Source organism: Lagenorhynchus albirostris, chromosome 1 (genome assembly GCF_949774975.1).
Source record: "Lagenorhynchus albirostris chromosome 1, mLagAlb1.1, whole genome shotgun sequence".
Lineage (NCBI taxonomy): Eukaryota > Metazoa > Chordata > Mammalia > Artiodactyla > Delphinidae > Lagenorhynchus > Lagenorhynchus albirostris.
In genome coordinates this window covers 112,460,336-112,748,693 of record NC_083095.1, presented here as the reverse complement: position 1 = coordinate 112,748,693, position 288,358 = coordinate 112,460,336, and the positions used below count along the sequence as shown (strand labels likewise).

At 37.0% G+C, this 288,358-nt stretch overlaps 1 protein-coding gene across 2 annotated transcripts; it reads left to right on the top strand.

Moving 5' to 3' along the window:
• Positions 1-57,581: 57,581 nt before the first annotated feature.
• Positions 57,582-253,206, top strand: WDR72 (WD repeat domain 72). 2 transcript variants are annotated; one of them, XM_060169314.1, is made up of 21 exons: positions 57,582-57,734; positions 63,531-63,637; positions 69,678-69,756; positions 70,847-71,021; positions 71,683-71,759; positions 72,796-72,915; positions 73,912-74,057; positions 74,439-74,535; positions 80,871-81,012; positions 81,634-81,879; positions 84,140-84,360; positions 86,870-87,065; positions 113,317-113,519; positions 159,756-160,573; positions 163,244-163,335; positions 167,349-167,428; positions 172,696-172,891; positions 242,239-242,343; positions 247,839-247,870; positions 249,032-249,079; positions 253,116-253,206. In XM_060169314.1, the coding sequence occupies exons 1-20, from the start codon at positions 57,582-57,584 to the stop codon at positions 249,038-249,040; spliced, it is 3,294 nt and encodes a 1,097-aa protein (XP_060025297.1). In that variant the 3' UTR covers positions 249,041-249,079; positions 253,116-253,206. The 2 variants fall into 2 exon arrangements, with proteins under 2 accessions (XP_060025297.1, XP_060025290.1); XM_060169307.1 differs by lacking the exon at positions 253,116-253,206 and having other exon boundaries at positions 247,839-250,204.
• The last annotated feature ends 35,152 nt before the right edge of the window (positions 253,207-288,358 follow it).

The window sequence follows — 288,358 nt, the reverse complement described above, 5'->3', positions numbered from 1 at the left end:
ACTGTCAATGTCCATTCCACAATCTTGTGGAAAAAGGGGTGATGACTGTTCTAATTACTTTGTCAGATGGATCTTTCTGGAAGTGTTCATCATTGGCACCAGTGTTCCAAATGTTGTGTCTTTTGTTCCTCTCTGGAAAGTTTCTCCTTTACACCCCTAGACTTAAAATATTCACAACCTACAAGTTGAGAGTTATGATTTATTTTGTGGGAATTTTGAGGGCTTCAAGCCCGGGAGACAGCATCTCAAGTTAAGGAATTTAGTGCTTTTCTATGTATGAGAAGATGCAAGAGTCTGGGCTCACTGAAATCATTCCCTTGATATGGACCTCAGCTATCTGGGGCCTGTATCCTGTGTTTTCACATCCTGAGTTTCCTCAGGGCTCACCGCAGGGAGTGGCTGCAGTCTGCTGGCTGCTAGATGGCAGGTATTCTTTTCCCTCCTGAATTTCCTCAGGGCTCACTGGCTCACACTGGAGGGCCGCAATCGCTAATGACTGATGTGGCAGAAAATATTCCATTTCTCAGATCCTCTCCTCTCGGTCAGGAATTTGACCGATATTTGGGAGACATTGCATGACCAACGTTTGTCCCACGGTGCTGGGAGGCTCATCCCAGATCAGATGAAAATTCTTGATATGCCACTCTAGGTGCTAGTTTTTGGATTAGGCCCTACTGATAATTAAAGATTCTCTGGCTCCTCTATCTAATTATGATCCAGGAGACATTTTCCCTTGTTGCTTCTTCCCATACCTAGAATCGCACTATTACAATTATTTTATGTTATAAATGTGATCTATTTCCTGAAGATGTTTAGCCGTAGAAGTTTTGTTGGAGGCCTGGTTACACATTAAGTACTATAAGAGACAACATCTTATAAAATAGACGGGATATATGTAATGTAGCTAGTAACACTGACAAAGACATAATGCAGCAGGGAGACACAAAGCACAAACAATTTGGAAACAAAGAACAAATTAAAACAATGATTAATATAACTAGTTATAATCCAGTTGCAATAACAAGCGACCTATTTAACTGATGGGTCTGATTTAATGAGCCATCCGCAGTTTTACTGTACTGGCCGTGCATACTTAGACATGCATGGCCTAATCTTCCAGACAAGCATATGCTACTGGCAGGATCAACCAGGAAGACAGAAAAAAATAAATGTTTCAATTCTGCTTACAAAGGTATAATTTACCAAATTACTATAAGTCAGAATTAGTTTAAGGGGAAGGTTTTCCTTACACCTGGAAAACAGATTTAAACCAGTCATTTTTCAGATAAAAACCATAAAAATTATAACCATATTCACCAGTTCACTTAGTCCTATGTAACTAATCCTTTTTGTTAATAGCTTTATGAAGCCATCAGTTTTCCCATTAGAATTTTTCAATTTCTTACCCAGTTCAGCATTACTAAGTTTCTAAAAGCCAGAAACTTGTATTTATCCAAAGGTCCTTTCTATAAATCTCCCTGAAGAGGAAGCATTTTTGCAAAGGCATCAGAGTGAAACCATAACTGTCTATAACGACAAAAGACTTAAGAAGGCACGTTTAAATCTAATTACAATACAATTAACAAAGTAACTTGGTTACTGCTATGACATACAACACTTTCAGATAATAACTAGAATTATGACTGATAACATTTTACCAGAACATACCAAATTTTTAGGAACTCTATATACTCTCTAGAAAACCTGTATCATTTGCCATACAATATAACCTAAGAAGATTAATTATGTATTTGATGACACTTCTCATGTAATTCAACATACCAAGTGAACCTAATTAATTAATATCTTACTTTAGAGTGTTTTAGGCCCCTTTGGAACATCCCAAAGTTAGCTAGAGGTCAAAGGAACTTCATTATAATTTGATTTGGGAAGTTTTGTCAAAAAAAATATATCAAAAGGGTTTAAAACACTTAAATAGCATAACAGGTCACTGTGAAACAATAGCTATTCACTTAGCCAAAGTAACAATAAAAGATTTCAAAGTCAAATACAGATCACTTAAAAGGTAAAGAAACTTAAAATCTGTTATCAAAGGCAGTTCAACATCTTAAGAAACCTTGTCTTGCTAACAGAGAGAAAAGCCAAATTCAAGTCTGTACCAGCTTACTTTTAAAGTTCATTTACTCGATTAAACTTTTTTGTTTGTTTGTTTTTTTGTTACGCGGGCCTCTCACTGTTGTGGCCTCTCCCGTTGCAGAGCACAGGCTCCGGACGCGCAGTCTCAGCGGCCATGGCTCACGGGGCCCAGCCGCTCCGCGGCATGTGGAGCACGAACCGTGGTCCCCTGCATCTGCAGGCCAGGCGGACTCTCAACCACTGTGCCACCAGGGAAGCCCTAAACTTATTTTAAACTTAGTCAATCCTGACCATGTACAAAACTCTTTTCTCAGGGTCCACTTTCCAAAAAACCTTCCATCACTTAATTTATTTTAACACAATTCTAACTTTCAAGTTGTCGATTATCTGGAGAGACTAATTTTAGATAGACATTCCTAAAATATAATTATTTTTTAAATTTACCTAAAGCTATTATCTCATTTGCATTTTCTTTCCTTAAAAGTTTCTTCACATCAAGTTACTTTCCTTGCTGACAAATTTGCAACAGATATAACAAGATTTTATTTAGCTTATTAAACCTAGGCACAATAGAAGTATTATACTTAATATCGATGACTTTAAAGACATGTCTATATTAATTAGATCAACAAACAAACATTAATACCAGGTATTAATTTAATACTGAATATTTCCCAGTTCACGTGAACCAGAAACTCATTTAGCTCTATTTCTCTTGTATTTAGAATTGCTTGGTTTGTAAGTGCTTACTTTTCTTTAGGCCAATTAAACAGAGCTCATCCACAAATTAATCTCAGGAATGTTATCCAAAGACAAAGACACATACAAGGACACAAACAAACAGAGGGACATCATAGTTCTCATTTCAAAATTTCAGCCCTAAGTCGGGTACAGCAATGGAAAACCCATCAGTTTATAAAAAGAAGTGGCATTAAAATTAGGTTTCTGGCAGATGGAACAAATCAAGTTCACATGTCTAGATGACTGAATTTTTTTACAGAAAAGACACTTCGTTTTTTTATTTATCCTCGTCAAGTCAATTTCTAAACTATTTTACCCTCTTTTCAAAGTTTGCATTTTAAAAAGATGGCAGAGATGAGGGTTCCTGAGAAGACCATCTCATCTCAAAGATACAGGTGAGTTTTTCCTAGGATGACTTTGTTTCCCCTTTGTTTAATATTTACAAGACTCTTAAGATAAATAGGGAAGGTTTGGGGAGTAGTATCTATTAGAAAGTCAATCAACTTCTCCCCACTGTCAAAGCTGCCCAGAGCTCCTGTGGGGAAATTACAATCAGACGCCTCAAGTCTAAGGGAGTCCCCTGGCCTCTTACAGGATGTTGGCACACGGGAAATTGCCCGGCTGCAGAAGTGGCTCCCGGTCCAAATTTGGTACCCTGTTGGGTCTTAGATGGTGATACTAAACCAGGCTCCTGTGCTCTGGGGGTAAACATAGAAACTTCTATTTGATCCCCATGGGTGGGGAAACAGGAGGCGGTGAATATGATGGCGGCACAGGGAGGGGGGCAGTTGAAGCAACTGCTTGTGCAGCCTGCTCTTTTGTAAAACACTTCTAACTGCAAGATCATATAATAACTGAGTGAGCCATTCAGGGGCTATCGCTCTTCTGATCCTATGTATTGGGTCCACACCCTATTAAAATAGTATATCATGTCTTTCTTAGTCAAAGGCTCACGGCTATGTTTTGCCCATTTATCTAATATACGCCCCAAAGGGCTCTCCTTCGGGATAGATGGAGTATTTCCCATTTTCATAAGTTTGATAACACCAAAACACAAAAAGGAGCAAACGAATTCCAACGCAAAAGGCCCAAACAAATTCTAGCATCGATACACACAAAACCAAAACAAGACCAAGACCAAAACCAACGAACCGGTTCCCGAATCAGGTAGACTTACCCTACAAAACCAGTGAACTAGCTCCCAACGATACGGTTCCAAATCAGGTAGAGTCCAACAACAATTCCCCCTCCAACAGGGTACTCCAATCAAACAAATTGGCTTATCCTGTAAAGGAAAAGCCCAAATTGAGAGGGGAATACGTTCCCAGTATATGCACACCTACAAAGTCTGCTGACTCGCAGCACAAAAGGATACACAAAACCAAGGCCAAAACCAATGAACCGGTTCCCAAATCGAGTAGACTTACCCTACAAAATCGAGCCCATCGACTCGCAGAAGTTGGTCGGTTCCTTGCCTCAACTGCCAAGCGCTGGGGTAGCTGGTGCCGCTTCAGGGAATTTTGAAGGGAAGATCCTCAGGACAGGTGGTCCTGGCAGCTGCTAAGGCCTTGCTCCAATGTTTCCTGAGAGGGGCCAGCTAGCCACGAGCAGCAAGGCTCCTTGCTGGCTAAGCCAAATTTGTTACCAATCCAACCTTGCTCTGCTCACCGCACGACAGGCCAATAAATCGGAGACGAGGGGCTGAGGCAAGGAATGTGACCTTATTCAGAAAGCCAGCGGACCGAGAAGATGGTAGACTAGTGTTTCCAAAAAGTCCATCTTTCGGGGTTTGGATGCCAGTTTCTTCTATAGAACAGAGATGGGGGAGGAGGTGAGGAAGTAAAGTAAAATGGCCATAAGATTTGCAAATGTTCCCTGGAATGGCCAGCCTGAGGAGGGGATGTGTTAATTTCTTCCTTCTTGCAGCCAGGCACAGGTGGAGAGGGTCAGGATGTTTCGCTGAACAAAGGCACTTTGGTTTAACATTTCAGGCAGAGGGGCCGGGTTCCCTGAGGCAGGCCATTGTGTATAGACAGTATCCTTTTGGTGAACAAGAGCAACGGGAAGCAAAGTAAAAGAAACAGATCCAACGTGTAGTCAGATTTGGTTCTTCCCTGTTACAAAAGGAAGCCCAAAGATATTATGCCCTACAGCCTTGTATGACCTGAAGTCTGGCTCTCTCTTCAATTACATTTCCCACCATTTTTTCCGTAGTTTATTCCACTCATGCACTTTGGTCTGCTTGCTGTTCCACAAATACTTCAAGCATGCTGCCACTTCAAGAACTCTGCACTCACTCTACCCCCTGCCTGGAATGCCCTTTCCCTAAATAGGTACACAACTCCCTCCCTCAGTTATTCAAGTCCCTATTCAAATACCCCACCTTGTCCAAAAATACTTCCTTAACCACTCTATCCTAAATGGCACATATATTCATCTAAATTGCTCTCTCTCCTCCTACCCTTATTATTTCTCCTCAGTAAGGGTTACTAATGACACCATGTTATTCTCTTTGTTTGTTGGCTGAGCCCCATACTGGCTTTAAAATCTAGGAAAGCAGGAACTATTTAGGTTGCCTGTGTACCCACAGCGCCTACAACACACCCAGTATACCCAATAGCATGTGGTATGTTGAAGCCCTTCATATGTTGATGTCTTAACCTCAGTTTAATTATATCTGGAGATATGGTCTTTAGGAGATAATTAAGGTTAAATGAGACCATAAGGGTGGAGCCCTAATCCAATAGGAATATGGTCTTATAAGAAGAGAAAGATCTCTCTTTCTCTATCTCGCTCCCTTCTCCCCCCTCTCCCCTTCTCTTTCCCTCTCTCTCCCTACCCTTCTCTCCCTCTCCCTCAGCCCTTACCCTCCTCCCTCTTCCCTTCTCTCCATTCCCCCTCTTCTCTTTACCTTGTGAGGACACAGCAAGGTGGCCATTTTCCAGCCAGGAAGAGAGCTCTCACCAGAAACTGAACTGGCCAGCACCTTGATCTTGGATTTCGCAGCCACCAAAACTGTAAGAAATAAATTTCTGTTGCTTAAGCCACCCAGCCTGTAGTATTTTGTTACGGCAATGACTAAGATAGTAGCCTCCTGATATTTCTGTTCCACAAAATGTCAGAGCTTCTTTCCTGCTCCAAGAGTCTTTGAGAATACTATCCTGGGTGAAACAAGAGAGCAACTGGTGGTGGGTGGTAAATAGGACTGTTTCCCTTAGAGACACTGACTGCAAGTCACATATCTATCACTGAGGCAGCCGGCATAAGGACCCCTCTGAAGACACATTATGGGGAGGGAGGTATAATTTCCCTTGGGACAAACATCCAATTTTCAGAGTTACATTGTGCATTCTCACAGATGAGGAGGGCCATCCTCTGCCGTGTATACCAGTGTACTAAGACACTCCAGGAAAAGCATGTTAAATGGCTTCCATGATCAGAACATCATTTTGAGCCAACATGTTATCTGTATCTTTTTACTATAAAGATTATGTAACACTTCTGTAGTCATAAAAATATTAATTTTAAAAGAATAGCAGGATATATACACATTCACATATTATAATCATAACAAATGTGAAAAATACATGCAATAAAATCATAATAGCAAATCATCAACAATGGTTGCCTTGGATGAGGTTAGCTAATTATTACTGAATACTTCCTGGAGCCAGACGGTTTATCTGGGTGACTCATTTCATCTCACAGCAACCCTATGGTATAGTCACTATTAACATTATCTCCATTTTACAACTGAAGAAACAGAAGCACAGACAAGTAAAGTCACATTCCCAAGGTCATACAGTTAGTTGGTGGCACAACTGAGATTTGAACCTACTCAAGTAGACCCTAAATCTGTGCTCCAAACCATACACATTCTGCCAAATGTATGGCATTTTACTCTGTCCAGTTCCTCAGTTTTTATATGGTAAGCATGCTTTACTCTTACTATGAAAAAAAAACTTAAGATTCTGCACATTTCCTGTTTGTTGTATAGAAAAATAAAATAGTATTAAAGGATCAATATACCAAATTCAAGGTGATATACAAAGTATATCCTAAAATTATAACCTGTTTTATTGATTTCTGCCTTGCATGAATAAAATTCCATTGCCCATTTCTTGCTGAGACTGTTTACTGAGAACAGGCAACTGCATATGTCCTGATGGATTGACACATATCTTGGAAAGAGAGCCTGCTGCGACTGCATGTGCAATCTGAATCATGATTTTCAAAAGAATTAAACTAGAAAAAGAAAACTACAATGGCATGGTATGTGATTTAAAAAAAAATGTTGAAACAACTTTAGCTTTTCAAAATCACTATCCAATTCTATTTAAATTTTTCTGGGAAAAAATACATCATTTAAAAAGTACAGCTTTTTAATTGTTAAATTTTCCTGAAAGAGACACTGACTTTTAAGTAAGAAAAATTAAATAAGGTGTCATGGTATCAACTGAAAATAACCAGAAGCCCTTTTATAAAGAAATCTGTAGAGAAAGGAGTACATTGAAATCTGTATATGAGGTATACTCAAAGAATCAGTGACTGTAAGTTCCATTTTACAGGATACCCAGTTTGGATAAGGATCTAAGGAGGGCAATATTTTGGGTAAGTTCTGGTAATACAGCCAAAATGATACTATGCACAGGTACTGTCCATGAGGTAGTCTCTGTCTCCACAGCATGCTTTGCATGATCTTAAGGAGAAGATCAAAGTTTTAAGTTTACTTCTTATCAACATTACTTCATAAAGAAAAACATACATATATTGGAAACAAGACAGAAGTTTTAAAAATTCTTAAATATTTATTCAGAGTTGGAAAGGATACATCTCATGAACAGTTGCTGAAAGATGACTGAGTATGGTAAAGCCATACTTATTATTTTACTTGAAGAAAAGCCTCCTGCTAATTGTTACCCAGCCACTTATCCACTATTTTATATATTTTCATGATTCATCTATTAGATTTAAATTAACAGGACTATAGTATAGATTCTCCTATAAATAGTATACCCTTTATAAGTACATACTATACTTAATGACTAATAATTTCTCTTTTTTTGCTGTTAATTTCTACAAAGTTGATTAAATTGCATTCTTAGTATCCACTTAATTATGGGTGTAGAATAAAATGCTCCCAAATTACATGTCTTGAACTGTAGAAAATCAACTTTGGTCAATTAGGATGGATTCCTCCCTGTCAGATGTTGATAGACTATGCTTGTTCCTTCAAACGCATAATGATAAATTAATACTTTTAATCATGAAATGAAATTACAAATGTAACCATACATGATAATTCTAAAGGTTTCTTCTCTCCATCACACTCATTAAGGCATATCTGAACAACCTGTTGAAATTTGGCTATGCAAAAAAAAAATCCTAATGTGCACATTAGGTATGGAACTAATGCTGAACATTGACCCCTGTCTTATTCTAGCTATAAAAAATGTTAATCTACAGAAATATGATCTAATTGGAGAAAAAAGTCCTATGCATCTCACTAAGGGATGATTTTTAAAAATATTTTGCTTGTTACATTTAATAATTAGTTGAATATATTCAGTAGAATTATGTAATCTTTTTATTTTAAAATACTGATATTTTAAAATGAAAGGAATTTTTCTGCAAAATGTACTCTTAGTTGTCCATTTAAAAATATCTAGGGGCACTTAAACAACAAGTATGAAGAACATTCCAATAAAGATTTTTAATTTAATTCTAAGTGCAATGGAAAATTCGTAAAGGTTTATCATGAGATTATCAAAGTAATAAGATTCACATTCTTAAAAAATTATGGTGGTTGATATACGGGGGAAGAGGTTAAAGAGTGAAAGCAAAGGGACTGGTTGAAAGGCAGTATCTCATCCTTTCCTGAGCAAAGATGGTGAGATGGACCGGGTTGACTATAAGAATTGAGAGAGGAACTGGATATAAAATATATTTTAGAAGTAAAATCAACAGAAATTGCTAATGGGTTTGATGGGAAACATGTCAATGGGATGAGTCCTAGGGTTCTATTTTCTTTTGTGTTTTGATTGGACAATTGAATGCACAATGGTCTTGTTGAATTAAGAAGCCTGGAAAGAGGTTAGAACTGGGCGACGTCAAGAATTCTATTTCTACATATTAAGTGTGAGTTGCTCATCAGCTGTTTAGCTGAGCTTTCAAGGAAGCTATTGGATATAAAATGTGGAACTGCTAGAGATCAGAGCTGAGGATATAAATTTAGATTCACCAATATCAGATGGTATTAAATCCATGGAATTAGAAGAAACCATCTATGGAGTGACAGTGAATAAAGAGAGAACTTTTAACTCCATCAAGATGCTCTCCTTCATGTAGGAGTCAGGCAGAGGAGGAAGAGCGTGTAAGGAGACCAAGCAGTGATAGCCAGTGAAGAAGGAGGAAAAGCAGGAGAGAAGGGCATCACAGGAGGCAAGCAAAGAAAGCCTTTCCAGACACGTGCACTAACGTGACTACCTGAACCATACCTCCTCTTGGCCCATACCTGAAATGAGCTCTGTACAGCAAAAGAGTTTTAAATAAAACCTATAACAGAATAACTTTGTAAAGGGAGAATAAAAAGAGAACTAATTTGGGTAATGATGAAAGGGGCATTCTATCCCTTTATTAACCTGGTATTTATTAACCAGAGGTTAATTTAGGGCTTGTAAACCTGAGACCCAGGAAGAGGAAGTTGAGAAAACTGTTTCCAGATCTCTCAGCACGCCAGGATCCTGAAGAAGAGAATCTTCTTCACTTGCAGAGGGGTTGTCACTTCAGGTTATGGCTTGGCCAACAAGTGCCAAGTTGAACATTCAGAAACTTGAGAAAATGGCAAACTGAGAGGGAAAAAAGGCAGGGCTCTGAGATGGGAGTAGAGAGTGGTACTCCCTCTCTCTTCACCGTCCCCACCCCACTCAATTACGATAAACATCTGCATGAAGTAACCAGACTGTAGACCCTGTTAAGGACAAATAGAAATTAAAAATAAGAGGCTTGGGCTTCCCTGGTGGTACAGTGGTTAAGAATCCACCTGCCAATGCAGAGGACACAGGTTTAAGCCCTGGTCCGGGAAGATCCCACATGCCACAGAGCAACTAAGCCCGTGTGCCACGACTACTGAGCCTGCGCTCTAGAGCCCATGTGCCACAACTACTGAGCCTATGTGCCACAACTACTGAAGCCTGCACATCTAGAGGCCGTGCGCCGCAACAAGAGAAGCCACTGCAGTGAGAAGCCCACAACTAGAGAAAGGACTTTAATGAACTATGAAACCAGGACTTTCATATTTATTCTTATAGGTTTAGTTTTTCATATGAACCTCAGAATTAATTTGTCTTGCTCCAGAAATACTTGCAGTATTTCAATTGGGATAGCGTTAAAAGTATGTGTTGACATCTACATGTCACTGATACATCCTATCCAAAAAGAAGGGATGTCTTTAAATTTGATAATGTGTATTGCTGTGTCTTTCAAGACTGCTGTAAAGTTTCCCTCATATGCATTTTGTGTATTGTTGTTTTTTCTATTGTTATTCTAAAAAAATTTATCTTTTTTTAATAAATCTGTCAGAAATAACCCTACTGTAAATATCAAAAGACATTTATTACATTTCTCTTGGTGGTAAAATAATTTTACTTCAGTAAAATAACTGTAATATTTTCCCAGGCAGATGGATAAAGAGAGAAGGCAAAACAGACCATCTTTCTACAAAGTTAGCTCACTTATTTTCTAAGTGTCTTTTTAGATAATTTCTGTGTCAGATTGACACCTAGTGGCCCACTCTGGTATAGCAATTGAAAGAGAGAGGTAATCAATTCTATTAGAGAATTAGGGACTCCATAGTTACTTTGCACATGTTTGAATGTTAAATCATTTTATATGTAATTAAGTTACATAGTCTCTGGTAAGAACAATTACCTCAATTAATGGATATCAATATAAGAAGCGTTGCTTTAAACAATACAAGTTTTCCCTCTGATATAAAGGTTTATAAATTTTCACCATTTCAGATATTTTGCTAAATCACAATAAATCGAAGTCATTTTACTTTAGTTCCCTGCCCCACCGTACGTAGCTGGCAAATATTTCAGAAAGAAAAGTGAATATATATAGCTCTGGTTTTGGAGGCAGACAAACTTGAAGTTCCTGCTCCATCACTGTGTTCTCAGCAAGTTACTTAAACTTTCTGACTCTTTGTTGGATTGCGTTTTCTATCAATCTTAAGCAAATCTCAAAAAACTCAAGAGAATTTAACCAAGGTCTAAATCACACATCTGAATTACCTGATACAGCAGATGCTATAGAAATTGTGTTTCTCTATCCATATTTACCTCCTTTTTTCTTAATGAATGAACTGTAATAAACAAATGAATTACTTGTTATCTTTGGTATCATTTGCCTTGAAAAGCCACAAAATTCATGTAAAAAAATTAAATATCAAAGTACAAATTTTCGAAGGTGGGGAAAACCTCTGTTGAGGAAGTCAATCCTGTTTCTCATTATACAAGATACACATAAATCCATACACACATACCTGTTAAAGCTTACAACAGATGAATCCTTAAGAGAAGAGGAAATTGGAGCATAATGAAAGGTTAATTTTTGGCAATGGTAAATATTGTCAATAAGAACAGAGTCTAATAAATGCAAAGTAACTATTGTTCTATTTGTGAGATGACCTAGTATTGGGATTTGATTGTGAAATTCTGTCTATAGTTGTTAAACAAAAAAGTGTTGAAGTCTTATTCTGACACTTGTTAGAATGGTAAGGAAGACTTCATTCAGGACTATTGCAAGAGCTGTCAAGACTATCACAACAGGGGAGAGAGACTGGGCTCAACTCCAAATATACCCAAGACAACTGGAAATTTATAGCCAAAGAGCAGAGTGAGGGGGTCAGTGGATGGAAAATTAACCAAGAGACATCAAGTGTAAGGGAACTTGCAAAAACAACTTAACAGGATTCTTGCTGAAGGCAAGTTAGGGTGATCAGATATCAAGGGTGGGGAATTCTTGCTAAACTGAGTTAGCAGGATTCTTGCTATAGCTGGACTAAATAGGCCAAAGACAAGCCCCAAGGACAAGGCCTAGTTTACTCCTCTAGTCAGACTAGAGGAGTGTGACTAAAATTTGATCAAGGAGAGAGTCTTTGTCTCAATCAATGACTGTCACCATGGATGTCTGAAGGGATGCTGCTCTAGAATTATGAGGACTCTTACATGATCCAGAATATGATCATATATATATTTGTGAATGACTGTATTTTAATTTAAAAAGTACTTTTTAAAAAGGAATATCTTAACTCTAGGAGAGAGAAAAATTCACAATGTTATGAGGAAAAGTGCCTTAAGCAGGAACGTGGACAAACATAAAGTCCTGAGTTTTGTCTCCAGTCCTGCCTGCCTCGGCCCCTATATTAAGACATAAAATGTCAACAGTTTATATATCCACTACCAAAAATAAACTACTTATAAAAGAAAGACTAACTCTTCTTTTCTTTGGATCCTAAGATGTCAGGGTGACACCTGGTGGACAGACAGTCCTAATACGTCCAGCAAGATAGTAAAAATTTCTACTTAACTCTCACTTCTTTAAAAGTTGTGAAAGAGTTGAAAATTTTAAAAAGAGGTTGTGCCTCAACTGGGAAGAAAACACAATGCTTAACCCCAAACACAAACTGTTCATAGTGCATCCTCATAATTGAATGATTGGATCTAGAGATACCACACATACTGTCAATGCCCATTTCTAAGAAGCAACATGGCTCTGAATGAAAAATATATGCACTTCGTCTTGTCAAAGGGCAGTTTTTAAAAAGGGGTATAATCATGATTCTCGTATAGGTATAAAATGATACTGTATCAAAGATTTTACTTAACACAATTTTTAAAAATTTTAATATTGAGGTATACTTGATGTACAATGCTAAATACGTATGTTTCAGGTGTACAACATAGTGATTCACAATTTTTAAAGGTTATACTCCATTATACTTACTATAAAATATTGGCTCTATTCCCTGGGCTGTACCATATATCCTTGTAACTTATTTATTTTACATGTAGTAATTCCCTACCCCTATCTTGCCCCTCCCCTTTTCCCGGTCCCCAGTGGTAACCACTAGTTTGTTTTCTTTATCTGTGAGTCTGTTTCTGTTTTGTTATATTCATTCCTTTGTTCTACTTTTTAGATTCCACATATAAGTGCTAACATACAGTACTTGTCTTTCTCTGTCTGACTTATTTCACTTAGCATAATACCCTCCAAGTGCATCCATGTTGTTACAAATGGCAAAATTGCATTCTTTTTTTATGGCTGAAGAGTATTCCAATTAATGTGGGAACGAGTATGTTTTCATAACCTGTTCAAGGAAGAATTCAAAGAACACATGTATAAAATCAGATAAGGAATGCTGAAACGCAATGGATCAATAATCAATTACATTCCACCAGACACAACCAATTTGCAGGTCTATGGACAAAATCATTTGTACTATCATTAATTTTCTAAAACTAATTGAGTTGTGAAGTTGCCAAAAATGTTGAAAGGCAGAGATAACCTGCCCATTTCCAAATATTTCATTGTCTTTCATTAATTTTTCTGACACTCTTCAATCAGTCAATAATTACTTATTAAACACCTACTATACACAAACTAACTGATGGGAAAAGGAGAGGATATTACATACACTTAAGGAACTTAAAATATATTTGATACAATGATGGTAGTGCCTAAAACAGATCTTTTGTAATTTCAACAGATTCTTTGTCATTCCTGTCTTCCTTATTTCCTTCCATAAATATTTATGGGGCGCCTACTATTGACATATGCTAAACACTTTCTAGGGACTTGGTATTCCATGTGAAAGACAGACAAGTTTGTTTTCTCCTATGGTGTTTTCTTTCTAGTAGGGGAATGTAGACATCTAACAGGTAATACAAAAATCCAGATTAGTATTTCTTTTAACACCTTGACATTACAATTCCTCAAATTTTTCAAAACCAATGACCTTTTCTTTTGTGTCACTGAAGTTCTCCACCTGCAGTATTCTCCAAAGTAGTATAACATTCAGGTTCTGGTGTTAGTTTGAATGTATTCAAATTTTGCCTCCACCTTTGGCAGGCCCGATAAATTTAAGCAAGTTACTTAACTACACTCTGCCCTTGCCTCAGCTTTCTTTTCTGTTTAATGGTTATGGTAGTAGCTACCTCATAGCATTGTGGTGAGGACTATAGGGATATTACAAAGTATCTTATGGCAAGAGTGTCTGATACCTAGTCAGTGCTCAATACAGGCTAGCTATTGTTACTCATTGTATCAGTAATAATAGTACTATTGTTATTAGTATTATTATAACCTTGAACGTTATCACCTCTTGGATATGCTTCAGTCTTGCAATTTCTTTCTCTATTTCTCTTGATTCAGTCTCAGAGAACACGTGAACATGTACTGTTCATTCACTTATTCAATGAATATTTATTAAATACTTTTCATATGCACATTGTAATCGGCATTGTGGATCTAAAGATAAGGCAGATATTCAAATGCACGAAAATAAAATTCATGATTAGTTTGTGAAACTGCCAACAGTTAAATGTGACTAGAGCATAAGGCGCAAGTTGAGAAGGCTGAATGAAAGGTTCAGGATGACTGAACTCAGCTCATGAAAACATCTTCCAAATCAACACTGGAGATGGGATACTTTTCCAGAGAAAATGGGGAGCCATTGAGATTTTTAAGCAGAGTGACATAATCTAATTTGTGCCACAGAAAATCAGTCTGGCACTCATCGGAACTTGGAGAAAGAAGACCAGATCCAGGTTAAGAAGCTGGCCCACTAGTGCGGGTGAGAAATGAAGTCAGCAGTGGCATGGGGAGGAGGGAGAAGGAGACAAATCTGAGCAGCGTTGGGAAGATGGATATCTCCAAGCCTCACCAGCCTGTGAGGGCAGATTGAGTCACACCCCCTCATATTCTAATCTTGCTAGCTCCAAGCCTCCCCTACTCAACAGGACTTCCCTTTCTCTGTATAATTTCTCCAAAATATTTCTGCACATGCTTTTCTGTGTCTTCAGATCCCAGTCTGGGGCAGAGCCTCAGTCCTGCACCCACACCCCAGCTGGAGGGGAGGTAGGGAAACCAGCATTTCTACCTCTACGGTGAAGGAGGTTCACAAATTAGGCAGCTAAAAGGAATGAAAAATGTTTACAGCAGTGATGTTTTTCTTCTTCTTTATGCTTTTCCATATAGCCTACATTTTTTTTTTACAATGAATAGTATTACATAATAAAAATTTGTTTAAATAAACTTTTTACACCAGAGTTTCCTTTTCAGGTCTTTTAACCATGAATCTCTGGTATCACTTCACCCTCTAATGGAGACAAAGAGGAAACACACAGGTGGATGACACTATTGTCTTTTGATCTTTCTGGAGTACACTGTTAAATGTAATACCACTTCACTTCATAGATGAGTAAACTAGGGCTGAGAGATAAGAAACATGATACACCAAAGCCATGTGTAAAATTAATCAGGATATCTTTATATAGTCTTCTCTTTTAGTTACTCCCATAGACTATAAAAAGCAGCATTATGGCGTGATTTGAGGGACATTCAGAATCCCTGCATCAACCCTTGGCTTTTTGGTAGTAGAAGAAGAATGGGCTAAATGGTAAGCTGGGTTCAGCGTTTAGCCTATTAGCTGGCTATGTGAACTTTGGCAAGTAACTTAACCTCTCTTTACTTCAGTAGTTTTTCTGTTGGCAAAAGGGAGTAATAATAGCAGTTCCCATAGAGGCTGTTTCTAAGGAATGAATGAGTTAGCATTTCACAAAGAACTTAGAAAAGTTCATGGCACTTCATAAGCACTAAATGAATATTTATGGAATGAAATGAGCAAGAAATAGGGCAGAGTTCTCATTTTAAACTGGGTCAAACTTTGCTGACCCTTCAAAAAGAGTTCAGCTGATAATGGTAAAATAGCTTGAAGAGGCCAAACTACCCACAGATTAAAGTTTTAAAATTTGAACAGAATTATTTAAGAAGAAAACCCTTTTGGAGACACTGGAGAACAACCAAAAGCAGGAAGAAACTGGAAGGACATCTACTCTGGAAAAACAGGAATTGCACGTGGTGAGATTGAGGAATCTGGGGCTTCTTGCCTGAGGACAACCCCAATCCGGACAGCAGCTCTGGCCAGCAGAAGGCCAATGCCTTAGTGCTCTGAAGCATAAGAGGCCAGTGTTCAGGGTTTGCAGAGCAAAGAGAAAACTACAGAGAAGAGCTCAGAAGAGAAGAGCCACATAAGGCATGAGTCCTATGCAACCAATATTGCCCTGAAATTTGGCTGACCACTAAACTAATATTCACAGGGGAGATTACAGAGGAACTAGTTGGAAAAAAAAAAAAAAAGCTGGAAACTACAGATCTGAAGGAAAAGTCAGCTACTGACTGACTGCAGAGGGACAGAGAATGGAGTTTGAGTTCAGCCAAGTTAACGTCCTGACTAAAAGTCAGTCTTCCATGTGTCTACTATGTATTATTTACAATGTCAGGTACCCAGTAGAAACTCAGTAGACGTGCAAAGAAACAGAAACACGTGACCTACACTCAATAACAAAAGAGGTCAAAATAAATCCAAATTCACATGACCCAAATGGGCTGTGCAAGAGTGACTGTCTTCCAAAAAGTACAGTATGGAAAGGAGGAAGAAGGTGTAACTTTACAAACAGTACTTCAGCCAGGTGATTAGGGTCAGCATCAACACTCATAATTCATGCCAACAGTATGTACCTTTGATACGATGTAATGAATATGGCACTTTACTTTTGTTATATTTCACCTCAAAAACCATAACTCCTGCCTAATCATCATGAAAATATCAGACAACTTTGAATAGAGGGGCATCCTATAACGTACCTGACCAGTACTCCTCAAAATCTTCAAAGATTATCAAAACACAAGTCTGAGAAACTGTTACAGACAAGAGGAACAATTTTTACTTGGTGTTTTCTTATTTACATGTGCTACTTAAAAAAAAAAAACAAAAAACTCTGCTTATTTGGGTCATGTCAATATCACATATAAGTGATATCATATAATGTTTTCCTTTCTCTGTCTGACTTGCTTAACTATAATATTCTCTAGGTCCATCCATATTGCTGCAAATGGTAATATTTCATTCTTTTTTATGGCTGAGTAATATTCCATCTTCTTAAGCCAATTGTCTGTGGATGGACACTTGGGTTGTTTCCACGTCTTGGCTATTTGTAAATAGTTCTATGAACACTGGTGTGCATGAATCTTTTGAAATTAGAGTTTTCATCTTTTCCGAATATATATCCAGGAGTGGGATTGCTGGATCATATGGTAGCTTTACTTTTAGTTTTTTAAGGAACCTCCACACTGTTTTCCATATTGGCTGCACCAATTTACATTCCCACAGTTTTGGTGATTATTAATACAGCTGCTAAAAACATGTACATGCAGGTTTTTGCATGAAAAAACATTTTCAGCTCAATTAGGTAAAAACCTAGGGCCTAGGATTAAAATTGCTGAATCTTGTGGTAAGACTCTTAAGCTTTATAGCAAACTGCCAAACTATTTCCAAAGTGACTGTGCCATTTTTGCACTGCCACCAGCAATGAATGAGAGCTCTCCTTGCTCCATATCCTCATCAACATTTGATGCTGTTAAGGTGTTGGATTTCAGTCATTCTAATAGGTGTGTGTGGTATCTCAATTTTCCTTTAACTTGCAATTCCCTAATGATACATATGCTGAACATCTTTTCATATGCTTATTTGCCATCTGTATATCTTCTTTGGTAAAGTATTCAGATCTTTTGTCTATTTTTTATTTTTTTATTTTTTTGCAGTACGCGGGCCTCTCACTGCTGTGGCCTCTCCCATCGCGGAGCACAGGCTCCGGACGCGCAGGCTCAGCAGCCATGGCTCACGAGCCCAGTCGCTCCGCGGCATGTGGGATCTTCCTGGGCACGAACCCGTGTCCTGGGCACGAACCCGTGTCCCCTTCATCGGTAGGTGGACTCTCAACCACTGCGCCACCAGGGAAGCCCTTTTTGTCTATTTTTTAAAATGTATTTTATTTTTTTATGACTTTAGAGTAGTTTTTTTTTAGAGTAGTTTTAGTTACATAACAAAATTGAAAGGAAAATATAGTATAATGTCAATTACATGCAGTTAATTGATGGTGCTATTTAGTTCAACTATATCCTTACTGATTTTCTGCCTGTTAGGTCTATCAATTACTAAAAAAGGGATGTTGAAGTTTTCAACCATAATTATGGATTTGTCTATATTTCCTCAGTGTTCTGTTTTTGCCTTATATATTTCAATGCTCTGTTGTTAGATTCAAACATGTTAAGTATTGTTATATCTCCTTAGAGAATGACTGATTTATCATTATGTAACGCCTTCTTAATTCCTGGTAAATTTCATTGTTCTTAAGTCTGCTTTTTCTGAAATCAACATAATACTCCATCTTTCCTTTGATTAGTGTTATCATGGTATGTCTTTTCACATCCTTTATTTGTAACCTATCTGTATCTTTATTTAATATGAGTTTCTTATAGACAACATAGTTGGGTCTTGTGTTTTTATCTACCATGACAATCTCTGTCATTTAATTGGTGTACATAGATTATTCACATTTAAAGTGACTATTGATAAAGTTGAATTAATATATACCATGTTTTTAACTGTTTTCTCTTCATTGCATTTGTTGTTTGCTCCTTTTAAAAATCTTCTTTTTCTCCCTTGTCTGGTTTTAATTGAATATTTTACATGATTCCATTTTCTCTCCTTTCTTAGCAAATCAATTATATTTCTTTTTCTCCTTTTTTAGTTGTTGCCCTAGAGTTTGCAATATAACTTACAACTAATCTAAGTTTACTTTTCAAATAACACTATCTTATTTCACAGGTAGTACAGGTATCTTACAAGAGTATTCCCAATTCCTTCCTCTCTTCTCTTCTAACATTGCTGTCTTTCATTTTATTGATACTTATCCATATGCCTTCATCACAAAATATTGTTACAATTACTACTTTGATCAATTGACTATTAGATCAATTAAGAATAAAAAAAATAAAATATTTTACTTTTATTTAGTCCTCTGATACTCTCTTTATGTAGATCTGAGTTTCTGACCTGTATACTTTTCCTTTCATCTGAAGAATTTCTTTAACAGCTCCTGCAGGGCAGGTCTACTGGTGATAAATTTCTGCAGTATTAATTTTTCTGAGAAAGTATTTCTCCTTCACTTTTGAAGGACGTTTGCTGAATACAGAATTTTAGGTTGGTGTTTTTTTATCCAATCTATACTTTAAATATTTTACTCTACTCTCTTCTTTTTTGCATGGTTTCTGGCAAGAATGTCACTGTAATTCTTATTGTTTCTTTAATGGTAAGGTGTTTTGTCCTCTGACTTCTTTCAAAAACTTCTCTTTGTCTTTATGCCATATGTTTGTTGTTTTCTGGGTATTTTTTTAATCCTGCTTAGTGTTCTCTAAATTTCCTGGTTGTGTGGTGGTTTGTTTTCTGTCATTAATTTTGGAAAATTCTCAACCATTTTATGTTCCTTTCTCTCTTTTCCTTCTAGTATTCCAATTATTCATATGCTATATCTTTTGCAACTGTCTTATTGTTCTGAGTTTTTTCTTTTAAATTATTCTCCTTTTCTTTGAATTTCAGTTTGGGAAATTTTACTGATATATCTTGAAGCTCACTGATTTTTTTCCTTGGCCATGTCGAGTCTGATGAGCCCATAAAAGGTATTCTTCATTTCTGTTACAGTGATTTTGATTTCTAACATTCCCTTTTGATCTTTCCTTAGAGTTTCCGTATCTCTAACTTACATTACCCATCTTTTCTTTCATGTTGTCTTCTTTTTCCACTGGAGCTCTTCACAAATTAATCAATTAATCATAGTTATTTGAAATTCTCTATATGATCATTCTAAAATCTGTGTCACATCTGAGCATGGTTCTGATGCTTGCTATGTTTCTTCAGACTGTTCTTTTTCTTGTTTTTTAAGCATGCCTTGCAATTTCTTATTGAAAGCAGGACATGATATAATATCAAGTAATGGGAACTGAAATAAATAGGCCTATAGTGTGAGGTTTTATGTTGCTCTAGCAAGGAGTTGGGCTGTGTTTAAAGTCTGCTGTAGTGTAGCCATCAATGCCAAGGACTTTGGTTTCCTCTAGTGTCCTTGTTTTTATTTTTATTTTTCCTTCTCTTGTTTTTGGGTTTCAAAAATTGAGTCTGTATCTTGCACCTCTCAATTGCAACCCACTGTTATTATACTGAAGCCCTGTTGATGCAGTGGTAAGGTGTGGGAGGGGGAAGTGTACTGTAAGCTTATAATTTTACAGTGGGCCTACAACCCTGGGTGTGACCTTCACAAAAGTTTCTTAGCCTTTTTTTTTCTCCTTTTAGGTGAGACAGAAAAGCTACAGGGACTATAGTTGGCTTATCACCCTGCCCCTGAGTCAGATAAGGTTCTGATAAAGGATTTTCCCTTGCTTAAATTAAGGATTTTCCCTTGCCTTTGTCATGGAGTCTATTCTGTGGGTATTTCAGACAGTCATTTTTCCCTCTCCTGACCAAAATGGAATTTTCTCAGATCTACACCTTGAAAACCTCTTAGGTTTCTGGAGAAACCCCCCACACACACCAAATGGGGAACCTCTAAGCCTAGGACTCTGGTAGTTTCTTACTCTCAAGCTAGTCAACACTCAGGCTCCAGGAATTCATCAATAAAATGGACAACCTGGAAGAAATGGACAAATTCTTAGAAAGGTATAACCTTCCAAGACTGAACCAGGAAGAAATAGAAAATATGAACGGACCAATCACAAGTAATGAAATTGAAATTGTAATTAAAAATCTTCCAACAAACCAAAGTCCAGGACCAGATGGCTTCACAGGTGAATTCTATCAAACATTAGAGAAGAACTAACACCCATCCTTCTCAAACTCTTCCAAAAAATTGCAGAGGAAGGAACACTCCCAAACTCATTCTATGAGGCCACCATCACCCTGATACCAAAACCAGACAAAGATACTACAAAAAAGAAAATTACAGACCAATATCACTGATGAATATAGATGCAAAAATCCTCAACAAAATACTAGCAAACAGAATCCAACAACACATTAAAAGGATCATACACCATGATCAAGTGGGATTTATCCAAGGGATGCAAGGATTCTTCAATATATGCAAATCAATCAATGTGATAAACCATATTAACAAATTGAAGAATAAAAACCATATGATCATCTCAATAGATGCAGAAAAAGCTTTTGACAAAATTCAACACCCATTTATGATAAAAACTCTCCAGAAAGTGGGCATAGAGGGAAACTACCTCAACATAATAAAGACCATATACGACAAACCCACAGCAAACATCATTCTCAATGGTGAAAAACTGAAAGCATTTCCTCTAAGATCAGGAATGAGACAAGGATGTCCACTCTCACCACTATTATTCAACATAGTTTTGGAAGTCCTAGCCATGGCAAATTAAAAAAAAAAAAAATCCCACAAGGACTCAGAGGCAAAAAATATACAAATCAATTTTCACTGCAAAGTAAAGGAGCTGTTACAGTGGGGAAAAAAAAAAGTGATTTCTGATTCTTGAATGGTTTGGCTTTAAGTAAAATATTGGCACGCATGTAATAAATCACAATGATATTTTCTGTTATTTTATATAGCCATTAAAAATGTTGGCATGGATCGAAAAAAAATTGCCAATTAATTGTTTTTAATCTGTTTAAAGCTCCAGTTGTTTCTGCTCACGTAAGCTGATCTCAGCTGAGATTCTCTCTATTCACCCATCTCTCCAGATTTTGGAGCAGCAGTTGCCTTCTGACCTATGTCTCTAATGAGTCGTTTTTCAGCATTTTTTCTTGTTGTAAGAATTAGAGTGATGATTTCCTAGCCCTCTACAAGTCAAACTGAAACCCAAAGTCTCTTACATATCTTTTAATCTATAACTTTTCTCTCACTGTCTTTCTTCCCTCACAATTTATTTGTTGAAGAAATTGGATTCCCACATTCTAAACTTTGCTGATTGCCTCCCTATGAGGACTTTTCACACATTCTTCTGGCTCCTATATATATATAATATATATATATATATATATATATATATACACACATATAGGATATATATATATATATATATTTTTTTTTTTTTTGCGGTACGCGGGCCTCTCACCGTTGTGTCCTTTCCCGTTGCGGAGCACAGGCTCCGGACGCGTAGGCTCAGCGGCCATGGCTCACGGGCCCAGCCGCTCCGTGGCATGTGGGATCTTCCCGGACCGGGGCACGAACCTGTGTCCCCTGTAATCGGCAGGCGGACTCTCAACCACTGCGCCACCAGGGAAGCCCTAGCATGACTATTTTATAGGAGTATTGTGTAATTCCATTAGGAGAAACATAATGTCTAGTTCTTTCTCATTTTTGTGACATTAAGACTGGGCAGTAGGCTTGCTGTTGTCAGCCTGATCTACCATTATAAAGCTCCCCATTAGCAATTCACCTAATGGTTTTAAGAGCCATTAATGATCATGGCCTAAATCCATTATTTCATTAGGAGTTCAATGGTGATATTCTAATTCTACCATTGCTTCCACAGTTATTCGCCGAAATTCTTTTAAAAAGTCTTTCCCAAATTAACTACTTGGCACCCTTAAATACTATTTGTACAAAAAAATTTTAATATAAATGCTTGATTGTTTTACTCCATTTACCAGTTTTCAGCATAAAGTTTTGGTTTCATAGCATCTTCCAAAGATGACTAATGAGAGTTTTTGTATGTGAGTATCATTAAGAACTAATGGATTTTAACATATTTGATGTATCTCAATCCATTATCATTATTATTCTTTTTTGCTGCTAATATTACCTCATCTTTGGCAAGTGCAACCCCTTCAAATTGGCTCTGGTATCCATTTAACATGAATTCCGTCATCTTTAATAGTTTCCTTGTCTTTCACATAGGACAAGATATTCCAGACATGTTTTGTGCATTTCCTGGCGCAGAATTGGTATCAGCCACTTCTCCAAGGAGCCCAACTCTCTCTAAGCCCTATACTCTTAATACAAACCACATATATAAGACAGTATGAAATATCAGTGATGATGGGTTGTAATTTGCTAATATTTGATACCAATCTGTTGGCTGTCTGCCCTTAACTATATATAAGATGTTTATTGAAATAGCAAATGTGGGAATTCCCTGGCGGTCCAGTGGTTAAGACTCCACGCTTTCACTGCTGAGGGCCCAGGTTCAATCCCCGGTTGGGGAACTAAGATCCCATAAGCTGTGCAGAATAAAAAAAAGAAAAGCAAATGTCATTACTGCAGATATTTCTGTAAAACAAAGTAAATGTCTCAGTCAAAAATCTACTTGCTTTGGGTAACATTCCATACAATTCCATTGTACCAAAATAATATTTATCTATTTCTGAAAAACCAACTTGGTATTTTCCCTTTCTAGCTATCGTTTATTTGGATACCCTGTTCATACTTCTGCAATATCAGCTCTCCAGCCTTATTCCAACCTTCATCTTCCAACTGCACCCATCCTCTCCCTAACCCATTTAGATCTTATTTTCATTTCAATTCTACCTAAGTACCCAACACCCATCCTAGACATCCTGGTCAATGAATGTGTGGCATTCCCAACCTCAGATGAACTTTACTGTTTAGTCATTTTCTTATCCCACTCATATTCTGTTATTGTCCCATAAAGGAGGACAGATGGCCTGCTCTAAGTGTGTACACAGCAATTTGTCCCTCCTCACTACCTGACAATTCGTTTCCACCTTTTCAGCAGTGCTTTTCTGCAGAGGAATCCTGTGAGCTTGTTAAGATACCATTCTGATTCAGTAGGTCTGAGGCAGAGACCAAGTTCTGCATTTCTAACAAGCTCTCAGTGGCAGAGGCCACTGGTCCTAGACCACACTTTGAGAAGCAAGACTCTACTGTGCTGCCGCTATACGCTCCTATAAGGAGATATTTCAAACACATACCTTTCTCCTTAATCTCACCCTCTGTTCTTCTCTAATCTTATGCTTGATGGTCTCCCCCATTACTTCATCTAAAAGAAAAGGTTGACAACATCAGGTGGGAGCTTGAACAATTGATACACTACTACCTTTTTGACAATGAAAAACCTGTTACATCATGTGGTAGTTTTAAAACATGTTGTGGATTATTTTTCATTCCCTCTATTCAAAAAGGGAAGTCTAATTCCCCTCCCCCAGAACATAGACCAGCCTTAGAGACATGCTTCTAAAGAATTGCAGAGAAAATGAGGCTGAGTGACTTCCAAGGCTAGGTCATAAAAGGAACACAGCTTCTACTTGCCTCTCTTTGAACCATGTACCTTTGGAACTACCCTGAAGCTGCCTTCCTAGAGAGGCCAGGTAGAGATAGAGATGCCTGCAGAGCCCCAGGTGTTCCAGCCCAGCTGTTTGAGTCTTCTCAGCCCAGGCACCAGATAAGTGAAGGAGCTGGTCTTCAGATGATTCAAGCCCTAGCCATTGACTAAAAACTGCATGAGATACCAAAAGCCAGAACTTCCCTGCTGAACTACAGGCAACTCACAGAACCATGAGCTAATAATAAACAACTGTTAATGTTCTAAGTCACTGTTCTGAGGTGGTCTGTTACACAGCAAGAGATAATTAGAAACATATCATATTTCCCCTTTGCCCCGACTGCCAAAAACTTCAGAGCCAAATTTGACACTGGATCACTCCTATGATATTAGCTATCGTGGTTACAATATTTGCTTCTTACTTCTTTCTAAGTCCTCATTTTTCCTGTTTACTAACTTTATTATTCCTCTGTCTTTTGTTTTTTTGTAAACTGGCTCAAATTATTTTAGAAAATAGAGGAGGTACAAATAAACAATAATTTCCTATTTCTCTCCCATTTACCTTTACATTCTCATGTCTCAATTTATTTTCTTTCATTCTTTCATGTTATCTCAGAAAAAAAAAATCCTATTTGTTTTCACTTCTCCAGTATCTTTAATCTTTTGCTACCTGTCTCTATTCCATGCGATTTTAAATAAGTACAAAGTTCTATCTTGAGAAAATGTTTACTCTTTGACTACTGCCACTTTTATTATTTTTTTTAAATTTTTTAATTTTTTAAAACATCTTTATTGGAGTATAATTGCTTTACAATGGTGTGTTAGTTTCTGCTTTATAACAGAGTGAATCAGCTATACATGTACATATATTCCCCATATCCCCTCCCTCTTGCGTCTTCCTCCCACCCTCCCTATCCCACCCCTCTAGGTGGTCACAAAGCACCGAGCTGATCTCCCTGTGCTATGCGGCTGCTTCCCACTAGCTATCTATTTTACATTTGGCAGTGCTTATATGTCCATGCCACTCTCTCACTTTGTCACAGCTTACCCTTCCCCCTCCCTGCGTCCTCAAGTCCATTCTCTAGTAGGTCTGCGTCATTATTCCCGTCCTGACCCTAGGTTCTTCATGACCATTTTGTTTGTTTGTTTATTACTTTTTTATTTTCATAGTCAATCTTCTGAAGAATGTTTCACTGCTGTTTTACTGAAGCTCAAAGTGAGTCTTCACCGATATATCAGTATGTGAAATACAACAGCTTCTCCAAAATAATCATGTGAGTATGGCTGGTGCTTTAATTTAACACAGAAAAACCTCAATAAAGTGTTACTTTTGTTACACACAAAACATTCCTCAGTAGGCACTCAAAAACACCTCTTTAATTATTGCATGTATCTCCAGTGGACATTTTTTGCCCATCTATCCTTTCGCAATTTGTGAAAGCACCTTTGTTTCCAAAACGTTGCTAATTACATCTCCAACACTCACTCCGCAGTAGCACTGTATATCTTTCACCATTTGGTCCAGTGGATTATCTTTGCAAAACAAAAGCCTGGTAATGACAGGAAAAGTGACATTTTTCATTAATATTTAATTGTGTTGTGTGTGTGGTAATGCAATAAATCCCCCCTCTTTGTCACTGTCCTCCTGAACTCTGAACAAATGTCTCCTCGTTCTTTACTATGACATCTGTCCCCAGCACTGATGAGCACTAATTAGAAGAATTGATTGGGGAGAGGGGCTTGTCACTGAGTACAGAAGGGAGGAGAGGCTCTGGGCCAAGATTGGTCCAGGATCAGAAACATGTTTGCAGCATCACTGGGAGTGGATGTGATGAATTTCAATAAGAATGTCAGACCATATTCTCTGCATCTAATGAGTGTTGTTCTATGATGTTCTAATTTTTAGAAGCTGATTATTTATTCAAATTTCTACTTTTGGAATTACCAATTCTCTTCTTAAAACCATTCAGTGGTTCCCACACTTCCTGGCCTGGCTTATAAGATCTTCCCCATCCAGTCTCATCCTTGCCTCTTTATCTCTTCCCTTCCATTTCCATTTCACAACTGACAGAAAAGCTTACCTGTGTTTCCCCCAAACTACACTATTTGCTTTACCACAGTTGTGACACACTGTCTTGTTTAACCCAAGATCTGCAGACGCTGTTCTCTTTGACTAGATTTCTGTCTCCCATTCTTCTTGCCCCAAACCCCACCTTACCATTTGTCTTATTATCACCTGCTACCCCTCACATCTCAACTAGAATATCAACCCCTCAGAAGGCCTAACTACCCACAATGGGATCAACTGCACTTTCTTGATATTCATACAGATCCTATCATATCACTACAAACACTATATTGAACTCACCTCATGTGTCTGAGGGTGGCGGGGGGGAGGGAATCATTTTTTTCTTTTAACATTGTATCTCCTGTACCCATAGAACTTAACACAACACCGGGCACATGATACACTTGCAAGGAATGTTATATGTTGAATGAGAACTGCACCTTCTTTCCTTTCAATGCTTAAAAACAGCACATTTTATACATTTGGAGGTAGGTTTGGTTTTTTAAAATAGTCAAAAGTTATTCGGATTAAGTAGGGAAATAAAACAAAGATCAAGTTTAATAAAATATTTTTGAGGGGATAAAAAATATAACTACTACCTCTCCCCCTGAAAAAAACCCTTACAATTGCAGAATAAAGAGGCTGATTTTGAAATGCCACTGAAAACCACACCAAAGAAGGATTTAGAGTATGAGAAATAACATCTGAGGAGAATGAAAATATCACACCTTAAAGAAGTTCTTTTCAATGAGACAGTTTTCCTTCAGCTGTATAAGGAGGAACTATGCAGAAAAGTGGTTCCAGTGGAAAACGTCCTGCAGTGGAGTTCCAAGTGAGACAGGCTGGGACCTGGGACACTTCACCAGAGTGTGTGCACCTGGACAAATGTTTCCGTGAGCAACAGAATACAAAGAAACTATAAGGGACTAAAAATAACTGCACACGTGTGCAATTGGTGCAGTTATGAACAACAGGATACACAAAGGCCACAAACCAACTGCCACTTCTGAGATGTACAGAGCAAAAGCAGGGTCCTGCATGGGATCCCTGCACACAGCACCACCAAGGGCCTGAGCAGACCTCCGAAGCCACGCCTCCTGCCCAACCTATCTATCCACCCCTGTTGTTACCCCTTTTAAGGACCCAAGGAGCTCCTCTCTGGAGCGAGCAAGGGCACCTGCTACTTGTCTTTGCTCCCTTGTGCTGCAGCAGGAGTCCCAATAAAGCCTTGCCTGAGTTCTCATCTGGCCTCCTATCAATTTCTATTGATTAAAGAGTCCAAGGGACTCCCCTGTTGTTGCAGTGGTTAAGAATCCGCCTGCCAATGCAGGGGAAACGGGTTCGAGCCCTGGTCCGGGAAGATTGCACATGCCGCAGAGCAACAAAGCCCGTGCGCCACAACTACTGAGCCTGCGCTCTAGAGCCCGTGAGTCACAACTACTGAGCCTATGTGCCACAACTACTGAAGCCTGCACGCCTAGAGCCAATGCTCCCCTAAAAAGAAGCCACCGCAATGAGAAGCCCACACACTGCAACAGAAGTAGCCCCCGCTCGCCGCAACTAGAGAAAGCCGGCACACAGCAACGAAGACCCAACGCAGCCAAAAATAAATTAAATAAATAAATTTACTTTAAAAAAACAGAGTCCAAGGACCCAGGTCGGTAAAACAAATTCTGTCTCTAGTTCTGGCATTGGCTGGGCATATGACCTTTTGGGGAAAGATTCCACCATGTGTTTCCTTCCCCTTGGCAAAAGAATGGACTAAAAGTGCTGCTTATCAGGACACTGCTACACTGTGAGCATTCTGGGGCCCTGATACTAAATGCCATGAGCAACTCCAGGAAACTGTCACAAGCATGTACTGCCCCTTGGGGAGAACTACTGCCTGATGATCTTTCCAGTCCTTTACTTTTCTCTTTTGGGCTGCACCCCACAGGCCTGCGAGTCTTGAGGTTGCCCAGAGACAGCAACAGAGACATCGATGATTTATTGGACAAGGAGATCTTACACAAAGGGTCCTGGAGCAACACCCTACTGTGTACAGCTCAGAGCGAGCAGGAAGAACATGGCATTAGCCTTAGCTACTCAGGGGAGAAAGAGGCTACCATTTATAGGGCGCAATTGACGTCAGGTGGGCTCATCAGTTAGGAGCTACTAATTAAGCCCTATAATTAAGAGGATTGGATAATCATCTGAGTGAAGCAGGGCCTGGCGGAGCAGGCGAGTACAGAAGAGCCATCTTGAATGGCCTGATCATACATCTATCATCCTAAAAAAGAAGCAGGGACTTATTAACTTGACTAGTTTTTTACAATCATCACTTTTGCTTCCAGGAGCGGTCTTAGGAGGTTCAGCCAATTAGATTGCTTTTCTGATGTGAATCTTTCTCATTATTTGGGCCCTGTTTGGATATCTGAAATTTCATCATAAGATTCTTAATCTGGCTTAAAACAGTGACATTTTGGGACTCTTGCACATGTACTAGATCCCTGAGAAACTCAAATTAAGGACTTAAGTGAGGTTTACTTGTTATGTGGAAATAAATAGAGAAGAAAGAACTAATCAACTAGCCTAAAATTAGGAAGATCTTCATACAGTTTTAGGAATTATAATATTTCTCTCTAGGGAAGAGAGATAAAGGTAGTAAGCACAGGGAACAATTAGTACACCAGTTAAAAATACCTTCATCCACTGCTAAGGGATACAGAAAACTTCAATACCTCTGGCCTTTCCTGTGACACATTGGGGAATAAATAATAAAAGTTAAAAGAGAGAGAGAGAAAACACAAGTACTAGGGGGAGTACTAAAGAAGCACTAGAACCAACAGGCTGACTGGATAGAAATTTTTCCTAGACTTTCACACTATCAGCTTGAAACAATGTAAGTATCTTAGTCTGTAAGATACCACTAAGGTCTTATAGACTGTTTTTTGTTTTTTCTCCAGCACCTAAAATATAATAGATATTCACTGAATATTTGTTGAGTGAATAATAAGAGCCTAAATGTTTCTTGATTGTTGTATTTGAATGCACAATGTATTTGAATGGGATAACTCATCAGCTCCATTAGCCTATCAGCATGGGTTAATGAGATAAATTGGGTCACAATGCCCTCTCTGATGAAATGGGATTTAGCAGAGGGAAAGTTAGAAACAAGTGTGCTCTCAGGGAGATAAATTGAAGGGAAAACCAGAACAAAATAAACTGGCTGAAAGATTCCAAAGGGTAAGGCTATACCAGCTTCTTCCACCTGACAAGTTTGTCAACAGCTAGACCTGTTAATAAACCATTTCTGGCAATGTCACTCTGTAGTACCAAGGAGATTTGAACTTCTCATTAATGTTATCTCAGGAGTCCTAAATCTACCACAGCAATATACTTTAATAGAAGTGAAAGCCTGTAAATCAATGAACTGAGCATAGGGCTTCCCTGGTGGCACAGTGGTTGAGAATCTGCCTGCTAAGGCAGGGGACACGGGTTCGAGCCCTGGTCTGGGAACATCCCACATGCCGCGGAGCAACTAGGCCCGTGAGCCACAACTACCGAGAGCCTGCGTGTCTGGAGCCTGTGCTCCGCAACAAGAGAGGCCGCGATAGTGAGAGGCCCGTGCACCGCGATGAAGAGTGGCCCCCGCTTGCCGCAACTAGGGAAAGCCCTCGCACAGAAACGAAGACCCAACACAGCCAAAAATAAATAAATAAACAAATATGGGGTTTAAAAAAGAAAATGAACTAAGCATAAACTTTGTAGCTGGGTAGATGTAGGTTTAAATCCCAGAGGAAGGTGCACATCACCATGTTCCCTTCCCCCATTTTAAATCCATCCACCCTCCCCCCATTTTGGGAGCAGAGGCATTGCATTGGAAGAAGCTAATCAGACAGACTAAGTAAAACCCTCCAGGATATAAGACGACTTAGTCTTTGTCCTTAGTTTTTATCATGATGAAAAATATATAATATTTATAGTCATCTCAATGAACGAATAGAACTTCACTCATGTTTTACTGTACTTTGAGTCAAGTATATATATGCAAGTACCATCATGATTTACTATCACATCTTCAGTAGAGTTGCTCTCCCTTTGTGATATTAACTGGTGATGTGGTGCTCCATACCATAACCCGGGGAATGTGTGATCATTCCACTCATCATCAACTGAAGCTACACCACTACCACAAAATTGTAGTTGTGTGGCCTCGAGCAAGTTACTTAACCTTGGCAGGCCTTCTTATTTTTAAAAGGGGAATTACAATAACATATAGAGTTTAGTCTGTGTTAGGTCCTACTCTGAACACTTTACACTGCATTATCTAACCCTTATAACCTTCCCAGGAGTAAGTACTATTATCATCACCATTTTATAGAAGAGTAAACCTGGAGCCCAGACAGATTAAATACCTTGTCTGAGGTTATATAGTTTTTCAGTGGTGTGGCTTGGATTCAACTCCAGACTGTCTTGCTCTGGGGTTATATAGGTACTTCTCTTGATCACCTTGAAAATATTCTACACAGCAATCATTACAATCAGATCTTATTGTTAACTCTGCTTTAAAATCTTACAGTGGCTCTGTGCTGCTCTGAGGGAAATAACCAAGTTTCTATTAGGAACTAAAGGCCCTGAATGATCTGGTACCTGCACGATATATGGATTATAACATATATCATATATATCCGATACATGATACATATTTCATATATATAAAGAATTTTAAGATTATATATGTGTATATCATAGTATATTTTTGTTATATAATATTTTAATTAAAATATTCATACCAAACACATCATTATGTTACCTGCTTTTTTTTACTATGAAATGATATGAACATCTTTGCAAGCCCATAAATACAATTTTGCAACATCATTTTTGCTACACAACTTAATTCTTCACCGAGTAAGATAATCATAAATGAATTTTTATTATAATAAAAAATACTGCATTGAGATAATCGTCATGGCTAAAACTTTGTGTAATTATTAATCATTCTCTCAGGAAAGTTTTCTAAATTTAAATTGTTGGGTTAAAGGGCATATGTGTTTTTGAGGCATTTAGTGCATATTGCTAACTGCCCTCCAAAAACGTTTTACGGATGTCCACTCACACTGGCAAATATAAGAGTGCATGTCTTCTAGTATCCTTCTATTTTATTTTGGTCAGTTTGATAGGTAAAACAAATACCCAACCAGGATACTGTTTTACTTTGCATTTCTTTAAATATTATTGAGACTAAGCATGTTTTTATACACCTACCGGACTTCTGTGTTCTAGGTGAAATGTCCATTTACTTTTAGCCCATTTTTAAATTGGGGTATTTGTTTTACTTGTTTATAAGACCTCATCTGTTTATTCATCAGAAATTTATTTAGCATCTATATCATTTTCTGAACACTGTGTTGGGAATACAATTCAGTTTATGATCAAACGAACTTTTACAACCTCCCTGAGGTCCTTCCAAGCTTTGGCTCCTAATCCAGTCCAAAGTCAATGTCACATATTTTAGGTTTTTCATTGCAGCAGCACATTTAGCTGCTGCTATAGACAATGTGTGTGTCCCCACAAAATTCCTACTTTGAAACCTAATGCCCAAATTAATGGCCTTTGGGAGATGATTAGGTCATAACGGTGGAACACTCACGAATGGGATTAGTGTTTTTGTAAAAAGATTCCACATAGCTCCCTAACCCTTCCCACCATTTGACGTTACAGCTAGAAGGCACAGTTTATGGATGAGGAAGTGGGCCCTCACCTGACAGCAAATCTGCTGCACCATGATCTTGTACCTCCCAGTCTCCAGAACCATGGCTTGCTGTTTATAATCCACCCAGTCTGTAGTACTTTTCTATAGGAGCTCAGATGGACTAAGACAGCTACCTAATCTCATTTTAGTTAATTGCTGCGTTAAATGTCAATCATTTGATTATGTCCCGTGGCTCTGGGGCTGATTAGGCTCAGCAAGATAATTCTCTAGCTGGTTTTGCTTGGGATCCCTCTCCTTTATAAAGTCTGGAATGGGACACTCAAATGCCTAGTCCTCTCTCCCTTTCCACGTCAAGTCTCAGGGCCTCTGCTTTCCACATGGCTTCTCCATGTGGTATCTTCACGTACTCTTTCCAGAAAAGTAGTTAGACTTCTTGCATAGAAGCTCAGTACTCCCCAAAGCCCACAAGTGGAACTCATCGGGCCTTTTTAAGGCTTAGGCCCAAACTAGCACAGTTATTTCTGCCACCTTCTTTTAGTTAAGCAATCACAGAGCCGGCCCAGATGCAAGAGGGTGGGAAATAAACTCTCTTTCTCAATGGAGGAGTGACAAAGAATATGCTGCCATCTTTAATCCATCAAAAATCATAATGGTTTCAACATGATTTGAAAGTATTTTTCCATGTTTGTCATTTGCCTTTTAACTTTGTTTATAATGGATTTGATGTGTAGGTGATTTTAAATTATACACATAAAATTTATTAGTATTTTCCTAGATAATTCCAGCTTCTGGCACACATACAAAATGCTTTTTTCAAATGAAAACTGAACAAAAAGATCATCTTGGTTTGTCTGGGAGGGAAAAGTGAATGGGTTTATGGAATATTAATAGACTTTCATTTTCTCAATAGTCTTTTTGTATTTTTTAAATAGATCTGTATGATTTTTATATTTTCATTCTAACAACAGAACAAAAAGAAGGAAGAGGAGTAGAAAGAGAAGGAGGAAAAAAATTAAAGGTCAGAAGAGGTGGAGGAGGAAAAAATAGGGCAAAGAAAAGCCACACCAAAGTTTTCCCACACCAAGGTTTTAAAACATTTACTAATATCTAACTCAGAAAATTTTTTAGCCTTCTTTTTTTTTTAAACTTCTAAATCTTTAATTCATTTGGATTTCTTGTAAGATATGAGTTAGGATCTAACCTTAATTTTTTTTTTACAAGTGTTTAACTGATAATATGTTTAGTTATTCATTTTATTATTCAACACATTTTATTAAGAACCTCCTATATGCTAAGCACTATGGTAATAAATGAATGTACAGTGGTGAAAGAAATTGAGTAACTACCGCTATGGAACTTATAATAGTGAAGTGGGGAAAACAAGAAGTAAAAGGATGTATAATCACAATTTTGACGTGTGCAACAACGGGAGAAAATGGGGGCTGTGACAAAGCAGGGAGGTAAATAATGGGAGTAGAAACTTAGAACAAAACAGGGCATTGGTGGGAGCAGAGTAGACTGAAGAACTAGGAAGTGTGAAAGGATGGATCAACAGATAAGAATAAGCAAAAAGGAAATAATCTGGATTATTTCTGAGAATGGAAAATTGAAAACTAAGGGGAATTAATATTATCTATGGAATGAACTAGGTTCAATTAAAGGGACTAATTCAGAAAAGATAATCCAAAGGAAACAACTGCTTAGGATAACAAGGGTTCACCTCAAAATGACATCATGCAGAATTGCCAAAAGCAATGCAAAGTCAAAAGCAAATGATTTCTATGTCATGTCCTTTCTCTGCTGTTTGTGCATTTCATTTCTGCTATATTGTCCTTTATTGTATCAGTTAAATATTTGTAGAGATGTGGATGGACCTAGAGTCTGTCATACAGAGTAAAGTAAGTCAGAAAGAGAAAAACAAATATTGTATATTAACGCATTTATGTGGAATCTAGAAAAATGGTACAGATGAACCTATTTGCAGGGCAGGAATAGAGACGCAGACATAGAGAACAGACGTGTGGACACAGGGCAGGGGAAGGGGGGTGGGGTGAATTGGGAGATTGGGATTGACATATATACACTACCATGTGTAAAATAGATAGCTAGTGGGAACCTGCTGTATAATGCAGGGAGCTCAGCTCAGTGCTCTGTGGTGACCTAGATGGGTGGAAAGCAGGGGCAGGGGGAGGGAGGTCCAAGAGGGAGGGGATATATGTATACATATAGCTGAGTCACTTTGTTGTACAGCAGAAGCTAACACAACATTGTAAAGCAACTATACCCCAATTAAAAAAAAAATAATATGTATGAAAGTTTACTGGAGAAGTACCATCCAAATGTAAGTCATTGTTGCTATTATAAATTGGAGTTCAGTCGTTGTTTGTGAACTGATTCTCCCAGAATAATATATATATAGTACTAGGATACTAACTATAGACTACTCTGTTCCTTGACCCTTTCTGGGATGTTAATATAATTAAGTTCTGGGAATTAAACTTCCGTTCATGTCAGAGTGTGCTAAAATCTGTGGGACAGTTTTTCTTCTGGAAGCTTCCAATTGCTGATGATTAAGTACACAGTGTTGCAACCATTTATACAGACAGTTGAGCAGAGTTCACAAGGAGACTGCAAAACCAAAGTACCTCTGGGTCATTCATTCTATGACATTGTCTCAGGTAATTATTCTGCTTTTGTATGAAGACTTTAGAGCATGGAAAATAACTAGGTTTGGTTACTGTTGTAGTAACAACTTCAAATTGCTTCAATACCTACCTTTTTTAAGATCCAGAATGCTATCATAAAAAATAAAATACATTTACTTATCTTTTCTCATTTTGCTTTCAATGTAGGCACTTCCAAAACAGGAAAAAGAAATATATTTGACCTGGAAATCAAGTGCTAGAAAAATAACCTGTCTAAATGTTACTTTTCACCTAAAATATATTATAGTGTTGCTCAATGGCACCACTATAATCAAGAATCTGCCATCATTATTTTAAGCTACTTGTTTCACAAGCTTATAACTTCTTTAAAAGACACCCAAGTATCTTCAATCTCACTGCTACTTTAGGAAAGCACACACACACACACACACACACACACACACACACACACACACACTTCCATTTTCCTAGTTAAAATGTCACGTTGCACTTGACAGTGTTAAAAATTCTATAATTTTTATAGTTAGGGCCTTAGTTGAATAGCATAAAAAAAGTTATAAGTCCCAGACCTCCCCCCCCCAATGACTGGTCAGAAGGACATAGTCTTTGCCATTGCCAGGTACTATCATAGTTCTCATATTACACCATCTTGGTTTAGGGGATTATAACCTAGTGAAAGAATGCATGTGAAATGTCAACAGTAAATGCTAAATTCTTATTATCCATTGTTGGGTTTAGTTGTAAATGACAGATATCCATTCCAGAAGTTTCACAGAAAATTAATCTATTAAAGTATATTGTGGGCACTGCCAAGGACAACAACTAACATTGTTCTGTGAAGATGTGACTGCTATCACTATTGGGCACAGGCAGCAGGATTATCACCATTGCTTTGGGCCCTGGATCCTATCACTAGAGTGACTACCATCATTGCATCTGGAAGCAGAGGTCTCTGCCACCTAGATAGCTGAATTCTGCAAGGCACCTACTCTGTCACATCTGTGTTAATCTATGTCTCTTATGGGTGCATCTGATTGGTGAGCTTAGATCACATACCTGCTCCCTGGCCACAAGGTAAGCTGGGCAAGAAAGTTTTGCCTTCTCTCTTGGGAAGGTAGAAACTGGTAGAGTGAGGAATTTCCCCCAAATAGAGTGTTCCAAGAGCCTGGGAAGCCCAAAAGGAGAACAAATGTCCATTATAATCTTCTTCCAGCAAATTTTAAGTAAAGGGAATTTAACTTACAATTTTTATTCACACATAAATGTTAGCTGTTATCATTGTAAATGCTATTTCTTCTTTTCATTTCAAATAATGTTAATTGTCGTACTTACTTTGTGTTTGCTTAATTTTTAGTCCCTTTTTTGACCTCTAGAATTCAAGCAGACCCAACAAATAAATGTCTGTCAATTATTTTTTAAATGCTCATCCATATCAAGTAATCCAACTATTTCACTTTTTTTCTCCTCTAGAGGCTCTCTCTTTATTTCCCACTCCAGTATGGACTGGCTCTTTCTGGGCTTTGGGCATGTGTCTCATGCTGAGTTTTCCTTTCAGTTCTTTTCATGTTGACTCCTCTATTCCTTTTACTCCTAGGTATCATGCTTTTCTCTTTCTTGGTCAATGTCTTCATTTTCCTGAAGGTATTGTTCACAGCTTCCTAAAAAGTGTGCATGGGAGGTTTATCGTTTTGTTCTTACATGTATGAAAATGTCTTATGATTGTTTGATAACTTGGCTGGATATAGAATTCTAATTTGAAAATCATTTCTTCTAAAAAATTTGAAGACTTTGATACACTGTTTCTAACATCCTGCATTGCAGCAGAAAAGTCTAAGACAATTATTCTCCTTCGCTTGCAAGCGACCTTTATTTTTTTCTCTGGAAGATTTTAGAATCTGCTTATCATCCTTGGTATTGGGTAACTTCATAATAATGTAACTTGAAACATTTTTATTTTTGCTTTGAGAAAGATTTTTTAATTTGTTTCATTTTTAAGGGCATTACTTGGCAAAATAAAAATTGGCAACCCTATGTTTATTCTCATTTTCTTTGAAATTTTACTAACCTGTGAAATCTTCAAGTTTGGGAACTGCTTAGAGCAAGGATCCCTAACAAGCCTTTCGAGATCAGGTGGTCCCCATGGTCTCAATGGTATAGGAGAGCACTTTGTTAGTGAAAATTCATATACAACATCATGGTCTTACAGTCTTACAAATAAAATGAAGAGACCCTACCCTAAAGAACAAGGTACCTTTCTTTAGGCATTATGTCTACAGTTCTAGTGTTAGCCAGCAGAAGGATGGTGTGTCACCTGGTCATCTAGAAGCAACCCAGAATGAGAAAGGAGGATTGGGGGGGGGGACAGGAGAGAGGCTTCGTATCTGTACTTACTTCTGCAGGGACCGAATTATTTTAATAATTCTCACGTCTAACACGTGCATATCACTTACAGTTTACAGAGGACTTTCCCTCACTGATAAAAATGATTATCTTTCTGAAAATTGTGTGATTTGTCTGTAGTCACGTAACTAGTGACAGGCCCAGAATTCACAAATCACAAATTTCTGGCTCTTGAATTTCACGTAATTTTAGCTTTTAAGAAAAGGAAGGCTTTGAGAGGGCAAACAGCAGAAGCAAGAACTACAATTCTGCAGCTTGTGGAAGGAAAACCATATTCACAGAAAGAGAGACAAAATGAAAAGGCAGAGGACTTTGTACCAGATGAAGGAACAAGATAAAACCCCAGAAAGATTTTTTTGTTCTAGTTCTGTAAAAAATGCCATTGGTAATTTGATAGGGATTGTATTGAATCTGTAGATTGCTTTGGGTAGTAGAGTCATTTTCACAATATTGATTCTTCCAATCCAAGAACATGGTATATCTCTCCATCTGTTTGTGTCATCTTTGATTTCTTTCATCAGTGTCTTATAGTTTTCTGAGTACAGGTCTTTTACCTCCTTTAGGTAGGTTTATTCCTAGGTATCTTATTCTTTTTGATGCCGTGGTAAATGGTATTGTTTCCTTAATTTCTCTTTCAGATCTTTCATTGTTAGTGCATAGGAATGCAAGAGATTTCTGTGCATTACTTTGTATCCTGCAACTTTATCAAATTCATTGTTGAGCTCTAGTAGTTTTCTGGTGGCATCTTTAGGATTCTCTATGTATAGTATCATGTCATCTGCAAACAGTGACAGTTTTACTTCTTCTCCTCCAATCTTCTTTCCCCATTCCTTTTATTTCTTTTTCTTCTCTGCTGTGGCTAGGACTTCCAAAACTATGTCAAATAATAGTAGCGAGAGTGTCTTTTTCCTGATCTTAGAGGAAATGCTTTCAGGTTTTCACCATTGAGAATGATGTTTGCTGCAGGTTTGTCGTACATGGCCTTTATTATTTTGAGGTAGGTTCCCTCTGTGCCCACTTTCTGGAGAGTTTTTATCATAAATGGGTGTTGAATTTTGTCAAAAGCTTTTTCTGCATCTACTGAGATGATCATATGGTGTTTATTCTTTAGCTTGTTAATATGGTGTATCACATTGATTGATTTGCAGATATTGAAAAATCCTTGCATCCCTGGGATAAATCCCACTTGATCATGGTGTATGATACTTTTAATGTGTTGCTAGATTCTGTTTGCTAGTATTTTGTTGAGTATTTTTGCATCTATATTCATTAATGATATTGGTCTGTAATTTTCTTTTTTTGCAGTATCTCTGTCTGATTTTCATGTCAGGGTAATGGTGGCTTCATAGAATGAGTTTGGGAGTGTTCCTTCCTCTTATCAGCAAGTCTTATTTAAGTCATTTGGGGAAGGATGATTCCTTGCAATAAACTAGTTCCTATTTCCGGAACATGAAGGAGTGGGAAGATTTCTTCAACTCTTACTGTTTTCCACCATTATAGGGCTTGGAAAGTTCAACACTGTCAACGGCACTGGCAATAAAGACCATTAAATTAATATTATATATTATTAACACTTTTTTCAACCTAAAATTCTTTTTAAAAAATTTTTTCCTTTCCCTCCCATTTTCATGTGCCCTAAAAGTATCAGAGGCTCTGATCTGAGACCCAGAATGGCTGAGGGCCTTTAACATGCCTGAGCTAGTTGTGGCAGAGCTCAAACAAGAGGAACCAAGTCTAGGGCTCTTTCAATACCTGCATCTTTATGAAGACTGAAGGAGAAGGCTCTGCTCAAGAGGTCGGATGAATACTTGGCAATGGCAATGGGGGTGGGAATGTCAACTTTGAAATAAAATCCTGAAGACTCAGAAGTTGAGAATAGGTGAGGGAAGTTCATTAAAGAACTGGGGCCTGTGGTCACCTTAACAGGTGACTGTTAGATGCATGTCATTGGTCAACAATATTTATTATTTATCAATATCTACTACATGCTTGGTGTCCCTGTCTTCACAGACCTTACAGTCAAGCAGGGGAGGCCAATGCAACAAGTAATTGCAGTAAGTCATGACAAGTGTTATGACAGAGGAAATGACACATCTTGGGAGTGAATAGCAGGAACACCTAACATGCATGGGGTAAGTGAGGTTTCAGATGAACCAAGAATAGGAACTAACCCAGCTCAGAGGATGAAGATGAGAGGAGTGTCCTCCTCGGAGGGATTTCACACAGGAAGATCCAAGGTATGTGAAGTTTGACCTCAGAGGAGACCTAGAACTTGTGCTGACTTGGGCCTGGCCAACTATCCTTAGTATTTGGGAAGCCAGATAGGTATCAGTGAAAAGGGAGTGGTTAAAAATCTGTCCCCCAAAGTGAGAGAGTGGCATGGACTTACATATACTACCAAATGTGAAAAAGATAGCTAGTGGGAAACAGCTGCATAGCACGGGGAGATCAGCTTTTTGACCACCTAGAGGGGTGGGATAGGGAGGGTGGGAGGGAGACGCAAGAGGGAGGGGATATGGGGATATATGTGTATGTATAGCTGATGCACTTTGTTATAAAGCAGAAACTAACACCACGGTAAAGCAATTGTAAAGCAATTATACTCCAATAAAGATGTTTAAAAAAAAAAATCTGTCCCCACCTGCTTCCAGGAGTCTTAGAATTCAGGACTAAGTTGCCCACAGGGTGTGGAGGATTAAACAAAATAACTGAGAAACCTGAGAAGAGCAAATTGTCCCTCCCATTTTTCTAAGCTACCCGGTCAGTTGTGATACAGGGCACACTCAGAGCAGGTCAGGACGTTGGCTTCAGTGGTGAATTTTCCACCCTTTCTCGCTCCCTGAACTCTCACTCTCCCCTGCTGGGAGGATGCGGATGGAGGTGAACTTCCTCCCTTCCTTTATCAAAGGTCCTGAGGCTCCCAGTCCCTTTCAGTGTCGGGGTGAGGGTCCTTGACACCTGGCCTACCTTGATTTTCCTCACCTCAACTCCAACTCTCTTCAGCCCTGGAAGGACAGAGCACTTCCACGCCCGAGGACCGGCCTGTTCCAGCCACTACCGCCAGTGAGAGCAGGAGGGAACCGCGTGACTGCAGGGGAGAATCGGAGCACGGGCCGGAGTGAGGGTGGGGCGCCGGGCGTGGCGTCCGCGGTTGGGAAGGCGTGGTGTTGGGGTGGGGCGTGGTGTCCGGGTGGGGGCGTGGTGTCGGGGCGTGGCCGGCCCCAAAAGGCCGTCCCGCTGTCTTGCTGCCCAGCTGCCAGGCTGCTGGGCCGCTGCTGCTTTGGGGCACCCAGGCTCGGGTAAGGCGGCCTACCCCCGGCTCGGCTCGGGTTCGTCTGTCCCAGGTGGTGGGTCTCTGACGGCCTTAGGCTCGTGCAGCCCTCGGCTTCCCGCCTTCAGGCCGAGGATTTGGATACTGAGGGGCGGGGAAGGAAGGTGAGCGCGTGTAGCAGTTGCTATAATCTCTTTTGCTCCAAGTTCTTGCACGTGGAAAATTCTCTCTTCTACTCTCTCGTCCAGATGTCGCATCAGTAGTGACCGAAGACATGCACCTATCAAATTGGTCCTTTCGACTATGGGGGGGGGTGGTGGGTGGGGGAGGGTAGGTAAGGGCCTTAGCATTCCTGCCTGTAGTCTCCCAGATACTTTTAGAGACCCGCCATTCACTACTGAGAGAGTTTCTTGGGTCTCGGAAATCGGACTTCTCTGGGACTGGAGTCAGTTGAATTCATTAAGTTGAGTCCGGTAGCTGGGGAAATGATCCGGTGGACGCCGGCTGGCGAGGGTGTGACAGCTTGAGACCTGTCGCGTCAGGGGATCTGGTGAAAACTTTCCTTGTTGTGCACCTGCCGCTGAGCCAGCAATAAAGGTTACGGACACAACACTTTTGTCACTTGAAAAGCTGGACGAGGGACAGGAAAATCAAGGGGGTGATGTCTGTATTGACGAAAATCTGGCAAAGATGAAGTGCTAGTAATACTCCCTTGCGGACGGGTGCTTCCTTATTCCGCCTTCCTCATCGATTACAGCATTTCTGTGTTCATTTCTAAACTGTTTCTAAGATGCAAACACAACATTGCTGTATAACAACCTTAACTTTGTCTTCCTCCCCCTCGCAGTTTTAATGCTAAAAGAGTTCAAGGTCACCTTTGGAGACTAGGTCACATGTTGGGAATTTTCTACCTGAAGAAAGGGGTTTAGAAATTTTTGTTTGTTTCTTTCATACCCATTCCTACCCCCCACCCTCGCTTCTCCTGCCCCGCAACACACAGTGGGTTAGTCTCCACTCTCCTGAATTCTCACCATTTAAAGGCCAGGAGAGAAGAAAGCAGCCTCTTTTGTCATGCATTACTTGCGGTTAACTGGGTCTTGTTCCTTAGCCCTCCTTTAGCTCCTTCAATATTAAAATGCACCAACAGTGTTTTCTGTAAAGAATGCAAAGGGCTGGAGGAGAAAGGGGAACTCTGTCCATGCTACCATCTAGTAAAGTGAATATTATTTTTTAAAAACCGCAAAAATTGGGACTGTTGAGTTCCAATATTCTCACTACTTTGGGGGAAGATGTTTTAAAATTATTAATATAATTATTTTATCAATAAAATATCAACTGTTAAGACTCTCTGTGTGTGAAATCTTGCATTAACAGTCTCTATCCAATGAAGTGACTGTTTTAGAAACCTAAGGTTCTAGTTTATAGAGGCCAACTGGAATAGAAGTATATATAAGTTATTAAATAACTCTATGGAACCTTGAAAATAATGGTATTAGGAATATTTCAAAGTTTCAAGATTGCTTCATTCAGATTTATTTGTGGCTTGACAGTTCACTTTTTTTCTGTTATTTAATAGTGTTACAGTATGCAGGCGTCTCTGAGAATGCTAAGAATTCTGTCCATGCATTTTATAGACATTTCTCTGGAGCTCTGCTCTGAATGTATAGTTATTTCTTCCCCAGTCATAACATTTTTAGATTAAATTCTGCTCTAGACTGAGTTGGAGGCAGGGAGATGAGGTAGGGATAAAGACTAAAAGAATATGTCTAAGTTCTCATACGAGACCATCTCTGAAGTCCTTGCAAGTCCCCAGATTAACTCTGGGGTACCAGCAAGTCCTTTAACTTATGTGTGTTATTTTTGTCTTCAAAATAAGAAATTTCTGTTTGGTCTTAAAGGACATTTGGGTCTCTTTGAAGTCTTCTATAAAAAGCAACTCCTCATTTCTAGAGCTAGGTATCACTGCTCTAGAGCAATATCTCGTCTAGTTTGCTCTCATTTCCAAAGGGCTTCCGAACATGTTGGGCAATGCCCCTGCCCCACCTAAGCAAGGTAGTGCAGTGGTTAAGGGCATGAGATTTGGAGACTCCTGAAACTGTCTTGGTTTTCTACCTCTTATCTTGGGCAAGCTATTTATATTCTCCAAGCCTCATTTTCCTCATGTTTAGAATAAAGAAAACAATAATGCTTAGGGTCATTATGAAGATCAAATGAAGTGATGCAAATAATGTAAATAGCAGTGTCTCCAACTTAATAGTTGATAAATGTTAGAAAATCTTTTCCCAACACTGACCTCCTTCCTTTTTTACTTTTAACAAGACAAAATTTCACCTGGAAAAATTAAAGTCCTATATATGAATGTTTAAAGAATAATCAAGTACAGGATGAGGGAGTTGTAATTAATTGAACCAGTCAATCTCATGGTAAATTGAATGTGTGTTTCCTCTGAGTCAGTGGTGAGTTTTAAGGGCCCAGAAAGCTGATAAGATTTTAGGCTGCTTCAATAGGAATAGAATGCATGTTGATGGCCAAGGACATTCTTCTACGTCTGCCTTTTGCTCCTTGTGCAGACAGAGTTACATTCAAGCTGATTTGTCTGGGAGAAGAAAAAAAAAGAGGCAACTCTTGAAGCCATATCACATTCACTTGTAACAAATACATTAATTTTTGACTTCCCCCTCAACATTTTTTTACTTCTTGTTACAGGTAAAACTACCTGCCAGCAAAATGCAAAGGAAAAAGGAAGAGTTTCCTGCCCTCCAAGCATTCATAGTATAGTTCGGGTAACAGGAAGCATTGGATCAGAGTGATCAGAGCTCTGGTAAAGGTAGAACAGGGAAGGCTGGGAGTAGAGGAGTGCTGTGTATCAACCAGGGGAGGCTCAAAGGAGTTAAAGGTGTTAAATTTTAGTTCCCGTTTTGAAGGTTCCATTTTTATAGGAGTTTGCCAGGAAGAAATGATGAGGAAGAGCCTTCTGGGCCAAGGGAGACTTCTGTGTCTTCAAAGGTATAGGGTGAGAGAGTATGACAAATGCAAATCATCACACAGTATCCCTATGCTTGTCTCATCCTTTCCTGGCTACAGGATGTTGGCAAATTGCTTCTCTGAGCTGTAGTTTCCTCAAACATAAAATGAGGGTTGTATATTATTTTACACTGTTAGGTGCTTATTTAATTTTCAAGTCTCTCCCATTAGAATGTCCACCTCACAACTTTGTTGGAAGACTTCGTTGCCTAGAAAACACAAGGCTGTCTGACACACAGGTGACAGTCAACCAGTGTGGTTCCCTCCACCCGTCTTAGTCTCTTGATGAGAGAAAATACAACAGGAATCCAGCCTTGAGTATAGATGGGATTTAGCAATTTCAAGCATATTATAAAAAACAGACCAAGAGGTGTTGTAACTATTCTTGTTGTTTAGAATGAAGTATGAAGCTATTTATACTTTCACCTCCATTACCCCTATTTCCCAACCACTAAAGGCTTACTTTCAACTCCAGCTGTGTTTTTCAGCCTATATTGCCAGACCAGGCTCTGTAAAAGGAGTTCCACCACACTAAGAGTTCTTTGATAGACAAAGGTTAACATTCCTGTGTTTACATGATAAGATCTCAGACCATTTTAGGGCCTGCTTCCTGCTCTAGTCCTTGTTTTCAGTCTGAGCAACTGAAGTGAGGCTTAGAAAAAAAATTTGTGGGGAGGGGATCTGGATAATGTGTTAGCTCTTTTGGAGTACCAAATTGCAAATTGAACATTTGGGGAGGAATTTGTTAGAGGATTTTACCCTCTTGTGATTTTTCTCTGGTATTGTTAGCTCTTAAAATTTTAAATTTGGAAGACTTTGCCTCGACATTCTAACTTAATCATCTTGAATTATCCCTTCTTGTAAACAATGTACACATTTGCTCAACGACTGAATACCTAGAGTTTTCCTGTTTAGGCCCTTTCTCCAAGTGGATTTCAAAAGGAAAGACCTCAGGTAGTTTTCTTGCAAAGTCCTACAGAACATGGAAGATTTCTTTCCATGTTTCGTTCAGACAGCAGTAGATAGAAAAAGAATTTAACTACTTTAAGCTTTAGTCATCGCAGAGAAAAACAGTAGGTTAGGGGCCAGACAAGGCCTGTTTGCTGTGGAAGGCCCAGATTAGGCCCGCCAGGTATTGACATTCTCACTAGGTCATGCAGACCAGGCCCTGAGTAAGAACTTTTTGAGGGAGTTATTCTTTTTGGTCACTCATTCAGTGAATATTGCTTTAATTTTATCAATTGATTTTTATATTTCATTAATTGTGTGGTACATGGGGGATGATGAGATTAAGTTCTTCACCTCAAATGTGAGTAAGAATGTCTTTGGAGAGCAGGTTAAAATTCAGATTTCCAGCCTCCAGTTGAGATTATATGAACCTCAAATGGTGACCAGAGTCAGGCACACAGTAGGTACTTCATAAATATTTGTTAAGTGAACTGACTGCCACTTTCAAAATCACTGTTAAAACAGAATTCATTTTCTGTAGCACATTTCATAATTTTCTCCTCTTTTTTTTTTTTTTTTTTGCGGTTTGTGGGCCTCTCACTGTTGTGGCCTCTCCCGTTGCAGAGCACAGGCTCCAGACGCGCAGGCTCAGCGGCCATGGCTCACGGGCCTAGCCGCCCCGCGGCATGTGGGATCTTCCCGGACCGGGTCACGAACTCGTGTCCCCTGCATCGGCAGGCGGACTCTCAACCACTGCACCACCAGGGAAGCCCATCTCCTCTTTTTTTAAGTGTGAAAAACTCTATACTAATTCTGTATTTCCTCTGGAGAAATAAAATGTATTCAATTGCAATCGTTATTTAGAAATTGAAAATAAAAAAATTTTTAATAGCATCATAATTTTTTTTAGTTAAGAGAAACAGTGACTGTGATTCTTAATAGCCCAATATGCCACAGAGGCACAGACACTTATTTTTGCTCCTCCTGAATCACTGGGAGGTGAGAATTTGAAGCATCTTCTTTATGTGCATTTCAATTTCCTGTTGAACAAAATATACAAAAGAAAGAGCTTCTTTTTTGATTAATTTCAGTGAGAGCACAGAGATAAACTAAGTCAGAGCAACTCTCTTGAATAGCTAATGTCTGTTGCCTGGAGAAAGAGAAAATTATTTTCTGCCCTCCATGTTGATGTGTACAGAACATGTGTTCTGAGTAGCTGCTATTTTCACTGCCTCTTTTTCCAGCTGAAGTGCAACATAAACTATTTTAATTAATATTGTGTCACCAAAAGGGATTGAAATAGCCAATTGAATTCTACCAAGATAGAGTCTTTTGATGAAAACATATCTTTATTGATTGTGGACGAAGAAAATCATTCTTAAAATGAAATCCAGAGAAAAATCATATCCCTCAGAGAAAATTTCTGAGTGGCAGGCCGAGATTAACATCATAAAATTGAATTTGTGCTGCAAGCCTTTGATGTAATCAGCAGCTGGGAGATGGTGTTGCCCTTACTGTGCTCCCTCTGATTGTGGTGAATTATTGTGTGGAATGAAATAAGTGTTTCTTGTGTCCCTCCTCCAAGAAATACAAACAAGGTATTACTAGGTAGTTTCTTGCTAGTTAAAATGGGTTGGATCGATTCCAGGCCTCTCAGGCTCTCATACTCCCATGAACTATAGGAGCTGGGCATTTATTTATGCCCCAAGGACAGAATTTCTTGATATCACCGGACAGGGACTTCTTCAGTCAGTAGAAACCCAACAGAGAAGTGACAAGAGGGATCCCCCCTGCCAGGGACATTTTTTTTTAGAATAAGCAGAAGCCAGGATATGTTAGAAAGGGCTACATTTGCCTGGTTTCTATTGGCCTGTAGCCAGCCAAGCCCTTCCCTGTCTCCCTCAGCTACCGCTTGTGACATACACTGCCTTGAAATCACTGCCGTGTGGAAATATCACTTTATACTAGGAATCTTGTTCCATGATGCCAGTGTTACAGTGGGCTTTTTGTTGGTGTTTCTGTATGAAGTCCTGGTGCTTGGAAAACATTCTTGCCCATGCAGGTACTTTCACACGTGTAATGATGTAATGAATAGGTTTTGCAGATTAAGTAGAGAGAATCTATTTATACATTTACCCACAGATTAAAGAGTGATGTGGCACCTTAATCACCCCTGCGGCTGGACCTAAGTTGTTTCTGATTTTTTTTGTTTTTAAATGAGTAAGTGGACTGGCACGACTGTAAACAAGGTAGTGGAGTCACCACTGTGTACTCTCACTCTCAAGTTGTTTGAGAAGTGCGATGATCCTTGAAGTCAGACGAATCTGGGATATAATTCTATTCAAGGGATTTAGATTTATTTACCAAGCCTCCTTTTCGTAATAAGACTAATGGTGGTGTGTCGACCAAATGAGATAATGTATGGGAAAACCCCCAGCACAGCACCATGTCTAGAATGTCTTTTAGTGAACACGAATTGAAAATACTTTGTCTTAAGACTTGGAAAGGATAATTAAGGCACAAGGTGGGGATATGATCTGGAATAAGGGAAAGTAGGGGGAGCCAGGACAAGGAAAATGATGAAAAGAGGTGAGGAAGAGAAATATAAAAAAAAGAGGTAGGATTTGTCTGCTCCTGACAGAAAATCCACAGAGGTGAGAAGAATAGTTGTAAATGGCTCACCTCTTGTGTCTTGAATTAATTCCAGCTGAAATGGGCTGGAAGTCCCAGAAAATATCTTTTTAGAGAACTGAATATTCCAGTAAGGCTAAGTTTCCTTTGGATTATGACCCTCAAGTCCTGTCCCTCCTCTACCACTCCCTCTAAACCACCATGGAACTCTGCACCCATAAGCCTTCTTGATGTAAGTCTGTTTTGGCCACATTTCTGCTCAGATCCTGGAACGTCAGAGGGTGGTCTTAAAGACTTCCTTGGCAGAAGCATCCGTGTTTTGTAGGCAGAGTCAGTAAACACTGGAATCCTGGGTATTAGGGAGCCTTCTCCAAACAGGAGTGTCTACGTAGGTTCATATTCCTGCCTGTAGGAGTGCCTTCTATCTGTTTATTCTGCGAGGAAAGGATTATCATAATGGCAGTGGACTGACTTCAATGTCAGCCTGTGCTAAAGATGGGAAAAGGGGAATAGATTCAAGGTTAGGGAAGGAGACAACTGGTCCATGGGAAAACGCAGAATTTTTCTAAGAGAGATGCTTAGGTATAATGGATGCACCATCCACAACCATGGGAGCAAAGTGCTCCTTGCTCTTGTACCTCAGGAAAACTCATCACAGTCTACTTTGCATCAGTTATTACCTACCTATGGCTTGACTTGTAGCTTGTGAATTCCTAGAGATCAGGAGCCTGTGTTTTTTCATTTTCATTTAGTAGAGCATTTAATAAATACCTGTTGAGTTAATAAATGAGTATATTCTTTCCTCAGGGAACCTATAATGTGGATGGAAAGAAGATTTATTACACAAAAGAAGTAGAGAACAGAATTTGGTATATGACCAATTGTGTGATTCAGAGTAAAGTTTAAGTATCTGTCTCCAGAATTGAGATATGCATTATTAAGATTTATGTTCTTACTTGGAAGAAACAAAATCTGTCAGATGGTATATTAGCTTGCTAGGGCTGCCATAACAAAGTACCGCAAACAGAGTGGCTTAAATGGTAGAAATGTATTGTCTTATGGTTTCAGAGGTTAGAAGTCTGAAATCAAGGTGTCAGCAGGGTTGGTTCCTTCTGTGGGCTGTGAGGAAGAGTCTGTTCCATGCCTCTCTCCTAACTTCTGGTGGTTTGCTGACAATCTTTGGCATTCCTTCTCTTGTAGAAATATCACCCCATCTCTGCCTTCAACTTCACATGGCTCTCTCCTTGTGTGAATCTTTCTCCAAATTTCCCTGTTTTATAAGGATGCCAGTCATACTGGATTAGCCCTAACCCAGTATGACCTCATCTTCACTTAATTAATTACACCTGCAATCACCCTATTTCCAAATCAGGTCATATTCTGAGGTATTGGGAGTTAGGACTTCAACATATGAATTTTGGGGTGAGTTCAGTTTAACTCCTAACCCATGGAAAGATGGTAGATTTTGTTCTACTTTGCCAATTTGGTACCTTTGACATTTTATTTTAGTCTCCCCTGCTTAATTCACTGAATAGCTGGGATCTATTGTAAATTGTGATAAACTGAAGGATTATACATGACAAGGATTACACTTATTGTTTTACTATTTACTTAACAGGATTTATACACAAATTTTGAGATTAAAAATGCTTTCTGATAAGAGTGGCTAACATTTATTGAATGTTTACTATCTAATGATTTCCATGGATTAGACCACTTAACTTTCACATCTACCCTATTAGATATCTATCTATTAGATAGATATTATTATTTATCTACATTTTATTGATGGGAATCCAATACACAGTTGTAAAGTAACGCACCCGGGAACATACAGTAATAGCGTTGACATTGGAATCCAAGCTGACTAACTCTAGGGCTTCACCACTGGGTACATACTATCTCCTTAGTCTTATTACAGCCAGGTTAGGTAAATATTATTACCATTTTATGGATAAGGAAAACAAAGTTTAAAGTAACTAGGGACTTTCTTGGGTCACAAAACCAGCACATATATAATATTAATAAGTGTATAATATTTGGGATCTGAGTTTAGGTAGTAACTTCCATGGGGAAATCCTTTCTATCTTTGATCTCAAGCTCCAGTTGTGTTTTCTCCCCAAACATTCTTGCATATACCTTACAAGGCACTCATCATATTGTTGGTGACTCAGGATGTGCTTGTCTTCTTAGAAACCCATGAGCTCCTTGAGGTTCGGAGATTCTTATCTACATTCTTAGAATCTTGCATAGTCTCTAGCACAAAATAGATAATAAACATTTTTAAACAAAATGCATGTAAGTAAAGGTAAAGGAGCCAAAGAAAAGGGAGACCAGTTGAAACACAAGAAATAAAGGTCAATAAAAGGAGTAACTGAGGTGACAGAAGATGAAATTTGGGGTAATGATAAAAATGTTATCATAGGAGATTAGTATGAATATCTTAGAAAAATAAGCTAAAAATAAGGAAAAGATATGATATGTTAAAGTGATGAGAGGAAGTTCTTTTGTAAGTGGCTTGTTTTTCTTGGTTAATTGGAAGGAAGGGTCATCAACTAAGAGTATTGGGGTGTAAGGAGTTGCCTGGGTTGCAGGGAGGTTTATGAGGGGGTAGAGGAAAAGATTTGACTGTGGGACTGGATTAGAGACATGTTTCCCAGTGTGATTTTAGGTAGTACACAACAAACATTCATGTTAATAGACAAGTATTTATTTTAATGTACATTTTGAAAAAAAATCTAACCAGCCTGTCAAGTCCCATGATTTTATATGGTTATTAATCATTAAGATAATTCTAAAGAAATAGTTATATAACAATTTATTCTTAATTGAATACTTAAAATAAAAATAAAATGAGTTAATTTAAAGAAATAGGCAAATTGTTTTACAGATTGTATTTAGATATGGCAAAGAAAAATATGACTCAAGACTGGAAATACGTTTACAGTGTTCATACACGTCAAAACAATTGCCTAATAGTGGGAATACTTAGTTAAAATTAATCATAAAATTACTTTGTCGTATGTACTTTGAGGTCAGGGATTGTGTTTTTCTGTTCTTTGTGTTCTCTGCAGCTCAGCCCACTACCCTGAATACATTTGGTTCTCATTAACTATTCATTGAATTTATTTAAGAGTGGACTACTAGAACAGTGAGACTTTTTGTTCATGTTAAATATCTCTAGGTTAAGAAAATAAAATGACTTGGACTGTAAATATTCAGAGTTAAATGTAGCATAATTAAAAAGAAAAAAATCCATTTCTTAAAGCCTACAACTAAGGTTTTAGACAAGAGGATTTGAGTTCCATGAAGTTGTTCATTGACTAAATATAAATAAAAGTGAAGGAGCTCTATTTCCAGAGAAAACCATAATTCGAAAAGATGCATGCACCCCAAAGTTCATTGCAGCACTATTTACAATAGCCAGGACATGGAAGCAACCTAAATGTCCATCGACAGAGGAATGGATAAAGAAGATGTAGTACATGTACACAATGGAATACTACTCAGCCATAAAAATGAATGAAATAATGCCATTTGCAGCAACATGGATAGACCTAGAGATGAACATACTACATAAAGTAAGTCAGACAGAGAAAGACAAATATCATATGATATCACTTATATGTGGAATCTAAAAAAATGATACAAATGAACTTATTTACAAAACAGAAATAGACTCACAGACATAGAAAACAAATTTATGGTTACCAAAGGGGAAAGGTTGGGGGGAGGGATAAATTAGGAATTTGGGAGTAATATATACACACTACTATATATAAAATAGATAAACAAGGACCTAGCACAGGGAACCGTACTCAATATTTTATAATAACCTGTATGGGAAAATAGTCTGAAAAAGAATATATATATATAACTGAATCACTTTGCTGTACACCTGAAACTAACACAACATTGTAAATCAACTATACTTCAATAAAAACTAAAATTTTTTCAAAAGTGAAGGAGCCACCCAGAAAGAAATGAGTTGTCTTTCTCCTGTTTCTTTTTCTGGCCAAATGCTCATCTGTTCGACATTGTCTGTAAATGGAACACACTTGGCATTAATGGGGCTCTTTTAAATCTGTTGCCCTACAGCTTAATAAACAAGGAGATGGGTCTTCCCTGGTGGCGCAGTGGTTGAGGGTCCGCCTGCCGAGGCAGGGGACGCGGGTTCGTGCCCGGTCCGGGAAGATCCCACATGCCTCGGAGCGGCTGGGCCCGTGAGCCATGGCCGCTGAGCCTGTGCGTCCGGAGCCTGTGCTCCGCAACGGGAGAGGTCACAACAGCGAGAGGCCTGTGTACCGCAAAAAAAATAAAAATAAAAATAATAAATAAACAAGGAGATGAAATTTGAAGGTAATACTTTGTAATCTTTTACTCACGAGACTGGCAGAGTTGCAAGCTGTGATGGAAACCTCATCCGTGTAGTGATAGGGATGTGATTTCTTGGCTGTTTGGTTTTATACTTGTTCCAGATCACACGTGTGTGGAGTTCAGAGATTATTTTGCATATCTGTCTAATTCATCCCTTGATCTCTGGGTTATTTTACCACTGACTTTGCCTACCACGGTATTCCCTACCTAAAACACATTACTTTCTAGCATTTCTTAAGTAGCAGTTAATCACACAATAATAACATTTTTGGAGGAGCTTGGCTTTGATGTTGGTTAGGGGTTAATTCTGAAATTGTCACGCTCCACTGGGTAAACCAGGTGGATTTTTATATGTTATTCAGATATGCCTTGGGCAGCTTATGACTTTATAGAAACAATTTTTTACCTTTTCTAAGGAATGATCTGATTATAATCTGTTGATAAAATAAGACCTTTTGCTTTGGGAGCATCTGCAAACAAACAGGTTTTGGGGGATAGGGCTTCTGCTGAGACCAGATGAGCACAAACCCTTAGGTCCCATGGATGCCTGAAGCTTCTTGCTTCATTTCCCGGTTTTAAAGTAGCTCTCATGCTGGCCTACCCTGATACCCAGGTGTGTTTCTCTTCAGCTTACATCTATTCCTTGTTGCTTCATAAAGCCCCGCTTTGTCCCCTCCCAATTTATTGCCACTGACTAGCTAGCTGACATCCAACAAACTGCTTTATTCTAATTTCCAATCTATTTGTTTTTTTCAGCTTCATTAAGGAATAGTTTACATACAATAAGCTACACTCATTTCAAGAGTACAATTTGATGCATGTTAAAACCCCAAGCTTTTTTAACCTAAACTTAAAATGGGGTAACGAAACTTCCTCTGGGCTCAAGATGACCAAGTTATCTTCTTTGAAGGAGAGAATCATGAGGCAATTTATTTGTGTCTCTCACAGTTCCTAAGTATGAGTTTTGAAGAAAGTAAGTAGGATTCCTTTCCACTTAAGAGATGGGATTCAGAGGCCACAGAACTGTTAAGAGGCAGATATGAGATTCAAACCCAGATCTGTTTTATTCCAAAGCTTGTATTATGAACTGCTATACTATTTTTACTCTCCTCACAGATGTTTACTTTGGTCAGGAGGTTATTGTCAGAATTCATGGACGGTAAGTGAGGAGTATATCCTTTGTATTTTTTGATTGTCCTCAGTAAAGGGGTTTGACGTTTGTCTTTGTGTTTGAGGCTGGCGAGGCAGACTCAGTGTCAGGGCATGTCCCTGAAGAGAGCTATTTATGACAAGGTAAACAATTCCAGTGTCCAGTAGACACCAGCCACAAAACCCCATTTGCCTCATATTTATTTTTCTGCTAGCCTCAGATCAGACAAGTCAGAGAGATAAAAGCAACTTGTTACAGGGAAGAAGACGAAGGTGAGAAGGAAGATGGGGGCTGTAATGGTGTGTTGTCTTCTCTAGTGCTTTCTCGTAATTATGGAGAAAGGACCAGGAAGCATTAGCACAGCTTTTAGAGACGATGTAGGCCACACTGGTGCCTGAATGGATAAGAGGTTTTATTGTTGTTGTTTTACTTGACTATTTGCTTTTTGTTATTTATTTTTGTTTTTTTATTTTTAAAGAAATACCGACATAAAGACTTTTGCTTAGCCTGTCACTAAGACTCTCTGGTGGGGAAGCCTGGGTTGTCTTTGTCATGGTGTGCAGGAGGAGAGTTCTAGGTGGAGTCTTAAGAGACCAGGTTCCAGTTCTTACTCAGCCACTCTCTACTTGGGTTACTTTGGCCAAGTAAACAATTTTCCTGAGCTTTCATTCTCTTGTCTGTAGAAGGAGGGAGGGGGATGATAGTGATCTTCAAGGCTCCCTTTTGGCTGCAACTTAGGGTCGCCAGTGGCCCTAAGATGCCTATAGCATACCCAGTTCAGTTTGGATTTCAGATAAACAATAAAAAATTTTTATAAGCATGTCCCATAAAAAAGTCAATTTTTAAAATTATAAGCATGTCCCAAATCTTGTCTAGGACATACTTACACTAAAAATATTATTTGTTGTCTTGTATTTTTATTCACTAAATCTGAGGACCCTAATATTACCTGAAGTTGTTGATTAAAAGATCATCATAGATTTTAGAAGTAATAATAGCATGTACATTAAAAAAAATCAATTAATTAATTAATTGATTAATTTTTGGCTGTGTTGGGTCTTTGTTGAGCGGGATTTCTCTAGTTGCGGCGAGCAGGGACTACTCTTTACTGTGGTGCACAGCCTTCTCATTGCGGTGGCTTCTCTTGTTGCAGAGCACAGGCTCTAGGTGAGCGGGCTTCAGTAGTTGTGGCACGTGGGCTCAGTAGTTGTGGCTCACGGGCTCTAGGGCACGCGGGCTACAGTAGTTGTGGTGCACGGACTTAGTTGCTCCACGGCATGTGCGATCTTCCCAGACCAGGGCTAGAACCCGTGTCTCCTGCATTGGCAGGCAGATTCTTAACCACTGCACCACCAGGGAAGCCAGCATGTACATTTTTATGGCCAAATGTTCTAGTATAAGTTCACAGGAGTTTTGAGAAAAGAAACTGTAGTGACAGTATTCTAAAAGAATGGAAGGAAATCTCACACTGAGAAAGGCATTGCTAGAAAGTGATAGTCACATTGTCTGCCCACAGTGTAAAATTACAGTGATTCATTTCCTCATTCATTCATTCAATAAACATTTACTGAATGACAATTATGAACAACAAAGAATTATGGTAAGCATTTTCTGTAGAGACTCACCTCTTTTCACATCAGTTCTGCAAGGTAATTATTTTTCCCATTTTGTAGTTGAGAAAACTGAGGATCAAGGAATATTTGCTAGCTATTAATGGAGGAAAAAGACCAAGATTTTTATGACTCCTTCTATTATATTTTCTTGCCTCTTTTCACAATAAAATATATTTTGAATTAAATTAATGGAGATGGTGGCATGCTGGATAGAACCTAATGATCAACCTAGAATCAGAAACTTTGTATTTCTATCCACCTGAGTGGAACACAAAAAAGGGAAATGGAGGAGTTACTTTCCCCAGAACGTAAGTTCTAACAGAACAAGAAGACTCTCTAGTTCTTCTAGGAAAATCACATCACCTTTCCTTCAATTCCTCATCAGCACTATAAGAGTTTACTGCCTCATTCTAGGGCTTCCCTGGTGGCTCAGTGGTTGAGAGTCCACCTGCCGATGCAGGGGACACGGGTTCGTGTCCCGGTCCGGGAAGATCCCATATGCCGCGCAGCGGCTATGCCCGTGAGCCATGGCCGCTGAGCCTGCGCGTCCGGAGCCTGTGCTCTGCAACGGGAGAGGCCGCAACAGTGAGAGGCCCGCGTACCAGAAAAAAAAAAAAAAAAAAAGCGGGAGGGGAATCATAATGATCTTATTGAATATGGCTTTTTATAGAAAGGAAAAATATCTACAGACTTCATGTATTTTGAATGACTAAATACCATTTGCAAATAACAGTCTGAAACCTCTCTTATTCAGAAAAACAAAATGTGGAAATTATAAAAATGAACATTTGACTTTGTTAACCATAAAAGGTAGGAAATCCAAGCATTATGTCACGAATGCAATTTTGGTCTTTTTTGATATGTACCTAAATTTCAATCTATATTTAAATGTATAACATTAAAATAACACATCTAAATTTAATATTATGTCTTTCATTCTTAGGTATAAATTGAATTTGTCTTTATATATAATTAAATTGTATCAAAACCAGCTTTATAATACCTACTTTAATAATTACTAGATCTAAAATAATGATTTTTCTTAAAATTATTTTTCATTATACTATTCAAAAATAACAAAATAATAAATATGTATATGAAAGGGGTTCTGAGAGACTATTTTTGAAGAAAGGGACAAAAATCAAAAGGATGGGAAAGCTGATGGAACACCAGCTATCCCTTATAGGTCACACCTCACTCTTATCTGCATAGCACTTATACATGTCCAGAGCATTGTACTGTGATGTTACATAGTAATAAAGCCACTTCGGAAAAATTGGGGATATATATATACAGCTACATAATTGAGTAATTCATTTACATAGGTATTCTACCTGCAGGCTGTGAGCTTCTTGAAGGCCATTTATCTCATTCTAAGAATTCATTGTGGTATTTTGGTAGGCTGCAGTCAAAAACTTGTGTAGAAATTATCTGAAAGTCACTTAAGAGTAAAGTTTGTATGTGTGTATATGTGTGTGTTTATATAATTATTTTGATAGCTATATTGATTATATAATAAATATTGATCATATTCCTTATATAAGTAACAAAATACAATATCAGAATCTAAAATGTTGTACTTAGTGCTGTGACTTGGTACTGTGACTAGATCCAAATGAGGGAAATTTATTTGACCTTTGTAATATAGTCTGTAGTTTTATCCCTGTTTGTGGAAATGTTTCTTTTTTAATGTCCATTTTTTTCCCTCCAGTGGAACTGTTTATTTTAAATTGTTTTCAATTAAGCCAGATTTAGAAATCATTTAAGGGCCTGTAAACATCTATCCATAGTTTTGTTTTAGACATTCCAAAATATCATTCAGGCACTCAAATTTGGAATATAATAATTATAAATTGAGGGCTGTGTTAGAGGTTTATAATCCCTTTTCAAAGATTTTACAACTTGTCTAGACATATAATTATTTGAAATGGGACAGTATACTTCTGTCAAGGGCATGACTTTCTTCTCCACATCACAGACTTTTCCTCTAGCTTAAAGATTCTATGATAGACTGTTTTTTCCTTTGAGGTTTATTTATTTTAATTTATTCATTTTATTTTTGGCTGTGTTGGGTCTTTGTTGCTGCTCGTGGGCTTTCTCTAGTTGCGGCCTGCGTGCTTCTCATTGCAGTGGCTTCTCTCGTTGCGGAGCATGGGCTCTAGGTGCGCGGGCTTCGGTAGTTGTGGCGCACAGGCTTAGTTGCTCTGGGGCATGTGGGATCTTCCCAGACCAGGGCTAGAACCCATGTCCCCTGCATTGGCAGGCGGGTTCTTAACCACTGCGCCACGAGGGAAGCCCCTGAGGTTTATTTTTGATTAGACATTTCTGGGGAATTGTACAGGGTCTCAGAAAACATGGATTTACTCTCTCTCCTGTTGATAGCAAAGCACCAAGTTTCTGGGGCTAATTTTAAAATTTTTCTGCCGAAAAAAAAAAGAGAGAGAAAGTCTGAAAAACGTGACTTCTGAGATGTGCAACCTTTTAATCTGTTACTTATTCTCACTGTACTCGCTTAGTCTCTCAGAATCTCAGAATTAGAACTGATCCCAAGAGTTATCTATTTCTCATTGTTAGTTTTCTTGTAAGTGAGGGGGATCAGATTAATGATCCCCAAAGCCATTTCTTGCCTGAAATTCTAGATTATAGTTTATGAGTAGTATAATGATAGCATAGTACGTATAATTATACCTACATGCTTTTATTTGCATCGCTGGATTTATTCCCCATAAGAATACTGAGATGTAGGCAATGTAGGTGATGGTATCCTTATTTTACTGCATACAACTGTTATAATATGGAAATAAAGGTAATAAGTAGTAAAGCAGCCCTATATCTAGGTCTCTGAATACCAGATCTGTTTTTACTACATTTAGCAATCTGGACTGTTCAGGATGAACTCTGGTTGAGATCTGATTTCTTGTGGTTTGACCTTTGTGCTTTTTGTTTTCTTATTTGGATGTGTCAGGAATCTTATGACTATTAAGGATTTTAATACACTTACAAAAATATTTACTTTTTAATAGCAAAGTTCAGATATTTGTTACTTAGATGAGGTGACATTTCTGGGGAAAGAGAGTCTGCAAAGTTGTCTTCAAATTATAGAGTGTAGATAACTCTATTCTTCTTGAAAGGCCTAGCTGGACTTTGGTGTGGGTAAGGTCACCCATAGTCAGAGCTGGGTGTGGGGTGGGTAGACTATTCCTGTCCTTCTCTTGGTTAGCATCAATCATCAAGAATTGGAATAAAAATCATTCTTCTTTGACTAATTAACAATGGGCATGGTAATTTCAATGTCTGACTACATTCTTCTCTATTTGACGGGGACACCCCTTTCTCCACAGCTCTCGGAGAACACACTGTTCAAGTTTGTGTCATCATAAACATTTATGAGATGATCAATTTTCAAAATTTACAAATGATAACTGTGTACACGTCTTCCCATCTCTGTGTGTCCAGGATTCCTTTACCATGAGGTCCTCCCTACAGGCGGTGGCACTCTGGGGAAGGAAGGCCCCTCCTCACAGCATCACTGCCATCATGATCACTGATGACCAGCAAATGATTGTGACAGGAAGTCAAGAGGGTCAACTCTGCCTCTGGAATCTCTCATCTGAACTAAAGGTTAGTGAAAACTATTACTATTGAAGCAGATAGAGCTCATAAAATAAACACAGCGTGCTTTTTATACCTGCAATGACAGTGGAAGTTTTGCATGGTTGTTAAAAAGGTACTTACCAAAGTAATAAATGGGTTTTACTTTTGAATTTGGAAAAATGAAGTATTATATGATGGATCAAGATCATATGTGAAAATTATATTATGAATAGCACCAATCTTAGCTACCAGTTAAGTGTTATCATCCTTTAAGCTATGCTGAGTTTTACTATTTTTTATCCTGAATTATATGTTTAAGTAACTGAACTACGCACATGTAAGTATAATTCTAAAAATTATGGCTCATTAATCTAAACAAAGGGCACCCTTGAAAACCACTATTAACTAAATGAGTAATATTTTAATTATCTGGGTGTTTCTGCCAGTTTGGCCTTCTTGCCATTCTTTTTTTTTTTTTTTTGCGGTACGCGGGCCTCTCACTGCTGTGGCCTCTCCCGTTGCGGAGCACAGGCTCCGAACGCGCAGGCTCAGCGGCCAGGGCTCACGGGCCCAGCCTCTCCGCAGCATGTGCGATCTTCCCAGACCAGGGCACGAGCCCGTGTCCCCTGCATCGGCAGGCGGACTCCCAACCACTGCGCCACCAGGAAAGCCCCTTCTTGCCATTCTTTTAGTCTCTGCTTGCCTGTGATTTTTACAGGTCACATCGAAAAGCTCTAAATCCAATTTACTATTTTCATCCTCCTATTTCAGAACCTGACCTCACCTAGGATTTGGCCCATTGATTAGCAATTAATTGTCCTTGTCCCAACTCATAAACATTTAACATATTGGAATAGATATTTGCTTAGCTCTAGGAGCCTCTAGACCTAATTTGAACACTTAAACTAATGATGTACTTAAAGTATACTGCCCTCATTAGGAAGCCTTTTAAAGATCAAAGACTATTTTTAGCCTTTAAAGTTTGTCACTTTAAAACCTAAATTAACAATTAATTGTAATTCTGTTTTATAGTGTAATTAATTAACATCTGTCATCACTGAGCAGTTACACTACAGGACTGCCAAAAACTGCAAGCAGACCAGCTCAGCTCAATGTTTATGAACATTCCTAAAAGAAGGACTGGGTATTATTGCAACAGCTGAGCTTTGAAATTGGCCCTTGCCTTTATTATCTCTTACAGTCTAAACTTAAGATCCTAAATGGCTTAAACTATCTTGCTACTTTTTTTAATGTTGGAGTGTAGTGTTTCCTGGCTGAAGTAGTTGTCTTGTAATATGTAGGTTGCTATAAGCTTAAGAAATTTGGAATCCTAGCATCTATATCTTTTTACGTATGTTCCTGGTATTTATTCAACATGCATTTATTGGGTGCATTTTATAAGTTAGGCAGTACGGTGGGAACCTGAGTTCAAACGTGAATGAGAAGACCTGGTACTGGCTGCCCAACTGGTCGCAGTGTCGTAGAAGAAGGACATAGGCTAGTAACTGCCGGTGCAGTTATGTTATAATACAGGGTGCTCTTTGTGGGGGTCAGTCTGTATTTCATCTTCAGTGGGAATAGTTATTTCATGCTTTTCTTAGGAACAAGTCTTCTGCTTGGGGTTAGAGCAATGGGAAGGGCGATGCTATTGGCATCTAGTGGGCAGAGGTCCAGGATGCTGTAAACATTCCGTAGTGCACATGACAGCCCCTCACAGCAAAAAAATTATTCCACCCCAAATTCTAATAGTTGCTGATATTGAGAAATCACAGTTAGAAATATGAGGTGGGAATGGGAATCAGATTGGCAGGGGTGTAAGGAACAAGAAGAATCATTGAGAAGACTTAAGAAGGAGATTGGATTAGTTTTATGTTTTGGAAGTTCACTGTGAGGACATTGTGAAAAAGTTAGTAACACAAGTAAGATATTGATGAGTATGGGTGTGAGATTTTCCACATAAGAGTTTTCCTTAAGATTTTCTAGGGCTAATCATAGGACCAGAAAGAATGAACACCTTCTCTGAGTTTTCCTTTGAATCTTGCCCCTACATGACAATGGGTCAACTATTACCAGGGAAGATTCTAGGCTTTTCAAAAATCAGGGCATTTTTGTGTTCTCAACAAATCCTCTTGGTATCTGTAAGATAGTCAAGTGGGTGTTCCATCACTGATATTTTAATGCTTAGTAGTTTAATTTGATTTTTGTTTTAAAATATATAGATAAAGGAATAATTCAGCCAAAGGAAGAAGAACAGAGGCCTTGAAGACAAGAGAGATTTTAAGAGAGGTTATGACCACGTGGTTGATTGAGTGGCTGTAGGGCAGCTTGGGGCCGATGGGCATAGCAGGGGAAGACAGTAGGAAGGGGAGAAGGACACTGCAGGGAGGTGGGGTGTAAAATGAACTGGGAGCTCTTTCTTTCTTCCTTGTACTAAATGTGGAAAGCTTCTTCCCCTCTCCAAAAGGGTTTAGGTAAGAGAATAATCACGGTCTGTGGTCTTAAACGCTCACTCATCACCAAATAAAGTGGAAAAACAAACCTAAGGACACTCACTTATGCAGTCATTAGACGAACTACACAGATGCTTTTTGTCACAGGTGTAGATTCCTCCTTCAGGTTTCTCAGAGTCTAGTGTAGGAGACAGACATGTAATTAGGAAGCTGTAAAGTGGTGGGATACACACTGTCTCTATGAATTTGACCTTACTATGTATCTTATATAAGTAGAATCATACAGTATTTATCCTTTTGCAACTGGCTTATTTCATTAAACACAATGTCCTCATACATGTTATAGGATAAGTCAGAATATCCTTCCCTTTTAAGGCTCAATAACATTCCATTGTATTTATATACCACATTTTGTTTATCCATTCCTCAGCGGACATTTGGATTGCTTCCAAACCTTTTGACCATTGTGAACGATGCTGCCATGAACCTGGGTGTATAAACATATGTTTGGGTCCCTGCTTTCACTTTTTTGGGCTGTACTTAGAAGTAGAACTGATGGATTATATGGTAGTTCTATTTTAACATTTTTGAGGAACTGCTAAACTGTTTTCTACAGTGGCTGCACCATTTTGTATTCCCACTAGCAGTGTGCAAGGGTTCCCATTTTCTCAACATCTTCACCAACACTTGTTATTTTCTATTGCTGTTGCTGTTTTCTTAATAGCCATCCTAATCAGTGAGAAGTGTGCTCTTCAAGGGAAAGACTTTCTGAGGGTGATGCCTGAGCTGAATTCTAAAGGATGTATCAGACTTGAACAGGAAAAGCAGGTGGGAGGAGACTGCAGACAGAATGATAAGTGTGTGTGTGGAAGGCGGGACTATTTTGCCTTCAGGGAACTGGTGAAAGTAGTTGAGCAGACCTGGAACATAAAGGGCAAATTAGAGGTGATAGGCACATCTGGAAAGGACAGAGCAGACTCAACGTGGAATCTAACATGCTGAGGAGATTAGATTTTTTTTTTTTTTTTTAACTAGCAATCACTAACACTTTGTGCTAATTAAAAGCAGTGGTAATATTAAGGGATTTTGAGGAGATGACATAATACTATTTTATTATATTTGTAATTTAGAATATCACTTGGTATTAAGGGCACATTGAAGGGAGAAGGAGATGAGGTAAGTCCCATACTACCAGGGACTTTGGGCAGAAGGCTTCTACAGTCATGTAGTCAGGAAAGTTCTTGACTATGAACTAAATCAGTGGCAATGGGAATGAAGAGGAGATGAAACCTGGAATGATATTAAGAGGAGAGTATGGACAGAACTCAGAAACCAGTTGGTTGTGAGCTAAAGGCGCAGGAACAGCCAAAGATACCTTCCAGATTTGGGGTTTGGGTGATGGGTAGGACTGCTAGAATGAGAGTATCATGTTTCTGTATAAGAAATAGAGAGGATTAGAGAATAGGAATAGGGAGGGAAAGAAGCTGATTTAAGGTCTGTACATCTTGGAGTATCCAAGCATTCATTAGGGGATTGTGTACACATCTCAGACTTTCCCTGTCCATGGGTGGTGGGATGGCGGGGTGCAGGGGAGCTGGAGAATAAATGTCTCCCTGTCCTGGGCTGCTCATCACGTATCTAGGTTAAGCATTCTGCTTCCAGGCTCAGGGTCTGACTCCCAAAGCCCTGTGCTTTCCCCAAAACTTTGTGAGGTCTGCCAATGGGGAGCTTCTCCAAGTCCCATGCTAGGAACTTCGTCACTTGGGCCTTTTGGTAGTGATTGCTGGTATTCATCATACCTGTGAGCATAGCAAAAGGGGAACTCTGAACATTCTCTCAGGTATATTCTCTTATAGTATCGGTATGTTCTGTTTTTCTTCCTGTTTTATACTCAGAAGGAAACACAACAGTGACAAAATGAAGAATAGCAATGTTGAGTAGAGAAAAAGAATAAAGGTCTTGGTCAAAATCTAGGTCTGTTATTTACCGACTCTGTAGTGTTGGGCAAATGACTTCTATTCTTCAAGTCCTAATTTCCTCAACTGTGAAATGGGGATTAAACCCTGTTCATAGTTGCATGAGTGCCTGGAATATGGTATATGCTCATCAAGTTGTGTGTTCTTTTCCCTTTTCTATTTGTGCTATGGTGGGAGTGAGGGGGACCAATGCTTCATAAAGGTGGAGCCCACGAATAGAAGTAAAGTTTTCCTGGATTTCATCATGGCAACGACTAGGCGTGATTGTAGAGGTTTTTGTTATTCTTCACAGCAGAATGTGTGATAAAATGAGGAGGTTATAGTGAATTGTCACAGCTCATTCAACTACATGTGAAGATTTAGTAGCAGAATGAAGACTTCATATGAAAGGCAATGGTGTTCTCTTCTGACATTTTGTCCATAGTGGATTTTCTCTGGAGGAGGAGTATCTTTGATTTGCCCTGATTCATTGCTTAACTTGGCCTGTAATATATAGGACAAGGGTTAAATTCATAGAATTACGCTTTCCCAAGTGTGATGATAGGGAAAGATAATATGTTGTTTTCTGAGGTGGAACCTGTATTTCCCAGGAGGAAGGTAGAGAACTTGGATTGTAAGTGATTAGAACCAACTGCAAAATGCTCTATGTAGCACTAGAAATTTATTCTGATAACAGATCTTTTAAAGAAATAATTCTGATTAATATAGAAATAAGAGGAAGGCAGAGAACAATTATGTTATGAAATAATTTGTTCTTATTGTTATGGTTGGATTATGAGGAACAGATTCCTTTCACACATGAGATAATGGAAGAGTTAGTCCTTGGTGTGATTTTTAAAATTCACACATAGGAGAAAAAGTTGGCATTTTGCAATGGCATTTTAACTAAGTTGGCTTAGTTAAAATTTTATTTCTAATGTTGATAAGTTAATTTTTACTATTTCTGAGGCAGGAATTCAAATAAGGCGTTATAATGGTTACAAAAAGGGTAATATTTTCTCTGCATTATTTTGTAAACTCATTTCTGAATTCTGAAATCTGCACATAAATATGCTACTATTGTTTGAGGCACATTTTGTGCGTAATAAATGTCAACACTGATTTATTTGTATTCAAAACCTAGATGTTGTAAAACAGGTCCAGCAATCATCTAGGTTTCATGACAGATGCAAAACCAAAACCAAAAAAAATGTGTATAACACAGTTCCTTTACCTAGAAGTTTATTATCCTGGGGATTTTGATATGCCATATATCAGTTTTCCTGAAACTTATGTACAGCAAAAACATAATATAACAGCATTCCTAATTAGAATTATGAATAATTATATAATGTCATGTTATATTCTTCTACTAAAAAGTTTACAGCTATTTAAAAACTTACCCTCATCATTTTCAGATTTCGGCCAAAGAACTTCTTTTTGGTCATTCAGCTTCGGTGACGTGTTTGGCGAGAGCGAGAGACTTCTCTAAACAGCCCTTCATAGTTAGTGCTGCTGAAAATGGGTAGGTAAGATATGTGGAACTGTGCACCTGTTTCTGTTCCTTCTCCCTTTTTAAAAACTCTGATGGGATACAGAATTCTAGGGCTGAAGGAAACTTTAGTGATTAACATATTCCTTTTACATATAGGAAAAGTTAGGTCTTGAATGGTTGAATAACTTGTGTGACAGTCCCAAGGAAAGTAATCAGTACTATGACTCCCAATCTTTAAACATCCCAACGTGTATCAGGCCTTGTGGCTGCCTCATTGTGTAAAGGATGTTGGCAAATGCCACCTATTATAGAACTGAAAATGGAAAAGTCTGGGCGCTTGTCTTTTTTCATGTAGTAATTCACTTTGAGCTATTAAGCAAATCCATGCAAGCCTTCATAGTTTCGTGAAACAATTCAGCAGTTACGATCTTTATGTCGTACACTTGTCTGATATCATTTTAAAACAGAGGAGAGGACTTACTTGTAAATGGGATGTGGGAGTGAGGAGAAGGAACATAGTGATCTGGGTGTAGTTTCATGGAAGGAGGTTTGTTCCAATGAAACAGGACTTAGCTGTAGGAAAAAGCCCCACTGATGGAAGAGCTACTGTGAACTACTCTGCTGATGAGATGTTTGCCAAAGTATACTCAAGAATGCGGAATCCATTCAGCACGTGTTTGTGAATGAGGGATTGGGTTGCTGGTTGAAACAAGAGAATCTCCTCCTTTTTTTGTTTTTAACCCAAGGAGAAATTATATGGCTTAGAATTCTGAGACCCAAAAGAAGAATGAGGAATCAAGTGTCCAACTTTTAAAAATGGAATAGTTTAACAAAATGGCTAGTGGTACAGATATCAAAGAGATACCTATTCTCATAGCTTATAGCAAAGCCATAATTGTTATACTTAGAGAGATTGAACTTTGGATGAAGCTAAACTGAAATGTCCTAGTACATTCTTTTTAAACAACTGCTTAGCTTTCATACACTAGGGCTGCCTCGAAGCCTGCTACATAGGCTGAGATATTTATTCCCAATCTAGAGAATTTGGGGGATGGTTAGTTTTTCTGAGACTACTGGCACAGTTGATAAAATTAATAGCTGAGTGAGAAATAGATCTGAAAAGTATAACTGAGTTCCACCTTGAGGTTTTTGTCCACAGTGGTCTAGCTCCAAAAAAGAAACTAGGAGTTAATGGACATATTCTTGATGATAGATGAATTCAGCTGTATAAGTCCTGTAAGTATGATTGTTAAAGGGCCAAGGAGTCTGGTTGGTCTTCCTTTTCCAAGATGATTTGAATTTTCTAGAAGTCTATTTCTTTGGGGTCTGACACCTTGCATCTATGAGATTCTCCTTAGGCAGTACCTACACTTTAGCTACTGCATACTTAGCAAATCCTAATTCAATCTGCTGAAACTTGTTAAAATTACTAGGCTTGACCTATTACTTCCTAAGTAACAATTTTTTTTTTTTTTTTTTTAGCTTTTAAAAGTCCCAGGAAGTGACCGTTGGCTTAGCATTTCTGCTTCCAACGTTGTCAGATTCATGCTGATCATGATTTGCTTCCTGACTTAGTTTTTCATTTTTTTCACTTAGTATTACTTCATCTATAGGCAAAAATCCTAATATTCAGGAATCCCAGTGAATTTCAGGATAAATGAAAGGAAATAAACACCTGGAACTTGATGTTGAAATGATGGAATGCCGAAGAAAAAGAGAAGAGCCTGAAAGTAGGCAATGAGGAAAAGCAGATTACTTTTAAAGGAAAGTTAATTAAACTGAGAGCTGACTTCTTAACAGTAAAATGAGAACTAGACAGCAGTGAAATATCTTTTAAAAGTTGAGAGAAAATATCTATCAACTTAGAGTTATATCTCTAGCAAAAACATCTTCAAAAAATTAGGGCAAAACAGTAATATTTAAGACAAATACTGAGAATGTTCACTGCCAACAGACCCTCTATAAGTAAAGAAATTCTAAATTATGTTTTTCAGTAAGAATAATGATTTCAGAAGGAAGATGTGATGGAAAAAGGAATATTGAACAAAACCCAGCAAAGTTTTAGAAAATTTAAATAAGCACAGATTATATTACAATATGGTTTATATGTACCTCCCATCCACCTCCCCCTCACATACACAAAATCCTAATCAACAACTGCATATCATAAGCGTAGTGATCAGACTCCACATGTTCTGGTGTTCTAGAGGTGGGTAAAGATGGTGATTAACCTTAGACTTTAAGCTAGATATACATGCTGACATTTCCAGGGTAGCTGCTAAGAGAACAGACAAAAGAAATAAAAATGAAAGAAACAGAATATATAACTTCCAATTTTAAAAAAGAAAAAGAATGTTGTTTAATCTAAAGGGGACAATAATAAATGAGACAAATAGCACAAAATAAGGTAATTGATATAAACCTGAATAAACCAGTAATCTCAATTGAGTAAAGGGACTAAGCCCATCAGTTAAATTACAAAGATCGTCAGACAATTTAAAAAACAAAAACAGCATAAGGATATATAAAAGTTAAAAGTAAATGGATGGAAAGAGATTTATTGGGCAAATACTAATGAAATTAATGTTAATATAGCCATTTTAGCATTATATTAATAAATATATATAGTTAATAAAACCTTAAGGCAAAAAAGGCTTGACATCGATAAAGAGAGTTATTACTATTAATAAAATTTCCAACTACCAGTAAGAGATGATACTAGAGAGATAGGCAGGCAGGCACCCAGCCTTAGAGTCTTCTAGGATAGTGTTCATCAAACCTAAGCCTGTATCAGGACCACTTTCAGAGGTTGTTTAAATACAGATTTCTCGGCCCCATTCCCGGTGATACAGGTTTAGTAGGTCTGGGCTGAGGTTCAAGAACTTGCATTTCTAACATGTTTCTGGAGAGTGCTATACTGCTGGTTTAGAGGAAAATATTTGAAATAGTGGGTACCCCATATTTGGGGCAGTGAGAGAATGTGTGAGTTCAAGAATGACTTGGGAAACTCATTGGTGATGATACCATTCACTGAGAATGAGAACAAAGGAGGGAAGGTGTTATGCCTCATTTTAAGTACGAGGAGTGTGAAGTCCTGCAAGTCATCCAGGTGGAAACATCTAATTACTAGTTGTATGTGGAAATCTAGAGTCCAGTGAATAGGTCTGGGCTTCCAACATCATATAGTTGGTGCCTGCAGTCATGGGAGTAGATGACTCATCAAGAGAGAGTGTGAAATTTGAGAACGTAAGAAAGCCTAAGATACTAAGGAAAACCAACATTTAAGAAATGCGCATAAGAAGATGGGAGCTTGAGAATGCCAAAGAAAACCCAAAAGTGTAACTGAAGACAAAAGTGAGTTTGAAGAATGTCATGGACTTGTAATTCAAGAGGGCAAACCAAGCATTCATATGTATCTCCTTTCCCTCTAGATGCTTCATTAAAATTTGAGCAAAACAATAACAGTGTTATAAGCACACAAATCTGAGAATAAGAATAGGGCCAAGAGAAAACAGTGTACTTTTTTTTTTTTGCGGTACGCGGGCCTCCCACTATTGTGGCCTCTCCTGTCGCGGAGCACAGGCTCCGGACGTGCAGGCCCAGCGGCCATGGCCCACAGGCCCAGCCACTCCGCGGCATGCGGAATCCCCCCAGACCAGGGCACGAAGCCGTGCCCCCTGCATCGGCAGGCGGACTCTCAACCACTGCGCCACCAGGGAAGCCCAAAACAGTGTATTTTTGAGAGATAGAAAGTGGATGAAAGAGTAGTGACTGATTTATGTATCCACTGAACGAATTTTTATTGAAGCGCTCAAGTGGGGATGTACAGTTGAATAAGAAAGAAAGGCTCTTTCTCAAGGAGTTTTTAGGGGGAATATAATAATATTTTAATATTATATGTTATGGATTTTTTCCTGTGTGATTTTCTTTCCATTGAAATTTAAAAATTAAAAAAAAAATTGGAAATTGTTAAATTATTTTTTTATAATTGAAGGTGATTTAATCTATGTACAAAGTTGGGGAACAGTATTTGAAAAGAAAAAGAACAATGTTCATTTTAACAGTTAATTTTCATGTCTTCCTATTAGATACATAACTGAGCAGTTCCAGCTAAAATGCCAATGCTACTTTTGATATACAACAAATTTGCTTTTCTTTCTTTAATAGAATTGATTGGCAGGGAGTCAATTTTTACTATGTGATATTTTTGTATTTTTTTCCAATTTAAGGTAGAAAATAAGATGATAAGCAAACAAACAGGGAAGGCATTAGAATCCAAGAGAGTTTAGAAACATTAGTATCACTGGGAGAGCTTTTATTGATGCCCAGGCTCCAACCTTAGAAACTGTGATTTAATTAGTCTGGCTTGATGTCTGGGTTGGGTCCCAGACATCAGTATTTTTAAAAACCTCCCTGATAAGTCTAACGTAGAGCCAGAGTTTTAGAACCACTGGTTTAGAGATAGAGTTATCTAGAAACAGGTTAACTGACCAGGAGCTTTGCAAAACCCCACATGCCAGGACCACAACACAGAGCCATGAAATTAGAATCTCTGAGGAGAAATTTTTATATATTCACAGGTGATTCCTGATCCATAGCTAGAGCTGAGAACCACACTGATAAACTCAAATTTTTTGTAGAGCTAAAATTTTATATTCATGGCTGCTTAAAGTTCCATTTCTTTACATATATATATATACACACACACACACACACACATATCCTTTGAGATATATTATTTCAATTTCTACCTTTTCCCCCAGTCTTATTTTTCACACACAGACACACACACACACACACACACACACACACACACACACACACACACACACACACACTTTCCCCGTTTTATTGAGTTGCATGTCTTCTCAGATTACCTCAAATCCTTTCTGGCACACAGTTGGATATAAACAGAGAGAAATAAAATCACTATGAATATTTAGTTCTATATCTAGGACCTGGTTTTTCAACCTCAGCACTAATGACATTGTGGACCATGGCAGAATTCTTTGCTGTGAGGGACTATCCTGTGTGTTGTAGGATGTTTAGCAGCATCCCTGGCCTTTCCCCACTAGATGCCAGTATCGTGTTCCTAGCTGTGACAACTAAAAATGTCTCTAAGCATTGTCAAATGTCCTTTATGGGGGCAGAATCAGCCTAGGTTGAGAACCATTGATTTAAAGATTGATTTCCAGTGTTTGGCTAATAAAACCCCCAAAGCCTGCAAACACCAAATGCATATAGCATTTACCGTTATTGGTCCGTGTCTTTTGCTTCTTAATAGCAGCTCTCCCTTAAAGCCAATAAAGCTTTCATTTTTCTTCCTTGGAAAATTTTGCTTATGTGTTGAAACTGTCAAAACTGAAGAATATTACCAAACAACTCTGGAACAGCCATTCTGGTTTTTGTGAACTGAAATCATACGGATTTAAACTGCCCTATACTGGATGTATTTGTAACTGTATTTCATAACTGTATCTGTATCTTTGTAACATATATGTAACCAAGTCAGAGTTTTCTAAACAATGAGAATTTTCTGACAATTTAGTGGCAAGGATGGTTTCAGGATTTCAGAAGCAAAGAAATAAAGCGTATCAATGATACACCAAATGTGGCCTCTTGGTGGCACTGTTTATTTTTATAAAAATGATACCTGAGCTCCAGAAGATGCAACACTTGATGTATTATGCTTTTCAGAATATGTAGTTTAAGTTCAATAAAATAAATGATTTTCAAGAAGATGCAGTTTCCATAGAAAGATTGTTGTACTGTCACTCTCCCAGGCTGTGATAGCTGCATCCCCACAATTTGTTGTAGGTCAGGTTGGCACTCAAGTAAGGTTTGTAGGCTGGTGGCAGGGTGTAATTACCAAAACAAAAAGACATAGATACAGCATGTCATCCCTGCTAACGACCACAACATTTTCTTGCCCAGTAATCTGTAACAAAAAGCCACATAAACGATCAAGCTGCCTTTAAGTGCAGCACTAAAGAAAAACTTGGTGGCACAAAAATTATTCCAGCCAATTGAGTGGAAATGACAGAGAATAATACAAAGTTATCTCTGCTAGGGAGATGTGTGTTTGGAATGTCACCAATGGACAGTGCGTGGAGAAGGCCACACTTCCTTACAGGCACACTGCAATCTGTGTAAGTATGTTCACTTCCTTGAGAACATCTCCAGATGCTACAGCACCTTCAGAGCATTTGCTAAGCACACATTTAAAGACATGTCTTTAGAGGGATTATTTTCTTGAATTTTTTTTTATCATTAGAATAGAATACTGTCAGTTATCATCTGTTATTTTTAGCATTTTTCTTTCCCCAAAGTAACTATTCAACCAATTTTTTTCTTATTCTTTCTCTTATTTCTGTATCTTTCTAACATAGACAAATTTGAAAAACAATTTCCTTATTTTTCCTTAGTTACACTCACAAAACACACACGTGAAATGATTCCATTTTATTGACATACAGTTTTATAAAGCAAAAAAGTTTTTTTTTCTGCTTCCAGTTTAAACCTTTTTTGGATGGATAGGTTCTGAATTTCTTATTTATGAAAACAGAGCAAGAGGCACAGCTTTAATCTTTATAATAACTTCCCAATATTTAAAAGAGATTTGGGCTTTTGGTATGTGGACTCCAAGCATACGTAAGGTAGTCGCATGATTCCATGGTACTGACACTGTTCTTTATATTGTATGCATTGCTTTTAGCATTGATGACTTGCATTGAAACATTCATGAACTCCTTTCTGGGATCAAAACCTGAATAGCGAGAGAGCTTGTCAAGGGTAGATTATATTACTCAAACTTTAATAAAAGCCATTCTCAAAATTTATTTGGCACAAAAATTCCTCAAATGCTTTTCAAACATTTTTATTTCTTCTTAAGATGCAGCAGTGTTGCTAGGGTAAGAAACCTGGTTTTTGTTGTTCAGTTCTACATAGCATTTCAGAATTAATATAATTGTGAGCTTTCCATGATTTGGAATAAGATTAATTCTTCCCAAAAGAGTCCCCTTCTCCAGAAAAATGACCAAATGCAAGTCAGATAAACGGCAAAATTAACACTTCAGAAGTGTAGAATAATTGAACTAAAAGAAATTTTAGTTGTTATTTAGCCTAATACCTTAGTTGAATAGATGATAAAATTAAAATCCAGAGAAGTCTTCACCGCAGCCAAAATTATGTTAATTGCTAGTGATAATTAAACTTTTCCTTTGAATTCAATTTGCATAGTATTACCACTGCTCATTCCGGATGATAGGAGAAGGCTGGCTTCTGTGTTGTGGAGAATATCAAGATGTTCTTATAATTGATGCCAAAAGTTTGGTTATTATTCACACTTTCATATCATCTCAGTCTCCGGATTGGATCAACTGCATGTGCATTGTTCACTCCATGAGAATTCAAGGTAAGAGTTAGGTATTATCTAACCCTAGAGACAGCATATAAACATATCACCTTTGAATTATTTGTTAAAATACTGGGCAAGAGTTCAGAATGCTTCTTTATGTTTACCTACTGGTAGGGATAGCTCTCTAAGCCAGATCAAGAAAAACTGAGAACATCCATCCCAGTGGTTCAAATCACTGGAAAGTCAGCAAGAGGTCATGAGGAAGTGGAAAGAGGAGACACTGTGTTTCCATGACCCAGTTCTGCTTTGATACATTTTAAGAGTGACAAGCAGGTGTTTGTTGTGGATTAACAGGACTCTTGGATTTGCCCTGCTGTATCTCCTGGATGTAGTAATGAAGAGAATTCAGTTCCTGTAATGAGGGAAGGCTGGCTCCTTACTTATTTCTGAAATAGGAAGGTGTAATTAGTATTGCCAGCGTGATGGTTTGCAATGTGGTTCTGCTTTTAGTGGTGCTCTCCTTTTACATGGGAGTCACTTTGAAATTGCAAAACAAATTTAGAATGTGATCTAAAATGTTTACTTTTTTAATTAAAAAAACAGCTGAGTATTTTCTACCTACATGCGCTGCATAATCCTTAAATGACTATGAAGTGATCTTTAGAGTAACCAGTTATAACAGTGGTCAGCTTATATATGACCTTTGTTGTTTTTACAGAAGATTCTCTCTTGGTAGTGTCAGTAGCTGGTGAGCTCAAAGTATGGGATCTCTCTTCATCTATCAACAACATTCAGGTTGGCTTGTGAAACTATCCTTTATTCTCCAATTTCAAGCATATGTATTGACATTTTTAAAATTATAAGAGTGTTACATTCTCATTGTTAAAAGTCCAAATAATGTAGAAGTATATAAGTTTTACGTCCATGTACTTTTTCCCTATCTCTCTTCTAAGATGTGAGCATTGGTAACGATTGCATGGTATCTTTCCAACCTTTTCTCTGTATGTATACAAATGTTTTTATCTACACGCACATGCGCGCGCACGCGCGCACACACACACACACATTGATTATAATTTAATTTAAAAAATTCATCGTGGAATATTTCTCTGTCCCTTACAGCAGAAGACCCCATTTCTTCTGGCTCTTTGTGAGCTATGGCAATGGGGGTAACATACACTGGGAGTCCAGTATTCACCTGCTCCCTGGCATCAGCTACAAGTCGAGGTGATGGACAAAAGAACAGTCATAGAATTTGTGCGGTTGACAGAACTGTTTCAACTGCCCCATACTCTGGACTATCCTTCAGAATTTCTTGGTTGGGAAAACCTGGGAATTGTGTTGGCATACTGAGCCCAAAAAACACACACCCAGCATTATCAGAAACTTATTGAGAACATAGTATTGCAGGTGTTCTGTGCTGGCTACGCTTCTGTCTTTTCAAAACATTTTGTTTGTTTTTCTATTTTAGCAATTAAGATACTGCAAAGGTTTTTTAAAAAATTATTTTCCTTTTTTTTGTTTTATCTTTCTGCCATATCTGAAAGTAACTTATTCATATCTTTATATTCTCAGTATCCTGCAGCAAATTTCCCGACAGAATGTTTGTTGAATGATTGGATATAATGAATTCTTGAATTCAAGTGGGTTTCCTTTTCATGGTTTCTTTTGCAAAGTAACTTTCTTAGTTCAGAAAACTCAAAAGGAAAGTTGGGTGCTTTTTTATAATAACAGTGTGATCTACTTCAGGTTTAGAGGGGAGCAGTCTTCTAATACAGTTTTATATAAATTAACTAGAACTAGTACTAAAACGTTTTTATTCCTTTTGAAGGAAAAGCAAGATGTTTATGAAAAGGAATCCAAATTTCTTAATTCCCTGAACTGCCGGACAATACGATTTTGCACGTATACAGAGAGACTTCTACTGGTGGTATTTTCTAAATGTTGGAAGGTATTATAAAATAACATAATAAGTACCAGTGATACACAAATGTAATTTGATTTTTATCTTGTTCAGTGCAACAATTATAAGAATATGTTTTAAATATGATACAAACTTTTTATAATATTATTACCGCAGCAGGGAATTACTTGTCTTTTATGACTGAATTTTATCAGTTTTCCTCTCACTACACTGGGTAATTTTCCTTCCCAGGATATTGTATATATAAAGTATATCCTAATTTTATTAATAACAAACTATTATAATAGTGAGCATTTGTCTCAGATTATTTTAAAGAGTTGATGCCTGCACTTTATAGTTAAAAAGAAAACTAATACGTTTCACATACATACATTGGTCTTATTTTTATATTTTTTTTCTTTTTCTGCTTTGTCACTACATTTGTTTTTAGGGACTATATACATTCTTTTCTTGTGAATATATTCACTGACATCTCCAAGAAGAAAGGAAAGCTAAGTTACTATCATTTGATAGTATCCTTTTTTTCTCTAATGTTTCATATACTTGGCTCAGTTAATAAAACTATATTGTCTTACTTAAAGGCTTATATTTTTGAACTAAAATGTAAAGTAGATGGTTCAGCATGTACTTTAGGATTTCTACTGTATCAACTTCTTTTGTGTGTAATAAATTTTTCAAATGTTCAGGTTTGACTATACATATGGAAAGAATAAAATTGCATAGAAAATTTGGGATTTTTGGTCTCTGTGCGTAATGGGCACATTCTGGAATGATACTGTTGGATGGTTTGTCCACTGAAACCTACCTAGGATAAATGTGAAAAAATAAGTACTAGTGAAATATTATCTTGGTCTATGAGTATAGTGTGGCCTGTTATGATACTTAATACTTAATATTAATAATTAATATGTTGTTGCATTAACACTGTTATCTAAATAGTCTTGATAAGCATAATTTATCTTTCTCCTCGGTAGACTAGATTGGAAGCTTCTGTTAATGGGCATCATTCATTCTGTATTTTAGGTTTACGATTATTGTGATTTTTCTCTTCTTTGGACTGAAGTTAGTGGGAGCGGGCAGTTCTTTGCTGGTGGAGAGGTGCTTGCTGCTCACAGAATCATCATTTGGACAGAAGATGGTCACAGTTATATCTATCAGCTGCTGAACAGGTGGGCTCAGATGGGAGCGGCATACAAAACATTCAGGTAGAAAATGAACTTTGGGAGGTTTATTATGGAAAAATCCCCACATGCTGCCCATGATCAAAAACCAGAACAAAACAACTTTGGCACTAGAAGATTTACTCTGGGCTTGGTAGGCTTCAGCCTTTGTATAAAACAGCAGGGGATGAAGGAATGAGATTAACCATGTATAACTTGTACAGCTGGTGCTGGGTTTTCAAAAAGTCACTTGTAATTATTAACCCAACAATTTCTAACTAGAGTTTAGAAACTTGAATGGTACCATCCGGCTTTTGAAAGTGGGAGGGGAAAAAAACGAATAAAGAACCCCAAAGTTCTAAACTTTGCTTTTTATTTTTCACTATGCAGTGGGCTTTCAAAAAGCATATACCCTGCTGATGGAAGAGTGCTTAAAGAGACCATTTATCCTCATTTACTGTGCTCTACTTCTGTGCAGGAAAATAAGGTAATGCAAGAAAAGAATGAGTGCCTCAAAGCTGTTTCACTCCACTTCTCAGATAAGTGTTGCTTTGTCTGTAACAGAGTCTGGCTTGAAAAAATTGAATTGAAGAATCACATCAAGTTGTTAAAGAGAAAATTAAATCTAATTGTTAATGGCTACTGAAGAAAACTTTGCCTTTAGAAAAGCTATTTTTTAAGTCTGCTTAACTAAACAATACATATTTATTATGGAATAATTATAAATGATAAAAAAGGAAGAATTAAAATTTCTAATTTTACCACCAAACATATTCACTATGAATATTTTTATTTTTTATATTTACTTATTTTAATTGGAAAATATTCAAATATTTGAAAGGTTGTAAGAATAGTACAATGACCAGTCATATACCCTTTACCTAGATTCACCAATTGTCACCATTCGCCGTATTTATTTCCTCTCCCTCTCTCATTCTCTCTCTCTCTCTCTCTCTCCCCCACCATATATATATGCATACACATTTTTTCCACTGACCTTTCTAACAGATAGTTTGATACAAAGTTATTAACATTTTGATGTATCTACTTCATTTTTTAAAGTTTATCAAATGGCTTATATCTTGCTTTTTTTTATTCTTAAGGAAACTGGATATTGAGATCTTTTTCACATGCATTTAGCTATTCTTCTGAATAAATTTTCTTGTTACAACAAATGTAACTATGATTCCTGGCAGAGAGTTGAGGATGTAATTGTGGGTTTTCACTTGACTGAATTATATCTTTGACACTCTATGAAGCCTGAAAATTTAAGCAGTTAGTTTACTTTAGTGTCAATGAAAGTGTTTTTTTTTAACCTATTGGACTTAGTCATCAGTTAATTATCCAAAAAGGTATTTCATGGAGAATGGAGGAGTTTTGAATTATTGATGTGTCAAACAACGAAGCATGTTACGTTTTACAGTGATGGTTTGCTTAATTAGGCAGCATAGCTGCTGCAAATCCTATGGTTCAGTATCACCTCTTTAACATATCTGTGAGGTTTTGTTGCAAAAACTTGATTAAGACTGTCAGCCAAAAATTAGAACTCCAAGTGCCACTAGGGCATAGGCAAACTTTAGAGTTATGGTGTGGAACACTATTTCTAAAGTCATTCGTGGGTTGCAATAGAGCCTTGTTTTGCTGTTGATCACAAAAGCTTTATTGTGGTTTACTCAGAAAGGCATTTTAAGTTATTTTTTAAAGGACTTGCCCTTTTTTTCCTTTTTAGCTCCCGAATGCATTTTTATAAAGCACAGTTTGCCCTAAAAGCTAGATATAAGAAATGTCCTTTAGGAGCTTCTAGTCTACTGCAAATATCAATGCTATACATAACTATGAGGAAAAAGAAAAGCGATTACAAATTAACTTAAAAAAATACTAATCTTATGGGAAGCCACCTTGCTTTGTGTCTCAAAAGGTGAAGGCAGGGCTTCCCTGGTGGTGCAGTGGTTGAGAGTCCACCTGCCGATGCAGGGGACACGGGTTCGTGCCCCGGTCCGGGAAGATCCCACATGCCGCGGAGCGGCTGGGCCCGTGAGCCATGGCCGCTGAGCCTGCGCGTCCGGAGCCTGTGCTCCGCAACGGGAGAGGCAACAATAGTGAGAGGCCCGCGTACCGCAAAAAAAAAAAAAAAAAAAAAAAGGTGAAGGCATAGATTTGTGAGTCTTCTGTCGATGTATAATTCTTGTTTAGACAACCACAGTTGTTTCTGTATCTTAAAAGTGGGAAGTACTTGGAAGCCAGTGAAAATGAATAGAATAATCTGAAACAAAAAGAAGCTGGTCTACTCATCCGTAGGCCTTTGCTTGCCCTTTATCCGGCCAAGAAACTAAATTCAGACCTTGTTCTTCCTATTCAAAACATCACCAGTATTCACTAAATATAAGACTTCTTACTGTTTCATGCAGTTACAAGGTAATGAAGGCATTTTCATGGTGTCGGGAGGTGAGTTTGATAGATACAATGAACTTAGAGAATTATGCTCTGTAAACATGTTTTTTGGAGTGATGCCATAGAATTAAATCCCAGTGTGTGACAGTAACATGTTCTCATGTGATGCCAGGAACTTACCTGCTGATGGAGTTGTAGTAGCAAAAATGGGGACTCCTCCTTCATTCCAACAGCTTTAGGAAAGTCTCCCTAGCTTGAAATCATAGCTGACGATCGCTGAAACTTATAGTAGGGGTCCTGGCTGCTGAGGCGAGGAACTGGGCTTCCCAGGGTCTTAGCTGTGGAGTAAGATAGCAGTGTTGAGGTGGGAGTAGATGGGATAGAAACAGCCTGAGGATTGCAGATAAGGAATTTGGATGCGTGAACTAAGAGTAATGACAATGACGATGATGATGGGTAACTTTTTTTTTCAGTCCTTATTATTGTTAAACATACGCACTGCCTTATTTACACGAGTTTCCACCATGACCCCATTTTGAAACTGATGTTGAGGAAGGTTAATTCCCAGGATTTGAACCTAGGCAGTTTGGCCCCAGAGTCTGGGAATGGACTTTCGAGTGAGTTTCTCATTTGTTTTGAGAATGGATAATAAGAATGGTTACTGCTTATTGAGTATGTCCCAAATGCCTGGAACCATACTAAGCACCTTACCTTTATCAACTCATTAATCCTGACAGTAATCCCATATAGTAGGTGCTTTTATTTATTAGCCTTCTTTCACAGTTAGAGAAAATGAGATATAGAGAGGTTAAGTAAATTGCCTAAATCAAGTAATTGGCTCTTTTAATAGAGTTAGTATGTGCTAAAACCAGGATTTGAATCCAGGCATTTACCACAAGATAATTGTTTTTTTTTTTTTGCTTTTTTTTTTAAGAGTCTTTTTTTTTTAACATCTTTACTGGAGTACAGTTGCCTTACAATGGTGTGTTAGTTTCTGCTGTATCACAAAGTGAATCAGCTATACATATACATATATCCCCATATCCCCTCCCTCTTGCATCTCCCTCCCACTCTCCCTATCCCACCCCTCTAGGTGGTCACAAAGCACCGAACTGATCTCCCTGTGCTATGCGGCTGCTTCCCACTAGCTATCTATTTTACATTTGGTAGTGTATATATGTCAATGCTACTCTCTCACTTCGTCCCAGCTTATCCTTCCCCCTCCCCGTGTCCTCAAGTCCGTTCTCTACGTCTGCATCTTTATTCCTGTCCTGCCCCTAGGTTCATCACCTTTTTTTTTTTTTTTTTTTAGATTTCATATATATGTGTTAGCATACAGTATTTGTTTTTCTCTTTCTGACTTACTTCACTCTGTATGACGGACTCTAGGTCCATCCACTTCACTATAAATAACTCAATTTCGTTTCTTTTTATGGCTGAGTAATATTCCATTGTATATACATGCTGCGTCTTCTTTATCCATTCATCTGTTGATGGACACCTGGGTTGCTTCCATGTCCTGGCTATTGTAAATAGAGCTGCAGTGAACATTGTGGTACATGCTTCTTTTTGAATTATGGTTTTCTCAGGGTATATGCCCAGTAGTGGGATTGCTGCGTCATATGATAGTTCTATTTTTAGTTTTTTAAGGGTCCTCCATACTGTTCTCCATAGTGGCTGTATCAATTTACATTCCCACCGACAGTGCAAGAGGATTCCCTTTTCTCTACACCCCCTCCAGCATTTACAGTTTGTAGATTTTTTGATGATGGCCATTCTGACTGGTGTGAGGTGATACCTCATTGTGGTTTTGATTTGCATTTCTCTAATGATTAGTGATGTTGAGCATCCTTTCACGTGTTTGTTGGCAATCTGTATATCTTCTTTGGAGAAATGTCTATTTAGGTCTTCTGCCCATTTTTGGATTGGGTTGTTTGTTTTTTTGATATTGAACTGCATGAGCTGCTTATATATTTTGGAGATTAATCCTTTGTCAGTTTCTTCATTTGCAAATATTTTCTCCCATTCTGAGGTTTGTCTTTTCCTCTTGCTTATGGCTTCCTTTGCTGTGCAAAAGTTTTTAAGTTTCATTAGGTCTTGAGAAAGAAAAACAGAACTGGAGGAATCAGGCTCCCTGACTTCAGACTGTACTACAAAGCTACAGTAATCAAGACAGTATGGTACTGGCACAAAAACAGAAATATAGATCAATGGAACAGGATAGAAAGCCCAGAGATAAACCCATGCACATATGGCCACCTTACCTTTGATAAAGGAGGCAAGAATATACAATAGAGAAAAGACAGTCTCTTCAATAAGTGGTGCTGGGAAAACTGGACAGCTACATGTAAAAAAATGAAATTAGAACACTCCCTAACACCATACACAATGTACACCATGGTGTACACCATGTACACACCATACATACGGATTAAAGACTTAAATGTAAGACCAGACACTATAAAACTCTTAGAGGAAAACATAGGCAGAACACTCTTTTACATAAATCACGGCAAGATCCTTTTTGACCCATCCCCTAGAGAAATGGAAATTTTAAAAAAGTAAACAAATGGGACCTAATGAAACGTAATTCACTGTTAATGACTATTTTAATACCTCTTGGAGGATGGGTACTTCTTGTGATGGGTACTGGGTACTGTGACGAAAAATCAGAATCACATGATAAGGGGCTTTGAGGGAGTTTTCATGTGAACTAGAGAGGAAACTACTGGAAAGGAGGAGGATTGAGGTGTCAAGGAGTGGGTGTGAGCAAGTGAGGAATGGTAGTACAGAAGTGAGCGTAGAGGGAGTAACAGCGTATGGGGAGCATGGGCTGTAGGGGCAGCACATTTTGCTGGGAGGGAGGAGATGTGCTGCGACCAACTTCAGTAACCACCCAGCCTCTCTGGAGCGTCATCCTCATCAAAATCATGAGAGAGCTGGACTACTCAATTTTAAGGTTCCCAAAGGTTGAGAGAGTTTGAGAAGCCAATCTAACCAAGTTTTATTGTACCATTTCTAACACCTACAAAAATGGTGGCCTTGAGAAGTATAAGACCCCAAAGTGCCTTCTGAATCTTTAAAAAAATATATATTATTCAGAGAACTCACTTCACTGGAACTGTTTTTCTTCAATGCTCTCATTTCTTGGGACTATAGAGGATTACATATCTTGGTCTTGAATTAGTTTCTTATTCTCCTCTCGTCTTAGTTTCCTTATCTCTATAACAGAAATAATAATAAAGTTTATTTACTACGAAGCTTTGTTGTAAGGATTAAATGTAGCAATATTTGGGCCCTTAATATTCTCTAGAGATACATTATAGAATTTTTCCACTAAAATAACTAAGTCTGGACCTTCAAACATGTACTTTCTGACTAGAAACTATCACTTTCTTAGGCTTCTTTAATTCTAGCACCAGCAGTTGGCTTTCTTTTCAGGGTGCCTTTTATTTGTACATCAAAAGAGGGTTTTGTTTTTGTTTTTCTAATCACTTAATCATTTTGATCCCTTGTGTGTAATCTCTATATACAGGTCTGCCCAAAGAACCTCTACACTGCACTGAGGTACTAGGGAGATTCTGAACCCATTCACTAGTGAAAGTGTATCTTTAAGAGCTCTGGTACCCAATATTCATACTGTGCCACAACAAAACTATATATTTATATATATAAATATACTTATGTTAATTATAACTTATACATTTATTTTTACTAGTATCTATCTATCTACCTATCTATCTTTGTAAGTTATGAATTCATTTTTCTTTGTGGCCATTTGGGAAGTTTAAAATCAAGTATGTTAAATCTGAAAAATGGTCAAAAGAAAGTAGAAAGCATAATAATACCACAAAATTACCACACAAATATTAGTTGTTGCTATTTTAACTGACAATTTGAACTGAAGGGATCATAAAGAAATCAGACCTCCTCAGTGGACAGTACAGCACTGTCATCAGGACGTGGGCTCTTGAGTCAGAATTACTGGACTCAAAAGCCCACTGCCATCTATATCACCTTAAATAAATTAACCTCTTCCCTCTCAGATTATTCATCTGTAAAATGAAGAAAATGATAGTACCAACTTCACAGGATTATTGTGAGGACTACTTAACTGAATACATGCAAAGACCCTAACAGTATACGTAATACATACACTGAACATGTTCAATAAATGTTAACTATTCTTATTAACTCTCTGAAATCTAGCTGATGACTTTGCTTCTTATTTCATAAAAACTTTTTTGTTTTGAGTAAGAGGACTATTTCACTTAATTTACTTGAAATTTTTTAAACAGTGGGAAATAAATGGAAATAATTTAGTTCATCTATGAAGTCTTGTTCCTTCATTTAAAAACAGTGGCTGCCATTATATAGATTTTTTTGAAGATATTTTTTCTACATAAATGCTAACTTTTTTATTTGGACCAGAGCCTTCCCTTTGTTATGGGCTACATGAATGAAAGGAAAGAGCCTTTTTATAAGGTACTTTTCTCTGGAGAAGTCTCAGGAAGAATTACTTTGTGGCACATCCCTGATGTTCCTGTATCCAAGTTTGATGGTTCTCCTAAAGGTAAGACAATTTCTATTTCTAATCACATGTCTTCTGAGAACTACTTTATAATTAACTCAGTGTTTTTTTTTCTAAGTTGAGTAATATGAGTCAACAAACAAGAAAAAGTTCTCATGTACCACTATGCATTAGATGCTAACATAAAAGTAGTATAAACATGATGCTTATAGATCTTATACAACAATGCAACAAGTGTAATTCAAATTAACATCAACTTAACATGAATGATGTTTTATTGACTTGAAATGAATGTTGACAATATGAATATAGGATAGACTGATAGACCATATTCATATTTTTGAATTTGTCATGTCCATATCCTGTACCCCTTTTCAACCAATTTCTCTATTCAAAAGAGTTTCTCCATTCTTTTCAGTTGATTTAAGTCTAAAATGAATGCACTAATACACATCTATTCTTCCGAGGCTCCTTGAGGGAGAAAGAATCAATAAAATAGCATTTGGAGTGAAAGCAATGGATGGCAGAACTTTTCTGCCTATAACATACTGTTAGGATGGCAAAAGAGTCTCCATGTTCCCCAAAGTATGGTGCCTTGATAATATTTTCTATATCTATGATGAATTTATAAACCAAATTTTCCCTTATGTGTTTTCCTTTTAGAGATACCAATAACTACCACCTGGACCCTTCAAGATAATTTTGATAAGCATCATACCATGTCACAAAGTATTATTGACTACTTCTCTGGGTTTAGAGATGAGAATGGAACTGTGGTTGTCACTTCATCAGAGTATGTTCCAAGTCTTGATAAACTAATATGTGGCTGTGAAGATGGGACAATTTTCATTACACAGGCTTTGAATGCTGCCAAAGCAGGACTTCTAGAAGGCGGTTCTTTACTAAAAGGTCATTGAATTTTATTTGACCCTATTTATTTAATTTACCTAAGCTTCAACTTTAATAAGCTATACTAAGAAGATTGCTGAAGCTTAAGAAAATTACAGGCATTTGCTAATAAATTTGTGCATGTTTTAATGTTAAAGTAAAACGCACATATAGGTTTTTTTTTAAAAGTCAAACAGAAGGTTATACAATGAGAAATACATTTCTCTCCTTCTTTGATCTTCCAGGAAGATCACCAAAGGCAAGTGCTAATAAGTTTCTTTATACACTTTTTGAAATTTCCTATGCATATATAAGCATATAACAAAAGAGCAGTATACATTCTTTTAATTATATTATAAAAATAGAACCACATTCTACACACTTTACTAAAATGTCCTTAATAAAATATTTTGAGCACATTCTTTATGACTTAATTTTAAATGATTAATAATGATTGAATTCTAATTTAAAAAATCTCCTATGATGGGTGTTCAAGTTTTTTCTTGTCTTTGGCTACTATAGACAATGCAGAATTAACTATCTTTGCACATATATGTAGGTATATGTATAGTATTAATTTCCAGGAGTAGAATTACTAGATCAACCTTTATGTGTATTTTTAATTTTGAAAATATATCTTAAAATGTTCTCCAAAGTACATCAATATACATGTGTGTCCACTAACACAGATGTATGAGAATGCCTTTTCCCCCAAGCCTTAGCCAACTTACTGTGCTATTCAATTTTTTAATATTTGCCAATCAGGAGAAAGTGGTATCTTCCTGTTTTAATTTTTAATTTTTTTGGTAATGAAATGTAAATGTGTTCTTATATATCTTTGTGCACTGCAACAGTGAAAATCTCTTAAATAAAGACCATTATGCAATAAGTTGTCTTATGTAAAGGAAAGAAATATAGGAGGTGATTGAGATTTGGGGCTGTGTAGGTAAATTTGTATACCACTTTTCATTGTATGGACCCTACTAGACTACACGGTCCTGACAGACCAAATATCAATTAAAAAAAAAAAAAAAAACGAAACTTGTTACATTGCCTATTGCTGTTCTCAGCTTACTTTGGCTACTTACTAAATGTTCTAACTTTTCAGTGATTCAGTGATTGAATGAAATAGAGGAGTGAGTAGCAATAAAGCAAGGAGAGGTAATACATCACTTTACATCTCAATGGCTGCTGTTAAAAGTTAGCAAAAAAGCTTAAGACCTTAGCATATTTTATCTAGGCTGATTTATCTTATCCTGAAAACAAGCAGAAACCTACATTTGAGCTTTAGCATCTGAATTAATATTCATCTTGGTTTGCTAGTGGATATAAAGTGAGAAGGTACCTGACGGAATAGAAGTAATAATGATTCTTTGGGACTCATTTTCAGTGTAAATAAAGAGAGTTTGTGGTCTGTGGTCCTCTCCAGTTTTTTTAGGTTTAGCTAATAATGAAGGAAGAAGCAGTGTGGAAACTGGGTGTCAGTAAGCCTGTGCTCTAATACAGCTATGGTATGAAACACCTAGGTTCCTACCAAGTGCCAGTGCTAAGAAATTATGGACATTATTTTATTTATTCCACACAGTAGTCTTGTGTGAAGTAAGTGCTGTTATTATCCCACTTTTTCAGATGCAGTACCTGTGGCTTAGAGGGAAAAGGCAAGTTGTCCACAGTGACACATCTAGTAAGTGATAGACCGAGAAAAACAAAGCCAGATTTGTTTCACAGCAAAGCTGTGCTCTTAAATATTATGCTGTGTTTCTTCACACTTGGATTCAAGCCACTTAACCTCTCTGAGCCTCAGATACTTTTATCTGTAAAACAAAATGGTGGAACTAGGTAATCTGTAATATCTTTTAAAGCAAAAATATTCCGTGAAACTTTGCTTTTCTTTTATACTAGACTTGGTCATGCTGTTTTAAAGGACAGCAGTAGTGTTCTGAGATTATTTTTATAGAGACAAAATGTATAAATTGTTCACTCTTTTAGAACAGAGTTTGCTATTTCATGGCACTGGAATTGGTAACTTGCTAACATCCTTAAAGAATTAATAGACTTTGAACAACCAGATTTAGTGCTCCATCAAAAGCACGACCTGGCTTATAATAGGCACTTGCCTTTTGAGAGAATCCAAGGGTTGTTCATTAATTTTCTTAGTCAACTGCCTACCTTTAATTATATGTAGTTTCCTTACATTAAAAATTTATAAAAGAAAATCTCTGGACTATTTCTTGAACAAAAATAACTCTTTTTTATTATTTGGTGTTTGGTTGTTTTCCAGGTTCCCTTCCTCAGAAAGTTCTCAAAGGCCATCACCACAGTGTTACTTCCTTGCTTTATCCACATGGTCTCTCTTCAAAATTAGACCAAAGTTGGCTGGTGTCTGGGGACCAGGACTCATGGGTCATCTTGTGGGATATCTTTACTGAAGAAATTTTGCATAAATTCTTTTTGCAAGCTGGTTTAGTAACGAGTCTTTTGATGTCACCAGAGAATTTCAAAGTAAGTTAAGATAAAGAGTGAAACATAACACATAAATTTAAGTTATACATATAACATTTCAGAATGTTTAAAAAATGTAAGGAAAAATAACCCATATTTCCACAGAAAAGAAAAAAACCATAATATAACTGGATGATTTTTATGAATTCCTTTCTTATATTTTATGCATTTTATTATTTTTACAGCTTATACAGATAATTTGGTTCTAAAGCAAAGGTCTCATCAATTCTTGGCTTTACAAAAGTCAGTTAATTCTCTTTAAGTACTTATACGTTTGTTCTTTTTTTTTTCCTAGTTCTACATCTTAATTTTTAATGGAATTTTCTTTTTAAATAAAAGTAATGGACACTCAATGGAAAAATAAATATGTAGGAACTGTAAATTAAAATTAACTTTTGCCTTCAACAATTTAATAATAATAATGATAGTTACACTTTCTTTTTCTTAAATAGATTTTTGTTTACTCTTTCATTTATTTAACAAATGACGAGCTTTAACAAATTTACGAGCATCTACCTTGTGCTGAGCAAAGGAAATACTTTCAGGTATAATTTTCTCATGCAATGTCAGCTTAAATTCAGCTTTCATAAAGCTGATATCTTTGATAAAATATGGACAGCCAAGTTTTGAGTTTTCTGAGTTTATAAGCTAGTTGATTGACTTGTAAACATTATTTCTCCATAGTAATGTTATGAAAAATCAGTTCCAAAGTAAAACCAGAGAAAACTTGCACCGTATTTTTGTAGTAAGAAAAAATGAAAGCAGTATTTCAGGAAAAGAAATGATTAACCAAAACAGTAAAACAAAGTTAAGTGACCCCTCCCCCCCCCCAAAAAAAAACACCTATGTGGTGATTTGGGATACCTTGATATATCTTTTATTCCTGAAGTTCTCCCTTTTTCAAAAAAATTTTTTTTCTCTCAGCCCCAGGACCGTAGTCCAAGTCAGTTCCACTCCTGACCCCTTTTACTTCTGCCTCAGTCATAGATGATTTAACTCCAAGGATCAGGACACATTCAAAGTCAAATAAAAAGGGAGTTTATTGAAAGGGCACAAGGGGCAATCCCTAGGCATCCAAGACAAAGCACTAGAGCAAGGACCTACAGTGGAACTTAAATTCAGAAACCAAGGTTACTCTGAATCCACTGCTCCAAAATGGTCTGCTTTTCTGTGATTGCTCCATTCTGTTGCCTCTTCCTATGATTTCTTTTAGCCTTACAATTTCAAACGCCTAGAAAAGAGAATCTGATTGGCCTAGTGTGGGTCTCTAGTATACGTCTACTCCTGGCCATAGGATCTGTGTTCACGTGTTATGTGTGTTCTCTTGTGTGGTAGGTGTGTGTGAGTTTCCTGAAGTACACTGGGCTGTCTATTCTAGAGACTGGGGGTCAGGAAGGTTCTCCAAGAGGTAATAGTTGGGGGGCAATGCCATCTGTGCCCCATTCTACAAGTCCAGGCTCCCCATATATCACACCTGCCATTTTGTGATCCCCCCTCCCACCCCAGAATATCTGTAGTCTCCTTTACAAGTATTAGGAAAAATAACAAGTTCTCCAATGCCCCACAGAGAGAGGTCAGTGATGGGCACTGGGAGATTGTTCAGGAACCCTAGCTGATGCTTTTAACATAGCAGACGAAAGTCTGGCCGGGTGCCTTAGTCAAAGTAGGAGCATCGACATAGCAAGATGGTTAGAAAAGAAAAAAATAGCAGAGGAACTACCCACTGCCCCTTCTCACCACACCCCAGCCATACCCACTGATGGGCTGATCAGTGCCTGGACCTCGTGGTGAGGCACAAAGCTGCCCTGTCAACCTCTCCTAGATGAGCCTCAACAGCACCCAGCAAGAACAGTCTTTGTCCTAAACTATGCTGAAAGGTAACCACATGCTGACGTTCTTGAAAGTATCTTAAGGATCTTTGTCCTGTGAGACTATTTTTGGTCCCTGTGTCTTTGAAGCTGTACATTCAGTTGGAACTATCTAATGCTTACCTCTTTTAGATTGTGTCTACACTGAGTTTCCTGTTTGGATTAGAATCTGTATAGTTCTGGGAACAGCACCAAATCACATTTTGAGGCTCTAAGTGGAAGATATCAGCTCATGATACCCTTGGGCCTAAGCTTGTGTCTACAAATAGCTTCCTTTTGTGGCAACAAATTAGTTCTGGGGTTTATTTTATTCTGCATTATTTCCGATGTCTGCCTCGCTGCCTGAATCTGCTGAGTGATGATCAAGTCCTTCATTTATCTTATAAGTAGATCTGGCCTGGAATTCTCCTCTTTACTTGTGTCTTTTGACCTTCCTAATAGGTCTTTGAATTTAAAATCTACTTGGTTTGTAAAGCTCCCCTGTGCAGTGTTATGTGGAGAGGTGCTAGAGAAAGCAGAACTGTCATTTTGTAAATGGGATTTTAACAAAAACTTATGTTACTAGGGGGGAAAATCTGATTTAATTTTAAAGAAAGCATTTGACTATTAGCTTACAAAGAATGCCATTTTTTTTTTCATAGCTACGAAGTCATCAGGTAATTTGCTGTGTGTGCAGTGACCATTCCGTGGCTCTCCTTCACCTTGAGGGGAGGAGGTGCCTCCTGAGCGCCCGAAAGCACCTTTTCCCTGTGAAGATGATAAAATGGCATCCCGTCGAGAACTTTCTAATTGTTGGATGTGCAGATGACTCTGTATACATCTGGGAAATTGAGACAGGTAAATTGAAATTTTACCCCTTTTCATCCTTTATATCTTTATGCATCAAAGCATTTGGCTGGGTGGAGAGTTCCAGAAAAGACACGGTGATGCCCTCACTTGCTTTTACCTTTGGTTGGGCTGCATTTAATGGCTTCGTTTGAAGGTGTGTATGGAAAATAAACACAACAGCCCAAGTCAGATCCTAACCCACTGATGATTACCTGACAGAGCAGTGCGCAGGAACGAGCCGGATATTTCTGGAAGCTATAAATAAAAACATAAGTTATCTACTTTAATTATTAACAAGAGAGAAATTTAGTGTCCTACTACTAGTCTCAGTCATTGAATTCTGCTTTCTTCAGCATACTCACCATCTCAGCAACATTTTGAGCTAATTGTTGATCAGTAATCATGGAATATAATTAATTACAAAACTCCAAAATGTTGAGTCAGAGAAACTGAAAACTGAGTGGTTCCATTGAACTTTTGATGTCAGAGCATAGAGAATGTATAGTTTGAACTTTTAAGTTTTTCAAAAAGTTTTACTGTATAACTTAAGATTGAGAGTAACACATTTCAGGCCAATGCTGGGAACAAATCAAATAAAGCGAGGTAATGAATGAATGTGAGTCAAGGGAGTGCCCTGGAGAGTACATTTTACTGAAACCATTGCATGATTTGTATTGATTAATCAGTGGTGGCTTTATGCTGGGCGTTGTGAACAGACTGGATAGCTTATAATAGTTTAGACCCATACTTCACCAAAATAATTGCTATTTTCTTTACATTTGACTTTCATGTATTAATGACGATGGTACACGGAGGATGCAAGATAATACCACCTTACATTTGTGCTTTGCTTTACAGCTTTGATGGGCCTCATGCTTATTTCCCATTAGATTATCACAACTTCTAGGGTAGGTAGAAGCGGTATTATACCCCACTGCATGGATGAGGAATTTGTTGCTCTGATCTGTAAGTGTGCTAGGTTACACACTAGTAAGTGGTGAACCAATATGAGGCCCCCCTCCCCGTTGTTCTTTGCACATAGTCACAAGATTAAGAGAGTTTAGAATTCTTAGGTAATCTATCAACCTGAGTGATGATTGAGTATAATGGATCAAATAGGTTCTAACGCCTGGACTTGCCTCCAGGACCTGCAAGCAAAAACTGTATGATCTTGGACAAATAACTTGGCTTCACTGCTTGTCAATTTGCTCACCTATGAAATAGGAGTAATAATACTTGTCTTCCTATTAGGATTAAATTAACAAATACCTCCAATTCTTGTAAACAGAGCCTGTAGATGCCAAGTCTTTAGTAAGAGTTAACTATTATTAATATTATTTAAAAATGCAGCAAAATCTTGATTTGTGCTAGTGAAATATGAATCTGTAAAACACATACACTTATAAATGTGTGCAACTGTATTTTTTAATGGTTATGATAGCATGTATGTATTTATTTATTTATTTTAACTTTTTATTTTATATTGGCATATAGTTGATTAACAACATTGTGTTAGTTTCAGGTGTACAACAGAGTGATTCAGTTATACATATACATGTATCAAATCTTTTTCAAATTCTTTTCCCAATTAGATTGTTACAGAATATTGAGCAGAGTTCCCTGTGCTACACAGTACATCCCTGTTGGTTATCCATTTTAAATATAGCGCAACTGCATTGTCTTTAATTGTGAAATTGTAAATACTTGCTCATCAAACATATTTTTTCCTAGAAAATGGAGTCTAGCAAGAATAAAAAAAATCTGGGCACTCATAAGTGTTTATGTTTCCATTGCCCCACCAGGACACCTTTCAGGCTATGCAACTTTTAATTTATCTGTTCTTGATGGGGTGGGCAGTAAAGAAGGGAAGCCAAACCACTAGTACTTCTTGAAACCATATTTATTCCCACGTTGTATTTTAATTGTATTATTTCTTTTTATGTTCCCAAGATATATAACCAAATGTAGAACAGTTGAAAAATACAGAGAAACATAAAAAAAATCCGAATAATCCTATCCCACTGCCTAAAGATAGCTGCTATTTATATTTTGATCTACTTTCTGTCAGACATCTTTCTATGTCGATAAATAGATGTCTATATTATATTTCAGTCACAGTCCTGGCCAGAAATTGAAGTCAGCCCAGCTGGGTGAAGTAAAGAGACTTTAAGGAAAGGACTCTTTATAGGGATGTGGATAGGGATTAAGGAACAGACAAGGAGTGGATAGTGAGGCCATCACCCAGACAGTAGCAGTATCAGGAAGCTCTTACCACCTCTAGGGCTGAAGTGAAAGACAAGAAAATAGTGGTACTGGAACCCAGTTAAGCTGAAGCCAAAGAGGAGTGGATACTCCCTGGGATCATGGAAGAGAAACAGCTCCCACCAGAAATGCAGTACTGATACAAAGAGAGAGTTGGAAGAAATTCTCTTCTCTCTCCTTCTGCAGTCACCATCTTCATTAGTTTAATCCAACTGGAAGTCAGAAGGATATTCAGTTCTAGGCATCAGCCAGGGGCACAGAACAGGGCACAGAACAGGACACAGAAGGGTATTGGAAGGATGGAGTGGGTTGTCAAATGGACAATAATTGACATATTGGCCATTATGGACACACCATACTTAAACTCAGGAATCTCCTATAGTTGGTTATGTATATTGTTTCCTATAAAAAAATAGCTTGTTTTAAAATGGCCATATAAAATGATATGCACATGTTTAGTGCCCAGTTAACTTATAGGATATTTATTCCAAATGAAGCTATGAGGCTGTTTATCTCTTGGTGATCTGCAGTGATAGTTTATAAACAACCATAACTCAACTTAAGCTTATAATTGGTGAAAATGTTACCAATAATTGTATCATTGCCTTCACATTTGTGATGTGCCTCTTCACTTTTTCAAAGCATCCTCCCCTTGATAATCTCATTTGAGCCCCATGACACTCTGGAGATGGCTGACAAGTAAACTCCTTACCACACTCATTCCTTTTGAGTAAGTCTATGTTGTTCCTTTTAGTCTGTGTCTGGTATTGGCTTTGTTTTGAGTTGCCTTTAACCTCAGCAATTCCAATTTTGTTTAAAATTTAATGAACTACTTTTTCTTTCTCAAGCTGTATTTCATCTGGCTAAGATATTTCCATTATGTCTGCTATACTTGATATCTATTTTATCCTTTTTCTGTAAAGGTGGGAAAATCCAGGATCAGGAAGACTTTCCATTTATAGTTTCATAAAGTTAGGAGAAAAAATGCCGGCTAAGACCAAAATAATTAGGCTGAAAAGAGGTCTATGAGGGTATAGAATATGCTTGTTCACTGACATGCCTGGCACATGAATAAATGAACCAACCCAAGTTTTCTTGGACTTCAGTAGACTGAGTACAAATGAGTTCATCTTACCATTGGCCGGTTGCAGTGGCTCTTAGAACGTGGCTGCCCAACTGTAGATAGACCCTTAGCTTTCTCTTCCAAGTCTCCCTTAGGGTTTCTGGAATTCACAGGTGCATATCTCACTTCCTTGTGTAGAAGTCTGTGTATTTTCTACGCCAGCCAATTTTTCTTCTTTTTTTCCTTTTAGCTTTGCTGAAAGGTTCAAACTTGGTTCCATGTGTGAACAGACCTATTCTCTGCTCCATTTTTCCAGCCCTCTGCCTCCTCTAAATACATGGAGGAGAATAAATTGACACTCAGGCATTTATCAGATCTTTCAGCACTAGAGCAACTCCAGAGCTCCTAGAGAGAGAAATAGGAGGTGTCAGCGGGATAAGGATTTGGGGGCAAGAGACCTAGAAATAAAAGGCAGGGGAAGGGGATTAAAGCCAAAGGTAATTAATTCTCAACTGTACCAAAAGCCCACCTTGGCAGAAGGTTGGGGGGTGGGGTATAGGTCAGTCCCTGTGCCACCTTCCTCCAGGTGTGGAAGATGGCATATGAGACTTTACTTTTTCACAAACACTTTACAACCACCTATTCTCATTTTATTCATGAGATGTATTTATTCATTTATTTATTCTCTTTGGTAGAATGCACAAGCATATTCTAGAGCCACGTACCCCCATGCCTATCTTACCTTGAAATTGTCTGAGGTGTATCTTTTCAGTGACAGGTGGCATAGCCAGATATGTACCAGGGTAAAGTTTGGGATTATAGGTGGGCATGCTCATCTCATGGAAGAAGCAAACAATCAAAGCAGAGGAGTATTTATGCAGCAGTGGGGCCCCTTGTCTTCTGGCTAAAAGTGCAGTGCTGCCAGGTTGGGAGTGATGAGGGCATCTAGTTTTGCTTATTGATTTAGCAGATGTCCCATGATGTTTAGGCCTGATTAGGAAGGGAAAAAATTGGAGATGTCATTTTGATTAATATTTGAGCTCCCACAGTGTATTTGACACTGACAACTCTGGGCAGTTTTGTCACCCTCATTGCTATGAGACACAATAGAGATAATGTAATACTGATTTTTTCCCCTAAAATGCATACCAGAAATAAATCTCTGCTCTTAGTTCATTTTTCTTTTGAGAATTGAATTTAAATTAATTCTGAGGACTTTTCTGTTCACAGCAATGGATTTACATAGCAGAAAACTTGTATAATGAATTTCTTGTGTGTTATTAAATATAAATGATATTATTATTGAAGGTCTTCTGTTAAGCTTATGGCCTGTGTTGTGAAATATGCTATATTAAACAACTGAATTTTTTTGTGGGAAAAATGAAGGCTTATTTGCTTGAAAATAAAACATTTATTGATAAGATAGGTCAAAAAAACTTTTTCTGTAAAGGGTTGGAGAGTAAATATTTTCAGCTTTGTGGTCCATATGATCTCTTTTGCAGCTACTGAACTCTGCCCTTGTATGTAGCACAGAAGCCATTGACAGTACATAAAGGAGTGGGTGAGGCTTTGTTCCAATAAAACTTTATTTACAAAAGCAGACAACAGGCTGGATTTGCCTTGCAGCAGTAGTTTATAGACCCCTAAGAATGATGGTAGTTTTTTTTTTTTCTCTTTAATTTATTTATTTTATTTATTTTATTTTTGGCTGTGTTGGGTCTTCGTTGCTGCGCGCGGGCTTTCTCTAGTTGTGGCAAGTGGGGGCTACTCTTCATTGAGGTGCGCGGGCTTCTCATTGCAGTGGCTTCTCTTTGTTGTGGAGCACGGGCTCTAGGCACGTGGGCTTCAGTAGTTGTGGCATGTGGGCTCAGTAGTTGTGGCTCACGGGCTCTAGAGCACAGGCTCAGTAGTTGTGGTGCATGGGCTTAGTTGCTCTGCGGCATGTGGGATCTTCCCAGACCAGGGATTGAACCTGTGTCCCCTGCATTGGCAGGTGGATTCTTAACCACTATGCCACCAGGGAAGCCTGATGGTCATTCTTTTTAAAGATCACTATTTTGACACCTCATTCTAAAGCAGTCTGTAATTTTAATTCATTATACTTCACTGACTCTCTATGGTTATACCCATTTTGCAAAGGAGGAAATGGAGCACAGAGATTTTCTGAATCCGAACGTCCTCAGGCTGAGTGTTGGGCACTTGCACTGGAATGTGTGTCTCTCTTTCGTTCTGGTGTGTTCTTCACTGTACCGTACAACAGGAGCACCTTCTGCAGATGGAGGTTAGCTTTTTGAGACTGTCAAGCAGGGAATTACATAAGAAAAACTCTGAGAAGAAAAGAAATGGCTACCAGGAACCCCCCCACCCCGCCATTGCTCCCTTGAAGGAGAGGGTCTCTGACTATCTCTTGGCACCTGGCTCTCAATTTACATGCAGCTCTAACAGCCCTAGTCATCAGATTTCTCAGATGACAGATTAGAAACAGCAAATTGCAAGTGGGGAGACTGTTAGTGGCAGGCACTCTGGTAGCAGAAGCAACAGCTGACGGGAAGGGAGGATAGGCAAAACTATGTGTCACTGCTCAGGGCAGTCTTTCCTGTACTCAGGGGAAGACGCTCACCCAGAAACATAAATGCTGAGATTGTTTCCCTTGTTCAGGAAGCTCTTAGATATGTTACGGGCAGCTGCCAGTCCCCTTCCTGTGGCTCCTGCTGGGGAGCTGGGCTTTCTCTTTCCCAGCACTAGCTTCAAGAAGAATATTTAAAGGCATTATATCCAAGGTGGATTCTAGACCTAAGAAAATCTCAGAAGCGGCTTGGGGCCTGGAGTTCAAGGCCAATGAGTGGGTAGAACTGAGAGTCCATGTGAATCTATTTTTGTTCATGTCTTCTTGTGTCTGCTCAGGTAATGTGAGCTATGTGACCTTGAGCAGGAAGCTTTACTGCTGCAGTGTGGCCTGAGGATCCAGCCTCTGGTTATGACATGGTTTCTGTGGGAAAACACATTCTGAGTTTTAAAACAACCATCTTATAAACAGACCATTGGAACAAAGCCTATGAATATGAAATTAAGGAAGTAAGGAAGAAGATAATACATTTTGGAGTTATTTTCACCACAGGTGTTAAATTTCCTCTCTCTTAATTTCTTTTTCTTAGTGAAATGAGTAGCAGTTAGCTATAAAATTGTTCAATCTACTACGATGCCATGTAAATGAAGCATTTGTTCTTCCGTGGTTTCAAAGTACAAGAAAAAAAGAAAATTTAAAAACTAAAACTATTAAGAAAGATAAATGAAGTTTGTCAACTAATAGCTAATAGGCCATATTTTTAGAAAACATCCAGTGTTTAATCTACTATAGATCTGAGTCTCCTTTAATTGTTTAGGGTGAGGTCTATATAGATATATGCAAGGCACAGTCTCCCAGATATATGTAGTCATATTTTCCCTAACAGAATAGAATCATGTGTCTAAATTCCTACTTTGCCACGCCAAAATATCACAGAAGGTCACTACTTGGAGGAGTAATTTTCCAGTCCACAAATTTTAGTTGGTTTTCTTTTGCAGTATATGTTGGGTTGGCCAAAAAGTTAGTTCGGATTTTTCCGTAAGGTGTAACAGAAAAACCTGAATGAACGTTTTGGCCAACCCAATAGTATATTTAGTATATAGCATATAGTATATAAAATAAAAATTTAAAATTCCACTAGTTACCAACTATACCATTCTGAGGGGCAGTTTTGCTTGGTTTTCTCATCAAGGAAAGTCACCCCTTTGTAGATATAGGGGTAAAGTTATGTTGTGTCGACTGCCTTGTCAGCACAAACCAAGTATGACTTTCATTATATGCGTTTTAGGGGTAGGTTTGGGGTATGCAGCATCCGACAGGCAGTAGTCTCTCCAGTGTGTCATTTTCTCAAAGTCACGTTATTTTGTTGTGGTAGATTATAGATGGAACTCTCTTGGGATGATTGTTTTTAGAAAACAAAAATAGGATGCATTAAAGCACAGGGTGGGCTTTTTTCCTATATCACCTTTTCTTCTTTATTATAATAATTACTGATGTTATTGCTCAACGTGTATTTTTAGTTTTACTGCCTATTTTTTGAATCTTTATTTTTTTGTCCTTGGTCCTAGTTATCACAGCTACACTATAATTTGAGATTTTGATTCACATAGTATTGTGTGCACGTGCATGCAAGTTTTTATTGTACGCACTTGTGCATATGAGCTTTGTCTGCAGTTTAGCTACTGAATGGTTGCACAATTGTCAAAGTTCAATGTCTTGAGTAGAAATTAGCATCCAGAGGGGTTATGACCATGAGCCCTGAGATTCGTACTTCTGGGTTTGAATGTTGTTCTACTCTTTCCAATCTTTATTATCCCCAGTCAACTTTTAACTCCTCAAAGAATCACCATCTCTTCATGGCAATTAGCACTGAATAAACATTAACTATTACTTATATAAGTCCTTCATATATTACCATACCAGTTTATACTGAAAATTTCACTGTTTCTCCCTCTTTACCTCCTGTCCCCACTCTAGTTGAGCTCAACAGTTATTTCTTATTCTGATGAAAGGCATACCACTCTGAGGTATACTAGAATTATCACATATGGCCTTCCAATAAAATCATGGAAAGTTTATCCCTTTGAAACAATTTGAAAAAACATAGGGCAACGTATAAAAATGTGGTATATGAATTATGCTAAAGCGCCCAAATGTACTGACAAGTATTCTAAGCTCTTAGCTGAAGGCAGGGATGAGGGCAGGGTAGTGTAGTGGAGAGTTTTGTTACTAGTTCCCATAGCACAATGTACTTGTAATTTCATACTTAAAATTTCATACTTCAGTAGCCTAAAACACCATAAGGGCAAGAACTGTGTCTGTCATGTTCACTGTTCTATTCCCAGAAGCTAGCATAACACCTAACACATGGGAAGAAATTAACAAATATTTGTTGAATTTAATTAAAAATTTTAAAAATATTTAGCTTTTGTAAACAATATGCTACTAAACAACCAATGAATCACTGAAGAAATCAGAGAGGAAGTAAAAAGTACCTAGAGACAAATGAAAATGAAAACATGTTGATCCAAAACCTATAGGATGCAGCAAAAGCAGTTGTAAGAGGTAGTAGTATAGCCATACAAGCTTACCTCAGGAAACAAGAAAAATCTCAAATAAACAACTTAAACTTACACCTAAAGGAAGTAGAGAAAGAACAAACAAAACTCAAAGTTAGTAGAAGGAAAGAAATCATAGAGATCAGAACAGAAATAAATAAAATAGAGACTAAAAAAAAATAGAAAAGATAAATGAAGCTAAAAGCTGATTCTCAGAAAAGATAAACAAAATTGATAAACTTTTTGCAAGAATCATTAAGAAAAAAGGGAAAGGGCCAAAATCAATAAAATCAGAAATTAAAAAGGAGAAGTTACAACCAACACCACAGAAATACAAAAGATTATAAGAGACTACTAAGAAAAACTGTATGCCAATAAAATGGACAACCTAGAAGAAATGGACGAAATTTCTAAGAAGAAATTCTTAGAAAGGTACAATCTCCCAGGACTGAACCAAGAAGAAATGGAAAATTTGAACAGACCAATTACAAGTAATGGAATTTAATCAGTAATTTAAAAAATACCAACAAACAAAAGTCCAGGACCAGCTTTATAGGTGAATTCTACCAAACATTTAAAGAAGTGTTAACACCTATCCTTCTGAAAGTATTCCAAAAAATTGCAGAGGAAGGAACACCCCCAAACTCATTCTATGAGGCCAGCATCACCCTGATACCAAAACCAGACAAAGATATCTCAAAAAGGAAAATTACATATTACTGATGAACATACATGCAAAAATCCTCAACAAAATGTTAGCAAAGCAAATCCAACAATACATTAAAAGGATCATACACCATGATCAAGTGGGATTTATCCCAGGGTTGCAAGGATTTTTCAATATCTTCAAATCAGTCAATTTGATATACCGCATTAACAAACAGAAAACTAAAAACCATATGATCATCTCAATAGATGGATAAAAAGCTTTTGACAAAATTCAACACCCATTTATAATAAAAACTCTCCAGAAAGTTGGCATAGAGGGAACATACCTCAACATAATAAAGGCCATATATGACAAACTCACAGCTAACATCATACTCAACAGTGAAAAGCTGAAAGCATTCCCTCTAAGATCAGGAATAAGGCAAGGATGTCCACTCTCACCACTTTTATTCAACATAGTATTAGAAGTCCTAACCATAACAATCAGAGAAGAAAAAGAAATAAAAGGAATCCTAATTGGAAAGGAATATGCAAAACTGTCACTATTTGCAGGTGACATGATACTATACATATAAAATCCTAAAGATGCCACCAGAAAACTACTAGAGCTCATCAATGAATTCAGTAAAGTTGCGGGATTCAAAATTAATGTACAGAAATCTGTTGCAGTCTATACACTAACAATGAACTGCCAGAAAGAGAAATTAAGGAAACAATCCCACTTACCATCACATTAAAAAGAATAAGATACCTAGGAATAAACCTACCTAGGGAGGTAAAATATCTGTACTTGGAAAACGATAAGACACTGACGAAAGAAATTAAAGGTGACACAAACAGATGGGAAGATATACCTTATTTTTGGATTGGAAGAACTGATATTGTTAAAATGGCCATACTACCCAAGATAGGCTACAGATTCAATGTGATCCCTATCAAAACACCACTGGCATTTTGGACAGAACTAAAACAAATAATCTTAAAATTTGTATGGAAACACAAAAGATCCCAAGTAGCCAAAACAATCTTGAGAAAGAAGAACAGAGCTGGAGGAATCATGTGCCCTGACTTCAGACTATACTACAAAGCTACAGTAATCAAAACAGTATGGTATTGGCATGAAAAACGGAAATATAGATCAATGGAACAGGATAGCCCAGAGATAAACCCACACATTTATGGTCAATTAATCTACGACAGAGGAGGCAAGAATATACAGTGGAGAAAAGAGTCTCTTCGATAAGTGGCACTGGGGAAACTGGACAGCTACATTTAAAAGAATGAAATTAGGAAATTCTCTAATATCATATACAAAAGTAAACTCAAAATGGATTAAAGACCTAAATGTAAGACCGGAAACCATAAAATGCTAGAAGGAAACATAGGCAGAGCTCTCTTTGACATAATTCATAGCAATAGTTTTTGGATCTGTCTCCTAAAGCAAAGGAAATAAGAGCAAAAATAAACAAATGGAACCTAATTAAACTTAAAAGCTTTTACAGCAAAGTAAACCATCAACAAAACAAAAAGACAGCCTACTGAATGGGAAAAAATATTTGCAAATGATATGACTGAAAAGGGGGTTAATGTCCAACATATACAAACAGCTCATACAACTCAACATCAAAAAAACAACCTGATTAAAAAATAAACATTTTTCCAAAGAGGACGTGCAGATGGCCAATAAGCATATGAAAAGATGCTCAACATTGCTATTCATGAGGGAAAATACAAATCAAAACCACAATGAGATATCGCCTGTCAGATTGGCTATCATTAAAAAGAACACAAATAACAAATGTTGGTGAGGATGTGGAGAAAAGGCAACCCTCGTCCACTGTTGGTGGGAATGTAAATTGGTACAGCCACTGTGGAAGACAGTGAGGAGGTTTCTCAAAAGACTAAAAATATAACTACTATGTGACCCAGCCATTCCAATCCTGGGTATATATCTGAATAAACAAAAACACTAATTCGAAAAGATACATGCACCCCGAAGTTCATAGCAGCATTATTTACAGTTGCCATGAAACCTAAGTGTCCATTAACAGTTGAATGGATAAAGAAGATGTGGTATATATCAATATGTACAAAATGGAATACTACTCAGCTATAAAAAAGAATGAAATTTTGCCATTTGCAAAAACATGGATTTAGAGGATATTATGCTAAGTGAAATAAGTTAGAGAAAGAGAAATATTGTATGATACCACTTATATGTTGAATCTAAAAAATACAACAAACTAGTGAATATAACAATAAAGAAACAGACTCACAGATATAACAAACAAAACCAGTGGTTACCAGTGGGGAGAGAGAAGGGGAGAGGGGCAACAGAGGGGTTGAGGAGCATGAGGTAAAAACTATTATATGTAAAATAAACTAAACGATGTATTGTTCAACACAGGGACTATAGCCAACATTTTATAATAACTATAAATGAAGTATAACCTTTAAAAATTGTGAGTCACTATACTGTACACCTGTAACTTACATAATATTGTACATCAACTATACTTCAATAAAAATGCAAAATAATTTAATCTATGGCTACTAAAAAGGAATTTGGAAGAAGTTTGGATAAGACATAAAACCTCTTCTGGGAAAAAAATTTAAAAATATTTAGCTTCTGTAAGCATAAATCATTCCATATGACTCATTATTCACTCCTAATGTATCAAACTAATGTTCCTGCCCAATATTTAGCGACAGAAAATTGTGCCACTGTTAATTTGTGCACTTTTTGGCAAATCACTAAATTGATCAAAGCCTTAGTTTCCTCATGGTGATGGTGATGATACTTAATACAATGCTGCAGAAGAGATGTGAGAAGTTAGTATGTGTGAGAATGTTGGCTTTATTTTATTAATTAACCACATATATGTGTGTATATATTACATATATTTATATACATAAATATCTATATATCTATTTCTATCTATCTATCCACATACATATATATAAATATAAATATATAAATAAATATATATATATATATATATATCACATGGTTGTGCTAATAAAAAAGAAACCAGAGTAACAAAAGAAAAATAAATGGGACTCCATAAAAATTAACAACTTTTGCCCATCAAAGGACATTATGAAGAATGTGAAAAGACAGCCTACAGAATGGATAAACTTATTTGCAAATTATATATCTCATAAATGTTTAATATCCAGAATGTATAAAGAACCCTTACAACATAACAAAAAGACAAACAAGCCAATTTTTAAAAGGACAAAGACTTGAATAGATAGTCCTTCAAATAAGATATGCAAACGGCCAACAAGCACATGAAAAGATTATCAACATGTTAGCCATCAGGGAAATGGAAATCAAAATCACAATGAACTACCACATCACATTCACATTTATAATAAAAAAATGGAAAATAACAAATTTGCCAAGGATGCAGAGACATAGGAACCCTTATAGATTGCCAGTGGGAATATGAAGTGGTGCAGCCACTATAGGAAACAGTTTGTCAGTTCCTCAGAATTTAACCAGAAATACCATATGAACCAGCAATTTCACTTCTAGGTATAGACCCAGAGAAATAACAACATATATCTACACAGAAACTTGTAGGTGAATGTTTGTACCAGCACTGTTTATAATAGCCCAAGGGTGGAAACAACCCAAATGTTCATCAGTGGATGAAGGGATAAACAAATTATGGTGTATACAATGAAATTATCATTCTATCCAAATGAGGAACTGATACAAGCTACAATTTGGATGCACCTCAGAAACATTATGCTAAGTGAAAGAAGCCAGTCACAAAAGATCTTATATTTTGTGATTCTTTTTATATGATATATCAAGAATAAGCAAATCCATAGAGGTAGAAAGTAGACTAGTGGTTATCAGGAGATAGGGAATGATTGCTTAATGGGTATCGGGTTGTCCTTCAGGGGTGATGAAAAAAATGTGAAACTAGAGAGAGTTGGTGGTTGCACAACATTGTAAATGCACTAAATGCCACTGAACTGTACACTTTGAAATGGTTCATTTTATGTTATGTCAGTTTCACCTCAATAAAAATAAGAAAACGCAGAAATACAGATAGTATAAAGGAAACATTTTTAAAAGAAGTAGAATTCTAAAGTTTGTTGATAATCATTAATGGTTAGCATATTATAATTTTAATGTTTTTTCCTTTTACATATTAATCTATACAGAGACATGCTTATATTTATTTTTGTTTGTGAAAGTGTTTAATAAGGCATTATCCAATTATTAGTTCATTATTTTCATTATTGATATAACAACCTGGGAGGTATAATGGGGGACTTTAGAGGGTTTTTTAAACCCTAAATGAAATCAAGTATTTCTTTCCATTTTGAATGTAGGGAACATTTCACAGCAGTATTAGCAATACCTGTGACTTTCTCAACAATAGACATCACAGATAATTTTCATATCACATTACAATTGTTCCCAGTATCTCAAAGTATCATTTATGTTTATCAGTGTCGTAAACTTTTAGGCCCACCACTAGTTCTTGCTATTTAATACATTAATAAAGAAGCATATAAATTTTTAAAAATTATTTTGATGATTATATTTCAATATAATTGATATCCTTTATTATCCTGTATATTTTATTTCCAACATTTTAAAATATTAATTGTGAGAAAGGGTTCATTGGCATTCCCACTGCTAAAGGGGTTCATGGCACAAAAATGGTTAAGAATTCCCTGTTGGTCTAAATGATTTGTAATGTGGGATGCATCAGAATTACTCAATGGTAGCAGTACAGTTGGGGAGTATAAATCGATATCTGCCTTTTAAAAAAATATCAGAGCAAAAATACAATAATAATAAAGAATTTAACCTTATCTTTCAACCAAATTAAATCCAGCAATTAACAGTGCATCACTGAAGAGAGGCATATGAGTCTCATTGTATATTTTCTTTTACTTCCATATTAAGCCTCGGTAGACTCCTTTTACATGCATGTGAACACACACACACACACACACACACACACACACACACACGTGTGAATGTATTGCCCACCCCCCCACAGGAATCTTCTGTAATTCCATGTAGTGAACATGAACCTCTACTTTGGTGAAATTATATAAATCTTCATTTGATTTTATAATTTTACAAGCTTTCAAAGTAAAGAAATTCCAAGGATGTAGACAAATTCAAGAAAAAAATAATCTTCATGGGGTAGTTTCTGCTGTGCTCTTTAAAAATCCATATATCACATTGAAAATCTATTAACAAAAGAAGCCCAAATAATTTTCTTTTCCCAAATTTGGATTTGTTTCTTTCTCAATCCTCATTTGTTATAAACATTTGAACAATTTTCTACATTTTATTGAAAAATTATACTTTATGTGAATATGGCTCCATATTGTTTTTAGATACCCCAGATGACTTTTAAAATTCTACAGTATATGATTAATTTTTATCTGATAACACACATACAGGAATATGCGTGTGTGTGTATACATTTTAATTAATGTATTATTCAACTTCATCATTTTTTAATCTTCTGGCATCTTAATATGTATTAGTCATATTGTGGTATTTGTAGGTTGCCTTTGGAGCATTTTGTATGGTCAGAAAAAAATATGAACATCAATACAGTCTCATTCTAATCATAAAAATAAATACTTTTTGCTCTTAAAATTACTTTCACCAATTAAGTGCCATGCTTCACTGCTTTTATTATTTCCCTTGTCAGCTGCTATCTTTCTGGGTTTTATTTTAGTAAAGAAAATACTTGCAATAATCAGTTTTAGCTTATTCCTGCAGTCTGATTAAATTTTGGATCAAGTGCTGGCTGCATATGTTAGTTACAAATCTGCATTTAATGTTCTCAGGAGCTTATTCTATAGCAACAAAAAGAGGAACACATCAGGAAGGCTGCTCTGTGGCTCTTCCTTAACTTGGCCCCTTTTGCGAGCATTTTATATGAACACTTGGAACATTAGTGGGTTTCACAGCTGCCATGTTTGGTGAAATAAACCCAAAGGAGCCATCTGCCCCTCCCCATGCTGCCTCCTTTCAATTCCCTAACAACTTCACAGTAGCCAGCTGCCACAGAAACGATTGGAAAAGCAAGACTCAGTGGACTGTAATGATTGTTATTCTCTGGGAAAGTGGGTTCTCTGATTTGGCTGAGAGATAAAGGATATTGAACGCACTTGATTCATCTGAGGGTATCAATAATATCCAACTTCCACCATTAACTTACTTGTTAGGATTTGATGGGAAAGGTCTTTTGTGTTTCCAGGGTTGAATCAGGAGAAAACAAACCCAAAGGTCAAGTCCTTGGCTTGGGTGGTGAGCAGGGAATTTGACTACGGGAATTTTATCTTGTGCCATACGAAAAGTTGGTTGCTAATCTCAGCCTTGTCAAAAGTCCTGCGACAGGATTGGCCCACTATTTTTCCCTTTCACATTCAAATGCAGGTGGATTCCATCCACTCTAGGCCAAAGAAGACAACGGACTTGTTTCAGCCACTTGGAAGAGTCAGAGTAACAGAAGCTCCACTGAGGGACACAGGATGTCATCTTATAGTTTGTTCATTGTTTGAGGGGATAGCAAGTCGTTTTTGTAACGTTAGTTAAATGAATTGTACTTTATGCTGACAGGTCAAAATTGAGAACCAGCAAAAGAACTGGAATAAGAAGATTTGATAAGACAGTTTACCTTTAACCCATGATTTGCACTGGAGGTTAACCTTCTTTGGTCATCACATTTCTCTTACTTCCAGAAGCATCAGTTTTAAGTCTAGTTAGGATTACACCTTTTACATGTTTCTTATTTTATGTCTGTTATTTTTAAAACATATTCTTATCTTCATTTTTCACATCCATGATTGCCTTCCTAAGTTTGGCCTGTTAATGAAACTATCCCTCATCAATGATTTTTATAAAGCAAGTTTTGCTTTCTTTAAATACTAGATTTAAAAGAATCTTTAATACATTATAATCTAATAATATATAAATAAAACAATCAGCAAAACTAGAAGTTTAGAATTAGATGACTTAGCTTATCTGAATAGAGATAAGGAGAGGTCAAATGCATGATCCAATATCCTATACTATAGAAAACTGAGCACCCTACCAACTTATTTCAGAAAATATCTTTTTCGTTAGCTCTGGCCTCCTGGCTATCAGTTATTGTGAATAAAGGTCCACGTTCTCCTAGCCGCAGTTTAAAACTTAAAAGCTGTGAAAACAAAAGTTTTTTGTTTTTTCTTATTAGTTTGTGGTAAGGCAACAAACCAAACCTTAATTCACACGAGGTTATTTCTTCCACGAAGTGTGAGTATTCTCTTTTTGCTGCACATATATGACACGTTTGATTACTGTCTCCTCTTCCAGGCTCTGCTATAATTGTTTTACAATATGCATTTGTGCATGATCTTTTTTCTGCAAAATCTGAAAAATCCTGAATTCTAAAATACTATGGTCCCAAATGTTTGTTTGTTTGTTTTTAAATAAATTTATTTTTTATTTTGGCTGCGTTGAGTCTTCGTTGCTGTGCGCGGGCTTTCTCTAGTTGCGGCGAGCAGGGGCTACTCTTCGTTGCGGTGTGTGGGCTTCTCATTGCGGTGGCTTCTCTTGTTGAGGAGCACGGGCTCTAGGTGCGTGGGCTTCATTAGTTGTGGCACACGGGCTCAGTAGTTGTGGCTCACGGGATCTAGAGCACAGGCTCAGTAGTTGTGGCGCACCAGCTTCATTGCTCTGCGGCATGTGGGATCTTCCCGGACCAGGGCTCGAACCTGTGTCCCCTGCATTGGCAGGCAGATTCTTAACCACTGCACCACCAGGGAAGTACCTCAAATGTTTTGAATAAGGAATTATGGGCTTCTGTTATCTTTCTCTGTTATTCTCCCCAAAGTATTTGATAGCTTTCTACAAAATGCCATGTATACTCTGTGTCTCTGTTTTCTTGCCTCCCATTTATTTAACACATTTTAATCTGGCTTCTGCCTCCACTATTCTAATGGAACTGTTCTTGAGGTCACCTCGTTGCCAAGTCCAGTTGTCATTCTCTGGATGGCAAGTACTTGACTTGTCTGCACTCTGTCATCAGTGTCCTTCTCTTCTCTCTCCACCCTCAGCCTCACATGATACTGCCTTCTCCTGATGGCCAATAGCCCCTCTTTCCCAGGTTATCCTACTTGTGTATGCTCTTTCTCTATTGTTTCCTGAGTCTGTTCTCAGTGTCCTTCTCCTTTTGTTTGTATTTTCCTTGGGCTATTTTACCAACACAGATGCTTTTTTTGTATGGTAAGATACACATAACAGAAATTTTACAATTGTAACTATTTTTCAGTGCATAGTTCTGGGGAATTAAACACATTTACATTGTTGTGCAACCATCCTCACCATCTTGGGAACATTTCCATCTTCCAAAAATGAAACTCTGTACCTATTTAAAAAAAGTCTTCATTCCTCCCTCCCCTCAGCCCTTTGCAAACACCAATCTACTTTCTGTCTCTATGAATTTGAATCTGACTACGCTAGGTACCTCATAAAAATGGAATCAGTACAGTATTTGTCCTTTTGTGATTGACTTATCTCACTTAGCACAATGTCACCAAGGTTCATCCATGTTGTAGCATGTGTCAGAATATCCTCTCTTTTTAAGGCTGAATAATGCTTCATTAATGTTTTCTAATTCAGAACTGGGTAGGACAATTGTTGATGCCATATGTAACTACATACAAATCACTTAGAGGAAGTGGCAGTGGATTATATACTATAGAAACAGTGATGGTGGTGAGAAGAGTAGGGTAAAATGCTCTGGTTAAAGAATAAGAAAAAGGAAATTGTTCTATAGAGTTAAGAACACACCAAAGACCACTGGCTATATAAGTAAACTAAATAGCCATTCCATGAAAGTCCTGATCAGTAATTCCAAAGGGCATTACTGCTTCTTAACCTCAATATTGTCAAGTGTCTAGTAATGAACTTGGATCACTTGAAAGATAAGCTATGTTCTACATTTATTTTGTAAGCCTCCAGTAAAACATGGAATTATATAGTATATTTCAGAAGTACCAAAAACATTTAAAAATATACTTTAGGGCCAGATGGATTGGAATCTTTATCATCTTTTACATGACCTGTTGAAAATTTTCCTGACTACCTTGCCAGTCAAACACTTTCTTTAGTTCTCTTCTCCTTATTGCCAACCAAACATGATTTACTTTAAACTTAGCCCTGAAGATGCCAAGCCTCAAGGTCTGTGGTAGAAATGTACCTTACTGCACAGCATTCTTCTTGCCTTTTCCTAGCTTTTAGTCAAAATACCTTCCCTGACCACTTCCTCAACCACAGCACACGCAAATCCCCTGAAACTTATCCTTTCTGAACCTCTGTTTTTTTGTACCTTCCTGCATTAAGAATTAAATAAGATGTGTATTAAGTGCTAAGCAAAGATTAAAGTGTACTTAATTAATGGTAGCTAATGGCAGTTTTGATGATGATGATGTTAAAAAGGAGGAGAAAAAACATACCTTACATATAATTCGTTCTGAAATAATTCAGAGCTTTTTTTTTTTTTTTTTTTTTTCGCGGTACGCGGGCCTCTCACTGTTGTGGCCTCTCCTGTTGCGGAGCACAGGCTCCAGACGCGCAGGCTCAGCGGCCATGGCTCACGGGCCCCGCTCCGTGGCATGTGGGATCTACCCGGACCAGGGCAGGAACCCGTGTCCTCTGCATCGGCAGGCGGACTCTCAACCACTGCGCCACCAGGGAAGCCTAATTCAGAGTTTTAAAAAGGCATTTTTTTGATGTGGTATATTATTGCTCAATCCCAGCTATTTAGTGAATCTCCTCCTGGTTTATAATACTCAGAGTATGAACGTAGGAGAAGGGGATTATTAAAAAGTATGGAATGTCTAGCCAGCCTTCACGTTTATTTGTTTTTATGACTATGCATGTATATATTTAGTTATTTATTTTGCTTAAGAAGCAGGACTTTCACATGTAAAATAGTGAAAACAACAACAACAAAACTTGAGGTCTAAATCTGTGGTCCAAAGTAAAAGTACTGCCACAAGTCCTACCTGCATTAGTTTCTTATTGCTGCGTAACAGATCACCACAAATTTAGCAACTTAAAACAATACCCATTTATTAACTCACAGTTATGTAAGTCAGTCCAGGTGAGCTCAGCTAGGTTCTCCGCTTAGGGTTTCACAAGGTCAAATTCAAGGTTCAGCTAGCTGGGCTCTGAACTGGAGGCTTTGAGAAAGAATTCAATTCCAAGCTCATTCAGTCCTTGACAGAATTTAGTTCTTTATGGTTGTAGGTATGAGGTCCTTGCTGGCTGTTGGTGCTGTCACTCTCAGCTCCTCCAGGCCACTCCCTGATTCTTCTTTGTGGCTTCCTCTATCTTCAAAGCCAGCAATGGCACTTTGCATCCTTCTTATGCTTTAAATCTCTCTAGTCCCCCTTTTCCACCAGCTAGAGAAAACTCTTGCTCATTTGGCCTGGCCCACCTGAATAATCTCCCTATTTTAAGGGAGAAACCTTAATTATATCTGCAGTGTTAGTTTTTGCCATGTAACAACATAATCACTGAAGTGCTATCATCATATTCACAGGGGAAGGAATCACAAAAAGATGAGGGTTATTGGGGGTTATTCGTAGAATTCTACCTATCATATTGGTGTTCAGGTAGGTTAGTGTCTCGAGGTCCCCATGGGTAAATGAACCCATAGAATGGAAGAATGAAGAAATAGGAGAAGCTTTTTGGGTAACTGGGTACAGAAACATGGCATGAAATTGTACAAGTGGCACTGGGGTGCCAGGATTATAGTGAAGGTACACTGAGAATTGGTGCTGACATGCCTGCTGGAGCATTCTTTGCCTAAAGGAAACCACTGCCATGTACCAAGGGGAAATTGATTGCAATCAAAAGGTTTTTGTCCTCCCATGACCACCATATCCCTCCAGAAAAAAGGGACTTTCCATATGACTTCACCCCTCACCCAGCCAGCATCTTTATTCAGGAGACTGTTCTCTGATTTTTCCTTGTCCAATACTCTTCCTTTTTCCAGGAAAAATTCCAGATCAACTCAGCAAATAAATACCTAATTAAATTAACTGACAACAGAGTGAATAAATGATAGAGTCAAATCTCTAGGGATATTGTATCCCCTAAGTAACTTAACCTTCAACCAAGAAAATGAAAGGAAAAAGTCTATTTTTGAAATATTTTAGAAGTAAAAAATAAGCATGTCTGGTGTAAAAGAATCAAAAATACAGAGTGAATGGCCTTTTACAATACTTAGAGGCAGTCCAATTTTAATGTTTTGTATATAATAGGTAATTATAAACTTAATTAAATATATTTTTTGTCTCATAATATAGAAATACTTCTCCATAAACATTCACTTCTTAAATTTGTTTTAAAATTATATGAAGTCTTAGAATGAGGTTAAAAATTGAAATTTATTCATAGTAGCTTCTATGGTGTTAGCATATGTTTAAAAAGAAGGAATATTTAATAAGTAAATACCTTATCCAAAAACCTCTACTTTCAAATTTGTTTAAAATTAATGCATTATTTGTAATCCTTATACCTCAACAACTTTAAACCTCGATGTATTTTGGTCCTTTTTTTTCTTTCACCCCACCCCATCCCCACTCCTTTATTCAGTTTTTCTGGAGGTCAGTGATCAGAATTACATGTGAGTGTTGAGGTGGCCCAGCTGATAAATCCCAGTGTTTCTTTGAATGTGCCAGAGGCAGTGGCAGAGCTGGGGTTAAGGTCGTGGTGGTCAGAGACTTTGTGAAAATGTATTCTACATACCCTTAAGGTACAGAAGGTTGATGTGAAGCCAATTGTGAGTTTATCATATTAGGACTTTTATATAGAGCAAAATGAGCTGCCTCCTTGGCAATCTATTTTACAGCTGAATTTATTATATTCAAATACATTTAGGAGTGAAGGTACATGTCTTCATGCCTCGTTTAATGTTTTCAGATCCATCACCTATCCCCACCTTTCCCTTATTTTCTAGTTAGCTAAGTTTGATACCTCCAGGGTCCCCTGTCCCTGGTCAGAACCCCCATCAGTTATACATTTTCTGGAGTAAGATGCAGTAACTATGAAATGGTTTTGTTAGGAAGGGGGCACCAGGTCGATCTCCATACACTTCTGCGAGCAAGGCAATGAACTTCATGTGTAACTGAAGATAAATGGTAAATCTTACAACAGACCCAGTGGTCAGATTCCTTGATATGTGGAATTGGATTACAGCTGTCAGTCAGCTGTTTTGTTGAAAGGTGATTTTATTAATTTGACTACAAGATTTGGTAGCGAGGCCATTATTTTGGCCTATTCTCTTTTAGAGAGAGTCACTTTCAAATATAACTGTCCTCTTAATTACTGCCCAATATTGTGGTGGATTCAGTTAGAAAATGCCTACCTGATGTAGAAAAAAGACTAACTCTATGATGTGTCCACTCACATGTTCTTAATGTTAAGCTTTAGTCATATAAGTACAATTTATATTAATTACTAATCACATAATAGGAATTATTTACCAAATTCTGATTTTTTCACAATCCCATAATAAGCACAATATTTACTTGAGAAAAAATTTTTGGTTAAGCAAATTGTTTAAAATTTGTTGGTTTATAATATATGTGATTTTACTGTGCTGGGTGGATTTTATGTTTCTGTAGTAATGCTATTTCTACAGAGTTCTTCTGAAGAAAAACACCATAAGTTATAATAAATCAATTACTGTCTCAAATTTATTTACATATAATTTTTAAGGAAATAAAATGTTTCTGTACAATGTGATAAAAAGTTAACCCATCTGCATATTGTTTTTGAATCTTAATTTACTCATTATTTGCAGATGTATTCATCAAGTGATTATGTTTTCTTTTTTAACCATTTCTGTCCATTATGAGATTACAGCTACTGCTTTTCCTACAGACTTAGTTGATCTAGATGTTAGGTTGTAGAGCAAAGTTTATCTGGCTGGGGCTTTTAAATATGTAATTTAAAGCTATTCATTAATTGGTAGCAGGCTATGATAATTTTGTTGATTTTGGAAAGCACATATTAGTGGGAGCTGAAAAACTGTTTAGATAGAAGATAGCAAGTATTTAAAATATGGGAAGATTATAAGAGAAATAAAATCAAGGGAGCAACTTCTGATCATGTGGAAGGGAATCAAGTGTAGAATATTACTACTCCTTCCTTTTCTTTATGTAGATATTCAAGTCTATGACATATCAGGGATATTTTATCATCTAAATGCATTCTCTTTACCCTCTGCCTTGTTTTTCTATCACAATTGGAGGCAGCATCCTTCCTAGTACATGTCTTGCTTTAAAATATCTTGATACTTCAAAATCAGATTTCATTACAGGCACATTACAAGGTGATTATTTGCCCTATTTAAAAACAAAACAAAAAAGCTATAGATGCCTTATAAATAATTGACAATCCCAATGCACTTAAAATATGACTATTTTAGCAACATACTGATTTACAACAGCTTCTGAATTTTCCTTCTCTCCTTTCCTCTCTATGTGCAGAAACTGCTAAAGGTTTTATGCTGGTCTCTTGACAAATCTCCCTCCAAACTCTCTTGAAAATGACATTCTTTCATTGGGATTTAATCCTCACTCATCTGCTGATAATGCTTAAGCCTTTGTCTCTCTGCTCTGATTGCTATCTGGAACTGTACCTGTTAACTTTTCATGTCTGTTTGGATGGAAACAGAAACATGTCCTCTGTGCCCTCTTTATTAGGACCATTTAGTAGCTAGCAAGCAGCTACTCCACAGGTCAAATTAAAATATGTCATTGAGAGACTTACTTGTGTTTCCAGTTCCAGATTCTTGGGGCATCAGGAAGGACCTGGCCACACTGCTGAAACCTGGGACAGGCGTCAGGCATGTGAATGCTGCTTTTCCCAGTGTTGGCTCCTCCTGGGCTCTAGGGTTGAAGTTTATAATGGGTATAATTTGGTGTTTTCTTCTGAGACCTTGGCATACTCTGATGCTTTCATAGCCACCTCCTTCCACTGCTACAAGAAAAGGGTAAAATTTGTTTTATTCATTCAATGAGCACATATTGAGCTCTGTTTTGTACCAAGCTCATAGAATACATACTTGCCAAAAAGAATTTAGCATCGAGTAGAGAGACAGCTCTGCATTTAAGTAAGCGGATAAAATATACCAATTACAAATGTGTTAAATTCTGCAAAGTAAAGAAGCTGGGATAGAAAACAATGCATCAGAGGAGAATTTACTTTAGAAAAGCATCTCTGAGGAGGTGAGGTTTTAAGCTAATTCTTAAGGAGAAAGATGGAGCTAGCAGGAGAGAATTTATTTTCAAAGATCTTTTCTCAAAAAAAAAAAATCTAATTTGTGAGCAAGGGGAGGATGACATGGGAGGAAGCAGGGGTGAGAATATGACTTGTGGGTCAAGGAGTTTGGATTTAATCCCAAGTGTAGCCACCGTGAAAAATCATTAGCCAGGTTGCTGATGTCATATAATCCATTAAGAAGTATTTATCTAGCCTTTAATTTAGGCCAGACTCCAGCCTGGTTCACTGAGGAGGATTAAAAAGTAAGGCAAATGTATAATCCCACTCTGATTTTGATTATAACCTACCCTGAGAGGCAAGGAGGAGTTTCGAGTCTCAGGTAGGAGGCGGGGGGACCACGCTGATCTTATGCTCAGTGAGCTCAGGCCTGGTGTCAGGCAGACCCAGAGCCACAGAGCTAAACTGCTCACGAGGGGCTGAGTGAGAACCCACTGATGTCAGAGGAGGACTGTCATATGGCACAGCACCCACTGTGTGCCAGAACCTATTCTAAGACGTTTTACATGTCTACTCAATCGAACTCTCATAGTAACCCAGTGAGGTAAGAAGGATTAATATCACCATTGCACAGATGAGGAAACTGAGGCACAGAAATGAAATGACTTGCCCAAGACCACACAACAGGTAAGGGCAAAACCAAGATTCAAGTGCAAGGCAGGCTGGTGCTGAGTCTGCTCTTACCCACCATGCAGTGATGTCTCAGGGCTGTCAACCCTGGTGATAGAGAGGACCACAGCTAGGCACACGGTTCCAAAGGGGGCCACAGAGAAAGTTCTGGTGTAAAAAAAGAAAATGTGATTAGGGATGCTGTGGGGTGCTTGAATTAGTGATGAAAGCAGGATATACAAATGGAAATATTGTCAATATGGACCTAGGCTCTGCAAAGGGGATCTTGGCTGCTTCTGAAGTTTCTGTGCACTGGCTTTTTGAGGAATACGTAATTTTGGATCCGTGAAAACTGCGTGGAATACTTGCCAGTAACATCTTTCCTTCATTTTCCCATAGCATGTTAATTGTTCTAAGCTCTCTTATGGTTGTTTCCATTCTCTAATGTACTATTGTATAGTTAGGATTAAAACAAATTGTATAAAACCTCATATAAAAAATGCAAGATATTTATGATGTTTTTATGATATTTTATACAATGAATATTTTACTTGGGGTAGATTTTATGCTATTTTTTGCACATCTACTTTGAGGGAGGAAATGGTATTGTCACTTTCAATAATATTTAACTCACATATGTCTCTGCATATTTCCTTATCATGTTCAGATTGATCCAAATGAAGAGTAGGTGTGAGTTCAATCATATTCTTGATGTAGTACAGTGCAAAAGAAAAAAAAAAAAAAACTAATTGAGTTCACTTTGGAAAGGAAAAGATCCCCTGAAATTAGAAGTTGAATTAAGCAGTTCTGTAAGCCTTCAGTTTCTGATATTTCTTTAATATCAGGCAGTAGTGACTATTCTGTCTCTTGCCAAAGGCAGCTTATTAGAGTTGAAAAAGGCATCCTGTGTTGGACCTCCTTGGGGTCTGCCCTGCCGCCTAGGTTACTATTTACATTAGGACTACTGTTCTTGCTATTGACCCTCTCTAACAATTTAAGTATATCTCTGAAGTCATGTAAATTCCATAATTCCAGGAATATACTTAAAGGAACATTCTGCATCAGAAGTGATTTACTGTGATATATTAATATTAATCAGGATAGAATCAGGAGAGAGAAATGACATAGTAATTTGAATAGAGATCATTTAACATTAAAAAATTAGTAACCACCATAAAGAATTTCAGTGGGAGGGACAGGTTAATAAGAACTAAAGAAAACTAAAGAGTATAGGAATAGCAGATTTAAGGAGCAGCCATTACCCTAGAGCTGAGATAGCTGCCCAAGGAAGAGACCTCCCCAACCCCAGGGCTAAGATCCTGACCTTGCTGGAGAGGTTATAGCTGTGGTCACTGGATGGTAGCGGAGCTGCTGTGGTGTGGTATAACTTGCCAGAAATATGCCCTCTAGGGGACTAGGGAAAGCAGTTCACAGGGAGATGCCTTACCAAGATTCCACTGAGTGTCATAACATTGTATTTTATAAAAACACTCTCTGTGAATTGTTTTCTGATACTTTTGGTCTATTTCATACTTGTTCCTTTTAACTGTAAATTGAAATTGCCAGTACTTTGAAATTCTGAAACTGCAAGAATGGCAGAGAAGAGGGCAAAATAATGTTTTTCTCTCCAAATAAAATAAGAAATAAAAGCCAAAATATATAACAGCAACAATATCAGCAATACCACCACCAGCAACAAAACCCTAGAGTGGCCTGAATTCCTGAAGCTGAGGGTACTTGGGCATCTCTGTTCTTATTTCCCCTATTCACATAAATGCTGTATTACCAATAGAAACATTTTAAGGTTGGGAACCCAAGCAAAGCACTGTGGATTCTCTGTTGTTTGTGAGTTGGAACGCTAGGGGACAGCACTAAAATATTCCATAGTTGTTTGTTATCGATCACTTGCATACTGTATAATGAGATTTTACTGTTAACGACTATTGAATGCCCTGTTGATTTCAGTGGACGAAAAAGCACAAAGAGGAAGATGAGCTTTTCAAGTCTATAATTTCAGCCTTTGTAATACGATGATTTGAATAATTTAGAGAAAGCTCCAGGCTGTTTTTTGGTTGCAAGGAGATAGTAAGGCATGATAACTTAAAGAATTGTGATTTTGTGTTACAAGTGGTTTCTTCTTTTCATTATTTGGGGGTAAATATTTTGCACAAATTTTTATTTCTAATCTTGTTTTCCAGGCACTTTGGAAAGACATGAAACGGGAGAAAGAGCAAGGATTATTCTTAATTGTTGTGATGATTCACAGCTTCTAAAGCCTGAATCTGTACTTCCAGTTGCCTCAGAGACACGTAAGCACGAAAGTGTAGAACAGAGGTCCCCCAGCTCCTACCAGTTTGGGCCAATACCTTGCCCTGGTCTGCAGGTGGAGTCTTCATGTAAGGTAAGTTCAAATCAAGCTGCTGCTCACGAAGAATATTATCAACCCTGAGTAAGAAGTAAAGTGCTTTCATAAATATGTGGCCATTAAATATCAGTACAAAGATAAGAACTCAGAGATGATCACATCTACCAGGCGTACCTACCAAGAGATCTTGGGTGAATCAGGATAACTTTTTGAGTGATTATTAGTTTTGAATGACTACAGCATGCTTTTTTGATAAGACAGGTCCTGGCTTATCAAGATTGAGCCAGTTTTATATTAATCCTTGAATTCTAGACGGTTTTCAATGAAAAGGGGGGAAAATTATATTCTGTGGTCGGGATCAATTTTTTTTCACTTGGGTATTTGACCTCTTTTTAAAATGCTGATTACAAATAAACCCAAAACCATCAGAAAAACTGGATCGTTGTTTGGGCAATTCTTTTGGTATACTCAGCATCTCTAGGGTCACTAGCTCTTTAGGATTCCAGGCCTCAGTTAACACACAATGATGGAGTTTACATTCATTTTCTCAAGCCACGTTAACCTGTGTCACAGAAATTTGCATGAGTTTGATTATTTTTCAGTTCTAAACATGACATAGCAATTTAATCTGATTTCTTTAAGGGATTCTTCCATTCTTCTCTCATCTACACCTCCAAGATATCCCCTCCTCAGGTTGCAACTGTGGCATTTATATGCGTATATATAATGTAGTATTTTTTATGTAAACATATTTTCATAATAATGTCTATTTCTTTTTAATGGCTGCATCATGCTCTATACTGTGTATATACTATACTGATATGACTTATTTTCCTATGGATTTCCTTAATATATGGATTGTTTTTTATGCTTCAGTTTAGGACTAACACAACTATGAACCTAAAGTTTTTTTTTTTTAATACTTAGTGTTATTTAATGGGATATATTTCCAGAAGTGGGGTTTCTAAGTCAAATTTTAGCTGATTTTTATGTTGTTAACATTTTCCGTTATTTTAATGATATTATGAAGACTCAAAGTAACATTAATAAGGACTTTAAATAAGACTTTATTTTATCTCATGTGTATGTATGTAGTTAGAGGCAAAAGGGTGTGTCATTTTTTAAGTAAGGCCAATTGGCTGCTAAGCTCTGCCTCAAAGCTGCAGCGGGGGTGGAGGTGAGGGCACCAGCGTATGAGCCTCAGCTTTTTCGGTTTAAAGACTAGATTTCGATTTTATCAGTGAGGCCAGAGTTTGTCAACCTTTTGAGAACTGAGTCATACTAACCAAACACCCAAGAAATGAATATTTAAACTAGAATGACAATTATTTAATGTATAATGATAAATATGATGGCAGTTCATTGCTCAGCACAGTCTCACAGTAGCAAAGCTACAGGGCATGAGGGAGAGCGGGGAGGTGGAATTTTAGCAGAGGATTCCTTGATGGGCATGGAGTCAGAGCCCCAGGGTATTCATTCACTGAGCTCTAAGAAGATAATGCAGTCTGTGCTTTCAGTCCATGGGGTACTATCTCCCTTGGTCAAGGCTGATATACGTTGAAAAATTTCTAAATTTTGGATTTCTCTCTTTAGGCCAGCTACTTTTGTTTATGCTTTCTCCTGCAGATGTTAAAACCAGTGATTAGGCTGCAGCTTTTTTTTCCCTTTCTTTCCTTTTCTCATTTAGTCTAATTGTTTTTAGATTTTCCAAATCTGTTTTTCATGTTCTTAACTTGAAAGAAGAAGTCATGTTTTTTTTTCTTTTGGCTATGCTGTGTGGCATGTGGGACCTTAGATTCCAATCTGTGCCCCCTGCAGTGGAAGCTCGGAGTCCTAACCACTGGACCACCAGGGAATTCTCAGGAAGTCATGTTTTATAAGGACAATTATATCAATATGATGAAATTTTTTAACATTCACAACTGAAGTTGAAAGTGATAGGGTCTTAGTCTCCTAAAGTGGGAGACAGAACCACACTTCTATTACATATTTTAAAGTTGGGGTAAATAAAGCCCAGTGAGTGAGCCCAGCTGACTGCCAAGCATTCCCATCTTAATGCGGCTTTGTTGCTTTTCTTTCACAATAGAATTTGTATTTTATAGTGGAAATTATATGCTAGAATAGTGGATGAGAACTTGGATATGTCTCTTGACTCGTGCATGTCATATGCCTAAGGTCTGCAAGAGCAAATCTCATTCATCAAGTGCCTATTTTACTAGCTTAATTCCCAGAAGGTAAACTGACTGCTGTTTCTTGTAGGACCTCAGAGCTACCCTTTAGGTAGTGATAATAGTATATATAGATTTCATTTTCTTTATATAATTTTGTTTCTTTCTTGACTCCAGGAGGCAATAAAATGCCGGGGTCTTGTTTTCCTACTCTTAGGCTGATTCCAACTTCATTTCCTAGCTGCTGCCCTTTACCTTAGGTGACTGCAATTTCCAACTTTTACTCTCTACAGAGGTGGAGAATTGAATTAGACAGGACTATCACCTCCTTTGTTCTATGTACTTTATTTCTCTTATTATTGAGCTTACTGTTGAGTAGAGCTATTTTTATTTGTGCTTCTCCTAAGTTATATCTTCTCCAATTATGTACTGCATATCTTCTTCTCATCGTCTTAGACTTAAGCCTTTAAGATTGTTTTATCTTAATCTTTTATTTATGAATTTGATAAGCATAAAATTTCAAGAATGCTTATAAATTCTCCATTCTCCTTTTTGTTAATATAGTAAAATGCTTCATTAGTTTTCATAAGAAAAAAAATCAGATTTATAGAAGAGGAATCACACTTATTTCAGAGCTGGGAAAAATGAGGGACAATAAGCCTGTAAAATTTGGAACAATGTAGGGTTACTCTGTGTTTCAGAATTTTTTGGTATGGACTTCAGTGAGAGACAAGTGAAATATTTTCGAATGGTAGCATGAACTGTTTAAAAGGAAGAATAGCATGTAATATCTGTGTGGTGAGCTCTTTGTGTTTGGCAACACTTTGCATTTATTAGGATGCTGTGTCCACTTTTCCTTCTTGCATTTGAAGAGTGCATATAGATTTAGGAGAAGGTTTTAAAGAGAACAACAAATACAATAAAACATTTAAAAAACGGGTCCAATTAGAAAGGCCAAAGGAGTTGAATTTGTGCAGCTAGGCAAAGAAAAATCTTTGGGGTAGGAGAGGACCAGAGTCTTAAAGGATTTAAAGGAATACAATATCATATTAGTGATGGGGAACTGCTTTTCTCAGATTCTGCTGAGGATAAAACAAGATAAAAACTGTTTAAATTGCAGTGGGAGGAATTTAGCTTCAAAGTAGAAAATAAACAACCTTACTAAAATCATCTTTACATGGCAGAACTCTTCATTACCTCATCAGATTTTAACGAGGGAAGGTCTTTTTTGTCTATTATTCTGTTGGTTGGTTTTAAATTCTTTTTCCACACTTCTTGTCTGTAAAATGAGTAAAAAAATAAACAGGATTATTTTAACTGCCACAATTTAGACCCATTGTAATGTTCTGGAAATGTCTTTTAAAAAAATAACCTGATTTTCTGTAGAATGGGTCCCCAACAGCTCCCCCTGGTTGCGTTTTTAGAGTTACATGGTTTAATATGGCAGCCATTAACCATAAAACGGCTATGGAGCACTTGAAATTTGGCTAACACCACATGTTAAAATGATGTTTTGGATATATAGGCTTAAATAAAATATATTATTAAAACCAATTGCACCTGTTTCTTTCTATGTTTTTCAATATGGCTACTAGGCAGTTTAAAATCACACATGCAGTTTGCATTTTATTTATGTTGGACAAATGTTGAACTAGACCAGGGATAAGCAAACTTTTTTGTAAAGGACCAGATGGTAAATATTTTAGGCTTTGCAGGCCGTATTTTTGCTGTTGCAACTATTCATTTCTGCTGTTGGAGCACAGAAGCCACCACAGACCATACTTAAACAAATGAGTGTGGTTGTGTTTTGATAAAACTTTATTTACAAAAACAAGCAGTGGACCACATTTGATACTCGCTGGCCATTATTTGCCAATTTCTGATCTAGTCAGTCCTCTCTAGACTTGGAAATCATGAGGTACTTGGAGGAACTAGCAAAATAGCCAATACCTACCCCCTCCCTAGATATCTAAATTTTTAATAAAGCAACTTATCCCAACTTCTGCACTATGAGGAATGTAATCCAAAAGCCCTTGTATCAAGTCTATTTCCTGACAGCATTCATGAAATTGATGTGTTTGAAAATCTGCCCTTTGTGGAAAACAAATGTGTACATTATGCTTCCTAATCCAAGCAAGATGTTTTAAAATGAAATTTTCTTTAAATAAAGCACTTATACATGCATCATTATCTAAATATATAAAATTGATTATAAATAATGCATTTACATTTATTTACGTTCCAGTTGAGCTTTCTAGAAATATGTTTGTATTTTTTTAACCTTTAGTGGACCTTAGAGTTATGCCTGTTTGGTGCCATTTGCTGAAAAATCTTATTAGAGCTTTATCCTGCTACATCTTTTAAAACACAGATGGTGTACTGGTAGGCCACCAATAGAAAATCGGATCCCACTACTACATATTACTTTATTGGAATGCAACATTAGTTCTTTTACATTTTATGAAACAAAAACATAACCAAAATGGAACTAGAGTAGTTTCTTAATTGTGCAATTTGAAAATTTCACCTGCAAATTTACATGTATCAATATGAAATAATAATTCACTGTGGCAATATTGCATGTTGCAGATTAACTCAGTTTTCATTAAACTATCTATATTTTATTATCAAAATTGAATTATTACAAAAAGAACAAATATTTATTTGAAAACAATTGTGTTATATAGGGATAAATCCTGAATATAGAATGATAATTTTCACATTTTTGATTAGTAGTTAATTTTCAGTATTCTTTTTAATGTAATAAACAGCATATGCCTATTGTTTCTAATGTAGACAATATTTTGCATCAATTTTATATAATTTTAAAAGAAAACAGATTTTTATTATTAGACATGCCAGCCCTTCATGAAAATATAGGAATTTCTCTCTGTTACCATTGGATTAAGATTTTTGTTTTAAGTATTTTGATTTAGTGAATCCCAACTCAAAACTTAGTGCCTAAATGATATCACCTGTCCTAGTGAGATAGTATAGAGAAATATACAATAGAGAAATATAGAAGTCAATTTGCTTTTTGAAACACATGTGAAGTGGTGCAAGTTTTTGACAGTGTAACCATTTCTCATAAGTATTTTATATGGTAATTTTAACTACTGTAAGTCAAAAAAATTTCTGTATTACGCAATTTTTTGTAGCTGTTTTATAAAGGATATCCCTTTTCTTACTTTGTGGCATGAGTTTAAGCATTTTTGATACAAACTTCCCTCAGTGTTGAGGAAAACTCTGAAAAGCATATCACAGCTTTGTTCCAAAACTAATTCAGGAGGTCTCAGAGTCACTGTGAAATGTAGGAACCCCACACCATTAAATGACTCCAGCTGTCCGCCGCGCACACAGAAGCAACCCTGAATTTCCTCACAGTACTTCAAAGCCGTGCTTGTATCTAAACATTCGTTGGCCATGTAAATCAGAGGCACAAAAGGAGAATGCTCCTATTTCATGGTGCGCGGCTGGTCTGAGTCCGGCTTTGTGCTGCACGTGCCGGTGGGGAGTGCCAGAAACAGAAGGGCACTGTTCTGACTCGTGTGACAAATGTAGTTAACACCAGATCCATATTAATGTTGTCAAGTTCCCTTGACGTATTTAAACAGATTTTAATTATTTTCAGCGTCCAAAGGCCTGAAATATATAGCCTAATAGTTCTTCAAAGAAAGCTTACTTAATGTGTGAATGTAAAACCTCTCATAAAAATGAAACTTTTATATTAGCCTTAGTCATTGACATAGGTTATTCATCAAGTCAGCAATTTGTGTGGCAAAGTGCCATTTGAATAGCGTATTGTTAGGCTACTTATGGTCCACTTGACAAGGGCTCTTTCTGTAAATAGTGCAATTTGACTCCAGCTGTTAAAGAGTGGCTTTGACAGCAGCCAAATAGAATGGAGATGCCTTACTGCACTGCCAAAAAATCAATATTGGGTTCTTGTTCATGGTAACCTGTTCTTTTCTCTTCTGTAGATTTATAAACAACTATCAAGGGTTTATAAGTGGAAGTTTAAGTATTATTTTAAATGTAATTCACTTTGAGTTTCAAATTAAGACTTGTGATAAATGGTACAAGTGCAGAGTTTTAGGATATTATTTCCACCCCCTGGTTCATGTTTAGTCACAATTACAGTTAAGTTGAATTTGGATTCTCCAGCTACAATAGAAAAGAATTAGTGTAAAACATGGACTCAAAATTGTGTGCCTATTGTGTACTGCCAGTGAAATTATTTCTTCTTTTTGATTCTCTTATCAGTTTATCTTCTGTGTCCTCCCATCTTCTCTGTGTGTGTACCTTTTTGTACAGATGGCAGGGTTCTTTGTGGCTGTGCCCATGGCAACACCCACAGATGTTGACAGCCAGTAATGTCCCCCGTGTTGTTGAAGATTTCCCTAAAGCAGAGTCTTGCTGGTTTTGAAGATTTTTCTAGCGTTTTCAGCAATACAGGGTTGCTATGATACCTGGCTGGCGGTAATAGATATTGAATCTTTTAATTACAGTAACCACACACAAGGACTTTTTTCACTGGCTTTCTCTACTGTTGCTAGCTGTTATATTTAAGATACAGAAGAGGCAGTGAAATTATATACTCAAGATGAGAAAAAAATTTCCAGAGTTTACTTCGAATTCCAATATTTAATTTAAAAAATTTCCTGGTATAAAAACCTTGCAGCAGACTGATGGAAATATAGTTTAAATTGCAGATAAAATTTATTTAAATTATTTCTAGTTTTGACTGAACTTGATTTTGAATTTTTATTGTTTACTTGAGATGTCATTAAGCCTTCATCTAAGGTGTGCTAAGCAGGATTTGAAAAAGCTGTCATTTTTTTTTTTTTTTTTTTTGCGGTATGCGGGCCTCTCACTGTTGTGGCCTCTCCCGTTGCGGAGCACAGGCTCCGGAGGCGCAGGCTCAGCGGCCACGGCTCACGGGCCCAGCCGCTCCGCGGCATGTGGGATCTTCCCGGACCGGGGCACGAACCTGTGTCCCCTGCATCGGCAGGCGGACTCTCAACCACTGCGCCACCAGGGAAGCCCAAAGCTGTCATTTTTAACATGGGAAAAGCTGGTGGAATGTGTACTTTCTCAAATGCCTCTTTCAGTGAAAGCTGTTAAAGTAGCCATCTTCCTATTACTGACCAACTCTGCATTTATGTGTTTTGGCTGAGATAGCAACTGAAAATTCATAAAGCTGATAATATAATTGTGTACAAAGACCTGTAAGGCTGATTCAAGGTCAGTGTTATTGTTTTTATAATTGCTGATAGGAAGTTCTCATTTCTTCAAGAAGAAGGGTTTGTTCTGCTTTGATTTTAGTTGGTTTCAAAAAATGTTATCCCTTCTGTTAATTCTAAAGTAAATCTTTTCACTGAATAAATGTTTATGTTGTTCTTTAGCGCTAGATTTAGCCTAGATTTACCTCAGTATTTTTCCCCACCCCCACAATATTAGTCAATCCTGTAAGAAACATGGGAATCTAGGATTATAACTTTTCTCTTGAATTAAATATTCTGATTATAGTCATCAGTTGACTTGTGGGTGAGGATTCTATCTTAGAATCATGACGAAAAGTTAAACATATCAGGCAGTTTTATTTTGTATTTAGATTAATCTAGGGACAGAGTAGCATAATTTATTAAAGCATGACTTTAAATTTGACACCATTTGCACAATAATTTTATAGGGATATTTTAGAAAATATATATTATGTAATAATGTACCTACCATATTACCCACCATAACCATTTAGAGACTTTTTGTTTCTCCCTCATTTCTTTTCTTTCCTACATATTTTTTTTTTCTGAGTTGTAATTAAAAGCAAAACAAAAACAGAAACCCTGTGACTTGCCAAATTTGTTAAGGCCAGGTTCTTGTAGGACCTAAAGATGGACCTATTCAACTTACTGAAAGAGGTCTAAATCTTCTGGGATACAAATTCACTCCAGTGGATTTAGATGTTCTGTTATTGAGCAAATTGCTGGTTCTGATTAAAAGATGATGGTAAATGTTACTCCTTACAGAAAATTGGAGTTTTCTTGGTAACCAATTCATTGTCTGACATCAGGAATATTTTCTGTTTATATCCTATTTTTGATGACTACTACAATGGATGATATTTTGAGGAGTAAAAAATGAAGTTTATAGAAATTCAGATGTTGAGTTAACTAAAAGGGTTAGTGGCTTATAACAGGAAAGAAATGAAAGAGAATAAAATCTTTCTTTTTGAAAGCTGGTAATGCCACTTATAGACTGAGAGTACCATCTGGACCCATTTAAAGGAATCCCAACAGGAGCACTCCTTCTGTACCAATGACTTATGTTGAAACTGGCCCTAAGAGAGCAGCAAATGCAAAAATGTAACAGGAAGCAATTCTCAGAAAAGAAAGCATCTCTTCTCATGGAATATTTCCCCTATGTTGGTAAAAACAAAGTGTATGTATGAAGACTTTAGCTTTGAATCTGTAGATTGCTTTGGGTAGTATATTCATTTTCACAATGTTGATTCTTCCAGTCCAAGAACATGGTATATCTCTCCATCTGTATTGTCTCTAATTTCTTTCACCTGTGTCTTACAGTTTTCTGCATACAGGTCTTTTGTCTCCTTAGGAAGGTTTATTCCTAGGCATTTTATTCTTTTTGTTGCAGTGGTAAGTGGGATTGTTTCCTTAATTTCTCTTTCAGATTTTTTGTCGTTAATGTATAGGAATGCAAGAGATTTCTGTGCATTAATTTTGTATCCTGCTACTTTACCAAATTCATTGATTAGATCTAGTAGCTTTCTGGTAGCATCTTTAGGATTCTCTATGTATAGTATCATGTCATCTGAAACAGTGACAGCTTTACTTCTTCTTTTGCGATTTGGATTCCTTTTATTTCTTTTTCTTCTTTGATTGCTGTGGCTAAAACTTCCAAAACTATGTTGAATAACAGCAGTGAGAGTGGACATCCTTGTCTTGTTCCTGATCTTAACGGAAATGGTTTCAGTTTTTCACCATTGAGAATGATGTTGGCTGTGGGTTTGTCATATATGGTTGAGGTAGGTTCCTTCTATGTCCACTTTCTGGAGAGTTTTTAATATAAATTGGTGTTGAATTTTGTTGAAAGTTTTTCTGCATCTATTGAGATTATCATATGGTTTTTATCCTTCAGTTTGTGAATATGGTGTATCACATTGATTGATTTGCGTATATTGAAGAATCCTTGCATTCCTGGGATAAAACCCACTTGATCATGGTGTGTGATTCTTTTAATGTGCTGTTGGATTCTGTTTGCTGGTATTTTGTTGAGGATTTTTGCATCTATGTTCATCAGTGATATTGGCCTGTAGTTTTCTTTCTTTGTGACATCTTTGTCTGGTTTTGGTATCAGGGTGATGGTGGCCTTGTAGAATGAGTTTGGGAATGTTCCTTCCTCTGCTATATTTTGGAAGAGTTTGAGAAGAATGGGTGTTAGCTCTTCTCTAAATGTTTGATAGAATTCACCTGTGAAGCCATCTGGTCTTGGGCTTGTGTTTGCTGGAAGATTTTTAATCACAGTTTCAATTTCTGTGCTTGTGATTGGTCTGTTCATATTTTCTATTTCTTCCTGGTTCAGTCTTGGAAATTTGTACTTTTCTAAGAATTTTTCCATTTCTTCCAGGTTGTCCATAAGGGGGAAGGGTAAGCTGGGATGAAGTGAGAGAGAGTGGCACTGAAATATATACATTACCAAATGTAAAATAGTTAGTGGGAAGCAGCCACATAGCACAGGGAGATTAGCTCGGTGCTTTGTGACCACCTAGAGGTGTGGGATAGGGAGGGTGGGAGGGAGATGCAAGAGGGAGGAGATATGGCTATATATATATATGTATAGCTGATTCACTTTGTTATACAGCAGAAACTAACACACCATTGTAAAGCAATTATACTCCAATAAAGATGGTAACAACAACAACAAACTTTAGCTTTATTCATTGAAACTAAGAGCATGAACTTACTGAAAAATATATCCAGCTAATATCCTCATCCATTTTTCTGAATTGGGTTTTAATAGTGACATCCTGAAGGCACAACCAGTTCTCTGCATCCCCAAATGGCATTCATGACATTAAATACAAATAATGACATAAATTACATCTTTTGTAACTTTCTACATACTATGAAGCTCATATTAGTCTGGAAACAGCTTTTATCCTAAATTGAAATATCCTGTGTAAGCTTTCGGTCCAGGTATGATTATTCCTATCAGATATTTAAAAAATGGTCATAAGAGGCTGCTGTGAGCAGCAGGGCCTTTCTTATACACGTGTTTAACTTCATGCACATCCAAATATAACTGAAAATTTTAGGTTTTATTTTTTTGTCTTCACATGTTGTCTGAGACCTGCTGGTTTTTAGAAAGCTATTATGAAAGCTTACAAAATATGAAGTTGTACTCACCTTTACTACTTTCTTCCCAGCTCCCACTAGAGGTCTCATTATACAAAACTTGGCCCTCTACATTTAGGCTCTGGTAGCAAATGTCTTACTTCCTTTTTTGCTCCTTGAACTAAAATAATAATCTGGATGCCTAAAATGTAGTAATGGAGGGAGACAGGTTCATCAGACCCTTTATTCCTAGTTTTAGCATTGTAGCCTGTTAGAACCAGAAGTGGTCATATTATCTGTTCTCTCCCTTCTTAGGAGAATTTAGGAGCCCAGTCGTGATTGAATCACACAGTAAATTGGGTTTAGAGCCGAAACTGAGACTTTCTGGTTGCTGTCTCTGCTCTCTCAGTGTCAGTATAGCTGAATCCACTTGTGGATGGATCCTGTAGCCAGACTTTGACCTGCCAGATTTCTCTCATGGCTGAGTTCCTGTGTTGTCCTCTCTTCACCTCCCCATCCCATCTTCTTGAAGATTCTTTGCCAGCAGAGCTTGGGATCTGGTGTACTAAAAGTTGGTTTTGGATATTTTTATAGTCCCAGAATTTCAGAATTCCCTGGCTTTTCTGTGATTAGTTGATAGGATTTAGCTTTTGCTTGGAGCTCTGATTTTTCTTTTCTCTGTCTGATCACCCTCCTTAGTATACATCTGCCTTCCAGGTTGCCTCTTTTTGGGAACCAGTGGTCTCACTAATGACCACTCTGGCTTCTTCTACCTGAACCCTTTGAGGTGAAGGTGTTTTAGTTTTCTGTTGCTATGTAGCAAATTGCCACAAATGTAAGGGTTTAGAACAAATTACACTTATTATATCACCATTTCTGCTGTGCCAGGAATCTGGCATGACACTGGGTTCTTTGCTCAGAGTCTCATGTGACTGAAATCCAGGTGTGGGCTGCAGTTGCTGTATCATCTGAGGCTGGGGTCCTCTTCCAAGCTTATTCAGGTTATTGGCAGAATTCATTTCCTTCTGGTTGTAGAACAGGAGTCCCTGTAGGACAGTCCCCCTGACTGTTGACCAGAGGGCCCACACATTCCTTGACATACAGTCTTTTCATCTTCAAGCCAGCAGTGGAGAACTTCTTATGTAGGGAGTCCCTCTAGTACTCTGAATCTCTGACTTCCCCCTCAGCCACCAGCCATAAAAAACTCTCTGCTTTCAAAAACTCAATGTGATTAAGTCAGGACAACTCAGATAACCTTCTTATCTTAAAGTCAACTGATTTGGAACCTTAATTACATCAGCACAATCCCTTCATGGCAGTACCTAGATTACTGTTTGGTTAGATAACTGGAAGAAGATATGCTTTGCCAGGTTTTGAGAATACTGGGGGCAATCTTACAATTCTGCTTATAGATGGGAATCATTCTAATTCAGGGTGACTGCTGTCTTAGGACTATTACTCTCTTCTTCTGGTTCTGTAACATTCAACATCTGCTTAAGTGCCCTGACTAGCTATCCTGGTACTAATCGTTTCTGAAGTTTGAATCAAACTCTTGTTTCTCTTTGGGACCTTTTCACCCTGTCTGTTCCTTCAGCGAGTTCCACATGCTGGACACCTGCAAGCATAGTCAAAACCTAGAAAATATCTCCTTTAATATTTCAGGATGTTAATAAATTTCAAATTGTTAATCAGTATTATTTTAATGTAATTTTTATTGTAGCTCCTAAGCTGGGGACAATATCTACTGTTAGCATACCTTCTGAGCTTTAAATGTGATTTTGATGCTTATCTTTGGGTGGAGATTGAACATATTCTTCAGCTGTGTGACTTTCCAATCTGTTGAATACACAGTACAGTTTATGAATTAGTCTTTCCACTTCCACCAGCATGACCTGGATAGAAAGAAAAGAGCCTCAGAAATGGATATTCAACTATTATTCATCTGAGTTGTAGTCATCCTCAGATAAAATCCAAAATTATAAAGAAAAAGATATTGAAAAGGTCAACTGTAGATTTGGGGCCATAACCTCCAGCTACATATTTAATCTCCAGCTACTTGGCCTCATTAAAGTAACTCATATTCTCCCTACTGCTTGTCTGCTACCAGAATACTTCCCCTCTGATTCTTCACCTTGAAGTCTAAGCTTCAATGTCATTTTCCATAAAGTATGTAGCAGCCCACCTCCCCTTATTCTCTGTATCAGCATCCTATTTATTTCATTTTTATTTTCCCCACCTTCCACAACAGTATAATCTCAAAATGGGCAGTGATATGCTGTCAGTTTATCATGGTATCGTCATCACCTGCATATGTTGGACACAAGGCAGATTTTCAGAAAATATTTGTTGAATAAACACATGGACTAAAAATTACTAAAGTTGAAACATGAAAAATACATGTAAGAAAGTGAAGAATATGTCCTTTTTTGAGTTGTAACAGAAACAATGAAAATGAATGCACCCCCCCAACCCCACGGGTATTTACTTTGTCAGTCAATTGCTTAAAGTCCAAATTGGGTTTTTATGTGTGACTTGATCTTACAGAGGGGAGTGATCTAGCAAAAAAAAAATAGTTAATAATAGCAAAGAGGTTGTTGAAACACAACTCTTACCCCACTGATATTTAGACACAAGTTTCAATCAATTCAAAAGTTTGAAAGGCATATCGATATTTAGACCAGTCCAAACCAATACAAAAGCTTATAAGAAAAAGTTTATTAAAACTGGCAATGAAATTTAGGATATTTAGCACATTAGGGAGGAATGATTCACTACAGGTAAGATAGGCACAATGGTGAGCTGATATAGACTCACAAAGGAAGATTAAAAGGTAGTGTAGTTAAATGGTTTCTTACATCAGCAAAGTTTGTTATTGCCCTATTCACTTGCCTTAAATTTCAGACTATTTTTTTTAGTAACAAAGTTATCTAAAATAAGCACTCAAAAATAGCCTGAGGATTGTACTGTATATCATGAGCCCTCTGCTTCCCTCAGATAATTACTTTACTAAGCCCTCCCCTTGACACAAAATCCCTGAAGCCAGCAACAGTCTAATCACAGGTTTGTAATAACTTTTAGAAATGTAAGTGTAATAAATATGAAGAGGCCTGATTTATGTTTCATTTCCCAGATGCAAAGTCTCTGGCACAATCCTCCATCCCTCAAGTGGCCGACATCACTTCCTACTTTCATAGATCATTTGAAAATTGCTGAACCTCTCATCAGAGGTTGGTGAAGAGAGGGCTGATTCTACTCCTTGATATGTATGACAGTAAATGCTTTAGGTAACTCCTTATTGTGAGAACATAGGGTAGTGTGCTGGGTTAACAGCCCGAGGAGACACCAATCCTCATGGGATTTGCTCTTCTTCCTTGTAAGATTTGCTCCTCCTCTAGGGAGAAGGTATCTTGGTAATGGCAGGCAGGTCAGTGCCCCTCCACACGGTTGCCCTACTGATTCCACTCTGCACACATCTCTTCTTGCCTAATCTCATGTACAGGAGGTGCTCTTCTCTCCACCTAGTCAAATCCTACCCATACTACAATATGTGCATGCTATTTAACATGCACTGGTTAAACACTTGTAAGTTAACTATGGATTGCCTGGTTATTTTACAAGTATATATATGTCTTATATTCTCAACTAGACCTTAAGCTACTTGAAAGAATTGCTATGTCTATACATTATGTAAGTTTTGTAGTGTGGAATGCAGAACAGAATCTTTTATTCATTCAGCAAATATCCATTGAACACCTACTATGTGTCAGACAGTCTTCTTGATACTAAGAATTTCAACAAAGTCTTGGCACTCATGACACATTTCTAGTAAGAGGAGATGGACTGTAATTTTTTAAAAGAAGATTAGGCAGCTTCAAGATGGCAGAAGAGTAAGACGCGGAGATCACCTTCCTCCCCACAGATACATCAGAAATACATCTACAGGTGGAACTGCTCCTATAGAACATCTACTGAACGCTGGCAGAAGACCTCAGACCTCCCAAAAGGCAAGAAACTCCCCACGTACCTGGGTAGGGCAAAAGAAAAAAGAAAAAACAGAGACAAAGAATAGGGACGGGACCTGCAGCAGTGGGAGGGAGCTGTGAAGGAGGAAAGGTTTCCACACACTAGTAAGCCCCTTCGCGGGCAGAGACTGTGGGTGGCAGAGAGGGGAAGCTTCGGAGCCACGGAGGAGAGCACAGCAACAGGGGTGCGGAGGGTAAAGCAGAGAGATTCCCGCACAGAGGACCGGTGCCGACCAGCACTCACCAGCCCGAAATGCTTGTCTGCTCACCTGCCGGGACGTGCAGGGCTGGGAGCTGAGGCTTGGGCTTCGGTCGGATTGCAGGGAGAGGACAGGGGTTGGCTGCGTGAACACAGCCTGAAGGGGGCTAGTGTGCCACAGCTAGCCGGAACGGAGACCGGGAAAAGGTCTGGAACTGCTGAAGAGGCAAGAGACTTTCTCTTCCCTCTTTGTTTCCTGGTGCACGAGGAGAGGGGATTAAGAGCACTGCTTAAAGGAGCTCCAGAGATGGGCGTGAGCAGCGCGGACCCCAGAGACGGGCATGGGACGCTAAGGCTGCTGCTGCCGCCACCAAGAAGCCTGTGTACGAGCACAGGTCACTCTCCACACCGCGCCTCCTGGGAGCCTGTGCAACCCACCACTGCCAGGGTCCCGTGATCCAGGGACAACTTCCCTGGGAGAACGCACGGCGCGCCTCAGGCTGGTGCAACGTCACACTGGCCTCTGCCGCCGCATCCATCCCCCTCCATCCTCCCAGCCTGAGTGTGCCAGAGCCCCCAAAGCAGCTGCTCCTTTAACCCCATCCTGTCTGAGCGAAGAACAGACGCCCTCAGGCAACCTACATGCAGAGGCGGGTCCAAATCCAAAGCTGAACCCCAGGAGCTGTGCGAACAAAGAAGAGAAAGGGAAATTTTTCCCAGCAGCCTCAGGAGTAGCGGATTAAATCTCCACAATCACCTTGATGTACCCTGCATCTGTGGAGTACCTGTATACCTGAATACCTGAATAGACAACAAATCATCCCAAACTGAGGAGGTAGACTTTGGGGGCAATGATATATATATATATATTTTTTTGCTTTTTAACTTTCTCTAAGTGTGTATGTGTATGCTTCTGTGTGTGATTTGGTCTGTATAACTTTGCTTTCACCATTTGTCCTAGGGGTCTGTCTGTCCGTTGTTTTGTTTTGTTTTTTTACGTTTTAAAACTTTTTTCTTAATAATTATTTTTTTATTTTAATAACTATTTTATTTTATTTCATCCTCTTTCTTACTTTCTATTTTTTCTCCCTTTTATTCTGAGCCGTGTAGATGAAAGGCTCTTGGTGCTCCAGCCAGGAGTCAGTGCTGTGCCTCTGAGGTGGGAGAGCCAACTTCAGGACACTGGTTCACAAGAGACCTCCCGGCTCCACGTAATATCAAACGGCAAACATATCCCAGAAATCTCCATCTCAACACCAACACCCAGCTTCACTCAACGACCAGCAAGCTACAGTGCTGGATACCCTATGCCAAACAACTAGCAAGACAGGAACACAGCCCCATCCATTAGCAGAGAGGCTGCCTAAAATCATAAGAAGGCCACAGACACCCCAAAACACACTACCAGATGTGGACCTGTCCACCAGAAAGACAAGATCCAGCCTCATCCACCAGAACACAGGCACTAGTCCCCTCCACCAGGAAGCCTACACAACCCACTGAACCAACCTTAGCCACTGGGGAGAGACACCAAAAACAACGGGAACTACGAACCTGCAGCCTGCAAAAAGGAGACCCCAAACACAGTAAGTTAAGCCAAATGAGAAGACAGAGAAACACACAGTAGATGAAGGAGCAAGGTAAAAACCCACCAGACCTAATAAATGAAGAGGAAATAGGCAGTCTACCTGAAAAAGAATTCAGAATAATGATAGTAAAGATGATCCAAAATCTTGGAAAGAGAATAGACAAAATATAAGAAACGTTTAACAAGGACCTAGAAGAACTAAAGAGCAAACAAACAATGATGAACAACACAATAAATGAAATTAAAAATTCTCTAGAAGGAATCAATAGCAGAATAACTGAGGCAGAAGAACAGATAAGTGACCTGGAAGATAAAATAGTGGAAATAACTACTTCAGAGCAGAATAAAGAAAAAAGAATGAAAAGAACTTAGGACAGTCTCAGAGACCTCTGGGACAACATTAAATGCACCAACATTCAAATTATAGGGGTCCTAGATGAAGAAGAGAAAAAGAAAGGGACTGAGAAAACATTTGAAGAGATTATAGTTGAAAACTTCCCTAATATGGGAAAGGAAATAGTTAATCAAGTCCAGGAAGCACAGAGAGTCCCATACAGGATAAATCCAAGGAGAAACAAGCCAAGACACATATTAATCAAACTATTAAAAATTAAATACAAAGAAAACATATTAAAAGCAGCAAGGGAAAAACAACAAATAACACACAAGGGAATCCCCATAAGGTTAACAGCTGATCTTTCAGCAGAAACTCTGCAAGCCAGAAGGGAGAGCCAGGACATATTCAAAGTGATGAAGGAGAAAAACCTACAACCAAGATTACTCTACCCAGCAAGGATCTCATTCAGATTTGACGAAGAAATTAAAACTTTTACAGACAAGGAAAAGCTGAGAGAGTTCAGCACCACCAAACCAGCTTTACAACAAATGCTAAAGGAACTTCTCTAGGCAAGAAGCACAAGAGAAGGAAAAGACCTACAATAACAACCCCAAAACAATTAAGAAAATGGGAATAGGAACATACATATCGATAATTACCTTAAATGTAAATGGATTAAATGCTCCCACCAAAAGACACAGACTGGCTGAATGGATACAAAAACAAGACCCGTATATATGCTGTCTACAAGAGACCCACTTCAGACCTAGGGACACATACAGACTGAAAGTGAGGGGATGGAAAAAGATATTCCTTGCAATGGAAATCAAAAGAAAGCTGGAGTAGCAATTCTCATATCAGACAAAATAGACTTTAAAATAAAGACTATTACAAGAGACAAAGAAGGACACTATATAATGATCAAGGGATCGATCCAAGAAGAACATATAACAATTGTAAATATTTATGCACCCAACATAGGAGCACCTCAATACATAAGGCAAATGCTAACAGCCATAAAAGGGGAAACTGACAGTAACACAATCATAGTAGGGGACTTTAACACCCCACTTTCACCAATGGACAGATCATACAAAATAAAAATAAATAAGGAAACACAAGCTTTAAGTGATACATTAAACAAGATGGACTTAATTGATATTTATAGAACATTCCATCCAAAAACAACAGAATACACATTTTTCTCAAGTGCTAATGGAACATTCTCCAGGATAGATCATATCTTGGGTCACAAATCAAGCCTTGGTACATTGAAGAAAATTGAAACCGTATAAAGTATCTTTTCCAACCAGAACGCTATGAGACTAGATATCAATTACAGGAAAAGATCTGTAAAAAATACAAACACATGGAGGCTAAACAATACACTACTTAATAACCAAGTGATCACTGAAGAAATCAAAGAGGAAATCAAAAAATACCTAGAAACAAATGACAATGAAAACACGATGACCCAAGACCTATGGGATGCAGCAAAAGCAGTTCTAAGAGGGAAGTTTATAGCAATACAATCCTACTGTAAGAAACAGGAAACATCTCACACAAACAACCTAACCTTGCACCTAAAGCAATTAGAGAAAGAAAAACAAAAGAAACCCCAAAGTTAGCAGAAGGAAAGAAATCATAAAGATTAGATCAGAAATAAATGAAAAAGAAATGAAGGAAACGACAGCAAAGATCAATAAAACTAAAAGTTGGTTCTTTGAGAAGATAAACAAAATTGATAAACCATTAGCCAGACTCATCAAGAGAAAAAGGGAGAAGACTCAAATCAATAGAATTAGAAATGAAAAAGGAGTAGTAACAACTGACACTGCAGAAATACAAAAGATCATGAGAGATTACTACAAGCAACTCTATGCCAATAAAATGGACAACCTGGAAGAAATGGACAAATTCTTAGAAATGCACAATCTGCCGAGACTGAACCAGGAATAAATAGAAAATATGAACAGACCAATCACAGGCACTGAAATTGAAACTGTGATTAAAAATCTTCCAACAAACAAAAGCCCAGGATCAGATGGCTTCACAGGCGAATTCTATCACACATTTAGAGAAGAGCTAACACCTATCCTTCTCAAACTCTTCCAAAATATAGCAGAGGGAGGAACACTCCCAAACTCATTCTACGAGGCCACCGTCACCCTGATACAAAAACCAACAAAGATGTCACAAAGAAAGAAAACTACAGGCCAATATCACTGATGAACATACATGCAAAAATCCTCAACAAAATACTGGCAAACAGAATCCAACAACACATTAAAAGGATCTTACACCCTGATCAAGTGGGGTTTATTCCAGGAATGCAAGGATTCTTCAATATATGCAAATCAATAAACGTGATATACCATATTAACAAATTGAAGGAGAAAAACTGTATGATCATCTCAAGAGATGCAGAGAAAGCTTTTGACAAAATTCAACAGCCATTTATGATTAAAAAAACCCTGCAGAAAGGCATAGAGGGAACGTTCCTCAACATAATAAAGGTCATATATGACAAACCCACAGCCAACATCATCCTCAATGGTGAAAAACTGAAAGAATTTCCACTAAGACGAGGAACAAGACAAGGTTGCCCACTCTCACCACTCTTATTCAACATAGTTTTGGAAGTTTTAGCCACAGTAATCAGAGAAGAAAAGGAAATAAAAGGAATCCAAGTCAGAAAAGAAGAAGTAAAGTTGTCACTGTTTGCAGATGACATGATACTATACATAGAGAATCCTAAAGATGCTACCAGAAAACTACTAAAGCTAATCAATGAATTTGGTAAAGTACCAGGATACAAAATTAATGCACAGAAATCTCTGGTATTCCTGTACAGTAATGATGAAAATTCTGAAAGTGAAATTAAGAAAACACTCCCATTTCCCATTGCAACCAAAAGAATAAAATATCTAGGAATAAACCTACCTAAGGAGACAAAAGACCTGTATGCAGAAAATTATAAGACACTGATGAAAGAAATTAAAGACGATAAAAATAGATGGAGAGATATACCACGTTCTTGGATTGGAAGAATCAACATTGTGAAAATGACTCTACTACCCAAAGCAATCTACACATTTAATGCAATCCCTATCAAACTACCACTGGCATTTTTCACAGAACTAGAACAAAAAATTTCACAATTTGTATGGAAACAAAAAAGACCCCGAATAGGTCAAGCAATCTTGTGAACGAAAAGTGGAGCTGGAGGAATCAGTCTCCCTGACTTCAGACTATACTACAAAGCTACAGTAATCAAGACAGTATGGCACTGGCACAAAAACAGAAATATAGATCAATGGAAGAGGATAGAAAGCCCAGATATAAACCCATGCACATATGGTCACCTTATCTTTGATAAAGGAGGCAAGAATATACAGTGGGGAAAAGACAGCCTCTTCAATAAGTGGTGCTGGGAAAACTGGACAGGTACATGTAAAAGTATGAAATTAGAACACTCCCTAACACCATACACAAAAATAAACTCAAAATGGATTAAAGATCCAAATATAAGGCCAGAGACTATCAAACTCTTAGAGGAAAACATAGGCAGAACACTCTATGACATAAATCACAACAAGATCCTTTATGACCCACCTCCTAGAGAAATGGAAATAAAAATAAAAATAAACAAATGGGACCTAATGAAACTTAAAAGCTTTTGCAGAGCAAAGGAAACCATAAACAAGACCAAAAGACAACCATCAGAATGGGAGAAAATATTTGCAAATAAAACAACTGACAAAGGATTAATCTCCAGAATTTACAAGCAGCTCATGCAGCTCAATATCCAAAAAACAAACAATCCAATCCAAAAATGGGCAGAAGACCTAAATAGACATTTCTCCAAAGAAGATATAGAGGTTGCCAACAAACACATGAAAGAATGCTCAACATCATTAATCATTAGAGAAACACACTGGTCAGAATGGACATCATCAAAAAATCTAGAAACAATAAATGATGGAGAGGGTGTGGAGAAAAGGGAACACTCTTGCACTTTTGGTGTGAATGTAAATTGATACAGCCACTATGGAGAACAGTATGGAGGTTCCTTAAAACACTAGGAATAGAAATACCATACGACCCAGCAATCCCACTACTGGGCATATACCCTGAGAAAACCAGAATTCAAAAAGAGTCATGTACCAAAATGCTCATTGCAGCTCTATTTACAATAGCCTGGACATGGAAACAACCTAAGTGTCCATCAACAGACGAATGGATAAAGAAGATGTGGCACATATATACAATGGAATATTACTCAGCCATACAAAGAAACGAAATTGATTTATTTGTAGTGAGGTGGATGGACCTAGAGTCTGTCATACAGAGTGAAGTAAGTCAGAAAGAGAAAAACAAATATCGTATGCTAATACATACATATGAAATCTCAGAAAAAGAAAAAAAAGGTCATGAAGAACCTAGGGGCAAAATGGGAATAAAGACACAGACCTACTAGAGAATGGACTTGGGGATATGGGGAGGGGGAAGTGTAAGCTGTGACAAAGTGAGAGAGTGGCATGGACATATATACACTACCAAAAGTAAAATAGATAGCTAGTGGGAAGCAGCCGCATAGCACAGGGGGATCAGCTCGGTGCTTTGTGACCACCTAGAGGGGTGGGATAGGGAGGGTGGTACGGAGGGAGAGACAAGAGGGAAGGGATATGGGAACATATGTATATGTATAACTGATTCACTTTGTTATAAAGCAGAAACTAACACACCATTGTAAAGCAATTATACTCCAATAAGGTTGTTAAAAAAAGATTAAATTTATAAGCTTTTGCACAGCAAAGGAAACCATAAACAAGATGAAGAGACAACCCTGAGAATGGGAGAAAATATTCACAAAGGAAGCAACTGACACAGGATTAATCTCCATGTATACAAGCAGCTCATGCAGCTCAATATCAAAAAAACAAAGAACCCAATCCAAAAATGGGTGGAAGACCTAAATAGACATTTCTCCAAAGAAGACATAGAGATGGGCAACAAACACATGAAAAGATGCTCAGCATCACTAATTATTAGAGAAAATGCAAATCAAAACTGCAATGAGGTATCACCTCACACTGGTCAGAATGGCCATGATCAAAAATACTGCAAACAATAAATGCTGGAGAAGGTGTGGAGAAAAGGGAACCCTCATACAGTGTTGGTGGGAATGTAAATTGATATAGCCACTACTGAGAACAGTATCGAGGTTCCTTAAACAGCTAAAAATAGAACTACCATATGACCCAGCCATCCCACTACTGGGCATATACCCTGAGAAAACCAATTCAGTAAGACACATGCACCCCAATGTTCATAGCACTATTTACAATAGCCAGGACATGGAAGCAATGTAAATGTCCATCAACAGAGAAATGGATAAAGAAGATGTGGTACATATATATAATGGAATGTTAGCCATAAAAAGGAACAAAATTGGGTCATTTGTAGAGATGTAGATGGACCTAGAGAGCATCATAAAGAGTGAAGTAAGTCAGAAAGAGAAAAAGAAATATGGTATATTAACGCATATATGTGGAATCTAGAAAAATGGTATAGATGACCTTATTTGCAAAGCAGAAGTAGAGACACAGATGTAGAGAACAAATGTATGGATATCAAGGGAGAAGGGGGTGGGGTGGGAGGAATTGGGAGATTGGGATTGACACATATACACTATTGATACTATGTATAAAATGACAACTGATGGGAACATACTGTATAGCACAGGGAGCTCTACTTAAATGCACTGTGGTGACCTAAATTGGAGGGAAATCCAAAAGGGAAGGGATATATGTATATGTATGGCTGGTTCATTTTGCTGTGCAGTAGAAGCTAACACAACATTGTAAAGCAACTATACTTCCATAAAAATTAATTAAACAGAAAAAGAATGTCAGATAGTGATTAAGGCTTTGCAGTGAATTAACAACAGACAATGTGACAGAGAGGGCCTGGGGCTTTACTTTAGGCAGAGTAGTTAGAGAAGGTCAGAGGAGAAGGTAGCAGTTGTACTGTCTGAGTGGCTAGATGTGGCCAGCCATGTGGCTAGCAGAGGGGAGAATTTTCTAGGCAAAGCAAACAGCTACTGCAAAAGACCTATTTAGGAATCGGATTAGAGGAAAGGGGGTGTCAGGAAGAAGAAGCTATTGCATAGTTGCAGCAAGAAAAGGAAATTATTATTTGGGGCTGAGTTTTTTAACATCAAATTGGTAAAAGCCATTATACAATACATGTGCTCTAATAGACCTACATCCCAAAGTACTACTAGAACCCTGTAGATGGTGAGACCCACGCTGTTCACAGAGTGCAGAAATGTATGCTGGGTCTAAATCTTAATGCAGGAATAATTTTGCTGTGGGGAACAGCAGGTCCAAAAGCCCAGAATACAAAGATGAGTGGTGAGGAGGGTATTGATGGGAAGTTGATATGCCTGGAGATTAAATATATAGTGGGAACAGTGGAAGCTGACTGTCTTATTGTCCAGCAGGAAAATAAAAAGAAGGCTTTGGACCTGGCCTTCGACTTCTGAGAGCAACTTATATTTATAGTGGAAAATCACATTAGGTGGCAAAAAACATCCAATACAACCTTACGATAGAGTCCTTTTTTAGAATATAACTTACCTGAATCAAGGGGATTTAACACCTTAAATTGTCTGCTTTATATTTATATAGTGGTTTTGTCTAAAAAAATTTTTTTTGTGCACATTTAAAATTCCTGTTCATTTAAAATAGGCCAGGGATTGTCAGACTTTTTCTGTCAAGGGTCACATAGTAAATATTTTTAGATTTGTGGACCATGCAGTCTCCCTCACAACTACTCAACTCTGCTTTTGTAATGCCAAAAACACCCACTGGCTATACATAAACAAATGAGCATTTCTGTGTTTCAGGGATATTTTATTTACAAAAAAGATGTGGTAGGCAGTATTTGGTCTGCTGGCCATGGTTTTCTAACCCCTGCAGTCGGCAAAGCTGTGATTAGATTCTGTTATAATTGAGTGTAATAGGCCACAAGAAGAGAAGTAGAAGCTTTCCACTGGAAAGTACTGTTTTTGGTTGTCATTAACATATAATCTTGTAATGCTCCCTCTTTGCTAAAATTTAAAACTGTTTGCACTCAATTTTGGAGCCCTGCCTTGTGAAATCTATTTTGGCCTTTTGGACATTTTCTGTCTTACTTCTCCCACTTCTTACTTCTCGAAGGTAGTCTACAAACTTGATCTTGTCAATTACTAGCTATATGGTAATTTATTGTGTGTGTAGTCATTTGAAAGAATGCATGTCCTTATTTTTAACTTTACTTTATATTATTCACTTTTTTGTGTGGGAGTATTCTGTAGGTATTGGTTTCAATTTAATAGGTATGTGTTAAATCGAATTGACTAAAATGTTTGGTGGCCACACAGAGACATATATCCAAAATAAGTGTTTGGCTGGGTATTCTTTATATAAATACACATAAGAAGCATTACAAAAAAAAAAGGACTTTTTCTTTTGTCCTTTGATCTACTTAGTGGTAAATCAATTCTAAGTCATTTGCCTTCAGCCGACATCCTTTCTAACCTTTTGGCCAATTATAAGCTTATTAGTATGATGTTTGGAAAGCATCAGCATGATACCACTGACTTAAAAGTCATAGTTGGGAAGCAAAGGTGTTTGGAGTAAGTCAGATTAGTATATCTACAGCACATCTCTGTTTTTTGGGTTTTTTTTTAACATCTTTATTGGAGTATAATTGCTTTACAATGGTGTGTTAGTTTCTGCTTTATAACAAAGTGAATCAGTTATACATATACATATGTCCCCATATCTCTTCCCTCTTACGTCTACCTCCCTCCCATCCTCCCTATCCCACCCCTCTAGATGGTCACAAAGCACCGAGCTGATCTCCCTATGCTATGCGGCTGCTTCCCACTAGCTATCTATTTTACTTTTGGTAGTGTATATATGTCCATGCCACTCTCTCACTTTGTCACAGCTTACCCTTCCCCCTCCCCATATCCTCAAGTCCATTCTCTAGTAGGTCTGTGTCTTTATTCCCATTTTGCCCCTAGGTTCTTCATGACCTTTTTTTTTCTTAGATTCCATATATATGTGTTAGCATACAGTATTTGTTTTTCTCTTTCTGACTTACTTCACTCTGTATGACAGATTCTAGGTCCATCCACCTCACTACAAATAACTCAGTTTCATTTCTTTGTATGGCTGAGTAATATTCCATTGTATATATGTGCCACATCTTCTTTATCCATTCATCTGTTGATGGACACTTAGGTTGCTTCCATGTCCTGGCTATTGTAAATAGAGCTGCAATGAGCATTTTGGTACATGACTCTTTTTGAATTCTGGTTTTCTCAGGGTATATGCCCAGTAGTAGGATTGCTGGGTCGTATGGTAGTTCTATTTTTAGTTTTTTAAGGAACCTCCATACTGTTCTCCATAGTGGCTGTATCAATTTACATTCTCACCAACAGCAGCACATCTCTTTTAATTAGTTTTCATCTCTTGGGGGTGTGATTGCAGAGTAATTTAGCAACACAAAGTTGTTATCTTAGTTGATAATTATATACAGAGAGAGATACAAAAATTTAAGGAAACAGTTGCTATTTAAAGAGAGCATGTAGGACTTTATCTTCTGTGCTACATATAATTTAGCTTTTAAATGAAATTGCTTTTGAATTTGATATGACTACTTTTTTCTATTAGTTTAATTGAATTTTTTATAGGATGCTGAGTAGACCACATATTAAAGGCAAAAACAATATAGCAAAATCTATTTTTGTAATGTTAAGCATGACTTTCAAATGTCTCTTGTTTTTCTTACTATTTTTTTTAAAGTCTCTAAATGTATATCAATATCTTTAGTCTCTTCTGTAATTCAGAATTTGGTGTCTGAGTTAACATTTCATATTCTGTGTTATCATGATTTTTACAATAGTGAAAATTTCTTTTCCTGAGATCTAGCCAGATTTGCCCAGCATTCAGATGGCATCCTCATCATAGCTTTGTACCAAGATAAGATAATCTTTTCTATATTTTCTCTAATACTGGTAATACCCTACATCTTAGAGGAATGTTTTGGCTTCAGTACAAAGTTAGATAAGTTTATCAGCAATTATTTAATTATTCCTAGATTTAATAAAAACATCTTAGCTTGGGCTGTTATAGCAAAATATCATAGATGGTATGGCTTATAAACAACAGAAATTTATTTCTCACTGCTCTGGGGGCTGGGAAGATTAAGGTGCTGCTGAGTTGGTGTTTGGTGAAGGCTCTCTTCCTGGCTGCATATGGCTGTTTTTTCATTGTACCTTCATATTGTGGAAGGAAAGTGAGCTAGCTCCCTGGACTCTTCTTCTAAGGTCATTAATCCCACCCTCATAGCCATATCACCTCCTGAAGTCCCTATCTCCAAATACCATCACACGGAGATTATAAATTCAACATGTGAATTGTGGTGGGGGAGTCCCAACACACAAACCTTCAGTCCATAGCATTTGGTTATGTGAATTATTTTCCACAATTCCTATTTGGCCGTACCTCAACTTGCCATGTTTTTCCTTAACTTTCTCAGAGCCTTTTCCCGAAGTCGATCTCTGTCACGCGGTATTTCATTGACTAGAAAGAAGATTGTATTGCACATTTCTTCTCAGAATTACTTATAAAACCCTAAAACTTTAAAGCTGGTATTGATTTTTGTCCCTTTTCAGAAATTGAGGACACACCCGTGGTTGTGGTTTTTTTTGTCGGGAAGGATGCATCTGCCCGTAACCTTTGTCCTAGTATGTTAGCCAATTCCCAGTCCAGGATGCCGTGAAATGTTCCTTCTGACCCCTTGGTAATTTTGTTTACCATCTTATTTCCTTTTCTGTTTCTCTCCTTTTCTCACTAAACTAGTTAGTTGTCCCAAAGTGGTGAGTGGTTTGTTTAACTCTAAATCAGTTATGTCTCTTGTTTTGCTCTTGCCTGCAACCAAATCTGTTTGCCTTATGGAAATGTAGTTGATTGCTGAGAGATTATTTTGGCTATATCACAGTAGGATTCTAGTAGCATGGACTTTATAAGCACAAAATATAGAAATTTAGTCTTGAGAAAATTAGTAGTATTCTTATAATTGAGACTTTGGTTATTTTTTGTTTGTTTACTACAAATCAGAAGTTTTCAAGAATTGGAACTAAATAAATTGAACCTGAAAGTTAAAAAAATGTATCTTCTTTTTAGTCATTTAAAAAAAATAGACTTACAGAATTATAATTGTGATTCACAGAATAGTCACATTTCAAGAGTAATACAGAAATACAGATTTTTTAAAAAAAGAAGTATACTTGTTGCTACATTCCTTTAAGATTAGGTGACCATACATCTAGGATCACTGGAACAATCCTGGTATATGCCTATTGTTCCAGTGTAATTATTAATAGTGCACTATTTCACTCTCAAAAGTTGCCTGGTTTGAACAATAAATTATATGGTCGCTTTACTTAGAGGAGACTAGCCTTAATTCAAGTGAAGAAAAATATATACATCTTCTATTTTATGTTAAAAATTTCAAAATATTCAAATAACCATGATGGTATACTAACACAAACAGGTTAATAAAATATAAAACTGATGATTAATCATTTTCCTTTCATATCCAGATATGTAAAAATACTATACTCTCCTTCTAGTAAGTGAATGACATAGTTTAAGAGAAAAATTTAAGTCTAAGGGCAATTAAAATCTTTATTTTCACTTCATCCAATACATAATCTTGTTTTTCAGTGTATGTTATAACTTTCTGGATGCATCATTAATTTTTAAAAAATTCAATAATATCATTGCACAGTAATGAAAAGTAAACCCTGCATTTTTAAGTGGCTTATTGTTATAGTAATCAACATGTAATCAAGTAACCCTTAGTTATGCTTTACAAAATTCTATTCCTCAGACTTATAAAACAAAACCTACCATTATAAAAGAAGTAAGCAATCTTGTCCATTAGCAAGAGTTAGAGTATGCTCTTTAAAACTGGATATTTTGTTGGATACACTAACAATATTTTATACTCATTAACCAGTTTGAAGCCTGAAACACAATTTCATTTATCTTTACATTCTAAGCTTTATAGTGTCCCAGAAAGTGTCCATCTGTTCAGCTGAGATTGCTTCAAATAGTGAGTGGTCAGAAAGACTTAGATGATAAAGGTCAAAAGAGCCTCTTGACCCTGTGATACTTGCCAAAGCAATTGGAGCATCAGGACTGATACACTGTTAGATACAGTTCACTAAATCAGCCTCACTTTAACTGGTAATGATAGCAAAAATACACAGTAAAGTCACTGCTGAAAGAAAACAAAAAGTATCCAATATAGTAATTTATTACCAGTCAGTGGGTTTCCCGCACTCAGCTGTTTTACCCCTGCAGTGGTGAGAAAAAGCAAAAAGGTACTCTAACACTTAGCTGAAAATGGATGCCCCGCTGATACCTGGGATGCATGGTGGCCCCATGATTGCCCATGCCATTAGCTTGGTAATGTCATCTCTATTGTAAACTCAGCTCCCCATGTTCTTCTTGTGCATCAGCTGCAGATTGAAGCTTTCTCCTTTGTCTTCTATTTGTGCTGCCAATCATGCTGCTCTCTACCAACCCTTTGGAGGGAGATAGTTTTTACTACCAACAACGATGTCCAGCCGCCTAGAGCTCAATGGATCTAAAAATTTAACGGCTGACACTTTCATTTACACCTTGATTTATGCATTGTTGGGCTATTTGTTCATTCCTATCCTTCCACCAATGGTTTTTCATATCTTTGTAAGATATATGTTTTTTGTAACTAGTATATCCCTACCTGTTTATAGTTTTCTATGAAATGAAGTTATTTGTTATAAATGTTGAAATGTATTTGGTACAATATGAGCAAAGCCCTTTGTAGATCTTTTTCATTTAGTCAATCAATAAAAAAATCCTTTTAAAAATAGTTACTGGTTTCTGTCAATGAAGGAAAAATTCCCATGGAGAAGTATAAATGAGCTCTTTGAACATCAGGGTTTTTATCCATAAAACTATCTTAAGATCAACAATATAGCACTGACTAAAGACAGATTAAAGACGAGATTTTGCTAATTGCAAGCACAGAGATGGTAAAATAAGTTTTAATTCACATTTCTAATTGTATATGGGAGGTGCAGTTTGTGTTTTTGATTTCTGTTTGTGTCTGCTTTAAAATAGCTCAACCTTTATAGAATGAGTAAAAATCAGTAAACATATGGATTCTCTTACCTTCCTCAAATACTTGAGTTATTTCAAGGTTTACTTCATTTTATAACTGACAGATACCCCATTTTCCTCAAATCATAATAGAAATTTATTCCAGAAATAATTAGAAAGAAAGCAATATTAACGTAGCATTTACAGTTAAACACAAAACATAAACCTGATTTTGTTTTTATAATTAAGGATCTGGTAGTGTATTAAAAGTTTGTTACTGTGTACATTTTTAATGGATAAAGTAGTCCTTCATACATTTAGTTTTACATATCAAAGTAAATGACATGCTATAATCCTCCATGGAAATATTTTTTTCAATTAAAATCTAAACATTTTAGGTTTGGTTATGGAAATTGGTAAATTGTTGAAAAGGGTGTAATTTTCTCTTTCTACCAAGACACATGTTTCAGCTTTTAATTTAACAAACATTCTCTAGGATTATTCTGGACTAAAACTAGATATGTGAGGAGCTAGAAAGCTCCAAACCAGAATCAGCCTCTACTCCACTAGTGCTTTTATTTTGACCAGGTTTTCAGCACTGTATTTGATTACTACGAAGGCAGTTTGGTGGGAAGCATGTCCCAAGCCAGCTCCCATCTATTTTAGAAACTGCAGTGCTCTGTGCTTCAAAACAACTACGGAGTTTATTATCTTTTCAAGGACAAACAGAGAAAGGCATTTCAGAAAGAAAGAATGTTCCTAATAATGCATTTCTGCACTGCGAGGGATTGTTTGACTTGCAGAATAAAAGTCTTCTACTCAATTAATTTGAGTTATTATTACAATTAATTGGTTAATTAATTAATTTGTTTCTGATATAGAGACAAGGCAACTCATTATACCCCATGTCATAAATATTCATAAACCAAAGAATCCGTAAGTCAGTATCTGGCTTAGCTCTTAGTCTATTTTTTAGACCAAATAATCTAAAATGAAAATTGTGTGAAAGCTTTTTAGCACTGAATAAATGTTAATTTACTGTTACCTTTATTAACAATCCTTTCACTTTTCTTTCTCACTGTATTTTCTACCTTAGAAACATCCAAAGGGCAAGGTGGCAGGCAGAGGAGGAGCTCATTCACCAGGAGTGTGTGTCTTATTAGGAAAATGACTAGTGTCTTAGGAAAAGAGGGTAAACCAACTTGGGACTCTCCAACAGCTAATGGAAACGTGTAGTTTAAGGAAGGTAGCACAGTCCCCAGAATAAGCTGAATCTCAATGGTAAACAGCCTTCAGAGACAAGAAGGTAGACAGGGAAAACAGCATCTAAGTTGTACTTTCCATGAATTTTTTATGTGGTTATGTGTATTAAATCAGTTAAAGTAGATGGCATGTCTTGATGTATTTGAGGGGGAAAATATAAAAGCATTTTCTTTTCCTGGATATCATATCAGTAATATATACAGTAACTTGACTTTTCAGGTATGGTTTATGTTGTAATTTAAGACTTTTCAAAATACAATGTAGCAGTATTGGTTTTCATGTATCACTAATGGATCGAGGGTGAATTTTAGGAAATGAGTGCTTGACAGTACAGGGAGGACCCTGACATTTATGAATAGTAAAGAAACCTCTCTCACTCTTCAAACCACAGCCCTGTGTTAGTTAGCCTCTGTTATTATGATACTTTTGATGTGTTCCTTTCTAGACCATAAAATAAAAACATGTGTGTAGGTCTGTGTGAATGTGTATAAATTCCGTTTTCACATAGAAATGAGATATTATAGATTCTGTTCTACAAATTAAGTCAAAAATATTTGGTGGACATTCTTCTATATCAGTACATACACATCTACCCTGGTTAGATTTTTAACCAAGCCTCCAATAAATACTATTTTAGTTTTCTCTTTCAGAAAATCTTTGATGGGGGAAGCTATTTAGGACTATATGTTAATATGCAATTGTTACTAGTTTATGTTGTTAAAATAAACCCAGTATTATTTTGTTTACTTGAAATGATTGCATAAATCAAATTTAAATGACAGGATTAAAGAGGGATGGTTATTCATACAAATGCACCTAGGAAAACCATTCCAATTTATCCAATATTAAGAAAACGTATGACTCAAATAATTTTTTAAATAAAAAAAGCAATAATGATGCCAATTTAATTTATAATAATCTACCATCCCTACTATTATTTAACATTTTTTTCTGGCAGTTTTAGCAAATGTCAAATCATAAGAAAAAGAAATAAAAAGGATAAAAATAGAACAAATTACTTTTATTCAAATATAGTAATAGTGGATACGCTACATTTGAAAAAATGAATAGAACAGAAAACCTAATAAAACAAAAATTAAAGTTAAGCATAGTAGTGCCGAAAACAAAACTCATATACTAACACAGAAAACACTAGTTAGAAAATAAAATGAATATAAAAAATTCCATTCAATGAATATAGGAAATTAATAGGGATAAATTTAATAATAAATATGCAAGATCCATATGAAAACACATTCTAAAAATTACTAAAAGTCCTGAAAAATATCTTGATTTAGTAACAATGTAATCCCAGACGGAAAGTACAGTATTTTAAAGATTTCCATAGTCACAAATCTGTACATTTAATAACAATAACTTCCAAAATCTCCCTGGTGGGTTTTTGGGAACCTGGTGAGTTGATTGCAAAATTCGCCTGGAGAAATAAATGTATAAAATGAGCTAAGGAAAGTTAAAAAAATGAAGAAGAATGGACATGGGGCTTTTTTCTCAGATGTCAAACATTATCATCTCTCCATCCATCTATCTGAAGTAGAGTTCATTAGTGGTTCAAGAACAGAGAAATAGATAAATGGAAAAGAAAAGAAGAGTTCAGGAACGAGGATGTATATAAATCATAATTTGCTCTTTGGAAAAGATGGCACTTAAAATCATAGAGGAAAGTAAATAAGTGGCTTTTGTATAATTGAGAGTAATTTCTGGGAAAAATATAAAATTATATCCTACTCTCTACCTTTAACAAAAATAAACTTAAGATGAATAAAAGTTTTAAACATAGATTACTAGACGAAAATACGTAATAATATTTTTAGTAATTGTGAAGGGCCTAAGAGTGGGAAAATTCTCTAAATATACGTGAAAAAACTTATAGTTTTACTATTTAAATTTTAAAAATCATATTGCAAAAACCCCAAAGATCTATAAATTTAAAGTCTAATGATACTTGAAAAATATTTATAATATATTCAACAGATGATCAATATCTTTACATACAAAGGGGCTCTTACCATTTGATAAGGAAAAGATAAATAATAAAATAGGAAATGGGGCAAATATTAACACTTAAATCACAGAAAAATCTACAAATAGTCATTAAGTTTTTCTCACTAAAAAATATCAATGCATATTTTTATAATCAAATTAGTAATTTCTTAAAAAGTGATGAACTCTTTAATGACACGATGAAATAATTACTCATTTTTGGTTCAAGTGTGTTTTGAAACAACCTTGCTGGAGCATAGTCTAACAATTTAACCAACATTTTAAAGGCACATATTTTTCACCCTGAAATTCCATTTCAAAGAATTTTTTAAAGAACCTGAAATGTGTTCTATGATTTTAGGCACAGGTATGTTCAAAGAAGGCATAGAAAACAGTGGTTTTCATTTGTAATCTATGGAGAAATGGCTTACTTGGGGAACACTTTGTGCTCTTCCAAACAACCCGAAATTCTGCATCAGTAAGATTTTGAGGAGTCATAGTTCAAAGTCAGGGCAATGACATCCAAGTATGCCAAGACCCAAGAGTAGGGGCACCCTAACTGAAGCTCTGGGTAGACAGAAACCCACTGACTGGAGGCAATCTGTTAGGAAGCAAGTTGACTCTTGACTGATCCTGTAATTAGGTGCTTAAACGGGCTAGTGTTGTGAGGCACTTTTTTTTCACTTAGGCGACAGTTTCTTAAATGAATTCCTCTGGTCACAAAGATGGGCCTGTGGAAATGTGCAGGACTAACACCTGAGGGCTGAATCCCAAGTTACCAGAAACAAAGGCATACTTAATTATTTTTAAACTGTGCTGGCTTTTATTTGTTATTTTTCAAAAAGACCTGGAATAACATCTTAATCATTATGTTTTGGTATTGAATAGTTACTAGAGGGAGGATGCCTTGAAATAAGTATGCTTGCCCTCAATGTTTACATGACTTGGCTGACCTGCACTTTTAGACTCAATGAAGTCTTCTGTAAAAGATCTCATGTTTTATGAACTCTTAACGGAACAAATTCCTGTTGGTATAATGCACTGAGGTTGAGGCACGCTCAGCTATTTAGAGGTTGGAGTGGGTGACAATAATGGTATTCATACCTATACATATGATGAAGACAAAAGGTAAATGTTGAAAAAGAAATTAAAATGTCATAAAAGAAATCCAAGGAAGGCAAGATTACAGCTGCAAGAGGATATTAGAAAAAGTTTGTGTAGGGAAATCTCTTGGGGAAATGAGCTTTCGTTAGGGGTAGAATTTCTGTAGATGGGTGTTAGGGCATTCCCAGCATGAGAAGAGGCACAGAGGCAAAGAAATCAAAAAAGCTAAAAAGCCAAAACTAGCTACTAACAGCAGAAGAATCAGGCAGCAGTGCCAAGCACAGTTTGCAAACAGGAAAGAAGGTTGGGGGAGAATTTGAGTGAGATGAACTAGACTGCGAGGTGCATGCTTCAGGGACCGTTGGTCTTGCTCACCACTGAGTCTTCCACATATGGCACAGTGCCTGGCATGTAGTAAATGCTTAGTAAACATCTGATAGATGAATGAATGAATCATTAATGAAAAGTGAAGGAGGGAACATGGTATGAGAGGCATTGAAGGAGGACTTCAGAGAAGGAAAATATGATATTCAGATTTAAGCCTGGTTCACTGGAAGAATGTTGCTGCCAGGGATGTCAGGAGATGAAGTGGACTATCTTAGTGAGGAGACTAGTACTGCAGTACAGATCCAATTAGGAGAATCTGCTCCTCCAGATTTAATTTAATTTAATGGTTTAAAAGTTTTAATGTAGTTAGTCTGGATATTCAATTTAAATATATAGTTACTTAATTTAAAAGATTTTCTTGTATTTGCTATTACAATCACATATTGTAATTAATTGTGTTTTGGTATGGTAGATCAGGTTATAATTGAATTTTACAAACATTTTCAACTTAATTTCTATAACTCCATGCTGACAGTGAAATAGCTTTAACTGAGATGTTGACATAGAAAACTTTCACCTTTATTGACAAAAAGTATGATTAAAAATTGAATGACATGCCACTTCACTCAAGACTTTAATAAAAGTTTTATACAGAATAAGTAATAGTAAAGTGTAACTTAAAGCCAGGCCACTGATGTGGCCATATACTTATTAACAGTAGTTTTCTAATATACCTCTACTGCATTTTAAATACAATCACCGTACTTTCCTAATATTTCTAATAAATGCTTTCTCATTTATTCATTTTCTTTTTTTTTCTTTCATAGCTCCTTATTCATTTTTGTGAATATTATTCCTTCAATTTCTCTTTGATGATTTTTTTTTTCAGTCCATTCTAAAGCATTGATTTCATCTGGAGTAAGTATATATCTCAGCTTTTATTTTTTAGCTATTAGATTTTCAGTGTTTTGGAATTTTGGTTTACAGACTCATTTCTAGAGCAATTTTCTTGTGTTTTTTTCATTTTGGTGTATTTTATTTTCCTCCCTCCCTCTATACTCAGCTGATATTCTCTGTTGGTTTTACTGTTGCATCTGTCTACCTTTTCAAGGTCCTCAGTCCAGAATAAGGCCTGGACCATACTGAAACTAAGTATATTTCTGTCTAATTAGGGACTGAGCTTGTGGGTTGATTTAGTTACAAGTTAAAATTGTTCTAAGTCAGCTACCCTCCATAGTGACGTTAACCTCAGGGGCTAAACTCTAAAGCCTGGCACCTGCTTAAAGGCCTGTGACTTCACTTCCACACTCAGGACTTTGTGTTTCTGTCCCATTTTGGCCCTCGAAGATGTCTATTTTGTTTTTGAGCTTGTCTAAGCCTTTTAACATTTCTTTTAAAAAATATTTCATCCATCACTGGTATCCATTTGGAAGAAATAATTTGCTCCAAAGTCTAAACTTTGCCATCTTGACTAGAAGTCAACTGATATTTTCAAAACCTCTAGGATTTGTTAGTTTGTCATAAAACAGAAGTAGTTAATTAAACTTAAAAGCTTTTGCACAGCAAAGGAAACCATAAACAAAATGAAAAGACAACCCTCAGAATGGGAGAAAATATTTGCAAATGAAGCAACTGACAAGTGATTAATCTCCAAAATATACAAGCAGCTCAATATCAAAAAAACAAACAACCCAGTCCAAAAAATGGGTGGAAGACCTAAATAGACATTTCTCCAAAGCAGACATACAGATGGCCAACAAACACATGAAAAGATGCTCAACATCACTAATTATTAGAGAAATGCAAATCAAAACTACAATGAGGTATCACCTCACACCAGTCAGAATGGCCATCATCAAAAATTCTACAAACAATAAATGCTAGAGAAGGTGTGGAGAAAAGGAAACCCTCCTACACCGTTGGTGGGGATGTAAATTGGTACAGCCACTATGGAGGTTACTTAAAAAAGTAAAAATGGAGCTACCATATGACCCAGCAATCCCACTCCTAGGCTTATACCTGGAGAAAACCATAATTTGAAAGGACGCATGCACCCCGATGTTCACTGCAGCACTATTTACAATAGCCAGGACATGGAAGCAACCTAAAGGTCCATCAACAGAGGATTGGATAAAGAAGATGTGGTACATATATACAATGGAATATTACTCAGCCATAAAAAGGACTAAAATAATGACATTCCTTAGACATGGATCAACCTAGCAACTGTCATACAGAGTTAAGTAAGTCAGAAAGAGAAAAACAAATAGGGTATAATATCACTTATATATGGAATCTAAAAAAATGGTAGAGATGAACTTATTTGCAAAGCAAAAATAGAGTCACAGACATAAAGAGCAAACTTATGGTTACCAAAGGGGGAATGGGGGGATGAATTGGGAGATTGGGACTGACATATATACACTACTATGTATAAAATAGATAACTAATGAGAATCTACTGTATGGCACAGGGAACTCTGCGCAATGCTCCATGGTGACCTAAATGGGAAGGAAATCTAAAAAAGAGGGGATATATGTATACATATGACTGATGTACTTTGCTGTACAGCAAGAAACTAACACAACATTGTAAAGCAACTATACTCCAATAAAAATTAATTTAAAAAAAAGTAGCTATCTGAAGTTTTTAGTAGCAAAGATGTAGGCAGCTACCGTAATTTCCTTTTGTATCCATGTACTGTATTCTCTGCTTTTTGTGGCATGAGTTTTAAAGATAACTTCTTATATAATATATTAGGTATATTAGGTCATAAGTTCATCTACGTTGCAGAGTTGTTTCTCAGAAAATTTTCTACTTCAAGAAATTGTGTTACCTTTTCTGTAAATTTACCATGTTTGTTAATCATCATATAATTTCTCAGTGGTAGTGTTCAATACACAGATACCACATTTCCCCCCACCCCCCATCATCTGTGCCATCCTTACTTGAAAAACTCCCATTGTCACAAATCTTTTGATGTGGATACTTTCCCTTGAGTATAGATACATTTTCTAGAATTCCTAATCTTTTTTCTGGCATGAACTACACTTGCAATGCATCAACTGTGACTTCCAGTTTTTTGCTTATTTAAAGAATAGGAAGAATTTAGAAAATTACAGAGTAACCAGAGTGCTGAATCTTTGTATATTTTTATGATTATTTTCTGATCTGCTACATGGCTTCATCCATACCTAGTTAAAAAGAAGTTGTTAGAGTGACTCATCACCATAGAGTCATTCAGATGTCAGGGAGGAAGAAAACTTTCCTGTACCCTTCTAGGTTCTTCTGGCTGGTCTAAGAGTGAAATTGACATGAGACAGATTAACAGGAGAAAATCAAATTTAATTTTATACTTATGGGAATCCCACATACATGAGAGGGTTAGAGATAGAAAGGTAAAATGAGGTATATATGACATCCTGAGCTAAGGAAGGGGATAGGAGTCTGGGGCTTTCAAGGACAGGAGGGTCATTCACAGGATGATAAGCAGAAGAGCACATGTATGGGTAATTAGACGTTTGCCTTGACATACAGATGGAGCCACTTAGATAAAATCTATCTCTGGTTATAACTCTTTTCTGGGAAAAATCCCCAACTTAAATTCTTCTAGCTAGTTAAGGGAGGGGCAGTAGTTTCTCTTGAACCCTTAGGGTCTGGATTACCTTTAGTTCAAAATAATCCTCATGCAAAAGTGATACATTTTGGGGAGGCTAATTCTGAACCTCTATACAGATTACTAAACTTTGTTTTCTCAGGGGCTACGTTTTACATGCAGAATTCCCCAATTTTTATATAACTTATTAAATTACGCAATTAAAGTTATAAGCCTGGGAAAGAATATTGAGAACACAAAGGTGAAAGTACCGACAAGCAAACATCATAGTTCCTGTGATTAGAAGGCAGAAAGTAGAACATAGCCTACCAGTGGTCAGGAGGATTGTAAAGCATGGGTTAATCTGTTGAGTTAGCTGTTAAAAAGGTCCAAAAAAATTTTTACTTTAAACTAAAAATAAAGTTATAATTATTAAAATGTGATTTATATTATATTTAACAAAATTTAGATTATGATTGTAATTATATACTACTTCTTTAGAACAAATCATGTGTTTTGTTTTGTGTATTTTTTAAATTAAACTGTATGGTACATAATATGTTACATTTTACTTCATGTTTGAATTTTATATTGAATAATATAGAGTTATTTTAGAAAACCATTTAAAAGATAATCAAGTGAAAACAAAAACAAAACAAAACAAAAAGATAATCAAGTGTTTCACAGGCCTCTCTTATATATTTTATGTTACAAGTTTGTCATTTGAAGCATCTGAATTAATTTTCTCTTCTTCAGTTGTTAACTGGTCTTCTCTGCTGGATTCTTATTAGTCAATGACAATGGGTCTGACTCAGATAGTTCCAACATCCCTGTCTGGATTTAGTGTAATCCTGCATTTTTAACAGTATTTGCTATTTACTTTGCAATTGGATTGCATTATTTGATAATCAGTCAGAACCTGACTGATGGATGTTAGAAAGGGAGGAGTGTTTGGGTACTAATTTTATAAATGATCAGTTCATTAGTAAATATTTTCATATAATGATTACTTTTTCTTCCTTATACATCTCAGTGAATATGGTGTTTCATAAAAGGAATGCTTAGCTAATGAGGACCCTCTGTATATCTCAGAAACAATAAATAAAAAAACATTATTCCATTCTCTGAAAAACTTAAGTTGATAATATCATCTGAAGAATAGATAGAAAAAAACAGACTTGAGAATCCTGACTTGGCTATTTACCAAACGGGTAACTTTGAACAAATCACTTTACTTCTCTGTCCCTCATTTTCCCTTGTGTAAGGGGAAGGGGTCAGATTAAATCATTTCTAAATTCTTCTTGCTCTAACAAAACTAAATATCTAAAATATTTGCCAGTTATAATCTATATGTTTTCTCACTTAGGATTTAAATGTTTGTACTAGGTATTATTGCACAAAAATCACAAGAGTGAGCAGGTGAGTGTAATTTTAAGCATCAGTTTTACCAGCATTTTGTATCTGTGGTAGGTTGGGCAGGTCAGATTTTTTCAAAACAAACTCAGTGGGGGATTCGATTTGTTTTCAGGAAGAAGTTTTATCAGAACATGTTGTTAGACAGTGTATTTCCACCTTCAAAGACAGAAGGTAAAAACAGTCTTTTTAAACCATTTTGTCTTTCTGAATCAGATAGGAAAAGAAGAGGCACAACCGAACACAGTAAGATGAAGAAAAAAATAAGTGAATAGACTTTTTTTTTATAAAGATGTTAGACTTATACCTTCACATCTTTTACATTGTTTTCCTCCAAACGTTTGGGTCTTTTTTGGTTTTCTTTTTTACATGTATACTGGGCTGTTGAGAGTTTGAATTTTGTGTTGTTAACTTTAGTTTTACCTGTCATTTATTCTGGGTTCTTGCTGATAGTAGAAGAGTAATTTCTGCCTGCTGGCCATCTGGGATTCTACTTGTAGACGTTCTGACTCAGTAGCTTTTCCCCAAATCTGTGTACTTCAGACAAAGAGCTCAGCTCTGTGTGCCTCTTTCTACTCCCCACCTGCTGTTTAGAGCATTCACATGTAGATATATCAGTACCATTTTACTCCCCAGCCTCACAAAGTTCAGAGGTTGGAATGGACCATTGTTCTTTAGTGCCATCCTCTTGCTGTCCTGATTGTAAACCATACCTCCACTCTTGCCTCAACCTGAATGTCAGAGAGTGAGACTAAACATGATGTGAAGTTGGGGAAAAAACCAGCACCTTCTGATGTATGCAAAACCTGGACAGTACATTTTGGGGAAGTATCTGCCAAGCAATCAGAGAGCATTCTATAAACAACATGTAAACTAATAACTTAAAATTTATATTTAGCCCTCACATTTTTGCAGTGACAGATTGAATGAAATACTCTTGTATTTAATTATTTATTCTAGACTTTTTATTGTAACCAGATTGGTGAATGTTTCTAAAACACTCCTGTTATAATGATGGTTTACATATACTTTATCATTCTAAAAGTAATATAATTACATTTATATTTTTACACAACATCATTCAGTCATGATTTAGCAGGTTACTGTTAATAGAATTCTTGTCTGAGTAATATATTGTATATAGGTAACATATAAATATAAATAAGTTTAAGAATTACCGTAACCTTTGCTACACATTACTAAAAGTTATGTATTGCCTAGTTCATGATATGTTAAAACCCAGGAATTACTATTATAGGTATTTATTTGCTTTCTATGTTACTTATGTCTAAAACAACGGTAAATATTGTTTTTCAAATCCTTTGGTGATGTGACTTTAAAAATATACTATTTCTTAAAAGATTTTAAAATGCTCAAACAATGATCACTGGCTAGCATTATAACATTTAATCATTTTAGTACATTCAAATATAACAAGGTTTATACATATTGTCCAATGGACTTATTTCCAAATGGAAGCCAACTTTGTTGTATGTTAAATAAATTTGGAATAACATTTGTGATTTGAAAATACTGTAAAACATCCAGTTGCTCCTGAGGCTTAAGGTGAGCACATTTAGGGACAGAAATTTAGGATTTTTGTTTATGGCAGTACAATGGGCCTATTGTGGTGGTGTGGATCTCAAAATAAGAAGATGAGACCAGACCAGGGAATGTGTATACTGCTAGAATCATTGCTGTGATTTTTGAGTGGCCCAGTAATTGAGGAGGTCTAGCTGTTGTGTCCAGAGAATATTATTGCTTAGGGAAGTGGAAGTGCACAGGAGGGCAAAACCCTGTCTTCAGCCTGCTTCATTAACCCCTAATTCAAAAGAAACTATGGCTATAGTTTGTGAATAGGTGACTTCCTTGCTTAATACCCTTCAAGGGTCATAACTGCTCTTTGAGTAAATTTGAAACTCAACAGTTTGCAGGGCTTCAGTGTAATCTGGCTCCTGTCCTGTCTGTCTCATTCTGTAATACATTCCCGTACTCTACTCTGTAGACAAACTAAGATTGTCACAGTGCATGATCCCTACATACCTTCTCACTCCTCTTCCAGCCATCACTCTAGGGGGCTTCCCATTCTCTTCCCTTTGCCTGGAATACTTGGCCTCTCACTTTTCTTCAGTTCATTTCTCCCTTATCTTTCAGATCTCAGTTTGGTGTCACTTCTGCTTAGACTCCTACTTGTATCTTTCAGGCTGAGATGCCTTCTTCAGATCTTTCTAGTTTCCTATATTTTTGCTTATACTGCCCTCATCTAAGCTATGTGGTTAGTGCTTGGCACATTTGTCTCTCCCCTCTGAGTGTAAAGAATGTGAGCTGCATCCATGCAGATGCTGGGTCTTGTTCTGTATTGGGTGGATAGCTTCTCACACCATGTTCTACTTAATACATACTCAGCAAGGACCTCTTGAATGACAGCTGAATGAAAGAAAACCAGGCATAAACCCAAAGGATGGACTGGGAATGGTAACCTTCAAGAACATGAAGTTGCATCTCAATTAGGGAAGATGATACTCAATATTTTTAAGACTCTTGATACATATTATCACAATAGTTTTGAAAAATGTTAAGGACATCTAGATCTTATCAGAGTTCACCTTGAAATGATCACTCAACAGTTTGGGATACACTACTTTTTGTTTGTTACAAATCTGTGAAAATTCTAGCTAATTTAAGGGATCAAAACTGGTATAGTATATAAAATTTTATACTTGTTTCCTTTTTATTGGGACAAATGGTTTAAAAGCTATTCCCCTCTGTGATATTTTTTAAATCTCCTTTTCTCATTTTTTCTCTTGAGTATATGGCTAATTAATTTTTGTGAGTTCTTTAAATATCTAAAATATTAGCCTTTGATCATTTATGCTGTAATTGTTTTTCTTACACTTTTAAGTTTAACCTGATTAATGCATTTTTTTTTAGAGGTACCTGTTAAAAATATTTAGATAGCCATATCTATTATTAATATTTTCTCTGTCAATTTGTATTACTTTTTTAAAACAGCTTTTGTTTTGTATGGTAAAATATAAATTTTTGTAGGAGTTTTAAAAATAGATATAATCAGGAGTCATAAGAAATCTGCAGTTTTGTAAAAAATCAAACTGTACTTTTCAAATCTAGATATTTTCTATAGACAATATATGTGAAGTTCTTGCTGTGACATTATGTATTTTATAAAGGACTCTTTTTAATATCTACTTAATATTTTAATGTGTGCATATACCATAATGTTTTAGCCAAATCTCTATTATGGAACATTTACTTTCAGCTTATTGATACAGAAAATTTAACAATGAGCATTCTTTTTCATATAATTTTGTGCATCTTTGTAATTTTACCCCAGGATAAATTATTTTTAGAAGAATTTCTGCATCCAAGGGTATATGATAGTTTAAGGTCATTGATACATTTTGCTAATTGCCTTCCATGAAAGAGAAACCAGCTTACACCCATCACGCAGTGTGTGAGAGTGCCCATTTTCTTGCTCCATTATCAAAACTGAGTATTTTAATTTTTAGTGTTCTTTACAAACCCAATTTCTGTCTCTTTGTAGGCTAATAGTCTGAACAACAGTGCTGATTAATTCTCCAAAAGTAGTGAATAAAGTATTTTAAAATTCATCCTTAAAAATAATACATGTTAGTTTAAATGAAATTTAAGGCAACTCTTAGAGGTGAAAAACAAAATGACAACACAAATCCAGACAGGAGAGAGAAAGCTGAAAGACCATTTGCTAGTCTCTGGGTTCTCTCAGCTTTGGTTTTAACTGTGACACAGGTAATTAGAGGTAATTAGAGGGAATGTCCAGGCCCAGTGTATTGATGGGAAGTTAGGTTGGAGAAAATTGCACAAATCCGTTATTCTCTAAGAGCTGTATATGCAGTGAAAAAGTGAACCAAGGTGAGGGATATATTCCACAAATGAAGATAATAAATATTTTTCTGTTGGTTTTAGCCCAAGATGGATGGGGGAAAGTAGGTTTGCCTGAAAATTGATAACCATAACCTAACTTCACACAGATTGAGGGTTAGGATTCACATTACTTGCAAGAAATGAAAAACTCTTAAGGTAAAATTTTTATTTAAATAGGGACCTGCTGGTGGTACCCCTGAGTACCTGGCAGTCAAAAATACAAATACTCTCTTGAAGAATGCATCTTTAACCCATGTCTCAAAGGATTCTCACCAATAATGTTTCACACATACACACACACACTTACAAAACATATAAGGAAACAGGAAAGCATCAACAAAATAAAAAAGAGTCATATTCACAAGGATTTCAAAAATTGGAACTATAGATACAGAATGCAAAATAAGTATGCTTAAAGAAATAAAAGAAGGCTTGAAAAATGTAAGTAAGAAATAACTGACTAAAAAATGACCAATTTGTCAAATAAAACTTCTAGAAATGAAAAATATAAAAGTTGAAATTTGAAAATCCATGGATAAGTTAAATGACACGATAGAGACGGGGGGAAGAAAACTGGCAAATTAGAAGAAATTCTGAAGTGATTGCCCAGCATGTGACACAGAGAGACAAAGAGATGAAAAACATGAAAGGGGATAGCTAATCAGAGTTCCATAAGGGGATAATAGGATAGAGAGAGAAGATATTCAAAAAGACAAGTCTGAGAACTTCACAAAATTAACGAAGGATAGGAATACTCAGATACAATGTAAGAAAGATTGGGGGAAAACATACACACCTAGAAGAATCACAGTGATTCTGTGATTCTATGCAGAATATTAAAGACAAGATCTAAAAAGCAGCAGAGAGAAAGGCCAGATGGAGTGACAGACTATCAGCTCTCTATGTGACATGTCAACCACATCAAAGGAAACCAGAAGACTGCAGAATAATGCCTTAAAATTGCTGTGAGAGAATAAGTTAAAATAGTATACTCAGCGAAACTATCTCCTAAGAAAAACATGATTCCGTTGAGAGGATGAACAAAGTCAAAGTTGATTCTTTGAAAAGAAAATAAAAACTGAGAAACTTCTGGCAAGAAAGAAACAAAAGCAACAAAAATAATGTCAGAAATGAAAAAGGACCCATAGTTATAGGTGTTACAGAAAGTTTAAAAATTATAGGCAAATAATATAAACATCATTTTGAACAATTATAAAACTATCAAAAGAAATTAAGCACTATCTAAATAAGTGGGATATATAATCCGGAATTTGATAAACATCCTCAAATTTATATAAAGAAGTCAAAGAACAGGATAGGAGAAACTACCCAATCACCTCTTAAAGTCTTTTCATGAAGCTGTTATACAATGGAGTATTGTGCAGTCATCGATAAATTGATTAATGTCCCAGGGAACAGAGATCAGTGAGAAAAGGACAAATTCACAAATAATGTTGGAATAATTGAATGTCAAAATTTTAAAAAACATGAAAATTATTCCCAATTGGGAACCAAACACAAATATGAAAGAAGAAAGTATGAAAGAATTAAAAAGTTGTGTGGAACTTTAAATTTTGGGAAAAAAATAGGTAAATAATTTTATATCCTCTGGATACCTATAATTTTTAAAGTAAATATTTCATAAATTTGATAGCATTAAAATAGGAATTCAGTGTTCATCGTAAAACACTATTAAAAATAGAGAAACGACAGGCCACAAATAGAGAGACGTATTTGGACCACATAACCAACAAAAGATTACCTCTAGAATGAATGTATAACCCTAAAAATCAATAAGGAAAAGACAAACAAAAGTTTATAGAAGCCATAGGCAGACACTTTATAGAACAAATGTGAAAAGATAATGAAATATTGCAATAATAATTAATGGTAATAATTAAAAAAAAGAAAATTAAAACTACAAGGGATACCATCTTATATCCCCATATTGACAAAAATGAGATCCTGTATTAATAAGGATGTGGAGCATGGAAACTCTTTATACTACTGAGACTACTGAGTAGTCTCTACTGAGACTTATAAATTGATACAATTATTTGGGAAAATCTAACAGAGTTGAAGTTGTGTGTATCCTATGAATTATCAATGTCACTCTAGAAAGTTTTGCAGATGTGCACCAGAAGAAAGTCTTCACCAGGAGAATATTCACTGTGCCTTTTTTTCTTTTTGTAATACTAAATCTTGAAGATAATTTAAATATCCATTTAAATGAATAAACTGTAGTTATCATATAGTACAATACTTTATAGTGGTAAAAATGAAAGAACTACAGCTGTAATCATCAACAAATATGAATCTCACAATCGCAAAATTCAGCATAAATAAAGCAAATCATGGAAAATTATAAGCAGCATAATTATATTTTTATGAAAATTGAGAACATGCAGAATCAAATAGATTAATTAGGAATAGGTATTTAAGATTAGGACACTAAATGAAAGCAAAGAAATCATAAACATGGAATTCAAGATAGTATTTAACCTCTGACAGTAGGCAGGGGTATTGAATCAGAGCAGGTTCTATTTCTTTTTTTTTTTTTTTGTGGTACGCGGGCCTCTCACTGTTGTGGCCTCTCCCGTTGCGGAGCACAGGCTCCGGACGCGCAGGCTCAGCGGCCATGGCTCACGGGCCCAGCCGCTCCGCGGCATGTGGGATCTTCCCGGACCGGGGCACGAACCCGCGTCCCCTGCATTGGCAGGCGGACTCTCAACCACTGCGCCACCAGGGAAGCCCAGCAGGCGGATTCTTAACCACTGTGCCACCAGAGAAGTCCCATAGTTTTACAAAAAGGATTTTTTCCGGCCTAACAGAACACATTTTCCCCCAAAAATATAGTCGTACACCATCATTTAAATATATTTGGATGATATTCCATTGTATATATATACTAATTGTTCATTCAACAAATATTTATAATACTGTATAGTAATAATAATACTGTATAGTAGCATTATTTTATAGGCATTGGGAACAAAGGGATGCACAAAACACCAGGGGTGGAGTTTGAGTGATACTGGGGAAGATATACAGTAAACAAATAAATATTTCATATAATATAAGGTAATAATTAGTACTATGAAGAAAAAAAAGCAAGGAATAAGACAGAGAGTAATAGGTTGGCATGAGAGTATATGGTACTCAAGTAAGGCACCCTAAATGAACAGGAACATAACTGAATTGTGGGAGCCCACCATGCCAGTATCTAGGGCAAAATCATCTTAGAGAAAGAACAAATGCAAGTCCACAAGGCGAGCCTTTAAAATTAAAAAAAAAGCGATTTGATACTGGTTCACATTTAGGTTACTTCCAATTATTAAAAATTTTAAACAAATTTCGAGAGACCATTTTTGTTAAAAGACTTCTTAAATTACTGCAGGTGCTCTAACTGCTCTTCTCAATTTTCATACCCACTTTTCCCCTATTGTATGTTTTCATGGCTATACTGATAAGAAGATATGAAAGTGTATCTGGAAGAAAGTTAATCTGATGCCATCTTACTCTATAGGCCTAATTCATATTTTTTAGAGGAAAAAATGAAAGTTTTAGAAAGGAAAAGTTTTTCAAAAAAATTAGAATATAGAATGTTGAATTTAGAGGGGAATTTTTATAGCTAAGGCAAAAAATTAAAATGCCTTGGGTTGTGCTGCTACTTAATTTCTTTTTATGCCATTTTAATATCATGGAACTTTTAATAAAATCACTTAAAAATAAGAACTTTGACACATAAATTTTTAAAATCTCCCTTAGGTCGCTGATGCCAAGTGTTTCTCAGGACCTTTTAATGTCTTGCCTGTGAAGACAAAATGGAGTAACATTGGTTTTCATATCCTTCTATTTGATCTGGAAAACCTTGTTGAACTTTTGCTGCCAACTCCAATCTGTGACGTTGACCCTTCCAATTCATTCTGTGGCAGTGAGATCCTGAGAAGAGCCAAAAGCACAGTAGAGAAAAAAACACTGACACTGAAAAGAAATAAAACTCCCTGTGGTCCTCTCTCAGTGGAGGCACAAGCCAAGCCTGTTAGTGAAAGCCCAGCCCAAGGAGAAAATACCATGAAGTTATCAGAAGAAAACGATGGCATTAAAAGGCAGAAGAAAATAAAGAGCTCCAAAAAGATGCACCCTAAGCAATCTAGAAAAGTCAATGCCAACCTCACAATAGACACAGCTAAATTGCTCCTATCTTGCCTTTTGCCATGGGGAGTGGATAAAGAATTAGACAATCTTTGCATTAAGCATCTCAATATTTTAAAGCTTCAGGGTCCCGTTTCTTTAGGACTTGCTTCAAATGAAGATCACTTCTCATTGATGCTGCCAGGTTGGGATTTATGCAATGCTGAAATGAAAAAAGACTATTCAAAAGTAAATTTGTTTTCCAGAAAAGTTTTGGACTTGTCAAATAAATACACTTCCACTCTTCCAAATCAGGCTGGGATGCCAAGAAGACCGGAAAATAATTCTGATTCTTTGCAAGAGCCAAACACTATCTTTTACTTATTGAGCAAACTATTTTTAGTTAATAAGTTAGTTAACATGCCTTTAGAACTGGCATGTGGAATTGACAGGTAAGACATCTTATTTACGACATTAAAAAATTATCATTATTTGTTATATTTAGCTGTCTAGCCTCCCTCCTCCCCCCTCCCTCCCTCCTCTCCTTCCTTCCTTCTTTCCTTCCTACCTTCCTTCCTTCCTTTAGATGAAGAGTAAATATGCAACATCTCCTTTAGCTTAAAACAATATTAAGCAAATCTTCCTTTTAATTCTTTGAGATTGGAGGCGACTTTGGGCAATACATCTATATGTTTTAAAATGTATTCATCCAACAAATATCCATTGCTCTCATAATATGTGCCAGGAAATTCACAGTACTGGATGCTGAATGATTCAATAGATAGATAGATAGATAGGTAGATAGATTCACACACACCTTGAAATCCATTATACTTGTTGTGAATTAAGTATGAACAAAAAACATTTAAATAAATGCCTATGATGATATACTTCATATATCATTAGGAAAGGAAAAATTTGAAAATTTCGTACCTCAAATCCCACTGTTTAATTCATACTTCGGCATATTAAAATAGAAGAGGTTATCATTAATTCACTTACAGAAAGTACAGTTTAGTAATAATAGGCATTGTTTTTTGAGTGTTTAATATCTACTAGTCACCATGTAAGCCCTTTACATACATGATTTCACTTCATGTGCACAGCAAAGCTGGGGTTTAGGTACGATTATTTTGCTTATTGTATAGATGAGGATATTGAGGCTTATGGAGAGAAAGTATCAACCCCAATATTAATTCAGAGCCTTACAAGCTGATTCAAGGCTGGGCATCAGTATAACTCCAGAGCCTGATTGCTAACCTTGACTCTGTGTTTACCTTCTCCCACTGCTAAAATTCAATATACTTTTTCATAGTCTGATGTTAGAAGATTGGATTCAATTCATCAAGTGCTTACTGAATATGTCTTTAGCACTAGCTCATAGAAGAAATACAAATAAATTTCTCATTTGGGTAGGAACTAATTGAAATGATGAAGATAATGCACATGAAATAAGTAGAAAACACTGAAGGAACAAGGAGAAATGTTTGTAGTATAGGTAAGTATTATAGGTGGTCAGAGTAAAGAGAATAATTAGTGTGAGATGAAACCATCAGAAAGCCTTTATAGAAGATGTGCCGTTTGAACTGCTCAGTACATGGTGGTAAATAGTCCTTGACATTTCTATTCTTTGGTAAGAGCTCAGTTCAACAAATATCTGTGTCAGGTACTAGATAATAGAGTTCCTGCCTTCAGTGAACCTACAGTCTGGTAGCAAATCCATATGGATTATGTAGATTCAGTGTTAAGCTCCCTGTCATTATAATGCTTCTATGCTATAGGGTTTTCCATTTTCTGTTTGGTGGCCCTAATAATGAGAAAACAGAGACTGTGAATTTCATTATTCATATACTTAATTTTCCTCTATTTTCTTTTCTTCTGTTCATTACAATATATATATATATATACACTTATATAATATATAACTTCATATTTATAATTTATATATATAATATATATGTATTTTAATTTCAGTTAGGCACTTTTCTTTCTATTACTAAGAAAATTAAATAACACCTAAAGTATGATAAAAAAAATTGTAGTCAGCCAAGCCTGAAAACCTGAGAATGAACCCTGGTTTTGTTGTTAAACTAGTCATGTGGCTTTGGACTACTCACTTAGCCCCTCTGGGCCTTGCTTTCCTCATTTACAAAATGAGATGAATAGAATAGGTGATCATCAAGATTTTTTCAAATTCTTAAAAACAACTTATATTTGTTAGCCTAATCATGATCCCACAGAGCAGATGAGGGACTCAGTTATTGTCGCCAGAGGTTTTCATTCTAAGTTTGTTCCAGATACTGAATACAGGATGTGAAGGATATATCTGGTGCCCTTTAGGGGAGATTAAGGGCTTTCAGCATGCTTTCCATTAAATGGCCTTAAAATCATTGCCACACTTTAGTTAATCTTTACAAAATTCTGCATTAAAACAAATTATTGAATGGCGGTGTCAGGATTAGAGACTGCTTCCCTAAATAAGCCATTTCAGATTTTATCTGCTATTGGAGACTGTATGTTATATTTAGGGAAATCAAAACAATGTGTATTGGATTTGTCACTCCAAATCCTTCCAATAAATTTGGCCATTTTGCTAACATTTCACTGTGGTTGTAAAGGTGGAGAAATCTTTTTATGCTTAACAACTGAGTGTGTGATGAAACTGAATTTTAAGGAAAGAGCTATCTGCCTATGAGAATATCCCTGGATAGTATCTGAATGTCCTCTCATTGAATCACTGGACTAGGGTAAAGCCTGTCTTCATCAAGTCCTGATGGTACCTGGGGATAATTTTTTGGCAGCTATGAACATATTAGGATTCAAAAATTTATTACATTAGCCACAAATCACATGACCTAAAGTCGCAAGGCCCCTCCAGTAAAAGTGGATCACAAGATAATTCTGGTAAGCTAAGATTCACAATTCACTTGGGGTTAGGGTTTTAGGTAAGTTAAAGTGGGGAAAAAAGATTCACCGAAGAGAATAATGTCAAAGATATTGCTAAAAATAATGTGTTCAATTCCCAAATTTATTAAAGTGGTCATGCAGTCATATCGTCAATTTATTTCTCAAAATGTTTTTTATACATCTTTAATAATATCCTTTGAATCTTATTTCAACAGTTCTTTCACAATGGAGTCTGTGCATAAGAAGATGAAAAGTCCTGGGGATGATATTTTAAATATTTCAAGCTTCTACGGTTATTTACGAAATGGTAAAGGAGTTACAGATATAGTCTAATAATTTTTTTTCTTCTATGAAATAAAAGTGCTATAACTGGATAGCACCCTACAGTTTAGAATAAGAAGTGTGCATGTTTATTGTTTGATTCAGTCTGTATTTTACATGGTTATAGTTTTGTATTCTGTCTATATTTGAAATATACATGAAATTTTGTTATTAAAGTAAATATCTTATAAGACATGTAATATGATAGATTTCATCAAATGATCTTTGAAATACCTAAAAGTATGAAACTTTTCAGCAAAGGAAACATTTGAATATTAAATTAAGGTCATATGTGATTTATGGGGAATTTACTGTATCAATATCTTTATTACCAAATAAGTAATTATTATATTAGAGAGTTTTACAGTTATTTCAGAAGATTATATAATGGTCCTTGAATTCTTCTGAGTAACAGTCTTGGTGTTTAGATTTTCTTTTGATGCCAAATGGCTAATTCATCTCTAAAACCTGCTTCTCCAAATTTTTGACATCTCATTAAATGGCAGTCCCATCTTTACAGTTATTTAGGCCAAGAACTTTAATGTCATATTGACTTTCCCCTTTTTTCTTGTACCCCACATCCAATGTTTTAGTAATCATGTTGGTTCTACCTCCAGAATATATCCCAGATTCTGACTGCTTCTCTCCACCTACATGGCCAGCCCCCTGATGTGAGCCTTCATCCCCTCTTGCCTGGATACAGAAGCCTCCTAACTACCCTCTGCTCCTATTCTTGGTTCCTACACTCTATTCCCAACCAAACATCCAGAGTCATCTATTTGAAACTAAGTCAGAACCTCATGCTACTGCTTAAAACCTTTCAGTGGCTTATATAAAAGCTACAGTCCTTAGGATAGCTCACAAGGCCCTGTATAACCTGGCTGCTCTACTTACGTCATCAGACACACACCCCCATCTGACCTCATCTCTTTGTACTCATCCCCTGCTTCACTCCTTCCAGCTTTGCTGGGCTTTTTAACTCTTACCCACACATGACAGGCAGGGTTTAGGGTCTTTACACTGATTGTTCCCTCTGTCTAGAATGCCCTTTCTCCAGATTCCACAGAAGTCAACCTGCTGCTCCCCACCTCCATCCTCCATCCTTCAATTCCTCCTCCAATACCATCTTATAAGTGAAGGTGCCCTCCCTTCTCTCCCCGCATACCCTACCCCTTTCCCTATTTTATCATAATTCTTTTCACTATCTGACATGCTGTATAGCATTTTTCCATTTGCCATCTACTTCCTGCTACTCAAATGTAAGCTCCAGGGAGGTTATTGGGTTTTTTTGTTGTTTTTTTTTTTACATCTTTATTGGAGTATAATTGCTTTACAATGGTGTGTTAGTTTCTGCTTTATAACAAAGTGAATCAGTTATACATATACATATGTTCCCATATCTCATCCCTCTTGCATCTCTCTCCCTCCCACCCTCCCTAGGTTATTGTTTTTTATGACAGTTTTATTCACTGCTGTGTCCCCAGTTCCTAGAACAATGCCTGCAAGGAATTAAGCAAGTACTTTTGGATTAATGGATGAATAGAAAATAGAACAATGGTTTTGGAGATAAACCACTAAGGTTCAAGATCAAGTTCTGCCACTTACTACTTAACTTTGGGTGTAGCTTTTACTCCTTTAAAAGCCGAATTTACTGCATTTGTAAAATGGGAATAAGATTCCAGAATTGATGTGCATTTTGCTTCCAAAGTTGTGCAGTATGTGATCAATACATTGGTATGACCTGAACAACACTGCACAGTGGCCCTCTCAGGGCTACTGAAAAGAATATTCATTTGGGATATTTTAAAGTGAGAGTTTATTAATAGCTTCCAATTATTAAGCCCCTCGTATGTCCAAAGAATTATGCCAATGACTTTACATTACATATTACCTCAAATAATATATAAACAGCAGTGCACAGTAGGAGGATCTATCTCTGTTTTACCCTTGAGAAAATTGGGACTCAGAGAAGTTAGATGATTCACTCATAGTCAACCAGCCGAAGCTGAAGGGCTAGGATTCCAGTCCAACTCCGTCTAATTCCATACCCCTGTTCTTTCCACTATGTCAGGCCACTTCTCATATTTATGATTACAAGTCATGATTCCTCTATATGATCCAGTCTGGATTGCCAGCCTTCTCCTTAGATAGTAGCCCTTTTTAGGGTTATTTGCTCTAATTTTCATTTTTTTATAACACTGGGAAAGAGACTAGAATTTAAGGTGCAGTATAAGTAGTTTCTGCAGAGACTTACGGATTTGCTAACCAGAGCCAAGGAGGCCCCAACTTTTCCTATGACTTCCCAACCAAAGCAGCCTGAGCAACTAGTGTTATTACTGAACAACCTCCCTGATGTTGAGAGGTGGCATTTATAGCATTTAAAATTCAGTTAGGTACTAAGGAAACATAGTTTTATGCTTTATAGTTGCCAGATGGGAGGTGAAGGGAAAGGAGGGATTCACTTCATGCTATTAATTCTATAAAGTCCAAGCCTGAGGAAGCCTGGGATGTTTTCTTTTTATCTTTCCCCCTGAAGTTATAATTAATTCTTTAACTCACTGTTATTGCCAAGAAAAGTTGGCTCTCATTTCCATCTCATATTAAAATTTTAACATCACATTAAAGTGTGCTGTGAAGTACCCCATGATGCCAGTAAGTAGTTACGGTTGAGACCGATACCTAGCTTTGATGGTGGAATCACAAGGTCAACAAAGTGAGAGAGGGAGAAAGGAAAGCGATCAAAAGAAAATGCTCTGTTACCTGCTGTGCTCATGAAGAAATGGAAAATACGACTTCAAACTCATAGTGTTGTATCATATCACATCTTTTATGTACTGTTCTTGGGCATTTCAAATTCACATCATAGGTTCCATCAGGAGAAAATGATGATATTAATGAGCAGAAGTTTCTTATATATTTCTTTCATATTGTCAGTTTACATTATATCAATACCTTCTATTACATTTCCCTTCACCACTAATGTGAGATATATACACACACACACACACACACATATCTATTAATATATAAAATGGTAATTCAATGAAAAGCATCTTGGACTAATACTAATTTAAATAGTTGATCCAGGATTTCAAACATTAATTTAAATAGACAATTATAGCAATTTTCCCTCCAGTGCAAGCCTGCATCACTCTTCCTTATCTCGCTCCTGGATCTGGCACCTAGATAATATACTTTAGCCATCAGAAAGCCTTAATTCATTGATTTTTTTCATTTGGATGATAATATGTTCATTTTCAATTAATGAAAGGGCACTTATTAAGTGCTTTTTTGTGTAGGGAACTGTCGGACACTCTATGGATCAATTTAAATAAACCAAGCCATAGCTCACTCTTAAAATTTCACACTGAACATTAGGGCAAATAAATAGAAAGGACATTTAAAAGGGCAAACTTAAAAAGAAACAATACATAACAAAATGAGCCAAATTAAAACATAAGTGCTATACCTATTGATCAGAGTAGTATAGCTCGGTAAGGACAAATCAAAGGAAGTCTTTTATAGGATTTTCTGTGTGATAGATACTGCTTCATGGCAAGGTAGAATTTCAGGGATTATTTGTATGAGGAAGGCATTGTAAAATTCAGTGATCTGTTTTGGGGGGAATGTTGGTCATTGTATTTTGTTGGCAAAAAGGTACTGAAATGGGTTTAAGGTATACAGATGAATTTGATTTGATGTGAATGTGTATTAGTATAATTGTTAGAAATATATATATATAAGTTAATTAATGTTTCTTGACTCTGGCTATATATGAAAATCATCTGAGATACTTTTAAAAAGTATTAATGCCTGCTCCACCCTCACCCAGGGACCTATTAAACCAGAATCACTGGAAGATTGAACCTGGGCATCGGTGTTTGTGGGAAAAAAAAAAGGCTCTCTAGGTGATTCTAATGTGCAGCCAGGGTTGAAGATCATTGGGCTGCATCCATGTGTAATACTCTGAAGATATAAATGTGTTCTATATATTTCTAGGTAAGAGTGAATCCCATCTACCTGAAGCTGACGTTTCACTTTTGAAGCTAATTTCCTGTTGGAAAGACCAGTCTGTCCAGGTATGATACGGTTCATGTTCTTGAAGTTATTGGAAGAGTTCCTTGCTGCTGTGGTTCATTCATACTCCCCTTTACCTGAGAGTATACGTTAGTAGGTACTCTTGTCCTCACATATTTCCTTTCAGGGTATTTCATTTAATAGGACTAACGCAGAGACTAATAATGAGGGGAAAGTGGAAAATAACATGCAAGGATGCACCAAGTTAAGAGGCATGAATAGAAAGGGCTGAGGAAGGGATGTTTATGTTGTTACAGGTAACTTATTGCCCAATGAGGTTTCAGTTGGTGGCAGAAATGTCTACTGTTTGATTTCAAAATCGGATATAAAAGTCCCTAGGCTTGCGAATTTAGTAGGTATAATTAGAAATCATTTTTCTATCCTTTTCATCTGTGAGCTGATATAGAGAGTTGGTTTCCTCAATGTCCAATTTAAGTCTTTCTTCTTCTTTTAAGGATTTTTTTGTGGATAGCTTTGAACATTGTACAATAAATATCTGTGCATTGATTAGATGAATATTTATTGGAACCTTATTTTTCATGGGCTTAATAAATGTCAAATTTGCAAGACAAGAATAGCAATAATTCCAATTACAAATGGTTAATTTTGGTTACAGGAAAACAAAGAAAGTCAACTCAGAACAAATTACGGGAGCTGACACCATAAAACCAAATAAACACAGTTGGGATGGTTATTAAAGCCATGGCCTACATGATTTGCCCCTCGCCTAACCTCTTTCTTCATCATTCTCCCCCATTCTCACTAGCCACGTTGATCTGCTTATAATTTCCAGAACATACAAAGCTCATTTCCACCTCAGGACCTTAGTATTCTCTCAGGCTGGAATTCTCATTTTTTCCATTCATCATTTGGGTGTTTGCTCAAAAGCCAACTCCTCAGAGAAGTCTTCCCTGATCACTGCATCTAATATTGTCACCATACCTTGCTGCCCCATGCTCTAGTTACCATCACATTATCCAGTTTTATTTTCTTTGTTGTGTTTGCTTTCAGTGGAGATTATACCATTTTCTTTTTTTGCTTGCTTGTCTTCTGTCTTTTCACTGTAACAGAAGCTTGCTGAGAGCCGGGACTTTGCCTGTCTCACTCACCCCTTTCACCAGTGACAGTAGCCAGTCAATATATACTTAATGAATGACTGAATGGCTCTGCAAAAAGCATCTGTGATAATCAAATAAATATTAGTATATGTTGACTTTACCAGCATATTTACAGTCACCCTAAAAGAGTCTCTATCAAAGGTGGGATTTTTTTTCCCCCAGTAGCCAAAGAATTTCTCAACAGGGAAAACAATTCTTAAGGAAAAAATAATTCAATCAAACAGTTATCCTGAGCTTCTCTAATTAAAGATCTTTTGTAGTTGTTCGTTTGACCTTAAAATAAATTTTAATGTGGTTTGGATATGTTTGGACAAATGGAACTTAAGGTTCTATGATTCTATGACCTTGTGTAAAATGCTGGCAGCAGGACAAATATTACTAGAGCATTTATTACTCACTCTGTATGAAGTTTAAGCTTCAAAATTCTCCTCTCATTTCTGCCTCTAACCTGATGAATGACTCTGGAAGATAGGTTTAACTTGTTGATTATTTATTTTACTCATGTGTAAAGTGAGAATGAGAATTCCTGGGGCCCTCAGGAAAAACAGAGGCTCTTGCAAGTACCCATATAAATGCTTAATTAACCAATCCTCAAATTCCTTATAAAGCTGTTCATTTAAGCAGTTAGTCAAATCATGTTAATTTGAATCTGCTTTTTAATGTATTTTAGGAACACTAGGTGGTAATGGGATGGTTTTGTAAAAAAGAGCATAATCCTACTTCAGAAATTGAAGGGGGCGTACCTTTAAGGGAATGGGTAAGGATGAGTTAATTTCGCAGATGAATGAGTTTGTCTGGAGATTGTTTTTTGTTTCTCACACATGAAATATACACAACATAGAAATAAATGCTGGAGAAGCAACAGCAGGTTTTGGGGTTGCTAACTTGAATGTCTCTGAAGCAGCACTAACATTCTTTGGATTTTATAATCTGACACTAGTGGGTGAAATCATGACATCCAGGCCTCCTGAGAGAAGTATTGCTATTCCAGGAGATGATGCAAGACATGAAAGGCTCATGTGAGCCTGAGTGTTGGGAAAATGCTTCTATACCAGAAAATCTGGACACTGAAACCACAAGCAGGCCACAGGGGCCCTTAAGAGTCTTTATAATACTCTGTGCTATTTTACAATACTTTGCTGTTTCAAGGTGTTGGTAGAAAACCATTAACATTTTTAGCTTGCTATGGCATAGTAATACTTCTAGTAAAAAGTATATGGCCCAGATGTGGCTCTCTTTCCCCAAACAATGGATTTTTAAACATTATTTTAAATCTGCACATTCCTTCATAAGCGTGTAATGCTTTGCATATCCGTCTTTTCAGGAAAACTGTATATGCATTTGGAAGACAGCTTTATAGCCATAGTGCTTTCAATTTCAGCTCAGTATTAACATCACAAAGTTATATAAAATAATGTCTACAGATTTTATATTTTGTTGGGAAAAACTCTATGCCTACTACCTATCTACAAAATTCATCTACTCTGTTTATATGCTAGAGACACTTAAGTACTGACAGTCAGAAACTATCATTAAATTTTACTTTCCATAGTGTATATTTTTAAAGTATACAATATCTATTTCAATTCCATTAGCCTGGTTTTAGGGCTCACTGTATACCAGATACTGGAACATTATTATATGCTTATATAAGTTGTACCATTTCTCTGTGTATTGACTTCACACTGAACACAAAGCGTATATTTTGAGTTTGTCTCCAATTGGGTATGTGCCATTCTGTATTCACTTTTAAGTTTTGTGGCTCTGAGTAACCTGCTCATTGTGGTTAATATGTTTCATTCTGCTGTTTCTGCTTCATCTTGCTTTTTAATGATACTCATATTGATTATTCCTGCAATATGCATTTGTAGTGACAAATATGTCAAAAAGTTTCAAAATTTAACAGGTAAAAAATGATATGGTCATGATATATAAATCTAATAATTAGAAATGTTAATTGAAGCTGCATAAATCCCTGTATTTTTTTAAGAAAGAATATTGATCCAAGTTGTTATAGAATATTATATCTAGTGGAAAGAGGACTTTCTAAATCACAGTTGTGAGAGGACATCCATAATCCCATGGGAGCATATGGCCAAACTGCCCATTCTGAGGGATAGACCATGGTCTGGATGTACTACAGTTCTGAGGATTTCCTTTAATATCTTCCTGATTTTTATAGGTATGAACAGAAGCAAGTTCCATACAGCTTTCTGTGATTGAAAGCTCTCATCCTAGCCTCTCTCAGCATCACAGACTGTTTTATAAGTATGGACATGAAGTCCCAGAGAAGTACGTGACTTGTCAAAAGTTACATTTGTAGTAACTGTCATAGTCAAATCAGGAACTTGGACCTTCTCATGTCAGATTGAGAGCTCTGTTTACCACACCATTCATGTCTTGGAAGCAGTGCTATCAAATAAATGTGTGGCAAAATTAAAATGACATAAATTCGGTGTTGTAAAATTGTCCGTGAATAATTAATACAGGTTATCCCATCATAATATCTACATGATAAGCATGATTCACTTATTGTGATATAGAATAGTATATGTTAATAGATATCATAGCTAATAGTTAATATACAATGTATCTCAGCCTATGGTAGATATTAATAAGCATGACTCATCAGTATCATAATGTGTAGAATTCTATGTTGTGTTCATGGCATGCAACAGCTTTCACAGTGTTGAGTATCTCCTCACATGATGTAAGCATTATGTACCTGTATTGTGACAGGCAGTACTACAATGTTAATAGATTTGGTAAGCAATAGTAAAATCATATCATTCATTAGCCTTTTTTCACGACCCAACCAAGCATCTGACTGGACAAGAATAGGGGGATGATCAGTGATCAGGCAGCTCCTCTGATACTTTCAGGAAACTTCCTATATTTAAAACTCTAGAATAGAGTTTAGAACCCAGTTCCTTCTACTCCTGTAGTTTACCTAGCATCTGCCATCAGCAAAAACTCTCAAGTGTCCCTGGAACCTAAAGGTCTCACATGCTACCAGGACACATAAAAGGGACTAAATACATATTTAAATGAATACCTACTCTGTTTTGGGCATTAGCATCTCTCAATCACCAGTTTCAGTGGTGTTGTCCCAAAGCCCTAGCTCTAGGCATCCTATGGGTAGACTGGGAATAAGGCAGAGGGGACGATGGCAATTATGGAACATGAGTCATCTTGACAGAGGATAGGCTTTTGAAGGGAAAAGAGTAGGCATTGGGACATGGTTATGTTAAAGGTTTAACTATCAGCCAGGGGAGGATATTGGAAAGGTGTCCCAAGTTCATCTAGATCAGCAGTGCCCTTCCTTTTCTCTCACCAGTTCAGGTCTTGGCTTTCCTTGAACTCTACCTAACTCCTGGACCTTACCTCATCTCTTACCAGGAAGGGGCTAAGGTACTGTCACTGGCTTTTTACTGAGATGTAAGAGTATAGAACCTTGGGAGGACATATACTACTAAGGACATAGAATCAGGGGTTAGAAGGCCTGTCCACCATGTCTGTGTGGAACTTGGGATGTCACATCCCAGGTTCTTCATTTTAAAAATGAACATATTGGATTAGATGCCCTGTGCTAAATATCTCCCTTCCCCTTCCCTCAACCACAGGTCCTTGACTGGGTAGGTACAATAATCAGAAGGCAGGCTTTGCAGTATTTTAAGCCATGTAAAACCATATACACATACACACAGTTTAGTGAGATTTACTATTAAAGTCTTGTCTTTAACTTTCTGTATTCAACCTAGTTTAAATCAAGGGTTTTTAGCTAAATCGTGTTTTAGAGCTAGACATTGAGGTACTAAACCTGTCTTTCAGAACAATGTGATATATTAAAAGTTTCTTTATCTTCTGGTATAAATGAAAATATTTTATGAGAAAGAATTGAGAACTCCCTTTAAACTTTCCTTTTACATTCTCTTGAGGTTTTTTTAAAAGAACAGTATGATGATTTGGGTGCCAATTTTCAGTAACTGCATTTCAATTGTTTCAGATGGTAATTTTCGTGGAATGGAGCATTCCAATTCATGTGAGACTTATTCAAATCAAAATTCTAGACTTTGGGTTTTATATAAGACTCCAAGCATTTATGATAACACTAAAAATAATTCATTAAAAAAAAGAAAAAAACTTTACAGGTAACTGAAGCAATACAAGCTGTTCTTTTGGCGGAAGTTCAACAGCACATGAAAACCTTAAGAAAGACACCAGTCGACAGTGAACCAGTGTCGGTGGCAGAGAATGGTGACTATGAGATGACACAGATCCTGCCAAAGACTGAATGGGCCAAGGAGCCAGAGTTACAGTGTATTACAGACACTTTGCCTCTGCAAAGTAAGTGCAAAATTTATTGGTATGCTCTTTCATCAGAACTTTTTCTACTACTCAGAACATTTTGAGAATGAGTTCAGAATGTATCATTTCTGCAAAAACCAAGCCAAGTGCCCTGTTTCTGACCTTTTCTGCTATCAGTTTCCTCATATGTCAAGTTTCTAATTCTAAATTCTATTATAATTAATAAATTCTTTACAGAACAAAATTTATGTTATTTATTAAAATGTTTTAAAGTTAAGTCAGTAAAAATGAAAACAGAACTAACAGTAATAGCTTAATGGGACATACATTATAAGGATACCCTGATAATAATGGGTCCTAAATTTGTTTTCATTTGATACCATGGTAATAGCCATGTGCCATTTTTTTTTTTCTTTTCTGGGAGTAAGAAATGTACTACAAACTAAAATTGCACTGTTTTACAGTTGGACCACTTGATTCTTTCTATAACAAATTTTATCATTGTAACTTTATAATCATAGTGTTTATGGTTTTGACTAGCAACTGAATCTAAATTTCTGCTGTAAAATGTCATCTGATTTTTCAGCCTGTTAGTTGTGACTTAAAAATGAAAAAAAACATTAAGCAAAAATTTGATTTTCAACTTCATTAGTAAGGTTTTGATGAATAAATGAATTTATAATATAATTAAATATATATATTTGTCAGGAAAACATGTTACAAATTGACATGTTTCAGGTTGAAAGAGATTTTTATTTGGGACTCAGAGAAATGTTGCTATATTTAAAATGTTAACTGTTAAAAGAGGTGTCATTCTTAAAAATGCATTATATTTATTTCTTATTATTTTTATAAGATTACTGACTAGAGAGCATTATGTAGTGAGAGAGTATATGCAGCAGGAAAAGGCTTTTTCAGTAAAGGGCAAAGATCAAAATAGAATATTTCCTAATGCCAACACAGTCAGCAAGGCTGGTAAATTCACTAAGTAATTTGTTAAAACTCAATGGCAATTTCAAGTCATTTGTTTACTTGTTGTCAAGAAATTAGCTTTAATTATCTGGCAAATTCACCCACTTTAAGACACTTCTTTTTGATCATATCGCAAAATTGTAGTTGTATTACACCTTTCAAGCAAGAAGTAGAAAAATTCCTTTTTAAATTAATTTTCAATGACTATATTTGTGTTCTTGATTCACTTAAAGAGGCACCTGTAGTGTCATTTAGTAGGTTTCTTCCAACTCTCCAAAGACAGCTAGTGTGTTCATCATGTGTTAACTCGCATTAGGTGGTATTTCTGTGCCTTATCCATAAACTTTATTTATTTTTAACATCTTTACTGGAGTATAATTGCTTTACAATGGTGTATTAGTTTCTGCTTTATAACAAAGTGAATCAGTTATACATATACATATGTCCCCATATCTCTTCCCTCTTGCATCTACCTCCCTCCCACCCTCCCTATCTCACCCCTCTAGGTGGTCACAAAACACAGAGCTGATCTCCCTGTGCGATATGGCTGCTTCCCACTAGCTATCTATTTTGTTTGGTAGTGTATATATGTCCGTGCCACTCTCTCACTTTGTCACAGCTTACCCTTCCCCCTCCCTGTATCCTCAAGTCCATTCTCTAGTAGGTCTGGGTCTTTATTCCCATCTTGCCCCTAGGTTCTTCATGACCGTTTTTAAATTTATTTTATTTTTTTTTTCGATTCCATATATATGTGTTAGCATACGGTATTTGTTTTTCTCTTTCTGACTTACTTCACTCTGTATGACAGATTCTAGGTCCATCCACCTCACTACAAATAACTCAGTTTCATTTCTTTGTATGGCTGAGTAATATTCCATTGTATATATGTGCCACATCTTCTTTATCCATTCATGTGTTGATGGACACTTAGGTTGCTTCCATGTCCTGGCTATTGTAAATAGAGCTGCAATGAACGTTTTGGTACATGACTCTTTTTGAATTATGGTTTTCTCAGGGTATATGCCCAGTAGTGGGATTGCTGGGTCGTATGGTAGTTCTATTTGTAGTTTTTTAAGGAACCTCCATACTGTTCTCCATAGTGTCTGCATCAATTTACATTCCCACCAGCAGTGCAAGAGTGTTCCCTTTTCTCCACACCCTCTCCAGCATTTAATGTTTCTAGATATTTTGATGAGGGCCATTTTACTAGTGTGAGATGATATCCCATTGTAGTTTTGATTCGCATTTCTCTAATGATTAATGCTGTTGAGCATTCTTTCATGTGTTTGTTGGCAATCTGTATATCTTCTTTGGAGAAATGTCTGTTTAGGTCTTCTGCCCATTTTTGGGTTGGGTTGGGTTTTTTTTTGATATTGAGCTGCATGAGCTGCATAAACTTTAGTGTCTAACTTATCCCTTGGCCCATAGTCCTCATTTCTGGGTGAGAAATTCATGGTAGGCTATCAAGGTGAAACTTTTTATGAGTTTTGCTATCACATGACTTACCCATCACTTGAAGTTTCACCAGATTGGGTCCTGTTCTGTCCCCAGTTAGTTCTCGGATATAAGAATTATTAACTCTATGGAACTCAGTCTTACTATGACTAAAAAATCTGGATCTTAATAAATATTATCTATCTTTTGATCATTATTGAGTGGTCCTTTGCCAGTGTTAAAAGAAAATTTAGGGTTAGCTTGTGATAAGAATTGGAACACAAAAATATTAAAGCTACCTTATATGTTGGTGGGTGAAATTTAGAATATTTTATTTAAAATAAATATAACATATTCACAAAATAATGAGCATATATTTTCCTGGAAAATATTCCCTGTAGGAAAATATTAACTACAATTGCAATTAAATAGGAAGCAGATAAGCATTGAAGAGGAAAATTTCCAAGCAATATTATATTGGATATTAACATTGCCATTTTTTCCCCTTTTGGAAAAAAACTATTTTTCAAACTAGTCAGAGGAACTAAGTAAAATTATAAGAAAAGTTTTAGACCTTTATTAGTGGTATATACTGCATTACTTCATGGAATTTTTAAAAATAAATAAGTAAAAAGCTATTTTATTTATTTCAAACGTCCTGATTTAAAGGTTAAGAAGATGGTGTATGTGCTATTCACCAGAGATGATTATTCTTCAAATGTTATTGGGAGATTTACTTAACCCCAGTGTCACTGCAACATACATCATTTTATCAAATATTCTTAGGATAAATGGTTTATGTTGTTTGATTTTATCAGGTCCTTGTTCATTTTTCCTCTGTGAGCTCCCCATTCCCCCATCTTTTTTTTCTAATTTCTTTTATTCTTTCTTGGTTCCTTGATTTCTTGATACATCTTATTTGTAAATCATTTGGAAAGTAATAGATGATTTTTTTTTTGTACAGACACTCATAAACTTCTTTTATGCCAGGGTAGATTATGTTTGGTTTATTAGCATTATGGTAATATGACAATAATAGTCATAAGGAAAAAATAATATTAACAACAGCAAAAGTTATTACATTCTTAATATGCTCTAACACTAGGCTAAGTAATTTAGGAATGCTAGCTCACTTTTTCCTTTTATTTTCACATGATCCACATGAACCCTAAGGCTCTGTTTCCAATATTTGAGTTGTCTGTGTAAACAATTTTACAGTTTTTAAAAAAATGTCCATGTTCATAGAATTGAAGTCACAAAGTACAACTGAAAAGAACTACTCTCTGAGAAAGAGAGATTCCCATGGTGCTACCTAGGCTTTTCCTGACATAAGTCTCTGTTTATGTTCAGGTTGACATACTAATTATGTATCTTTCTCATACACATAAAAATAAATAATATTTCAAAAAAAGTGCATCACCATACTAGCTATCTTGAAAGCCACTGGTGCTGACATGCTTCCTATTATTATTCCATTTTTTAAATGAATAAACTGGACTCACAGGAGGTATGTGCCTTGTCTGCAGTCACAAAATTACTAAAAACAAGGAAACGAGCCCAGATATTCTCTTAAACACTGTGTTCTTATCCAATAAGCTACATTTCCCATACTGGCAGCATGAAGGAAATTTGCTCTAAATCAGCTTGGTCTGAAAATTGAATAATTTATCGAGTGGTTTTTCTTAGATTTTTATTCCCTTCTCATAAATCATACTTTCTATTAACAAAGAAAATGCAGAGTGTTCAATCATTGCCATCTCAGCCCTTTTAATAAGGAAAATCACCAGGTTCCTTGAACTGTTTGTACATGAGGTGCAAATCAGTAAAGTGAGAACTGAAGCATAATATATGTTTGAACTTTATAATTTTGTATCTTACTTTTCAGTGTTTCACTTGTTACATTTCACAGTGTGTATTTTATTTGAGGTCTTAATATTTGTGAATCAGTATTTTATGGGAGAGTGGTGGATTTTATCTGAGTTTACATTTTTATAACGATTGCACTGCTATCTTCCTTGAATCTCTTTAATAAGAAATTGTGTAATTAACACTCACATTTAAGGCTAAGATTCATTGCTTTAAAAAACAGCAGTGGTTTCTATTATTAAAATGCATTTGAAAGTTATTTCCTTTAACTTTTTTTTTAATGTTATTTGGATCAGTTTAAACAAGTATTCTAAATTGTTCCATTAAACGAATTGCTTGAAATACAAATGGAGGCTTTGTAGATAAAACTGTCACCTTAGAATTACTGGCTGAATTTAAATTCACGTTAAACTGTGTGGTTGTGAAGATGATGCATCAGATATGGGTACTGCAAATAATCTTTATTATGTGCACAATTTTTAAAGTTTTATCTGCAAAATTAAATAATGAAAATGTCCTCTTTAAGTAAAACCATTATTTTGTAGTAAATAAACATATATTCAACAGAAAAGTTTTATGGTCCTGGTGGCCATCAGTAGAAGGACTGGCTTGGGACAGTCTTCATCTGCCTGCTGAATTTCTCAGAAGGAAATCTGTCTAGTTGTAGAAAGGCTTTGAAACACAGTGTCTGACTACCTCACAGGGAAACTCTTTCTTGACCATCTTTAGTTATGGTAAATGCATCTTCCACCTCCACCTTTGTCTTAAGGCTAAGTGAGAAGGCCAATGCATTCTTCTTTATAGCCACAGAAGTCATTTAGGAAAGATCTGTGTAAGGCGAGTGAGCAAGGAGTAGAGAAGTAATGAGGGATCGTCATAGAATGCCTTGTGTATCAGAGTGAGGTCCTAGGCTTTCTCTCTGAGTGAGACGGGAAAATAGCTGAGCAGACAAAGGGCACATATTTTAATGGGATCTCATTGCCTGAAGTTCAGGGCCCTGGACAGAAGCTGGAAGACCAGTTGGGAGGCCATATAATGCTAATGCAGATGATGGCAACCTGGAACAAATATGGTGGCTTGGATGGAGAAGATGAGAAGTGATCAGATTCTGAATGCATTTGAAGGTATAGCTGACAGTGTTTGCTGACGAATTGGATATGGAGGAGTGAAATAATGAAAATCTATACTTGCATTTTTTCAAACAAAAATATCCTTGATACAAAGATTGACCCTGGTATCCTGATTTGAAACCTACGTCGGTTAGTGTAGTGTCGCATAGGACATTCCAGGTATGCTGAAGGAGAGTAGAAGACTCACTTCAGAGAAGGCTGACTCTGCTATGTTCAGTTTCAAGTGTCCCTGCTTAGATGACCTACAGATTTTATTTTCTAGTATTAACTAAACTAACTCTCAGAAAATGAGTAAAATTTCCTGCCAAGAAACTACAGATTGAAGATAATTCTAATAATGCAAGCTTAAGCAAATAAGATGTAAATGGCATTGTCATGTGTGTGTGTGTGTGTTAATGTCCTCCTTTTGAAATTTTAATTTTTGTGTACGTTTTATTTTTTATTATTATTTTTTTTACATCTTTATTGGAGTATAATTGCTTTACAATGGTGTGTTAGTTTCTGCTTTATAACAAAGTGAATCAGTTATACATATACATATGTTCCCATATCTCTTCCCTCTTGCGTCTCCCTCCCTCCCACCCTCCCTATCCCACCCGTCCAGGTGGTCACAAAGCACCGAGCTGATCTCCCTGTGCTATGCGGCTGCTTCCCACCAGCTATCTATTTTACGTTTGGTAGTGTATATATGTCCGTGCCACTCTCTCACTTTGTCACAGCTTACCCTTCCCCCTCCCTGTATCCTCAAGTCCATTCTCTAGTAGGTCTGTGTCTTTATTCCCGTCTTACCCCTAGGTTCTTCATGACATTTTTTTTCTTATATTCCATTTTTTGTGTTAGCATATGGTATGTGTCTTTCTCTTTCTGACTTACTTCACTCTGTATGACAGACTCTAGGTCCATCCACCTCACTACAAATAACTCAATTTCGTTTCTTTTTTATGGCTGAGTAATATTCCATTGTATATATGTGCCACATTTTCTTTATCCATTCATCCGATGATGGACACTTAGGTTGTTTCCATCTCCGGGCTATTGTAAATAGAGCTGCAATGAACATTTTGGTACATGACTCTTTGAATTATGGTTTTCTCAGGGTATATACCCAGTAGTGGGATTGCTGGGTCGTATGGTAGTTCTATTTGTGTACATTTTAGAGTGGACTTAATGTGGATATACTAATAGCATGTATATTGTTTATAAACAAACATACATATATTGGTGATGCGTGCATCAAATTCTTCCTTGCTATTTTCTGCAAGAAAGTATCCCAACCACAGACTTGGGTGGAATCAGAAGGCAGATATGATAAGCTTTTGGGTATGCAGGGTTGGTAACTTGATATAGTATATTGCACACTGTGCTGTCTCCAAAACTTTGAATACATCTTTATGCATCACTCCTCTATGCCTCTGTGTACTGATCCAAGAGTTGGTGGTACACAGAGAACTAATTGAAAATCCCCAGTCGAAGACCATAAACTAGCATCAAGATAACCATAAGTGTGTCAGAAGCCACGGAATAGTCTGCAGGAGCGCATCACAGAGGTACTTAACCCAGACTTTGAGGTCAAGAAAGTTTCTTAGAAGAACAGTTGCCTAATGCAAGACTTGAGAGATGAACATGATTTAGCCAAGCAAAAATAGTTGGAGTGGGAGAAGTCAGCTGTTTGCTAAGATCACTAAAGCCACGTAATCCCTTTTCTTCCTCGCAAGAATTATCTGCTCCATACATGCATAAATGAGGAACCTGAATATTAGAAAGAAACCCATATGTCCTTAACTCCTCTGGAGAATATCTGTGTCCTCTTTGAATCTCATTGTGCCAACGCCTTTCTCCCCTAACCCTCAGCCTTCCAGAATAACAATGATAGTGATAGTGATGATAATAACAGCTAACACGGATATGGCTGAATATGTTCTAAGTGCCTCACATACCTTAAATCATTTGATCCAGGCAACAATTCTGTGGGGATAGGTAGTATTGTTATACCCATTTTACTGATGAGAAAACAGATACAAAGAAGTTAAGCAACTTTCCCAAGGTCTTATTACCAACAAACAACAGAACCAAGAGTCAAACCCAGGCAGTCTGACATCAAAGTCTGGGTTCTTCATTACTATCTGGCATTGCCTTCCAAGTAATCACTATTTTCCTTCATTATTTCTTAATTCAGCAAATATTTACCAAGCGGCTTCTATATGACAGTTACAGAGATAGGTATAACCCGTGTTGGGGATCACAAGGCAGCAAAACCCCAGATATTTGGCAGAGCAATGGAGGAAAATACTCTCTTGAATCAAGTAATCAGCAAATATCAAATACCTAATTTCTACTAAACTTTGGATGAGACACCGTAAGCTATTTCACTAAAGATGTACTTAATACTAAGACTTTTGTTTGGAATATAAATTTATATGAATATAAGTCTTAGTGTTAAAAAGTAAAAGGCTTTATGCCTGGGAACTGGCAATGCCAACCAGTAAATGTTAGAAATGAAAAAGATTCGGCATATACATATCAGTCAGAAAGGGGAAGGGTTAGCAGTATATGAGGAAGAGAAGAGGAAAGTGAAATTTTCATTTTAATAGATTAATTTGAACAATGTAATAGGCTTAACTGACTTAAAAAGCAAGATATTCATGTTAGATGATGATGATTTTACATATGACAAGCAAATAATTTACCACCTAGAGTACACTACATACCTTTCAAAAAACACTGTTGCCTTTGGGTTTAATATATGTTCTGTCTTATTTTTAGCTTCTTGTAAAATAGGTGGAGAAATTTTATCATTTCCCTTTTCCCCATATAAATTCTTCTGAACTCCTCCACTGCCTCTGCCCTCTCTGTATCATCTTAAAGATTGCATCGCCTTAGAAAGACTGATAGAGCTCACTGCTCTTTTTACCAGAGAGTTTCATCTTTCACAGAGATTGAGATTGATGACTTTCATCTTGGCATACGAAGAACTAGAGTATTGCATCGTCTTTTTTCCTCATGAGCAATCAGAATGCCAACCTGGCCCAGCTGGGCAGAGACGGTAGCATCAAGGAATTGAGTTAAATAGTTCCTTGGTAACAGTTGTGCAGGCACCAACTTTATTGATTATTGTCTGCATACCCATTTAAAGTTATTGACAAAGGAAAAGTGATCCAGATTCTGTTGCTGCAATCAATGTGTTCTGCACTATTGTTCTCCAAACTGAGACTGGCTTCCCAACACTGACCTCTCAAGGACGGGGTTGGGTCTGTTTATCTTTTTCCCTCCCATCACCTGGGATGGTCCTTCACCTAGTAGCTGGTAATAAGTGATTATTGAGTGGATGGATGAATAGATGGACCACGGGGTAGCTTGTACTAAAGATCCAGCCAACTCCTAATTAGTAAGAGAAAAAGACAAGGAAAATCAGCTGATTGCTTTTCTTTAGCAGCCAGATATAGTCTTGAATATACACATGAAAACTGTTTTCTAAACATCATCATCCCAGGATCATGTGTATGCACATAAGCTGACAAAAAAATTAAAAATAGACACATGAATTAGTCTAGCTTGTAACCATTCAGAAAACTTCTTTCCTGATGGTTGATTATTTGGCACTTCACTACTCATTTTGTCATGATCTGGTTTCAATCTGATGTTTTTAGAGAGCCCGGAGACTTGCCTGAAACTCATCTTCTTATTCTTCATTCAGCTACCGCTTCTCCAGGGAAGTGTTTAAAGAGCTGCTGTGTCAAACACTATTTCCTCAGTATTTGGATTCACATCCTGGGTTCTGACTCATCTGCCTCTCTTTGGATTTCTGGCTCACTCGTGATCTCCTGTAGCCAACAGCCCTTAACACTGCTAACCTGGGGTTCTGCTTACAGCCTGGCTCACTTGAGTCAGCCTCCTCCTTATTGACTCCATTCCTACTCCTGAGCCTGGCACTTTGTGTGATATTAGTTCTTCCATCTAATGCAATTCCATTAGCCAATATAGATATGCATTCCTAGTTCTGGAAATAATTTTGATATAACTAAATTCCTTGAGAGAAAAAGCACGGATTTAGTCAGCTTTGTGTTCTCAGCAGATAGTACAGTGTCTGGCAAATGGCAAGGCAATTGCTAGAGAAATGGTGGTTGATGGAAAAAATATCCATGTGTTCTCATGTCGTTGGAATACCCCATTCCATCAGAATTTCATTCACCTTGCTGGCGTGACCGTTATTTTTCCATTTTAACTTGCCAATATATCTGCCCAACTTTCACCCTTGGAACAATTTGAATAACTTCAAAACATCTCTTATTAAGCACTATGTCAAAAGTTCAATGTAACGTACTCAAATTTTTTATTACATCATTTTATACATTTCTTGTATATCCTTCTAAATAGTCTATATCATCTAGCACTCTAATTGTTTATTTATTTGCCTTTCTTTCCCACCTCTCTGAACTCCTTGAGGGCAAAAGTTGGAACTTATTAATCTTGTGCTCCTAGCAGCTAATGCACCACGTGGCCCATGATGGGTGCTCATTAAATGTTTGTTGCCTGTGTGAGTGGAGGAATGATAAATGACAGTGACAGACATGTATCAAAGAACTCTGGTCTAAGGCAAAATGGAAGAAATGCTAAATAATATGTTAATCGTCTGTAGGTAGGAGAATGGAAAAAATCATTATAGGGATGATGGCTTTCTTCTAAAATGTTAATCCAGAAGCATTTCTTCAAATTTATTTATTTAGTTCAGGGGCAATTTATCTGTCTGTAGAGCTATCAGGAAAAATTAATGCCGACAGATGCTTGAAGGCAAAAAACAAGGCAACCCCGGAGAACAAGCCACAAGAAATGAAGACAGCTGTTTCAAAGAAGAGTTGTTCCTTTTTTTTCCTTTTACCTGATGCAGATGAACATGGGCCCTGGTGTTTCTCAACTCTTTCAGTCCTAAAATGGACTGAAATATTGCTAATGTTTTGTAATGTTCCCTTTCTAATTCTAAAATGAAGTTCATAAGTAATATAACCTATCTACACAAATAATTTTTATACAATTTAAAGGATAAAAAACAAAGAGTAAGAAATTTATAATAAAAATATGTTAGTAAGTAAAAGCTTGGGCATAACTGTACTAAAAGAAATAATAAAATGCTGACCAGGAAACATTTCACTGCTGAGAATATGACAGCTGCCAATGCAGTCCCTGCACACGCATGGTGGTGCTGTCAGTGACATGGGTGTCCAGATGGATTTTTCTTGGTAAGGTTCTGGACAACATCAGTGAAATGTGGCCATTCTTTGACATACAAGGTTAGTGTCCTTCCTAGAAAATTGGAGGTATAATCAAAACCTTGAAAGATCCCTGTGTGTAAAATTAAGTTAGGTTCTGGACTCAAGAAATTATAAGCAGGGCTTTCCCTTCCAGGAACGTCCAGTGGAAAATTTGGAAACCATGTGAAATATCAGGACAATTTTTTCATTGCGAAGGACCGTCCTGAACACTGCTGGACATCTGGCAGTTCTGGTCCCTGCCCACTGAATGCCAGTGAGTGTCTCCACAATCATTGAGGAAACCGAAGGTCCCTTGCCTCAGCAGTTTCCAAAGCCTTCCTCTAGGGGGCAGTACCAACCCTGCTGACAACCAAAGCCTTCAGAAAGGGATTCTATACATTCTGATGCCTTTCTTTGTTTCTATCCTTCTCCCCTTTTGAAAATGCACAGGGAGGTGACGGAATTAGGAACCCCCAACTAACTCAAGAAGTTCCTTCCTTAGCTCCGCATTGTTTGCTCCTTCCTTTGTACTCCACCCATGTTGTTTCTACATTGGCCATAGTACTTCCAAGGATGTGTAGTAAATCATCTGATTGCAGTTCTGTCTCCTCCATTAGAAAAAAGAACTTCTTGTTCTATCCTTTCACTTTCATCTTTGTGTCCTCGAACGCTGGCTCTGGGCCTGGCATAGAGTCAGTGTTGTTTTGTGTTTCTAATGCCATCTTAACATCTGCTTCTGGGAGGACCCAACTGACACCAGTGGGAAAGAACTTGACACAGAAAGGGTATTTCAGGCAAAAGGAATAACATGAAGACAGACACAGAGGAATACAATGTGGTCTGGTCAGGAAATAGGGGTAAATTTGGTGTGGGCAGGGTATAGGAGATGAGGATGCTCCAGTCTGGATCCAGAAGGTGAGACACCTAGAATGTAAAGGATCTGGCAATGGGCTTTTTCTTGAAAGATAAAGGGAGCCATTACAAATTATTTTAAGAGGAGAAGTGAGGCATTTCCAGTGCAAAGTAGACAGTGAATAGAGCAGGAGCTGCAAAGAATCCTTGTTTCCAAATTTTGTCAGAATACCTCTCTGTTTGGTATTTATTTGTAAAGCAATACTTATTTTCCTTAAAATTTTTATCACCTCTTCACGAAATTAGGTTATTTAGACAGAACATTAGTGCTTTATCTCACATAGAGAAAGAAAGTATGTTCACATTACATAGAGGAGAGAAATTCTGTCTCCTTGCTTTTAGACCAAATGACACTGAATGTTCTTCAGGACCATCAGAATCCAGGTCACGTTAGTAACACCTTCAGAGTTGCTGTGGTTCTTGGTGCTAATTTGAAGTTATTTCTTTTTCTTTATATTTGGTCACTATCTCAATCTCGCATCCATCTGAGTCAGTTCTTAACTTTTTCCCAACTCGTATTTGTACAATACTTGGTCTGATTTCTCAGCTGTTTTGGATGCATTTGGATCACTTACCATAGACTGACAAGTTTGGGTTTCACCATTCATTCCATTTTTCGTTTCTCTGTGTATGGATTTATGTAGACATTATTGACCTCCTTTTCTATCAACATCCTTTACTGAAACATTAAGTAAGACCAGGCTTATTAAGTCTTTGCTATTAGACATTTTCCAGGAATAGGATATATTACTTCTCTTTACCATTTAAAAAAAAACCAACTTGATTTAATGAATAGAATTTTAGCAAAGCAAGGTAACTTTGAGATGTGCTTTTTCATGTGTTTATATTAATAACCAATGAATAATTTCAAAGGTTAAACTTCATGATCTATCTCTTCAAGTCATCTACTTAAGTTTAGAGTCATTACATCACCTGCTTCCCTTATGCCATTGATTTAGTTTCTTTCAAACTGCTGAGATTGGGCAGTATCATTTATTTTTTATATGACAGACTCTGTACTATGAAACAGAGTTTCAGAAGGTAATGGCACAAATACCTGTAATGCAGTATAGAATAGCCTACTCACCTGTGTGAATCAGTAAGTTATCCACTAAAACTTGTCTGAGGTTCTCATAATGCTGAAAGAAAATGAAAGGTTTTAATCAGTCTTTTTTTGTAGCAAATAAGTCGGGAGAATTTAGTAGTACTCAGATACCATAATGTGTCTGTGTCTAATGCTGAGGAATGCAAAGGAGTTTTTAGAATTTTCTTAGGTCTCTCCTGTTTCAAGCTCTCCAAATTATCTACAGTCTATTCATAATGTACTGTGCAGAAATGTTCATTTCAGGACTGCCAAAATATCTATTTTACCATTATTTTCAGAAACTAAAAAAAATAAATAAGTGGATTATTTTCAAATAAAGTAAGCCTTTGCCCATTTCAATGAAAGGAAAACTAGGGCATGAAAGACTTAAGTACCTTTGCTATGTTGATATGACTTGTTGGAAAATGGTCTTAGACTAAATTGCACGCTCCTATTTGCTAATCTCAGATTCTTTTCTGTAAATCATAGTCATGGGGCATCATGTACAGGATGGAATTTATAAAAGAGCAAGCTCACTTATTTATTCAAATTGATGTGTTTCCCTCTAGCTAAATTGCTAGGAGGATGTTGCCATTTTTATGTTTCCAGTGGCTCATTTTAAAGGAAAATATGTTACACGTTTAAAAAAATGAGTTAAACTATTTCTACTGTTAATGGCAATCCACGTTATGATATTCATATTATAAAAACCAACTCTTAGTCAAAATATAGTTTGATGAATGTAGTATGTTTATAAACTGAAGATAGTGTTTTCATTTCTTCCATGGTAAAGTTGCTTTAAATATTGGTTTACTATACATATTCACATGTATTACAAATATTTCCAGTAAGCAAACACAAATCATTTTTATATTTAGCATTTAAAATGTATCTTAACTTGAACATTAAATCATCTATTAAATATTCAATTAAACTGGGTTTTGATCCATTTTTAAAAATTAGTGGTCAGGTATTCGGGGAAACAAGCTTGCAAGATATTTCTAAAACACAATTCACTTCATTTCTTGTTCTGTATATTTTGTCAGAGAACGCCTTAATGTAACAGAAATCAGATTTGGTGTGTATTTTTACACCAAATCAAATTGTGCAGGCGCCACCCTCAGCTTTCTCCAAAACATTATAAAGGATAAGATTCCACCACGATATAGCTTAAGAAACGAGTACGGCCCTGGAAGAAGTCCATGCATGGAAAGTGAAGCTACAGGAGAGTACGTTTTACCGGAAAAACCACGTGTCTTACAACAAACATCGTTACAGAACTGGATTTAAAAAATAAGTTTACTTAGCTGAGTTCTTTTTCTGGAATCTGTATGTAAGGCACACATGCTGTTTCTAGTTATTCTGCAGGCATAAATCGTACGCATAAAATGTACTGAAAAAATGTAAGAATGAAACTGCAGTATAGTGGTGACTAATGGTATAAACCACTTAGATGCTCCAGTTATAACAACTATATGAAGAGGGTGAAGGCATCATAAGTCTTTTTATTTATTACAATTGGCAGGTTTCCCTTCCAAGTTGTATTGAATATAGTCTCACTTTCCCTGTCTTCTCCTTGCCTCAATCCTCAATTTCCCAAATTCACAAGCCACAGTTATAAATTTTAATATTCTTAATCTGTACTTTTAATGTGTAGCAGTAATCCAAAATTATTCATTCCTTTTATCAAATCAGCAGTGGAAAAAGTCAAGTAAACCTTCATAGGCTTTTTTAGAACAGAAGTTCTAAAATTTTCCATTTCTAATTCCCAGAAAAAAAAGCTGTGATCTGTCATTATATAAAAAATTGCTTAAATATCAGAAAGTTACTACAAAATAATTACAACCTAGTCCATGAAGTGAGCTAGGTTGTTTTCACCTTCATATGGGATCTTCTACATAACCGTAACGGAGAAGTTGCAAAATATTAGAAAAATAAAGTCAAGCTTCACCAATAACTTCCATCTCACATGTAAAGCATAAACATTTCTAAAGATTTTTACCAATGACTAGCTCCTTTTTGCTATTTAAGAAATGACCTAAATTGGCGTTTTAAAACTTTCATAAGTAACTGAATCTTTTGTAAAACTGAAACAATCTATCAAATTCTATGAATTATGAGATATGAAATTAAGACAGATGGATGACGGTCATATAAACTTTTGGTCTCAACAACCAATTCACTTTAGTATATTGCTTTGGATATGCTAGACTGAAAAAATTATGATTCATCCTAGTAAGCAGAACAGCACTTCAATAGCACTTGTCTGTATAATTTTACATGAGTGAAACTGCCTACTACTAACAGTAAAACACATTCATGCAACCTCTTTAATAGATGATACATTTATAAATTTAAATATAAACCAGAGATTAATCTTAGATCTGCACAGAAACAGCTATTTGGCAGAATAAATCAATGTGTTTATTTTTTCCAAGATTATTAAAAATAGTACAATAATTTGCCTTTTAAAATCATGGTTCTTTAACAATAGCTGTGATATATATTTTAAAGAGAAAATTTGAATCAGACAGTTATGAATTCCCTCTGAGAAATGCTGAAGTTCCATGGAATGCAAGTTAGAAACGTCTGGACAGCATCATGAGGAAAGAACTGTATCGTTTCTTCTGTCCACCCCTGAGCTTAGTACAAAACTGCAGCCGTGCAACAAATACTTGCCTAATTACCTCAATTTCATTTTATTCAGTGGCCCTTTTAGTTGTATGCTTTATTTTTAAAAAGGAGACTGATCTCATAATTTGAATAATGTGACCTGTTGTCTGGCTGCCTCCTTTCAAGACTCAAGTTATAAAAGTGCAAACCATGACACCTAGGAATGCACCTTACATTTCCCAGTGCCTCAGTTTAGTGCCAGCTGGTGCCAAGCAAGCTGCTGACTTGCACAGAGAGGAATTCCAGGAAGTCGTCAGAGAGGGCCATTTTCCAATAATGCTCCCTGGCATGGACTCAGTTCAGAGCTCTTTTACAAATGGCTATTACACTGAGATCATGATGAGATTTCCTAGAAGTACACGCAATGCTTTTCACTGAAATTTCCTAATTCAAAACTTTGTGTGAAAACAGAGATTTTCTCCTGAATTCTTAATGTCACATAACCATATGTCAGTACATTTGAGTGGCCCTTTAAGATATGCAAGTGCTTAGATCTCTTAGAGACAGGCTTTTAAAAATTAAATTATTATTATTTTCATTTCACATCATTTTGTTTTAGATATTCGGCTTAAATTATATTGGATTTTTATGTCTTTTTTCAAGATGGCTGAAGACCACAGGAGTACTAAATTATTAATGATCTCTATTAATTCTGCCAACCATCAGCGGTCTCTGAGAGTTTACGGTGGGCAAATGTTGCAGTAAGTACTCTAGACCTGTGGGCATCTGTCTTGAGTGATCTCAGACTAGATTGGCCTATCAGAGCCTACCATAGTACCTGCCACTTGAAGAATCTAAAGCACATAATAAAGTTCTTCAGTGATAGATGTGATCAGCATGTTCACAGGGTAAAATATGGATGAAGAGAAATAATGTAGTCCTCATTTCTACCTTGGATAAGGACTGACTACAGCCTTGATGTTTCTGTTATAGGCGTTTGGTATTTACTTGATTTTGAATATCCTTATGGTGGGTGAAGAGAGGGATTTTAGAGATTAGTATAGTACTTGGCATATGAGTGGTACTCGGATAATAGGACTCATAGGACCTTTGAGTCAAGATCATTTGGAGGTCATTGAGTCTAAGCCCTTTGTTTTTCTGCCTAAGAACCTGAAGCTGAGAGAGGCCCAGATATAGCTAGTTAAGGAGTGAGATAGTATTCAAAACTAACCCTTTCCAATATTTGCTGATTTTTAAAAAATGGCCTGGTGGTATAAATGGCCATTTAGTATTTCTCCCTTTTGCTCTGGTTGTTCTTACTTGCCAATAAACTGAACGTTTTCTCCTGTACATGCCAGATGAACCATCTACAAAAAGATACTAAAACCAGTTTACATGCCTATTAAGTCCCACTTGATGGGGTTAGAGCCACTTAAAAGCGGGGTGCTTTTCTCCCTTTTACCCCTTGTAGGCTTCCATCTTATTCCAGCAAGATTATTAACTAACTCAGTTTAATATATTATTAGAGTAAGCTGTCCTAGAGGCAACTGCCTTCCATAGCTTAAGTGATTTATAAAAACACATTTGTTCAAATCAACTCTCCTATTAAGACCTTTCAATGGTGCAATGCTCCCCAGAGGTTTTTCTTTAGGATCAACTAAACAATTAGACTCACAAGATAACCACACAATGCACCTGGCACCTGTCTACTCAGGACAGAGACTGGGAACCATAGCTGGCCGACTGGACATTCCTCATCGGAATCCAGCAGTCCAGCAGTTCAGCTCTGGAAGTCATCCTGCTAAACAGCCTTGTATCTCCTGTAGCAATTCCATAGGCATTGGCTTACAAGGTCCACCGTCAAGGACACCCAGAGCTACGATAATGGGCTTTTATGGCTCATTTACAGCTCTTCCTAGTCCAGACACAATTTACCAATGAGAGGTCATTTTTACTATCAGTAATGTCTCCTTGAACTGTTGACATTCTACCTTTATCAAGTTACCAAGAGAATCCAACTAGAGTTAGCCAAAGATCAAGTTCTTACGGAGAAAAGGCAAAAAGGTTTTTTTTGTTTGTTTTTCCTTGTTTGTTTGTTTTCTTTAAGCACACATGGCTTCCCTTTTCTCTTAGGATAAAGTACATATTATTTGAATGATTCACAAGAATCATTTTCAACTGGCCGCTGGATGCCTCTCTAGTCTCATCTTGCCCCCTCCTACCCACCTTGAACCCTACAATTCAGCCAAACCAAACTCTTCCAGTTCCTCCAAAGGACCTATCCCCACTTGGCTCTCAACCTTCACACAGGCTATTCCATCACCCACTTATTTAAAGTTCTTGAATGCCTGCAGTGAGCAAAGCCCTGAGGAGACAACAATGAAAAGGACAGCCTTGCAGTATCTACAGCCCCTGCCTGAAAAACCTTCCCCTCTCCCACCATTGCCTGAGACCTTCATGTCCCAAATTGAATATTACATCCTCTAGGATGCCCTTTCCATTTCCCCCAAATTGGTTAGGTGTCCTACTCGATACTTCTTCTGTCACAATACTGACCACCCTGTGTTGTCATTGCCTGGTTTCTTGTCTACTCCCCAGTGAGATTGTGAGCTCCATGATGGGAAAGGAATATGTCTAACTTGCTCACTATTATATCTTCAATGCTTAGGTCAGTGCCAGCCCCTGAAGATTCTCAATAAATATTTTTTAAGCAAAGAGACAGGTAACAATTCTAGGAATTCCAAGAATTCTAGCAAACCACAAATAATGTACTTCTAAAGTTAAATTTTCAGGCCCTGTTATAGAAGATATTTGGGAGCAGATGACCACCAGAATCTATGATATAAATAGAATTCTGTTTATTTTTTTTAAAATTGTATTTATAAATAAAAGAGCAAAGCAATAATATTATAAAAATGGAGTAAATGAATTTAAAAATATTGATGACCAAGAATAAAATCACTTGAATAAAAACAAACTGTTATAACTGGGTTATTCCCAGTTACCTAAAACCTAAAATCAGTGCTAACATTAGTGGACCAATAAATGGGGGTGGAGGGAAGAGTCAGTAAGGGCTTCAAAAACTCAGAAACAAATCTAGGATTCTTATTCTCACTGAATGTATTTTTTGAAGTTCGGCCCGGCAACTAAAGAAAAATTTTCCCAGTAAGATATCATATATAGATGCATCTGTGAAGATAAACATCCTTTCCTGGAACCATTTTTCCTGTAATTTATCACATGAGTTCCAATATAAAGCAGTATTAAGTCACACAGTAGAATATACCTCCAACCAGTGTTCCAAATGGTACAAAAAAATGCTCTTAAATATGATACTTTTTAATATCATCCATCTATAAAATCAAAGAACATGATATTGGGCCATACCTCAGAAGACATGTCTTTGATTGACTGAGATAATGTGGTCTAAGACACTATTTTCTGATGGTCTGAGAGTGCAGGGATAGAATTTGGAATAGTGTAGGTAAATGGATAGTTAACATACCCATATAGGCTTTTTCTCTCAAATATCAAATATCTTAAATGAGCTTTGGGAAGGTGCTGGACCACATTCAATATGCAATCAAATTCCCTTAATAAGATTTTACAGTGCAGAAATTCTTCCTTGCTGATTAAAATGAAAGTCATAATTTTGAGTCAGGTACTGACCAAACTTCTTACATAAGGAGAGACAGCACAGTGGAAACCAGCCATGAACAGCCTGGGCACTTACAGTTAGCATCCTAGTCTATTTGAAGGAGCAGGGGATCTTTTCAAGCTCAGATGCGTAGTAGTAATGTCTAGAGACATCCAAGTCTTAGAGCTCTACAGCACAGGTGCACGGTGGTCCCCTGTGTGTGTTTTCTGTTTGATTTACACAGTGCTTCATGAGAAATAAAACTTAATTGACAACATGTATAAACCAGGAGATTTCACAAAATATTCTGGATTTCTGCCTTCTCATGAAAAATAGGAAAAGATTTTTCTCAGAGTGACAACACACTGAGTTGTCATTTTAGTGCAAAAACAGTAGGCTGGAGCTGAGTAGCGGGTTGTTGTGTCAGACAACATTTTCAGAATGAGTATGTGCTCTCCAGGTCATTTCAGTGCCCACCAAACCTGCTTTATTCAATTTTCACTAGGTTCTTACAGGAACTAAGGCTTTTGTAGGCTTTAGGGAGGAAGGGAAAAGGACAGGAATTATCATTTAACAGACACCAAAAATTTACCTAATAAGTAATAAGCACTGTACGTGTTACCATATATACAAAAAGGAATAAGACACAGGGTGTCTTAAGGTGTGTCCTTTGCTTAGGGCCATGGTAGTGGCTGCCCTGAACCTACCTGCTTATGGAGAGCTAAGAGAAGCTGAAGAGCTGGAAGCACTATACCTTACTTCTCTTTCCTAAACAGTCTTAAAATTTAACTTCAAAATGTTCATCTTACTAATATCTCAAGGAATCTGTGAAAGAAAAACATCTGCTAACAATGGGATTTCTTTCAAGAGTGATTATTTTGGGAAATGTGGAGAGGCATGCACTGGTTGATTTGCCCCCAACCAAACTCTTGTTCTTTGAGGTACAGCCCTTGGTACACAATCTAGAGAGGGTTAGACCCCTGGTGAACTAATAATAACTAAAGTCAGTAAAGCAATAGCAATGTCGTAAGGGCTACTTTAGGAGTGTGAGTGCAACAGGTTCAAAGTTGGGGTGAGGCCAGTTTGTGAACTGTTTTATGTGTCATACTCTAGGTGCTAGGAAGTCAGGTTTATAATTTAGATATTTCTCACTATAGTAGATGGATCAAAGATCAAAGGGGCTAAAGTAGGGACACTAGTTGTCTCAGTGGGCTCCAGAGATACCTTCTGAAATCTTGCAGAATTGTTGGCTGTCAGTTCTTTCCTCTGAGATAGCTTAATGAGCTAAATGATTACATAGGCTTAACATCAGCAATTAAATATCTCTGTGTTATGGGTGTTGATATCAGTTACTGAAATGCACAGGTTAACACCAATCCACTTATGGGCACTAATAATCAAAATCAAATTTTTATCATTCTGCAATTTTAGTAGCAGCCCCAAAATTCTGTGTGCTTTGTGCACATATCTAATTTAATTTTGGTAACAATTTTGTGAGCTACGATTATTATCTCCATTTTACCGAGGAGAAAACTGAGTTCGGACTCCCTTCTAAGATATATGACCTGTTTGCATTAAAAAAAAAAAAATGCATTGGGCTTCCCTGGTGGCACAGTGGTTGGGAGTCAGCGTGCCGATGCAGGGGACACGAGTTCGTGCCCCGGTCTGGGAAGATCCCACATGCCGCAGAGCGGTTGGGCCCGTGAGCCATGGCTGCTGAGCCTGCGCGTCCAGAGCCTGTGCTCCGCAAAGGGAGAGGCCACAACAGTGAGAGGCCCATGTACCGCAAAAAAAAAAAAAAAAAAAGTATGGGCACAGATTGTTCCTTTCAAATATCAACGTTTTAAGACTTTTAAACCCTAGGTTGATTTTTATACCTGGTAATAAAGTTGTGTTAGGAGATATACAGGGTTACTACATTTCAAAATGAGGATGTTTGTGTTAGTAATTAAAACTTTATTTGCAGAACAGTCACGGTTTTCTTTCAGTGACAGAGCATGCAGCAAATAGTATTGTTTATAGACTAATACATAAACTGTCAGTACCCAGCTTTAAAGCATCTCCTTGGTATATTGTAGAAACTTGCCATGAATCACTTCCCCTGAACATCAAAGATTATGTTCACATTTACACATAAAAGTACATGCTTACTGGGCAGTTTTCAAATACAATTAGCAGTGATTCTCCTGTTGAATTTGGAACATATGATATGTTAGCACTCACCTGAAAAAAATCCACTACTAACTTCCCTGTATTGCTTTTTGAAATATGTGTGTATCAAAGCATAACATAAATTATATACGCACATATAAATATAAAAATATATATGTATTGTGTCTGTTGGAAGTTTTCCTGGCTTTGAAGTGAAGGCTTGATGTGTGAATTGTTTTAATTCTATCCAGCTCCACCATCATGAATATATATATATATATATATATATACTCCTTCCCCCCTCCCTATATATAATTTTCCATGTCTGAGTACAGAGAAAATAAATGGAATGTATCCTATGGAAATTCCGTGTTCATTTCTTTTATAGAAGAAAAAAAAGGAAGAAGAGAAAGTCTGTGTTTTACATCATTTGTTACATGAAACTGCAATATTTTGCATTAGAAATTATATAATGAAAGAAACATCTTTTCAAGGAAAATATGTGAATAGTAAAGCAGTCCCTTTGGGAGATGTTTTAATAAAATTAAATGCAGTAAAAACAGTCAAATTAGAATATCTGAAAGACCTTAAAGGTACATCATTTTTTCCTCTATTCTGAGATACATATTTTATGTACTTCTCTACATTATCATTTCTGAAATATGGTGCCTCATAACTGAAGGACATAAGCTTAATGAGAGTAAAGATTTTATCTGTATTACCCTATTTCCTCAGTACCTAGGTCAATGCTCACCAATACTAGATGGTAAGTAAATACTTATTGAATGAATGCATGAGTCTAAGTTACAATTGTCAGTCACACAAATAATGAGTGTCATTGCCTATGCATGAACTTAGCCACGTGTAGAAGGCATCTCTTCATTCAGTTTTCACCTTCGTTGAATTATTTCCAGCAGTAGCATTGCTTGCAGCTAAATATTAAGTTTGGATTTTTAATCGTGACAAAATATCTTCAGAAGCATTACACTGTGATATAGAACTGAAACAAATACTGCCTTGTATGCAGAAGACTGCCTGCCACATCAAGAGATATTTGAATATATGATTAAAGACAGTGGAAATGGGTAATCTTTCATAAGAGATCATCACATTTTCAATCTGGGGATATCCTTACAACTGACTCATGGATTATAAAGGACTAAGAGGTTTCCAGCTGATGTTCAAGGGGATCTGCTAAATATTCTGGAATATATCATTCAATTAAAGAAATAACAAATATGAAACTAAGATATTAGCAAATAGAAAATGCAAATGAAACAGTTGGTGTTAAAACTAATAAAGGAGTTAAAATACAAGAATCATGAAAAGTAGTTCATCAAATGACATTGTTCAGAAAGGCAATAGCCAAAGCAAATCAGAAAAATCCTAACCTCTGAACACACATAGGATTAGACTCCAACATCAGTAGGATATTGGAAAAGAAAGGGGCATGTATTGTATGAATAAGTGTACAGTATATAATTGTGAATTGATATAAAATGTGGACAATTAATGTGGAATTTCCTTTGTCCTAAAGATATAAAATTGATAATACATTTAGAATCGATGGTGTCTTGGAATGAAGGAAATACATACACACACACACACACACACACACGCACTTACATACACATTTTGGTGGGTGTAGTTGGACCAAATGAGGTACTTAGCAAAAGAGGAACAAAGTTAATTCAATTGATATTTGAATGTCATGGGAAAAAGATAAAGTATTTCTTAACACAACACGTGCTCTCAGATTTGGTTGGTGCTTTTTGGAATCTATGACCATTGGAGAGTCTCTCCAATGGGAGAGAAAATGTGCCACCTCCACCTCCTCCCAGCCCCAACTCTAAAGGTGCTTTCCTTTAGTTGGATTTCCAACTCATGAAAAACCCAATCACTGTGGAAAATTTGTATTTGTGGTGAAATGATAGAAAATACGGTTTTCTGAAAGGGAGAGCCATATTTGCTGCTGATGCTGATGAGGGTCAGGAGTTTTTCCAGAAGAGCAATACCTGGAGCACAACTTGGATAGTGACAAAAGACATGGGTTTGTTTTTTTTTACCCTAGTGTCAGTCCGTCATTGGCTGCAGCCCACCCCAGTGGGGTATGCAACTTCCCAGGCACCTCTAGTCACACTGGCTTCTTCAAGGGTAGTTCCCAGAGAAAGGTCAAGAGTTTCTTGCAGCAGTGCTCTCATTCTCTCTCAGAGGAAAAAAATCATTTAATTTTGATGAAGTCCAGTTTATCAATTTTTTTCTTTTACGGGTTGTGCTTTTGGAGTCAAGTCTAACAATTCTTTGCCTAGCTCTAGATCCTGAAAATTTTCTATTTTTTATACTAATAAGATTTTTTTTGTGTGTGGCGGTACACGGGCCTCTCACTGTTGTGGCCTCTCCCGTTGCGGAGCACAGGCTCCGGATGCGCAGGCTCAGCGGCCATGGCTCACGGGCCCAGCCGCTCCGCGGCATGTGGGATCTTCCCGGACCAGGGCATGAACCCGTGTCCCCTGCATCGGCAGGCAGACTCTCAACCACTGCGCCACCAGGGAAGCCCAAGATTTTGTTTTTAATTTAAGCTTTCAGTGTGAGAGAAAGAGATCGTAAGAAGAAAGAGAAAATGAGAGAGAGTATGTACCTACAAAAGAATATTGTCCTTGGCGAAAGACCAGCCCACTTACTGAGTTGTTGAGTGTGAATCACCTTTACAGACCTTACACTGGAGACCACAAAGATGTCTACTTTAAATGTTAATTGTTTTTATAGTTCATTTTTTCATAATTCACCAATAATACAAAGATAAACAAACAGAAACAAAAAGTAAAAAACATATGAAACAATGCAAATTATATTCCCTCACTCACATAATGACATCCTAGGAGGACATGATGAATGAGGTCATTACTCTTGTGAGAGCAAACCTGAGTACTATGAGAGGATAGGCTTAATTAAAGCTACAGCAACTATACCTATTTAAAGACGTCCAGGTGGCTCATGTCTTGTGGTACTCGCATTCTACATTTGGTCTTGTGGATGCAAATAAGTGCTTCATAAACTGATGCACAGATATCAGATGGAATTGCTGATATACAGAATTCTCATGACTTGAATGGGTGATTCAGAATGAGACTATTCTATGATGATATCAGTCTAGCTCTATATTTAATATGTGTTTTAGCCAACAGACACATGCTTCAATAGTATTACAGTAGACAGCTCTCAGGATGCCTGTCTAGTTGATGCTTCCTACTCTCACAGCCTCATTCATGACCTTTCAGAGAACCTGTACATATAGTGCTGATGCGTGTAACTCTGTGACCCCAGTCATCTCTAATTGGACGAGTAGTCGGTAGAGACCTGGGACAAAATGAGATTTCTATCCCAGAAATTGGAAACTGGGAATACTGGGAATGTAGAGGCCAGTTTCTGTTTGATGTAAATCAGAATGACCACATAAAGACAGAGATGGGCTGGCTACAGTAATTCAAAGCATAGAAAGCCCATCTGCAGAGAGAGACAAAGAAGGATGATCACATGTGCAGAAAGGAACAGACCAGAAGTTCTGTAAAGAGGGAAGAAAACCTTGGACTTGTATGTTTCAATAAACTCCTACTTTGCTTAAATACTCTGAATTCTTCCAATTTTCTTAATTATCCTAAGACAAATTGATAAATATTATTTTACAATTTAAGTATATCATAATTAAAAATTGTCCCTACTCTTTGTGCTGAACTCTAAAAGACAATGGAAATTTGCATGTGCCAACAGTATGTTTTGAATTATAAAAACATTATATTGCTTATAATATAGGTTGCATTGATAGAAGCTAGGTGCCCAACTCCTGGGAAATAATAACCCTCACGTGGAATTTTGTGATGTTTGAGTGAGATAGTGTATAGTCCCTGCTAGAGATGATCAGTAGTGCTCTTAGAGCAGGAATTGATGAGGGCCTTTAAAAAACACGGAGGTGGAAGAGTGACTAGAGAAAATTTTTGCCTCAAAAAATAAAATCTTAACATGGGAGCTATGATTATAAGACCACCCTAGTGAAAAGGGGGAAGACTGTTGGGATTGTTCCAGAAGCCAGAGCAAAGACTATTGCTAGATATATAGGGAGATTTGTGTACAGTATTTAAGGAAAAATATTCGAACTCTTAAATCTGTTGAATGATGGAACAGGCTGCCCAATCAGGTAGTGAGCTCCCTCTTGTTGTTGTTCAAATAGTGGCGATCAAGGGGTCAGAGTCACTGTTTTGGGTATGAGATTGTTTGGAAAATTTCTATTTTCCATCCCGTAGAAATTGATTTCACTATTCTGAACATCTTAAGGATCTATAAAAACAAAAGCTACATGTGTAAGAGGAACTGCTCTTTAAAGGTGCTGCTGTTTGTTTCAGGGTTTCAGCACCAAAATGAATGAATGAATGAATGAATAAATAAGCTACTGTTTCTACATGCATACACATACGCATGATTCACATATTAAATGGTAAGGCATTATTTTGCATTTGATATAAATAACCCCATCTATTTATAAAAATTAGATATCTGTTGACTAATATTTAGAAATTCAGTAGAGTTTATTTAAAGAAAATAAACTTAGAAGAAAAAAATGCCTAAAATCAAAGCTTGATTTCAAACATCCTAACTAATCAATAATTTTTCTTTTTTTTATTTAAGATGACTGTGTTTGTTATGTTCAGGATAAGGAGCAATTGATGTTGAAGATAAAACTTGATAGAATGGAGGAATATTGAATTAAAATTTTTTCCAATAAAGCTTATAAATAATTATTTCAGTGTTTTTTCTATTAATAAAGTATAAAATCTGGCCTAATAACTAAAAGATATTTATTAAAAATTTAGCTATTAGTTTGACTTAAATATTAGTAGTATACATTAGATATTTAATTGCTTTTTCAGAAGATTTTAATAATATTACAATTTTATTTACATAATTTTCAGGGCTTCTGTTCCTATAAAGGTCAGCTTAAACACCTAAAAATGTGTTTAGATTCTATATTTCGGTCCAATTATAAATTTTCAGCTTTGGTGTATTCAGAAGTGGAATGTGATTTGCTGACATAGGAGATAGTGTTTGTAATTTACAAAATGGGTTTTATAAACTGTTAAACAAGAAAATCAGTTCCATCTCTCCAGGTCATGCCACACACTAGTTATGCTACAGAGATTGTTCAGCCACTTTCAGAGAATGTACCCTCTTTGAAAAGAGCTCTTTTTTTTCTTAGGAGGGAGTTGGGGAGAGTGGGCAGGTTGGAACTTCTTGAGACAAAATACGTCAATAGACTGACAGTGCCTACATATTCTTCCCCTCAAATATATTGTATGAACTGCATATTACACAATCCAGGCAGTCTCAGAAAATCTATACTCATTTCTCGATTCTGAATGTGAAGGTCCCCCTTAAACCTAGAGGACTCCTGGAAGGATTTACAGGGAAACTATAACGAGACTGATTTTCTAACACGTGTTGGACACACAGATCACATAAACCTTTGGGTAGCCCTCCATAGATTTATACGAGGTGGTGCAGGAAAATTCTCCTAGCCATTGAGTGTGACTCCCCTGCTTCTGAGTTATGTCAGGTACATATAGGAATCACTCCCAGACACTCTCCCAGGACTACAGCCTTTGGCTTTAAATCCTCAATTTGACACTTTTCTGCATGGTTATTAGAGCTTTAAAGAAATGTATCAGGACTCTCAGCCAGCTTAGGGAAAGCAGTTTTCCCCTGGACTATCACCTCCACAAGACGGTATTGGTGGGGTGTGTTAGTAACCTATTCTTCCCTTGTATTCGGGAAATATTTCATGAACGTTACTTTCATAATATATGCGGGAGGTTAGAAATGAGAGGAAAAAAGTATATCAATAATTTGTTTGTAAAATAATTCCAAGTGTTTTTGATTTAGTTTTTTTTGTGGTTTAATTTAATTTGGCTTGGGGCTAACATTTTCTTTTGGGTGTCCTTTCCTTCCTTTCTTCTTATCTCCTGGTTCATTCTTAGCCTCTTTCAAGTTCTCCTTATCTTTGGCCTATTCCTTAGTGTTGCTCCCTGGGTGAGCTCATCCTTTCTGGTGACTTCCTAGCACAGTGGCTATATACTGCTGATGTCCCCATCTGCATCTCCAGACCAAACCAATCTCCTACTTCTAAGATGGTAGAGACATCCTTGACTTGATCTCCCACTGGCACCTCAAGATGAAAATCAAATTTACTCCTACCCCATCCCTTGCTTTCCAATTTTAAGTGTTTTTGAGTTCCCAGTCTTTGCAGACAATGCTGATCCGTTCCTTTTCTTTATGTTCTGCATACAATCAGTTGCCAAATTCTGTCAATTCTACCTCTTTGATAAATCCCAAATGCATCACATTTTCTCCATCCCAAAGAGGATATTGTAGTCGTTAAAACCACTTGCTTTGAATTAATACTTGCCTGGATTTGAATCCCAGTTTTGTTATGTACTGCCTGCATAAACATGTATCCACATATATATATGGTATCCACCACTAATTAACTTATGAGCTTCAGCTTTGTTTTATTTTTTGTGTGTGTGTGTCTGAAATCCGAAATAACAATAGCTATCCATCAGTGTTGTTGTAAGTAATAAATCAGATAATGCAGTCTACATGCTCAGCACAGAGTCTGGCATATAATATATGCTCAATAAAACATCTTTGTCTTTCCACATGATAGATACTGGGTTATCTGTTCTTGGCTAACTGCTGCAAAGATTGCTAACCACCCTTCTTGCTTCTGGTCTTACCTACTCCAATCCATTCATTTTCCACATTGCAGTGGGGGTGTATCTTTCTAAAATGTAAGCCTAATCAAGTCACTCCTTTTAAGTCCCTTGATTTACTTCACAGTGTTCTTAAGATAAAGGTCAAATTTCTTTCTGAAGAGAAGGAAAACAGTCCTCTCTTACCTTGCAAATGGGATTGCAAATTAGTATAGCCCCAAGGAGAACAATCTGACAAAATCTACCAACATGTTAAATATGAATGCCCCTTGACTCCAAAATATGTTTCTTGGAATTTAGCATAGATGAATGTGTTTGAAATTACTTAGGTACAAGTTTATTCTTTACAGCATTGCTTATAAGATAAAAGGTTAGAAACAAGCTAATTGTTAATCAGTAGGTGGATGGTAAAATAAAGCATGGTGTATGTATATAATGGAATACTATACACAGTATTTACAATGAATAAGATGTGACCAAACCTCCAAAATATGTTATGTCAAAAAGCAAGGTGCTGGGCGTAGTATACCTTATTCTTTAATTTATTGGGACAGGGTTTTAGGAATACATACTAATCCAATATTGCATATGTATTCAATACCTATGGAAAGACACATAGAAACTGTTAATGGATTTTTCTTTCCAGTAAGAGAAATGAGTAGCCGGGGAAAAGACGGAAGGGAAACTTTTCATTGTATATCCTTTTTACACATTTTGACCCATGCACATGTGTTCAAAAAATAAATTATTAATACTAGAAACATATGTCCTTCGTGATAGGCTCCTTCCAACTTCTTCAAATGCATCCCTTGTCTCGGCCTCGAGTTTTCTAAAGAAAGCTGCCTAAGGTTCCCATGTGCTCTCTTTCTCATGCAGTTCCCTTGCTGGGAACACGTTCCCCTCTCCTCCCTCCATTGTGCCTAGATTATGCCTGTGAAGTTTCAATTTCTCTACCTCATTGCCCAAAACCTTTTCTGAGCTGTTAAGATTGACTCAGATGTTTTTCCTATATACCTCCAAAGTACTCAGCACTTACTCTGTCCACTTGGAAAATTCTGTTGTAGACCATTGACTATCTGAGTACATGTTAAAAACGTATGTAACTGAGCCCACCTCTAGATCTGTTGACCCAGAATTTTCATTTTTCATAAGTGCCTGCTTGGTTTTTCTGCACAATGTTTTCTATCGCACTTGCCTGTTTTCTAGTCTCCTTCTACTAGGCTATCAGCAGGACTTGTGTCTTCATAATTTTATGCACCTTAGGAGAGGGGTTGGAAAATAGGGGTGTTCAGTAAATGCTGAAGGAATGAATGCCATTCTCCTGAATAGATCTTTGGCTAGACCAGCAAATATCATTTTTATAATACCAAATATAGATACTGATGGTAAGAGCAGCTTATCTAAGACACACTTAGACACAGAACTGGAGTCAAAGCCAGGCCTCCTATTTCCTTTGCCTGTCTTCTTTTGGGCTGTGTAGTTGACCTGGGAATAATTTCTTTAAATTTTAAGTTCTAGTTCTCTTAATCGTAGGAAAGAATGCAAAAGAAATACATAATACATAGCATGTCTATCAGGTAATTTGCTTGATATCTTTAGACAGTTCTGAGATATGAGAGCATAGCATACAACTAGAAATTTTAGATAGACATTTGCACAGATTTAATTTTTTAATGTAAAAATTTAAATTATGAGGAAGTTGACATTTCAGGTTTATATTAATAATAGTATATAACTACTCCTCAGTGTGAATTTTACTTCCCCCTCAAATAATTATCGTGTTAGACAATCCTAGCCATGCCAAGATGATAGCCATTAGACACCTGGTTTATTAAATTCTGTTGCAGATAAAGGTGCCAGAAATAAATTGACTGTTATAACGGCTGGGCTTTCTTGCCTACAAGAAAAATACCTTGACATATTTTTTGACTCTGTGATTGGTCTACATTTCAAGGGTATAAATTAATCTTTAGAAGACCCTAAAAAATATCTTCCCTGGACACTTCACTTACACGTCAAGTTGGCCATGTTAGCAATCTAATCACAAACCTGTAATTCAGTGGACAACAATTTCTTATTGTGAACAGCATAGCGGCTTTTACTATCATTTAGGTCAGCCCAAGATTGCTGATACACCGTATGTTTCAGGCCAGAGATGATGGATGGCTAGCTGTGATGCCCATCCCTAAGTGATTGGAAAGACTGAAGACACACAGTTCACTTAAGCTTGCTTACTATTATATCAAGTAATCAGTGTGATAGGCAAGCCTGTGCTCTTTATGTCATCCAACCAACTTTGTGCAGGAACAGTATTTCACATTTAAAAAAAAAATCCTAAGAATTGTGTTCCAGCTGACATTCCCATTACTAGATCAAACAGCTCCACCTCACACCTGGGTGTTAATGAATATTTTAAAAATACTTTGTTATAACAGGCAGATCTTGCTTTTCTTTATTTTAATAGCTGAAATAAAGTACCTGTGTCACTGAAGTTGTAAGTAAAATATGCCAATTTGTTTCCTTTAAACTTTACTCAGGTCAGAAAAAAAGCGGCTGTTAAAATAATTTCATATTTTCTATGCCTAATTTCCAATTTAATAAATTAGTCTGCTTGTTAACTTTAAATCATAAACTTCTGAAGATTTGTCTTTGCCAAAATGAATCCATGTAAATAAAGTTTTCTGAATCTCATCTGACCAATATCCAACACAAATAATTAGGGGCATCTTCCTAGCTACTATTCTGTGGTGTGGAAAATTTTTTTTGTAAGTGATGAAGAAAAACCAAGTGTATATCTTAAATTGTCAATTTTGCAATAAGAGCATAAATCACTGAGATAAACTCAATAATATTCCCTTGCTTTTTATTGTTTCAGACACTATAATTTATAACTTCAAGCAAAATATCTCATGGAATAATTAAATATATCTTGATATGATTTAAGTAACTTAGAGAACACAATGCATAGAAGACCTTAAAACTGTTCATAATTGCTCATTTTCTTTCTAAACAATGTCATAATGTAAGGTTCTTTGACTTTTAGAATACTTGCATTGCCTGCCATCACACACCAAGTCTAATTTTAACTACGTAGAGAAAAGAATGCTGAAGTCCATTTATCTCTTGGGAAGGGTTTGCAACAGGGGTTAAGAAATCACTTCTTACTTGAAGTTTTATTTTATTATCAATTCTAATTAACACAGTTTATATATCATCATCCCTTTGTCCTTTCTTACCTATTTTTATCTATACGTACCCTTTTCTATTTACATAAATGATTTGAGGAAGCTCATAATGAAGACAGGTAACATAAGATTCATTACAATTAATGCAGCCTGGTGATGTTTAAAGCATGGTCCAGCAGCATCAGTGTCACCTGGGATTTCCTTAGAAATACAAATTCTTGGGGCCCCCACCGAAAGCTTACTGAATCAGCAGACTGTGTTTTAATAATCTCCCCAAATGATTCTAACTCACGCTAAAGTTTGAGGGTCACTCATCATTCTAGGGTCTAAGCCAAAGCTAGGAATCAAAAAATTGTCAGACGTATGTGTGTGTGTGTATGTGTGTGTGTGTGTCTCAGGAAGAGAGATGGCAGTTAAGAGAAAACTATTTTACAGGTTGAGAAAAGCTGCAAGAATCAAATACACAAATAGGTTTAAGCGTGTAAGCTCTGTAGTCAGACACAGGTGTTTTGATTCCTGGATGTGCTGCTACCAATGAGCTATCTGACATTGACCAATTTATTCAACCCCTCCTACTCTCAGTTTGCTTATATGTAAAATGGGAAAAATAGCATCGCTTTGAGAGCTAAGTGAAAAAAATGTATAAGAAAAAGCTTAGTGTAGCGACTAGCGTTAAGATATATGTATATTACTTTTTAACTAACTGCTCTTAATATAAAATGATGATAAATACTATATGTGCCTCATTCATGACAACATGGATGAACCTTGAGGGTAGTAAGCAATTGAAATAAGACAAACAGAGAAAGACAAATACTGCTTAATATCACTTCTATGTGGAAACTTAAAAAGAAAGTCAAACTCTTAGATTAGAAGAGTGGTTGACAGGGGCTGGGGCGTGTGGGAGGGGGGACAAGTTGGTAAAAGTGTATAAACCTTCAGTTATAAAATGAATAAGGTCTGAAGAGCTAATGTAGAATATGGTGGCTATAGTTGATAACACTGTATTGTACAATTGAAATTTGCTAAGAAAGTAGAACTTAAATGTTGTCACCAAAAAAGAAAAGAAAGAAAGCAAAAGAAAAAAAATAAATATGTGAGGTGATGGATGAGTTAATTAATTAGATGGTGGGAATCCTTTCACAATGGATAGGAATATCGAATCACCACAATGTACCACAATTGAATATCTTTCAATTTTGTCAATTATATCTCAGTAAGGCTGAAATTAAAAGAAAATATATTATAATTTAACTAAGAAGATTCATGTGACTATTTGAGCTTCCTAGTAGCTGCTGAAAAAGACAAACACAACAGGCTATATAGCTTTTGACTGGAATGGTGGAGTTTTAAAAAATAGTGGTGCTTAGACCCTCCTGTCAGAAATGCTGATTTAATTGGTCTATAGAGGAAGTCTGGTATCTCTATTTTTTAAGAGATCCTCAGGTGAACCTAAAATGCAGACAGGATTGAGAATTACTGTATTAAAGCAGGGCTTTTCAAGCGTGATTGCGCATACAAATCACCCAGGGAACTTGTTAAAATGCATAGTTCTTACTTTTGTGGGGTGAGGGCTGAGAGAGTCTAAGAATTCAGTAGGTGACAGGTACTCTGATTAACAAGGAATTCAGGTATTGGGGAAATATGCAGATTCCTAGGGAGAACCAAACCATTTTTCCCATTTGGCTATAAGAAGAAATACTAGAGCCAGAATGCAGCAAAGCATGTACTTGTTTTATGTGGAATACTCATATTGCTGACAGTTTTACACAAAGTAAAACTAGGTTATACTTTCATTATGTTTTGTACTTACTTTGCTTTATATTTTTATATTTGGGATATGAATTTTGTTCTGGACAGATTAATAGCTTTCAATATCTTTGTTTTCTTTCTCAGGCAATTTAAAGATAGGGTACAATTTTTTTCTTTACAATTTTTACAAAATTCCTAATTTTCTGGAGGGAAAGAGGTCTAATTTAGGTTTTGGTTACAAACTTAAGTTTTAGAAATGAATATATCCTTATCAGAATTAATTTCAGATGAAGTCCTTTTTGTTTAATGTGCTATATCAGTCTATTCATTTATTAAAGATAGAAATCCAAGTGTTCTAAATAATGCCATTTATGATACTCAAAATTAAATAATACAACTCTAAAATGCCAATAAAGAAATAGAACTTGAAGATTTTTAAAGTTCTAATCTCACATAAAGGAATATGGTAATAATATCTTTAGGGAGTGAACTCTATTTGAGAATGATGTATAAAGAAAGTGTAGAAGAATATATAGCCTTTTAAAATGATTCTAGAGCAAGTCTCTCTCTCCTCACTCACTCAATCTCTCTCTCTAGAGGACACATAAATAAGAATAACTCTAAAAGAATGGAGAATGATCATTTTGATATTAATAAGTTTAGTTGACAAGAATCAAGCTAGGGATGAAGATCAGAGCATTTTACTATTTCCTGTTAAGCTCCTTAACAAAACAAATTTCAGTCATTGAAACCTACTAAAAAGCAACTGCAAAGTTGATGGCCTTTTCTTAAGACTACCAAGAGTGTCCTTGCCCTATCTAAAATCCATTCTCTATTTTAAAGCACAGTGAAAATAAGAATAAATGAAGCATCTTGATTCTTGGGGGAAAATATCATCTTGTAAATTGGGGTCATGGTACTGAGCTTCCTTGCTTGCGACTCTCTGGAATTACATGTGCATGAAGAAAGCAGTGGGTCAGCATGGGAAGCCTACCTTAACATTCTTCCTTTATATCACTATAGTTAAAAGAGTTGCTGGTAAGGACAAGTAAAGAATCGGAGCTTTTAACTAGTTCAATCTTCTGTACTTTATGTAAGGCCAACTGGCCCGAGGCAGGGGAACACAATCAGATTCACAGGTTGCATCAGACCGAAACTCTCCGGACCACCCAGTTCCAGAAACTGACCTGGAGACATTCCGGACCACCCAGTTCCAGGAACTGACCTGGGGACTTTGCACCCGGCCCAGCCTTCCCGCCTTTCGAGGGGCGGGACTAATGGTCCCCCAGGATACCCGAAAAGACCACCAAATAAGGAATACCCTGCGCCCTCCCAGATTCACCACACCCCTTTCCGCTATAAAATCTTGCCCAACCCTCGCCCGGGTGCGACTTCTCTGGCCCCTTTCTCTCGGACCAGTGAACCTCGCCCGGGAGTGCTCCCTTATAAGCTCACTTGAAGCTTTCCTCTGTTTCGCGGTGCCGTTTGTTAAGATCCGACCTTACACTTTATAGTAAACCTTTTTTAAAAAAAGTGAAGATGGCAGACTGTATGTTAAATACGATGGCTGGTTGGTCAAGTCAACCATGTGCATCAGAAAGTGGCAGACTATGGAGCAAGGTGCAACCTCAATCTGAGCCGTAATAAAGTAGCTGTTCATCTGTGGTCAGAGAGCACCATGAAAGACCTTGAGTTCCTTCACTTTATTTTGCAGAAAGCCATCAGACAGCTTTGCATCATCTAGCTCTATCAATCAAGGGCCTCAACCACTGCTTGCTGCTGAAAGCTTTCCTGTTTGGCTCTGTTTTTTCACAGACAGCTCAATAACTTGTCTGTGGAGCTGTGATAAATGTGCCATGAGCTTCTAAACTGTCTCTTTAACACTGGACTGCATTTCAACTTATAATGCTTGTGACTAATTGCTTGTATCAAAGGCTTTTTATTTATTTGTAATGATTATCCAATAGGCTTATCATTTATGTTTCTCACATTTCTTCATGAAGTGGTTTTATTTTAAAGTTGCACATAGCTGACTGTCAGCTAACTTCTAATGTAGCAGCTCTTGCTCAATGAATAAGCTGTCAAGTTAAGAGAACATAATTGGCAAAACCTAGTATATAACCAGAACAAGTGCAAACTCCTAACGAATTTTCTTCTCTTTTTGTGACCGCTGCACATCAGCCATAGTTTTAAACACCAACGTTATGGCCGCCTACTGTGGCTGTCAGAACAGAAATTTCCCAGTGGTTTTGTCCTCTTGTGTAAGAACAGTAGTCAGGATCATAAAACCTTCTTATTTGGGCACAATTGCCAGTTTCTGCTAAGGAGGCCCAGAATAGAGCTATTATGGTAAATGAATAACTTCTCATTTTGAAAGAAGGTAGTTCTTTCAGATCAGGTTGGAGGTCAATGACAGGGCAAGGAAAGGAAGCTCATATTGCAGCTGTCTGCAAATGAGCTTTTCCTACAGATACTGTAAGGAAAAATAAGAGTCTATTAGGGAGGCTGATCTTCACCTAATCTTTAAAAACATATTTTAAAAAGAAAGGAAAACCTGTATGCTTTTTCTTAAACTTTCATTGTACTTTAAAAAATACATGTATTTGTCATCATTAAAGGTTGTTCATATTGGGAATGAAAAGTATTTCTTTTTTCTAGCCCTTGGCTAAAAGAAAAAGGAAATATCATGACAGTAGTCCATGTCTTTCAACCCTAAAAAAAAGTGCTAACATTCAAGAAGAAAAAATACACTAACAAGTTATAAGTAAATACCCATTTAAGGTTGCTATTGCCTTTTGGTTATATTTCTGTTGACTAAATGCTTGGTTTGATTCAGACATCGATAAACCAAAGTGATAACTGCTTATCTGCATGCCTGAGATTCTAACTCTTCAAGAAAGTGGATTTAATAAAAATCAGACATATTTTAAGTATGCAAATAGAGGAAGTAAAAAGTAGAACGTCCTATTTTTTGAAAGGCAAGAAAAAAGTCTCATTAAGAAACTTTTATTCTGAAGCTATTTTCTTGCTTCACAGTAAAAAAAAAATCCTGTCACAGAAACGAAATCAAAAGGCAGGTGCCATTTACTACTGTGAATCAAAAAAAGCTAGCTTTACTCATTGGCTCAATTGGAGGAAGAAGTTCCACATAAAATCAGGAAAGCATCTACGTAAGGTTTTGGAATGTATTACAAGGTCTTCTCGTATACAGCAATGTAGTGGGTAGACTTTAACTTTTTTGAATTTATAAATTAGGAAATCAATTCAACATTCCATTAAACATATTTTAATGGAATGCTGAATTGCTAAATCATCATTTTGAGAGGTAATCAAATAATCCTGTTCTTCCTTCACTCCACCCCTAAGTCATTTCCCTAAAGATCAGAGATAGAGAGTAGTATCTATGGAATAATATTTAATTAGGTTTCAATTGCCTAATGAAATTTGATACATAGAATTATTTTATAGCTATTCTTTTTTTCAGAATTTGGTTTTGCTTTTTTCTTTAAATTCAGGGCTACCTTATTCTATTCGTCTAACTTGGTTTAGCTTGAATAGTTGGTATCTACTGGAGAAATTGCAAAAAACTGCTAGGTGATAGGAAGAGGTAATCTGGAATTAAATATGTCATGGATAATATTCAAAATGTGGAAAATTAAGGACATAACATTATAGGATAATTGTTTGCTACTAACATTGGATAAAACATTAAAATTAATATTGATGTCTATAATAGATTTCTAATATAGACTGCGTGATAGATTCCAGAACACATCTATGGTAGAAGTGGAACTGTGTCAGTCAATGACTGTGGAAAGACAATGGATTGGCCTCTTGACCTGAGCTCTACCCACTTCTTCATAGTTCTACCATTGCTACTATTTCATCATCAACAGGGAAGACGTCATTTTTAGCCACTATTCCATACAATCCTACAATAGGGAAGATTCTGGAAGCATTTTCTTTCTTCAAGTTTATATACCAAGGACGTCTATTTGTTCAAGTCAGCCTCAACAAAAGTAATAAACTGCTTCCTCTAATGCTTTTCAATGACAGCATTATGGTTCAGCTCATTTGTTCTCAGGACCCACAAAGCAGACAACAGGATCTCAAGGAGGAAAGCATCTTCTGCTTCACCTTGTCTTCTGAGCTTCAAGGTTTGGCTGTGGCTCATTGTTGGAGAAGGCCAGGAGATTGGTCTCTCTTAAGTGAGAACCTATCAACTGGTTGTGGCTCCAGCAGTGATGTGTTGAAGAGTCTCACACTGTGTCTGGGCTCAGAAAGAAAGGCTGCCACCATATACCCTGAGAAAACCGTAATTCAAAAAGAGTCATGTACTACAGTGTTCGTTGCAGCACTATCTACAATAGCCAGAATCTGGAAGCAACCTAAGTGCCCATCAACAGATGAATGGAGAAAGAAGATGGGGCACATATATACAATGGAATATTACTCAGCCATACAAAGAAATGAAACTGAGTTATATGTAGTGAGGTGGATGGACCTAGAGTCTGTCATACAGAGTGAAGTAAGTCAGAAAGAGAAAAACAAATACCATATGCTGACACATATATATGGAATCTAAAAAAAAATGGTTCTGGGCTTCCCTGTTGGCGCAGTGGTTGAGAGTCCGCCTGCCAATGCAGGGGACACAGGTTCATGCCCCGGTCTGGGAAGATCCCACATGCTGCTGAGCGGCTGGGCCCGTGAGCCATGGCCACTGAACCTGCGCGTCCAGAGCCTGTGCCCCGCAACGGAAGAGGCCACAACAGTGAGAGGCCCACGTACCGCAAAAAAAAAAAAAAATGGTTCTGATGAATCTAGCGGCAGTACAGGAATAAAGACACAGACGTAGAGAATGGACTTGAGGACACGGGGAGGGGGAAGGGTAAGCTGGGATGGAGTGAGAGAGTGGCATTGACATATATACACTACCACATGTAAAATAGCTAGCTAGTGGGAAGCAGTTGCATAGCACAGGGAGATCAGCTCAGTGCTTTGTGACCACCTAGAGGGGTGGGATAAGGAGGGTAGGAGGGAGAGGGCAGGGATATGGGGATATGTGTATATGTATAGCTGATTCACTTTTTTATACAGCAGAAACTAACACAACACTGTAAAGCAATTATACTCCAATAAAGATGTTAAAAAAAAAAAAAAGAAAGGCTGCCATGATAGATTAGTGCTCCATCCTGTGGGCAAGGGATGGGATCCCCTAGGGGGAGGAATCAGGAGATTAGCACTGGACAATCTGGCGGTGTGAGGTGGGAAATATTGTTGTCATGTCCGTAGAAATGTATATTTTTATATGTATGAGGCAGCATGTTAATTAGATGAAAACTAATGCTTGAGTCCCTGTACCACTATTTGTATTACCGTGGTTAGCCTCCTTGAGCTTTAGTTTCTTTGTCTAGAAACTAGTAATAATGATACAAGAAATTAATATTTATATAACATTTTTTTGAATTGTCATATTGCTATACAAATATTAGGTGCTAGTAAATTATCCCAGCACTAGTAGCACCCCCTTCATTTAAAGGTAAGGAAACTGAGCCTCAGGATGGTCGATGGCCATTTTCCCAGGTTCACAGTGCTGGGTATCTCTTCACCCCAGCCCAGATCTCATTAGATGAGATCACAGAAGGTGCCATGTGAGCTTCCTCTTCTTCATTCCTAGTTTACAGCAGACGTTGCTCATTGATCAAGGCATTGTTTCTTGTTGGGTCTAGATACAGCATTAGAAATCTTCTGGACATATCCTTCTAGCTGTCACTATAATGTTGTTGGATGTGGCATGTGAGATGGAACACTTAGCCATCTTAATGTCTAATTGACCCTGAAGCTGATGCAAAATAAGTTTACATATAGTGCTTCCTACTTGAGATGCTCTTATTATTGTACTAAAGGCATCAGGAAATTTGTTTCCCCAAGATAATCTGACAGTTCAGAAAAATTGAATGAATGCTGAACACAGCGTGGCTCCTTCCATGGAGCCATGGAAAACAGGAAAGAACTCCCTAACGTTAGAAAACTAAGTATAATGACACTATAATTGTTCATTTTGCTCTGACTGCTATGGCATTCCCTCGTGGCATCTAAGCTCCCTGGATAGCCTGATATACTAAAAGTTAGTAAAGTAAATTACCTTTTAAACTGCAGTTTCTTATTCTGGCCTAGGCAACCTTGGCAATATCCATTGCTTAATTGTTGAAGTCAGATTCCTACTGTCAATGGATCTTTTATTCCTCTTTTCTTTTTGGCCTATTGAGAGGGAAACTCCTCTTCCTTGTTTTTCTAATAACCTTGATTTCTTCATTCAGGTTACTGTGTGTGTTTAGTATATGTATACATTTTTATTGTGTTGTATGGGTGATATATATTATATGACGTTAGTAACTTTTCTACATGTGTTCAGCATATTTTATACCAATAATTAATTTTTTCCAAAGACCTGATTTATGCTATGTTTTGAACCATGTTGTAGAATATCCATTATAGCAGTCTGTATTTTTTGTCTTATTTTAGATGGCTTGTTTGGCCTGCTGTTGTGAATTGAATCCAGTCAAGATATTGCATTTTGAATCATCAGAAAGTATTCTCCATGATTTCCCAATGCATTTTTATTTATTCTTTGAACTTTTATCAGTCTAGGCAGTTTACTGGGCTGGGTTCATCAGATAATTGCCAGCTAGGTGCCAAGTCAGCCTTCTTCACATGGATGATTTGGGTGATACAGGTGACAGTTGATAAGTCAGTTCCATCCATCCATGTACAGGAACACTGCTGAATGTCACCCTTGCTGATTTCCAGACCCTAATGCCTCTAGAAACACATATGTGAATTCTGTGAAGTACCAGATTAGGAAAAAAAGTGACTTCTTTGCAATAAAAATAATAAATTACAAAACCTAAAATGAAGATGGGAACCTAAATCCTTAGTTCTAAAAACAGTACTCTATCTTAAAGTGTTTTCCTATGCTGAAAAGTTTAAATGGTTTCATCACCATAACCCATATCCTCACACTAATGTTAATTTACTCACACTAATATTAATTTACTCACACTAATGTTAATTTACTCACTGTCATTTTTAACTACTAGTAAAATGTTTTCTTCAAGAGATGGATATTGTATGAGCCTCACTTATACATTGTCTCTTCATTATGCCTTTGTTAAACATTTACATTGGCAAGTAGAGGAGAGAATTATTATTTGTTTTCTCCATAGAGAAATGATAGAATATATTCTGACCCATTTATCTTTAAAGAAAATGTGTTTAAATATTTACTGTATATTTTGATTTTGAAACAGTGTATTATAGTGAAAGATATCATAGGATAATAATAGAGAAACAGATTCAAGGCTCAGTTCATTTCGCTATATGATAAAGAAAATTACCTCATTTTTTTTGCCTTCCCTTAATTTGTAAATTAAAAATAATAGCCCTTTTTTTTCTGAAGGAGTACTATAAGACTTTTAGGTAATGGATGTAAAACCACTTGTCTTCTTTGCAAAGTAATACTATCACGAAGGGATGAAACATCTTTTTTAACATCTTTATTGGAGTATAATTGCTTTATAATGCTGTGTTAGTTTCTGCTCTATGAAAAAGTGAATCAGCTATACATATACATATATCCCATTATCTCCTCCCTCTTACGTCTCCCTCCCACCCTCCCTATCCCACCCCTCTAGGTGGACACAAAGCACCGAGCTGATCTCCCTGTGCTATGTGCTGCTTCCCACTAGTTATCTATTTTACATTTGGTAGTGTATATATGTCCGTGCCACTCTCTCACTTTGTCCCAGCTTCCCCTCCCCCCTCCCCATGTCCTCAAGTCCATTCTCTATGTCTGCATCATTATTCCTCCTGCCCCTAGGTTCTTCAGAACCATTTTTCTTTTTTTTTTTTAGATTCCATATGTATGTGTTAGCATATGGTATTTGTTTTTCTCTTTCTGACTTACTTCAATCTGTATGACAGTCTCTACGTCCATCATCCATCCACCTCACTACAAATAATTCAGTTTTGTTTCTTTTTATGGCTGAGTAATATTCTATTGTATATATGTGCCACATCTTCTTTATCCATTCATCTGTCAATGGACACTTAGATTGCTTCCACGTCCTGGTTATTGTAAATAGAGCTGCAATGAACGTTTTGGTACATGACTCTTTTTGAATTATGGTTTTCTCAGGGTATATGCCCAGTAGTGGGATTGCTGGGTCATATGGTAGTTCTATTTGTAGTTTTTTAAGGAACCTCCATACTGTTCTCCATAGTGGCTGTACCACCAACAGTGCAAGAGTGTTCCCTTTTCTCCACATCCTCTCCAGCATTTATTGTTTGTAGATTTTTTTTTTTTTTTTTTTTTTTGCGGTACGCGGGCCTCTCACTGCTGTGTCCTCTCCCGTTGCGGAGCACAGGCTCCGGACGCGCAGGCTCAGCGGCCATGGCTCACGGGCCCAGCCGCTCCACGGCATGTGGGATCTTCCCGGACCGGGGCATGAACCCGTGTCCCCTGCATTGGCAGGCGGACTCTCAACCACTGCGCCACCAGGGAAGCCCTGTTTGTAGATTTTTTGATGATGGCCATCCTGACCAGTGTGAGGTGATACCTCATTGTGGTTTTGATTTGCATTTCTCTAATGATTAGTGATGTTGAGCATTCTTTCATGTGTTTGTTGGGAATCTGTATATCTTCTTTGGAGAAATGTCTATTTAGGTCTTCCGCCCATTTTTGGATTGAGCTGTTTGTTTTTTTGATATTGAGCTGCATGAGCTGCTTATATATTTTGGAGATGAATCCATTGACAGTTGCTTCATTTGCAAATATTTTCTCCCGTTCTGAGGGTTGTCTTTTCGTCTTGTTTATGGTTTCCTTTGCTGTGCAAAAGCTTTTAAGTTTCATTAGGTCCCATTTGTTTATTTTTGTTTTTATTTCCATTTCCCTAGGAGGTGGGTCAAAAAGGATCTTGCTGTGATTTATGTCATAGAGTGTTCTGCCTATGTTTTGCTCTAAGAGTTTTATAGTGTCTGGCCTTGCATTTAGGTTTATAAATCCATTTTGAGTTTATTTTTGTGTATGGTGTTAGGGAGTGTTCTAATTTTATTCTTTTACATGTAGCTATCCAGTTTTCTCAGCACCACTTATTGACGAGGCTGTCTTTTCTCCATTGTATATTCTTGCCTCCTTTATCAAAGATAAGGTGACCATATGTGTGTGGGTTTACCTCTGGGCTTTCTATCCTGTTCCATTGATCTATATTTCTGTTTTTGTACAGTACCATACTGTCTTGATTACTTTAGCTTAGTAGTGTAGTCTGAAGTCAGTGAGCCTGATTCCTCCAGCTCTGTTTTTCTTTATCAAGATTGCTTTGGCTATTCAGGGTCTTTTGTGTTTTCATACAAATTGTGAAATTTTTTGATAACACTTTTTTTAAATTGCATGTTATGGATCCAGCAAAATAATCGAATAAGTGGTTTGAATGTAAAACAAACTAAACCTCGTTTTAATTTATTTGCTTTGTGGGTGATAGGGTGGAAGTCTGGGAGAGCTGAGAGGAATATGAAATATTCGATGGTTTGTAGTTATATTAACATGGATTAGAAAACTACAGAGAATACCACAAATGAGAAATATATTTAATAAAGTATGAATTAGAGGAAGAGTAAAAGTGGGAAAATGGCAAATGAGCCAAAAGGGAAAAACTAATATACACCTAAAAAGAGAGAGGTGAAAATGTTATGGAATGATAGCCCCTACTTGTGATATTTTATATATTATAGCCGAAAACCTTGAACTATACCTGGCCTTTTACTAATTACAGGAATAAATCAGGATATTATCTTTAATCTGCCTTAATGCTCAGATAAAATTAAGTCAATTGCCAGAGGTTCCTCAGCCCTGCTCTTGACATTTAATGTGGAATCCTCTTCACTGTTCTTCAAAATCTAAACAAAGCTCCGTTTAGTAGTTCAAAATCTACTAAACAAAGCCATTTTGGTACCAGATTTGTTTTACACTTCTGCCAGATAAAAACAAATTTAATTATTGTCCTGTTAAAATGGTTTTATTTTGCTTTGCTTTGCTTTTGAGTAAGTGGATTGGACCATTTGCCTCCTTCCTGCCCTACACCCCTACCCTAAATTTTCATTTGGTATACAATCTCAGATGACTATTTCTCTGCTTCTCTCCCCCTACCTTTTCCATCTTTCCCCAGCTCTCTCTACTGTTCTCTCCTCTGTGTCTGTATCTTTATCTCACACGTTTCTTTCCTTTGTGCTTGTATCTGCACTGAGGCCTCTGTGTCAGTATGCAGTTTCCTTACCCTTCTGGCACTTTTCTTTCTTTTTTGTCATAACTGGCTTCACAGTATGGCAAAGGGAGAAAAACTCAGAATCTGGTAGTAAAAGTCGTCTAGTATCAACCTTGCTGTTTTTTTTTTTTAACCTCTCCATCTCAAATCAATCCCTTAATATCTTCACATCAGTTTTCTAAACTCCAAAACGAAAATGTTAATATCTGTCCTATATCCAGTGGTGTGATGGAGCCAGCTACCACCAGCTCATGAGAGCCAACTGTTTGCATCTCTTCCTGGCTCCATGATTAGTGACATCACTTGGTTCCTTGAAGCTAGTTATGGTGGGAGTATTCACACCATAAAAATGAGCAAATGGTACAAATGAGGGTTTTGGTTGTTTGTTTTTTAGAGCAGATTGTTAAATATTTATCAGCACACAACTGCAAATACCACATGAGGTTGCAGTGAGGCTAAAATGAAAATAAATGTGAAGTGCTTTAATGGGACGAAGAAGTGCTTCACAATACTCACCAGGTGTCATTTTATTCTCCTCAAGCCTGTCAACTCATCCCCTTTCCTTCCTGTGCATGCCTATATAGCAGTAGTATTTTATATTATTAATTAGAATATGTCCCCACCATAAATCTAGGTCATGTGCTTTTACTGTGGAAAGTTTGCAACTTTGTAGAAAAGTTCAATATGCACAAAAGAAAATGTTTTCATGTAACACAAGGAGGCTTTGTGAAGACCCTGCATATCAAAAGTGTTCAATATGTATTTATTCAGTTGAATCAAGTTGAATAAGCTTGAAACCAATTGAATAACAACTAGCTTTGGCTGCCATTTTGCCTTTCTATTTTTGGCAGATATGGGGAATTGCGATGAAATTGTGGCGAGGTTGTCTCCAAATCCTCCATTGTTAAGGATTTTTTTCCCCACTTTATAGTAAATAACAAAAAAATTGGCTCAAAACACTTCCTACTCACCTGTGTTATATTACTACAAGGGGAGATAATATTATTTTACTACGTGGCCCTTCTGCAATTCACAAATTGGCAAGAGTTTAATATGAAGAGTGAAGAAGAATATCATTTTCAATTGAAAGCTGAAAGGAAACCTAGTAAGATAAATGTAATTAGCTAAACTGGAACTTGGCCAGACTCCTAACATTTTTTTATTTAAAAGAATACCAAGTAAACACAAATTAAATGCACTGTGCCTGTTATTAAGGATGTCAAAACGACATATTAAAGGATATTTATTAAAATAATGCAAGCATTTACCAGGCTGACTTTATAAGAACTGATTTTTCCCAAAAGCAATTTTAAACATTAAAGTCATAAGGATGAATAGTTTAGTTTGAAGCCATATTTCTGTTTTTATTTTTGTTGAATTTTTTAAATTTCTAGATTAGATCACTGTGTTATCCAAATAAGCTTAAACATTTTAACTAATAACTATATCAGCTTAATACTGTGTATATCTCAATCCCTTATCTAAATACGAGGACTATTTGCAGCAAAACAAAGGGCAAAAGTCACATCTTTAGAGATAAGTAGGCTCATTCCTATATTCAGAAAATTCTTTTGAAATCACCTTACTGATAATACAAATAAAATAAATATAGCAAAAGAACTTTTTTTCTAGTGCTAAAATAATAAAGGAAATCAGAATTAGAAGGAAAAATTGGCCAATACTTAGGTTTCTACTAAATTTTACAACTAAATAGAAGCCTTAAAAACCAGGAAAGGAGCCTTCTTAAAAGCAACAATAGAAATATTTCTATAAATATCTCTTTACATAACACAACAGCTTTAAAAACCTATTCTCTCTTTCATGCTACATAACATGAAAATACTGCAGCACCTACAGCCTGGGTTGAGGCAGCTCATTAGCTGAGCTGTCTCTGTGTGTGTGTCTGCCATCAGCATCTGGTGAAAGGGGAAACACTGACCCTGCCAGATTTGGGTCATGAGGTCAACAGGTCTCATTTATTATTCAAAATTGCTTTCTGACCTTTTATCTGCTAGGTCAAAGGATGTTGTATTCTAGTTGGCTGAATTTTTTAATGATGAAGCCACTATCCTGCCAGATAATAAAATTACTTCTCCCTTCTACTGGGCTATGATATTCCCTTCACCTATCTAAAAATGTAATATTCTGAATCATTGGCTGTGGAAATTCCTCAAAAGAAAGCAGTTAGTTTCAATTTTTCTTTTTTTCATATCTAGAGATTTAAATGATACTGACTGTTGACACTGGCTGAAGTCATTTTCTTGGCTGTGATTTGAACCTCTCAGCCCACATTTGGAATTCCACCACTTCCTGTGGGGCTTCTGCACTCCACAGAAACTAGAACACACCATACTAACTCTCTCTGAGTTTGGATAATCATATTATATATTTCCAAAGCAAAAGAGGGTGAAATCAAATGGTGTTAGATTTTTACTGGTTAATATTTGTTTCAGGAAGAAAAATTAAGTGACAGACAGATATGTAGCATGTCTTCCAACTCAGAGGATGTTTGGGAGCATTCTGTATTACACAGGTTTTTCATCATCCAAGAAAAAGAGTTTTATAAACCTCTTTGTTATTTTCTATGTCTCATCTCATAAAGCATAAGGAAAGAGAAGCAGTTTAAAACCCACTCAAATAGAGAACAGATTTGAAATTATCTGAGCATCTAGCACTACACTATAAAAGTAACTATAAACATTTAACAAGCTATTTTGCAGATAATTGAGACTCCTTTAATAGCAGATTGTGTAGTTGTGCAAATAGACAATGTTCCTAAGGAATGATTTTATCTTTTATAAAACAGAAAGTGAATGGTCACATTGGTGCTGCCCTTGGAGCAGACATATGTGATGTGACCATGTGCTTTGTGACACAGTGTATGATGAATAACGCTGACAAGCTAGTAAACAAATAGTGGAGAATATGTGGCATTCATGAGCCCAGTGAGGCATTAATATACTATACAGATAAAGTTACAACTCTAGTCTTGAATATATAGCTTTGTCATCATTATGAAATTACCTGCTACTGACTCTGTGTCTTTGTGTATTTATACATAGTAGTGTATACATACACAAACACAGAGATAGATGTAGAACAATTCATTTGGGGATAGTCTAAAAATGTCAGGTGACACTTATGGGACATTCCAAACAACCACACTCTGTCCTTTCTCTCAATATGCTCAGCAGCAGGGCTTCCCTGGTGGCGCAGTGGTTGAGAGTCCGCCGGCCGATGCAGGGGACGCAGGTTCGTGCCCCAGTCGGGGAAGATCCCACATGCCGCGGAGCGGCTGGGCCCGTGAGCCATGGCCGCTGGGCCTGCACATCCGGAGCCTGTGCTCCGCAACGGAAGAGGCCACAACAGTGAGAGGCCCGCATACCGCAACGAAACAAAAAATAAAAATATGCTCAGCAGCAGATGGCCAGGTGGTCACTTCACTTCTTCCCTTCCCCACCCTGACCTCACAGGACTGTGATATTAAATGGAGAGCAACTGCCAGACAGGTCAGAAGCTTCCTGCCCAGCAGATTATGTGTGTGCATGTCTCTGTGTGTGTGTGTGTGTGTGTGTGTGTGTGTGTATGTGTGTGTGTGTCTATTCTAAGTCTTCTTCCATATCTGAATTTCTTCCGTATCTGAATTACCACCCTATATCTATTTTTTACCACTCCCTTCACTGGTGCCTTTCATTAGCAGAATCCTCTTCAAGGGAATTTCCACCTCTGGTTTCCTTTCTTTGTCCAGATACCTACTGTTTGAATCGTAAAGTAATTGTTTTTATATGGTGATTCTATGATTCATAAATGGAAGCCTGACTTTTTAGTTTGATTTGAATATAGCATTATAATTACGTGTTTGTACAGGGAAACAAATTTATGGTAAAAAAATTATGTCCATTTATACCCTAGAAAGGGAGATATGACTTTCTCCCTGTACTCATCTCTGTACTCTGTACATAGTTGCTTAAAGGCACTTTCCCCAGAGAAGGTGCTGGAAAGAGGAAGGTGGAGAGTGGGTTTGATCAGATCTCCCCTCTAGCTATTTTTTACACAGCAGTCAGAATGATCTTTTCAAAATGCAAATCTAATCCTGCCACTCCCTGCATAAATTATTTTGATGTCTTCTCATTGCAGTTAGGATATGACACAAAATCCTTAATGAGTTCTATTAGGCTTATGGTTTGATCCCTATGTCTCTCTAGCTTCAGTCCTTGCCAGTTGCTCTCCCATTTTCTGTTTCAAGCATGCTGGCCTTCTCCCAATTCCTAGACTGGGCCAAGCTGCTCCCTGCCTCAGGAATTTTAAAAACTTTTGCAGGGTGCTCATTCAACCCGTGATCTTTCCCATCACCCATTTTTCACCTAATTTCTACCCTTTCTTCACCTAATTTCTACCCTTTCTTCAGGTCTTACTTTACAGGTTGCTTCCTTAAACAGGCCATCTCTGGCCTCCAAGCTTCCTTATATTTACTTCATTATCCGTTTTCATAGTACCCTGTGATTTTCTTTCAGATCACTTATTTTCATGTGTAATTAGTAATTACTTTCACATGTAATTAGTAATTATTTATACTTTTTTATGTTTATATAGCTATTATGATATGTGTGAGTAGAGTCTGCTACTTTCAGTACCTTAAGTTTAAATTTTCTTCTTGATAAATGGAGAAATATGTACCTACTTGGCAGGGTTGATTTAAGGATTAAAGGACATGATATGTATAATATATATATATATATATATATATATATACACACACACATATATGTGGCAAAAACCAAACCTTCTGAGAATTGACTTAATAATTTTTTTGACTTCCTAATTTTTAAAGAGTCTATCTGCTGCATTCTAGTTATCTTAAGAAACAAAATGGTCTTGCCATTCCCCTTGTTACATGTTCCAAAACCATTCTGTACTCACACAGCATGACCTTTATCACGTGATGGTAATTCCTTGTTCAGTCTCTTCCCTGTTAAACTGTAAGATCTATGAGGACATCAACCATGCCTATCTTTTTATTGTTTTCTCCTCCCAGCACCTTGGATAGTATCTGATTTACTAAGGTCTCCCAAATATGTAAATTGTTGAATGAATAAAATATTGAATAAATACAATGTTGAATGAAATAAAATCCCTAAGAATAAATAATGTCATACATACCTAACTTCCATGTAAACTGTTCTTACCTAGATGTGTATGTGTTCTGTATGCTCAGGGCTCAGCTGTTGGTTCTCTTTCTTCCCTAAGTTTCCCCAGATTCTTTCTAGAGCTTCTTGCCTGTCATTCCCAGCCTTCTCTGTGTTGGTATTAAGAAGATGAACACACAAATGTAAGAACTATTTGCATTGCTCTCCATATGGTAATATCTCTATGTTAATTTTGAATCCTAAAAATGTCTTCTGTAACTACCTGTGACTTACAAATCCCTTCCAGCAAATGGCTCTTCCATTTTTAAGTACCCAGAACTGGCTTTTTTTGAATCTTATAATCAGTTATAAACTACCGAACAATATGTAATGTTTTACAATCAAGCTATACACGTTTCCCCAAAAAAGCACAGTTCATGACATGGTCAGAAAATGATTAACATTCACTACAGATGGTTCCTTCAGTGCTTACTTTTTCACCTCACCCCAATTCCCACTGCCTTTATAAATTAGTAAATGGAGCTTGTCAAAGATTAATGCCTTGCTTTCTCTTTTCGGTGACTAACTCTCTCTCCTCAAAATCACTTTCTTTGAAGTCAGCCGAAATTCTGCACATGGTCCAGATGCACATCAGGAATTCCAAACCTGGCGTATGATGGAAACTAAGCACACTGCATCACAGAGTTCTAGTCTTCACATAAGGCCTTTTCTGCTTATTCCACAGGAGGAAGGTGGCACTGGCTATTTCTATTCTATTTGGGAAGTCTAACATATGAGAGATATCTTACCACAGGTACATTTGGAAGGAGGGTCAGGGATATGGTGTGATGCTAACATATTCTACTTTATTTAGGTAGGAGATAATTAGCACATTGTTCTAAACTACTATAGGGAGTGAGCAGAACTGATGAATGCCCTATGATCAATTTTATACTTGTCATTTTTCACTGCATAATGTGGCCTCAGATTCAGTATAGATTCATACAGCAGACAAATCCAAATGGTCAGTTACAAAGAAGTCATACAGCTTATCATATCAACCTTGGGAAATCAGTGACATTTGTTGGTTTTTTTTTGCTGCCCAACATTCATTGCTGTCATGAAAGCACCCCATTTTGTTTTGTGCATTTTTGCAAAGATAATAAATTCATTTGTCCTCCTGCTTCAGATGCCATAGGCATGCCTGGAGCACCTACCACTGGATCAATTCCTCTATCATTACCACAGAATGGCCAAAGAGTGGGCAAGCGCCATTCACTCAACCAATCAATTAATCTTCTGAGGCTCAGAACTTTAAGCTGAATGGGGCAAAGGCAGAAGAAGTGGGTGAAATCCATTCATTCCAGGCACAGCATTCAGTAGAGACTAATGCAGTTCTTGATGCAAAGAAATTTTGGACATTCTTTGTTCTGTCTGCTCTGGGTCTGGGTTTTCAGCCTGCCATTTTACACTATAGTGAGTATCCTAGTAAACGATCAATGTTTAGTGCTTAGAACCACTGAAACCTAAGTACAGAGATTACCGCTGAAATGCAGAGACTGATCACCACTGTGCGCCCAGCACCTTGTATAGGACTTGGCATTCAGTCAGCACTCATTCTGTATGGAATGAATGGTATCATAATAGTAATGCTTCAATTATTCTGCAGTATTACAGCATGTACTATTCAGGTAACTCAATTCTAGCAGAAATCATTTGTAGACATTTTAATGAAAATACCCACTCTGTTTCAATTTTATACTTAAAAGCTGTATATATATATATTTTTAATTGTCTATTTTCTCATGTGATAATTATAATCCTTGGGAGGCTGAAGGTATAGTGAACACCAACTCATAAGTTCAGATCTAAGGCCATGTTCTCCCTCTAAAAAGGAATCTCTGTGACTTAACATCCCTAAACTTTTTTTTTAATATCATTATGTCATAGGACTAGATTCAGAGAGTTAAATAATTCAATTACTTATTCAAAGTTTTTCCTTACAAGAATAAAGTACATATTGCTGTTTGTCCAAATCTACCTTTGTATCTTTTAAGAGTGCTTTAGAGTTTTCCTCATATAAATTTTGGATATTTCTTATTTTTTTAATTATTGTAAATAAAGCCTTCTTTTTCATTATATCTTCTAACTGGTTTTGTTTGTATTTTTAAAGACAATTATATATATATATATATATATATATATATATATATATATATATATGCCATACTACTTTACTAAATTCTCTTTTTGATTGAATTATTTTTCCATAGATTCTTTGAGTTTTCCAGATATGTAATTGTATTTTCCATTGAAAAAAAAAAGATTTTCCTTCTTCCTTTCCAGTTGATGTGTCTATAATTGTTTACATTTGGCTAACTGCATTGATGAATACTTCCAACACAACGTTAGATAGTAGTTGAAAATAGTTATTGTTTTCCTTGCTTTGATGAGAAAGTCACTGGTGCTTCTACACTAAGTAGGATACTGACTTTGAGGCTGAGGCGTATCATATTAAATAAATATCCAACAACTCTATTTTACTAAGTGTGTTTACATAAATGGGTGTTAGATTTTGTCAAATGAGTTTTCTTTCCCTATTTCTGCTATGGTAATTGTCCATTTACCCTCTTGCTCACTACCAATTTTTCCATAAAATTACTGATTTAATTTAGATTTTCAGATTAATTTGTTTAGAGTTGAGTACCATCATCTCTTATGACTTTAACAAATTTCCTGTCTATTGACAGCTATTTCTCCTTTTTCATTTTGATTTTGTACGTTCATGAATTTTTCCTTCTTGAACAGATCTGTTAGTAGTTTGTTGGTTTTATTGATTAGTTTTTTAAAAATAGCTTTTTGATTTCTTTCCTGGTTCCGTTTTACCGGTTTCTCACTCATTACCTTTATTAATTCTTTCCTCTGGATTTCTTTTGGTTTACTTTATTGTTCTTTATCTACCTTTTGAGTTGATTATTTAATCCACTTTCACTTCTATTAATTAGATTTTAATGTTATAAAATGTCCGTTCATAGCTGGATTAATTATGCATTCATTTCATGGATTCTGTTATGTTTTCATTATTGTAATTTTGAAAAAGTTCTGCAATTCTGTACCATATTCCCTTTTTTTTTTTTTGCGGTACGTGGGCCTGTCACTGCTGTGGCCTCTCCCGTTGCGGAGTACAGGCTCCGGACGCGCAGGCTCAGCGGCCATGGCTCATGGGCCCAGCCGCTCCGCGGCACATGGGATCTTCCCGGACCGGGGCACGAACCCGTGTCCGCTGCGTTGGCAGGCGGATTCTCAACCACTGCGCCACCAGGGAAGCCCCATAGTCCCTTTTCAACCAAGAGTTATTTAGTAATATGTTTTGAAATTTCCAGGTGGAAAGATCTTTTTGCTTTTTGATATTCTTATTAATTTCTACTTTTATTGTATCGTGAGCAGAGAATATGGTCTGTGCTAATTCTATTCCTTGGACTATTGTAGGACTTACTTTGGGGTTTAAAATGTGGGCAATTTTCATGAATGTTTCATGTGCACTTAGAAACAAGGTATGCTATTATTGGCATTCAGACTTTGATTTTTAGATCCACCTTATTGACTTAGTTGTGTCAGTTTGTCTCTATCATCTGTCTTCGATTGCAAGAGGTATGTTAAAGTTGTCTATTATTAGTTTATGTTTCTCTTTGCACTTCCTGTAGTCTCTGCTTTATTAAAATGGCTGTGTTATTATGTGCCTATATACATAGTTGAAATAACTTTATTGTGAATTGTAGCTTTTAGCATCATAAAAATACTCTTCTTTGAGTTCTTATTTAACGTTCTTTGATTTGCATTTTACCATATTCAGTAATACTTTGACCGCAGGTTTCTTTTTATATATTTATATCCTGTCCACCCTTTTATTTTGAATCCTTCTTAATCTCTGTTCTCAGTGTATCTCATACAACACAGTGTTAGATTTGACTTTGTTAGCCAATCTGATTATCTTTTCTTCTAATAAGTTAAGGCCATTAATATTTACTGATACTGTTGGTAAATTTGTGCATACACACAAATATATGAAATTGTACATATGCTTTCACTATGTAGTTTGTGTCATTTGATTTTCTTCAAAACCTCTCTTCTTCTCTCTCTGCCTTATTTTGGTGGGGAGGAGTCGGGGAGTATTTGGGAATGTTTACTTTTTTGTTCCAATGCTTACCTTTATGCTAATACTTTTATATAATACTCTTTTTTTGCCATTGTTGATTGGTTCTCAGCTATGAGAAATATTGAAATAACTCTGCTAGTAACATTTCGGCTTCCTCTCTCCCAGCATCTAATTTGAAATAATATTCTTCAATCCCAAGTAATACTTATAATGTAATCAGTGAGCTCATCTTGCTTTTTATGCAGTCTCCATATCCTTCTGATCCCCTCTATTTTTCATAGTTCTATCTGTGCATTGTCAGAGCATACAGTCATATTTCTATAACCATCACTTAGCCTCAGTCCTACATGAAAATGTATATTTAATGCTTACCTCCTGTTCTTATGCAGATATCTCTTCAATTATGCTGGTTATCTAAAGTGTTCTCTGGTAGATTCCTTAGGAAAAGTTTATGGGAATAATAGTTGGAATAATATTTCTTATTGCATGCCCATATCAGCTTGAAGCCTTTATAGTTAAAGATAGTTTTGCTGAATAGAAATGCTTAGCTCAAATTTTTCTTTCCCTGAATTTTAAAAATATCTTTCTCCTACATTTTCTGGGGTGAAGTGTTGTCATCAAAATCTTACTACAATCTGATTTTCTTTCCTTTGTGAGTAACTTGACCCACTTCTTATTTGATTTCTATTTTGAACTTTGCTCAAATTTGTAATATTGCTAATGTCACTAAGTTCATATTAATACCTAAATGTACTTGCTAAGATCTTGCCAATCACAAAGTCTCTGATCCAGTTATTTCAACTACCTTTACAGAGGAATCAACCATGTAGAGATCTGATCAACTTTGTGATCTACTGTATGTATAGGGGCAGGGAGAGCAGCAGTGAAAATATCTAGCTCGAATTAGATATGTTTTTAGCTATGGCCAAAGTTGAATATAAAATAATCTTAATTTATCGTACCTTGCATTTAAAAATAAAATTTTATGATTTATGTTTATGGAACCTAATAATGAATTGAAATATACACTTTTTTTCAACTTTGTGATTAAGATGGATATGCACGTGCTTTTTTCATGGTTTAACCTAATTTTCAAGGGAAAGAGTTGTTTTATTGTTATTATTATTTGATATGGTATTTTATGGTGCTATCTACCCTAGAAATGAGAGAGAAGGAGAGAGTCAGTAGCAAGGAAACCACTATTTCTATGTTTTAGTTTTGTACTCCATCAAATGACCACCATCCAGTAATGTTTCTGTCTTAGGTGGAACTGAGTTAGATTAGACTTTTAATTTCAATACTTGCACATTCTTTTTCTTTTTCTTTTTTTTTTTGCAGTAAGCGGGCCTCTCACTGTTGTGGCCTCTCCCGTTGCGGAGCACAGGCTCCGGACGCGCAGGCTCAGTGGCCATGGCTCACGGGCCCAGCCGCTGCGCAGCATGTGGGATCTTCCCGGACTGGGGCACGAACCCATGTCCCCAGCATCGGCAGGCGGACTCTCAACCACTGCGCCACCAGGGAAGCCCCTGGCACATTCTTAAAACATATGTGAATGGGAACCAGTAAAAAGCCTGGCAATCAAGGATTATGCATAAGTAAAGCTGAAAGATCTGTGAATGGTTTCCCTGAGTTATGAGAAACCAGTTTTACTTCTTTCCTCAGAATTACAGATGACTTTGTGTGGGATTTTTTTGGTTATAGATATCATCAAATGTATACAAACCCACATGTCCCCTTAAACTGTTTTTTTAAATGAGTCACTAACATTATCTTCTAGAGTTCTACAATTTTAAGTGAAGTTCAAGATTATATAACTATTTAAAATATTTCTTTTATTAGGTCTGAGAAATCTTAAATATTACTATATTGATAGTAAAATTAAGTACCTTGATCTGAAGGCTAAGCATCTTATTGCCATTTATACACATTTCTAAGCAAGGACATATATAATAATAGTAATAATATCAGATTTATTTACCTACTGCTTTCTAACCACTAGTCTACATTCTACCTTGGCATGTTTTAACTCATTTAATTGTAATAACAATCCATGCATTCGGTAGAATTATTACTATTAATCATTATTACTGTTATTACTATTTTGTAGATGAGGAAACTGAGACACAGAAAGATTAAGTGACTTGACTACAGTTACCCAGTTTGTGGATGAGCCACAATTTTATTTGAATTGGCTATTTTAATAGCATATGGGTAAATTCCTGTAACAATAAGCTACTTGTCTTTCAGTTGTGAAAGCCTTTTTTTTTTTTAGCAGAGTCCTAAAACTAAATAGTGATTTTAAACAATGTTGAAGGAAATACTTATAAGAAACTAGCCAATTACAAAAGAAAAGCAACATATGTAATTCTCTCAACATCTAATCATACTATATCTTTCAATTAAATCATCACTCTTAGTAGAATCCCTGTATTGCCAAGTACAATCCTTGCCAAATAACCAGACACAATCATGGGCTTTAAGGATTACAAGTGACATAATAAAGGATAATGACCTAAAATTAAGAACAGCAATATAGAAAGCTAGGACTGCCATGCTCTGTGTAAGTCAGCAATCTATTAGATTTAATGTGAGATTAAGGAGCTGTGTAACCCGCAATAATGCTGTTTTTCATTAAGAAAAAATGTGATGATGGTGCTCTGTAAAATTCTTCCTTCTATTTACCTCTGTTTAATTGGATTGGGGACTGCTTAAACATCTTTGAGTTGGAGCTCATAAGTAGATGATCCCAGCTGTTTTTCAAAGCTTAAGGCAGCAGCCGGACAACATGATCATGTCAAGGCTCACGCAAAAGCCTTAATCCTACTTTTTTCCATCAACAAGCCACTGCAGCCCAGTGTTTAACCTTCTAAGTACTAAATATGCTTTGTCACTGCTTTGGTAGATTTGCCACTGAATTGTTATTGTTTAATGCTGTTAACTTCCCTTCTTATTTCCCTCTGCCTTTGGATACTGACCATGTTACCATTAGGAGTCTCAGCATGCAGTTGATATAAATGCAGCTGATATAAAACAAGCATAGAAATTTTGAATCATATTCAAAATATCAACTATATGTATACATACACACATAGATATCTTTATATATATGCTTTAAAAAACCCCTCTGTTTTGATTCATTAAAAGAAAAATGGCAGAGTCTGAATTCTGATGCCATAACCCACACCATTAGCCACTCTACATGCTGCTTGTAATAAAAATACACACACACACTCACACACACACACACATAGTAGAGAATAGTGACTTGTTTGTTCATACATTTATCCAGTCACTTTATTCATCTGACAAATATTGAGCCCTTTTGTATCTTTCCCCAAGCTCTACAGTAGATATGGGAGAGCAAGCATCAAGATGGTAACCAACTAGCCCCACAATCATAACATCTCATTTACTTTCACCTCATTGTTGAAAGTAAATAAAATAATTTGGAGTCTCTTTTTTTTCTAGCTACATTTTGCCTCATCCAAATATCCAGCATCTTAACCTCAGGAGTACCAGCTGTAGTTTTACCTAGATCAGCAATATCATAGTATTTAAAGAGTAAAGGCTAAATGGTCAAATTAGCTTCCCCTACAGCTACACATGCTACTTGGATGGTGATGCACTTTCTTTTCTCTTTTCCTTTGAAGGGTGAGTTGTAAAGGAAAGAGGGAGTGGCTCTCTGATTTGTCCCAGTGGCAGTAAGCAGCCAGCAGAAAAGCAGACACAGTTAATGCTCAGCTGCTCAGACCAGTCAAGCAAACTACCAAGTCCCAGCTGTGCCTCTTGATGTTTTCTGATTGCACCTACTCCTCAATCTGTGAACTGTTTTCTGGACTCAGATTCATCAAGCGCTGCTGCTTTAAAAACACATGCAGGCAGGCATCCTAGGATATGCCATTATAAGCTGCTGCCAGGGGTTCTTCTAGGAGATAAATGGAATCAGTGTGAAGTAAATTAGTGTGAACCAGTCAATCTGAGTGTCAGCCTTGAGCCACTTCCATGGATAACTAGCTGGCTGAGTGCAGGCCAGGGTCTTCTGCCATATGTGGGCTGGAATCTCTGAGACTCTGTTCCACAGGATGGGGGAACACTGTGGGGGGCTGTTTATTCTTGGAAGAAGGCCAATTTGATCTATGTTTTAGATTTGTCAATGAAAAGGACTTGTAAAGTATTTTTGTTTACCTCCCTACTCCGGCAGTACTGAATGTCTCTAAGTTGGACAACTCCTTTCCTGTAGGAAATATGAGAGAAATGCCCTGGAAAGAACTGCTTCCTCCCTGCTTGAGCTGCCATTTTTCAAACTCCAACTGTGCTATGCTTGGTCTGAGCCTCCTAAAATCTTTAGGATTTTAAAACAAAGTAATAACCGTAATTTGGCAAAATGAGTTTAATACAAATCTCTTCTCCCTATTTGTTTTTTGAGGAATAAATCTGTGTGATCTTTAATTCATGGAGAAAGGGAGATTCTATGCAAAGCCTGATGATTGTGGTTCCCTGTAGATACCCAGCGTGGAAAATCAAATTTTGGCCATCAGAGGAGGTGGGGGAGCCCCTCAATAGCCAATAGAATGAGAAAACCTTTTAAATAACTTAAATGTTCCATGGAAAGAATTTAGAGAAGAAAAAGCATATGAACGAATAGAGCAGTAAGAATTATTTAATATGATTAACTGGTAAGTGAAAATGGTTCTATTATGTAAAAATCATGTATCCATAATTCAGTATTCCTTTAGAGATCATAGTCTGTTCTTACATTAAGATCACAAGAATTCATTTTATCTAGCTAAATTATGACAGATCTTTATTTCTTTTTCCCTTTATTACATTAATAAAAATTTTTTATCACCTTCTCTGTAGAATGAAATATCAACGAGATGGTTAAAGATGGAATAAAAATGTGTAAAATAGAATGAGAATAATTTTAGACCTCATATTTGGGGGAAATTTTTAAGAGCATTTACACCCCCACCTCGAGGGAAGCATTTTGTCTTTCATAAGAGGAAAAGAAATCTATCTTGGAATAGAAACTTGGGCAAAATAATAATTGCTTAAATATTCAAAAAATAAGTTTAGGGCCTCCCTGGTGGCACAGTGGTTGAGAGTCTGCCTGCCGATGCATGGGACACGGGTTCGTGCCCCGGTCCGGGAAGATCCCACGTGCCGCGGAGCGGCTGGGCCTGTGAGCCATGGCCGCTGAGCCTGCACGTCCGGAGCCTGTGCTCCGCAATGGGAGCGGCCACAGCAGTGAGAGGCCCGCGTACCGCAAAATAAATAAATAAATAAAAAGTTTATTTTCTATTTCTGGTCACCTTTTCTAAACTCATGAGTCTGGAAGGTAGCTTTTGCGTGCTTTATGTGAAGGTATCACTATTATAGAGTCCGTGGAGACACATTTTATATATAAGAAACATTTCGGTATATAGAGTGTATATAGTCTGTGGAGGCTAGATGGCATGAATCATAGCAAAGATCAAACCAAATGCTTTAAAAATTGAGTGACCCTTTCCTTGAACTAATGAAACAAAAATGGGATGTCCTGCGAGAACAAAATTTGTTTTATGCCTGTATGCTGAGTTCAGAGAAATGAAGTCCCTAGGGGAAATTTAACTTTATGATTTATGAGGGTAAGGAAAAGAAAGTGGAAATCAGTGCGTTTTCTGTTGTCGGGGTAGGTATAGAAATTTGCAGTGTATAACTCTTATTTTACGAAGTTCTTTGAGAGGAATGGAAGGAGTGTTGTATAAATGATGCTATGGCCTAGAGAGCTTGCTCAACATGGTCCACCAACATCTATATGACCTCATCAATGCTGAGAAAGTTGACTTCCTAACCATGGCCATCCATAAGTAAGCTTCCCCATAAGCATTAGATTCACCATGTTTGAGGAACACGCATACTATCTATGAATTTACAACTGTATGAGACAAGTTAAGAATGACAGAAATGGACACACAGGGTCAGCCCTATGCTTCTTCTAGCCCAGTCTTCTGATTGCAGCACTAGAGGTTCCATTGTGGAGAAGCAAAGTTGTCCTCATGACATCAGCCTCAAAATTTCAAGATGTGTCTGAAATATCTTGCTTCCCTATGAATGTAGCCCAGCGAGGTAGTCAGAATGGGATAAGAAGAATAACACAGGCCAATAAAATGCTAGGAAACACAGAAGAAGGGGCAAAATCTGTTAACTGTGGGCTGTTGAAGACTAAATGGAAAAGATGGCATTTGAGCTGAATTTTTAATAAGGGGGAGTTTTGGGCTTCCCTGGTGGCGCAGTGGTTGAGAGTCCGCCTGCCGATGCAGGGGACACGGGTTCGTGCCCCGGTCCCGGAAGATCCCACATGCCGCGGAGCGGCTGGGCCCGTGAGCCATGGCCGCTGAGCCTGCGCGTCCGGAGCCTGTGCTCCGCAATGGGAGCGGCCACAGCACTGAGAGGCCCGCATACCGCAAAAAAAAGGAGGGGGGGAGTTTTTGGGCAAGCAGAGAACTAGAGATTGGGGTGACAGAGGATATCTCAAGATGGGGATCTTCACAAAGGTACCAATGTAGAAAATAAATGGCACAGCCCGGGGACAATGGGTAGTCTTGTCCAGCTGTAGTCTAACACTCTCACGGCATCCAGTGAGAAGCCTCTAAACGTGAGTTGAGACTGTATCCTGAAAGGCCTTGAAATCCATGGCTCCAGAATCCCCCATTGCTGACTGAATAGAGGTGACTGCAGAATTTTCTACACAGAAGCTACATGATTAGACCTTGGTTTTAGGGCTATGACTTTTCTCAGTTTAAAGAATTACTGCAGGGAGAGATACTCTTATCAGGCCATAAAAACAGAGGTGTGACGGAGAGTAGGGTGACAGTACAATCTTCTTGAAGGGTTGGAGGAAGTAGAGGTGAGAAAACTGTGGTGATAGATAGATAGAGCTTCTTGGCAATTTTACAAGTATCAGTCACTTTCTTCTTCACTTTTACTTCCATGCTGGAGTCTGGGTCTTCCTAATTTCTTTCTGAGATATTCTGATATTATATAAATTCTCCTCCCCTCAACTTGCCCCCAGACCTTTGGTTGGCCTCTTAAATTCCACTGTGTCCTGTATTGGCTATAGTCCCTGGAGACATATGCAGGGTTTCAGGTGCAGAGGCAGGGTTTACTTGTTGGTTTTCTTGTGGTTGGTTTATTGTGTTGATCTTTCCCTTCCTAAAATGCCAGGCTTCTGTTAACCATTTGCTTACATTTTTTTTTTTTTTTTTTGCACTATGCGGGCCTCTCACTGTTGCGGCCTCTCCCGTTGCGCAGCACAGGCTCCGGACGCGCAGGCCCAGCAGCCATGGCCCACGGGCCCAGCCGCTCCGCGGCACGTGGGATCTTCCCGGACCGGGGCACGAACCCGTATCCCCTGCATCGGCAGGCGGACTCCCAACCACTGCGCCACCAGGGAAGCCCTGCTTACATTTTTATATTGGCCTAATGTCCTTAGTCATAGCAAACGATAGCTCAGTCATGTTCTTGTTACATATACTTTGGATCATGTTTTCTTTCAATGTTTCCCAGAATTTACTATTCTGAAATGTGTACACAGCATGTATTCCCACTGATTCAGCCTTACAATTGTTTTCTACAGTTAATCTAATCGACTGAATTTCTAATTCAGTTCCTGAATATAAAATAGTTAACATTTCACATTCAGGAACCCTTAGTTTCGTCTATAGTCCTGGAGATTCTACCATGTATTCTTCCGAATAATTTGAAACAATTTATTAAGAGAAGTATTATACACTAATCCAGGACACTGTTTTATACTGTCTTATCTAGAAATATCTGCTTGTCTCTCACCTTTTGTTTCCTATATCTTAGTTCTCTAAATTATAACATCTCTTTTGTATCAAGCCGAGTTTTCCGGAAGTCTCATTAGATTATGGTTGCTGGTTTCCCTTTATCCACTGCACGTTTGCTCTTTAAAATTTTACTTTCTTTAGGTGTGTTTCCTTTATCCTTTATTTATAGATGGTAATGTCTAGTATCAAAATGAGACTCTCTACTACTTATCAAGTTTATTTCTATATTTTGGGCAACCATCTCTTAGAGATACTAGCACAAATACTGTGACGCAGTGACACAGCCTGAGGATTTGAAAAGGCAACTTTCCATTATTTATCCCCCAGAAAAATTAATATTTTTAAATGAATGACTACAATTTATATGCATGACCATAAGAGGCGATCAATGCTAACAGATCACCTATGCTTTCTATGGCTGGTGTGAGTGCGTGTGTGAGAGAGTGATGCTTGCTACTGATTACATTATAAATACAGTGGTAAAGCACATTTTTATCATCGAAGCATGACTTCCATTCAATTTCAATAATTTCTCAAGATATCACTAAGATGCCACTTTGATGTCATTCAAATAAAAATAAATCACATTCAGAGTACCCAAGCCTAATGATACAAAATATGGTAACGTAGACCTTTTCTTCCTTGCATCCTTCTTAAGGTTGACAAAGAATCAGAAAATGAAGGCATAGTCTAGATAATTTGATTTCCTTATTTTCCATTTCCTACCTAGGAGATGAAAGAGCTCTGACACTTGACTAACCATCTGAGACAAGCATTTTCCCCTGAGATAGAGACGGCTATCAGCTGGGGATTTGAGACTGCCTGCCAAGCATTCTCCCCACGCTGATGGTGTCGTTTTAGGTTCGGCCTATGGAAAGGTTGCTACTCTTACAAATTCCAGTGATAGTGCCATTTGACGGTTTCTTCTTCCACTGATTCTAGAGGACAATGTTTTTGGTATTTTTCCTTATGGATAACTGTAGACTTTGCTCTGGTTTAAATTGCCCTATGCTGTGAATCCTTATCTTAAGCTCATATATAAATCATGCTTATCTCTAGTCTTAAATGCTAGCATGATGCTCCATTGATTGAAGGGTCTCTTGTTTTCCTGAACTTCTTCTAAATTTTCAAATGGAAGCTGGGAAGTTTACTACAAATTCCTCTTAGAATTCTCCCTTTACTGACTGTTCTTCAGTGTATCAATATGTGGGAATCTTTTTGTTTTCTTCTTTGGAATCTATTCCTGCTTTCAACTTCTTGAACTTCTGAACAGTAAAATTAATGCATTTCTGTTTTTACCATAGATTCAGTCCTTATGAGAAAAGTCATATGAGTTTTACAAAATCTAAACTGCCTGAAGAGTGTGAGAGTTAATTTCTATACTTTCTTAGAACTCATGCATCACCTATACTTCCTTTCAGTGATGAAGGGGTCCTTTCAGATAAGATGTTCCTGAGTCCCCCTATCCTGAATAATTACCTCTATGGTTTAATGTAAAAAGCTGGAATTGAGCTTGCTGATCTGACCAGCTTATTTCTTGCATCTAGAAAATCTCTTCTTTACCAAAGTATAGATAAATACAAAAATAATAATAAGGAATATTTCCCTGGATTATTTCCACTCTGAATTTACTCAATATTGACCAGGGACCAAAGCTGTGGAAATTATTTTGATTTGATGATTAAAAAATAAAAATAAAAAAAGGTGCTTGCTCATCTACTTACCACTTCTCTCCTTGGAACGCTGCTTGCCAAGGAGCTGGTACTCTAAAGGAGCACATAAAGAAATCCAGGCAAACCTCTCATAGGTAACTCTGAGAATTGCCTTTTGGGGAGGGTGGAGGAAGAAATGCAGCAGAAAAAAAGGAAAGTTGCATTTTTCCCTGTTATTTCCTTTTCTACTTCCCAGATTGCACATTTCCTTTTTCATATTCTCCCCATCCTACATCCAGTATGTCTCTATAGTCTGTTTCAGTCTGAGAGTTTAAATAATTTGATTAGAGTTGGTTTTCATGCCAGGCTTAAGTAAGACAAAGTACTTCATGGGCTTCAGTTTTACATATAAAAGGAATAGAAAGAGTTGGGGTTCTACTGATTCTCTCTGTAAAAGGTTTGACACGAGGAAAATACTATTCCGTAGGAATACCACATCTCTCTATAACACTGTCCATTCATTCAGCAAACAATAACTGAGAACCTCTTCATGTCTGGGGTCCTGAAACCAAGATGGGGCCAGTCTTCAGAGGAGTCTAATGCCAATTCAGCCCAACCCAACCCAGATCTAACTTCCAGGCCATGGCTTGTCCACTGCAGGTTTGCTTCTTGCAATTACTTCATGGACCCAATTAATTTAGTTTAGGATGATTCATCTTGTACTGAAGTTCATGAAGTTCATATTTGCCAAGTTGATCAGTGAAGAGAGGGATTGTTTAAAGAAATTAATAGCATAAATATGATTCTAAGAAGGGTAAGGTATAACTTATTTTTTTTTAATTTGGTTTTAAAGATTTTTTACACCATTGGTAAATATGTGATGGATGTTTCTATGCCAGGGAGTCACCTTGTTTGTTCTCGGGAGTAGCCATACTGCAGCCTCAGTCCTTTCTTGGTCATCTTTCGATAGGGCTGCCTCACTCTGGCATTGCAACTACCAAAGGAGCTCTCTGAAGCTGCCCTGATTTCCTCTGTCCCTCAGTCAGATGGAGATTACTACTTGTAGGAAAATATCAATCTTAATTGAGAAAGGGCCTCAAAAGCCTTCATTATTTCCAAGGTTACTGTAGTAGCCACTTATCTTCTTACTATCCTGTTCAGTGATTGGTTGGTCTTGGATTCTTAACTGGCAGGAAGATGTCAAGGAAGCTGTCCAGTCCAATTCTCTCATTTTATTAATAAAAGCACCCGAGTCCAGGAAAGTGAAATGACATGCTCAAGGTCACACTATTAGGAACAGAAGTGGAATTTAAAAACAGATCTTCTATTAACTGAGCTTTTTTCTAGTACAACATGCCTCCCCCACCCCCACCCCTGGGGAACTAAGAAGTTCATCTCTGTAATGAAGTTGTTGGTATTCACCTTTGTTTCAATTAATACATATATTTGGGTAATAAAAAATGAGGAATTTTATCTTCCCCAAAATAAGGCAGGTAGGATCGCCTTCTTTATGTAGTCTGCCTGTTGGCATTAGTAATAGATTATGGAGGTGTTTGGGTATATTTAAGCTATAAACCCTATGCCTGACCTTAAGATTTCTCCCTTAAACTTCAAGTGAAATTAATCATTGATTTTTTAATTCTTAGAAATTCTTGTTAGATGCTTTACTCAGTCATTTCATAAATCGTCCAAATGTCTGTCTCGTGTCTTACATTAGGCTAGAGATGTATTTGCTTATTTACCAGCCTTACCAAAGCAACCCATTGTTCAAACATCCTGGATAACAGGAATATTTTTATATCTTAGAGGAATAAAACATTATTTAAAAAGATGCAGTAACCAATTAATACTTCTTTCTCATTCACATTTATCTTCCCCCAAATTAGACATTTAGCTGTTTGTGTCACTGTAGAAATTAGCTACAAATTTTTTCCCCTTAGATAGTAAAGAATTTGATCCTCTGCATATGTATATTATATATCACAAAATATTTAAATAAAATAATAATTCCAATTCTATATATCTAGTTAGGATACCAAAATAATAGTTTTGGAATTTGGAAAATTTATTTCTTTACCAATTGAAAAAAACCTCACGTTTAAAGCAATTCACACTAGAAAATGTCAGCCAGAAAATAATATTCTGTGTCAGATTACAATTTCAGAAAGATAGTAAAACACATAAGTCTAATCTTAACTCATCTTGCTGAACTTGCCCATAAAACAGTTATTTCTTGGGCTTCCCTGGTGGCGCAGTGGTTGAGAGTCTGCCTGCCGATGCAGGGGACACGGGTTCGTGCCCCAGTCCGGGAAGATCCCACATGCCGTGGAGCGGCTGGGCCCGTGAGCCATGGCTGCTGGGCCTGCGCGTCCAGAGCCTGTGCTCCGCAACGGGAGAGGCCAAAACAGTGAGAGGCCCGCGTACCGCAAAAAAAAAAAAAACAAAAAAAAAAACAGTTATTTCTTAGTTATAAAGCAGCATTAGATATTTTATTTAATTCTAGGCATTCCTATATGATATTTTTTTCCAGTTTCCAGTCCACACTGAACACAAAGTAAGCCTGAAGTCTGATGCAGGATGTAGCTATTGCTATTCAAATGTAATCAGGATGTCCTATCACTTGATTATCTCAGTAGATACTCTTTAAGTAGGGGTAATATGTACATAGCTCTTTAGCTGGGTATGTTTTTCTGATAAGACATCTGTCCAGAGAGAACCACTTTGTAAACTGAATTTGTGGTCTGTTCAAATGACATCCTCTTTGTTTACAACCTTAGTGTTATCACTTAAAGTCTTTTCCCTGATTATGCCTCCTTCTAATTTAAAACATATTGCAGTTTTTCGTGATCTGTCAGGATTGCGTTAGTATTTAATTCTATTGTACTTGAACTTACTGTACTTTTTCTTCTTTCTAAACCTGTAGAAAGATTTTTTTTAGTTGATTCATAGTGATGCCTTATTGAGAAGAGACCTAAATTTTCAGCCAAAGAAGTGATCAACTCTTGTCCACCATATTGAGCTAGTAGATTTGAACTCAGGTCTTTGACTTCTTTTCCACCGCTCATTCCTCAAATCTGAGTGGACTTTTAATCTTTCATGACCTCTGTAACATGCACATTATTTTTATGCCTTTGAATAGGATGCAATTAAGATTTTTGTCTGAGTTTTATCTGCTAATACAGTGGTTTATTCTATTCAATTGACCAGCATTTCAAACTGTTATATTGTTTTATAAATGATTTTCCTATCAATATCTCCAGTGCTTCCTAAAACTCCATACACATGCTGGATGGGATCTATTTTTTAATCATTTATTAGTAATCATATTGAAAACATTGTTTGGGCTGCAAGTTTTATTCACACTGAGAATGATATGGATTTTTACACAAGGGCTCTATATATACTACAGTACTGGCCTAGGTTGGTAGAATGAGCTGACGTTTGTGTAGATGGATGGAGATTTTTCCCAGTGGTCACTCTCTCACTGGGAGTGGGGAGGATGGTTCTTAAAGTTGTTTGTGGCCTTGGCCTAGCCACCTTCAAAATTTACTGAAAATTTGCATTTCCACAAATGATGAGAAAAGGCAGGAAGGAGTTTTTAGACATTAACTGAAAACAAAATAGAGAATAGAGGGAGGTAAAGGAGCATAACCACTGCTGACCCTGTCACCACATTTTTTTTCAGTAAATTCTTCTATAGGGTCTTTGTCATACAATTTTCTGTGCGTCCTCATTATATGTTCTTAAGTGTAATTTAAAAACTGATTTTGTATTGTCTACAGTTGAACCGTTTATTTCTTTAGGAATTTCTTTAACACTAATTAAGCACACCGTAGTCAAAAGCATCTTTACAAAGTACGTGGACTTCTCCCTCTATCTAGCTTCCAAAGATATTACAAAGATATTTAGAACACTGGCCTTCTAGTTGTCAATATTTTGAGGTATGTGATGAATAAATGGAACAGCCTTACATCTTTCAGTGGTAGAACTGTCAAGAAGTGTTCGTCTTTTTGCCCCTCGCCCCCCAAATGCAGACTATTTCAGAATGCATTACAGAGGAAATAAACAGTTGATTTTAAGTTAAGGGTGAGCCTAGCAACCATTTGCACTGTATTGATGTCAAAAGTACCTCTCTGCCAAGCTCTAAAATGCATCTTCAAAAACTACTGAAAATATCCAAGAACTTTAGTGACGAACTACAAATGGACTTTAGTATTGATAAATAAAAGTCAATATGTATAGTGAAAGGAGAGCTTACTGTGATAAATGGGCCCACCATCAGTAAAGATCAAATTATTGACTATCTACGGCAAGGAAAAACCTGTCTATAGCTAACTTCTACAGGTGAGGAGAATTAGCCACAACAGCAATTCAAGAAAAGCTCAAAGAGACATGTAAGGAGAATTCATTAAAAATACATACAAAAGTAGGCAGTAACAGTCTGTTAAATATATCTGTGACCCCAGGCTAATGTATTTCTTTGGCCAGGCCTGGGTTCACACCTTCCCTCTCAAGGAGATTTAATTTAAATTTCACTTCCCAACAAACCCTATTGCAGGGGAATTACCTCTGCATTCCTAAAAACCATGTCACTCTTGGAATATTGTCTCTAATGCTCCTACTAGTTACTTTGTATTATACCTCAACTAGATCACAAGTTGTATGCGGGCACATTAAAAGTGCTTCGTGTTTTTTGTCCCTCACATGGTCTAGCACAGAGCTCTACCCATAATAACGACTAGATCAATATTTGTTGATTTCATCAGTTTTGAAATTATTCATTTACAGAAGCCTAGGCCACACATCATGTCAGAGTTTACTGATGAAACATCACAAGAAACACCCAAAAGAATAATTGCAAAGATTGGCCTATCAAAAAAAAAAAAAGTGGAATGGCAGTAATTAACCTCTCCAATGTCTGTTGTTCCCAATTGACAGAATGTAGGGATTTCTTCCACAATAGATTTAATTGGATACTCTATAGACTACCCAGTAAAAAAATGGCACATCTTGTACCATCTCAAATTTGGAAGCTAAAGTGTAATTAAGCAAAATATCTGAAGAACAACGCTTTCTACTCTCCTACCCCCACACAAAGCACACCCTCCAAAATCAGAGGTGGAGACAAAAATAGCTGCATGGTACCTTATACTGTGAGTTTAATAAAGATCACGCAGTTAAAACTACATCTAACTTTCCACTTTTCTTGAAAGATTTGGTATGTCAGTTTATCCTGGGACCACTTTATTGCCACTAAAAATGGTTGCAAGCATTGACTTCATTGTTCTAATACCATGCTCTCTTCAGCTCTTTGAGGCCCCTGTGTCTAGAAGAGCCTTTTGGAGGAATGAATAGATAAATGAATAGATGCAAGTTTTAGATGAAAGAATAGTGTATGGGATCACAAGTGTGATGCAGCTGCCCAAGTAAACACAGATGCTACTCCATTCGTTGTTAGTAATAGATTTAGTTGTATGGTTAATACCCTATTATAAATACCAATGTAAGTATCTCAGAAAATTAACAAGGTATATAGAGAAAAAAACCCATTAAAGCAGTCCAGAAAATTCTGACCAATGTAATAGTACTCTGCAACTTTGATGCATTTAATTATTCCACTTAAACCTTTCACAAAAATCTATGGATTCAAAAATAATCTGTAAGTATGATCTAAACTGAGGAAAACTAAATTAAAGGCAGTGACACCAAAATAACTACTTAGGCCATACATACTACCCATACATACTACTTAGGTGTCTCCTCCCAAGTCATGGACTAACCCACACTACTATTTTGTAAATATGCATCTTTTATCTCAAGTGGGCCTAACAAGAAACCGAGCAGATCAGGTTGAAAGTAACTCAAAGCACATAACCTCCTGGTTCGGGAGGACATCCAGCATGGCACGTCTGCTTCATTTATTTGTTCATCCATTCACCCATTGCACAGATCCTTCAAGAATACTTTCCATAGCCCAGGGCATACAGAGGTAAATAAAACAGACATGGTACCTACTTCCATGTTTTTTTTTTTCAGAAAACTCAAATGCAGAAAAGGAAACATTTGGTATGTTTATTCAAAATCAGAATTTTGTATATTTTTTCTCATATTTTGTTCCCATACAGAAAGTTTTAGAAAAGCAGTGAATTCAAATGCTATGCTTGCCCTTCCACAGAAAAGAGCAGCACTATCTGTGTTTTGAGAGGGTGGGTAAAACTGGCAAGAATATTTGGACCAGAATCATGTTACAAGTCACCTTTAAATCTGTATATGTGGGACTCAGGTTATGGTCACCACTGTTATGCACAGTCCATGAAAACAAGACAAGGAGTCTGGGAGGTGTGAGCTCTCCTAAGGTTGCTTTGGACCTCAGGCGGCCCTCCTTTGCATCATTTATCGAATGTGTGAAGCAACACAAGCTTTAGCCTCTGCATTTGCTCCCTTATCTCCTAAGGGAGGCTTACGAACAGCGGCCAGGCCCACTCCCCTGGGCCAACAAACACATTATTTCTTATAAATATCTATGTTAAATATATATAAACATATTATGACTTATAAATCTATATTTTCTCTATTGCATTTATGGCTTATAAATAATATGTTGTGTGTGTTATCAAGAACTGAGAAGACAGTGGTACTTCTCACCACAGCAATTTGTGATAGACAAAATTCAATTTTGTTTGGCTTCAGACAAGTAAGTATGACATAATTTATATTATTGAAGGCTTGCTTTGTTTTGTTATTCAGAGTGTCTTCATGAAGACCACGTCTACTTTTCCTGACAAATGATTCCTTGAACAAATATAACAGGGAAATATGTTACTTGTGGAGAGAATTTAGACAAAGTAGTACAACTCGTGGAAAAATGTGGAAACTTAAGTCTGTGTTTCTCTAACAGAGCTAGTAGTTGTGTTTATAGGAAATTTTAGATTCCTACGTTGGCTTCTGTTTCTGTTCATAATTCCTACTCAGAAAATATATCATGACTGAAGACCTACCATTCAAAACACCAGCCCTCCTTATTATCATTTGCAACGTATTGACCCTATCTTTTTAAAGTTATTCTTATAGGGGTTTTTGTGTTTGGAACAATAGTTTTTAATTTGATGAAAGAGAACCAAAATGCATAAAAAGTGTTCATCCACTGTGATTTGTGTGACAAAAGGAACCATTGCAACAGCATAGAGCTGGTCTAATTGAACAGCCTGATGTTCTTCCTTCTGTGTCCTGTTGCTGTTAATTGACTATATTGTTTTAGATTTATGCATTAAAAATACGATTTCTACTTCGAAGGGATCACTTTGTTACTTTGTAGCTTTTAAGCTGATGCCATGAACTTATTTTTCTTCTAAGATAAAGTCTCATCTATAGATTTTTCAACTAATTACATGTCTGCCAATACATACTTAGAGGATACATTTTATTTCAATTTATTATTTGTGTTTACATAGTGTGTCCCTGGAAATATCTGTGGAAATGAAAGGAAATGTTTAATGGTGTTTATTACTACTTTTTCATCGCTCTCTTTCTCTTTCTTTGCTCTCTCTTTTTTTAATAGCTCCAGTCAGTCCGGTCAAGCATGACAGCAACTCAAACTCGGCAAACTTCCAAGACACCGAGGACATGCCTGACAGATGTGTCTTGGAAGAGTCTGAGAATCCAGGTGAAAGCCATTTAAAAATAGTCAAGTATAAATGATAAATTTGACACAGCTTTGGGGTCCTTGGAAGAGAGTGGGGGGAGAGGACATTGTAATGCTGTTTTCTCTTAGCAGCTGCACTGTCAAATTAATGGTCACCTCCAGGGGTCACAGTGTGGAGCTGTTATCTTTTCCTCTTTCATCAAGAATTCAGCTGGAGGAAGTACAAAGGCTTTATGACTGAGAAGGGAAGCTGACACTATTAGTTCATTATCATCAATTTTAGGCTAAAGTGGTTAATAGGAGCAGAGATTGGAAACTGGAAAAATGGCAACATTTTAAATATTTCAAATAATGGGATCAAGTGGAAATGGAGAATTAGGGGGAAAAGAGAAACAAATCGTCATCATTACTATCTGTTTTACCTCTCTAAATACAAACAGAACTCTAAAGGGGATGAGAGGATTTTAGCATAACAGTAATGAACGAATGGACAGTGTCAACTGTTTAGAACAAAACAAAATAGTAACCCTTCCTCACTCAATAAGATTTACCCTATGTCCAAGTTACTAATGTTTGTATTCTCTTTGTGGGAAGAACAGACAGAAATGTGCTGGAAGGATATGTCCAGGAATGCTTAAGCATGAATTTTTGTTTTTGTTTTGTTTTGAAGCATGCCTTGTCTTAACAACTAATTAATTAAGAGAAAAAAAATCTTGTGAGAGTTGAACGACAGTTCCTGGTTCACTACAAAGCCATAAGGTGCTAGAAGATGCCTTATTACCATGAGCGAAAGAGTTAACTATCTTCCCCCACTGAACGTTTTTCTTGCCTGTTTTCTCTGGCCGCTGTGTACTCTCTACCCCCTCACATCTTTGTGTGCTGATCCATGTATCAGATTTTTGATTCATCCTCTCTGTGGCCTGTCAGCTTAGTTAAGAGATTTCCAAATCTTGTAGCCTTCGCTGACAGGGGGCAGCTGCAAACAGTCCCCTGATCCTTCCCCGAGGAGAGCTACTGAGATTTAATTTTCAGTGAAAGGTGCAGCCTGCAATCTATGTCAGGTCCCCTAAGTCATCTCGGAACCCCGATAGGCCCAGTGGCAATGGCTTGTATTTCAGTCCCCTCCACTACACCAAGATTCCTCAAAAGATGAACTGCTGCTGGATGTCTGTTCTCAGCCACACTTCTGCTTCAGAATCCATGGAACTGAGAAATGGCATCTTTAGCAATGAAAGAAATTTTTCATTAGCACATTAGCCCCAACCCCTGCCATAATATCCAAACGACAAATGTAGATGTGTCCCACGTGAAAAGGGAGCGGGTAGTGGTAGCATCAGATTTCTATTAAAATTATTTTTAAATTACTTTTAGTTCTGACTAAAATTTTGTCTAATTTTTACTAGGTTTTTAAACTGTTTTAAAAACAGTTTAAAAACCTAGTTTTTAAACTAGGTTTCTATCAATCATTTAACAGGCAGTTAAATCCACGAGGCAAGTTTTTAACCGAAGTGTTCATTGCTTTGGGCAAGAATAGATCAGCTTTATACTGTTTCAAAAGTAGAATAAATTTCAGTCATCCCTCAATATGAGTGGAATTGTAGTGAGGTTCAAATACAGCATAGTCTATTTGATTGATATAAACAAAAGGATATATCAAAAAAGAAAGATTAGAAAATATAAGTGCTGATAAAGAACCTTAACTTAAAAAGTGAGTACCATTCTATACATTGGACATCATTAAACTGGTAATAAAGAATGAATTACTCTGGCTTTTTCCTCTGTCCATTCCTGCATTTTAAGACATCTTGCCTTATAGGCCTAGAAACCTCTGGAGAGTTCACTACTGGTCTCACTGCCTTCCACTGAGAATTTGTGGCTTGGTTGTCATGGAGACATCGTATTTCTCCAAGAATTGCTCATATTGATCCGTGGCCAGGCGTAAATGGCCAAGCGAGTGTGAGGAATAAAGGGGGCTGGGCAGTCCTATAAAATGACCAGGGCTTGTGGGTTGGAAATAAGCTCATAGCAAACACTTAGGTAAAAAGAAAGAAGCAGTTTTATTTTGTTTCAAGATTTCTTTCTGCACTTTGGGCCATTGTCTTCCTTCTCTATGAACTGAAAGAAACTTGTTAGTCACTTGTCATGTCAGATCTTTGGTGCTTGTCCTGACACAGCTGTCAGCCTTCCAGCTCTGTGCAGTTCAGGGACACACAACAAAGAGGCAGTGACATGAATTATTTATTGCTCCTTGTGTGGATAAAATTCTGTGATAAGAAATTAAGACACTTCTGACAGGGGTGCTTGTTTAGTAAGAAAGATTTTGATGAGAGAGTGCAGTTCCTTGAAGTCTGAGCATTTGAGAGGCAAAATTCTTAAAACCGAGCATGAAGGAAGATTTGTGAAATTGGTGGCATGGTAGGACTTCCTTGTACTGTGAAAATATGACTGTCCACTTCTCAGCGTCCAAAAATTAACTTCAAAATATCAAGTCATTCAAATGTAGGGCCTCCAAAACTATAAACATTACTTTGGTTGTTTAGCTAACTCTATTTACCATGCACAGGTGGTGTTTCTCTGGAAAGCATGTTTAACCGCCTTTGTTAGAAGAAAAAACAAAATTTGGGATTTTTAAATGGTAAGCTTTGAGAAGATGTTCTCAAACCAATAGAACTGCTTCAGTAGCTAAGCTTATAATTTCATTAGTATAGTCATTATTTCTTGTATGGAAAGGAGTGTATTTAAATATGAATGAATTATTCTTACCATTTTCACCTGGAATATTATCACTCATTTAAAATTCTTTTTAACATTTTCATGTACATGCAAAATCCCCTAGTTACAAAGTTGAATGTGGTCAGTCTTTTGGCTTTAATGGATATTGACCTTACATGGTTTTTATCTATGCAATTCTAAATGACTAATATATTTATTACATCATTTTTAATTAATAGCCCAGTTGTTCAAACAGCATCTGGAAAATGAAAACAAAAAAATCATTTTCCTATTCAAGCACAGTTCAAGAATATTGCCTCATATATTCTTCTCTCTAAGGAAAGATTTCTTGGCAAATTCTCTAAACATCATATTACTTTAGCTCATATAGCTTTATATTGTTCATATCAACTAATTTGCATTTGCAGAGAGTAAGAAACTTGAAGTACAGAAAAACTAAAACAATTTTTTAAAAGATGAAGTTGAAATGTTTTAAATGTTGATAGAGCATTTAAAAATATCAGTAATAAAATAAAACTTTTAGAATTTATATAAAACAGTAAGGTTGACTTTGCAAATTGACTGTCTTTGAATAAAATGGGTTTTGAACTCAGTATGTAGATTGTTTATTTTTTCATTGACATCACTGCTTCTCCAGCACTGAATTGACTAGGATGACCCATTTGTAAATGGCCTGGAGTGTGCATATAGGTCACAATTTAGATACCTGGTGGAGTGGTCATTCACCCAGTCTCTAAAGCGCTCTACCTTATTCATCATGCCATTGTGATCTCTTTATTGGTTCAAGCTGTATACCCAGGTGGGTGCCTGCAGTCCATTAAGGTTGGCAAAGCACCTTTAGACCAGAGCATTCTTGTTACTCTGAGCCAGCTAGTGAACCTGGAGGTCTTGTCTGATCGGTTAAGGCCTCCCTCAGCAGTGTCTTTTCTTTGGAATAATTCATTAGCAACGAGTTTTGACTCACAGGTGAATCCCAGATTGAAGTTTCTGGCTTAGACTCTGTGAAGTCTACTGGCTTCTTCACCAGCATTTATACATTCCTGGAACCTGTGGGAATAACTTCAATGTCTAGTAATAGAAGCACTGAGACAATATGTGAACTTGCAGCTCCCTTTTTTGAGTTTTTAGGGCCATTAGGCTTTCTTTCTTTGGCTCTTTAAGGCCTGGTTGCTTTTGAAACTGAAAGATGTTATCACAAAAATAGTTCAGTTTAGTCTTTTGATGGTTAACTTCTTATTAACTAATCCATGCACAGTGATTATAGCTCAATCCCCAATCTCCAGAATATTAAAAAAGTGTTCCTTGCCCCTCATCTTTGTACTCATGATGATAAAAAATTTAGTGTGACATTCACAAATTTTATCCAAGTGTTAATGAGAAACCTTGAGCTTTTATCACCTTATTGGCTTGGAAAATTAAGAATTTTACTTCCTAGTGCACCAGGGATAGTGCACTTAAATATAGCTTCAGCTGAAAATAGTAGTGACGAGAGAGAACTTGGAAGTACAAAAAAAAGGATTCAGATAAGCATTTTTATGTCATTCTGAAGAAGTTTATAATCAGTATGCATCTGCCATTAACAGAACACTTTAGTGGTTTTTATATAGCACGTTATGTAGATCTACATACATCACTGTTAATCAATATTGCATTTGCATGAATCTGATGAACAAAACTAGATTTCTTACAGTTTCCTAGGGGATACTGCATTGTGAAAAGCCAAGGTTTTTTTTTTTTTTTTTTTTTAATACTATTCTGGCTCATGAATCACCAGCAAAAATCAGGTAACAGAAAGTAGGACAGACTCAGGAGTGGAGTGTTGGAGATGGCTGATGATGATGTGCGAAGCAGAAAAAATGTAGAATGTGCGAGCAGCCCATCAATCATAGCCATCAAGAACACACTTCTTATGTTTAGTGGTAAAAAAAACGTTCCAGAAGAAGTAAGAACAATTTCAGTAGTAAAAACATGTAAGCTCCGTCTTCTAGTTGCGTTTAACAATATCAATATTGTAAATAATTTACCCAAAGGGAAAATTTTAAGCATTAATCTAATAACCTTTAAAGGACATAAAATTCTAGGCATATATATGTAATACATATATAATACAATTCTGAATATTGGTTTAGCTAAAGTAAATAATCAGCTTTTTGAGTTTTTGCCAGTAGGAGTGGGAGTTACTATGATTAGTCACAACATTAATATAAATGTGTTTAGAAGTAGTTTACTGAGGCACAGTGCTCCAATTATTCAAATTAATTTAATCAAGTGATCTTTTAGCCTGCAATAATCATCCAAGTAGTCTGAGAAGTATGTGCGGTTTTCTTATTCCATAGCTCAAACCATATTTCAACTGACATTTATAACATTTGGTCCTAAAACTGCAGTTGTGAGTTTCTCTAAGAACAATTCAGCTCCTTGAAATTTACTAATTTCAAACTTGATTCATCTTGTTGACAACTTTTTACCTTTCTTGGTGATTAAAAAAGACCTATACCAATAAGATGTGCAATTAAAATACATTTACCTGAGGCCTGGTTTATAAGAATTTCTTTATTGTCTTAACATTTTATTTCATATAGAAAAAGAAATGTAGAAATTATAGGTAATTCCTTTCTTCCTTCCTTCTTCCACTTCTTCACTTATTTCTTTCCTCATTTCCTCCCTCCTTTCATCCTCCCCACTCTCCCACCCTTCCTCTCTCCCTTCCTTCCTCCTGCCCTTTCTTCTCTCTTATTTCTTTATTTTACCATATAACCCAAGATAATCCGTTTTCTTTCCAGGTGAACGAAGGCATCATTTATGGATAGCAAAGGTGTGCTCCTGCAAGCTGTGCTAAATGGAATCTCATCTGTTGAACTGGATTTGGACAAATTAAGAAACCCCAAACATGCCAGTTGTTTATCATTGTGTATAAGCTATGTTGTTATTAGTCTAGTTATTAGTTTGTAGTAAATCTGCTGATACTTTGGCCAGAGTCATTACCGATGGAAAATATTCAAATTCATCTAATTTTAGAAAATCATTGTCTAAATCATTCAATGCCTCTTACTTTTGTTTGATTATTTACAACAAGGAGTGCCAGCCCACAGACACAAATTTAATACCATTTTAGATTTTCTTCCATTTTTCAGTTCCTGAATTATATAACCCTATTGCTTTTAAACAATGTAACAAACAATGCTTTTAAATTTAATGTTGCTTAAATGTATTTGATCTAAAACTTTACCAAATTTGTTTCATTTGTTAGGTTAGGATATTTTGTCTTAGTAGATGCTTTAATTCAGATCAATCACCCTATGGTAAATCTCATCCTTAAACATGAAATGTCAACAAATAGCCAATTCCATTTAGTCATCAATTAGCCCAAATAAGTGATACACAGTATAATAGGGACCAATCTTGTGCAGTCAAGTTAATTTAGACTTCTAATGACATAGAGGCTAATGTCTTTCGCTAAAGGTTGATCTTGTTGGCCATATACATGTAAACTAGGGAAGGGGAATCTACTGATAGCACATCACAACTGATCTTTAATAAGTAAAAACTCTTGTAGTTCTGTTCCCAGAAAGAAGCTTGACTAGCAGGAATTCTCAAACTAAAATATGGGAAGCAATATAAATAAGAACAGACATAAAGTGCTCATATATTAAGGTCTTTAGTGATCTGATTTATTTGCTGTGATTTATATTGTATAATTCCTGAATTTATAGAAAATCATCAAGAAGATTATTAGTGTGCATATGAATACAAATATTGACTAATCCATAGAAAAATGGAAATAAAGTGTTAAACATATGATATATATCTTTATATATCTATCTAATAGGGAAGTTATAGTCACTTCAATTCAACAAACATTTTTTGGGGCATCAGCATCAGGTTCTGTACAAGGGAGGATGCAGTGGGCAAGGGAGAGGGGGAGATTAGAGAATAGAGCTATAAAATTGAAATAGAATGGTTTCTACCCTTACAGAGCTTATAATTAATGACTGGAGTAAATGAATATACCAGAACTAGAGAGGTGAGTGTGACTGTTTTAAAATAGACAAAAATGTGTGTTCTTTTCTTTCCTAAAAGATATTACTTGAAATTACTTTTGAGTTGTATGTCACTAACAATAACATATTGTTAATATGAATAATGATGGAAAATTACCATCCTTTGAAAAAATATACATGTATGTGTGTGTATGCTTCCCTCACCCCTCTGAAAATTGTCAAAAGACATGTGGAACAAATTTCAAAATAAGGGAAGGTAGCAAGCTAGGCAATGGAACACATTTTCTTGCACGTTGTGTTCTGGCTCTGAAAGCCATTACAAGGAGGACTCCCCAAAATATTATTAATGATAGCAATATCAAATAAGGATATATCCTCTCACAAGGGAAATTTTAATAGTTGAAACTAATTCAGATGCTCAAGTTCTGTTATGTTTATTAAAAATAAACTTCTTTGTTTTTATAGCTATGTCCTATTATTCTTTTTTCAAAGAAGAATAAAAATAAGTTTAAATAGTTGCCATATTTAGCATTTTTTCAGGTCCAAGGAAACCAATATTGAATTCTTGATAAATGTTTTATTATGTCACTAGCTATAGGAAATTAGAAGTAGCATAACCCTGACATTACTAAATGAAATTTTTAAGATTTTTTTGGTAACACAGTTTATAGTTGCTAAAATTTAAAAATTCCTATCGAATGACTAATTAAAATCTTTTATCAATATGAATTCTGGAGACCGACACCATTAATTATCAAAACTTTTAATTCCTAAAAATGAGAGTTTTAGAGATAGACATTTAAATAATGTTCCCTGATATACATGTGCAAGTGTATTTATGACACAGATCCACTAGTCTGTTTAAAAATAATGATATTGACTTACTTTCAACATGTTTCAGGAATTTCTGTTGTGAGGAGAATTTGAAATAGTAAATTGCCACACAATTAAATGGATCACTCATATCGTACCTAGAAACTCAAAACTGACTGCCTCTTAATTAGGTGTTTGTCCCTTTGTATGTACAGTCTTAGGTAAGAGTGGAGTAATTGTATTAGCAAACAAATGTGTTTGTATCCAGAGTCTTCCTTGGCATTGTAATAAGTAAATCATTTAAAAATTACATTGGGCTTCTTTCTTGGTAATAATCTTGGTGATGTTTATGATTATATATTTTCCTCCAAGGAATATCATATTTTCAAATTTGCAAGCCTGGGTTCTGTTATTCATTGTGGAGTTACACACTGGCAATATTGCAATAAGGGAAGAATCTAGGTTTAAGAGCCAGAACTTCACTGCCATGTGTCTAGGCAGCATGTCCTTGCTGTGCATCTCAGAGCCTCGCTTCCCCATCCATGTAGAGAGCTCCCTCAAAGGGCTCGTCCAGAGGCCCTGTACGAGATGGTTTATGGAAAGCAATCTGAACACTGTAAAACACTTCAAATATAAGGTAAAATTTATAGCATTATAAACACGGAACGGTGGCCTCAGGCCTGAAATATTCTGTTGCTATTTTAGAAACTAAGTTAAGGCTACTTTAAACATGTCACTATTAGAAAAACGATAGGAAATATTTTACTAAGTATTAACATTCTATCTCAAGATGGTAGTATTGGGGTATTTTTTGTTTCCTTCCTTGTACATTTCCCTCCAATGTTCTGTATTTAAAAGCCTTTTATAATTATTAATATGAAAATTTTAGAAAAGATATTCTTTCTCTTCAGTCTTTAGAGGGCACATTATAATAATTGAAGTTTTAAAATTTAAGTTTTATGCCAGATGTTTAAAAAGAAGGCTCAGAATATATTAATTCCAATTGACTTTAAAGTCATTTTTACAGAATGGGCTCTTTCACGTAATTTTAAAATTTCTATTGCATACATTTTGATTACACAGTTATTTAAAAGTAGTGCTATATATTCTTTGGTTCTCCACAAAATGTTATTTTACGTGTAAAGTGCTCAAAGTTGTGTCTAATCTCATATGGAAGTCATTACTTTGTAAACATGTACCTAGTTAGCAATGTAAAATACTTTCAAAATGAACTGTGACCAAAAAAGTTGCAAAGTTAAAACTCTCTTGAGTAGATATCTTTCTGATGAAGCTACATGGCTTCCTGTACAATGGTCCCCAGACGACTTTGCACTCTGATTTCATCAACAAGGACCCTACAGATAGCATGTATGAGAAAAACGTAAACTGGAAATTAACAGATCTTCCAGTAAGAGCATGCCACTGGAAACTCCCACCCAACTGTGACCTCTGAAGACAGCATGCGTCACTTCATGTCATTGGCAGGGCAGGGACTGGGGTGAGGTTGTCCTAGTACCGCTCACTCACTCACTCTCACCCTCATCAGACCTTATCAGATTCTATCTTCATTTAAGATTTCAATGTCATGGATTTTTTGCATTAATTTGATTTTTATAAATATTGTGTTAAAATATATTTATCTTGATTACTGATTTTTTTGCCACCGTCTAGCCTTAGGCTCTATTCATTGAGTCTAGGATAAATTCACTTTTATCCCAGAAAGCATAGTGCAGGTAAATAGACTGTGACAACTTCATCATTATGAGCATGATTATAATGATACAAATGGTAAGAAAGAGTTGTTTTAATACCATGTGAAAACTGAAGCCATAGACCATTGAAAATGTTTTAAATGGCTTATTTCTAGTGGTATACAGGGGGAAATGTTGAGCACATAGAGTGCTCCCTTTTGACATTGTTTTTCCAAATGCCCTTTTTTCATTGCACAGACAAGGTTTTCCCATCGTTGTTTTTAGGGATCCTTCTGTCTTCAACTTGTTACTAATTCGAAAGGTAGCAGTGATTTTTTAATTCAAGGATACAAGGTTTTTAACATCAAAGATGACTAGTACATGTTTAGTACAACACTGTGCCTAAATCTGGAAAGTGCCAAATGCCAGCAAAATGCCAATATTCATAACATGATGCAATAGCAGTAACTGCTTGGTACTTGCTTACAAAACCTATCATTTATTCACTTAGCAATTATTTTAATTGCAATTATCTGTAAAGTCATCAATCGGCTTTTCGATCTTGCATGTGTATCTTCTAGGGAGAATGTGTTTCACACAGCCTCAGTCACTGAGCATCATGGCCCTCAGATGATGCCATCCAAGATAAAAGGAAGATCTATGACATGTTCTTGACATATCACAAGTTTCCTTTAGACTTTTAAAGAGATTTCCTGTTAGTTCTGCAGTGGAAACTGCATTTCCTATCAGAAATAACCATTCTTATCTATATCAAAAGAATTCTTACGTTCATGTTATCTCCATTTACATCAACTTATAGTTATAATCAACTGAGGAAACATTTTATTTATTTCTTCCTCTTGTATTTTAAAGCCTGCAGGCTTGGTGGGGGGTGGGGGGAAACTATAGGACAGTAAGATTGAGAGCCTTCATCCTCTCCCTGAGACAGTCATTGTCACAGGGATCAAGTTGCACTTAGGGCTGTTTTGATGGTAAGGAAGATTTCCTTGGATCAGCCCCTATTTCATACAGTCAGTGTATTCCCACCAATCTACACAAAACTGCTCCAGTTTCTACAAGAATTTGAGACAAGAAGTGAGGTGAAAATAGTGAACACTATCACTTCAGTTGTGATTGGGATAGTCAATTAAAGGAACAAATATGGAGATTTCTAAAGTATGTTTTCATAGAAAGTATACTGCAGCTGATGCTTGTTTGGATAGGGGTTGGGTTTTGTTTGTAGTCTTCCCGTCATGTAGGTGGCAGCAACACTCAAGGCTAGAAATTTTCTTTCACAGTCTCTGAGCTCTAGTCCATAGCATATACTTACTAAAAATCCTTGTGGAAGAGAAAAGGTTTAAAGTATAGAGACAAATATCTCTATGCCTTCACATATCGCTAATGTGCTATTTTAAGGGTGTGCTAAAGCTGTTCCCATAATGTGAAAACATTCATCATTTTTCTTAATACAGAAGTCATATTCTACCCTCATACATGTTTGCAGTATTAGGTTCCTGTTTATTTACTAGGATCTTACTTCTTTACCTTCTCTCAGGCTAAAGACTTTCTCTGAAGAAAAAGGAAGAAAATTCTGCTTTATTTCACTACCACCTAAGCTTTCCTGGGAAATGGTGAAAGTATGTCCCTTTATTCTTTGTAAGCATCTAAGAAGCCAGGGTATATAGTAAATGTGGAGAGATTTTAGTTTAGTCATCCAAATAAAGCCATTTTCTCTTATTGTCCTAACTGGAGGTGACTGCATTCAAGTTAGTTCTGTGTGCAAATCAAATGAAGGCTCTGTCTGAGCTGAGAGGCCCAGGGCACCTGAAATTGAGGCCAGAAAACAAACAGAAGGTGTTGAGCCATTGCATTGATGGGGGTCACTGCCTTGAGAAAGCTGCTGGCTCCTGCACCCAGCCAGAAGTGAAACCAGGATGCCTACCTTTATGTAAATAAGTGTGCCCTTCCTTAGTATTGGAAACTAATGAGCAGTGAGATTTTCTTTAATTCCTGGCATTTTGCTAGAACTAGGATATGTGATAGCAAGCATAGGTAGCTTTTGTGAAGGAATCTTCAGTGTTCTTTTTATACAGGGCTGGTCAACGTGTCCAAAATAGCAAGCAAATATATACCATTCCAGGCACAGGTGAAGCAAAAGGTGAGGAGAGGGTTCTATATCTAATATCTTTTAATCTGGTTTTCACTGTTCCTCACTTCTTTTGTTCTTTACATCCTTGATCACTTTCCCCAAATATCTATGTAGTTTAATGCAGGTATTTTGCGTTGCAGCAGGCATTGCACATGGAGTCTTCAGTACTATCATTGCATGTCACACCTTCACTTTCTTACTAGCTGTTCGACATTACAAAAGTAGTTTCATATACTACCCGGAACCTCAATTTTCTCATCTATACATTGGGATTAACAATTCCAATCTCTCAATTACCATATGCATGTACAGTATTACTGGTCCAATAGTACAAATCACTGAAATTACTACACATACCAAAAATGCCTGGTTTTAGAATCTTAATTATAGCCAACTATCATGGCACTCCAGTGCTTGAATAAGTGCTTTAACTCAGATTAGGGACAGCACTTTGGCATAAACAATCTAAACAGTCTGTTTTAATAAAAGCCTTTTCTTTTAAAATGTTTCATGTTAACTTAGCACTCCCAGGATCTAGAACTAGTTTAGAAGTTTTCAACAGTTTATTTTAAGGTCAAGGCTGGAGGCAACTTCAAGATGGCAGAGGAGTAAGACACGGAGATCACCTTCCTCCCCACAAATACATCAAAACTACATGTACATGTGGAACAACTCCTACAGAACACCTACTGAACGCTGGCAGAGGACCTCAGACTTCCCAAAAGGCAAGAAACTCCCTGCGTACTGGGGTAGGGCAAAAGAAAAAAGGAAAAACAGAGACAAAAGAATAGGGACGGAACCTGCACCTCTGGGAGGGAGCTGTGAAAGAGGAAAAGTTTCCACACACTAGGAAGCCCCTTCACTGGTGGAGACGGGGTGGTGGAGGGAAGCTTCAGAGCCACGGAGGAGAGCACAGAAACAGGGGTGCAGAGGGCAAAGCTGAGAGATTCCCGCATAGAGGATTGGTGTCGACCAGCACTCACCAGCCTAAGAGGCTTCTCTGCTCCCCCGCCGGGGCGGGCGGGGGCTGAGAGCTGAGGCTCAGGATTTGGAGGTCAGATCCCAGGGAGAGGACGGGGTTGGCGGCGTGAACACAGCCTGAAGGGGGTTAGTGCGCCACAGCTAGCCGCGAGGGAGTCGGGGAAAATGTCTGGACCTGCCTAAGAGGCAAGAGACCATTGTTTTCAGGGTGCACGAGAAGAGAGGATTCAGAGCCCCACCTAAACAAGCTCCAGAGACAGGCGTGAGCTGCGGCTATCAGTGCGGACAGCAGAGACGGGCATGAAACGCTAAGGCTGCTTCTGCAGACACCAAGAAGCCTGTGTGCAAGCACAGGTCACTATCCATACCTCCCCTCCTAAGAACCTGTGCAGCCTGCCACTGCCAGGGTCCCGTGATCCAGGGACAACTTCCCCAGGAGAACACACGGTGCGCCTCAGGCTGTTGCAACATCACACTGGCCTCTAGCACCACACCCTTGCCCCACATTCCATACCCCTCCCTCCCCTCGGCCTGAGTGAGCCAGAGCCCCCTAATCAGCTGCTACTTTAACCCCATCCTGTCTAGGCAGGGAACAGATGCCCTCAGGTGACCTACACGCAGAGGCGGGGTCAAATCCAAAGCTGAACCCCAGGAGCTGTGTGAACAAAGAAAAGAAAGGGAAATTTCTCCATGCAGCCTCAGAAGCAGCAGATTAAATCTCCACAATCAACTTGATGTACCCTGCATCTGCGGAATAGCCGAATAGACAACGAATCATCCCAAAATTGAGGCAGTGGACTTTGGGAGCAACTGTAGACTTGGGGTTTACCTTCTGCATCTAATTTGTTTCTGGTTTTATGTATCTCAGTTTGGTATTTCGAGCTTATTATCATTGGTAGATTTCTTTATTGACTTGGTTGCTTTCTTCTGTGTTTTTATATGTTTCTATTTTTTTTTCCTTTTTCCCTTTTGTGAGTGCGTGTGTATGTTTCTTTGTGTGATTTTCTCTGTATAGCTTTGCTTTTGCCATTTGTCCTAGGGTTCTGTCTGTCTATTTTTTGTTCTTTTTTTTAGTATAGTTTTTAGTGCTTGTTATCATTGATGGATTTATTTTTTGGTTTGGTTGCTCTCTTTCTTTCTTTCTTTTTTTAAATTATTTTAATATTTTTATTTTGAATACTTTTTTAATTTAACAACTTGATTTCAATTTATTTTACTTTTTTTCCTTCCTTCCTCCCTCCCTCCCTCCCTCTCTCCCTCTCTCTCTCTCCTCTCTCTCTCTCTTTCTTTCTTTCTCCCTTTACTTCTGAGCCGTGTGGCTGACAGGGTCTTTATGCACTGACCAGGTGTCAAGCCTGAGCCTCTGAGGTGGGAGAGCTGAGTTCAGGACATTGGTCCACCAGAGACCTCCCGGCCATGTGTAATATCAAACAGCAAAAGCTCTCCCAGAGATCTACATCTCAATGCTAAGACACAGCTCCACTCAACGACCAGCAAGCTATAGTGCTGGACACCCTATGCAAAACAACTAGCAAGACATGAACACAACCCCACCCATTAGCACAGAGGCAGCCTAAAATCGTAATAAGTTCACAGATACCCCAAAACACACTACCGGACGTGGTCCTGCCCACAAGAAAGACAAGATCCAGCCTCATCCACTAAACACAGGCAGCAGTCCCCTCCACCAGGAAGCCTACACAACCCACTGAACAAACGTCACCCACCGGAGGCAACACCAAAAACAATGGTAACTACGAACCTGCAGCGGGCAAAAAAGGAGACCCCAAACACCATAAGTTAAACAAAATGAGAAGACAGAGAAATACACAGCAGATGAAGGAGTAAGGTAAAAACCCACCAGACCAAACAAATGAACAGGAAATAGGCAGTCTACCTGAAAAAGAATTCAGAGTAATGATAGTAAAGATGATCCAAAATCTTGGAATCAGAATGGAGAAAATACAAGAAACTTTTAACAAGGACCTAGAAGAACTAATGAGCAAACAAACAATGATGAACAACACAATAAATGAAATTTAAAATTCTCTAGAAGGAATCAACAGCAGAATAACTGAGGCAGAAGAATGGATAAGTGGCCTGGAAGATAAAATAGTGGAAATAACTACCACAGAGCAGAATAAAAAAAAAAAAAATGAAAAGAATTGAGGACAGTCTCAGAGACTTCTGGGACAACATTAAACACACTAACATTCGAATTATAGGGATCCCAGAAGAAGAAGAGGAAAAAAAAGGGACTGAGAAAATATTTGAAGAGATTATAGTTGAAAGGAAATAGTCAATCAAGTCCAGGAAGCGCAGAGATTCCCATACAGGATAAATCCAAGGAGAAACACACCAAGACATATTAATCAAACTATCAAATATTAAATACAACGAAAAAATATTAAAAGCAGCAAGGAAAAAGCAACAAATAACATACAAGGGAAACCCCATAAGGTAAACAGCTGATCTTTCAGAAGAAGCTCTTCAAGCTAGAACTAGGGAGCGGCAGGACGTATTTAAGTGATGAAAGGAGAAAGCCTACAAGATAAGTCTACCCAGAAAGGATCTCATTCAGATTCGACGGAGAAATTAAAAACTTTACAGAAAGCACAAGCTAAGAGAATTCAGCACCACCAAACCAGCTTTACAACAAATGCTAAAGGAATTTCTCTAGGCAGGAAACACAAGAGAAGGTAAAGATCTACAATAACAAACCCAAAACAATTAAGCAAATGGTAATAGGAACATACATACTGATAACTACCTTAAATGTAAATGGATTAAATGCTCCAACCAAAAGACACAGACTGGCTCAATGGATACAAACATAAGACACATATATATGCTGTCTACAAGAGACCCATTCAGATCTAGGGACACATACAGACTGAAAGTGAGGGGATGGAAAAAGATATTCCATGCAAATGGAAATCAAAAGAAAGCTGGAGTAGCAATTCTCATATCAGACAAAATATACTTTAAAATAAAGTCTATTACAAGAGAAAAAGAAGGACACTACGTAATGATCAAGGGATCAATCCAAAAAAAAGATATAACAATTGTAAATATTTATGCACCCAACATAGGAGCACCTCAATACATAAGGCAAATGCTAACAGCCATAAAAGGGGAAACTGACAGTAACAATCATAATAGGGGTCTTTAACACCCCACTTTCACCAATGGACAGATCATCCAAAATGAAATTAAATAAGGAAACACAAGCTTTAAATGACACATTAAACGAGATGGACTTAATTGATATTTATAGGACATTCCATCAAAAAACAGCAGAATACAATTTCTTCTCATGTGCTCATGGAACATTCTCCAGGATAGATCATATCTTGGGTCACAAATCAAGCCTTGGTAAAGTTAAGAAAACTGAAATCATATCAGTGATCTTTTCTGATCACAATGCTATGAGACTAGATATCAATTACAGGAAAAAAACTGTAAAAAAATACAAACACATGGAGGCTAAAAAATACGCTACTAAATAACCAAGAGATCACTGAAGAAATCAAAGAGGAAATCAAAAGATACCTAGAAACAAATGATAATGAAAACACGACGACCCAAAACCTATGGGGTGCAGCAAAAGCAGTTCTAAGAGGGAAGTTTATAGCAATACAATCCTACCTCAAGAAACAAGAAACATATCAAATAAACAACCTAACCTCACAACTAAAGCAATCAGAGAAAGAAGATAAAAAAAACACCAAAGTTAGCAGAAGGAAATAAATCATAAAGAACAGATCACAAATAAATGAAAAATAAATAAAGGAAACAATACAAAAGATCAATAGAACTAAAAGCTGGTTCTTTGAGAAGATAAAGAAAATTGACAAACCTTTAGCCAGACTCATCAAGAAAAAGACGGAGAGGACTCAAATCAATAAAATTAGAAATGAAAAAGGAGAAGTTACAAAAGACACCACAGAAATACAAAGGATCATGAGAGATTACTACAAGCAACTATATGCCAATAAAATAGACAATCTGGAAGAATTGGACACAGTTTTAGAAAAGCACAACTTTCTGAGACTGAACCAGGAAGAAATAGAAGATATAAACAGACCAATCACAAGCGCTGAAATTGAGACTGTGATTAAAATCTTCCAACAAACAAAAGCCCAGGACCAGATGGCTTGACAGGCAAATTCTATCAAACATTTAAAGAAGAGCTAACACCTATCCTTCGCAAACTCTTCCAAAATATAGCAGAGGGAGGAACACACCCAAACTCATTCTACGAGGCCACCATCACCCCCGGTACCAAAACCAGACAAAGATGTCACAAAAAAAGAAAACTATAGGCCAATATCACTAATGAACATAGATGCAAAAATCCTCAACAAAATACTCACAAACAGAATCCAGCAGCACATTAAAAGGATGATACCCCATGATCAAGTGGAGTTTATCTCAGGAAGGCAAGGATTCTTAAATATATGCAAATCAATAAATGTGATTCACCATATTAACAAACTGAAGGAGAAAAAACATATGATCATTTAAATAGATGCAGAAAAAGGTTCTGACAAAATTCAACACCCATTTTTGATAAAAACCCTCCAGAAATTAGGCATAGAAGGAACCTACCTCAACATAATAAAGGCCAAATATGACAAATCCACAGCCAGCATCATTCTCAGTGGTGAAAAACTGAAACCATTTCCACTAAGATCAGGAACAAGACAAGGTTGCCCACTCTCTCCACTATTATTCATCATGGTTTTGGAAGTTTTAGCTACAGCAGTCAGAGAAAAAAGGAAATAAAAGGAATCCAAATAGGAAAAGAAGAATTAAAACTGTCACTCTTTGCAGATGACATGATACTACACAAGAGATTCCTAGGGATGCTACCAGAAAACTACTAGAGTTAATTAATGAATTTGGTAAAGTAGCAGGATACAAAATTAATGCACAGAAGACAGTTGCATTCTTATACACTAACAACGAAAAATCTGAAAGAGAAATTAAGGAAACACTCTGATTTACCATTGCAACAAAAAGAATAAAATACCTAGGACTAAACCTTCCTAAGAAGACAAAAGACCTGTATGCAGAAAACTATAAGACACTGATGAAAGAAATTAAAGATGATACAAATAGATGGAGAGATATACCATGTTCTAGGATTGGAAGAATCAACATTGTGAAAATGACTATACTACCCAAAGCAATCTACAAATTCAATGCAATCCCTATCAAACAACCAATGGCATTTTTCTCAGAACTAGACAAAAAATTTCACAATTTGTATGGAAACATAAAAGACCACGAATAGCTAAAGCAATCTTGAGAAAGAAAAACGGAGGTGGAGGAATGACGCTCCCTGACTTCAGACTATACTACAACACTAAAGTAATCAAGACAGTATGGTACTGGCACAAAAACAGGAATATAGATCAATGGAACAGGATAGAAAGCCCAGAGATAAACCCACATACATATGGTCACCTTATCTTTGATAAAGGAGGCAAGAATATACAATGGAGAAAAGACAGCCTCTTCAAAAAGTGGTGCTGGGAAAACTGGATAGCCACATGAAAAAGAATGAAATTAGAACACTCCCTAACACTCTACACAAAAATCAACTCAAAGTGGATTAAAGACCTAAATGTAAGGCCAGACACCATGAAACTCTTAGAGGAAAACAGAGGCGGAACACTCTATGACATAAATCACAGTAAGATCCTTTTTGACCCACCTCGTAGAGAAATGGAAATAAAAACAAAAATAAACAAATCGGACCTAATGAAACTTAAAAGCTTTTGCACAGCAAAGGAAACCATAAACAAGACCAAAAGACAACCCTCAGAATGGGAGAAAATATTTGCAAACGAAGCAACTGGCAAAGGTTTAATGTCCAAATATACAAGCAGCTCATGCAGCTCAATATCAAAAAAACAAACAACCCAATCCAAAAATGGGCAGAAGACCTAAATAGACATTTCTCCAAAGAAGACATACAGATTGCCAACAAACACATGAAAAGATGCTCAACATCACTAATAATTAGAGAAATGCAAATCAAAACTACAATGAGGTATCACCTCACACCGGTCAGAATGGCCATCATCAAAAAACCTACAAACGATAAATGCTGGAGAGGGTGTGGAGAAAAGGGAACCCTCTTGCACTGTTGGTGGGAATGTAAGTTGATACAGCCACTATGGAGGACAGTATGGAGGTTCCTTAAGAAACTAAAAATAGAACTACCACATGACCCAGCAATCCCACTACTGGGCATATACCCTGAGAAAACCATAATTCAAAAAGAATCATTTACCACAATGTTCACTGCAGTAGTATTTACAATAGCCAGGATATGGAACAACCTAAGTGTCCATTGACAGATGAATGGATAAAGAAGATGTGGCACATATATACAATGGAATATTTCTCAGCCATAAAAATAAACAAAATTGAGTTATTTGTAGTGAGGTGGATGGACCTAGAGTCTGTCATACAGAGTGAAGTAAGTCAGAAACAGAAAAATAAATACCATATGCTAACACATATATATAGAATCTTAAAAAAAAAAAAACGGTTCTGAAAAACCTAGGGGAAGGACAGGAATAAAGACGTAGATGTAGAGAATGGAGTTGAGGACACAGGGAGGGGGAAGTGTAAGCTGGGACGAAGTGAGAGAGTAGCATGGACATATATACACTACCAAATGTAAAATACATAGCTAGTGGGAAGCAGTCACATAGCACAGGGAGATCAGCTCAGTGCTTTGTGTTCATCTAGAGAGGTGGGAGAGGGAGGGTGGGAGGGAGACGCAAGAGGGAGGAGATATGGGGATATATGTATACGTATAGCTGATTCACTTTGTTATACAGCAGAAACTAACACACCATTGTAAAGCAATTATACTCCAATAAAGATGTTAAAAAAAGAAAAAAATATGAAAGGGTAACCTTTCTATTTTTATTATAGAAAGTGCAATTTAAACCTATGCAAGTAAATTTGTGTTAAATTCCTACCAGCAAAAATAAATAAATAAATAAATAAAGGTCAAGGCTTTTCCCAGTTTGGTGGGTGATTATAAATGGTAAATAGTTTTTCTTCTGGGTCCTGAAAGACAATACTCTGGGAATGTTTTATGTCAGAATAGGACAGGCCATGGTCCATCTAAGCCTGTATGAAATGACGGGTAACTTCCCTCCTGACTTCTATCAGTCTTCATATTATCAGATGACACTAACAAGCATGATTCTATAGCTTTATATGAGTATGATGAAAAAGACCAAAACAAAACATCTAAGTACTTTTAAAACAGTATTCCAAAACTTAGAAAGTCTCTGAGTTTCTGAAGGATTTTGTAAAGCAAAACAGTGTATATCGAATTTTACTTTCCTACTGAGGATGGTATGTAGTAGAAATGCTTTCCTTTTAGGCAAAAATCTGAAAATAGATGAACTGAGCAGAAAATCTGAGTCAAGGAAGGGTTAAAGTGGAAAGCTGACCATGGCATCAGGGGTATCAAACACCAACAAAATGTACCTGGGGAGAGATGCTCATCCTTGCTTTTCCTTTAATAAAGCTTGGTGGAATATCTCATGACAGATCTCTGCTTCTGTCTCTTTCTTTCCCCTAAATGGAAAAAAAAGAGTATTGATTAATAATGATAAAAATTAACAATAACAATTAACAATAAACATAACAACAATAGCAAAATGACAAGAGGGAGTTTCAGTTAAAATGGCAAATTAAAGACACACGTTTATCTCTACCCTCTGCTGAAGCCCTACTGAAATAATGTGATAAAAGACATAACTGCAGAAGAAAAAGAGACTGGGAAAAGGAGGTACCAAAGCAAAACTTTAAATACTGAAAAGTAAATAAATGCCACAGGGATGATGCCAAAAAGTGAGCTGGCTGGTGTTGCAGAGTTTCTTAAAGGCTCAGAAATTAGAGTCAACTGTCACCTCTAAAAATGGAGGTACCAGTATGGCTGAAATAGGAAAACTGAAAGAAATAGTTAATATCCTTGATTTCCACCCCCTCTTCTCTCCCTGGTTATTGCCTGGAGGTTCCTTCCCTGAACAGCCTGATCAAGAGGGACTCTAGACTCAGGACACTAAGCCTAACTGAGAGCAGGGACATAATCTTGAAAAGGAGGGATGGATAAAAATCTGCACACTTATGGCTACACTCCAACTCCAACTCCTTTCTGCTTTGTTCCCGAAATGCTGATAACCATTCTTATTAACCCTGAATAAGAGACAGAAGATTTTTTTTTCTGATAAAATAACCAGCCTAAGGCCAATGGGCACATAAGAAGATCCTCAACATCACTAATCATTAGGGAAATGCAAATCAAAACCACAATGAGATACCACCTCACACACATTAGGATGGCTACTATCAAAAAAACAGGCAATGACAAGTGTTGGTGAGGATGTCGAGAAATTGGAATTCATGTATTGTTTGTGGGAATGTAAAATGGTGCAGCTGCTGCGGAAAACAGCACAGTGGTGCTTCACAAAATGCAAAATAAAATTAACATACAATCCAACAATTCCACTTCTGGGTATATATTCCAAAAGAATATCTGAAAGCAGGATCTCAAAGAGATGTTTTTTGTACACCCATGTTCATAGCAGTATTATTCGCAATAGCAAAGGGTGGAGGGAACCCAAGTTCCTTCATCTATCAACAGATGAATGGATGAACAATATGTGAGTCATATATAATTCAGCCTTAAGAATTCTGACACATGCTACAACATGGATGAACCTTGAAGACATTATGTTAAGTGAAATAAGCCAGGCAACAAAATGGTAAATACTAAATGATTTCACTTACATGAGGAACCTAGAGTAGTCAAATTCATAGAGATAGAAAGTAGAATGATGGTTACCTGGAGGCGGAAAAGGGGAAGGAAGGGAAAAATGAGAAGTTGTTGTTTAATGGGAATAGAGTTTCAGTTTTGCAAGATGAAAGAGTTCTGGAAATCAGCTGCACACCAATGTGCACATACCTAACCCTACTGGTCTGTACTGTACTGTATAATTAAAAATGGTTAAAATTGTAAATTTTATGTTATGTATGTTTTACCACAATTAAAAATTTTAAGAACAACCTGAGAAAAAAGATTTACAGCTGTGTACCTTTCAGGCTGCTCCAACGAAACATCAAAAGCCAGATAACCTCAGGGTGAAGGCCGGCACTCTAGCCTGCTCAGGAACACAACATAGTTTCGTGACTCACTAGTGAAAGCTAAGGATCACCAGATATGAAGAAAGCTTTCAATATGAAAGATAGAGACCAAAACAAACAAGCATAAAAAGACAGCAAAAGCAGTCAATACAGGGTATTTAAATATCCCAATGAAAACCATTTCCATCCTGGAATTCTTTACTAGCCAATCTGTCTCTTCCATGCACCTTTTCTCATAAAACTGCTGAAGGGTATGATCCATCTTCAAGATGGAGTAAACCAAGAAAGAGCAGCACATACAGCATAGGAAACAAGGAAATTCCCCAGGGGACCATGAAGGTAGATTGCATGTCTACTGCAGTCTGCAGGCCTAGAAAGCAGCTGGGCCAGTCGTAGCAGAAAGTAGAGGATTTCAGTAGAGATATCTCCAGAACAGCAACAAAACTGGTAGATTACTGATAGGTCTGACTGTACTGAGAATGATCTCAGAGTTCTATCAATGGGCTTGGTAATGGATTAGTGACAGGTATCACGTATGACATAAAACTAAGCAAATGAAAAGAGAAAGAGAAGAAATGTAATCACAGTGTACTGTGTGGTCCAACTGTGAATAATACAAGTAATAATTATTACAAAGTAATTATTACACTAACAAAAATGATAATATAACTATCAAGAGGATGAGGGGATTGTGTGAGGGGAATGGGGAATGGAGGAAAGGAAAGTTAAATGCTAAGGAATCACTAAAATTGAGAACTACAAATAATCTGAAATAGTAGGTAAATTGCCAGTTTACAAATTTTGTTATAGCAAGTGTTGGTATATTGAATTTATGTACAAAAAGAGTTATCTGGAATCTTTGAGTGTCTCACCTCTGCTTGCCCTGTACGTGGTCCTAACTTTGTACCTCTCTGGTTGTTTGGGATCATAGCTCAAGAAATTACCCAGGTTGTATGGTTTCTCTGAACTCCACAGTGATGTCACTCATTTGATGCTGTCCTCCCACAGCCAGCCATAACCAGTGTGCAGAGTAATCCAGCAGGCATGACTTCCAGGCAGGGGATTTTCCTGCACATCTGGTCACAGTTGTTAATGATCCTCCTTTGCAACATGATTAATGAGTGCAATGTGTGATTAATGAGTGTGAGTATGTAGTTATTCATAAGGTATTTTGGAAAGTATCTAAGAGTATTGGTCAAAAATATCCTATGCCTGCATAGCTGTCCAGTGGACTAGAAGACCACCCATATCTATGCTTCTCAAAAGTTTACCGAAGTATTCTCAGAAGAAAAGAAAAATAGTACACAAAATAGCCACAAAGTAGCACACTATAAATGTGAAATTTCTCTGGCATCTTGAAGTTTATCTTTAAAAAGTCATTTAAAATTTGCATGCATGTACATTTATGTTTGCTAAATATGTAAAATTTTAGTTTTTATTTAAATTGACTTTTATTGAGGTACAATTGACATACAGTATTATATTAGTTTCAGGTGTACAAATGGTGATTCAACATTTGTATACATTGTAAAATGGTCACCATACTAAGTCTAGTTACTATCTGTCACCTTACAAATGTAATACAATATTATTGACTATATTTTCCATGTTGTACATTATATTCCCATGACATTTATTTTGTAACTGGAAATTTGTGTTTCTTAATCTCCTTTACCCATTTCACCTCCCCGCAAACTCCCGCCCTTATGGCAACCACCAATCTGTTCTCTGTATCTATGAGTTTGGGGGTTTGTTTTGTTTGTTTGTCTTCTTTTCTTTAGATTTCACATATAAGTGAAATGATGAGGTATTTGCCTTTCTCTCCCTGACTTTCTTTTACTTAGTATAATACCCTCAAGGTCTGTCCATGTCACAAATGGCCAAATTTCATTCTTTTTTATGGCTGAGTAGTATTCCATCATATATATATATATATATATATATATATATATATATATATGTCACATCTTCTTTATTCAATCATTTGTTTATGGACACGGGTTGTTTCTATGTCTTGGCTATTGTAAATAATGCGCAGTGGGCATAGGGGTGCATATATCTTTTCAAATGAGTGTTTTCCTTTTCTTTAGATAGATACTCAGTAGTGGAATTGTTGGATCATATGGTAGCTCTATTTTCAATGTTTTGAGGAACGTCCATACTGTTTTCCATAGTAGCTGCACCAATTTACAATCCCTCCAACAGGGCTGGGGTGTGTTCCCTTTTCTCCACATTCTTACCAGCACTTTCTATTTCTCATCTTTTTGATAACAGCCATTCTGGCAGATGTAAGGTGATATCTCACTGTGATTTTGATGTGCTTTTCCCTGATGATTAGTGATATTAAGCATCTTTTCCTGTACCTTTTGGCCATCAGGATGCTTTCTTTGGAAAAATGCCTATTCAGATCCTTAGGGAAAAAATCCTCTGAAAAAAATTGGATTGTTTGTTTTTAGTTATTGAGTTGTATAAGTTCCTTATATATAGGATATTAACCTCATATCAGAAATGTGATTTGCAAATAACTTCTCCCATTAAGTTGTCTTTGCATGGGGCAATGTCATGGAGTGTCACAACTGCCCACGTGCACAGACTTTAGCTAGGGAACAATATAATGCTGCCACTGTTCCCATTCGCCCACCCCTGCCAGGGAGCAGGGAAGTGCTGCAACTGCCTGTCCTATTTGGCTCCAGCAAGGCATCGGGATAGTGCCTGAACTGACGACTCCCTTCCATCTGTTTTAGAAAGGTTGGGGAGGGGGGCTGGGGAGGGTGCCACATCCAAGCTTGCAGCTTACACCACCAGGTTAGGTTGAGGGAGCAATAATAGCATTTGCCAGCGCCTCTGTCACCAGGGGGCATTTTGACTACCCGTGCCCCACCTCCAGCCAATGTTTTTAGATTAGCAAATGAATCTCCTTCCATATAGTCTAGGCTTCTTTCAAACTGCTGTTTTTTTCACTGGGTCTCAGGCCAAGTGAGACCTCATGCAAGCCCTTGAAGAGGGGAATCTCGGTTTCCTACAGCACTTAGGTCCCTTGGATGTCAGCCCTGTTGCTTTTCTAAGCCAGACATTTTGGGGGCTTGTCTCTTCAGTACAGCTCCCGGGGTTGGGGTGCCTGATGTGTGGCACCAACCCCTCTCTCCTCCAGGAGAAGCACCTGCCTGGTGAGATCCCTCCCTACAGTGTGCTGATGCACCAGGGATGGGTCTTGATGTGGTCCTTTTATTCCTTATTGTAGGGAGCAGTTCATCTAGTTTTCAGATATTCTTCAAGGATAATATCCACATATAGCTATAGATTTGGTGTGTTCCTGGGAGGAGATGAATTCAGAATGAGTGCTTATGCTGTCATTTTGGACTCCCCATAAAATTTTAATAGCTAACAGTTACTGAACATTTTGGGGGCGTGCTGTGTCTAATACTTTACAATATCTTTTCTTTGCACAGTAGATATCAAAGGTAAATACATATTTCAATTCTATACAATAGGAAAGGAAATAAAAAGAAAGCATCAATTACTTTTTAGACAAAAAATTTTATAGTTGGACAGAACCTCTAAGGTAATTGAATACATTAATTGAAACTAATTGCTGGAGTTTATATTTTTCTCTACGAAATTTATTTTTTTTGTTTTATTCAATTTGTTTAAACTAAAACAAAACAAAACAAAAACCAGTTCACCCATTAACTGTTTCTTACTTGATCTTAACAGCCATTTTAAGAGATATTTTCTAATCTCATTTTATGGATAAGGAAACAGAAACACAGAAAGGCTAAGTAATTTTCCAAAGGTCATACAGCTAGTAAGAAGTGAAAAAAGAGTTTAAATATTGCAGTGCAATTTGTATGCATGCAGGCTCTGTATTCAGATTCTTTGTAATAATTTAGTCTTTTATAACTGCCTCTCTTATGTGTGGTCTTCAGTTTTTCATTTATGGGTATGAGAACTACAATTTGAAAAGCATAAATCTATTTTATCTACTTCCATTCATGATGGCAGAGGCTAATAAAATCAACAGCAAGAAGGTCACCACATTTAAAAAATACTGGTCAGCAAATAACTGATTTGATTAAAAAAGAAACAACAGATATTATCATAATCCCAACATTAATACTATAAATATCTTTGTGCCCTTAGTAGAGGATCACTTTGGAAGCAGTAGGCTAAGGCTAGGTCTTCTTTTGCTCTATTGATAACACACTTTACTTGCTAGGCTCCTAGAGCTCATGTAGATGGGATTTATTGACAGTCTACCATGTGCCAATCACTCGGCTAGCTGTGTGTGTGTGACATTTTACTCCCACACACAGCTCTTTGAAGCAGGTATTATTTTTGTACCCATTTTACAGATTAAAAAAGTACAGCCCTTGGGAGGACAAGTAATTTGCTTAAGATTACTCAACTAATGAATCATAGGAGCAGGAGTCTTGCAAGCTCGAACAGTTGGACTCAGCAACTCGTGCTTTTAACAATTATTTTATATCGCTGACCCCCTTCACCATCTTTTGTCCTCATATTTGATAATGCAAAAGCCAAATTTAATGGTCATTTTCAACCTTCCATTTTTATGTCTTTAGCAGTATATGGATTCCCACCCACTCCATGCTATAGAGTTTGTTATCTTTGCATCAACTGCTAACCTATGTTGTGGGATTCAGTGGGTAAAAGTGCTGTACTTTCTTGGAGCCTTCAGTGTGGTGTATGGCCAGAGTGCTTCTGTGTACCCAAGAGCTTTTGACCAGAAAGGTGGCCTTTTGAGTCAGAAAAGCTAACTGGAATGGACTTCCCAGCCAGAATATCAAAGTTCTTTCATGCATTACATCGAAGCCCTTCAGTGATGTTTCAAGATCAAAACAGCAATTTAAGGATGATTTCAGCTCTTTCAACAAAATTGTTAGCTCAGTTGTCTAAGGCAGAGGTTTCTCATCCTCAGCACTATTGATATTTTGGACTCAATAATTCTTTGCTAGGTGGGGGCTGTCCTGTGAATTGTAGGATATTTATCAATAGTAGCATCCCTGGACTCTACCACCAGATGCAGGTAAAGTTATGATAAGCAAAAGTGTCTCTAGACATTGCTAAATATTCCTTGGTTGGGGGTGGGGGGACAAAACTGCCCCCAGCCAAGAAACACTGGTCTAAGATAAGATTCTTTCTACATACATTTCCAAGCAAAAGCTCATCGGGTGTTACGTTGTTTTATTTATTTCAGAATAACACCTTCTAGGCTGACTTCAACATAAAGCTTACTCAGGTTAAATTTACATCTACTAAGAGACTAAGAGAAAGTAATCACTATATTGCTCTTCTTTGTTTTTCAGTGCTTACTACCATCTTTAAATTGTATATGCCCATGCCCCCAAATCACACGTCCCTCACACACATCAAGCACCAAACCTCAAAATTCACCTACAAAGCCATCATCTCCTCCTAAACATCCTACAGGAACTTCAAGACAAAGTGTCCCACACTGAACTCATTCTCTGCCTCCACAAATGTCCTCTTTGTTCCTCACTCCCAGGATAAAATTGGTGTCCAGATATTTTCTATTTGATTTCCTTAAGGGCTCTCAAATCTGACCTTTGGCATCCACATGGACTTCCCCCGTTGGGAAATGAGTGTGACTTCCTCCGTTCACACTCATTTCCCATTCAAATTGCCACAGGAGCCTGCTGACTAGTCCTTCTACCTCCAGGCCATTGTCCACACTGTTGCCCCAGTTAACTCTCTAAAACACAAATCTCATTCTTTCCCTCCTGTGAAATTATTCCAAACCCCGTTAGCTGGGCTTTCGAATACCTTCACAAAGTAGCCCTTGCTTTCTTCCATCTTATAACAATACATTAGTGAGGATTACATTTGCTGCTAGAATAAAGGCACCAAAAGAACCTGAGACAGATATTAAGTACATAAAACATATATCCTATTGTATTCAAGTAATGGTTGTGCGTACTGTAACAGGTTTGAAGATGTAAACACCTGAGGTTTATGTGCCTTTTATATTAGGAAAGATGTGAATTTCAGTACACACTCTCAGGTATGCCCAAAACTCAACCTATTTTCTCTATAAATGAATCTAATTTCTATTTTAGATTTTCTCCTTTATTTTTCCACTTTTTCTCATATGTTGCATCTAAGTTTTGAGCACTTAAGTAAGTCACATAGTTTTTAGTGCAAAATAAGACATTTTCTATGGTGAAAGGATCTGCTATTTAACAATTATGCACAAGGCAACCAGTATAAATCAGGAATATTCCAGGTAAATGGAGAAATATGGTCACCTTTGACTTAGGTAATGTTAGTCTAGTAGTAGCGGGGTGTGGGTATCTGGAGAGTATTCAGTCACCATCTTTCCATACAAGATGTACAGATAATATTACATCCAGATGTCCAGAAGAAAAAAAAAATGTTCTGCCTCATTCTATCTGGTCTTTGGTCATCTGTCCATTCATCTCTCAGCTGCTTTCACCCTCTTTTCTAGCAATAGGCATCTCTAGTCTGGCTAATAGTCAGGTCCTCTCTAAGCCCTCCTGAGGTGGACAGAAAAGATTTAACTCTATTGTTCTTCACTGGAACATGATTATGCCTATCTCAGGCATTTCTATGCAACCATGTCTGTGTCATGCTACATGCTGCAACATTTTGTGAACATGCAGTCCTCTTGAGCTCCACCCAGAAAACAGGTCTCCACCCTCCACCGTTCTTGAATGCTGAATTCTCTCAGGTTTCTATTCACCACCCCACCCCTAACTAGGAAACAGACTATGCATGAGACACAGGATTGCTTTTTCAGGAATCCATCTGAATCTAAGTTATTTGTCATCTTCTCTTTGCCCTCCCCAGGTAATCTTTACCTCTTTGGCAGTGAGATAGCCTGACTTGTTATCTATTTTCTTAGATTTGTTGTTTGTGACATAAACTTTTTACCCTAGTATTATAGGCCTAAAGACTTTAAAATGCAAACTCCTATTGACACTTAAAGTTGTTTTCTTTACTCATGTGTCTTGTCATCTTTCCCCTAAGACAATGAATACTGCTGACAATAGGGTGAAAAGCAAAAACTCCAAAAGCAATACAACCCAAATCCTTGATAAGTATAAAAGCATATCCAATTTTTTCATCTACTAAAGACAAATGAATTCAAGATTAGAAGAAAAGAGTATGGGAACTGCAATGGTTAATTTTATATGTCAACTTGGCTAGGCAATGGTGACCAGTTATTTGGTGAAATACCAGTCTGGGTCTTGCTGTGAAGGTATTTTTTAGATATGATTAATTTTGGTAGACTTTGAGTAAAGCTGATGAATGTGGGTGAGTGCCTTCTAATCAGTTGGAGACTTTAAGAGCAAAGTCTGAGGTTTCCCAAAGTAGAAGGAATTCTCTTCAAGACTGCAGCACAGGAACGCTGCCTGAGTTACCAGCCTGCTGCCCTGTCATACAGACTTCAGACTCTCCAGAACCAGCCCCCACAATTTCATGAACCAAGTTCTTAAATCTCTCTCTCTCTCTCCATCTCTATCTATCCTATTGGTTCTGTTGCTCTAGAGAACCCTAACTAGTACAGGTGTATAAATGGAGTTTTATTGAATTGTACACATCAGTAGACCTGAATTGTTATACATAGCCCATGGTGATCAGCAAAAATTTTCGATAGTGGCAGAGAGAGTGAGTGAAGTCTGTTTAGAAATCTCAGTCTTGGCAGGACTTAAGGAGTAAGGGGTGATCCATGCTGTCAAAATCTATATGAAGTTAAAGGAGAAAAAATAATTTCAATAAAGCTTCTGTGGAGAGTCACTGCAACCAGACTGATTAGGTCCAGTTGAAAATCAAATGTTAAAAATAGGTAAAATGAGAAGAGAGATCACTAATTCTAAGACTTGAGCACTCAAAGTAAAAAGGACGGAAGAGAAGAGCAATAGTCAGAAAGAACTACCAAGTCAAGTTTCAGTTTCTCAATTATTTGGCTTGAGAGTAGGGCTATCAATCCAGAAATCATCACTTTTTCCCCTGCCAAGAAGGAGGCCCTGAGACACTGATGGTGAAGGAGCCTAGTTTCTTCCTTAGGCTAACAGTGAGAATTCCATAGAGTACCACTATTTGCTTGGTTGAACAGTAGCTGATGGAGAAGAGTTCAACGATACCAAGATAAAGTGATGGGCACATCTCTCTAATGGCTTCTTACAGAAGCTTGAAGGACAGGAAGCTAATGAACACAGGTGGGTAACACAACTGGCCAAGCCAAGTAATTCAGGGTCCAGATGATTGTCCTAAAAGGAGATTTCAAAATTAAAATGAAAAGATAAAGACGTTGCATTATATCACGTTTTCTACGAATAAAATGTGTACACTTCCAATGGTAATGGTTGCACTCTCAGAAGATAATAGCATGTACGTTACATGTTTTAAAATCAAAATATTACACTCTAGTAATTTTTTTTAACTTCTTGTGGTCTAACTTTGTTAATGATTCCCTCATGGAAATTCTTTCCTTGCTGTTGACCTTGACCTTAATAAGAAAAATCATCATCTTTCTATTTTTTTTTTTTTTTTTTTTGTGCTGTACGCGGGCCTCTCACTGTTGTGGCCTCTCCCATTGCGGAGCACAGGCTCCGGACGCGCAGGCTCAGCGGCCATGGCTCACGGGCCCAGCCGCTCCGCGGCATGTGGGATCCTCCCGGACCGGGGCACGAACCCGCGTCCCCTGCATCGGCAGGCGGACTCCCAACCACTGCACCACCAGGGAAGCCCCATCTTTCTATTTTTAAGCCTTGTCAGCAAATATCTTCCTTTCTTCTTCCAGTCCACTCTGGATTATAAAGCAAAAACAGTAAAATATGGAGCAAAGTATAGCAAAAAAAAAAAGTCATTTACACTGCTATTCTGACAGCTATTATCAGCAATAACTATCTTTTCTAAGCTGTTCAAAAGTGAGTCCACACCGATAAGTGGAAACATTTTTTATAAGTGCTGTATAATAATATCTGACATGTATATAGCACCTTTCATCTGCAAGAATCCCGAAGTACCATGTGGAGTATCCTGGGATCATGTCACCTACTAAAGAAATACAACAATCTCTGGAGTACATGTAATATTCCACAGTATTGGTATTCTTGGGGATAGGGCAAAAGTAAATACATTTTGCTCTTCAGAACCTACCTAGTCTCTCCAGAACCAACCTGGCTTACCCTCTAGTTTCATATGTACAACCCGTGGCCCAAGAAGGTAAACTCTACTATTTCTTCCTTTTCTGCTTCCATGGGAAGGCTGATTCTTGAACAACTGTGGGTTGTTCAAACCTTATCTAAGCACTGATTTGTTCGGACTGCTCTTTATTTATAAACGAGCTTGTGGAAATTAATTAAAACCTAACATTAGTAGAAATGCCTTTGAAACTTGAACCACTTTTTAAAATTGAAGTATAGTTGATTTACAATGTTGTGTTAGTCTCTGGTGTACAACAAAGTGATTCAGTCATTCCTCTATATACATTCTTTTTCAGATTCTTTTCCATTATAGGTTATTACAAGATATTGAATATAGTTCCCTGTGCTATACAGTAGGTCCTTGTTGTTTCATCTATTTTACGTTCAGTAGCATGTATTTGTTAATCCCAAATTCCTAACTTATCCCTCTCCCTGCTAACCCCTTTGGTGACCAGAAGTTTGTTTTCTATGTCCATGAATCAGTTTTTGTTTTGTAAATAAGTTCATTTGTATCATTTTTTTAGATTCCATACATAAGTGATATCATATGATATTTGGCTTTCTCTGTCTGACTTACTTTACTTAGTGTGATAATTTCTAGGTCCATCTATGTTGCTGAAAATGGCATTATTTCATTCTTTTTTATGGCTGAGTAATATTCCATTATATATATGTACCACATCTTCTTTATCCATTCATCTGTCCATGGACACTTGGGTTGCTTCCATGTCTTGGCTATTGTAAATACTGCTGCTATGAACATCAAGGTGCATGTATCCTTCCAAATCAGATTTTTTATCTTTTCCAGATACATGCCCAGGAGTGGGATTGCTGGATCATATGGTAGCTCTATTTTTAGTTTTTTTAAGGAACCTCCATACTATTCTCCGTAGTAGCTGTACCAATTTACATTCCTACCAACAATGTAGGAGGGTTCCCTTTTCTCCACACCCTCTGCAGCATTTATTGTTTGTAGACTTTTTGATGATGGCCATTCTGACTAGTGTGAGGTGATACCTCATTGTGGTTTTGATTTTCATTTCTCTAATAATTAGCAATGTTGAGCATCTATTCATGTGCCTGTTGGCCACCTGTATGTCTTCTTTGGAGACATATCTATTTAGGTCCTCTGCCCATGTTTTGATTGGATTGTTTGTTTTTTCATATTGAGCTGTATAAGTTGTTTGAACATTTTGGAAATTAATCCCCTATCAGTTGCCTCATTTGCAAATATTTTCTCCCATTCCATAGGTTGTCTTTTTGTTTTGTCTATGGTTTCCTTTGCTGTGCAAAAGCTTATAAGTTTGATTAGGTTCCATTTATTTATTTTTGCTTTTATTTCTTTTGCCTTGGGAGACTGACTTAAGAAAATATTGCTATGATTTGTGTCAAAGAATGTTTTGCCTATGCTGAACCAATTTTGACACTTACTTCTGTTACCTTCTATCTGTAGATTTGGGGCAGGTTTCTTAATTTCTCTCAGCTTCATTTTTTAAAATGGAGATGCTAATATTATACTTAGTCCAAAATGATCTTATAAATTTACAGTGACTAGCAGAGTAGTTATGATAGTGTAGGCACAAAATGAATGTGTTTTTCTTCATTTCCACAATATATGTCTATAGGAAACAGTGTATGTCTGTTGATTAAATCAAGGTGGGGGGTTAGAGAGTGAGGGTTCTATTATTTCTTAATAGAGAAGTTAACTTTAGTAATGGACACATGAATTTGATTTCACAATCTTTGGGTTTATCAGTTACTTGATGCCTCCAATTAACCCAGTATACTGAAAGGAAAAACAATAACCCCTACTCTCCTTACTAAAGACTTAGGATAAATTGAATAGTGTTTGTAATACAGTTCTGCTTCCTCAGAAAATGGCAGAAAATGGTGCTGTGTAAAGATAATGCAACATTACTCTGGTTATGATTGTTGACCAAAAGCAAAGTAGAAAGAAATTAATGAATGTAAGGAAAATATTCACAGAGTTTATAGTAAAGTAAACAGTTTATATTAGTGTAAAGTAAATGAAAAGGAGTACAAATGCTATCTTAAAATGACCCCCATCACTCTCCGACCCTTCATTGTAAAAGATCGGAGGAATAGAGAAAACCAATAGAGGGCGAGCCACCTGATTTTTCTAGACTACATAAGATATTCATTTAGCAAATAGTTATTAACAACTCATTCTTCAAAGCATGGCAACATTTCATTCTCAGGTCAAACAAAAAGATACTCAGTTCAACTATTATTCCTTGGTACCTACAACAGAAAAGTGCCATGCTTAGTATCAGTAATAATGAGCTAGAAAGATGAGAAAACCTTCATCCTCCAAGAAAGGTACCCACAGCTATGTCATAAAAGACAAGATGTTAAAAGTTATGACATAACTGTAAAAAGCATGAGCTTTGGAACTGGCTAGTTATCTAAAAAACAGCTCTGCATTTACTAGCTTTATGATTTTCTCTAAATTCTCTGTTTCCTCATACTTAATTCAGAGATATTTTAAGCACGTGATAAGTTTACATGAGAAAGTACTTTCCAAAGGGCCTGGCCTGTGGTATTCGCTCAATAACATTAACTTTAAAAATGTTAAAATTTTTGTCATTATTTACTAATAATTGAGGGTATAATGAATTTAGATCAGTGACTCTCAACTGGGAGTGATTTTGACCTCCAGGAACATTTAGTGATATCAGAAGATATTCTGGGTGTCAAACTTGGGGGAATGGAGAGGGAAAGGACAACTACCCAGTGGGTAGAGAGAGGTCAGGGATGCTATTAAACATCCTGCTCTAAACAGGACAACCTCCCACAATGAAGAATTACCCGGCCCCAAATGTCAATAGCCCCAAAGTTCAGAAACCCTGATTTAGAGAAAAGTTATCTATTTATCTATCTACCTCTCTATCTAGTATCTATGTATCCATTCAGCCATCAATCAAAATTGGTTTTTATCAACTAAACTAATTTAGTTGCTGTTAGGTTGATTGAGAATTAAAACAAAACAAAACAAAAAACTAAAAAAACCACTACATCTCTAAAATGAAGTTTAGAGTAGGTTAGGTGTGAATCCTAGAGATGAGAACAGAACCTAGGATCCAGAAAAAATATTGGTACTGCTGGTGATCAAACACTGAAGTCCATTATTATTAAAACAATAAACATAGAAACCATGGTATTGCTATTGGAAAGTATAACAATATTAGTGATACTTGCTACTCTGTCAATGAAGGGAGAACAGAAAAAAAAAGAAAGAAAAAAATCAGTCAAAACAGAGGCTACTAAGGCCAATGAATCTCTTATGGAGAGTGACATGTTTTAAGCCCAGCCTCAGGAGCCTGCTACTTTACTAAAGGGAAAATGAGAAAACCTGAAATACCATAGAAAGAATTTCTGGTCTGTCTCCTGGGGGAATGGGCCTTCCATTCAAGTAAATAGCTCTTTTTGATATAGAGAGTGAGAAAGAGAAGGATGTAACAATACAATCGGTCTCCCGTGGTGCAGATGGTAGGTAGAGAGGCTGACAAAACTTGTAGCTGAATGTCTGGTCTTGGGAGGGCAGGAAGCCCCAGGAAAGCAGCCAGGAGCCAAAGGGAATGAATGCAGCAGAGTTTAACCTGGAAAGGAGTGAATGCACAGGGAGGGCCAGGATCCCTGAATTGTGTTTTATGTAACTGCAGTTAAGAAAGCTGCAGATGAGAAAAGGACCTGGACTAGGGTAAGGAGTGTTGGGCAAAGGGGAAGTAATCTCTCTTAAAAGGATTTGTAGCCAGGGCCCAAAGCTCTAAAAATATCATACACAGATATTGAGTAATCATAGACAAAATTCCTAAGTGCAGTTAGAATACAGAGAATAGGAAGGATCATCCCAACTGTCTGAGACAGCAGGACAGAGGCACTTTGAAATATTCTAGCCTAAAGACTTTTTACCCACTCACTGTGCTTTTGGAAGAGTTGACAGTAAAGCTTAGCAGGTTTGATTATAATTAGTTTTCATATTCATGTCTCACAAGAATGTTCAAATGCAGCAAATATGTGCCTCTGCTATGACCTTAAATACAGGTCTAGGTATTTAAGATCAGAGTCAGGGTCTAGTGGGATGAGGTGCAATGTTGATAGTGGCATAGGGTAGGGCATAGGGAGACAAGCATAAACTTCAAGGTAAATATTAAGCTTCAAGGTAAATAAAATAAATATTTTAAATACATATATGATACTCTGAATCTAGAGAAGACAGAAAAATTAAATCTCACTGGAGGAATTGTGAAAAGTATCACAGAGGAGGTGACATTTGAACTAAACTTTTATCCTTCCATATGAAGAAGACATTCTAAGGCAAATATATTTTTGATTATAGCTAGTGTTAGCACTTGAACAAGTTAGTAAGTACAACATGTCTGGAGCCTGAACTCACATCTGGGACCTAGAGAGAAGAGAATTCAGAAAAGAGAAAAATTGCTAGTATAACATAAAGGTACCCAAATTTGGACAAATCGGCAATTTTCCTGATTGAATCTATGTTAAGAAAAAAAAAATATCAGGCCAAGGAGTTACTACAGAAATGGGTATGAATGGGCATTCATGGACTTTCTTCATCAGAGAGACCCGTAGCTCTCCACTTAGCTCTCAGTTAGAAGAGGGCAGAGAAGCTATTGGCAGCCCCCCTAGTAACAACCAGGAATAAGGGAAGAGAGAGAAAATCTGTACATTTGCAACATTTGCAACCTAAGGCCACTTAATATAGAGGCAAATAAGACTTTTATGCCTAAAAATCTTATTCTATTTTATAAACTGTCAATTAATTAATGCTCATAAGTAAAGACTCTGAGTCAAAGTGAAAGACAAATATTAGGCAGTAATGTCTATTTAAAAGCTAAGGTAGGGAGATGCAAAAGGGAAGAGATATGGGGATATATGTATATGTATAACTGATTCACTTTGTTATAAAGCAGAAACACACCACTGTAAAGCAGTTATACTCCAATAAAGATGTTAAGGAAAAAAAAGCTAAGGTAGTATGTAATATATTTTAGACATATAGGTAAAAGAGACTTTTGTTTTCCAGTTCCACTTGTAATCAGCTTGGAAGTTGCCAGTCAAGCCTAACAAAAAGTAAAAAGTTGAACAGACTGAAAAATCAACAACTCTTCTTGGATCCATAAGAGAGGGAAGAAAACAGGGCAAACCTCTGAGACTGGAGAGACAGACAGGCAAATTCAGGGAGTCACAGCTGACCCGAGCAGAAACTCAGGATTGGAAATGGCCAGGGGAACCTGTACTGGGTAGGAAAACCTGAAATGTAATTGACAAATTGCTGGAGGCTCAGTGGACAACTCTGAGAGTTAAAAGCTTTAGGGGGAACCCAGTCATCGAACATCCCTCACAATATTGTCAGATTTACCTCTAGGAGCTTGACCAGATCCCCACAGTATATCAGAGAAAAATTCCCTCATGCCTCTGGCAGGGGGAGGGAAAAAGGAACCATATTTAAATACACCAGAGCACTCTGTTCTCTTTAAGAAGGGCTGCCCCTAAGAGAAAGAAGTGCTCCAGAGCCTAGCCTGCTGGGTTATTATAAGAGCCTAACTGACCTGGGGAAAAGAAATACACAACTCCAGCCCACTCTAGCCATCCTGTCCCACTTAAAGTGGGGAATAAAAGAAAAACAAAACAAAAAAGCCCTGAGAACCATTTGTGAAGTTCACAGTCCAGAGACACAGGCTCACTAAAAGACTCAGACCTAATCATAAGATTAGAGAATTCTTCCCCTACCCCCACAATTCACCATCACATTAATAAAGGCCTATTTACAGGGGTTCCTTTGACCTGGTATATCATGTTCAGCTATAAAGAAAATAAAAGTTACAAGTCATACCAAAAGGCAAAAAGCACAATTTGAAGAGACAAAGCAAGCATCAGAACCAGACATGGCAGAGATATTGGAATTGTCAGGCCAGGAATTTAAAACAACTGTGATTAATATGCTAAGGACTCTAACGGATAAAGCAGACAGCATGCAAGAACATATGGGCAATGTAAGCAGAGAGATGGAAGTTCTAAGAAAGAACCAAAATATAAATGCTACAGATAAAAAAATAAAACCACTGTAACAGACATGAAGAATACCTTTGATGGGCTAATTAGCAGACTGGACATGGCTGAAAAAGATATCTGAGCTATGGAATATATCAATAGAATCCTTGAAAACTGAAAAGCAAAGAAAATAAATACTGAAAAAAATAAAAAAACAGAACAGAATATCCAAGGACTATGGACTAGCTACAAAAGGTAAAACATACATGTAATGAAAATATCAGAAAGAGAAGAAAGATTGAAAGGTGCAGAAGAAATGTATGAAACAATAACAACTGTGAGTTTCCCCAAACAATAACATCTGAGAATTGTCAGATATCAAACAATAGATCCAGGGAGCTCAGAGAACACCAAGAAGGATGAATGGCAAAAAAACCCAAAACCCAACACACACACACACACACACACACACACACACACACACACACACACACACACACACACACACACACACACACACACACACACACACACACACACAAAATTACACTTAGGCACATGATTTTCAAATTACAGAAAATCAAAGATAAAGAAAAAATTTTAAAGAAGCAAAAGGGAAAACAACAACAAACACACCTTACTTATAGAGGAACAATGATAATAAAAGATGCAAAAATCTTCAAAAAAAATTAGCAAATCGAATCCAAGGAAGTATAAAAATAATTATACACCTCAGCCAAATGGTATTTATTCCAGATATGTAAGGCTGGTTCAACATTTTAAAATCAAGTAACATAATCCATCATATCAATAGACTAAAAAAGAAAAATCATATGATCATATCAATAGATGCAGAAAAAGCATTTGCAAAATACTTTCCCATTCATGATAAAAACTCTCAGTAAACTAGGAATGTAAGAAAATTTTCTCAAGTTGATAAAGAATATCTACCAAAAACTTCAGTTAACATTATGTGAAAAATTTGAAGCTTTTCCACTATGATCAGGAACAAAGCAAGGATCCCCTCTCACCACTCCTTTTCAACACCATCTGGAAGTTCTTGCTAATGCAACAAGGCAAGAAAAGGAAATAAAAAGTATATGGATTGAAAAGGAAGACATAAAACTGTCTTTGTTTGCAGATGACATGATTGTCTACGTAGAAAATCTGAAAGAATTAAAAACAAACAAACAAACAAAAGTACTTCCTAGAACTGGTGAGCGATTATAGTAAGGCTGCAGGATACAAGGTTCATATACAAGTCAATTGCTCTCCTATATACCAACAATGAATAAGTGGAATGTGAAGTTAAAAACACAATATTATTTACATTAGCACCCCAAAATATGAAATATTTAGGTATACAGCTAATGAAATATGTATAAAACCTATAAGAGGAAAATTATAGAACTCTGATGGACAAAATCAAAGAACTAAATAAATGGAGAAATATTCCATATTCAAGGACAGGAAGAGTCAATATTGTCAAGATGTCAATTTTTCCTGATCTGATATATAGATTAAATGCAATCTCAATAAAAATCCCAGAAAGTTATTTTATGGATATCAACAAACTCACTCTAAAGCTTGTATGGAGAGGCAAAAGACCCAAAATAGCCAACACAATATTGAAGGGGAAGAACAAAGTTGGAGGACTGACACTATACAACTACAAGACTTACTATAAAGCTACAACAATCATGACAGTGTGGTATTGGCAAAAGAACAGACAAATAGGTCAATGGACAGAACAGTGAGTCCAGAAGTAAACCCCCCAAAATATAGTCAACTGAGTTTTGACAGAGGAGCAAAGGCAATTCAACGGAACAGATAGCCTCTTCAACAAATGATGCCAGAACAACTGAACATCCACATACAAAAAAAAATGAATCTAGACACAGACATTATACCCTTCACAAAAATTAGCTCAAAATGGATTTTAAACCTAAATGTAAAATACAAACTTATAAAACCCCTGGAATATAACTGAGGAAAAAAACCTAAATGACCTTGGATATGGAGATGTCATTTTAGATATGACAACAAAGACATGATTCATGAAATTAATAATGATATGGACTTCATTAAAGTTAAAAACATCTGCTCTATGGAAGATAATGTCAAGAGAATGAGAAAGACAAGCCATAGACTAGGAGAAAATATTTGTAAAATACACATTTGATATACAAAGAACTCTTAAAATGCAACAATAAGAAAACAAACAACCAGATTAAAAATGGGTCAAAGACTTTAAACAGATACCTCATTAAAGAAGATATATGGAAGGCAAATAAGCATATGAAAAGATGCTCTACATCATATGTCATCAGGGAAATGCAAATTAAAACAACATGACATACTACTTCATACCTATTAGAATAGCCAAAATCTGGAACAACGATAACACCAAATACCAATTAGGATGTGGAGCAACAGGAAATCTTTTCATTGCTGGTGGTAATGTAAAATAGTACAGACACTTTGGAAGGCAGTTTGGTGGCTTCTCACAAAACTAAACATACTCTTACGATACTATCCAGCAGTCATGCTCCTTGGTATTTATCCAAAGGAGTTGAAAGCTTATTGTTCACACAAAAACCTGCACATAGGGCTTCCCTGGTGGCACAGTGGTTAAGAATCCACCTGCCAATGCAGGGGACACGGGTTCGAGCCCTGGTCCGGGAAGATCCCACATGCCGCAGAGCAACTAAGCCCATGTACCACAACTACTGAACCTGTGCTCTAGAGCCCACGAGCCACAACTACTGAAGCCCGTGCACCTAGAGCCCATGCCCTGCAACCAGAGAAGCCACCGCAATGAGAAGTCCGCACACCACAATGAAGAGTAGCCCCCCCTCACCACAACTAGAGAAAGCCCGTGCACAGCAACGAAGACCCAACACAACCAAAAATAAATAAATAAATTTCTAAAAACCCCTGCACATAGACATTTATAGCAGATTTATTCATAATTGCCAAAACTTGGAAGCAATCAGGAAGTCCTTTAGTAGGTGAATGGGTAAATAAACTGTAATACATACAGACAGTGGAATATTATTTCGAGCTAAAAAGAAATAACCTTTAAAACAATAAAAAGACATGGAGGAATCTTAAGTGCACATTGCTAAGTGAAAGAAGCCAATCAGAAAAGCCTACATACTGTATGATTCCAACTATATGACATTCTTGAAAAAGCAAAAATACAGACATAATAAAAAACATCAGGGGTTGCTAGGGGGGTGAGATGGGGGTGGTGTGGTGGTGGAGCAGAGATGAATAGATAGAGTACAAAAAAATTTTAAGGCAGTGAAAATACCCTGTATGATATTACAAACATGGACACGTGTCATTATACATTTATCTAAACCCATAGAATGTACAAGGGTGAGCCCTAATATAGATAATGGACTTAGGGTGATAATGATGTGTCAATGTATGTTTATCAATTATAACGAATGTACCACTCTGGTGGGGTTGTTGATTATGAGGGAAGCTACGGATGTGTGATGGCAGGACATATATGGAAAATATCTGTACCTTCCTCTCAATTTTGCTGTAAACCTAAAATTCCTCTTAAAAAATGTTTAAAAATATATTTAAAGGAGGAGACATTTCAACTTTTCCAGGCTAAAGCCTAAATAAGAAGTTGGTTCATTAAGAACAAGTCATATGTGAAATTTTGAAAAAGAACAATAAGTGGTACCCCTAATATCTGAAAATAAAATATATTATAAAGCACCGATAATTAAAACAGTGTGGTATTGGCTCAGGAATAGGTGAACAGATCAATGGAATAGGACAAATTTCCAAAAGGAAACCCAGGTGTATAGGGACATTTAAAATATGATAACGATGATGCCTCAAATCAATGAGGTGAAGATGGACATTTTATTAAAAGGTTTTTAGGACCACTGGTAGCCACTTGGAATAGATGACGTTCTACCTATTCCTCATATTGCTTACCAGTATAAACTCCAAATACACCAAAGTTTTTTTTTTTTTTTTTTTTTTTTTGCGGTACGCGGGCCTCTCACTGTTGTGGCCTCTCCCGTTACAGAGCACAGGCTCCGGACATGCAGGCTCAGCGGCCATGGCTCACGGGCCCAGCCGCTCCATGGCATGTGGGATCTTCCTGGATCGGGGCATGAACCCATGTCCCCTATGTTGGCAGGCGGACTCTCAACCACTGCACCACGAGGGAAGCCCCAAAGTTTTTAAATGGAAAAATGAAACCATAAATGTATTTATAGAAAGCGTGTGTGAATTCTTTCATGAACTGAGAGTAGGAAACTATAACTTGTGTGACAAAGAAAAAAAAAGTCAAGAGCAAAATTCAAAAAGAAGTGACAAACTGGGAAAAATATTTGCAACTCCTAGAAACTGGAAAAAAAGTGAATAACAACCCACCAGAAAAATGATTAAAAGATATGAATAGAGACCACAGAAAAAGTAATGCAAATGGCCTTTAAACATATGAAACAAAAGCACAACTTCACCCAGAGAGGCTATATTGACATTCTATCTCTCGACTATGATATGGCAAAAAGTCCAAAAACTTTCACAACATACTTTCTTAGACAGACTATAAGTAAAGAGGTGCTCTCTTGTAATGCTGGTGGGAGAACAAAATGGCACAACATCTAGGAAAGAAAAATATCCACCAAATTTGGCAACATCTACCAAATTTACAGAAGCATTTACCCCTTGTCCCAGAAATCTGACTTTGGAGACTTTTATTTCAGCATTGTTTCAAATAAGAAAAAATTGAGTAAGAGAAGGTGGAAAATAAAAAATAAACGTTCATATTTACTTGTGTTTAAATTAAGGAACACTAAAACCTTGAACAAAATAAAAATGGTTATCCACAGGAGTCAGGAGAGAATGAGATTTCTTAGTGTTTACCTTTTTATATCATTTTTTATATTGTAAATGTATTATCAATAATTATTCAAAAACTTTAAAAATTCATTTCTAGACTGTTTTGTTTTTTAAAAATCTGGCTATTCTGCTGCAGTTCTAACCACTTGCAATATTTTTAAAAATCAAAACATAAACCTAATTATGCCAGATTAAAACTATTGGTATGTTTCTCATCGCCTTCAGGAGAAAAATCCCAATTCCACATATTGCATATAAGACCCTTCCTGATTTGTTCTTCCATAGATCAGCGTCTACCTACTTTCCTTTTCTTTGTTTAGCAAATCCCTACTCATTTTTAACATTTGGCTCTGGACAGTTTCTCTCCCATCCCTCCTTCTCTTCCCTATACTAGTCTATATTTCTCAGTCACCAACTATATCACATTCCTCTTTTTTTTTTTTCTCTCTCCTTCCCCTTGCCTGCCTTTCTGGAGAACAAATAGTGCATCTTAGCTGCCAGTGTTTGGCACATGGTAGGTAGTTATTGTTTATTGGGTGGGTGGATGGGTGGAGTAGACAAGATGCCACTGATTAAGCTACTGTCTCTCAATACCACACCTAACCTCCTCTACTCCGCTTTGCCTCTGCCTGGAATGGAAGGATGCAAACTACCTATTTCTGCTCGGCCAGAGGCTCCTTGTTAGGTGTCTCCAATAGCGGGCGCCAGAGGAAAACTGCAAGGCTCCTGTGGGGAGAAGGGACTTGCTCCTTCCTTCCTATGGGTTTCCCGTTCCTGTTAGTGGCACCCCAGCCTCATTTCTTCACCCGAGTAAATGTCTGTGTTCTGTTAGCAGCAGCTGAATCCTGTTGGCAGTCAGTTTTTCCCACACTTGAAATACCAGATACACGACCCCCCTCAAAATCTCCAGTGCCAGCCTAGCAGTGTCCCTCCTCAGAGGCCTGACTTTCAGCTCCAAAGGCCCCTTCCACTAGGCTTCCAATTTAGAGCAATTGTAACTTCTTCCCTTGGTTCCCTCAACCCAAGGCTTGAAGCTGAAGTTGCTACCTTCTAATACCTCAGAGTTCCCTTTTGCCTTTTCAGTTCTTCGAAACCTAATTAACAAGTCTTTATATCAAATTCCCTCTGTTAAAATAGCTAGTGTGGCTTCTGCCTCTTGCCTAGAGCCTGGGTGAAGCTGCAGTGTGTCCACCTTCAGCATATCCACACCTGTACTGGGTGTGACCTGGGACTGGATTTCTCCTCACTATTGGCTGCACAGATGAGTCCTGGGATCTTCTCCCAGGTTCTGTACTAAAATCCTCCATGTATTGAATAAGCTGATGGTGTCTCTACATGGGCCTGGGTGGAAAGGAAGGACCAGCTTTCAGCAGTTCTAAGTGTGGCTTTTGTTCCCTGCCTTCTGCTATTTGGCTCCATTTGCCATCTCAAAGGACCCACGCCCATTGCCCATTTTGTTTTAATTCAAGCACCCAAAGTACCCTCTACCCTTGCCCAATTTAACCTGCTTCCTTCAGGTGCCCTATGTTTACAAAATTTTTGCAGTTTTTGAGAATTTTCTATCATATGTAACAGCATTGCAGAGGGACACTAATAATATTACCTAGTGTTTATTAAGCATTTATCTCAAAGGTGAGAGATCCTTTTTTTAATCCACAAAACAATCTTATTTTATAGATGAGGAAGCTGAGACACAGACAGGTACAATGATTTGCTCTGGGTCATGAAAAAAAACAAGATTTGGCCCCAGGCTGACTGACCTATCGCTTCCTTAATGACCATTAGAGTAACATTAACTGGGGAACATTTCAGTTGTTTTTCAAAAGGTGATGGGGCTATGAGGTCTTAACTAGGATTTGTTTGACATATGTATATGTGAGGTATATGTAAGCTCTAGATTTTGAGGGGCATAAATATTTAGAATTTGGGGGAAAAATAATCATTTCTGGGGCTTTTCAGCAGCATACTGTAAAACCAGAGGTCAAGAGTGGGGGAAGGGAGGCAAGTCATAGAAAAAATATATGTAACTGCCCATTTCTATTGGCAGTACTTGGATGACTGCTGGCTCCTTGGCATTAATCACCTGTCAGAAATTACCTTCTCCACACCTGACGCTGCTACCTTGACAATTTTTGCCTCCTTGCTCATGAGTGATGGGATGATGGTTAGGCTCTATTCATCATGCATTTTGATCGAACTGTCATCCCTGGGTGACTCACATCTCCTGGCTGGGACCAGGTCCCAAAGATGTCAGCCCCAAACTGATATCTTGTGATGGTTGGGTAGATGGTTCTGGGAGCAGATTGATGGTAATCAGGGTTTGCTGTATGTCAGCGCCAGGTTGCCTGCTGTGACACATGAGCTGAGCACTCATATAAAAGTATAGCCAAAGACCAAGATGGCCCAGGCCTACCTCTTTAGCATAAGAATGAGTCTAATTGGATAGGTGCTCAGCTGTGCCTCATCTGGGTCAAGGATGGGTCAGAGAAGGACAGAATTCTAAACTAGTAAGAAGGCAGAGTTTCTATGTTGTCTTAACAAATGACTCAGACACTTATCAATGCCAACTAGGAAATGAAAGAATTGGAAATATAAGAGAAGATTTCTAGGGCTCTGAAGACCAGAGAACCCCAAAGTAGAAAAACTGGAAGAGTAAAATCATGAAGATTTGAGTGCTTTCAGAAGAAATAATAGTTTATATTTAGCATTATACACTCTGGGTAACTAATTTCATTATTCAAGGTCAGTAAAATCTTCCTCCAATGGGGAAGCCCAAAGGCCTTTTTAAAAACCATTTCATACGTACCTGATCTTTTATTAGCGTTAGATACTACTGCTTTGCCTCCTTCTTGATATGTTCTTCTCCTCATCATCATCCATTTCTTAATAATCGAGACCAACCTAAAATTCCTTCTCCAGTCCTAAATCCTTATCAAGCCATTCTTACTCAAATTTATTTTGTAACTTTGGTCTATATTGTATCATTTATGTACTATGTTTTCATATTATACCTTATTGGATATGTTTTATTAGAACAGCAGTTTTTATAAATCTGTCATCTGAATGTATAGTTGTGTTTGTATCATCTTCCTCCCAGTTGATAAGGAGGCCTTTGAGATTAGGGATATATCTTATCCATTTGAGATACTCTAGTACATAGCACTAGTGGGAATTCCCAATAAACTCTGGGAATGTTTATTGATTGAAGATATTTATGCTCAGATGATAACATGTAGCACAGGACTATGTACCTAGAAGCTAAGTAAGAGATTATGGACAGGTTCAGGTAGGGACTGATGTCTTGTTTAGAACTGTGTTAGCAAGCCTTCACAAGACACATTCTGCACCTCTTTCTAGATACACAGATGCCATTTCTATTCTCGAGGTCACAGAATGCAGCAAATTGAAAACATATCTTGGGCCTCACTCAGTAAACTCTTTGCAGTTGAAATGGTATCTGTTTCAAATGCCACTTATAAGAGCCAATAATAATACAAGAGCTTGATCTTGACAGCAGAGAAATGTGTGAACTTTCCCAATGTGCTGTATTTACTGTAATCTTGAGTAAATTTCACTCTTTTTTCTTTACTCTCTCTACTTCAAACTCTCGCATTTAGAGAGTAATTTCTTTGGAATATTGCCCAGAGTCTTGTTTTAGTTCCTAGTGTTGTCCTTAACCTAAACGCATCATTTCTTTTTACTTTTCCAATGCTTAACATCAATCTCTTGTTCATTCATTCTGTTCTCTCCTTCACTCATTCACTCACACATTCATTCAATGTTTAATAAACACCAGCTGTTGCCACTGACTCTCCTAGTTTTATTCTTTACTAGCTGTGTGACTTTGGCCTTCTCTGTGACTCATTTTGTTTATCCATAAAATAGGTATAATAACAGTGCCTGCATTATAGGGTTATTGTGTAGATTAAATAGTAGTGTGTGTGTTGTATTTGTGTATGTATGTAACACTTAGAGTAATCTTCAGAGGCACCAAATGCATTGGAAAGGAAATTTTAAGTCTCCAGAGCATAGTTTCCACTCCTTTGAATGTAAAACATATGCAAACAACAGATTAATATTCCTCAATACAACTTGTATCTCGCCTCTCTCCTCACAAATCTTTACCAGCAACAAAGAGAAGAGAACGTTAAGATGGAGGGCTGGCTACTGTGAAAATCCAGAGAGCTCAGCATAAACTCGGTTTCCATGGAACACTTGCTCATTTATTGATCTTTTAAACTGTCCACGTCAGATAATTTATAAGCACCTCTGTCTGTGGTCATAATTCCCTGCTGGGTTATAGGAATGGAAAACCTGAGATACAGACAAATGTAAAGAAGCAAAATAAAAACATCCAAAAAA

What these genes read in the sequence shown, in the direction of transcription:
- WDR72 (XM_060169307.1), top strand. Translation starts at nt 57,582, where the DNA reads ATGAGGTCCTCCCTACAGGCGGTGGCACTCTGGGGAAGGAAGGCCCCT. An exon ending in CATCTGGGAAATTGAGACAG is followed by an intron (nt 87,066 to 113,316) that starts GTAAATTGAAAT and finishes CTTGTTTTCCAG; the next exon opens with GCACTTTGGAAAGACATGAA. An exon ending in GGAAAGACCAGTCTGTCCAG is followed by an intron (nt 167,429 to 172,695) that starts GTATGATACGGT and finishes AAAACTTTACAG; the next exon opens with GTAACTGAAGCAATACAAGC.